This window comes from Musca domestica, unplaced genomic scaffold (assembly GCF_030504385.1).
Source record: "Musca domestica strain aabys unplaced genomic scaffold, Musca_domestica.polishedcontigs.V.1.1 25, whole genome shotgun sequence".
Lineage (NCBI taxonomy): Eukaryota > Metazoa > Arthropoda > Insecta > Diptera > Muscidae > Musca > Musca domestica.
In genome coordinates, this window is record NW_026712277.1 from 6,613,525 (window position 1) to 6,826,217 (window position 212,693).

A 212,693-nucleotide genomic window follows, 5' to 3' on the forward strand; every position below is an offset into this window, starting at 1 on the left:
AACGCAGCTAAAGAAGTTTGAACACGTTTTGCAAAACTACGACGAGGTCGTTTTGGATATAAACATTGACGGGATTCCCCTGTTTAAAAGCTCGCGAGTCCAATTGTGGCCAATTCTTTGCAAAATAGTCAACATAAAAGAAAAAACTCAACCTTTTGCTGTTGGTATATACTTGGGAACCACTAAACCGAGTTGCATTAAAGATTATTTAAAAGACTTCGTTAAGGAAGCAACTTCATTAAAGGAAATTACGTTAAATGGAAAAATAATGAAATTAAAGTTTCGTTGCTTAACATGCGATACTCCAGCCAAAGCTTTCATTTGCGGCGTTCCTGGGCATACCTCAAAGTATGATTGTACGAAGTGCACACAGGTTGCGACAAAAGTGAACAATGTACTGACATACAGTAGCGCTGTTGGAACTTTGATATCCGATATTGATTTTAGTTTGAGAAAGTATCCCAACCATCATTCTGAACTGTTTAAGAAAGAGAGAAGTCCGCTTGAAGAAATAGGATTTGGCATGGTATCACAGACTCCGTTAGATAGCATGCATCTTATTGACCTTGGAGTCACAAAAAAAATGCTTGTTAGAATAGTGAACAACAAAACACAAGAAAAGACTCCAAAAAAAAAATATATCAGAAATATCTTCTGACCTAGTGAAACTAAAAAAATGTATTCCAAAGGAGTTTCCTAGAAAACCTAGGTCTTTAGATGACCTTCATCACTGGAAAGCGACTGAATTTCACCAGTTTCTCGCATATACGGGCATAATTGTCCTTCATAATAAAGTACACCAGGATATATTCTACGAGTTTTTAACTTTACATTGTGCTTATCGGCTACTTAGCTCCCCGCGACACGTTGCTGAAAATATTAAACAGTCTAATGATTTGCTTCAATTATTTGTCGAGAATTTCTCAACTGTATTCGGGCCAAACAGTGTTTCTTTTAATGTTCACAATCTGCTGCATTTGGCTTCTTGTGCAGAAAAATACGGCCCCCTTATTTCGTTTTCTGCATACGACTTCGAAAACAAATTGCAGATTTTGAAAAGACATGTCCGAAAACCCTCATTAATCCTTCAACAAATTGTACGAAAAGAAAAACTCGCAGCCTATATTCAAACTAAAAACGATGACATTAAATACGAACGAGATATAATTGTAGGAGTTTTTGTTAATGACTGTTACATTTCTTGGAAGGAGCCCAATAATATTTGTTCCACGACTTCATTTACTGCCATAAAAATTGAAAATATAAATCAAGTCGATGAAGTTTATATTGAAGGTCGGCCATTGCTGCTCTTAGAGAGTTTTTACGATGAACCCGTAAATTCTTGCGAACTAGGCATCTTCAAAACAAATTTAGCTTTGGGCGAAAAGCAAAAATTTTCAATTAGAGATGTGCAATATAAATTTGTATGCCTGCCATTTCACTCGGATTACGTAATAATACCCATTTTACACTCATGCATTCCAGAAAAAGTACAAGCCAATATTCCAAGATCTTCCAGTAAATAGCACATTGTTAATATTAATTTTGTACACCCGCTCTACACAACAATGTCTGACGAAAGAGCAATACCATCCAAGGGAAAAATGAAATATTATTCTTCAGAAGGTAAGTTTTAATATAACGAATTCGCATTACCGAAATTGTATTCATTACAACATTATATATTTTTCCAGCAACTTCAAAGTGTACTTCGTGTGAAGATATAGGAAAAAAAATGGACACGATACTGCAGATTTTGGGCGAGCATAAAATTTTGCTAGATCGCATTGGTTCCCAAAACTCGATTGTGCAAAACATTATGGCCATTTTCCCAATAAACACGGACGAAAGTCTAAAGCAATTAGAAGACTTATTAGCAACTCAGTCAGACCCATATGTAAGCTTTTTGTATTCAGGAAATACAATGTATAATTAATTAATAAAATTTATAATTATTCTTGCAGATTCGCCAAATGAAAAATCTCATTGGTGGCAACGTCGCACGCAATTTACACCTTGTATTTGGGAAATCTATTATAATGAATTACAATGTGGATGGAACTTTTGGCAAAAAAAGTTTATCTAAATATGGAAAAGTCCATGCAGCAATAATAGGTACAAAGCCAAAAAACCTTTCAAAAACACCAATAATTAAATTTAATCTTTTTGTTTCAATACTTAGATGTAATATCAACGTACGACAAGTGTGCAGACAAGGCTCTAAGAACAGCTTTTCAACGTCAAAAAAAGAAATTCTTTAAAGAAAACAGCCGCAGGAATGCAGAAATAAATGATAAGACCAAAGAAAATGAATTTAATTAATTTAATCTTTATGTACATATATATTTTTGCCTTGTGTTTTTTCTATTGTAAGACTGAAGAAAATGAATTTAATTAATTTAATCTTTCTGTACATATATATTTGTCCCTTATGTTTTTTAATTGTAAGACTGAAGAAAATGAATTTAGAGTTTTGCCTTGTTAAGGCGAAGATCATATGTTTTATGATTTATGTGTTTGTTTTCTCTTTCGAGACGAGCTTAATGATCTGAAATTTGCAGTGAAAAGGAAAGCCAGATAGACACTATCACACACTCACCACTATGCGACGCGTTTCGCCGTTGGTTAAGCGGCTCATCAGGCATATTTGGTGTGGATGATGGCTTACAAGGGCCGTTCTCTGGAAAGTAGTATATATTTCGAACATATTGCAAATTAGCATATGCGAATTATACACTACAAACTCTCCAGGTTCGACTCAAGTTCTATTGGCAGATCTTTTTCACAGCAAAGTTTTTTTTTTTTTTTTTTTGAACCGCGGACCTCGGTGTGCAGCCAACTAGAAGTTGCCGTCTCTACGTTCAGAGCCATTAACCCGTCTTCCTAAAGCAGCACTAAAACAAGTGTATGCATTGGAAGCAATGTAGTTGTTGTGGACAAAAAATCCATCACTACAAAAACAAAAAAAAAAAAAAAAAAAAAAACTTTGCTGTGAAAAAGATCTGCCAATAGAACTTGAGTCGAACCTGGAGAGTTTCTAGTGTATAATTTGCATATGCTAATTTGCAATATGTTCGATATATATACTACTTTCCAGAGAACGGCCCTTGTAAGCCATCATCCACACCAAATATGCCTGATGAGCCGCTTAACCAACGGCGAAACGCGTCGCATAGTGGTGAGTGTGTGATAGTGTCTATCTGGCTTTCCTTTTCACTGCAAATTTCAGATCATTAAGCTCGTCTCGAAAGAGAAAACAAACACGAAAATGAATTTAATTTATTTATTCTTAACTGTAAAGCTGAAAATGAAATTAATTGATTTAATCTTTATGCAGATATACATTTTTCGCTTATGTTTTTAATTGTAAGACTGAATTGAATTGCTTTAATCTGTGTATTTATTTAATAAATCATATGAATTCATAACTAATTTTCTTTTCAATTTGAATACAATGTCGTTGGTAATCTACTACAATTCACAATAATATTGTAGACTCAATCTGCTAAGAAGTACTAGTGAATCTTTGGTGTCAATGTCGCCATATGGCGTCAAAGTTAATACCTAGTCAGTAGAACTTCTGTCTACTGGTGGATTTCCTATGACATGGTAATGTTAATTGTCAATAGAAGATTACATTAAGTTGGGTACACTTAGTCAGTAGTACTAACGACAATGTCAGTATAAAATTACTACAATTTTACTATTTCTATTCCCTACAGGGTAGCTTTTAAGATCCTTGCAAAAATAAATGCTTCTAGCTTTTTTATATTTTCGAAAAATACATGTTTTTGACCCTGAAGATCCTTTGCCTTTCAAAAATATTCCTTAATTCTTAAATGTTTGTCCCTGCAACATGCCATTCTTTAGTTCCTTTGTTTTAAGGTCCATTGAAAAAAATTCTACAAAAATCAAAGTTTATTAGACAAGAAGTTCCTTAAAAATTTAAAATTCTTTAGCTGAGGTCTTTGAAAAAATATCCTTTAAAAATACATGTTTTTTGGACATGTGAAAAGTATGTTTCAAAATTCCATATTTGTAGGAAAAAAATCTTTTAGAAAAATCCTTAAAAAATTCATCTTTCTTTGGCTTGAAGGTCCTTTGAAAAAAATTATTTAAAAATCTACCTTTCCTTAGCTGAAGATCCTTTGAAAAAAGATCTGAAGATTCGTTGAAAATGTTCCTTTTAAAATCAAAAAAAAAAATCTTTAAAAATCCTTGTATGTAGGCCTGAAGGTCCTTTAAAACAGTTCTTAAAAGATCCACGTTTGCAGGACTGAAGATCGTTTAATTTTTTTTTTTTTTTTGAAGCCACGTTTGTAGATGTGAAGGTTCTTTAAAACATTTCTTCAAAAATCTACGTTTGTAGGACTGAAGGTCCTTTATGTTTTTTAAGCAACGTTTGTTGAACTGCAGGACCTTTAAAAAGTTCTTCAAAAATCCACGTTTATAGGACTTAAAGTCCTTTAAAACAATTCATTAAAAATCGAAGATTGTAGGACTGGAGGTCCTTTAAGAAAATCTTTAAAAATCCACATTGATAGGACTAAATGTCCGTTAAAAATCTTTAAAAATCAAAGTTTGTAGGGCTGAAGGTCTTTTAAAACAATACTTTAAAAATCCAAGATTGCAGGACTTTGTAAGACTGAAGATCCTTTAAGAAAATTCTTTAAAAAACCACGTAGGTCCTTTAAAAACATTTCTTTAAAAATCCACGTTAATAGGACTAAAAGTCCGTTAAGATGTCTTTAAAAATCCAAGTTTGTAGGACTGAAGGTCCATTAAGAAAATTCTTTAAAAGTTCACGAATGTCCTTTAAAAACATTTCTTTAAAAATCCACGTTTGTAAGACTGAAGGTACTTTATTTTTTTTAAGGACTTCAAAAATCCGCGTTTTTGGACTGAAGATTCTTTAAAAAAAGTTCTTCAAAAATCCACGTTTGTAGGACTGAATGTCTGTTAAAAAATCTTTAAAAAACCAAGTTTGTAGGACTGAAGGTCCTTTAAAAAATAATTCTTTAAAAATCCACATTTGTAGAACTGAAGGGCCTTTAAAAAAATCTTTAAAAATCCACGAAGGTCCTTCAAAAAAACTTTTTTTTTTAAAAAAACTTCGTTTGTAGAACTGAAGTACCTTTACAAAAATCTTTAAAAGTCCAAGTTTTTGGGACTGAAGGTCCTTTGTAGGACTGATTGTCCTTTAAAAATCCATGTTTGTAGGACTGAAAGTCCATTAAATAAATTCTTTAAATGTAGGACTGAAATCCACATTCTTTGCCAGGAGGTCCTTTGAAAAGCATTTTTTTTAAAACACCTATAGAAAAGGTCCTTTAGAAAAATTATAAAATAATTCACATTTTTTGTATGACTGAAAGTCCATTAAACAAATTGTTTAAAAGTAGGACGGAAATCCACATTTTCTGGCAGAAGGTCCTTTTTTTTAAAAAAAACATGTTTAGAAAAAAATCACATTCTTTGGCAGAATGTCCTTTCAAAAGTATTCTTAAAAATAGTTTTTTTTTTTGGCTGAATGTCCTTTGACAAAAATTCTTAAATTATCCACGTTTATTGTTCTGAAGGTCATTTGAAAGTTTCTCTTACAAATTCATGTTTATAGGACTGAAAGTCCATTAAACAAATTGTTTAAAAGTAGAACGGAAATCCACATTTTCTGGCAAAAGGTCCTTTAAAAAATATTTAAAAAAACGTGTTTGTAGACTGAAGGTCCTTAAGAAAAATTATTAAAAAATTCACATTTTTTGGCTGAACGTCCTTCTAAAAATATTTTTAAAAACACGATTTTTTGGCTGAATGTTCTTCGACAGAAAGTCTTAAATTATCCACGTTTATTGTTCTGCAGGTCATTTGAAAAAATACTCTTAACAAGGCCATGTTTGGCAAAAGGTCCTTTGAAAAGCATAAAAAAAACATGTTTGCAGACCAAAGATCCTTTAGAAAAATTATTAAAATAAAGGTCCTTTCAAAAATATTCTAAAAAAAATGTTTTTATTGGCTGAATGTCCTTGGACAAAAATTCTTAAATAATCCACGTTTATTGTTCTGAAGGTCATTTGAAAGACAGTCTTAAAAAACCATGTATATGGAACTGTATGTCTTGTAACAAAAATATTTTAGAAATATACAAAAAATCCACCCTTTGATCTTTTAAAAAATATTTAATAAAAAATCTACGTTTTGATCCTTAAATGAACTATTTAAAAATCCACATTGAATCCCAAAAAAATATATAACAAATCCACGTTTTTATCCTTGAAAAAATATGTAAAAACTCAACTTTTAATCCTTAGATTTTTTTTAAATCCATGATTTGATCCCTAAATAATGTACGCCACTTCGAATTTTAGATAACGCTACAATATACTCAGGGCGTATAACTGATATTGGCACGTATACGCCACCAAAATTACTTCCACAATCTAAAACTACTTCAAATAAAAAAAATAATAGTTTAAAAAAAAATAAAACAAATAATTTTTAAATTTTATTCACTCACATTTTTAATAAAAATAATAATATTTTAAAATTCCAACCTTCCAATCCCTTTCTAAACATTTAGGGCCATCTTCTCCAAAATCCATGGCTTCAGGGTCCAAACATTTGCATAGACACCGGGATATTCAGGACGAGCACAGCCGGCACCCCAGGAAACAACACCGGCCAATTTATTGCGAATTGTCAGCGGACCACCTGAGTCGCCCTGGCAGGCATCTTTACCACCGACACCTCGCAAGCCGGCGCAGAACATTTTATCCGTGATCATCCCCTCATAGTCAACATTACAATCCTCATGGCTCACCACCGGCACCTTGACCTCCTGCAAAAAGTGATGCGAGGGACCTCCCTCCCAGAGGGCACCCCAACCCGTTATGGTCGTTTGTATCCCTGCAACCGGTGCATCATCAATCAATTCAATTGGACGTATGGTAAAGCCGTTCAGCGGCAGTGGCGTGGCCAAAACCAATATGGCAATGTCATTGTTATAGGTCTCGGGATTATAGTTTTCATGCATGAGGATTTCCTTGACGGGCACCATGACACCGTCATTGCCAATATGCAAATTGCTGCCGGCCACAACCTTAAATTGACTCGGCACCGTGGCAATGATGCAATGGGCAGCGGTCACCACATGATTTTCGGAAAGAATGGCCCCACCACAAATGTGACCAAAATCATCTTGGGGATAGAACAGACTCTTCTTGCGCAAACTTATCTGATAGCCATGGGCCCCAATGTCGGTGGTATTGCCACCAACAATTCTCGAATTGTCCCCAGCTGCGGCTGGATTTTCCACAGGTAAGCCATGCACCAAAGCCACAAATGCCACCAGGCCAAAGAGTGAAGCACCGTACCGCATTGTCATAGAAAGTCGTTGTAATACTGAAGAGCTTTGACAACACCAGACCGAGCAGCAATGAAGGCCATTATCGTTATTGGTCACTTGTTACCACAATCGCAGTCAACGATAGGAAATGTTTTCTTTTTTTTTTGGTTGAACTGATTATTGATTTGTTGATAAAACCATGGTCTGTTCATTTATAGCTCCCGCTGATTTTATGATTGGCGATATCACTATTATTAGTGAATTACGATATTGATTTCAAATACTTTATGGTGCTATTTTGATAATGAGGATTGCTTGGGTACGAAAATTATATGAATTTGTGTGGGATTTTATCATAAAATTATTTACAAGTTGGCAGTATAACGCATTGATAGCAAGAATTAAATTTCAATTGTGGTTGCCTAAAAGTATGCTTTGAAATTTGTTGGGTAATGTAGGAAACACATAATGAAGAGACTTTGGTGTTTTTTAAATGAATGTGGCATGATTATGGATATTTTTATTGCATTATGGGGTACTCCATAGAATGTTCTTAGTTTTTTGTTTGTCACTCCTCCCCTGTCCCTCCCCCTTTTCAGGATTGTAGTCATATATAATAAATATGGAATTATGTGTAAGTGAAAGAGAAACCTTTGAACTTTTTGAAGCAAAATCTAAAAAGCAATGTCTAAAGACGGTTCACTCAAGGTATCGTGCCGTTCCCAAGGCTACGATAGTGAGGTGGAATTATCCATTCATCGGTATTTTGTATTTTTGCCGTATTTGAGAACATGAAAATTAAAGCTCCAAAATGTGTACTTGGTAATACAAGGTGGCGCAAAAATAAACTTCCACTAATTTTTGGCTGTAATTAAAAACAAAAAATGGAATGGAGAATCTTGTGGATTATTTTTATTTGGTCTTTAAGTTTTTTTTTTTACATCAATTCAAGAAAATTATGTCAAAAAATGATGATCTTCTGTCTGTCCGTCTTTCTTTTGTAATCTCGCTATCTTTCGAACGAATTGAGATAGAAGGCTAAAATATTGCATACATGCCTAGTTTATCAGTAGGCAGGTTAAGTTTGTAAATGGGCCATGTTGGTGTACGTTTTCGTATGCCCCCCCCCCCCCCCTTATAACGGTACCTCCCGATATTCGGTATTTTCATGATTTTAGCGATATTGTTTATCGGAATTATTTAAAATTTCGTATTTAAATGTCGTAATGGGTACTACAGCCAATGACAAAAAATTTTGTATGCAGGTCCAAGTCTTCGTATAGCCCCCATATAACGGTACCTCCCTATATTCGGTATTTTGATGAATTCAGCAACATTATTCACCGGAATCGTTTCAAATTTCATACTGGAAGATACCAATAGGCACTACAACCTATGGCAAAATTTTTTTATGCAGGTCCACGTCTTCGTACAGCCCCCATATAACCGAACCACCCGACATTATTTACCGAAATCGTTTTAAATTTTGTATTGAAAGATCTTAATTGGTACCATAACTTATGGCAAAAAAAAAATTGTATGCAGGTCCACATATAGCCTCCATATGACGGTACCTCCCAATACTCCATATTTTCATAATTTTTGCGAGAGTATTCACCGTAATTGTAACAAATTTCGTATTTGAAGTTCGTAATGGGCACTACAGCCTATGACAAAAAATTTCGTATGCAGGTCCACGTCTTCGTATATATATATTACGATTTTCATTTAAGTGGTAGTTTTCGTATTTGGCTTAACTCTAGTTTAGTAAAAATTCTTCAAAATTTTCGAAATTTTTTCCAGTGGTAGGTATTTTTACCCTGATTCCGGGAAACTATTTTTTTCTTGGTGGACGGACCCGGGACCCCAGATTTTTGACCCCAAAGTCCGGGTTCAAGACCCCCACTAGACCCCGATCCAATTATCCGATATATACAATATAGTCAAATTATCGATTTTTTGGACCCATATTTTTTATAAAACCCCCAAAATGTCCAAAAAGGGCCCCTAATGGGGGTCGACAAAATTGATGGCAATTTATAGATGATACTCTCACCTTTCCAAAATGCTACAATACCTATATTGTCTATATCGGGTAATTGGGTCCGGGTCCAGGTCGGGTCTTAAGCCCTGACTTTGGAATCCAAAATCTGGGATCCCGGGTACGTCCCCAAGAACAAATAGTTTCCCGGGATCAGGGTAAAAATACATACCTCTGGGAAAAAATCGAAGAGTTTCTACTAAACTAGAGTTGTTCATCGGATTTTTTTTGAAGTTTTTCAATTTCCTTCAAAATGGTAAAGGGCATTAAATATTCGGATCAGCCGAACATAGCTGCTTTTTTACTTGTTTTACTTAATCTTTTTATTTCGAACAACATTAACAATCCTTAAAACTACAGCTGCTAATCAGCTGATCTGCTTACAGATGATCAATATTAAGGTAGTTCGCATTCATTCATTTATCGTTTCTAATAACATCACACCTACACCCACATATTTAGATGTTTGACCAAATTCTTTTGACATATTGAAATTAGGCTCTATATATCTGTAATGATCTGCGTAAAATTTTCTACCGACCTCTGTTAGGAAAATCTGTAGATTTTTCCACAGAACAAATAATTTTAAAATTATAATTTAAAATGAAAATACAGAAGTAAAGGTGAGAGTACATAAAACGCTTTTTTGACTGGCTTAAGTCATCGGCTGGCGTCTTCGGCAAAAAGCAAAGAAGCGTAGGGCCAAAATCGATCTATATTAACCTAAAACTCCTTTATTCCTCTATGAAGAAGGCAGCCGATGATTTATGCCAGACAGAAAACGCCCTTCATGTACTCTCACCTTTAGGATGACCTCTCCATAAAAAGACAATGGAGATTTAGGTTGACTTCAGGTGAGAGTACATAAAATACTTTTTTGACAGATTTATGTTATCGGCTGGCTCTACGTAAAATAACAAAAGAGCGTAAGGCCAAAATCGAACTAAGTCAACCTAAAATTTCTTTGTTCCTCTATGTGATCTTATCTTTAGTTCAATCTTGGCCCATAATTTACCCTTTTTTTCTTTTGTGAAAATGCCAACCGATGACTAAAGTCAGTTAAAAAATAGCGGTTTATGTATTCTTGCCTTAAATCCTGATTCGCTTTGATTGAATGAAACAATTCTTTGTTGCATGCACAAATAAGGGACTCTTGAAATCCCTTGATTAAATATTCCAAACATTCAACTATTTTTGCAATCTCCCGCCAATCTTCTGCTCTCCTGCTCTCCCAACCGCAATTAATATCCTTGACTAGACCAAAAAAAAAAAAAAAACTCCAAAAATTAGCTGTAAATCAAAAAAAAAAACCTTTATTAACTTTCTTCCATCTTTCTCGTTGGCAAAAATTTATCAATTTCCCTTAGCATTGGTTTCAATCCATGACCTAAAATAGGCCACATTGGCATAGACGCCCGGATATTCAGGGCGAGCACAACCCGTACCCCATGAAACAATGCCAATCAGTGTATCGTTGCTTATCAATGGACCACCAGAATCATTTTGACAGGCATCTCGACCGCCACCCACAACACCAGCACACAGCATGTCCTCGGTGATGCGTCCAAAGCCGTAGGCATCATTGCACACCTCATGATCGATTACCTTTACTTCGGCTTCTTGTAATTTCAGCGAATTCATGCCACCCTCCGATGTGGTGCCCCAACCGGTAACCAAAGCTGTGGCCCCGGTTTTGGTTGGCTGCTTTGCCAAAACAGCAGCATCGATGTTGACACCATTCAGCACAATAGGGGTGGCCAAATGCAGTAGGGCCACATCGTTTTCCGTCAGGGCTGGATTGTAATTTTCATGCAGCACTATACGCTCAACGAGAGCAACAATACCATCCGAACCGGAACGATTATCGGTACCGGCAACAACAATGAACTCATGCACCTCACGTTTGTAGACACAATGGGCTGCCGTTAGAATGGTATTGGCATTGTAAATGACACCGCCACAGCCATGCAGGAAGGTGCATTCATAGCAGCTCTTGTAACGCAATGACACCTGATGTGGATGTTTGGCAATGGTCACCTCACGACCTCCAATGATACGACCCGTGTTGGTCAATGGAGCAGCAGCCTCAATGCCAGCAGCGACAATGGCCAGTAGCAATACAGCCAATCTAAACATATTCAAGTTTAATTTATTACTGATTGAGAAGTGGGAATTTTCGGCAAAGCGGCATATTTATGCGACGTCAAACTTATCAATCGATATGGCATGGGGATTTAAGATAGCCGATAAGGAGGTTGTATTATTGTTTTTAATCATTTTACTACCGGGCGAAGAAGTTTTTTTTTTTTGCTGTGGGTGTGTGTGTTTGTGTGCTGGATTCTTTCGAAGTACACGGAGGAAATTTATATGCAGGGTAAATATTTAAAAAGAAAATTGAAAGTTCTTCTGAGAAATATTCCATTAAAGCCATAAGTTTTATTTATACCGACACCTAAATACTTCATTGATTTGACGTGATGTTGAGAGAATTGACAATTTTACTAATGTGTTCCGCTGCTATATGTTCGGTGTTAATGAGACTTTAATCTTTATAGGCATGAATAATAATTTTTGAAAGTTTTTTTTTCTAAACAATTAGATTTTGGGCCATTGAAAAATTCCAAATTATTTAAATCTTTGATATTTTCGCATTTTTGAAAATTTTTTTTCAATACAGCATCATATGATCGGTTCTCATATTCTTTTATAATTTAATAATCTCATCAACTATTTTTAGGACTGATCACGTGAGGAAATCAATGTACAGTTTATGTATGACAAATAATATCTTGGCATGTGAACATGCCTTAGGTCGTTTTTTTACCCAATGTCACCGTCACAAAATAGGGTAAACAAAATCGATTATTTGCCATATTTTAACTTAATTTCTTGAGTTTATTTTATTTTATGAAAAAGTGAAATGGAAAATAATAATTTTTGAAAGTTTTTTTTCTAAACAATTAGATTTTGGGCTATTGAAAAATTCCAAATTATTTAAATCTTTGATATTTTCGCATTTTTGAAAAAATTGTTTCAATACAGCATCATATGATCAGTTCTCATATTCTTTTTTAATTTAATTATCTCATCAACTATTTTTAGTACCGATCACGTGAGGAAATCAATTTTACTGCTCTACAGATAATATCTTGGCATGTGAACATGCCTTAGTTCGTTTTTTACCCAATGTCACCGTCACAAAGTAGGGTACACAAAATCGATTATTTGCCACATTTTAACTTAATTTCTTGAGTTTGGAGAGTGATATCAATGGCTGAATTCTTTTATTTTATGAAAAAGTGAAATGGAAAATATTTCCTTATTCAATTTTTTTTAATTTTCATTCAATATTTCTTTAAAAAAATAAATTTCACATTTTTATAAAACATTTTTTTATTTAAATCTAAAACATCCGATTATTTTTTCACATTTGCCTCAATTGTTTGTAATATCCATTCCCTGAGGTACGGCACATTCGCATAGACACCGGGAAAATCAGGCAAAGCACAGCTGCGACCCCACGAAACAATACCCGTTAATTTGCCCTGCACCAAGAGGGGACCTCCCGAATCACCCTGGCAGGCATCTTTGCCGCCGACACCTTCAACGCCAGCACAAAGCATTGCATCGGTAATGCGTCCCGGGCCATAACTAACAGCATAAGCCGCATCACAACGTTCATTTTCCACAATGGGCACGTCGACAGCCAATAGGGTATCTGAAGCTGAGCCCGCAGGAGCAGTGGTGCCCCAGCCGCTGATAACAGATTTTGAGCCCTGCACCGGAACATTTTTGGCCAGTTCAACAGCGGCCATAGTTACACCATTCAAGGGCAATGGTGTGGCAAGGAATAGCAGGGCTACATCATTGTTTGTTATGGAGGAATTAGGCTCTCATGCTGGACAATTTTCTCCACACGAGCCACAAAGCCATCGCTGCCCGCACGATTTACAGTTCCAGCCACAACTATGAAATTTTTCGCCTTACGATTATTCACACAATGGGCAGCGGTGACAATGACATCTTCACGGACAATACTGCCACCGCACATATGGGCATATTGCCATGTAGAGAGGAGTTTATGTCTCAGCGACACCTGATGCGGATGACGTGTTATGTCCACTGCATAGCCGCCAACAATGCGTCCATTCTCGGAGAGTTTGGATTCGGGGGCTTCTTGTTGCAGCGGTTGGGCCGCAGCATGGACTATAAGGATTGCAAGTAGGAAACCAATGAAATTATGGGAGTAAAAATTGTTCATTTTGATCGTGTAATTTACGCAGAGATACTAAACCTCTGTTAGCTGGAGGCTAAGGGTTTTATAGCGGACAATAGATAGGGATTTTATGGTCCAGGGTAATAAGAGATAAACCTCACATTTAATTATCGTCGATAGCCGTAAAACGATAACCATAAATCGGTGTGATTTATTGACAAAAATATACGGAATAAAGAAATCTAGAAAATCATGGGATCGGTAGGAATTCATCACCAGTAAAGAAAATGAAATAACAACAAAAAGGAAGAAAACACAGGAACTAGTTCAGATTATGAGAACTTATTCATTCTACGGAACTAGGAAGCAATAGATGTTCAAAACAGTTTTAAAAGTTCACCGGAACTCGTGGGGTTCAATAGAACTCCAAGAGCTTACAAACGAATCTGGATCTCAGAGATCTTTATATGTAAAGAAAATAAAAAAGGAAATCGAACATCTAATAAAAACTAGTTCAGATCATGGGAACATGTTTAGTTTAGTTCACAATAACTTGTTCAGTTCTGGTGGAGTTCACAGGAACACTTGATATTCACTTGAGCTTATGCAATTCCTGGCGTCACTTGTGTTCATTGGAACTCTAGCAGCTTGTAGGAACTCACACGAACTGGTAAAGTTCCCAGGAACTGGTTGAGTTGACGGGAACTCGTAAATATTAAAGAAACTAAAAATAACAAAGGAAATCGAATTGCTCACAAGAACTATTTCAGATCGTGGGAACATGTTTAGTTTATGGGACCTCGTTCAGTTCACAATGACTCGTTCAGTTCACAATAACTTGTTCAGTTCTAGTGGAGTTCATAGGAACTGGAAGGAATTATCTGGTGTTCATTGGAACTCTAGGAGCTCATTGAGCTCTCTGGGACTCATTGAGTTCGCAAGAACTGGAATAGTTCACAGAACTGGTTGAGAAACTAAAAATGAAAAGGAAAATTGAACAGTTCACTAGAACTAGTTCAGTTCATGCGGAACTTTTTTGGTTCACTGGAACGCATGCAGTTCATGCAACTCGTTCAGTTAACAAACACCCCTTTAAGTTTATGCAACTCGTTTTTTAATAGGAACTTTCAGCGCTCACACAAACAATAGAAGTTCAAAACAGTTTTGGGAGTTCACAGGAACTCGTGGAGTTCAATAGAACTCCAAGAGTTTACAAACGAACTGGTGTTGTTCATATGAACTGGTATAGTCTACAGGAACTCACCGAAATTCATGGGAACTCCTGATATTCATTTGAACTGAAGGAATTTCTGAGGTCTCCGGTGTTCTTTGGGATTGTAGGTGTTTGTAGGAACTATAAGAGCTCATAAGATCCCTATGGATTTTTTATAATATTTATAGCAACCGGTAAGGTTTATCGAAACTGGTGGAGTTCACAGGAACTCGTGGGATTTTCTGAGTTCACAAGGTCTTGTAGAGTTCCCAGGAACTGCTAGAGTTCATAGGGACTGTTAAAGTTCAAAGGAACTCGTTGAGTTCACAGGAACTCATTGCGTTCACAGTACCTCACAGAGATCACATACATTCAAGAAACTCGAAGAAACTCCAAATGCTGGGAAGATCATAAAACTCGAGGAGTTCATGGGAACGTCATATAACTGTAAGAGTTCATAGTATGTTAAGAAGTTCACGGGAACTCTAGATGCCCAAAAATAACTTGTGGAGTTCATGGGGATTCGTGTAAGTCACCAGAAGCTTTTTAGGGACTCGTGGAATAAATAATTAATTGTGGAGTTGGGAACAAGAAACTTGTGAGTCTCTTAAGGTGAGAGTACATAAAACGCTATTTTGACTAGTATAAGTCATTGGCTGGCCTCCTCGTAAGGGAGAAAAAGGAGTTTTTGGTTGACTTAGTTCGATTTTGGTCCTACGCTCCTTTATTATTTTCCGAAGAAGCCAGCCGATAACTTAAACCAGTCAAAAATGTTTTTTATGTGTTCTCACCTTTAGAAACTTTTGAAGTTTATAGAGCATTGTTCAAAGGAACTCTAACCGAACGAACTAGCGATGCTCATAAGAACTGTAAAGGCATGTTTACGTTAGAGCTTTTTTCCGGATTAACCTTCGTTATGTAGATTTATTTGAGGTATTTACAATTGAATTGACAATTTAAACCTACTGGGCTTTCTAAATCCTTTACAACGTAAACGTACTATAACAGTCTAAATGGACACTAGGAGTTCACAACAATTTTAGAAATTCCACAAACTCAGAGAGTTTCAAAGAAGTTCTGAAGTTCGTCGGAGTACTAGGAGTTCGAAGCGCTACTAGGACTGCGTAGGAACTCTCAAAGAAACTTGTGACGTTCAAAGGAACTTTTGGGGTTCAAAGGAGCTCTAAGAGTTCATCATATCAATGTTGGGACATGAGTGGTCATGAAATTCACTTCTTAGACTTCCTGGGAATTCGTCGAGTTCGTTGGAACTGTAGAAATTTAATGTGACTCATGGAGCTTATTGATACACGTATGGTTAATGGAAACTACAGGAGTGCACAGTTTTTTTAGGACCTGATGAAGCTTTCAGAAACCCCATTGAGGAGGTGGTTAAATGAAGAAGGTTTATAGGGACTGAAGCAATGAAGTTCTAGGTCTCCAATTTTCCTAGAGGGTTTTTGGGTATTTTCAAGGAGTTGACAGTATATTTTTCCACTACCTCCTTGATTTTTTTTTTCGCAGTGCAATCGTTGTCAGTACACAATCTTTGGTTCTCCATAACAAACCATTAAATATTATTAACGACCCATATTAAATAATAAACGAAACGTCCATCATGGTAGCTTATCATTTTACGACCATAAGTGTTCAGCCACTGATAAACCCAACACACAAACAGCAAAAACAAAAATTACACAAAGCTACGCCAATGATTTCGCCCAAAAATATGTTAACAAAAATGTCCTTTATTTTTGCAAATATTTAATTTAAACATTGGCAGCAACATTCTCCAAAATCCACTCTCTCAAATATGGCACATTGGCATAGACTCCAGGATAATCGGGCAAAGCACAGCTACGGCCCCACGAAACAATGCCGGCCAATTTGCCATTCACCAAAAGCGGACCACCGGAATCACCCTGGCAGGCATCTTTGCCACCGACACCCTCAACTCCGGCACACAACATGGCATCAGTAATACGTCCTGGACCATAGGCAGCATCGCAGCGTTCATTATCAACAATGGGTACATCGACAGCCAACAGCTGATTGGAGGAAACACCACCCGAGGATGTGGTACCCCAACCGCTTATTGTGCACTTGGAACCATGTACCGGAACTTCGCTGGCCAATTCAATGGGAGCCATTTTAATGCCATCCAGAGGCAATGGAGTAGCAAGGAACATCAGGGCCACATCATTGTCGGTCACGGATGAATTGTATTTCTCGTGCATCACGATTTTCTTTACGCGCGACACAGCACCATCGACGCCATTACGGGTACTGGTACCGGCCACAATTATGAAATTTTCCGCCACCCGTCCATTGACACAATGAGCTGCGGTCACAATGACATCGGCCTTGTAAATACTACCGCCACAGCTGTGCGTGTAGGTACAGTCTTCACAACTCTTGCGCCTCATCGAAATCTGATGCGGATGTTTGGTAATATCCACGGCATAGCCACCAACAATGCGACCATCCTGATTTACATTGGGCGCCAGTTCCTCATCCTTAAGGGGTTGTCCCACAACCACATGGGCCAAAATGGTCAAGAGTAAAATATTGCAAACCGACAACTTCGACATGCTGTTCTCAGTTAGCCGCACAGCCAGACTAAATTCCCGGCAGATTTGTATCAATGGTTTTATAGCAAACTTTTTCTGATTTATTAACCCACAATCATATCAGAGATAATCAAATGCTGTACGCACGATAAGAAAAATATGTGTGTGTGTGTGAGTGATGAATGAGGAGAACGGGTCAGGGTGAAGTTACAATCGATAAGAGACAGAGGGGAATTAGTGGTAGAAACCATGTCTTCTTAGGCATGTTACGGAGTTTCTCAAAAAGTTCAAGGAAGAAAATTTTGATATTTTATTTTATTTATTCGGAATTTATATGAGTTTTGAAGTAGCATAAGAACTAAAAAAGATATCACTTAAATCTCTGGGGAATTGCAAAGTTAAAGACGAAGAAAGTTCTATGAGTTTCCCACGTAAAATTGTCCAAGCTTCCGGAATTTCTCTAAATTTAAGAGTCTCATAAAAATTCGTTAATTTCCTTCAGAGAATTTCTATAATTCAATGCTAGACTCTCTGGGAAAGTCAATTAGTTCGAAAGTTTGGAGAATCTTAAGAACTCACACTTTTCTGACGAACTCTCAAACTTTTCCCGAACTCTCAGGTCTCTTATAAACCGCAAGACTTCCTTAAAGCTCTCCAGGCTCTTAAGAATTTTTTTACTTCTTTAAAACCCCCATCCAAGTTGTTCTAATCATTTCAAATATTCTCTATGCTTTAAGAGCTTTACTAAATGTCTATACATTTAAAAAGTTCCTGACAGTCCTAAGTATCCCAAAGTAACTAAGCACCGAAGCTCAAATCAATTCTAAGCTTTTTTGAGAGGTCATTAAGTTACTAGGTAGTCCGAGATTCTATGGGAAATCTGGGGAATCTGAGGAACTCCCATTCTTTCTAGGAACTCACAAACTTCCGAAAAACTCCCAGACGTCTTACAAACTATTGCCAGATATCCTTAGAGTTCCTGGGAAATCCGAAAGTTCTTAAGAAGTCTGGGGAATCATAAGAACGCGCAGTCTTTCCTGGAACTCACAGGCTACATAAGAACTCCCAGACCTCCTATGAACTACTGCCAGACATCCTAAGAGCCCCCAGACTTTCTCAGAACTTTAACAACATTAATACTTTCTAAGAACTTCCAGATTTCATAGGAATTTCCCGACAGTCCTAAGTATCCCAAAGTAACTAAGCACCGAGGAGTTCATGGGAAGCTCAAATCAATTCTAAGCTTTTTTGAGAGGTCATTAAGTTACTAGGAAGTCCGAGAGTCTACAGGCAATCTGGCAAATCAGAGGAACTCCCATTCTTTCTAGGAACTCACAAACTTCCGAAGAACTCCCAAACGTCCTACAAACATTGTCATATACACTAAAAGTTCCTGGGAAGTCCGAAAGTTTATAGAAAGTCTGGGGAATCATAAGAACACCCAGTCTTTCCTGGAACTCAGAGACTACAGAAGAACTCCCAAACCTCTTTGAACTACTACCACACGTCCTAAGAGCTCCCAGGCTTTCTCAGAACTTCAACAACTTTAATACTTTCTAAGAACTTCCAGAGTTCATAGGAACTTCCTCAAGTTACTAAGCGTGGGAATCAATTTTAAGCTTTCCTAGGAAGTCCAAAAGTTCATAGCAAGTCTGGGGAATCATAGGAACTCCCAAATACCTTCAGACCTCCTACAAACTACCAGATTTTCTGAGAGCTTCCCAAATCCTTAAAAACTCCCTGACAAATCCTGAAAACTCCTTCTTCCCAAGAACTCCCAGGCATCCTTACAGCTCCCAGACTTTCTTGGAACTTCCATAACTCTCTTTCCTACAAAAAAACTCCCAGAGTTCAAAAGAACTCCCCGAATTTCTTAGAACTTCTAGGCTTCCGTTGGACACCCTAACTTTTTAAGTTCCCCTTGACTTCAAAAGAAACATCCAGACTTCTTCACAGTTCATAGTTTCCTGGACTACTGCTAACCTGCAAAACTTTCTTATAAATATTTCTCTTTCCCACTTCCTAAAGTTTTTAAGCTTTCGTTGGAAGCCGAGAAAATAGAAGGTCTATAAACTACTAAACTTTCTTAGAGCTCCTTAACAACTTTCTAAATTTAAAAAACGCCTCTTTCTTTCCAAGAATCCTAGACATCCTAAGAGCTCCCAGACCTTAACAGAACTTCCACAATACTTTTTCCACCTAAGAACTAACAGAGTTCTTAAAAACTCCCTGAATTTCTTAGAACTCCTAGGTTTCCGTTGGACACCCAAACTTCTTAAGATACCCTTGACTTCAAAGGAATTCTCAGAATTCTTCACCGCTCCCAGTATCCTCGAAAACTGCCAACCTGCGAGACTTTCTTTAAACATTCCCCCTCCCTAAAGTTCCTAGGACCTACTATGTGCTTCCAGTTTTTCCTAGAGCTACTTCTTCTTCTTCTTATAACATTCGCTCTCCCTAAAGTGTTTAAGCTTTCTTTGGAAGTCCAGAAGAACCCCCAGACATACCATGTACTACTAGATTTCCTTGAGCCACCTTAACTCTTTAAGAACTTCCTTACTTTGAAAAAAAGCCTTTTTCTTCCCAAGAACTCCCAGGCGTCCTAAGAACTCCCAGACATTCTCATAGCTTACACAACTCCCTTTCGTACTAAGAACTACCAGTGTGTATAAGATCTCCCTAATTTTTTTTAGAACTCCTAGGCTTTCGTTGGACATCCAAAATTTTTAAGATGCCCTTGACCTCAAAGAAATTCTCAGATTTCTTCACAGCTCCTCGACAATTCCCAACCTGCCAGACCTTCTTATAATTTTCTTAGCTTTCTAGGTACTTCCGGATTTCAGAAGAAGCCTAGACTTCTTAAATACTCCCAGATTTTTTTATAAACTCAAATTTCCGTAAAAATCTCAAGAAAATCTCTGATTTTCAAAGAACTTCTAATCTTTCTTCCAGATTTCTTAGGACTCCCTGACTTCTATTGAACTCGCGAACTTTTACAGAGCTCCCAGTCACTTTGAGAACTGCCAGGCTCCCTAAAAGCTTTCAAACTCTTCTCAAGAACTGCGAGGCTTCGTTGAAACTGTGTTGGAGCATTGAATATATTTTGTGTTTTTTTCGTCTTTCCCAAGTATTTTCCGCTCAAATAATCGAGACATCTTTTTTTTCCAAAAAATCCTAATTGTATGGAATACTTTATTATTTTACAAAAAAACTACCACAAAATCTTTTCATTATTTTAATTTTTTTACGAATTGGCAGCCACATTTTCCAATATCCAATCCCTCAAATATGGTACGCTCGCATAGACTCCAGGATAATCGGCCAAGGCACAGCTACGACCCCATGAAACAATACCAGTCAACTTGCCATTTACCAAAAGCGGGCCACCGGAATCGCCCTGGCAGGCATCCTTACCACCGATACCATCGACACCGGCGCACAACATGGCATCGGTGATACGTCCTGGACCATAGGTAACAGCATATGCAGCATCGCAACGATCATTTTCCACAATTGGCACATCGACAGCCAACAATTGATTTGAAGCAAAACCACCCGCGGTAGTTGTACCCCAACCGGTTATTGTAGACTTGGAACCCTTCGACGGAACTTCTGTGGCCAATTCAATGGGCGCCATGGTGAAGCCATTCAATGGCAAAGGGTGTGACAAAATCATCAAAGCCACATCATTATCATAGACGGAAGCGTTATAGTTCTCGTGCATAATAATCTTATCGACACGCGACACGGCACCATCCACGCCATTACGGGTACTTGTGCCTGCCACAATTATGAAATTATCAGCCACACGTCCATTGACACAATGCGCCGCCGTCACAATGACCTTCGCATTGTAAATACTGCCGCCACAGGTGTGTGAGAAGGCACAATCGTCGCAGCTCTTACGCCGCATCGATACCTGATGGGGATGGCGGGTAATATCCACAGCATAGCCACCCACAATACGTCCATCGAGTCTCAGTGATGGTTCGATATCCTCATCCTGAATGGGTTTGCCAGCTACCAGGGCAGATGCCAAGAAGAAAAGAACCAAACCACCAATATTTGCCATGTGTCCGTGAGCTGCAAGGTAAACAGTCGAACTAAATCTTTCCCAATTCCGTATCAATAATTTTATAGAAAATTTGGCGATTTCCCCTGAGATAATCATATCACCAGCTGTAAATTCTGGCCGAAATCTAAACAGTGATAAGGTCAATATAGTTTTTTTTTTTTTTTTGGGAAATCTCATAGCTTGATTTGGATTTTGTTTTAATAGGAATTAGAATTGAAATCTTAAACCTCAAGATAGCTAACAAAACATTCTTAAGGCGAGAATACATAAAACGCTTTTTTGACTGTCCTAAGTCATTGGCTGGCTTCTTCGTAGAGAAACAAATGAGTTTTAGGTTGACCTAGTTCGATTTTGGCCCTACGCTCATTTTGTCACCTTTAGGTATCACAGAGTTCGCAACGTTTACGAGCTCGCCAATTTAAAGGAGGTCAACGCTTTCTTGAAAAAATCTCTAACTTATTAAAATCACCTAGCTTCCTAAAGGGCTGCCTGGAATCGTTGGATCTTAAGATTGATTAACCCATTGCACAATGAATGGAATGTGGGATAAGTTTGAAAAAGTTGCCAGAAAGGAAGTCTACCCAAGCTACAATGAAGTCATGGTAGGGCAAGTTGCATGTAAAGAGACCTACCTGTATGGATTCTAGTGTCAAAATTACTATCCAAACAAACACAACTGAATTGAATGTAGTACCCCTAACGAACTTTCAATGCGAAATTTACAACAATTCCGGCGGATAATGTCGCTAAAATTACCAAAATACCGAATTTAAGGAGGTACTGTTATATAAGGGCTATACGAAGACCTGGACCTTCATATGCAAATTTCGGTCATATGATGTTGTAACCATGAGAAAATTCGAATTCCAATTTTGAAACATTTCCAGCGAAAAGTGTAACACAAATCATCATCAAAATGCCGAATATCTAGGTGGCACAGTCATATGGGGACTATACCAAAACTTAGACCTACATTGACAGTTCTATGCAAGTATGTGTCTTACATAATGGGAACTTAAACATACACCCAAAAAACCTTAAATTTGTTCTCACAGTTATATGGTGGCTATACCAAAAGTCCTGCAGACCAGACACACATCTGAGTAAAATTGTATCAATCTACTTCATTTCGTTCGGAAGCTAGAGTGATTTCTATAGACGGGCGGACGGGCATCGCTAACCGAAGGCCTGTTCTTTCTATAGAAGGCTTTTTAATGAGGACGTTAAAGGACCTCTATCTATTGAAGATGTCCTAAAGCTCCTTTATCCCTTTGAGCCTTTTTTTCCATATAAAGGGCTAAAAAACCTATGGGAAGAATTTTATGCCAAGAAATGCTATTGGAAGGTTTGTTGAAGGCCCTCATTAAAGGATAATATATAAATTATCTGAATAAGGGCTTTATAAGGTATCTAGGGCTATCTAAAGAATATCCTCTATTCATTGAAGACATCTTAAAGGAACTCTTCGCAAAAGTCTCATTGAAGATCATCTTTTCAATATATTTTTTTTTAAAAATCTTCCATTCATAGATGGTGTTCCAGGAGACTCTTCGTGTAGAAAAAATCTCGTCAGGCCCACCTGAGGAGACTTTATTGTCTAGAAAAAAGTCTATTGACGAAAAAGTCTTTTAGGTGGGCCTGAGAAAACTCTTTAGTCTAGGAAAAATTTCGTCAGGTCCAACTGAGAAGAGAAAATCTCGTCAGATCCACCTGAGGATACTTTTCGTCTAGAAAAATCTCGTCAGATCCAATTTGGAAGGCTTTTTCGTCTAGAAAAATCTCCCTCAGGTCCTCCTGAGGAGAATTTTTTTCGTAGAGAAAAAATCTAATCAGGTCTCCAAAGTCTACTCCTTTCCATAGAAAGCCTTTTAATAACCTGCTACACAGAGGATCATTAAGGACCTCTATCTATCAAAGATCCACAGGACATCTTCTTCCTTTAGCCCATTTAATGTACTTTGACAATAAAATACATACTTTTGGTCTTCTATTCAAAGAAGACCTGAATTAAGACCATTCAAGGATAAATGTTTCGAGGTGTTACAAACGGAATGACAAACTTAATATACTCTCCATACTATGGTGGAGGGTATAAAAATAAAACTAAAATAATTTGTAACATGAATTGGCTATTTGGCAAAAATCGACCTAGGTAACCCTAGCCAACACCACTCAGCAACTAAAAACGCTCCAAATCACTTTAAAAGAGTTTTGGGGCCTGTTACCAAATCCCGGAATGTTGATTAACTTAACACGAATTCTCGGTACTTACAAATATTGAGAGCATTCATCAGCTTCCTAAGAGCACCAAGATTTTTGAAGAAAAAAATCCGTTTGCGTCCAGTATGGCATTATCAGGAACGTAACCTCATAAAAGTCCATAGTATTCATGGTAAGATGGTTCTAAGAACTAAGCTAACGTTTTCAGAACTTTTTCTTCTTTTCTGAACCGTACCGGCAAAAATCGACCTAGGTAACCCTAGCCAACACCACTCAGCAACTAAAACGCTCCAAATCACTGTAAAAGAGTTTTTGGGGCGTGTTACCATATCCTGGAATCTTAAATGTTGACTAACTAAACACGAATTCTTGGTACTTACGAATATTGAGAATATTCATCAGACTCCTAAGAGCACCAAGATTTTTGAAGAAAAAAAAAATCCGTTTGCGTCCAGTATGGCATTATCAGGAACGTAACCTCATAAAAGTCCATAGTATTCATGGTAAAATGGTTTTAAGAACTAAGCTAACGTTTTCAGAACTTTTTCTTACCGAAATATTAAATTTTGAAAACTATACGGTTCAGAGAACTTTACAATTATTTAAGGTATTGACTGACTCCCTTAGAACATTCACAACGTATTGAGATATTTTCTAGGATCTTGTTGCAGTTCTAACCACTGTTCACCTTCAATTACAAGCCATTTAGATCCACTTCATGGACTTTAGTGCAAATGCATCGACAAATGCAGTATTAAAGATACCTACCACTTGTAATGTCCAACCACACAACCACCACAAATCCACTTCTCACAAAATACCCCCCTGATAAGATAATATTTTGGCCCCATTTTCTGGATATAAAAGCAATAGTTCTGGTTGGCGAAATCAATAGTTCTTCTCTTATCCAGACAACAATTAACCATGTTACGTTTGCTAGCTACTTTCGCCCTGGTGGCCGGCACCTTTGGCGCTGTTTTGCCAGATGACATGGATGGACGCATTGTAAATGGTGTTGACACAACCATTGAACAACATCCCTATCAGGTATCGCTTCAGACCAATAGCGGCTCACATTTCTGTGGTGGTTCGATTATCAGCGAAGATGTGGTTGTAACGGCTGCCCACTGCATGCAAAGCTATTCGGCTTCCCAGTTTAAGGTGCGCCTGGGCTCCACCAATTACAGCAAAGGTGGTGATTTGGTTGCTGTGAAGTCCTTCAAATTCCACGAAGGTTACAATCCCAAGACCATGGTTAATGACATTGCTGTCATCAAGTTGGCCACGCCGGTAAGAGAATCTGCGCATGTTCGTTATGTCCAATTGGCCAATAAGACACCGGCCACTGGAACTTCAGCTGTTGTCACTGGCTGGGGTACCAAATGTTTCCTGACTTGTTCCAGTTTACCCACAACATTGCAAGAAGTAGAGGTGGATATTGTTGATGAGAAGGCTTGTGCTTCTGCGGAATTCAAATATGGTTCTCTCATTCAAGAGACCATGGTGTGTGCTTATGCCGTCAAAAAGGATGCCTGCCAAGGTGATTCTGGTGGCCCATTGGTATCGGGTGGCAAATTGGTTGGTGTTGTCTCTTGGGGTATTGGTTGCGGCAAGGAGGGCTATCCTGGTGTCTATGCTGATGTACCTTCGTTGCGTAGCTGGGTTGAAAAAACTGCCAAGGCATTGTAAATGAATGGTTATGTGAAAATTAAAAAAAATATATATTGAACATAAATTGCGGATTTTTTTTAAACTCCTTAAAGTATGCCACGAAAAGTTTGCGTTGAATAGATTTACACAGGTAGACCAAAACCATCCCTGTAGGGAATGTTACTGACTCATTTGTCGATGGTGGGTCACAAAATTAAAATCTCAATTTCCACCAGAAGTTGTTGACCAGACTTTTCCATGTATTTTTCTAAAAATTGCTATTTGAAAGTCACAATGGGTTCTTGATCCCGTGGCGAAAGATTGTATGTGTAGGTCCACGTTTTTGCATAGCCCCCATTTAACGATACCTTCCTTCCGATATTCGGTGTTTTGATAATGTTTGCCACAAATTTTTTCACGGATTTATCAAAAAAATCCGTATTCGATAGCAGCTTAAGCAGTAACTTCTTCAAAACAAAGTTCCTTTTATTTCCTTAAGGAACTAGTTCCTTGGAATGGTTCAATCGATTTCAACGGTTCAAGTTCTGTAACTCGTTTTTAATTTCGAAAAATCCGATAAGTTTCAATAACCTAGAAACTATTCTTGGCTATTCCACCTGATATAACTGTGGTGAGGGTACATAAGCAGCTTGGCATCTTGACTATGTGTATTAATGTAAAATTATAAGGGGAAACGACGTCAGAATTCGAGTGCGGCTCTGGAATTCCTTTATGATATGTCAAAAAATATGTCATGCAACGACATAAAGCTGTTTATGTACCCACACCCTAACTTCGACAACTAAAGGTGAGAATACATTCTTCGTAAAAGAGCAACGGAGTCTTAGGTTAACTTAGTTCAATTTCGACCCGTAATTTATACTTGAGTACCCTACGCCCCGTTCTTCATTAACGAAGAAGCCAGCCGAGGACTTGAGCCGGCCTTTTATGTATTCTCACCTTAATCCATGGAACGAAATAAAATTAACAAGTCTTTAAAAATATTTGTTTACTCGAAAATATCATTTATTTTCATTTCAATTTACAATTCCTTGGCGGTCTTTTCAACCCAGCTGCGTAGAGTAGCAACATCAGCATAGACACCGGGATAGCCAGCCTTGGCACAACCTCTACCCCAGGAAACAACACCAACCAATTTGTTGCCAGACACCAATGGACCACCAGAGTCACCTTGACAGGCATCCTTATTCACAGAATAAGCACAGATCATGGTTTTCTTGATTTCCGAACCATATTTATATTCACTGGAAGCGCATGCCTTCTCGTCGACAATATCAACCTCGACTTCTTGCAGAATTGTGGGTGCAGTCAGACAAAGCAAATAACATTTGGAGCCCCAGCCAGTGACAACAGCAGGAGTACCGGTAACAGGTGTCTTCTCGGCCAAAGCAACATAACGTATTTTGGTAGATTGCCTGACAGGTGTGGCTAATTTGATGACAGCAATATCGTTTACCTTGTCTGTGGGATTATAACCTTCATGATTGCGGAAAGATTTAACAGCAACCAATTCACCGCCGCTATTGTATTCAGTGGAGCCCAAGCGCACCCTCATCTGTGAGGCAGTGTATCTCTGCAAACAATGGGCAGCGGTAACGATAATATCTTCACTGATGATGGAACCACCACAGAAATGACTACCCGAGTTGGTTTGCAGGGACACTTGATAAGGGTGCTTCTGAATGGTTGTATCAACACCATTTACAATACGACCATCGAAGTCATCGGGCAAGGTGCCGGCAAAGGCAAAGCTGACCAAAGCGAAAATTGTAACGAAACGAAACATCTTGAGAGACTGATGATTTGACTAGTTTGCCCTCGAGCTTTTATAGTAGTTTAGGATAGCTGCTGAATTTCGCTGCGAGTGTTAGGATTTTCCAATGTCCATGCACTTCTATGAATTTCTTTCACGGTTTTACTGAGATGGGACTTTCCGATCCGATCCGGCCGTACTGGATTGGATATTCCCACAGTACTTCAAAATTTCTAATCACAACATGGAGAATACTTGTTGTGGCTTATCTGAAATTAAGGGTAGGTTATTAGCTATCAGTGTTATCGCACGTGTCTCTTTTGAGTTGGACTAAATGTTGGGATCTACATTATCTCCCCTGAACAATGCCGTATACGTGCCAGCAACAGTAATACGCAGTAATGACCGTCACACTAGTTCATAGGTTTTTCTTCGGTAGAATCATTGAACCTTGAATTCGATCATTCACGCAGCGCGAAAGAAACTCAATATTGATTGTAATATTTTTCCGCTAAATGTTTGATAACAAACTTTAAGGTGTTATAGGAATATTAAGTGCGACAAAATCAGCAGGTTTTTCTTGGAAGAGCCTTACCAAGCAAATCATGAAAACAAATCACAAAAACTTTGGAAAATCCAAAGACGTTATTGCTATAAAAGCCTGAAGGCGAAAACTTCTTTACACCAGTCTCTTATAATGTTCCGGTTCTTTACTGTTTTCGCCCTTGTAAGTTGTGCCTTGGCCGGTACCTTGCCAGATGATTTTGATGGCCGCATTGTAAATGGTGTTGACACAACCATTGAGAAACATCCTTATCAGGTTTCTCTGCAAACTGCCTCGGGCAAGCATTTCTGTGGTGGTTCCATCATCAGTGAAGACATCATCGTTACCGCTGCTCACTGTTTGCAAAAATACACTGCCTCTCAAATGAAAGTGCGCTTGGGTTCCACTGAGTATAACACTGGTGGTAAATTGATTGCTGTCAAATCTTTCCGAAACCATGAAGATTATAGTTCCACAACCAATAAAAATGATATTGCTGTCATCAAATTGTCCTCACCTGTCAAGCAAACCTCAAAAATACGTTATATTGCCCTGGCTGAAAAGACTCCTGCCACCGGTACTCCTGCTGTTGTTACTGGTTGGGGATACAAATGTTACAGATGTGCGCCTGGACCCACAACTCTGCAAGAAGTCGAGGTGGCTATTATCGATAGAAGGACATGTGCTTCCAGTGAATACGAATATGGTTCGGAAATCATGAAAACCATGGTATGTGCCTATGCGGTCAACAAGGATTCCTGCCAAGGTGACTCCGGTGGCCCATTGGTATCTGGCAATAAATTGGTTGGCGTTGTTTCCTGGGGCGAAGGTTGTGCCAAGCCCGGTTATCCTGGTGTCTATGCTGATGTTGCTACTCTGCGCAGCTGGGTTGAAAACACCGCCAACGAATTGTAAATCCAAATGAAAATAAAGGTGTTTTTTTTTTTGTTTTTTGTATAAATGAACATTTTTATTTGTGGTTAGAAAGTTATATCACGGGGAAAGATCCAAAACGGTTCCTATGGAATATAAATTCATCGGCAGAGTAATTAAAAACTATTGAACAGTATGAAGGAACTAGTTCCTAGTTAAAGACAGGGAATTTTATTTTCAATATGATACTGGCACCCTTGCCTTGAGTATTACTTGCTCTGTTCCAGTACCTGGAAGAATCTGCTATTTTGGCAATTTTCTTCAATATTATAAACGGAAAACAGCTTGTGCTTCTGCGGAATTCAAATATGGTTCTCTCATTCAAGAGACCATGGTGTGTGCTTATGACGTCAAAAAGGATACCTGCCAAGGTGATTCTGGTGGCCCATTGGTATCGGGTGGCAAATTGGTTGGTGTTGTCTCTTGGGGTATTGGTTGCGGCAAGGAGGGCTATCCTGGTGTCTACATAAATCTAACGTAAATGGCGGATATTTTTTTTAAACTCCTTAAAGAATGCCACGAAAAGTTTGCGTTGAATAGATTCACACAGGTAGACCAAAACCATCCCTGTAGGGAATGTTACTGACTCATTTGTCGATGGTGGTCACAAAATAAAAATCTCAATTTTCACCAGCGTGAAAGAGACGCAATAATAAATTTCCCCCAAATGATAAGAAACTTTAAAGTGTTGGGGGAATATTCGGTGAGGCCATGGGAAATCCGAACTCTTAATGTCATTATATTTGTGGGTAAGATAGACGTGTTTATTTTGTTTCGTAAAATGGATTAGTTGTCGAAGTTATCTCACGGCAAACGGCCAGGATAGGTTTCTAGGGAATTTAAATTGATCCGATTTTTTTTTGTGTCTGATAATAAAACTTGCTACCGAGCATGGGCCGTTGAACTATATAGAGGAACTAGTTCATTTCAAGAAAAGGAACTTTCTTTTGAACAAGACATTGCTTTGTCTACTTCATCTACATAACGCAGGGGTGTCAAGTGAGAGCTACCATTGCTAAATGGCCCAATTTACTAAGTTTCTCTCTGTCAGTAATACACTGCAATGCTAAGTGGATTTTAGGGAGATCTATACAGGGTGAGATAAAAAAACTGCAACTAAGTCAAAAACCATAATTTTTTCTTTTTTTTTGGAAATTCTATTGAATGAAAGCAAAAAATTTCGAAAATAGCATCAAATTTTAGAATACGTTTAGATTTGTTCGAATTGGTCAACTTTGGCATGAATTATGGCCTTCAAACGACCAATGAAACTTGGGTATCGGTGGCGTGCTGAGTGCGATGGTGCTGAGTCCTGTTGGAATGCCCAAGGTCTGCGGCCAAAATGTTTGCGTGCTCAAAGCTTTAATACACTCTCCAGAATATTTTCGCGATAATATTCGGCATTTATTCTGATGCCACGGTCAATGAATACGAGCGGAGAACGACCGTCGGCTGTTAGGGCGGCCCACATCATCACCATGGCCGGCGCTTGAGTTCTGCTGGCCAACCGAAGGTGCACATTTCCAGCTGACCTGACCTCTTTGACAAGTAAACACGAGCGGATGATCATTTTGTTTGTTTACAAACTGCTGGACAACGAATGTTTTCTCATCGTCGGAGAAAACCAAATTAGCCAGTTCACCACTTTCGGCCAAGCGAAGCAACTCTCTAGCTCTTTTGAGTCTATTTTTTTTCTTTCTGTTGCGGTGTAAGTTCTTGCATTTTTTGGAATTTCAATGGCTTTGCCCCGAGCACATTTTTCACTGCGTCGCGGGTTTTGAATTAAGTCGCTTCTTTACTTTTCAAACCATTTCTGCTGTTGTTGCTGTTTTCTTCCGTAATTAAATGATTCACTGTAAAGAACAACTGAACTAGTTCACTATGGAACATAGATGGCAATACTTACCAACTTCTCTACATTTAACTATAATGAATATAGTTGGCAACTTTAATATTAAAATTGTTTAGCGGGATAAGGGATCATTCACAATAAATTTGAAGCAGGTTTTCGTAGCCAAATTCAATGTACAAAGTGGCGCAAAAGTAGACTTCCGATGTTTTTTTTGGCTGTAATTAAAAAAGGAAGAACTTTGATTCTTCTTGTTGATTATTTTTATTTGGTTTTTTAGTTCCTTTCTTTAGATCAAGTCGAGAATATGATGCCGCCACAGTTTATTGTCATTTGAGCCCTTTTTATGGCAGTTTCCATCACTTTGGCCAAAATTTCCGGCGATAGGTCCTCACATTCTTGACGTATATTGTCTTTAAGCCCCACAAAAAAAAGTCTGGTCGGTCAAATCAGGCGATCTTGCTGGCCAGTGCATATCGCCAAAACGGGAGATTCGACGACCGGGAAATGAAACCTTAAACATATCGATTGTGGCAGGTGCAGTGTGTGCCGTCGCACCGTCTTGTTGGAACCACATGTTCTCCAATCCCAACATATCAAGTTGCGCCAAAAAGAAGTCGCTGATCATTGCTTTGTAACGCTCACCATTCACAATAACCGTTTGGTCCGCGACGTCTTCGAAGAAAAAATGTGTAAAATGTACTCCTCCAGCGAAAACAGCACACCATATATGCAGTGACTTTGGGCGGGTGTAATGGCTCTTCGTCGGTTACACGCGGATTTTCATTGCCCCAGAAGCGTACATATTGCTTATTTACGTAGCCGCTAAGATGGAAATGGGCCTCATCACTCATGTTTATTTTTGATCCAAAATTATTTTCTTTTTGGCGGAGTTTAAGGATGGCTTGAATGTATGTTAGACGCTACTGGCGGTCAATAGCTAACAGCTGATGCACCATCTGGACTTTGTACGGAAACATCTGCAAATCTTGTAACAGAATTCGCTGTCAAGACCTTCGACTGACACGTCGTCTGGCCGTCGGCGCTTCCATGATATCCTACAGCTACAGCAGGAATATTCTTTGCACAACGGATACTCCAGGGTCTGCCACGCCTGGTAGCATCTTTTGTTGTGCCAGTCACTTTTTATTACATTTTTTATTTTTACATTTTTTTTTTCGATATCATAAAGTAAAAATCGGTTATCGAAGTAAAAACTTGTATATTCTTGCAGGTTCTGGAACAGACCATATGTCTTTGCATCATACAACGTTTTGAAAAAGTCTCAATGAAAAAGAAATAGGCTATGTTTTAGAACCTGCAAGAATCTATTATTTTTAAAAATTGTTCGCCATTATAAAGGGGCAATCGGTTATTGTAGTAAAAATATTTAGATTTTTGCAGTTTTAGAACAGACCAATAATTAACTACTAACAATTGATCTGTTACAGGATATCAAGAATGTAATTTTGAAATTTTTTCTTTTGTGCGAAAACCAATATCGAAAAAAGATTTCAAATCTAGTAGGTTCATACGGGTTCTAGAGCAGAGCAAATATTTTATAAAAATGACTATTTTACGCTCCTAAAAATATGCTAAAAAGGGAATGGGATTTTATAATACCTTTAAATTCGTTTAATTTGTAATTTTAAAGCATAACTTGCACAAAACGCAACAGAAAGTGAAAAGAGAAATAGAGAAGCTGAGCTGAGAGGGTGGGACAACAACAATAATTTTTTTGTTGATTATTTTTTGACAATCTTATCTCTGAACATTTTCATTTAATCTAAATTACCCCAAAAAGTCTGCAATATGATTGGTAACCGATAAAAATAATCAGATAATGTTCCCCAAACTCCACCCATTTTAAACAACAACAACAAAAACATCAAAGCCATTTTTTTTTTTAAATTTTTTAAATTAAATAATTTCGTTTATTTCCACTTGGGAAAAATTTACAATTCCTTGGCGGTCTTAAGAACCCAGCTGCGGAGAGAAGGAACATCAGCATAGACACCAGGGTAACCAGCCTTGGCACAACCCATACCCCAGGAGACAACACCAACCAATTTGTCGCCAGATACCAATGGGCCACCAGAATCACCTTGGCAGGCATCCTTGTTGACGGCATAGGCACAGACCATGGTCTCCTTGATTTGGGAACCGTATTTGTATTCGCTGGAAGCGCAGGCCTTTTCATCGACAATATCAACTTCGACTTCTTGCAGGGTCTTGGGCAAGCTAACACAGGTCAAATAGCACTTGGTGCCCCAGCCAGTGACAACAGCGGGGGTTCCGGTGGCGGGAGTCTTTTCGGCCAAAGCGACATAACGGATCTTGGCGGATTCTCTGACGGGGGTGGCCAATTTGATGACAGCAATATCGTTAACCATGGTCTTGGAGTTGTAGCCTTCGTGGTATTTGAAAGCCTTGACAGCAACCAATTCACCGCCAGTGTTGTATTCAGTGGAGCCCAAGCGCACCTTCATTTGGGAGGCAGTGTACGATTGCATGCAATGAGCAGCGGTAACGATGATGTCTTCACTGATGATGGAACCGCCACAGAAATGGCTGCCGGAGGTGGTTTGCAAAGAAACCTGATAGGGATGCTTCTCAATGGTGGTGTCAACACCATTCACAATACGGCCATCCAAATCATCGGGCAAGGTGCCGGCAAAGGCACAGCTGACCAAAGCGAAAACAGCAACGAAACGGAACATCTTGAAAGACTGATGGTTTCAGTATTCGCCGTCAGAGTTTTTATATTAAGTGAGTTTGGCAAAGCTACCAACTAAATTTGCCAACATAGTAATCGCAATCTTGATATTGTCATTATTTTCATGGGGTTCTACGTACTCCATACAATATGCAAGATAAGATTGTCGCCGACGGCTCAGACTAATTCAATAGTTTTAGGTTAACATAATATTTTTGTAAAATGTGTTGAAATTTGATGATAAGCATACACATAAGTTGTCTGGATTTGTTGTACGATACTTCCAACTGATATGTGGATGATCCAGGAGTTGTTTTTGCAGGTCATTCATAGACAAATTAATATTTGCCTGAGTTCCGTTCGAAAAAAAGCAGATAAAGTTTGGCAAAATGCATGTCAGCCGTTCTGCCGGTCAAAATGCAACCTACAATCCTAACCTAAAATGTCCATTAAATTGCACACACACATACTTGCATATTAAAATGGTACAATAAGAAGGTAAGGTAGAGCTACCAGCTGATTACAATTTTTTTCTAAGTGTGCCCGACTTCTACCAATCTTGCAATGGAATTGAAAAGTTGAACCGTTTGGATTATATTTTTGAGAGAAAATGAAGGCATTTCATTCAGTTTTCGCTATTCTGCCAAAAATCGGGCATAGTCTCTGGGCTGTATTTCTGTAGTTTTTTCGAAGCTGGTCTACCTTCTTATTGTACCATGTATATTTCCGCTCATGGTGCACTAATATTAGGTCTGTCTGCTTACTTTTCTGCAGGAATTATCCAACCGCTTTTTTCACAAATATTTCTCGACACAATGGAACCATTCCCAGAGTTCTTAGGTTTTTTATTTAGTTTCCGAGATATTTGCGATTGTTTGTAGTTGAAGGTCAATAGCCAACTTTGTGCGGCAAGAATATGCAAACTCTTACACTGCCTTTACACGGTGACATTTTTTAACCATGCCATTTTTTTTTTTGTTGGTAAAGGGTGTAGAGAGACAAGGATAGAAGAAAAAATGGCACGAGAAGCCACCGCACAGGGTTACATGCCACTCTCTTTGCATTTCTCTTTTTGCTTCTTCCGAATTTTTTATGATTTTGACATTTCATATCGTTTCTTTATTGTAATTTTTGATGCGTTTCTTTTATTGTGATGTGATGTTTTTAGTGATTGAATTGTATAGTGAATTATATAAAAATTAATTGGAAGTATTAAAAAGTAAAAAAAGAAAGTTAAAATAAAAGTTAATAATGCAATATTTAACACCTCAATAACTTTTTCCATCATTTCTTCTTTAGATTCACACATTTCATTTTAAATCACTTCTTTATAAATATCGGTTACAAACAATTAGCTCTATACGAAATACTGAATAAAATAAAATGTCAGAAAAAATGCCAAGTAATATTATCGTAAAATGCCACCGTGTAAAGGCGCGAAGATTAACGCAGAAATTTTAAAAGAGAATTTATAAAAATGCCAGCTAAAAATGCCACCGTGTAAAGGCAGTGTTAGTAAAATTACTCTGTAAATTATCTCTCTCTCTCTCTCTCTCTCTCGAAATGCTCTCTTTTGCAGTACTTGTGTGTTAACAGGCGATTTCCAGCAACAACTTCCAACAATTATTGCTCAGAATTGGTGGGTGCCACAGAGAATGTGAATATTCATTGCAAAACTTTTGGTTATTCGTAGTCACCCTGTTTTTTTCGTAAGATTGACGCAACAATCATTGTGTTGCATAATGCAACTAAATTATGATTTATCAGATTTCTGGTTAAGATAAATATTTGGATATAGCAAGCTGTAAAGAATCGATGACTTGTTTCGCAAGTAATGACAAATAAAATAATTTAAAATTGTGACCCTTTGTAGGTGAGGCACCAGAAGGAGAGATTTGGATCTTTATTTCGTATTTTTTGAGGTCTTTTTAATACCTTGAACCCTATGTGGGGGAGGTACAAGAAGAAATGGCCCGATCTCTACCATCTTTATAAAATATCTGGTGTTGATAGAAATATTGAGACCTGCTAAGTCTTAATTTTTGCATTTTATGAGCATAATGGATATTCAAAATTATGACCCTTTGTGGGGAGGTACTAGAAGGAGTGCCATAATATATCACAGATTCACACCAGACCTGGAGTTAGTAGAAATACTGGGACGTGTGTAATATGAAGAGAATCGGAAGCTTATTTCGGATTTTATATTTGTTTTGGTTATTCAAAACTCTGACCCTTTGTGGGGGAGATTTGCCAAGTCTGGATGGAATCGGGTTTTAATTTCGCGTTATATGAGCTTCATGGACATCGCTACATCTGCTCCAAATGCCCTGAAAGGGATTTGATCCAAAGAGACCTGGGGTCTAAAACCGGTGTTTCGATGAGACACGTTTTGGCCCTATCAAATGATATACACCCTCTGTAGCCATATGGCTGAGGCTATGAAAATAGTTTGAGAAAAAAAAACTGCTGATATGTTAGTTCCAAAATCTGATATTAATACAAAGTCCGTTATTAAAGACCACAATAACTGACACCCATTCAAACTTCGCTTACAATGTTGGTGGAATCGGACCTATTCAATCTTCGCTTACAATGTGGATATATTTCAGACTCATCCAACATTTGCTTTGATCCTTGGTAAATTTCGTATGATGGGCAGGGTTGCTATAACGTGTCTCTCTCACTCTCTTTTTTACACTCTAATCCAAGGCTTAAAGTGAGAATAGATAAATAGCTTGGCATCATGCATAGACATATTAATGTCAAATTGTAAGAGGGAACGACAGCAGAATTTGAGTGCGGGTCTGGCATTACTTTATGATATGTCACAAAATATGTCATGCGAAGACTTCAAGCTGCCTTTAGTGTTATCTCTTGATCTGCAAAAAAAAAGTGTTTTCTTTTCGAGGAATCAATTTAAGAGAATGTATCATAGTGTGTTTGTTTTCTAGCGGATTTAATAAACCCAGGTGATTGCAATTGTCAAATTCTGTCAAATAAATCCTCAAAAATTGAGGTTAGCTCTTTCAAAACGCTCCAATGTAAACATACTATTATAGATTTATTTTTTTACTCTTCACAGTATTTTGAAATTTAAAAATTCAATTAGATAAAGTCAAATCAAGAAAATCGAATTTGAAATTCATGATATGTCACTGGCAGGGCCAAAATCTTATCTAAAAATGCATTTTGCCAGAAATTGAACAAAAAAAAAAAAAAAATCAACAAAATATCAAGATTATGATATGACTGGCCACAATTGCATACAACGTAGCCCTCCTGCTGATTTTGTTGCTATAAAACCAAGGGCTATCATCGCCAGGAGCAGTAGTCTGTTTCCCTGGAGTAAGACAACAAGAACATGTTCCGTTTTGTTACAATTTGCGCCTTGGTCAGCTGTGCCTTTGCCGGTACCCTGCCCGATGAATTGGATGGCCGTATTGTGAATGGTGTTGACACCACCATTGAAAAGCATCCGTATCAGGTTTCGCTGCAAACCACTTCGGGCAGTCATTTCTGTGGTGGTTCCATCATCAGTGAAGACATTATCGTGACCGCTGCCCATTGCATGCAATCGTATGCGGCCTCTCAAATTAGAGTACGTCTCGGTTCGAACCAATACAATAGCGGCGGTGAATTGGTTGCTGTCAAGACATTCCGCTACCATGAGGGTTACAACTCCAAGACCATGGTGAATGACATTGCTGTCATCAAATTGGCCACTCCCGTTAGAGAGAGCTCCAAGATTCGTTATGTCGCCATGGCTGAAAAGACGCCACCGACTGGCACTCCAGCTGTTGTCACTGGCTGGGGCACCAAGTGCTATTTGACCTGTATTAGCTTGCCCAAGACCCTGCAAGAAGTCGAGGTTGATATTGTCGATGAGAAGGCATGTGCTTCCAGTGAATATAAGTATGGTTCGCAAATCAAGGAGACCATGGTCTGTGCCTATGCCGTTGACAAGGATGCCTGTCAGGGTGACTCCGGTGGTCCATTGGTTTCTGGCGACAAATTGGTTGGTGTTGTCTCCTGGGGTATGGGTTGTGCCCGTGCTGGTTATCCCGGTGTCTATGCTGATGTTCCATCTCTGCGCAGCTGGGTTGTTAAAACCGCAAAGGAATTGTAAATTTCCTTGGAAATTTTTGCCTTTTTTTGGAAAAGAGAATTTAATCTGTTTAGTTAAAAAATATATATATTTCAAAAATAAAGCATGGTGAAATTAAAAAGGTAAAGTCATCTCAAATAAGACTATCCATCTCTGTATTGTCTGTAATTTACCTTGTCGAATTTCTGTGAATAAAAAACAGGTTTCCATCTTTGAAAAAAAAAAAAAAAAACTTTTAAACATCTGGTTGCATGACCTTACCTTCTTAATTCTACCATGAAATGAAGTGAAAAATAATGTAAATGGTCTAAAGGTGGGAAAACATAAAGCGCTTATTTGGCTGACTTAAGTCATAGGCTGGCTTTTTCGTAGAGAAACAAAGGAGTTTTAGGTTGACTTAGTTCGATTTTGGCACTAGGCTCCTTTGTTCATTTTCGAAGAAGCCACCCGATGACTTATTCCAGCTAAATGAGCCCTTTATGTATTCCCACCCTAATATGGGGAAGTGAGAGTACATAAAATGTTTTTTTTTTTGGCTGGTTTTTTCGTAGAAGAACAAAGGATTGTTAGGTTGACTTAATTCAATTTCAATTTATTCTTTTTCACACTGCACTCCTTTGTTCTCAAATGAAGAAGGCAGCAGCTGGATTAAGCCAGTCAAAAAAAGCATTTTATATATTCCGACCTTTAGAGTCATGGCAGAATTAAGAAGGTAAGCTCATGAGCATTCCAGACTTGGTTAGATACAAGTCTTACTTGGGTGGGGGGGCGTATACGTTGTGACAGTACGTATACGTTCATGGGTCCATTAAAGCTACTTCTACATATCCCCAAGTATGGCTTTGAAAGTCCTTTACGAAATTTCTAAAAATATATATATTTAATACGTTACGTTAAAAGTCCTTCCAAAAAAGCTACATAGAAATTATCGTTTAGGTCCATGAAATTTATGCAACAAATAATATTTTTTAATATTTGCGTTATTTGCTCGGAAATCTTTTCACAAAAATCCTTAGAAATACGCATATTCTACTCTAAATTCTTAAGAAAAGTGTCGCTACAAAAAATCCCTATTTTTTGTTCTGCTGCGCCTTGAAAGAATATTGCTTAAATATCCATTTCATTGAAACTAATTGACGTATACGTATCAACAGCACTCATACGCACCGGTGTACCATTAAATTACTTCCTTGTGCTTCTTTTTTTAATTTGAATGACTTACGCCACTTTTATGCTCAAGGGAACTTGTTTTTTTTTCAATCTTGTCACCTTATTTTTAACAATCTGAACTCATACAGACATCTAGTTATATTTGTATAGCCATGTTGTCTATGTGTCTGGAAAAAATAACAAACACGCTGCATTATCTCCTACACCCCCCTCCTAAAAAAAAAACGATCTATATAAACCCATTTTGTTTTAGATAATTCTGAAAACAAAAGAAATGCAAGTTTAATAAGGTGGAGATAAAGCTGACAGCTAAATAGACTTGATAATATTTTTTCGCCAAAAACAAAAATGACGATGACGCAGGACAATGACCACGCGACTCTTTCTTTGACACGTTCTTTGTTGTTGTTACTTTTCTGATTTTGTTAATCGCAAAAAAAATAATTGAGACGATAGTAAAATTCACTTGAAATGTATGGACATAAAAATAGATAACAAAGAAAAAAAAACAAACAAATAAATAAACAAAGTAATTGAAAATAAGAATCGGATTTGTTTTTGGGACATATGTCACCTGATTTTTAAGCCTGATATTTCGTAGTTATCTAGGAAGTAAAATATTTTAAGCTTAAGGTTCTATTCTGGGCATTAGATTAGGATTATCGAGTTGCAATTGACCGTATAAGTGACTACCATGTATAGGGGTAATATTTTTAAGGCCACAAATGAAAATTCTAAGGAAATATTTTTTTTTTTTTTTGAAAAGTCTCTGAAATAATATAAATTGGCTCATGGCTCTGAAATTAATTCAATTTATGTTTCTTTAAATCCGCAATTTTATATAAATTTTATTTATTTTTTTTAGGTAAATTAAAAAAAAATCTTGTTTACATTAACGAATTTAAGACCTCGAAACATCGTCCAAATATTTTTCCTAAAACCCATATTTAAAGTTCTGAAATTAGTTCAATATATGTTTCCTTAAATCCGCAATTTTATATAAATGTTCTTTATTTTTTAGGTAAATTAAAAAAATCTTGTTTACATTAACGAATTTAAGACCTCGAAACATCGTCCAAACATTTTTCCTGAAACCCATATTAAAAGTTCTTCAACAAATCATTTCTACGCCACAGTTGCAAAAAAAAAATCTTCTTTGGTGAAGACTGAGGTTTTCTAGGGAGAAGTCCTTCTAGGGCTGGATTCTTGTTCTATGAAAATATGAAATGAAAAATATTTCCTTTATAGCATTTTTCCTTTGATATTTCTTTCCTTTATAAAAGTTTTCATAGAACAAGAATTGAGGCTCTGGTCTCGTCTTGTATGGATAAGACCTTTATTTTTTTAGGTAAATTAAAAAAAAATTTGTTTGAGGTTTTCTAGGGAGAAGTCCTTCTAGGGCTGGTTTCTTGTTCTATGAGAATATGAAATGAAAAATATTTCCTTTATAACATTTTTCATTTCATATTTTTTTTTATAAAAGTTTTCATTTCACATTTTCATGGAACAAGAATTGAGGCTCTGGTCTCGTCTTGTATGGATAAGACCTTCTGCCTTCTATAAAGAAGAACTTCAGGTCTTCTATTGAGGAGATCTTGTGGTCTGAAATAACGAAGACTTTCATATCTTCTTTAAAAAATACAATTTAAAGAGGACTTCCTTTCCATGTAGAAGACCTTTCTATCTGCTGGGGAGAAGAGTTTTTGTCCCGAAATGATCAAGACCTCTTGATATTTGATAAAGAAACCCTGCTGGTCTTCTATGAAGAGAACCATCTAGCCTTCTGTGGAGAAAAACTTTTAATATCCTCTGGGGGGAGATCTACTTGTATTTTATAGTGGAAACAATGTGATCTTCTGTGGAGGGAAGCTACAGGCCTCTTGTGGGATAGTACCTTTGGGATTCTCTGGAGAAGACCGGTTCCGGTCTTCCGTAATGGAAACCTTCTGGTCTTGGTCATTGGAGCGCATAAGTGTTGCCGTTACGTAGACCACCAAATGTACCATAACATATACATTGCAACAACAATTATACGACCCCTGGAATCCAACCACTACCACCCCCATTTTTTTAAATCAAAATCACAATCGAAATAATGTTCACAGATATTTCATATATATTTTTCATTGATCACTGCAATACGTTTAAACAGAACTAGCCGCAGCAATGACCCATGAACGTAGGGCAGCAACATCGGCATAGACACCAGGATAATTGGCAAAGGCACAGCCATAACCCCAGGAGACGACACCAACCAAAACACCACCCGACACCAGGGGACCACCAGAATCACCCTGGCAGGCATCCTTACCGGTGGCATAGGCACAAATCATGGTCGATTTCACTTCCGAACCATAACCGTAGGCCGATGATGAACATTGACTTTGGCTAACAATATCCACGCTGACATATTGCAAAGTTGTGGGTAGAGATGAGGAACCCGACTGCTGGGTGCCCCAACCCGAAACAACAGCAGCAGCACCATTGGCAGGAGCCTTGGTGGTCAAGGCAATCGACTTGATGGTCGATCCAAAGTTCAGCGAAGAACTCAAACGTATGACAGCAATATCGTTGACCATGGTGCGGGAATTGTAACCTTCATGGTTCTTGAAAGCAGCCACCGAAACCAAAGTACCACCAGAATTCCAGTAGGTAGAGCCAGCACGTACCCTCAAGGCAGAGGCGGAAACAGATTGCAAACAATGAGCAGCGGTCACAATGATCTTGGCCGAGTAGACGGAACCGCCGCACGAGTGGGAGCCGAAACGTTGCAGCGACACTTGCCAAGGATACGAGTTGATGGTTGTGGCCACGCCGCCAACAATGCGTCCATCCAATTGCGGCAACATACCCTCAGGTACGGCAGCACCCAGGCTAGAGGCCACCAGAGCGGTTAAGAGGACTACCAATTTCAACATGATTTCCAATGTCTTCAACTTGGCGAGAAGAACTGATATTTTCTCTGCCAATTGTGAGAAGTATTTATATGCGTGACAATGCATTCCATTGCACCAAGAATTTTGCACTTCCAATTCTTTATCTAATCAATGTAATACTGGAGCTTACAGTTGATATTAGAGGGTTTTGGTAGTTCTTGTAAATATTTGTGGTAATTTTGTTGAAATGTCTTAAGAGACCCATTATTGATTGATAATGGGCTTAAGATGTCTAAGGGCTTTTTGAAAAAAAAAAACAAAATGAATATATGATGGAAAAGTTTTGAAAATATTCGCAAATGTCGGTGAGGAATTACATACTTATTCCGAATTTATTAAGTCTCCGTTTGTTGGAGAGTGAGAGGTAAGGGGAAGGGAAATAGCAAAAAAATTGTTCGTACTGGGAATTTTCTGGTAATTCTTTTGTGTTTTTATTTTTACACAAAAATATAAACAACAATGACAAGACAGTTATGAGAAAATGAAATTGCTGTTTTGGGTTACAGATTAAAATTCTCCTTGGTGTGGAACTCTTCAAAACCAAAAAAAAAATGCAAACATACGGTAGATGAGTAAAGGAACTCGTTAATATCTATTATCCAAAATATTATCTCAAATAAGAAATCGGAAATTTATCTCCATGATCCTCTAAAGCATTGAAATATGTTAAGGTTTGATGACGTATAACTAACGACAATGCTCATACGCACCATAAGCCTTCTCAAAGGAGACATTTTTTATTGATAAAAAAATATTGCATGTTTATGGGCGCAGAGAAGAAGAGAGAGAGAATATTTATAACATAAATAATTAATTTTAATTTAAATAATTCAAAACATCTGATAATTCAGCTGCAGTGTGAATAATATGCAATTTGGTAGGGTGCGTATAAGTGCTGGCGTTACTTATATGCCAATTCATAAGGTGCCCCAAAAATAATCTACTATCTTCCAATTTTACCATTTTTTTTATTTCCGGGAAGAGCATTGAACTTTTCTACTTGAAAATTGAAAACTTTCGAAAAAATTGGAAAGGAAATAGGCGACTCAATTATCCACTCAAGATGAAGCATATTATCTCAGCAGACACTCGATACGTTGTAATTAATTTCGATTTCCGATAATGTAAAATTTCGAGTGCTTTGATTTTCATGAAATTACACGTGCCTAGAAATTTATCTACGCCCGACGTCAATGGAGCTGATAAATCAAGCGTAAATAAGTTTTGAAGCGAAAACGTGATATCTATCAAAATCTTGTTCACAAGACGTTACATGGTTGTGGCTTTGCCTTTAGGCCGCCAGCTCTGCTGCTTTGGTGGCAAGAAATGATGGATTGACTTTCAAAAATGGGTTAAAGTTAAATGATTTGATTTTAATTCTTTTTTACTCAAAGGAGAGGAAGCTCCTTCAGTATTGGAAACAAGCCTTAGTTGGGCTGACTTCTGCTATTAAATATCTGATGAAAAGATGCGCGAAATTTCCAAAAAAAAAATTATTTTGAGTGGTCGAGAAGCCCAAGGAATCTGGGCAAAGAACACTCATTTATGATTTCTGAGGTGTTGAGTAATCTATATCTACATCCAGAATATATGGCAAAAATTAAAAAAAAAAAAATAAAAAAAACCTCAATAAATCTGTATTGGGCGCCACTTTGGATTCATTACATATCCGCAATCTGGTTTTAGGCCTTACAGTTACTTTGACTTACAGTATTGGACTGGCGCCCAATGCAGCGTTATTGAAATGTTTGCCAAGCCCTGAAAGATTCTTTGAATTCGAAGCCATACTTTCTATATATTATTTTGCAAGATGTTAGCTTTCACCGATTTTCAGTTTTTTTTTTTTTTTGATTTTTGAGTTTGGAATGTAGCTTTCCAGTTCATTACTCAAAAAATTTGTGGCCAAGAAAGCCGAGTGAGATCATCAAGAAATTTGAACTATATTTACCATACCGTCGGTTATATGGGTATTGAAGTGGCGCCCAATATGGAATTATTAGATTTTCTCAAATATTGCCAAATTTCCTGGAATCATCAAGCAGTTCAGAAATCTAAAAGGAACCCAGCATCTCAGAAATCTAACATCAATACTCGTCATTTAGGTTCCTTAAAATGGCGCCCAAGTCAGCATTGAAGTGGCGCTCAATAAGGAATTATTAGATTTTCTCAAATATTGCCACATTTCCTGGAATCATGAAGCAGTTCATAAATCTAAAATGAACCCAGAATCTCAGAAATCTAACATCAATACTCGTCATTTAGGTTCCTTAAACTGCTGCCCAAGTCAGAATTGAAGTGGCGCCCAATATGGAATTATTAGATTTTCTCAAATATTGCCAAATTTCCTGGAATCATTAATCAATCCAGCAGTTCAGAAATCTAAAATGGACCCAGCATCTGAGATATCTAACATCAATCGTCATTTAGGTTAGTTAAAGTGGCGCCCAACTCAGCACATTTATTTTTTTTACAAATTTGGGTCCTCGAACTTTCTTCGAAAATCATTTTTGAAAAATCCACGTTTGAGTCTCTTTAAGGTCCTCCAAAAATATTTAAAAAAAATCCAAGCTAAGATGTTGAAAACCCTTGGAAAAATATAAATTAAGTCCAAACTCTATTTACATTGCAATTGACTTTTGAGAATTAACGTAGTATCCAATAGAGAACGCGATGTATTTTTTCCACATTTCCTAGATATAGAATTAATTTATTTGGCATCTCAGAGTTCTACAATTAATATTCTTTGACTGGGTCCCTTGGGCATTGCACCGGCGCCCAATTCAAGATTATTTTTTCCAAAGTTTTAACTTCGAAAATCCTTTGAAACCTCTTCAAAAATCCACGTTTGAGAGTCTATAGGGTCCTCCAAAAATATTTTAAACAAATCCAAGCCAAGATCTATGAAAGCCCTCGGAAAAATAACTGTAAAATCTAAACACTATTTTGGCATTGATTTATTGGTTATTAAAGTGGCGCCCAACACAGAACTCTGTGTATTTCTATGAAATTTTTCCAAATTCCCTATATATAAAATCAGAGCAACGTCCCCGAAATCTACCCTAAAAAATTGTGGCCAAAAAAGCCGAGTAAGATCATCAAGAAATTTGAATTTTTAAGTGGTGCCCAATAAGGAAATATATTTTCGCAAATATTGCCAAATTTCCTAGGTTCCTTGGGTATTATGCTGGTGCTTATTCAGCATTACTAGTTTTTCCTAAATCCTTCAAAATATGTGCTCCAAAATCCATACGAATTAAAATGTTACAATTCTCAATAATTAAACTTATCTGCAAGTCTGGGAATTCCACCGAGAATTCCTTTGGACTGTTTTCGTTGTTGTTCATTTTCGTAATTATTATTGCACTATCAGTAGACATGACATTGCATTGCACTTCAAATTGTAATCCCCCACTCGATCCATGTAAATTTTTATTTCAATTAGATAAGCATTTCAGGAGGACATTTTTGTATAAATACCACGATACTGCATTCGAAATGCATTCCCAGTTTGAATTCGTGTTGAATGATGTTGAAGAGCGTAGTATTATTGGCCTGCATTGCCTGTGCCTTGGGCGCTGCGGTACCCGAGGGTATGCTGCCTCAATTGGATGGCCGCATTGTGGGTGGTGTTGCCACAACCATTAATTCTTATCCTTGGCAAATTTCTCTGCAACGCAGTGGTTCCCATTCCTGTGGTGGTTCCGTGTATTCGTCCAACATTGTTGTGACCGCCGCCCATTGCCTGCAATCGGTTTCAGCTTCGGTTTTGAAGGTACGCGCTGGTTCCACCACCTGGAATGCTGGTGGTACTTTGGTCTCGGTGGCTGCTTTTAAAAATCACGAAGGCTACAATTCCTGGACCATGGTCAATGATATTGCTGTCATCCGTTTGAGTTCTTCGCTGACTTTCGGTTCGACCATCAAGTCCATTGGTTTGGCCAGCAAGGCCCCAGCCAATGGCGCTGCTGCTGTTGTTTCCGGTTGGGGTACCCAATCTTATGGTGCCGGTTCCTTGCCCTACACTTTGCAATATGTTGATGTTAGCATTGTTAGCCAAGCCTCTTGTGCTTCGTCAACTTATGGCTATGGTTCGGAGGTAAAACCCACCATGATCTGTGCCTATGCCAAGGGTAAGGATGCCTGCCAGGGTGATTCGGGTGGTCCATTGGTGTCGGGTGGTGTTTTGGTTGGTGTTGTCTCCTGGGGTTACGGTTGTGCCTTTGCCGATTATCCTGGTGTCTATGCTGATGTGGCTACCCTGCGTTCTTGGGTTGTCAGTGCCGCCGGCTCGGTTTAGGGCACGAGATGCTACGAGAAGCTTTGAAGAAGTGAAATAAAGATCTATACATTTATAAAAATTTTATTTTTAATTATTTTTTCCCATGAGAATGAGGCAAATTTTTATTCGGTTTGGTTGGGTTGACTTAAATAACTCATGGAAGGATATATCCAGAAATACATATTGACAACAGTCTATGAAGCACCTCCATGACAAATATTAAATGTTCCATAAAAAATGCAAAATAAATGTCTAAAAATTGAGCATTTATGGTGGTTTGGGGCCGGTGTCGAATTGGCGCCCAATTTCACACAATTTTGCCAAACTTTGAAAGTTTATTCAGATTGAAATCTAAAATACCAAAATTTATAAAAATGTTATATTGGGCGCCAGTTCACAACCCAAAAAAAAAATGTCAAGGAAACAATGTGAAGATCTGCAAGAAATCTGAACTCTATTAAATTTGCCACCTATGAGTACTGAAGTGGCGCCCAATTCAGCATTGTTGTGTTTTTTTTTTTTTTTTCAAATGTTTCTTAAATATGAAATCACGACTCAAATATACGTCGTCCTTGAAATCTAAAAGACTTATTTCTTGTCCTAGGTTGCTAAGGTTTAGAACTGGCGCCCAACTAGAAGCCGGAACGTTGCAAAGAGATTTGCCAGGGGAAGGAGTTGATGGTGGTAGCAACACCGCCCACAATACGTCCATCCAATTGGGGCAACATACCATCAGGTATGGTGGCGCCCAAGGCACAGGCAAGGGCCGACAACAAAATTACGAATTTGAACATGTTGATGCACTAGAATCAACTACTGGTGTCCAATACCAACAACACCGCTTTTATAATGCACTATAATTCGGGGGCCTGGGCCATAAAAACTTACTGCGCAATTTTTGAAGAACATGATATAGATAATCTGACATTTTGGCTAAATCGGACAAACTAATTTTAGCAAATCAAAAATAGAAAATGGTAATCTAGTTATTTTGGAGGTGTTGACAGTTTTATTTAACAATTGTTGAGATATGCTAGATGCGGATCATTCGAGAGGGGGGTAAGGGCAGTTTTAAAGTTTGCAATAATTTATGCCTAAAAAAGTGATCACAAATAATGGAGTTATGGAGTTATAATTTAAGGAGTTATGGCCATTTTAAAGTTTGCAATAATTCATGCCTAAAAAAGTGATCACAAATAATAGCTAAAAACCCCGAAATGTCAATATTTAAGGAGTTATGGCCATTTTAAAGTTTGCAATAATTCATGCCTAAAAAGTGATCACAAATAATAGCTTAAAACCCCGAAATGTCAATATTTAAGGAGTTATGGCCATTTTAAAGTTTGCAATAATTCCTTCCCAAAAAAGTGATCACAAATAATAGCTAAAAACCCCGAAATGTCAATATTTAAGGTGTTATGGCCATTTTAAAGTTTGCAATAATTCATGCCTAAAAAAGTGATCACAAATAATAGCTAAAAATCCCGAAATGTCAATACTTAAGGTGTTATGGCCATTTTAAAGTTTGCAATAATTCATGCCTAAAAAAGTGATCACAAATAATAGCTAAAAACCCTGAAATGTCAATATTTAAGGAGTTATGGCAAATAATAGCTAAAAACCCCGAAATGTCAATATTTAAAGAGTTATGGCCATTTTAAAGTTTGCAATAATTCTTTCCCAAAAAAGTGATCACAAATAATAGCTAAAAACCCCGAAATGTCAATATTTAAGGAGTTATGGCCATTTTAAAGTTTGCAATAATTCCTGCCTAAAAAAGTGATCACAAATAATAGCTAAAAACCCCGAAATGTCAATATTTAAAGAGTTATGGCCATTTTAAAGTTTGCAATAATTCTTTCCCAAAAAAGTGATCACAAATAATAGCTAAAAACCCCGAAATGTCAATATTTAAGGAGTTATGGCCATTTTAAAGTTTGCAATAATTCCTGCCTAAAAAAGTGATCACAAATAATAGCTAAAAACCCCGAAATGTCAATATTTAAAGAGTTATGGCCATTTTAAAGTTTGCAATAATTCTTTCCCAAAAAAGTGATCACAAATAATAGCTAAAAACCCCGAAATGTCAATATTTAAGGAGTTATGGCCATTTTAAAGTTTGCAATAATTCCTTCCCAAAAAAGTGATCACAAATAATAGCTAAAAACCCCGAAATGTCAATATTTAAGGAGTTATGGCCATTTTAAAGTTTGCAATAATTCATGCCTAAAAAAGTGATCACAAATAATAGCTAAAAACCCCGAAATGTCAATATTTAAGGAGTTATGGTCATTTTAAAGTTTGCAATAATTCATGCCTAAAAAAGTGATCACAAATAATAGCTAAAAACCCCGAAATGTCAATATTTAAGGAGTTATGGCCATTTTAAAGTTTGCAATAATTCATGCCTAAAAAAGTGATCACAAATAATAGCTAAAAACCCCGAAATGTCAATATTTAAGGAGTTATGGCCATTTTAAAGTTTTCAATAATTCATGCCTAAAAAAGTGATCACAAATAATAGCTAAAAACCCCGAAATGTCAATATTTAAAGAGTTATGGCCATTTTAAAGTTTGCAATAATTCCTTACCAAAAAAGTGACCACAAATAATAGCTAAATGTCAATATTTAAGGAGTTATGGCCATTTTAAAGTTTGCAATAATTCATGCCTAAAAAAGTGATCACAAATAACAGCTAAAAACCCCGAAATGTCAATATTTAAGGAGTTATGGCCATTTTAAAGTTTGCAATACTTCGTGCTTAAAAAAGTGATAACAAATAATAGCTAAAAACCCCGAAGTGTCAATATTTAAGGAGTTATGGCCATTTTAAAGTTTGCAATAATTCCTTCCCAAAAAAGTGATCACAAATAATAGCTAAAAACCCCGAAATGTCAATATTTAAGGAGTTATGGCCATTTTAAAGTTTGCAATAATTCATGCCTAAAAAAGTGATCACAAATAATAGCTAAAGACCCCGAAATACATCTCGAAGTATTTTGAACACTCCACCTATGCTAAATATATAACAATGGCTTTCTGCCAAATCAGTCCTAACCAGTTGGAGTATCTCGATAATAAAATGTTTAATAAAATGACACTAGACATAATTATCTGATTTGGCGAAAAGAAAACACTTCAACACTTTTGGCTTTAAAATAGAGGGAAATTCCAATACTCGGGTGTCGTCATCAGATAAGATTAGAATTTACTTTGAAAAAAGAAAGACAGAAAAAATAAAGATCTAAAAATAATGCAGCCGATTTTAGATGATATTTAAATAATGTACTTCAGGGCGTATGGGTGTTGACGTAACGTATACGTCAGCTGGTACTGATGGATGGACAAAGAACAGCATGAATTTGCAAAATGTGGCGGTATTTATTTATCAGTGATAATTTTTATTTGTAAATAATTTTCACTCATAACGAAGATGCTGCCCTAATAATCCAGGGTCGCAGGGCAGCCACATCAGCATAGACGCCTGGATAATTGGCAAAGGCACAACCACAACCCCAGGAAACAACACCCACCAAGAGACCACCCGACACCAATGGCCCCCCGGAGTCACCTTGACAGGCATCCTTGCCCTTGCCATAGGCACAAATCATTGTGGGTTGAATTTGCCAACCATAACCATAAACAGGTGAAGCACAAGACGCAGCGCTTACAATACTAACCTCCACATATTGTAAGGTGTCAGCCAAAGAACCAGAGTCAAAAGATTGGGTACCCCAACCCGAGACAACAGCTGCTGCACCGTGCAATGGAACCTTGGTGGCCAAACCTATTGGCCGTATAGTGGAACCAAACTTCAGGGAAGAACTTAGACGCAGCACAGCTATATCATTGACCATTGTCCAGGAACTGAAACCTTCGTGAGCCTTGAAGGCGGCAATCGACAACAAAATTCCACCTTCATTCCATGTCGAGGATCCAGCACGAACCTTCAGAACTGAGGCGGTAACCTGCTGCAAACAATGGGCTGATGTGACCACAACATTTGCCGCATAGATGGCGCCACCACAGGAATGCGAACCACTGCGTTGCAAGGAGATTTGCCAGGGATGAGAATCAATGGTTGTGGCAACACCTCCCACAATTCGACCATCCAATTGAGGCAGCATGCCCTCAGAAATGCCAGCCCCTAGAATCGAGGTTATAGAGGCAAGTAAAATTAATACTTTTAACATTTTTTCTTAAAACAAATAAATATTACTTTCGCCGAAGCCTCAAACCTCTTGTATTTATACACATGGAAGCAGTAAGACATCCAGAACCAGGGTGGGGGATCAATTTGTTAGTTGTTTGTCATTGGTGGTATTTAGTTACAAAATAACCGATAACATCAACCATAAATTTTAAGGTGTTGCGATTGTGGAATCCCATGCCTCCTGCATTGCAGATAACAGCAATGTATGCCTTACAGTCCCATGGTGATATTCTATTAAATGTAGTGAAAGAAATAGGCTCTGGATATGGAACTAAAATTTCAGCACCTTGTCCTTTTAGTTAAATCTGAAAAATCCTAATATTTTCAAAAAAAAAACATTTAAAGGAATTTAAAAACAGAAAATTATTAATAATTCTCATGATTTCCGGTTAATAAAGGCTGGGTTCCATAGGGCGTATACATGTTGACAACACTCATGCGCCAACATAGTTTCTAGGCATTTAAAGGTATTTCAGGGGCTCTCATCGGGCTCATTTGATAGGCTTTAAAAACCAAAAATTATTAATAATGATCATGATTACTGGATAATAAGGGCTGGGTTCCATATGACGTATACATGCTGACAATACTCATACGCCAGTGAATTTTCTAGGCATTTTCTGGCATTTGAAGGGATTTCAGGGGCCCTCAAAACAGGCACTTGAGGAATATTTTATAATAGACATTTTTAAGGATAATATTTATGGGACCATATGAACCCAAAATTCTTCTTACAGAAGACCCTTACAGAAGACCTTGCCGATTTTTCATAAGTGGTAACATGTTCTACATTTGCTTGGCCTTTAACGATTCCACCCATAATAAAAAAACAAAAAATAATTAAAGTATCTGATCGTATTTCATTATTCATAGCGTAATTTAAACAGAGTTGGCAGCATTGACAACCCAGGAGCGGAGGACAGCAACATCGGCATAGACACCAGGATAGTTGGTGTAGGCACAGCCATAACCCCAAGAGACAACACCAACCAAGACACCACCAGAAACCAATGGGCCGCCGGAATCACCTTGGCAAGCATCCTTACCAACAGTGTAGGCACAGATCATGCTAGCCTTGATTTCCGAACCATAACCATACGAAGAGGAGGCACATTGGGTGGTACCAACAATCTTGACATCGACATAACGCAATTGGGTGGGAATGGAGGAGGAGCCATACGATTGGGTACCCCAACCAGACACCGAGGCAGAAGCACCATTAGCCGGAGCCACAGTAGCCAAACCAATAGCCTTGATGGTGGAGCTCATGGTCAAGGAGGAGGACAGGCGGATGACGGCAATATCGTTAACCATGGTCTTGGAGTTGTAACCTTCATGGTTCTTGAAGGCGGCAACAGAAACCAAGGTACCACCAGAGTTCCAATAGGTGGAGCCAGCACGAACCTTCAACACCGAAGCGGACACCGATTGCAAGCAATGGGCAGCGGTAACAATGATCTTGGCAGAGTACACAGAACCACCGCAGGAGTGAGAGCCGGAACGTTGCAACGAAATTTGCCAGGGGAAGGAGTTGATGGTGGTGGCAACACCGCCCACAATACGTCCATCCAATTGGGGCAACATACCATCAGGTATGGTGGCGCCCAAGGCACAGGCAAGGGCCGATAACAGAATTACAAATTTGAACATGTTGATGCACTAGAATCAACTACTGGTCTCCAATACCAACAAAATCGCTTTTATAATCCACTAACAATTGATGACCCAAACCCCCCAAAAAATACTGCGCAATTTCTTAAGTACCTGATATGGATTATCTAATATTTTGCCAAATAAAAAATCGCACAACTCATTGTCGGCAAATTAGCCATACGAACCTGTCATCTAACTGTCACAAATGTTGGTATTATCAACTGTGAAAAGCTAATCGCAGGTATTTGAAGCAGTGGCATACTTTTGCAGTGGATTAATGACAAAAATCTTTTGCCAAAATTTTATTGAACGCCCACTTTCGATTTTCTCTGGGATGGGAAGGACAAAGGTGAAAGAAACACACATGGGCAGTATTGTATTCTTGTTTCGAGAAAATATAGGTAGCCTAAGCCTCATTTGAATTAGAGCGTATTTTTCAAATGTTTTTCGCAAATAGTAATGCTTGTGTTCCCATTGGTGTTTCAGTGGTAAGACCAGTAAAAGACACAATTACCCTTCACCTATGACAGATCCAGTACACTATGTAGCAAATGGCGCCCAACACAAGGCAATCAAATGAGAACAATAATTTTAACATTCAATGAAATACAAATAATAAGTGTGTCTCAGTTCTCCATATTTTGCAATAATTTCTACAAAAGGTTTGTGGGTGCCTGTGATGGTAAGAAATCTGGTCCAACAACGGAAAAAATTAACTTTTCAATTAAAATAGGATCAAAATTGGGTTAACTGAAAAGCTAAGAAAGTATCGGTCGCCATTACCCCCTGCCTATGGTTGTGCTGGTAAATAATATACCTAATATTGGATAAATCATATATCAAATGGCGCCCAACGCAAGACAGCCAGTTGGGAACAATTAGTTTAATGTTCAGTGTATGTAATCTCCCCAGAAATTTCTAAAACAAAATCCTTTCAATGTTCAGTGTACTGTAGGTACTTACCATGTCTGAGTACTGGATATTTTGCAATAATATCTACAAATATTATTTGGAAGCCTGTGATGTTAAAGCATTTGGTCGATGAACGAAAATAATGAGTTTTTTTTATAAAAATAGGCCAAAATATGTAAAATTTTTGAGGGTGGACAACGTTAGTTCCCAAAAATAAATTCGGGATCTTGGCTCAGCAGATTTTCAAAACTATTTCCAAATATGCATGTGAACGAATCTGGAAGTTTTTAAGGTGTGGGGGACATTTGCAGCTCGACAATATGGCTGGGCATATTAATGTCAAATTATAAGGGAAACAATGGCAGTGTTCAAGTATGGCTCTGACATCCCATTATGATGTGTTACATAAATGTCATGCCAAGACCTCAAGCTGTTTATGTATTTTCAATAAAAATAATTTTTGCCCTTGACATTTTTGAAAATTTTGAAAAATTTCGCTATCGAAAATTGCATAGCTCTTTCCGAGTAATACATGATATGTCTTAGGAACTCCTTAGAAATGTTTTTAAAATCCACACTCTAATATCGGAAAGTTATTTCAAAATACTAATTAAAATTCACGTCCAAGCAGCTGGAAGTTCTTTCAAAATTTTCTTAAAAATTTTATTTGAATGATCTTCCAAAATACACGATAAAGTCTAAGTTCAAGGGTATGAAAAGATTCACTTAGAATCGAATTTCAAGGATGTTCAAATATACACCTCAAATTGAAAGTTCAAGGATACAATCAGGGATCGCCAAAGAAACCATATTCTGGTAACTAAAAATTCTACAAAAAAAATTCTCCTTAAAAACTAGGTTCAAGGATCTTCAAACATACACTCAATAATCCAAGATCGAGAAGATTCTAAAAATACTATTTAAAAGTTCACCTCCTAGGTTCAGTTCTTCAAAAATTCTCTGAAAATTTCAAGTTCAAGAATCGTTAAAAAATTAAAAAATAGACTTAAACATTAAAGTTAAAGGATCTTCAAAAGTAATTTTAAAAAAAATACGCCTTCAATGTTCTGAAAGTTCTTCAGAAGTACTCTTAAAAATCCAAGTTCAAGCACTTAAAAGTTCTTGAAAAACTCTTTAAAATCCACATTCAAAGACCAGAATTTTGGTCGCACGTACTCTTAAAAATCCACATTGAAGGAGCTGGAAGTTCTTCAAAAGAACTATAGAAATCCCCATTTAATAGTCTGGATGTAATAAAAAAATTAGCTCAACAAAATTTCATATCCGTTTCATTATCCTCCAAAAAAATTGTTTAGAAATCTAAGGCTAATGCTACAAAATTTATTTAATAAATTCTTTAAAACTAAACGACTAGTAACTGAAAGTCCTCAAAAAAATTCTTATATTATGGATAATAAACGAATCAATGATTCTGATGTTATCCAGACCCAAGGCCTATAGAAGGTCGGCCAATAAACCAATGTGGCAACCAAGTTTGCAGTCAAAAACATAATTTTGATGTGAATTTCAAAGAAAGTCAAGTCGCAGAGATGCAAAAACTTCTAAATTTATTGTCAAAAGTAATCTTCTTGTCCGACCTTATATTAGCCTTGATCCAGACCGAATGCTTTGAACATATTCGAAAATAATATGTAAAAGCCCAATGACTAGGCGTTCAATTTTTGTTCAATGAAAATGTTGAAAGACCAGTTTTTATAAAGGAGAGAAATGTCAAAGGAAAAATGTTATAAACAAAAGAGTTTTGATTTAATATTTTCATGGAACTAGAATCTAGACCCAGTGATCTTAACATTTTTTCAATTTTTGTTTTGTCCAAATTTTCCGTTCAATCCGTAAATTTTATTTTTAAATGTTGAAGCTATGAGAAAATCAAAAAAAAAGAAACAAACTAAAAATTATTTTTATGCTCTACTTGGAATGGGTAATTGTTAATACATCAGTAGGCCTATAAACGGAGCTACTCCTCAGAATACAAAATTGGATGATCATTTTGAAAATTCAAGAGATATCCATTTGTTGGCGGCAAAATAGACCATTTGTGGGAATATGGTAGTAGAGGTGGACCAAAATATGATTAACTTTAATTAAGCATAAATATTTTTCCTATATCAAAATTCAAAACTCAAATCATAGAAATTATGGCTGGTCGTGCAATATCTTTGAACCATTTTGTATTACCTTCGATCTATTTTTTATCAGGCCTATTCCCCATTTTCAGTCATAAAATAAAAAAACTGCGAAAAATTTTTGATTAATGTAAAGAAATATCGAAAATTTATTTAAGTTCGTAATTAAATTTATACAGAGGAAGCAGCGCTAACAACCCAGGAGCGGAGGGCAGCAACATCAGCATAGACACCAGGGTAGTTGGTGTAGGCACAGCCATAGCCCCAGGAAACAACACCAGCCAAAACACCACCAGAGACCAATGGGCCGCCAGAGTCACCTTGGCAGGAATCCTTACCAACAGTGTAGGCACAGATCATGCTAGCCTTGATTTCAGAGCCATAACCATAGGTGGAGGAAGCACATTGGGTGCGGCCAACAATCTTAACATCGACATAGCGCAATTGGGTGGGGATGGAGGAGGAGCCAGAAGATGTGGTACCCCAACCAGAGACGGTGGCGGCAGCGCCATTAGCGGGAGCGGTGGAAGCCAAGGAAATAGCCTTGATGGTGGAGCTCATGGTCAAGGAGGAGGACAAACGGATGACGGCGATATCGTTAACCATGGTCTTGGAGTTGTAACCTTCGTGGTTCTTGAAAGCGGCAACGGAAACCAAGGTACCGCCAGAGTTCCAGTAGCTGGAGCCAGCACGAACCTTCAAGACGGAAGCGGAAACGGATTGCAAGCAATGGGCAGCGGTGACAATGATCTTGGCAGAGTAGACGGAACCACCGCAGGAGTGGGAACCGGAACGTTGCAAAGAGATTTGCCAGGGGAAGGAGTTGATGGTGGTAGCAACACCGCCAACAATGCGTCCATCCAATTGGGGCAACATACCCTCAGGTACGGTGGCGCCCAAAGCGCAGGCAAGAGCCGACAATAAAATCACAAACTTGAACATGTTGATGAGTAAAAATCAACTACTGAAATTTTCGCCCCCTACATGGCGTTTATATACTAACTCCCCGGCAGATAATGGCCATAGATAATCTCTTTAATCTTTAACAATCCGCAACGGCACACTTAAGATATGGAAAGCAAATTATTTTTAGATTTTCTAGTTTTGAAAGTTCTACAAAAATAAATGCGATAAAGTCCAAAGTTTTTGGTTTACAAGACCTTCACAGCTAAGGTGCATAAGGACGAAGAGCTCAATTCTGGTTCTAGGAAATTGTGAAATGAAAAAACGGAAAAGGAGAAAGTTGTTTATTGTTGTTACGGCGTAATCTGCAAAATTTTTTCATCAAAAATGCAGAACTATTTGATCTAAATATAATCTTCTTGTAACTAATCTTAAAATATTTTCTATAAATTGGAATAGGTTTTCAGAACCTATTTCATCTTTATGCTCGACTCTGTTATTAGCTGTGAAATAATGGTCGTGTTTATACCTTAAAGTGAGAATAGATAAGGGATTTTTTTCTGACAGCTGTCTACTGCCAATTCGCCACCTTAATTAAGGAATGAAGGCATGAATGAATATATCAGGGCAAAGAGTTATTGGATAATCTTATGACTTGCGTACCTATTTTTGTATACACTTTCAAAACTATAACGTCTGAAGTGTGCCGTTGCGGATTGTTAGAGATTAAAGAGATTATCTATGGCCATTATCTGCCAGGGAGTTAGTATATAAACGCCATGTAGTGGGCGAACATTTCAGTAGTTGATTTTCACTCATCAACATGTTCAAGTTCGTGATTTTATTGTCGGCTCTTGCCTGCGCTTTGGGCGCCACCGTACCTGAGGGTATGTTGCCCCAATTGGATGGACGCATTGTTGGCGGTGTTGCTACCACCATCAACTCCTTCCCCTGGCAAATCTCTTTGCAACGTTCCGGTTCCCACTCCTGCGGTGGTTCCGTCTACTCTGCCAAGATCATTGTCACCGCTGCCCATTGCTTGCAATCCGTATCCGCTTCAGTCTTGAAGGTTCGTGCTGGCTCCAGCTACTGGAACTCTGGCGGTACCTTGGTTTCCGTTGCCGCTTTCAAGAATCACGAAGGTTACAACTCCAAGACCATGGTTAACGATATCGCCGTCATCCGTTTGTCCTCCTCCTTGACCATGAGCTCCACCATCAAGGCTATTTCCTTGGCTTCCACCGCTCCCGCTAATGGCGCTGCCGCCACCGTCTCTGGTTGGGGTACCACATCTTCTGGCTCCTCCTCCATCCCCACTCAATTGCGTTATGTCGATGTTAAGATTGTTGGCCGCACCCAATGTGCTTCCTCCACCTATGGTTATGGCTCTGAAATCAAGGCTAGCATGATCTGTGCCTACACTGTTGGTAAGGATTCCTGCCAAGGTGACTCTGGCGGCCCATTGGTCTCTGGTGGTGTTTTGGCTGGTGTTGTCTCCTGGGGCTATGGCTGTGCCTACACCAACTACCCTGGTGTCTATGCTGATGTTGCTGCCCTCCGCTCCTGGGTTGTTAGCGCTGCTTCCTCTGTATAAATTTAATTACGAACTTAAATAAATTTTCGATATTTCTTTACATTAATCAAAAATTTTTCGCAGTTTTTTTATTTTATAACTGAAAATGGGTAATAGGCCTGATAAAAGGTTGAGGTAATACAAAATGGTTCAAAGATATTGTACGACCAGCCATAATTTCTATGATTTGAGTTTTGGAATTTTGATATAGGAAAAATATTTATGCCTCATTAAAGTTAATCATATTTTGGCCCATCCTTCCACTACCATATTCCCACAAATGGTCTATTTTGCCGCCAACAAATTGGATATCTCTTGAATTTTCTAAATGGTCATCCAATCTTGTATTCGGAGGAGTTGCTCCGTTTATAGGCCTACTGATGGTATAACAATGACCCATTCAAAGAAGAGCATTAAAATAATTTTTAGGTTGTTTCTTTGTTTTTGGAATTTCTCATAGCTTCAACATTTAAAAATAAAATTTACGGATTGAACTGAAAATTTGGAAAAAAATTAAAGAATGTTAAGATCACTGGGTCTAGATTCTAGTTCCATGAAAATATGAAATCAAAAATCTTTTGTTGATAACATTTTTCCTTTGACAATTCTCTCCTTTTTTAAAAATTAAGCCCCTAGTCATTGGGATTTTACATATTATTTTCAAAGCATTGGGTCTGGATCAAGGCCTATATAAGGTCGGACAAGAAGATTATTTTGACAATAAATTTTGTAGTTTTCACATCATTGCAACTTGACTTCACATCAAAATTATGTTTTTGACTGCAAACTTGGTTGCCACATTGGTTTATTGGCCGACCTTCTATAGGCCTTGGGTCTGGGTAATATAAGAATCTTTTATTCTTTCAGAGATGAAAATACGAATTTGTTGGGGCCTTTCGATTACTAGTCGTTTAGTTTTAAAGAATTTATTAAATAAATTTTGTAGTATTAGCCTTAGATTTCTAAACAATTTTTTTTGGAGGATAATGAAACGGATATGAAATTTTGTTGAGCTAATTTTTTTATTACATCCAGACTATTAAACGGGGATTTCTATAGTTCTTTTGGAGAACTTCCAGCTCCATCAATGTGGATTTTTAAGAGTACGTGCCAACAACATTCTGATCTTTGAATGTGGATTTTAAAGAGTTTTTCAAGAACTTTTAAGTGCTTGAACTTGGATTTTTAAGAAGAACTTTCAGAACATTGAAGGTGTATTTTTTTTAAATTATTTTTGAAGATCCTTTAACTTTAATATTTAAGTCTATTTTTTAATATTTAAACGATTCTTGAACTTGAAATTTTCAGAGAATATTTGAAGAACTGAACCTGGAAGCTGAACTTTTAAAAGTATTTTTTAGAATCTTCTCGATCTTGGATTATTAAGTGTTTGTTTGAAGATCCTTAAACTTAGTTGTTGAGGAGTATTTTTTGTAGAATTTTTAGATACCAGAATATGGTTTCTTTGGTGGTCCCTGAATGTATCCTTGAACTTCCAATTTTAGGTGTATATTAGAACATCATAGAAATTCGATTTTAAGTGAATCTTTTCATACCTTTGAACTTTGAATTCTACGTGTATTTTGGAAGATCATTCAATTAAAATTTTTAAGAAAATTTTGAAAGAACATCCAGCTGCTTGTAGGTGAATTTTAATCAGTATTTTCAAATAACTTTCCGATACTATAGTGTAGATTTTGAAAGCATTTCTAAAGAGTTCCTAAGCCATATCATGTATTACCTGGAAAAGCTATACAATTTTCGAAACCGAAATTTGTCAAAATTTTCAAAAACGTCAGGGGCAAAAATTTTTTGTAATGGAAGTACATAAGCAGCTTGAGGTCTTGGCATAACTTTTTTGTAGCATATCATAAAGGGATGCCAGAGCCGCACTCGAACACTGCCATTGTTTTCCCTTCTAATTTGACATTAATATGCCCATCCATAATGTCAAGCTGCAAATGTCCCCACACCTTAAAGAATTTCAGATTCGTTCACACATGCATATTTGGAAATAGTTTTAAAAATCTGTTGAGTCACCATCGCGGACTTTCGGAACGGACGTTTTTTAGCAAAACGACGTTGTCGCCCCTTAAAATCTAAAATTTGTTGACCCATTAAAAAAAAAAAAATCATTCTTTTAATTTGTTCGATCAATAATTTAACATCACAGGCTTTCAATAATATTTTGTAGAAAATATTCCAATTATCCAGTACTCAGACAAGCCTTTTAGTTGCAGAACACTAAATATAAAGAGATTTTTTTTTGGAAATTTCTGGGAGGATTTCATACACTGAACATTAAACTAATTATTTTCAACTGTTTGCCATGCGTTGGGCGCCATTTTGTAAATAATTTAACCAACATTTGGTATAACATTTATCAGCCATAGACAAGGGGTAATGACGACCGATACATTCTTAGCCTTTCAATTAACTCGATTTTTGGTCCATTTTGTATGAAAAGTTATTTTTTTCCGTCGTTGGACCAGATTTTTTTTTACCATCATTAGCAACCAATAAATTGTTGTAGAAATTATTGAAAAATAAGGAGTACTGGGCCATTCCTATTATTCGTAGATTATTGAATAATTAAATTATTTTTCGCTATTGATTGAGTTGTGTTGGGCGCCACATATGATCTATGGATAAAATCATTGGCGAAGGGTGATTGCGAGCGATGCATTCTTAAGATGATGATGCATAAACCCCTTGGCAAATAAAGAGGAAAAACGACGGCAATATTCCACTGCTCCTCTGTCATTCATAGACTGTTCATAGATGCCAGTTACGCCGATTTTTACTAACTTCAACTATTTTACAATATTTTCCGAAAAAATGTAATCTAACGCCACACATTGAATAAACGATTACTACGATCACTGCCAAAAACTCCAGTTTATTTCATCCAAGTGTTCTGTGTCCCGGTCCTGCAAAAGCTGCTTAGCGTATATGCTGATAATGCCAGACGGAATTTTAAACCGTGCACCGAATACTTGTATATACATATTTCAAGTCGATGCTCTCGAATCTAATCTACACTTCAACGTCATTAGTTTTTTTTGCTCAATTTGTAAAAAACGGTAGACATACATTTGGATCGGCCTAATCTTCAAGTGCTAGTACTTCAATGTATGGAAGATTTCAATTATCTTTGAGCAATATCTTCAAATTTTATGCTATAAAATGGACATGGTGGGTGCGAATTATTCAGTAGTTGATACTAACTCATCAACATGTTCAAGTTCGTAATTCTATTGTCTGCTGTCGCCTGCTGTATGGGAGCTGCCATCCCCGATGGTATGATGCCCCAATTGGATGGCCGCATTGTTGGCGGTGTTGCAACCACCATCAACTCCTTCCCCTGGCAAATCTCTTTGCAACGTTCTGGTTCCCACTCGTGCGGTGGTTCCGTTTACTCTGCCAAGATCATTGTTACCGCTGCCCATTGCTTGCAATCCGTTTCCGCCTCGGTGTTGAAGGTTCGTGCTGGTTCTTCCTACTGGAGCTCTGGCGGTACCTTGGTGTCTGTTGCTGCTTTCAAGAACCACGAAGGTTACAACTCCAAGACCATGGTTAACGATATCGCCGTCATCCGTTTGTCCTCCTCCTTGACCATGAGCTCCACCATCAAGGCTATTGGTTTGGCCTCCACCGCTCCTGCTAATGGTGCTTCTGCCTCCGTCTCTGGTTGGGGTACCCAAACTTCTGGCTCCTCCTCCATCCCCAGCCAATTGCGTTATGTCGATGTTAAGATTGTTGGCCGCACCCAATGTGCTTCCTCCACCTATGGTTATGGCTCTGAAATCAAGGCTAGCATGATCTGTGCCTACACTGTTGGTAAGGATGCTTGCCAAGGTGATTCCGGTGGCCCATTGGTCTCTGGTGGTGTCTTGGTTGGTGTTGTCTCCTGGGGTTATGGCTGTGCCTACACCAACTACCCTGGTGTCTATGCCGATGTTGCTGCCCTCCGCTCCTGGGTTGTTAGCGCTGCTTCCTCTGTTTAAAAATAGAATTACGAACTTTAATAAAAAAAAATTCGTTAAGTTTTTAAACTAAAATATTTGAAAGTGTTTTATTTTTTTATCGTAAAGGGAAAGGGAAATATTTGTTATCCTTGCGGATTTTTTCATAAGCTATATTAAAGTCCTAAGCAAATGCTATATACTCCGAACATTTTTAGGCATATTTGGACATTTTTAGGTCTTTATTCAAAATCGTTTCAAGTATGAAAACCTAAATTCATAAAAATAATATTTCTAACCGAATGGGTTCTTAAAAAAAACAAATAAACTTAGAATTACCTAATTTCCAAGTTGCACCGAATTTCAAATAGCTTTACCTATTCCTTTGTTCTTTTAGCAAAAAAAAACGGACCACTGGCTAATATCAGAATTATCATTTTAGTTTAAATTTTTGGAAATTCATAATTTCAGAATGGTATTCAAAACTTGATTTACATTTTCCATATTTAAAAAAGTCTTTCTTATAAGCAAGGTCTCTATAAAGTCGGCAAGGAAGACTGATTTTGGCAATAAACTCAGCTTTCTCTTTTAATTTCAAACCACAATTATATATATTTTGACAACAAACATAGATGTCAGATGATCGTATTGGCCAACCTTATGTAAGCTATTATTGTAAGATTCTCGATTTTTTTAAGGTTACCAGTTTTGGAAACATTGCTCTCAATTCATGGTATAATTACAAAGATAGTCTCATGGGAATGCCATTTTCAGTACTTGATGTCCTTTCGTTGTCAAATGTATACTTTGTAGGTGTACCTTTGGTATGGACGTACAACTGGCAAAAAATGTAATTAATTTTCTACCAAATATTTTGTCATCCTGGCACACTTGGCATCATGGCTTGGTGTATTAATGACAAATTAAGGTGAGAATATGTATCCTCACCTTTATTCTTTGGATTTAAGGTGTGGGCACAAAGGCAGCTTGAAGTTTTTGCATGGCATATTCTGTCTTTGCATGGCATATTCTGTCACATATCATACAGAGATACCAGACAGCACTTAATCTTGACCTCGTTTCCCCTTATAAAGGTGAGAGAACATAAAACGCTATTTTGAATGGCTTAAGTCATTGGCTGGCTTATTTGTAAAAAAACCAAAGGAGCGTAGGGTCAAAATCGAACTAAGTCAACCTAAAACTTATATGTTTTTTTACGAAGAAGCCAGCCGATGACTTAAGCCTGTCAAAAAAGGTTTTTATGTTCTCTCACCTTTATAAGGGGAAACGACGGCAAGATTCCCATAAAGGGATGCCAGAACTTAAATCCGAAGAATAAATCCGAAGAATATAGGTGAGAAAACACAAAACGTTTTTTAGACTGGCTTAAGTCATCGGCTGTCTTCTCCGTAAAGGAACAATGCAATTTTAGGTTGATTTAGTTCGATTTTGGCCCTACACTTCTCTCTTCTTTTTCGAAGAAGGTAGCCGATGATTTAGGCCAGTCTAAAAAGCGTTTTATGTATTCTCACCCTAAAACCCAACCCCAATTCGCTTTCATAAAATTTTCCATGCCTGACTCCAAGAAAACTCATAAAAAATTTAAACTTCAAAATATTTTTTATAAAAAAAAGTTTATGAAATTTATTTTATTCCTAAAATTATTTATACAGATGAAGCAGCGCTAACAACCCAGGAGCGGAGGGCGGCAACATCAGCATAGACACCGGGGTAGTTGGTGTAGGCACAACCTTGACCCCAGGAAACAACACCGGCCAAGACACCACCGGAGACCAATGGGCCGCCGGAATCACCTTGGCAAGCATCCTTACCGACAGTGTAGGCACATATCATGCTAGCCTTAATTTCACTACCGTAACCATAGGTGGAGGAGGCACATTGGGTGCGGCCAACAATCTTAACATCAACATAACGCAATTGGCTGGGGACAGAGGAAGAGCCGAAGGAGGTGGTACCCCAACCAGATACGGAAGCAGCGGCACCATTAGCGGGAGCGGTAGAAGCCAAGGCAATAGCCTTGATGGTGGAGCTCATGGTCAAGGAGGAGGACAAACGGATGACAGCAATATCGTTAACCATGGTCTTGGAGTTGTAACCTTCGTGATTCTTGAAAGCAGCAACGGAAACCAAGGTACCGCCAGAGCTCCAATAGGAAGAACCAGCACGAACCTTTAGCACCGAGGCGGAAACGGATTGCAAGCAATGGGCAGCGGTGACAATGATCTTGGCAGAGTAAACGGAACCACCGCAGGAGTGGGAACCGGAACGTTGCAAAGAAATTTGCCAGGGGAAGGAGTTGATGGTGGTTGCAACACCGCCAACAATGCGGCCATCCAATTGGGGCAACATGCCATCGGGGATGGCGGCGCCCATACAGCAAGCGACGGCAGACAACAAAACTACGAACTTCAACATGTTGATGAGTTAGTACTGACCTGTTGGCGGATAAACTGTTTGTTTTATAGCGAATTGTGCGTAGATAATTGCCATAGATAGCAACAAAATTTCCACACATAGAAAAAGTACTTGAAGATTACCAGACCAAAACATATCTACTTATGCTTTAAAACAGACGGGACTTGATGTACGAAGTGTGCTCCGATATCAATGTGTCCCAAAATTGTTGGTGGTAATGTCCACGCGTCTGTGTTGTGTTTATCTGAACATTGCTGCGATTGGGAATTTTCTCTCAAATCGTAGTTTTACCCACTTCAGAATGAAATAATCTGATAAAGATCTGGCAACATTTGATTGCGAACATTTACAGTGATTTTCGAAAAAGGCTTGGATTATGTGGATTATGTAAACATTGGAACGATCATTAATGAGAAAAAGGTATAGAGGCGCTGACTACAACACAGGCAAGTTAATGAATGAGAAATACAATTTTCAGTAAGCCAAAGAACTAAATGCATGGCGCCTAACAAAAGACCTAGAGCTAAAAAGATAAATTAATGTTCAATGAAAACAAATGAAAAAGCAGTAAGTTCGGCTCGGCCGAATTAATATCCTCTAACATTTGGAAGCAATTTGTACAATTGAAACAATTCCGGGGAATAATGTCGCTAAAATCATAAAAATACGGAATTCAGAGAGATACCGTTATATGGGGCCTATACAAAGTCGTGCACATGCACGGACAATTTTCTGTCATAGGCTGTCCTATCCATTACGAACTTCAAATACCAAATTTGAAATAATGTCGCTTGAATCACTAAAATACCGAATATCGGGAGATAGCGTTATATGGGGGCTATACGTAGACGTAGACCTGCACAGACAATTTTCTGTCATAGGCTGTAGTATCCATTACGAACTTAAAATACCAAATTTGAAGTAATTCCGGCAAATAATGTCGCTAAAATCATCAAAATACGGTATTCAGGAGGGTACTATTGTATGGGGGCTATACGAAGACGGGGACCTGCACAGACAATTTTTTGTCATAGGCTCTAGTATCAATTACGAACTTCAACTACGAAATTGGAAATAATTCCGGTGGATAATGTCTTCTAAAATTACAAAAATACCGAATATCGGGAGGTACCGTTATATGGGGGCTGTACGAAGATGTGGACCTGTACAGACAATTTTCTGTCATAGGCTGTAGTATCAATTACGAACTTTAAATACCAAATTTGGAATGATTCCGGTGAATAATGTCGCTAAAATCACTGAAATACCGAGTATCGGGAGATACCGTTATATTGGGGCTATACGAAGACCTGGACCTGCAAAGATAAATTTCTGTCATAGGTTTTAGTATATATTAAGAGCTTCAAATACCAAATTTGAAAAAATGCCGGTAAATAATGTCGCTAAAATCATTAAAATACCGAATATCAAGAGGTGGCGTAATATGGGGACTATGCTAGAACTATATTGACAGTTCTATGCAAGTATATTTCTGGGAACATATTCGGGTTAAAAATGTAACTAAAACTCCAAAAAAAATCTTAAATCGCACATCGCTAAATTGACATAGAAAACATCCTAAAACTCATTTACGAAAAAGCCAGCCGATGAATTAAGAGAGTCAAAAAAGAACTTAAGGTGAGAGTACAGAGATGGTTTTTTTTTTTTTTTTTTTGACTGGCTTAAGTCATCGCCTGGCTTCTTTGTAGAGAAATAAGGAAGTTTTAGGTTGACTTAGTTCGATTTTGGCACTACGCTCCTTTGAAGCCAGTCGATGACTTAAGCCAGTCAAAAAAATTGTTTTATGTATCCTCACCTTTAATGTATTCTCACCTTATACCCCCTGTCTAAGGCCTATAAATGTTCGGATAAGAAGACTACTTATGTCAACAATTTGATAATGAACCTAGTAGTTTTTAAACCATTGTGATTTGACTCTCTTTGAATTTCAAATCTAAATTTTGGCAATAAATTTACTAGTCAGATAGGTATACTGGCTGGCCTCATGAAAAATATTTTTATGTTTGTTCGGAATATCTAGACTTTCTTTAAGATCCTAATGCTCTGATCTAGAATCTGCAAAACTGTAATAGTTTTACAATTTTTTCCGATATCATAAAAGGAAAATTGGTTATCGTGTTAAAAAATTGTACATTCTTGCAGTTCAGGAAAAGACCAATAGTTATATCCCTCAGAATCGGGAATATTTCCCCTTATGATCCAGAAGTAATAAAACAATTTCAAATATTTTAGTTAAAAGACATAACGAATTTTTTTATTAAAGTTCGTAATTCTATTTTTAAACAGATGAAGCAGCGCTAACAACCCAGGAGCGGAGGGCAGCAACATCAGCATAGACACCAGGGTAGTTGGTGTAGGCACAGCCATAACCCCAGGAGACAACACCAACCAAGACACCACCAGAGACCAATGGGCCGCCGGAATCACCTTGGCAAGCATCCTTACCAACAGTGTAGGCACAGATCATGCTAGCCTTGATTTCAGAGCCATAACCATAGGTGGAGGAAGCACATTGGGTGCGGCCAACAATCTTAACATCGACATAACGCAATTGGCTGGGGATGGAGGAGGAGCCAGAAGTTTGGGTACCCCAACCAGAGACGGAGGCAGAAGCACCATTAGCAGGAGCGGTGGAGGCCAAACCAATAGCCTTGATGGTGGAGCTCATGGTCAAGGAGGAGGACAAACGGATGACAGCAATATCGTTAACCATGGTCTTGGAGTTGTAACCTTCGTGGTTCTTGAAAGCGGCAACGGAAACCAAGGTACCGCCAGAGTTCCAGTAGGAAGAACCGGCACGAACCTTCAAGACGGAAGCAGAAACGGATTGCAAGCAATGGGCAGCGGTGACAATGATCTTGCTAGAGTAGACGGAACCACCGCAGGAGTGGGAGCCGGAACGTTGCAAAGAGATTTGCCAGGGGAAGGAGCTGATGGTGGTAGCAGCACCGCCAACAATGCGTCCATCCAATTGGGGCAACATACCCTCAGGTACGGTGGCGCCCAAAGCGCAGGCAAGAGCCGACAATAAAATTACGAACTTGAACATGTTGATGAGTAAAAATCAACTACTGAAGTTCTCAGCGCAAAGCCAGGGCTTTTATAGCAAATAATTCTAAGAGATTGCAATCATTTCTATTTCCTTTGTCCGTTACCTGCCTCCATATTATCTGTTGGGTACTTCAGTTGGTGCGTGGTGCCATGTTTAATATTTCGCCAAAGGCATACACTGATTTGCCTGATATAACATAACTACAACGTATACTCAGATTAGATATGTCCAGCCAAAAGATGATTGGTGGAAAAGTTTGTTTTTTTTTTCGGCAATGCCGGTTTTATTTTGCAAACAGTTAAAATGTAGTCAAAATCAAATGGGGGGGCCTTTGGGTAGCACTTTTAAATTAGAAAACGTTTACAAAAAGGCAAAATATTTGAGTATTTAAAAATATTGCTACGATAATGGCTACTAATATACTCACGATGTTAGAGTCATAAGTAAAGCGTCTTTCCTACATTTGTGTTAAAAAATACAACATACTTTAAGGCGTCAAGTCAAAATACATTATTGTGATTGAAATCACAGAAAAAAGATAAACAAGACCTCGAATTGAATGTCATCAACATCTTCCATTTGAATACCTTCAACCCTACAGGAAGGAACCTACAGGAAGAATAGTCTTCCCTTTCATGGCCCTTTAGTCTTCAATAATAAAAACTCTTCCATCAGAAGACTTGGTCAAACATTTCCTCTTCAATCTACTGAAAGGAATTCTAGCCCCAATTCTACATCTGGCTCTCTTTCCGGCATCATGTTTTATTAGAAAGCTTGTTCCCTTGAAGAATATCCTCAAAGTGTGTTTAATTTATATTCGGTTACCATGGAAACTCTTTGAATATTTTGTTGACTTTCCAAATCAAGACATCCCTGTGTTTGTTATTATTTTTTTATTAATTTTCCAATCGATCAGTACAAAATGTTTTCCACAAACATTAATGAAGAAATAACAGCCGAGGAGTTACAACATCTATCCAAGCTTTGTCTGGAACGCATACGAGTGGGTGAATTACATTGTCTGAGAAATGATGCCAAGCTGAGGGCCGTGAATAATACCAAAACTTATGATGAATTCAAGTAAGTACTCAGGGATTGTTAGACTAGTTCTAATTTCAAATACAATTCTTTTACAGGGACATTGTGGATGCTGCCCATTTGAAGCCGATTACCAAACAGGATAAAATGAATGCTAAGACCAGAAATCGTTTATGGAATAAAGCAGCAGCGGAAGTGGATGATTAAAAAAAACATACATTTTACTTATTTTTACAAGTGGAACTTGTTTCTCGAGGAAGAAAATTATGGAAGTCCTAAATATACAGTATACAAGGAAAAATGTCATAGAAAGGAGAACTAGAGCACATTACCACATTTGATATAGAAAAATATGTGCATTACTTTATTTAAAAATGAAAATTTCGAAGCAACTCGATATTGAATGCGATAATTTAAAGCCTGCATATTGAATCTATATTCTTATTATTCGGAAAGTTTAATAAAACTTCTAGTCTAATTCTAAGAACTCATTCCTTGCTCATGTAAAAGTGTGGCTTTTAAGTTAAATTTATTGCTTTTTTATATTCATACTTAAAAAGTTCCATATAATCTTTACTTATTTTAAGGAAGAAAAGCAAGACGGTATTGAATTTTTTCTCATTTGAATCCTTTACCAATCCAAACTCAATTTTCCATTCACCAAGTATACGCCTCTTACAGTTTTTCTCTTTAATTTATGGAGTATCAAACTCCTATAAGGCATAAATCTATTAATACCCCAAATGCCATTCGAACCATGTTCACCTGTACAAGGAAATACATTTGTCAATTGATAAAGCTGTTTAATTTAAACCAAACAAAACGCTGCTACTAATCTTATCACTCGAATCTTAAATTATTAATGTTTCAAGTGGTGGTGGCGGTGGCGGTGGACACTCTCGCTGATTTTCCCCCAAAATTCTACGTAATTGTACGTAAAATCCATTGCTGCTGAAGAGTGGTGAAATACAACTCAATTCGCTGTTCTAATAATAATGAATACAAAAACCAACGATCGTCTGCTGAAGACTTCAGTTGTTCAACAAGCTTCCACGGCCCCAGCATGTTAAAATACCTAATAATACTGTCATTGGCTTGTGCCTGTGCTTTCGGTGCAGCCGTGCCTCAGGGCATGCTGCCACAATTGGATGGACGCATTGTGGGCGGTAGCTTTACCACAATTAGCTCCTTCCCCTGGCAAATCTCATTGCAACGCAGTGGCTCACACTCCTGTGGTGGTTCTATTTATTCGGCCAATGTCATTGTAACCGCTGCCCATTGTTTGCAAAACGTTGCATCGATATCTGTGCTCAAGGTACGTGCTGGTTCTTCGTATTGGACCTCTGGTGGTGTTCTGTTGTCCGTTGCTGCATTTAAAAATCATGAAGGCTATAACCCCTCAACCATGGTTAATGATATTGCTGTTATACGTCTATCCTCCTCGCTGACCATGAGCTCTACGATTCGCCCAATTGCATTGGCCACAACTGCCCCGGTCAATGGAGCTGAGGCCACAGTTTCTGGTTGGGGTACCGTAGAATCCGGTTCCAATTCTTTGCCCACCCAGTTGAAATATATTGATTTGAAAATTGTTGGCCGTACTCAGTGCTCTTCAGCCACTTATGGTTATGGCGCCGAAATCAAAGCTACCATGATCTGTGCAGCTGCTGCGGGTAAAGATTCATGTCAGGGCGATTCTGGTGGTCCATTGGTGTCTGGTGGTCTTTTGGTTGGTGTTGTGTCCTGGGGTTATGGCTGTGCCTATGCCAACTATCCTGGCGTCTATGCTGATGTTGCTGCCCTACGTAGCTGGGTTGTTGAAGCTGCTGAAAGTGTATAATGATTTTTGGAAATACGATAAGGAATATAGAAGATATTTAGAAATGTACATACAATATACATACCTACATACATCAGTGCTGTTTTTAATTAATAAATTTAACTGATTCTGCCTTTCACAGTTGAATATATATAAAAGTCTTGAAGGTCTTCCAAATAAACGCCATTAAAGGGGACCAGGGATATCTTATAAGAAATTCAATTTTTCAAAATGTTCTCGTGTTATACTCGAAAAATAGTCTATATCTTCTATAACAAAACTTAATGTTCTCCAGAAAATACGTTTTTCCTTTCGTGAGAAGACAAAGTGACATTCTAAAAAATGTCTTATAGTCATAAAATATATAATAAAAATGTCTTATAGTGTTATATAGAATCTAATAAGACGATCTTGTAGTTTTCAATAATTGTAGTCTTCAATACGAAACCCAATGTTCTTCTGAAAGAGTATCCTATGCTCTTCTCGTCTCCCATAAGAAGGCCCACCAGCCTTTTCTTAAAAATACCTATTGATTTTTCATACGATGACGTATTGCTCTGTATTTAGAAAAAATATCAGTCTTCGGCTAGATAACCTATTGACCTTCTTTTAAAAAGACAAAGGTATCTCCTTTATTTCCTATTAGAATATCTATTCGTGTTTTTTAATAAAAAGTATGACCTTCATTTAAACAATACCTGGAACTATTTGTCTCCATTTGGAATTCCTCCGTGTCTTCTATCAAAGGAATCATTTTATGTTCCAAAAATGGCTCTTATTGATCAGAATTCTTTTTTCTCGATCGTCCCAACGCCTCACTTTCCCACCTCCCCATAACGTACCCCATATTCCGGATTATAGGGGGTTAGTAGACTAGGGAAGCCGGCTACATTAGAACATCAGCCGGTTAACAATTAAAGGTTAAATTATCTGTGCTAAACTGCAGTAAAACTAAACTTCACAAAAACTAAGTCTAGCAACATTTACTGATTCTCCATTAAAAGAAATACTACTTCTATAATAAAATTTCATGTTCCTAGTAGAAGACATTTTCCCGATGAACAATCAGGCTATTTGATGATATAAAATGTCATAAAAACAAGAGAATCTATATGAAAGACCTACTGATATACTTAAAAACTATCTTTGCTTTTTATATGGTCTTTTCCTATAAAAAGCTTCTGTGGACATTTTTTAAAACGTTTTGGTCTATCAGAAGACTCATCTGGTCCTCTAAGAGCCCATTTTATATTTAGGTACCTCTCAGTCTTTTATTTGAAGAAAATTTGATTTTACATTTGCAAACTCTTGGTCTTCTATATGGAAGTCTGAAAGTCTCCCATTGAAGCTGTTCTAAATCTTCTATAGAAATTGTGAAACGCCTCCTAGGTTCCTTTAACAAAACTAAAAAACAAACCCTTTTTTTATTTTACTTACAAAATTTATTGTTTTGTTTTTTTTTTTTATTACAAACATTAAGAAAAAAAATATTTGTGTATTTTTGTGAGGATTCTATCCTAGCAGAACTTAAGTTTTCTCTTCATTAAATTGCCAAAAAAATAGATATATTAAGATAAATACAAGAAAAAACTCGAACGAACATTTAGGCGGTATACAAAAAAAGAAAAAAATATGAATGAAAGGAATGTATTTTTCAAAAAAAGCTTTTGTCTAAAAATAAATGTTCCATTTAGGTGTAGGCCATCTTCTTGTTCTGTATGTGTTTCTCGGAAACGAACAAACCCACCAATGGACTTCAAATTCACTTGCGAGGCTGTTGAATGTTTATGGGATGTTTGACCGAAACATGATTTGGTGGTTTTGGGGTATGGGCCACCTGAACGGCCTCGGTCGTGTAATCCACATTGCCTTTTACCGGAGCACCACTAACCGACATGGTATTGACACTAACGGGTTGCTGCAAAAACAATAATATTTTATTGAATGTTTTTATGAATATTTTAATATTTACCGTCAAACCGGTACAATCTTCGGCATCTTTGGCTGGACGTTCCGAGTTGTGGGTTTTGTGTTGGACAATACGCATGCCACCAGCTTTAACTGTAATTAGCGAAAAAAAGAAAAACTATGATTAACATCATACTACTAACTTGAAATGGAAAACAGCCTTCTCACTGCCCTCCTAACAAATTCCTCAAGGTCAACACTGTTGTGAAGTCATTCCAAAATCCGTTTCTCAATTACTTGAAACATTTGCGCGCACACACACACAAACAAATACACATAATCTACTATGCTATTGCATTTGTAGGTGCCGATGATGTTCTAATGCGCATTAAAAATATCCAAAAAATCAACGTTGACTTACCTGCCGGTGGATGACCAGCCAAAAGTTGAGGTTGCTCTTCATCAGCCATGATTTTTATTATTTAGAAATGTTCTCGTTTTATATTAACTTTTGCGTCTAAATTAATTAAAAAACAAAAAACAAAAAGTTCGTTATTCGAATTTCATTATTTTTGTTAACAAATCTCTTACCTTTGTGACGAAATTTATTTGTGGAGTACTCGACTCTGATAAGCTCACAACTTTAATGTATTTTTGACACGACTGCAATTTACTTGCGTTCTGCTGATAGGATGGATTTTTTCCTTTTATTCCTCTAATTATTCGTTCTTTCTTTTGTTGTTGTCTTTTATGTTTATTAGGGACGGATAGATCGACTTTTGACTAATCAATCAAAATAACCAACTTGGGATTGATTTGACAGGGGTTTATAGCGCAGTACAATTAGGAGGTGAAAAGATATGCAAAAACTATTAAACGCTACGATAATGTCGATGCCCAAAAACCATTGCACACATTAAATGCACAATTTCATTGTGTATACGTAAACGCATGGTAAAAGCAAAACTACAAACGTATATAATAGCATGGCTCAATAAGAAAGGTTGATTAAACTAGAAAAAATGCAACTCTGTGCTGGAGTCTTATAGTGTCAAATAGATTTTTAAATATGCAACAGTTGGATTTGTTTGTTTTTAATAACAAAATTATATGGGGAAAAACCGGCGAAACAAAAATGGAAATTCGGAATTATTCCACAAGATTGAATCTAAAATAGTAGGTCAATACAGTTTTAATCCAAAATTGCACTATTTGTTACCCCATTTATGTCTAGATTTTGAACCTAGTTTGCAACGAAAGGGTAGCAAAAGAAAAAAATTGTATTTAAGTGGTAGCTTTGTTCTACCTTCTGTAATTATGTTGGGTTCCCTTTAGTTTTAAAATCTAGCTATATGTTCACATTATTACTCTTTACTGGATTTAAAACTCGAGTGCAAACTCCTAATTAAATGTACATAAAATATGGGGTAAAAAAATAAAATTTGTACAATAGATGTTCAAAATTTTCTAAAAGGAAATTGGTAGTTTTTCTGGCGAATACATCAGAATAATATAGCGGATAATTTTTGTAACGTTTTGAACATTTTCTTTCTTGGCTCCGTTCTGAAAAATTGTTATTTCAGCATATATTGTTCGGACACAGCTGACACAACAACTCAAGCTAGTATATATCTCGCCTCAAACAAATCGTCATAAAATTTATTTCAACAATTGGCTAAAAATATAAAAATGTTATAACAACGGTAGAAAGCTTTTGAATATTCCCTGTTTAACACCAGTATGAACCGGCCTATAGTTACCAATAATTTTGTGTCACATAGTGTAAGTGACCCTCTTCTAGTAATCAGCTGTTCTGCTTTGGCTCACCACTATTGTGATTGATTGACATTATAAACATTGTGCACGACTTTGATAAAAACAAGAAAAAGCACGATTACATGCACAAGTACATAATTAAAGCTAGATGAAAAACTGTTAATTCATGCAGCAGAAGCATAAATTATAAACAAAATATCGAATAAAAGTCCACATATAAAGGAACACCGAAAAAACATGAAGGATTCAAAGGTAAAGAGAAAAGAAAATAGGTGATAATCATACAAAATGTCAAATTACATCACATGTAAAATGGGCGAATTAAGCGTTTAATTAAAAATAATAATGTCGGAATTGAATAAAATTATTCTATTTGTTAATCTATTTAATTTGTTGTTGCTTTGCACGGCAATTGAACAGAATTTTCCAGCATTGAAAAATGACAACGTATTGAAGGCAGCACGAGGAGAACCCGTTGACCGGGTACCAGTTTGGGTAATGAGACAAGCCGGCCGCTATTTACCAGAATTTCAAGAAGTACGAAAAGAACATGATTTTTTCACAGTATGTCGAACACCCGAGTTGGCATGCGAGGTTACCATGCAACCACTGAGACGTTTTGATTTGGATGCATCGATTATATTTTCCGATATATTGGTAATACCCCAGGCATTTGGCATGACCGTGGAAATGCATCCTGGTGTGGTGAGTATTTTTTATATTTGAAATATGCAAAATGTAATAATTTAAAAATTCTTAGGGTCCAGTATTTCCTGAACCTTTGCAAACCCCTGCTGATTTAGCAAAACTTAAGCCCGAAGGAGCCGTGGAACGTTTGTCCTATGTGGGTGATGCCATTACCATGATGCGCCACATGTTAGATGGTAAAGTGCCTTTATTGGGTTTTACTGGAGCTCCCGTAAGTATTCAATTTTTCATTGATATTTTAGGGAATAATTATGATACCCTAACTTCCAGTGGACATTAATGGGTTATATGATTGAAGGAGGCGGCAGCAAAACAATGTCCAAAGCCAAGGCCTGGCTAAAAAATTACACAGATGACTCCAAAAAGTTGCTGGATATGCTAGCATCCTCTATCGTTGATTATTTGGAGATGCAAGTTAAGGCCGGAGCACAAATGGTACAGGTTTTCGAATCATCTGCCGAACACTTGTCTAAGGAGGAATTTTTGACTTGGTGCGCACCATATCTTAAGGACATTGCCAGCAAATTAAAACAGCGTTTATCCGAACAAAATATACCGTTGGTTCCCATGGTATGCATTTCAATGTTCCTATGTCAAACTTTGTAATTTGATTTTATGTCTTTTCTTACAGACAATTTTTGCCAAAGGTGCTGGTCACTCTCTGGCCGAACAGGCAACTTTTGGTTACGATGTAATTAGTTTGGATTGGACCGTTGATCCTGAGGAGGCACGCAAACAAGTTGGCCCCAATATAACACTGCAGGGTAATTTAGATCCTCAAGATCTGTATAAGACACCTGAAGAAATTCGTGAACTGGCCACAACTATGGTGCGTAAATTTGGCAAGACACGTTACATTGCCAATCTGGGACATGGCATAACACCACAAACACCAATTGTAAGCATGGAAGTTTTTGTAGATGCTGTACACAAAGCCTTATAGATTAAGAATGCATTTTTTACATATATTATTTTTTCTTATGAAGACATCAATAAAATCCAAGGGAATTTTTGGTTAGCTCTGTAAAACTGGATTTACATGTTTTAAATAAATGAACATCATTCGATCTCTTTGTAATGTTCATCTCTTGAAAACCTAGCTATTCATTCTAGGTTTAAGTTTTCATGACATTTTACTCGAAAATGTTTTTCTTTTTTATCATTGGACCTCCCATTTTATTTGAAATCTCAATTAATTTTTTATCCATTGTTTCCATAAATTATTACTGATGAGTTGATTTACCTTTTCCAATCTTCTAACCAATTAGGATTTTCGGTGTATATTTGGTAAGGTTTTATTGAATTAGATTTGAAACTTCCCGATTAGGGCGTTTCAATCACAGCCTGTTCTCTTAATGCTTGATCATACAACATAATGGATGAACCCATGCACACCAAAAGTGTTCCAACTATGACATCTGCAAAGAACGGAAATCATTTAAAATGAAATCATGGGTCTTTCCCTCAAGAACTCACTTCTTCCAGGTATCTTTTCACCCAGCAAATAGCCCGTTATGGCAGTAAAGGCAAATGTCAATGAATTGGCGACAGGAACTGCAACAATTATCTCACAAAACTGCAAAGTCCAAACATAAACAACACTACCCAATTGATTTAGACCAAAGGGTATCCAATATTTCAGACGTAATGCTATAGTTTTCAATTCTAGCCAAAGGTTTTTGGAAGATGACCCTGTATTTATTTGCTCGATGCCTTCACTTCCACGACGAATGAAGGGATTTGTACAACCCCAAAGTACTCCAACACAAATTAAACAAACTGAAAGGAATGGAATGAATCTGTATATTATAATATAAAATAAATATGCTTACGAATGTTAAACATTGTAGAAACGACCACTTTTCCAACTTCAAATTACTGTCTTGACCTGGGAATTCTGTTTCTTTACCGTTATTGTGAATTGTTTGGCTTTGAATTTATGTGATGGAGCATTAAGAGGCACTGGAAACTTGTTTAGACAGGAAACTTAATATTTTAAATAATGGAAAATTGTATAAATCTCCATTTGTACTCACAAGACGCTTGAAGAAATTGATCATTTTTCTAATTCCTATGAATTGTTTACCTTCTTATCTTCGTTGTAGAAGTCATTGTGAATTCATTGAGGGCTTCTTCAATTGCAGCGTATGTCGACATTTCACAAATAAACTATAGATATACTATTTAAATATATATCCTAAATAACAAGATCTTCAAAAGTTAAATCACGATAAAAGGATTTATGCAATGTACCGATCTTATGCAGTGTTAATTTAATATTGATATTATATATTTGTTCATGTTATTGTGAATTGACCAATTTCCTCTTGCAATGCACTATAAAATTATAGCACCATTACACAGAGTGGCAAAAGGGAAAATCAATCCATAATTAGACTAGACGAGTTTGTGGTAATTTTTATTGCTTTCTTTTCAATGCATGCATAAAAGGCCATTTGTTTTCAGCAATATTCTTTTTCATTATTGTCTGTTTTTTTATTAATATTTATGATTAAAGAACACAAAAAGATTTGTCGATACGCGTAGTTTTTCCCATTTCTTTACCTCCTCTTACCCCCCTTTTGTGACTTGGCACAGATAAACTTTCCTAATACAAATTCGGATAGTTTTATAAATAAAATTAAAAAAAATATTTATAGGACCCTTCGACATTATAACAAAACAAATCCAATCCCAAACATCAGTTATGTTTTTTTTTAATTTATTTTATTTGTAATATTTTAAAAAAATTGTTGTAATTAAATCTTAACTTAGCATTGATACATAAAATTGATTATAAAACATTTATAGATAGATTTTTGGGTGATTTTGTTATGATAGACAAAAAGAGGCATATAAACTGAAAATAAAAAATGCTAAAACAAAACAATGTTTGCAAATTAAAAAAAATAACGCTGCTAACAACGTTAATTACAAAAAAAAAAAAATATTGAAAAATAAGTGTATTAGTTGCGTTGCTTGAAATTTAGGCAACAATAGAGAAGCAAAACACAAAATCAAGAAATTTTTAATAGAAAACACAGTTAAAACAAAAATTAAGTGGGGAGTTTCAAGAAAGAAAAATAAATTGGCGGTTCTTGTTTATTAACTGTGTCTTCTTTCCAAATTCTAGATTAGATAAATTTTTGGTTGTATTGTGTTGCAATATGTTTACAGTTGCATAATCCTCATCAGTTAAAAGATGGCAGTTGTTAATAGTATGTAAATTATAAATAAAACAATACATATGTAGTACCAAGTGAGAGTAGTTTTGTTTAAGGGGTGAAAGTAGGTACTTTGTTTATGGATAATAAATATAGTTTTGTATACTAAATTCCTTACTGAGGCCATTTGTAATTTGTTTAAATCTTTGCTTTTAGAAGAAACCGGCTTTATCTGCCATATTTACTATCTTATCGATATTAGCATGTAGGGTTTTTAGTTGTTGTAACGTTTCCGGATCCATTGCCTTAATGATGTCTGGAGTTAAATCATCAATCTTTTTGGGTCTCATGGAGATGACGCCATTACGCAATGGTATATTAAGATGGGCAAATGTACCAGGTACACTAAAAAAAGGAAAGATGAATTAAAACGAAATTTCAATTATGTATAATGAACAAACAACTTACGTATTGGCCACCAAGGGACTGCCACATTTGGAAAGCACCAATTCACCAGCTCTGGGGAAACGCAAAAATGTCGGTGGCGAAAGCGGTGACTGTGGTTCATTGGCATCTTTGGTCGAACGATCAGCGGAGAGAGCCTTGCTCCTTGATGCCATGGGCGTTCTCATTTTACTACGCGAATGATGGTCACTGGCCGTACTGCTGCCGGCATTAATGGATAACTGTGAAGATGTTTTTGATTTCATTGCGGATCCCGGTATACCATAATCTCCACATGCTGAACGACTACGTCTTGGCCGCCTGGCACGGGCTGAGCTTAATGGCCCCGGTGTACGCAAGCGCGCCGATTGATGTGGTGGCAGTTGTTGGGTCCGCATAGCAGATGAATTCAAATAGGCTGCATTTGTTGTCGATGAGCCTAAACTGGCTGATGTGGAACTATCCTCTGTAAGGTAGCCTTTACCAAATGAGTCAATAGCCAAGAGAATTTTATGTAAAATAATGGATTAGGAAGAAAAGGAGTAATGAGATGAGGCGTGTGTGCGCATATTATAACAAAAACATGTGTGGTGTGTGCATAAGATAGATATTTTTGTAATAAAGAATGTAAATAGTACCATAAAACCCAAGTGATTAGAATAGCAATACATATAATGAGACCTAACGTTGGTTAGCGGTTTATGTAAAATATGAAAATTACTAATGGATAAATTGATACTCATTAATGAAAAAAAGGCTTTCAGACTAATAACATTCATTGGGAATTTATATCTATTAAACCATTATGAATATTCTTCCATATAAATACCCCTAAAAATATCTTCTAACTCTACAAAAATTTACGGGTTTCAATACACGAGATTTAAGGAATTTCGTATGGAGAATGTTTTTTGTATTTTCTAGTTACAGATCTTCTAGTTTTCTGCATATGGTCTTTTGCAAGTTATTTATCATATATATTTAAATTCAAATGACGTTGCAAAGGTTATTCCTGTGAGTGTAACACTCGCATTATCGCAACGACCCAAATGCAGGTATCTGTTCTACAAAATTTCACAACAACAACAAAACGTTAAAGACCAAAACTAAGCATGATCAAAGAAATGATTTTCCAAAAAAATAAGGGTGGATTTATATGGAAAAGAAGCAAAGAAATTTTACAAGGTGTTAAGTAAAACATCTACATCGGTTTTCTCCATTGACAGATTGTTACCAATATGTTCCCAAAAACAATATGAATTCCATGACACCAAAAAAGCCGCTGAGCCCATGAAGATAACCACCAAGAAGTATTCATGATTATTTACAAAACATTCAAATAACTCACCCTCGTCATTGGGATTTGTAATTTTAGCCGAACGCAGCAATGTGGAATTTGACATGTTTTCTTCATTTCGTAATTTCATTTTTTTATCCCAGTCGGCAAATTTCTCTAAGTCCATGTCGAAAACATCGCAAATTTTCATCTGCAACAAAGCTGTACTTGTCTTTTGCAACAACATTGTAATGCGCTGCTCAAACGATGTCACATAGTCCTGGACTTTAACATCGAAATTATTTTGGAAACCCTCCAAGGTATTTTCAAATTCCCTTATCTTTTCTTCGCGTACGGCTTCCTCACGATTACGCTTGGAACTTTTTGAAACCTTGGTGCGCGGCATTTTTTCTGTATTGTTGTTTTGATCCTGGTATGGTTTTATGTGAGCTATTTGCTAAAGCGATTTTAGAGCAATCGCTATAATTTTCCTAGGTAATTTCCACAATTTTTCTTCTGTTGATTTTTCACTTATTTTGGTTGCTTCGTACGTTCAAAAAAATATTTATAAAATGCCGCGACAAATCAGTTGAGGAGGTCACACACAAGCTTGAATTTCCAAGATCGATACGATTTCTTCCAATGCAATGTTGGCTGCACTGCTTACTGTGTATGTGTTGCCAACTATTTTGTTTAATTTGTTCAGCAAACATGAACGTATAGCGTAAAACTTATAAAATCAAAGAGAGTGAAAATAGAAATAAAATAAATAAAAAGAACAAAATTGGGGTATTATTAAAAGGCGATGACTTTTACGAAGGTTTAAGTGGTCTATTACCGGCTGCCACATAAAATTCTGCTTGAAATGTAATTTTTCATCAATTTAGTCGTACATAAAGTTTCTGTAGATCGATTTGCATTTTTGAAGATAATAATTGTAGGTTATCGTAATTAATTTATTTGCAAGTGTCTAAAAATCATAATAATATTCAAGCAAATATAAGAAGTAAGCTATAAATCCCTTATATTTGTGATTTTAATTTATGTTTTTTGCGCCTGCCGTAAATAAGAGATTTATAGATCGAATTTTGACTATGCGCTTGTTCTTATGCCAGCCTACTTAACTCGATTAACACTCACACGGCCACTGCAACGCGGGTTTCGATCAAATCGCTTCTTTACTTTTCGAACCATTTCTGCTGATTTTGCTGTTTTTTTTTTTTCGACCACTTCCTTGACGTCGGGCTACGCTTCAAAGATTTATTCAAATTTAAATGCTGGAGTGCTCTAACGATAGCCAGTGAAATATAAAGAATTCACAATTTTTTTCTGGAAAAATTCTCCCCAAAATGCTTTTGTACGCTTGTAAATAAAACAATGAGCTGTCGCTGGAATAATTTTAACAGCTGTCGGACGAGTGGCTTAGAAATGACAGCAGTCTGAAGTTGATTGCAGTTTTTTTTTATCTCACCTTGTAGATATTTCTTTTGGAGATATAATTCGACGCAAAGATTTTTTTTTAACTAAATCAAGGTTAAGGGACGTTTAATTCACAATTGCTTGCATGGTAAAAGAATACAGGCAGATGTATCATGGCTTGGAAACATTGATATGTCAAAAATTTTAAAATGTTTTTTGTTTTTTAAATATAAGTAGATATTTATTCGTTTTCTTATGCGACGTCAATCGGAGGTTATTATAATTTACGTTTTTTACAAATTTGAATAATTTTTCATTCAAAAGTTTCAATTTCAAAATTCGTTTGACGGATCATTGCCCCTGCAGCTGTGTCGATACGTCTACCTGTATTCTTCTACAATGATTGCTTGCATTTTGTCAATACGTTGGAAATCAGCTGTTCTTATCGGATGACATTTTAAATAGGCTTTGAATTAAACTTGTGACAGATGTGGCTTAAACAAAACGACACAGAACAAAACTCATCAATTCTTTGTAAAATATGGTAACACCTAATAAAGTATTTATTATTAAAATATGGTAACATTTGGTATTTGTTTAGAATATACAGGTGAAAACAAAATAACCGGAAATAAAAATACCGGCCAAAACAAAAATCACATGGAATATGTAAACAGAAAACACTTCTCTCTCTCTCTCTTTGCAAATGAGAGCAATTGACAAAGGTGTGGTGAGTTTTTTTTCAACTGCATCAGTTTTTGGTGAATATGTTACAAAACTTTGAGAAGGATAACTGATGTCGTCCTAGGAGAACATATATTAACTTGTACGAAGCGTGAAGAACGAACAGTTGAGCATTAACTACGTTACCGAACGGTTGCTAAAACCCCAAGCTATACAAAAGCTAAGTGAGAAAAAAATCCTTTGTTATAAAAGAAAATCCCAGTCTACAGCAATTACACAAGAGCTCCGGAAGATTTTTCAAATTTTCTTCCTTGAAATTTATATGAATAAAATAATTAAAATATCACGGGAATAACAAAACAAAGTAGACACCAATAAAGGAAACGTATTGAAATTAACACTTTCGGGTGTTAATTTGTATTTCTTAACAAAAAAAAATATTTTTTCCTACTAAAAAATATCTCATAACGAAAAAAAACCAACAGCTACTTTTACTGAAACGGGAAATTGTACGTTTGGAAGGTCAACTAAGCCTGTTTTTCTGGCAGGAAAACGTATTTAATCCCCCCTGGAGGTTACAGATCTAGGGATATTAATTTATTGATTTATAACAAAAATTCTAAACAACATAACGGTATAATAAAAAAAACAAACATACGACGACAAACGTATACACAAATAGTCCAGGTATCCTAACATACGACCAATTTGCCGAACAGCCAAACCAAAGAAAAAACAAAGATAAACGAACCAGGCTAATAGCATTCTGTTAAAGAGAGCGTGAGAGAAAACGGAAGTAGACGTAGTGACAAAGTCACTCACCACCACTCTTCCTCGTTGTGGTTGCACCAGAAAAAAACGGCTGTCAAAACAAAAACAACGCCAAGCAAATTGTCATCATTATCGTCGTCTCAACCTCTGACAAGGACAATAATTATCCTTATACAACACTGCAGCATCACAAATCTCCGAACTAACCCAATAACCTAAAAAAGAAGCAGGCTTGGCGAGACTAGACCGTAACCTCAACCTCATTTGCAAAAATGTTACCATAAATCGAGAGTTGGCGTTTGCTTTCAGCATTTTCTGTATGTTTGGTTTAAAGTTTCTACATTTCGTTTTGTTATTTTAAAAGAAATAAACAACAACAACAACAGCAGCAGGAAACCAAAAAATTTCCCTACGAAACAAGTGCCAAATATATATTTGTATAATTTTTGTACTAAAAACTAAAACGAGATTTTTTGTACCACACTGTCGTTAAGCAAAAACAGTGTAACAACTACCCAACAAAGAGGACCAATTATTGTCCTATTGTTTTGTTTTTTTGTCTAATCTAATAATAAAAAACATCCAAAAACAGCAGAAAAGAAATAAATAAAAACGAAACATTGCAAAAAAGGAAGTTCCGATTCAACGCATCAAGCACTTTTAAGTGCCTGAGCGAAACCAAAAACCAAAAACAAACATAAATTGCTATAGTTGTTCTTGTTGCTGAATCTCCAATTTCTTCTATAGTAGTAGCTGCATATTCGAATTTCTTTCTCTACACAAGAAATCCAAATAAAAAATCACAAAATTCCGCCGTCTATCGCATTTGCGTTTGCGAAACTATTTTCTGGCGGCCTCAAGCGTAGCAGATTTAAACCAATGCATTTAGGTTTGAAACATCATAAACCAACAAATAAAAAGCATCAAAAACGATTTTCCGGCAGCAGTAAAATATGTCTTTATCCCGAGGAGAATTCCCTTTACAGGTAAGCATCAATTCGAGGCGATAAGAATATACAGATACTATTGTGATTGAATACTACTGGAACTGTCAAAATGTTTATTTACGGTGACATTTGAAGCCATTACCGCGATAACTGACATATTACGATAAATATGACGTATACTTTATATACTAATCCAAAGTTACGGTTACATACAAATTTTTATCTGGTTTGACCCCGATAATGGACGAATCACAATGTATTTGGCTATGGAAAACATACGTTACATATATTGTGATTGGTTAATTATCACGAATAGATATTTGTATAAAAAGGCGCAACAAATCTATTTTAAACAATTTCGGCACTGAACATTAATTAGATGTCAATTCTTGATGTCTAAAGGTGAGAATACATAAAATGTTTTTTTGACTGGCTTAAGTCATCAGTTGGCTTCTTTGGAATAGAGAATAGGAGCGGCCAAAATCGAACTAAGTCAACCTAAAACTCATTTGTTCCTCTACGAAGAAGCCAGCCGACGACTTAAGCCAGTCAAAAAAGAGTTTTATGTATTCTCACCTTAAGAGTCGGTGTAAAGAAAATTGTATACTATTACCTAAATCCATCGTTTTAAGAAGCTATGTAAACCTGTTTAATGTCGCGTTAATTATGCTGTTAATTATTTTTTGGTTAATTGTTAACAAATACATATCATAACAACCTCCGATTTGACAAGGTAAATTACAGAAAATTCAGAGATGGGCAAGCTTAATTGAAATAACTTTACCTTCTTAATTTTACCATACATCTACAGGTATATGCATCAATGCATGGTAGAAGAATGCAGGTAGATGCATCAACGCTTGGGAGCATTGAAACAAAAAAAAAAAAAAAAAAAAACAACAAACAAAAAAATTTAAGTTTCTTTTCAAATATAAGTAGATTTTTATATGTTTCCTTATACGACGTCATTCGGAGGATATTATAATACAGGTTTTTCAACAATTTTTTCAGATTTAAATAATTTTTCATTCAATATTTTTAATTCCAAGTTTGGTTTGACAGTTCATTGTCCCAGCAGCTGTGTCGATGCATCTACCTCAATGCTTGGGAACATTGATATGTCAAACAATTTAAAATGTTTTTTTTTTTCGAATATAAGTAGATTTCTATATGATTTCTTATACGAAGTCAATCGAAGGGAACTATAATATAAGTTTTCAACAATTTTTACAAATTTGAATGATTTTTTATTTAAAATTGTCAATTTCAAAATTGGTTTGACAGTCATTGTCCCAGCAGCTGTGTCGATGCGTCTACCTATATTCTTCTACCATGGTATTGACGATATTATAGTATGTTTATATTAGAGCTCTTTGCCGGGTTACATCTTTTACGATGTTTTATTAGAAATATATACAATGGAGTTGGCAATGATAGAGTGGATTAAGAAGGTGTTAAACCAATTAGACTTTATGTAATTCCATTTACTCTACAATGTGATAGATGTTTACACTGTATGCAGGGATTTATAGTCCGATTTATTGTCATTTGGTTATTTTAAAACATATGACGTAGATTGGGGTCAATGGTCTTTTTTAAGCAAATTTTATGAATAAATATTTTTCTTTCTATGTCCTTGACCCTGTAAACATCGCCTTAGTAAAACAAAACTTTGCAACAATTTACACATATTTTCTTTCTATACTGCAGTCATAGCGAAAAAAAACCCTAAATTAAAACATCAAACAAAACTATGTCATGTATACGCAGTATTGACCTCAATGCGTGTGAATTACTAAACACCCAGAGCCTGTATACTTACATTATTACATTCAGACCTTACCACCATAGCCCCACTTAGTCCATTCATTCTTGTATATAAACCTGTTACAAAGCAATAAAGATGTTCTTGAACTTTCTGTGTCATTAATGTACAAAAACATACCATACCAATTCAATTTGCAACATGAACTCAATTCGATACGTTCCTCGTCGGTTTTTGTTTATTAACACACATGGCTACATGCTTATCACTCCGCATATGGTTTATTGTCAGCCAAAGAATAAATGAGATGAAAACATAGTTAGTTTTTGCGCAAACTCACCACAGCTCTCACCCCACTCTCTCACTGAATTGTTCACTTGCAAAGTGTTGCTTCCGTTATCCTACGACGGTACATTGACTTTGACAATAAACAAAAAAATTACAATTTGCTGACTATTACCACAAATTTCCTTAAATAAGTCCCTTTTGTCGTCTTTGTTACATTTGACCTTTCATTTCGACCCGATCCATTGATGCTGACTGCCCTTACACATGTTACTGATGTGAAAATGTTTTGACAACAATTGCCATCAAAACTATCTTTGTTTTATCGCTATTGACATTGTACTGTTTTCCTTTGTGTTTTTTTTTTGTGAGAACACCAAGTTACTCTCTCTCTTTCTCTTTCTTTTCATACCACTATCTCAAGTGTTTCTTGTTGTTATTATTTTGCAGTAGCTATTTGTAATGCATGGCAAATATAAACATGTTTGTTTATTGCTGCACAAGTAGGGCGAACGATTGGAAAGTTCATGTTTTCCCGTTAGTCAGCGTTATGGTGAATTAATAGCAAGGTTAAGGGACGAGTTTAGTCATACGCTAATTGATATTTTTGATTATTCATAACTTTGTTCATGGGTCGGGAAATAAGAGAGGTAGAAGAAAGGCTAGAGACAAGTATTAGGTTGGATCAGCGCTATGATTTTTTATCTATGCCTTTGAAATGAAGTTATTTATCCCACTTGAAATGTTTTTCGCTGTTGGCTTACTTTCCCAGTAAAAGTACGTTTACACATGGTACAATAAAATCGAGGTGATGCCATATGATTTTAATTTTTTTTATTTTCTTGGCTCAATATGTCGACTTTATTGTTTTTTGTCTTCTATTCAAAAAAAAAAAAAAAAAAAAAATCAAATTCATTTTTCGCGTTTTTCAATTATTTATTATTAATGTTTCGATAGTAATTCTGAAATTACAAGCCATGTCTTCATTGTATCATACGTTTACATACAAAATATCTGTCGGGATTAATCCATATAATCAATCACAATACTGTTGACTATATAAAACATGCTTTAAATTTATTGTGATTGGACAATTATCAGAGTTAGTCCGGGTAGAGATTTTGTATGTAAAAGTTCTTTAAAGGCGAGTTTACACATGATGTTATAGTCATATGTAATGAGAGACTTGTTCCACATTTATCTCTAGCATTTGTATGGCATACTTTAAGGCACTCCACATAAATTGTAAACTAAAAAGAAATAGTCTATGGTTATTTGAAATTACTATATTTTCTGCGTAAGTCATGGTAGAAGAATACAGGTAGATGCATCAACACTTGGGAACATTGATATGTCAAAAATTTTAAAAGGTTTTTTTTTCGAAAATTAGTTTATTTTTTATATCTTTTCTTATACGACGTCAATCTAAGGCTGTTATTTTATGTATTTTTCAACAGTTTAAACAAATTTGAATATTTATTCATTAAAAAAATTCAATTTAAAAATTGATTTGACAGTTCATTGTCCCAACAGCTGTGTCGATGCGACTACCTATATTCTTCTGACATGACATAAGTATAGTGTAATCTAAACGAAATCCACTCGACCTCAAATTTCAATTTCATAGCGCATACGTCAAATAATGTCCACTGGATTTATTAATACGATTTACGTGACGTATGGAATTGACATTTGAAATCGAGTGGATTTAGTAGTCTAAACGAGCTCTAAGTATATTGTGCGAAGCGTTGTGCAAAAGCCACTATATATGTGTGAAGGTGCAAGTATATAAAAAGCTTGAAGTCATAGCTAGGCATATTAATGTCAAATAATAATGGAAAACAACGGCAAGATTTTAGTGCGGCTCTGTAATCCCTTTATGAAATGTCACAAAATATGTCTAGGCATGATTTCAAGCTTTTTATGTACTTACACCTTGACTCTTACTGATGTGTAAACTAACGCCCATGTTAGGAGAATACAGGAAGTTGCATCGACACAGCTGTTGAGACAATGAAATGTCAAACCAATTGTTGGAGCAGTTTTATTGATTCAAATTGAATTTTGTTAATTGTAATTTTTATTTCAATTTATTTGTTTTTTTTTTATGGTTTTTTATTCTATTTATTTTTGAATTTAAATTAATTAATAATATGAATTCCTTAGTTGTAAAAATTAGTATTTAAATAGTATGTAAATTTACAATTAAGTTAGATGTAGAAGAATAGGATAATGAGAAAGAATAATAATAAAGTCATTGTTGTGAATTATACCGCCAACGATACGCGTCTTTCTTCTCGCCGTCCATAAAAAATAATATTTAGAAATTATAAATAAATTAATTTTATAATTAAAAAAAAATATAATACCCTTAAAATAAAGGGTAACACCAATTTTGAAAATGAAATTTTTGAATGAAAAGTTATTCAAATTTGTAACTATTGTTAAAAATGCATATCCTAACAACCTCCGATTGGCGTCCTATGGGAAAACATAAACAAATCTACTTTTTTTGAAGAAACATTTAAAAGTTGTTGACATATCAATGCTCCTAAGCGTTGATGCGTCCACCTGTAGTCTTCTACCATGACGATGCATTGCAGTTGACAATTTAAATCCACTTGGTATAAACAACACAATGGAAACGTACTATAACATAATACGATAATTAGGCAAAGCTGGTATTAAAAACTACTCAAATACAACCCTGATTTTGAGCCATTGTTGAATTAAAAATGTAAACAACAAAAATAGCAACAATATATTTATAGTTTTTTCGATGCTGAATCTTTGACTTATGGTCAAAATTTATATTTATAAATCCATTGTTTATATATTTCATAGAAAAACATCTTTGAGTCATTCAAAAGAAGGCAAAGCAGTTCTTTTTCTTTGGACTACTTTCATTATGTTACTACCTACATAAACCTCCTTCTTTTCCATACATTTCATCATCATCCTGCGATTACGTTCAATTGTTTATTGCCAGTAACTGCCAGTCTGTAACCATAGGGGAGATCACTAAATTTTTTTTTGTTCTCTTTAATTTGATGATAGACGACAAGATAAATTTACATGTTATTATTGTTGTTTAATATGCAATTTTTTAATTCGAAAGTATTATAAACAATAATTCGAATAAACTCCTTCGAGACACGCGAGTACAATTTACAGCAAGCGCCTTAAAGTATGCCCTGACTTGACTTGTTTTGTTTTTTGGTCACAATGCTTATGACAACTGAACAAAGAAAGGAGACGTATAGGGATGCCAAACAGCCAAAAAATAACAAAAGTGGTAATTTTCCAAAAAATAAATAAACAAAAATAATAAAATAAAAATAATAATAAAATAAAAATAATTAAAAATTAAAAAAAAATATTAATAATAAAATACGCATAGAATTGGTTGCTTTTAACCAATAAATGACCAAAAAGCAAAAAAATTGTATTTAAAAAAAAAATTATAATAAAAATAAATCAATAATAATAATACCCATAGAATTAGTGTTATTCACTCTTATTCATAAATAACACCAAAATCTCATCAATCGGTGAATTTTTCAGCATTTTTAAGTCTGCGAGTAAATTGGGTAAAAAATTAACTCCTTTATCTCCTTAAGACTAAAAAGTGTTTATGAAAATCGTCAACGTCTAATTTAGAACTCATGGTACAATTACCAAGCGAATCTCATGCTTTCAATGCCAACCTTGCTTTCCACAATACTCCAAACACAAAATGTTTGCGTGCCCAAGGCTTTAATACGCCCTCCAGAATATTTTTGCGATAATATTTGGCATTGGAACTCATTAGCTCTTTGGAGTCTATTTTCTTTCTGTTGCGGTGTAAGTTCTTGCACTTTCTGGAATTTCAAAGGGCTTTACTCCGAGTTCATTTTTCAATATTTGCCGAATATTGCGATATGTTCAACTCACGAGCCATTTTTCGGCCACTGCGATGCGGGCTTCGCTTCGAGTCGCTTCTTTACTATTTGAACCATTTCTGCTGATGTTGCTGTTTTCTTCCGTCCACTTCCTTGACGCCGGGCTACGCTAGCGATGGTACGAGACACAACAGATTTATTAACACTTAAATGCTGAAGTGCTCTAACGATAGCCACTTGCGGTTTTCCAGCCAAATATAAAGAAATCACACAATCACGCTTGAATTCCATCAAAAAAAAAAAACTTTTTTTCTGGAAAATTCTCACTAAAATGCTTTTGTACGCTTGAAAACAATATAATGAGCAGTCATTGGAATAATTTTAACAGCTGTTGGATGAGTGGCTTAGAAATGACAGCAGTCTGAAGTTGGTTGCAGTTTTTCTCATATCATCTCATCCTGTACACAACAACTAACATCTTCGAAAACTCTTTCCTTAAGATGAAGGGGTTGAAATCTTTATCTTTATATGTTTAAGTCCAAAAAGAGATAAATAAACTTAGTATTCCGAAGATATGGATCGTATATGTTTTTGTGTAAAAAGGAATGCCGAAAATAAGACTATTTATTATTTTTTGTGAAATCTGCCACTTGTCATACGAAAACATTTTAGATATGACAATAGATTTTAAAAGGGTTGCCATATTAAATTTAGCAAATGAGTTTACCTTTATGTTTTTGTCATGTTTAGAACTGTAGGATTTAAATAATAAATTTTGTAAAATATATATTTTATATTGACAACACTAGGCCTCCTATCCTCCTTTCCTTTTCCATAGAACAAAAATGCTTATATAAATTAATTGAAAATAAAATACAGAAATAAAATACATGCTGAATGAAATGACGTCAACCGATTTAGATGTTATCACACAGGTTATATGTGTGTGACACTACTACTACCGATGATGATGATTATGCCTCGAATTTTGTCATTATTGTATGTAGACATGTACAACTCTTTCTTTGTTCATATCACATTCCATGTCTAAGGGAAAATTCCATTTTCTATTATAACAAAATGTAACCATTTGCTCTGTTATTATTATTTGCTCATACCTTTACCTTGGTCCTCCAAGGAGGTCTACTACTCACTCTACGGGAAGAAACTTGAATTATGACAAGAGAATTTGTAGGAGTGAACGGCGTGTTTGATTAATTAATTGGCCTACCCTCGTATGGAGGTTATTGTTAAATCGATTGAAAGTTTATTTGCAATTTCCGCTCAAAAAAAAATAAACATCAGGGTTTTCCTATTGGTAACAAAAGACACAGTTTCCTTTTTAATAAATGCGAAAGATTGAGCTATGGACTAAAGACACGCCCTATGTACTTGATATAACTATTGTCACAATGCAACGACTGGGTTTAAACCCCCAAGTTTTGTCTTTGTATCAATTTTGTTTATTAACAATTCCCCATTCCCTTTGGAAATTGTGTAGCAATTTCGAAGAAAAAAAAAGAAAACATGACAGACGAGCAATAGGAAATTGAAAACTTGTTATTCTCATTATTCTCCTTGCCGTTGTTTACTAACAACACCGCCAAAGGAATATGGAATTTTCCCATAACGAACAAATAAATACTAAGCCATATTATGTTCCAATGACAAGGTCAAGACCATAAAGCTTATATCCCTTTCAGCGACAGCCTACCACCCATCCATCCACCCGCCGATAACAAAGCAATAAACGGAACCTTGAAATGCTTATTAAAAAAAAAAAAGCGGCAACATTTTTAAGAAGCTTTAAAGTCGCTGACAGTTGACATGCAGAACAGATTTATTTTTTTTTATTGCACAAAGAGAAGAGAACGAGGCGACACGAGGTCAAAGATATTCCCCCTATTTGGTATTAGTGTAACAAAGGGAAACGTTTCGCTGGCAAATAAGAAAGTCATTTGTGGCGTTTGCGGTCCTCTCAACAATAAAAAATGGTGAATTTTTTATGATTTTGAATTTGGTTGACAGGACAGTAAAGAGGAAACCATTCTATTCCCGGAATAGGTTTGGGTGTTTATTTTCATAGAAATAAACAGAATTTGTGTGTATAATGTGGAAGATCGGAAATTCGGTAAGAGGTCAAGCAAATTGGAATTATCCATGCTCGTCTACAACAACACCGAGGACCGAAATTCTTTTTGCTTTCGAAGAATAATATTTGGAATCCAGCAAATTGGTCTTGAGCTTCTCTTTGAATACAAATTGGCATTCGGCTCACCTATGAAGAAATCAAGGACTAATATTTTCGATTATGTCTTTTCAAAATGCTACTCCGACTTAGAAAAGGTATCAAAATTTTCTGGTTTTTTAACATTTTATCTAGCTATAGATTGCTATTTCGGTTTCACAGCGGTGCATATTTAGCGGTGCATATTTAGGTTTCACCTTGTAGGTGTAAGGTTTTGACCACATATTCTAACCAAATTAGCTGCCAGCTGACTTTCCGGGTTTTGTAATAAATAAAAACTCTTGCCCTGTTCCAGAATCGAAAACATATTTTTCTTTTATGAAATCCATGGCTGCAAACTGACTTTCCGGATTTGTAATAAATAAAAACTCTTGCTCTGTTCCAGAACCGAAAACATATTTTTCTTTTATGAAATCCATGGCAAAACAATGAAGTTAAACTCATTTGCTAAATTTAATATGGCAACCCTTTTCTGACGAACTCGACCTTGTCAATTTTTTAAATAAAATCTATTGTCATATCTAAAATGTTTTCGTATGACAAGTGGCAGATTTCACAAAAAATAATAAATAATATTTTATTTTACATAAAAACATAGACTTTCCATATCTTCAGAATACTAAGTTTATTTATCTGTTCTTGGACTTAAACATATAAGGATAAAGATTTTAACCCCTTCATCTTAAGGAAAGGTGAGGTGAGAAAAACTGCAACCAACTTCAGACTGATGTCATTTCTAAGTCACTCATCAGACAGCTGTTAAAATTATTCCAGTGACAGCTCATTATATTGTTTACAAGCGTACAAAGGCATTTTGGTTACGATTTTCGAGAAAAAAAAGTTATTCGTGATGGAATTCAAGCGTGATAGAGCGATTTCTATATATTTGGCTGGAGAACCCCAAGTGGCTATCTTTAGAGCACTCCAGCATTTAAATGTGGATAAATCATTTGTATCTCGTACCATCGCTCGTTACCGTGATACTGATGGCGTAGCCCGACATCAAGGAAGTGGCCGGAAGACACAACAGCAACATCAGCAGAAATGGTTCGAAAAGTAATGAAACGACGTGAATGAAACCCGCGTTGCAGTGGCCGAAAAATGGCTCGAGAGCTGAACATATCGCAATATTCGGCAACATTCGGCAAATATTGAAAAATGGGCTCGGGGTAAAGCCATTGAAATTCCAAAAAGTGCAAGAACTTACACCGCAACAGAAAGAAAATAGACTCAATAGAGCAAAAGAGTTGCATTGCTTGCCCGAAAGTGGTGAACTGCCGAATTTGGTTTTCTCCGACGAAGAGAAAACATTCGTTGTTCAGCAGTTTGTAAACAAACAAAATGATCGTGTTTACTTGCCAAAGAGGTCAGGTCAGCTGAAAATGTGCACGTTCGGTTGGCCACCAGAACTCAAGCACCGGCCATGGTGATGGTGTGGGCCACCATAACAGCCGATGATCGCTCTCCGCTCGTATTAATCGACCTTGGCATCAGAATAAATGCCGATTATTATCGCGAAAATATTCTGGAGGGTCTATTAAGGGCTTGGGCACGCAAACATTCGCCGGGAATGGGCCAAAATACCGCAAAGCGACATTCGGGCAGCGTTTGACGGTTTCATTGGCCGTTTGAAGGCCATTTTTCGTGCTAAAGGTGACCAATTCGAACAAATCTAAACTTATTCTAAAATTTGATGCTTTTTCCGACATTTTTTGCTTTCATTCAATAAAATTTCAAAAAAAAAAAAAAAAATGTAAAAAATATGTTTGACTTTGTTGCAGTTTTTTTATCTCACCCTGTATAGTCTTCAAGGGAAGTTTTGCATCGTTTCACAGGCAATCAATTTAGTCTATGAAAAAATATCAATACTTGTAGTCCTTTTGGGATTTTTGGTCGGGTTTCATTAAAAAATTACAAAGAAAGTGATAAATATCAGTTGGCAATACTGCATCTGAAGAAATGTTATCTATTCGCCTAAAAGTATGCTCCGTGTTTTGTCATTTTTAATCCGCTCTAAGTTTTAACACGATCTTTCATTTCCCTTTTCTGTTTTTTTTACAGGATTCACGGGGATCGGTGTACTGCGCGAGTGAACCGGACCCAATTGGTCGAATCCAGTACGAGTCGGGAAGGCTCGTTCAATCTAATGCCACCCTCGGTCATCAAAGGCAACTCGACAGCCGCTCAGCCATTGACGGCAATTCCACCGAAATTATTGAAGTCATCTGTGAACCGCAGTATAAGCGAGAAAGTGAAGCGGGTGAATTGCCCATTGTGGCCTGTTCCCAGCCGCCGGCACCATCGTTACTCACCGAATGTCAGCAATCGAGTGGTTCCCTCTTCTCAATTGTCTCAGCACCGCCGGTGCCGTTGGCTGACCTTGAAAACAAACAAATGGATTCGCTCGGTGTCGGATTGCAACCGGGTTTTGGCCTGCAAATGGGAGGTAGTGCCCAGAATCCCTTCATTTCAACGCACTCGACGGTATCAATTGGCGACGTTGCCGCATCGGCTCCCGGCTCAGCGACCTCAACAATACCCCGGCGTCCGGCATCGTTGCCCATTGAGACACCCTACTGTCCGGCACCGGCCAGCCGAACCCTTCATGCCAGTTTGTTGGTGCATCAGATATCGGAAATTGAGGAGGACGACAATGAAAACCTGTTAACGGTATCAAGTATAACAGCTCGGCCGTTAATAGCCAAATCCCGGGAAATTCGATCGCACCGCAATGGCTGCGATGGCGGCACGGATAAACGCGGCAAGCGTGGCGGCAAGTCGAAGAGTGGTGGGGGTGTACAGAAGGCACCCAGTGGCATTTCCAGCATCTCGAGTGCCCGGGATCGTGTCAGCTCCGGTCACCCACCGTCATCACGTTCCTCGGTTAGCACAGATCCACCGGACGGTGGTTATGGTTGGTTCATTGTCTTCGGGGCATTTTCGGTGCAATTTTGGGTGGCGGGTCTGGTCAAGTCCTATGGAGTGTTGTATGTGGAAATCATGGAGACATTTCCCAGTTCTACAGCCACGGTGGCCTCATGGATACCGGCCATCCTGTCAGCCTTGTGTTTGGCTTTGGCTCCCGTTTCGAGTGCATTGTGTCAGAGATTTTCGTGTCGCACGGTGGTGTTTGTGGGCGGTCTCTTCTGTGCCCTGGGCATGACACTGAGTTACTTTGCCACCAGTTTGGTCCATCTACTCTTCACGTTCGGCATCTTGACAGGTATTGGTGGTGGTCTATCGACAACACCGGGCATTGTAATTGTCTCACAATATTTCGATAAACACCGGGCCTTGGCGAATGGCATCTGTGTTTCGGGTACCGCAACTGGAAGTTTTATATTGCCGGTGCTAATCAAACATTTGGCTGAGAATTTTGGATTTCATGGCACCATTTTAATCTTGGGATTCTGCATGTTCGATGTATGTCTATCGGCTTTGCTGTATCGACCACTCGAATCTATGCAAAACGATGAGAAAATAACGGAAGAGGAAGATGCCACCAAGCCGTTGAATGATATAAATCCTAGCAACATTGATATGTTGACCAACTCCACATATTTGGATACCTGCGATGATGGTCTGAATACGAAATTTATTGAACATCTTTTTATGGAAGAATCGAAAAATCGTCTCAACGATTATTACAATAATCGATATAACGGTAAGTGGGAAATGGGGGATTGATGAGAAGTGCAATTCACCATGGAAGCCTTATTGTGATTGAAATTACGAAATATGAGCAAAAAACCGAGTCATTCATCTCAAATGTCAAAATTAAATGTTGTTTTTCTTTTACAGCTTCTGAAAAATCTGTTCCTAATTGTGCCCAAGAGAGCGACGATGAAATCAAGGACATCATTGGCGAAACTACATTCATCAAGCCCATGAAAAAGGTACGCAGTTCGGGCATAATGCATTCCGTTGAAGATCTAAGTACCACCTCGACCTGGGTGTATCGTAAAAATTCCGGCACCGAATCAAATCGAGCTTCTCGACGTCGTCGTCCCAATGTCTTTGCCAATGATGAGATTATTTCCAAGATACAGGCCCATTTGGAGAAGCCTCTATCACCGCCCACGGTTGTGACGCGTGGCTTGAGCAAGAGCATGGAAATACCCACACCCATCAGCAGTATGAGCGAACAAAAGTCATCGGAAAATCCCCAACAGAATGGCAGCATTATTGGCATTAATTCTCTCGAAGAGGAAGAAGTCGACGACGATGTTCCTTTGACATGCTACGAGCGCATAGAAATCTATTTGGATATAAGTTTATTAAAGGATCCGACATTTATATTGATGTGTCTATCGGTGACCCTAATGTCGGTGGGTTGCCCCTATATGTTGTATTATTTACCAGCCCATGTTATATCGATTGGTGAGTATTTTAATCGCGGATTTTAATGGTGAATAAAGCTAATCTTCATTTGTTTAGGTTACAATAAAAGTGAAGCTGGTTATTTGGTAACGGTAAGCGCTGTCTTGGATTTGGTGGGACGTTTGGGTCTGGGTTGGCTTTCCGATTTGCAGTTATTTGATCGCAGGAAGATCTATATTGTGTGGTAAGTTATTTGCTCTTTTACTTCTAAAGAGAGAGAGGGAGAGAGAGAAAGATAAGGAGATACATACAAATACAAAATATGTCTGTGTAAATGTCAAAATTTGTTATGTCACATTTTGTGATACATTTTGACACTTAACCAGGCAATCAGTTGGAATTGCCTTACGGCACAATAAAGATGTACTCCATTTAGCACTGCTGATAATCTAGACGAGTTATCAAAATACTTATTGTGATTGGGATCACAGTACAACAAGTAAAGAAACAGTAAACAAGCCACCTTGTGAATATTGATATGTCGAAAATATATAAAAATATTTACAAATAAATAAATTGATGTAGAGACGTTTAGAGGCTGTTAAGATATGTCTTTTTTATAAATTTTGTTAATTTTAAAAATTTTTTATTAAAAAAATTCAAAAAATTTTTGACAGTTCATTGCACCACCAGCTGCATTGATACGGAACCTGTGTTTATTTATCATGCAAATCAAACAAATGCTGAAATTTAAGACGATATCATGGTAGAAGAATACAGGTAGTCACATAGACACAGCTGCTGGGACAATGAACTGTCAAACCAATTTTGGAATTGAAAATGTTGAATGAAAAATTATTTAAATTTGTAAAAATTGTTGAAACAACGCGAATTATAATAACTTTCGAATGAAGTCGTATAAAAAAAAAATATAAAAATCTTAAATTTTTTTGACATATCAACGCTCCCAAACATGTATGCATCTACCTGTATTCTTTTGCCATGGCATGGCATATTTTGTGACGTATCATAAAGGGATGCTAGAGCAGCACTCAAATTCAGGCGTCGTTGTTCCTTGTAATTTGACATTAAAATGCCTAGCCCTGATGCCAAGCTGCTTATGTACCCCCACCTTTAGAGCTAATTGTAAACGTGCTATAAACGAAGCCCTGTTTATTTTTATATCTAAACTTAAATTCTCTTGTCTGGCACTTTCTAAAGTCATAATTTCGTCTTATTTTCATTTTCAGTATCTTCGGTGCTGGTCTCTCCGTACTCACCATACCCTCAGAGTACACCATCTATTTGGTTGGCCTGTCTGCGGCAATTTACGGTTTTTGTTTGGGCAGTTGGTATGTCCTGATGCCTGTCCTGTTGGCCGATATCTTTGGTACGGATCGCATTAGTTCCAGTTATGGTCTCGTACGGATGTTTCAATCGATTGGCGCCATATCGGTGCCACCATTGGCTGGATTTTTACGTGATCTCTCGGGTAGTTATGTTATTGTTTTCTATTGTATGGGTTCCTGTATGGTATTAGGTTGTCTACCGTTGGCTGTGTGGGCCGTCTTGGAGTGTCGTGAACGTAAGCTGTATCAGGGTAATGATAATGAGGATAACTCATCTGTATCGTAAACTAAAGGAGAACATTAAAACTATTTGTATTTTTTAAGAAAAAGTAAACAACAACAAGAAAACAAAAAACAAAACGAGACGGAATAGATGTCTTTGGTTTAGCCAGTAGTCAGGATTTGTTACCCCGTAGAGAAGAAAAAAAACAAATTCCCTTAGAAGTGTTATAATTATGGAATATCTGTTGTGTAACTAAAAACCCTTGGCTTATAGTATGTTTACATTAGAGTTTTTTTGGCCGGATTAACCTCCTTTGAGAGGATTTATTTGACGTATATGCAATGAAATTGAAAAATTAAATTCACTTGATTTACTAAATCCGGTAAACTGTAAATGTAGTATTCGATGGGTTTCTGAAACGGTTCTGATATCTCTTAATGCGAAAGATGTTTATTAAATATTAAAAATAGAACATGTCATTTTGACATTTAGTCTGCTTTTGAACAGCTGGTGTAATATTTTAATAAATATCGAAATTTGTTTTTTTTTTTTCATTTTGACATTTTATAAAGTATGCGAAATGTCAAGAATAAATATAAAGATAAAGTAAATATTGATATTTATTTAAATATTACACCAGCTGTTCTAAATCAGACTAAATGTCAAAATGTCATGTTCTATGTTTACTATTTGTTTATCTCTCACATTTTAGTTTCACTTACAACAATGTATTTTGATAGCTAATAATCAGCTGGTTTCAGTCTTTATGTTTTACATTATCATTTCAATCACAATAATACATTTTGACATTTAATATAGCAATAAGCTGGTCCTTTTTGGAGGAACCTTTAATTGGATCATAAATTATTTGAAAACACTTGAAAACCTCAGAGAAGATCTGCCAGGTCTTGCTAATGATGAAAAATAAACGAACAGTTAGTAAAACGCGGGGTAGAATCAAGAAGGTAAATTCATGCAATCATATGTTTTGCAATTTTTTGAAAATTATTTATTTGACATTTTATTGTGAAAATATATATTTATAAATACAGAAATTAGAGATGTAATTTGACAAGGTAAATTACAGAAAATTCAGATATGGGTATGCTTATTGGAAATGACTTTACCTTCTTAATTTTACCATGGTAAAACGTAAACAAATGTTAACATTAGGGGTGAGAATACATAAAACGCTTTTCTGACTGGCTTAAGTTATCGGCTGGATTCTTCGTAGAGAAACAATGGAGTTTTAGGTTTACTTAGTTCGATTTTGGCCCTATGCTTCTTTGTTCTTTTCAGAAGAAGCCAGCCGATGACTTAAGTCAGTCACAAAAGCGTTTGATGTATTTTCACCACCATGTTGTAAATGAACCATGGTTTCATGGTAGAAGAATATAGGTAGATACATCAATGCTTGAGAACATTGATATGTCAAAACATTTTTTTTTTCAAAAATAAATAGATTTTTATAAGTTTTCTTATACGACGCCAATCGGAGGTTGTTATGATACGTATTTTTCAAGAATTTGTACAAATTTAAATAATTTTTCATTAAACATTTTGGTTTGTACACTAAGGGCCTGTTTACATTTGAGTATCATGATCAAGATGATACGTGATGTAGAAAAACATGCCAAACGGATTACGATTAACCAAATGTTAGGTAATGAACTCCCATGTAAACGTATCCTAACTATTTCGTTTAAGAGACAAGACAGCTGACTTTATAAAGGGTATTCACACTACATGATATATTGAAAAATCCTTTCAAGTTTTATGAAAAATTAGATGAAATATGTAAACCAAAATTGGGTCTTTTTGACTGAGCTGTCTTTAATTTTAGACATCCTCTGAGGAACCTTTTTAAAGCCAAGTTTTTAGCCTACACATTTTGTGAAGTACTTTGCATATTTCCGTAAAAGAGTTAGGAATAACCAATATTTGTCCCAAGCTTATAGAGCAGGGACAACCCCCCCCCCCATATTTTTTAACCAATCTAGAGTATCACATAATAACCTGTGTTGAATTAGAAATCTCCCCATCACTTCTTTTGGTAGTTAGCGAAAATTGTGTGATGCCACAAAAACCTACAAACATACAAGTAGAAATATCATTTGAATAATTTTTCTACCTATATTTTTCCTGCTCTGGATTTCGCTCCCCCCAAAAGCGAAACATGCAGACAACAAAAACAAATCAACCTAAAAGCACTAAAATGCGCAAAAGAACTGAGTTATTACAAAAATAAAATAAAGACATTTAATAAAAAATAAATAAAATATAACAATATTATACAAAAAGAAATATTTAAATATATAAAAAAGTAAACACCTGCGAATTATACAATTAAAAAAAAACAAGAAAAAAACTATAATTTTTATTTAACACAATGAACAATTACATTAGATTTAGCCTGAAAACAGATCCCCAAAAATTTAGTTTTCATCCCCTCGTAATATTAATAGAAATTTAAAGAGCCCCCCCCAAGTATTTAAGTAAAAGAAATATGAATTTAAATGTTAAACAACAACAAAACCAATGTTTATTTAAAAAAATTTAAAAAAAAAAAACAAAAACGAAAATCCCCAATGATATAAAAAATGTAGCAACTACGTAAGCATGTATTAAAACTGATGTTGTAAAACATAAAATTATTAAGTGTAATGTAAACAAATTAAATAAATTATGATTATGTTTTTGTGATCCGCAAGAGGATTCAAAGTTTAAAGGAATGTTTTGTCAATAAGAGATTTGGAAAAGAAGTCATAGGGGAAAATTGAAGTGGGAGAAGGTAGTGAATGTCCTTTGAGGGAATTGGTAGGAAATCTTAAGTGGGATGGAAACAGAGACAGCCGAAAAAAGTCACTTTTGTTGAGCTAGAGGAAAGGATTGTATATAGACAAGCTGATGGTATGGTCTTCTGTGATTATGAAACCATCTATGCTAAGAGGAGGGTTTTTTCTATTTAGAAGACCTAGAAGATCTTCTGCATGGACAATATACGCTTTGTACACCTTAAGGCACAAACACATTGAATGTTTTTTTTTACTAGTTTAAGTCATCCGGCTGGCTTCTTCGTGAAAGAACAAAGGAATTTCAGGTTGACTTAATTCAATTTCGGCCAAAAATGTATACTTGTTCTCCCGAGGCACTTTTGTTTTTTATCGAAGAACCCAGCCAATGACTTAAGTCAGTAAAAATTTAAGACATTTGAAAACTTTTCCAAGACATTTTTTTGTCTCTTCAGAATTTCTCTAAGAGGTCTGCCATCCGTGTTCAAGAACTGCCAACCGTAGCCATGCACCATGGTAGAAGAATACAGGAATACAGGTAGATGCATCAAAGCTTGGGAACATTGATATGTCAAAAATTTTAAAATGTTTTCCCAAAAATAAGTAGATTATTATAAGTTTTCTTATACGACACCAATCGAAGGTTGTTACTTTATGCATTTCTCAACAATTTTTACAAATTTGAATAATATTTCGTTCAAAATTTTCAATTCCAAAATTGGTTTGACAGTTCATTGAACCACCAGCTGCATCAATGAAACTACATGTATTTTTCTACCATGCTATCCACCTTCAATTCGATTGATAGTATTGTTGATGCTAGCAACTATTATTTGTGTTATCATTTCATAATGAATTACATGTGTTTCCTTTTTTTTCGGATATACGGTTTATCATTCCTCAGCGCTGTTGTTATTTTTAATGTTAGCAACTATTATTTGTGTAATAATTTCATAGTGAATTACAACCGTTCCCTTTTTTCTGATTTACGGTTTCTCATTACTCAGCGCTGCTGTTATTGCTGATGGTAGCGACTATTATTTGTGTTATCGTTTCATTTTTCTCCTGATATACAATTGCACATTACTCAGCGCTGCTGTTAGCGACTATTATTTTTGTTATCATTTCATAGTGAATTACAGCTGTTTCCTTTTTCTTCTGATATACGGTTAATCATTACTCAGCGCTACTGTTATTGTTGATGCAGCGACTATTATTTGTATTGTCATATCATAGTGAATTATAGCCGTTTCCTTTTTCTTCTGATATACGGTTTCTCATTACTCAGCGCTGCTTTTATTTAGCAACTATTATTTCTCATTAGCAACTACAGTTTCTCATTACTCAGAACTGCTGTTATTTTTAATGCTAGCGACTTTCTTTCCGTTATAATTTCATAGTGAATTACAGCTGTTTCCTTTTTCTTCTGATATACGGTTAATCATTACTCAGAGCTGCTGTTGTTTTTAATGCTAGCGACTATCATTTGTGTTATCATTTCAGAGTGAATTACAGCTGTTTCCTTTTTCTTTTAACATACGGTTTCTCATTACTCAGCGCTACTGTTATTGCTGATGGTAGCGACTATTATTTGTGTTATCATTTCGTAGTGAATTACAGCCGTTTCCTTTTTCGTCTGACATACGGTTTCTCATTACTCAGCGCAGCTGACTCATTGTAAATTATATTCCGTTGAAGAATTTGCAACACACAACTGTTTTTTGAATTATAAAATAACTTTCCATTACAAATATTATAACACCAACAAAGGCGTTTTATGTTTTGTTTTTAAAGCAAACCTCTTGCCCTGCCATTTACTGTCAACAACATGCCGTTAAAGACTTGACGAAGGACCTTAAAATGAAAAATACCACAGGACTTCAAGAATATTTCCTTTATATACAAAATTGAAAATGTAGTCCAGGTATACAGGACATCTAGAGGGTTTTCTATATGCATTTAACCTTTGAAAGGATTTCTGTTGTAAAAGGTCATTGGAAGTCTTGACCAATCAGACATCTTCAAAGAAAGTCTCACTTTAAAAATCCATGCCAGCAGATGAAGAAGAAACAACATTTTTTTTTTTTAATAATTTATTTCAACAAATCGTTGTTATTGTTTTTATTATCACTTCCTAATCTATCACACAAAAAAAAAAAAAATTAAAAAAAAATAACAAAACAAAATTAATAACAAGTAAAGCTTTACGAACTTAGTTAGATTCGACTAAGTAAGGAAAGGATGGATGGATAAAGGAAGGAAGGACGATTAGCGCATTGTGGGACGTATGAACATAATTTAAGTTATGGGATATGGGGGTGGTAGTGGGGATAGTGGCGTTAAAAAAACTATTTACAAACAGACCACATTCGAATGGTGTCGGATCCCAGAATTTAGAATTTTTCAGCTGGTGGTCCGTATTGTTCGGCAGGAGCGGCTGGTGGGCCGTACTGTTCGGCTGGTTTGTTTTGTTGCTTGTACTTGATGAAGTACACCTCGGGCTTGCTGGGCTCAGTGGGTTGGGGTGTGGGCAAAATGATGGGTTGTTGTTCTTCGGGCTTCTTAACCAAGACATAGACCAATGTTTTGTGTTCATCCTGGACGGGGGGTGGAAGGACTTGACGGACGGGGGCAGGTGTGTTGGGAGCCTTGATGAAAATGATTTTGTAGTGTTTCTTGGGCACAGCAGTTTGAATGGGTGCTGGGGCGGGATAGGATTCAGGCTCCTCTGGTGGCACATGGACATAGACATTCTTGGTTACCAACGTCTCGGCCACGGGAGGTCCATAGAAAGGAGCTGGAGCACCATAGACGGGTAAAGGTTGAGCTGATGATTGGGTAGGTGGCGGGCCATACTGCTCAGCAGGCTTGGGTGGCAAGTATTCCTTTTGTGGAGCTGGGGGAGGTCCGTAACGGCTTTTGGGAGGCTCGGGGCGAGCGGCCACCACGGCCAAGGTACAGGCTAACACAATGAACAATTTCATTTCGTTTTGTTTTTTTCTTTTTTTTGGTTAATCCCGAGAATTCGTTGTTGGTTCTGCTATGGGCAGTGATGATTTGATACCTCCAACCACTTCGTACTGGGATTTTATACCACAACGGAAGTTGAAAACAATTTTTTCTTTTCGTTTTTGGTTATTACATATTTATTGTTTTTATTGTTATTACCTCTGTTTTTCGATTTCGATTTCGTTTCGATGCAAACACGAGTAGCCACTGGCCGGTAGCCTAGTCTTTTGGCTGTCGGCTGGGAGAGTCTATTTTTGGGGTTTTCGATTTTTGTTTTTTGCATAATTTCTCAAAGCACAACTTCGGCTGTGATCGATTAATTGCAATCCGAATGAACACGAAGCCCGGTGTTGCTAAAAGTTCGCCCAGCCAAAACAAACGGGCCTAATCAGAAATGCGAGCCTCGGCGGCTACGAATAATGTTTGTACGCGATCGGCATACTAATCGAGTGATCGATTTAGCAAATCGACCACTGGCGTCCAGATGATGATGGTGGTGGTGATGAGGATGACAAAATGCAGCCATGTATGTAAGTGAATGACTGCATGGTGGCAGTCGTACTGCCCCCGAGCTGTCCAGCCTGTGCGCAAGTTGTGGTGTCTGTTTTTTTGGTTTGCCAAAAATGCCCAACCGGCCCAGCGCTCCAAAAATGTTTGTGATGTTACAACAAATTATGTAATAATTACTTATTGACAATGTTGTTGTCGTCGTTCTCGATAAAAAGAAAAACAAAAACAATGCAAATATTCGTTTTGTTGGCAGGCCTACCCCAAGCCAAGTCATGGTGTCAACAATTAACCCATCAAGCATTGTGGGGTTACTTTTGGCAAGTGTCTAGAGTGCGGAATATGTAATCAGTGCAAATATTTGATTTGTGGTGCAAACATTGAAAAAACAACCTGTCCGATAGTCGGAGGTGTTGCGAATCGATAACATCTTGAAAGAAAAGGATACAAATCTTGACGAGTTGTTTCGCCCATTACTGGGTCACACAGTAGTCACAGAGTGGTGAACGTTTTTTTGCAGATTTTTTAAACAATGTGAAGTTGATGGCTTAGCCTCGGAGAAGTATTAGAGATTTTGTTCGCCAATGTGGAATAGATAAATAATACTCGTTGCTAAATTAATGCTCTGTTCCAGAACCTGCAAGAATCTACTAGTTTTGCAATTTTTTCCGATATCATAAAGGAAAAATCGGTTAACGTATTAAAAAGTTGTATATCCTTGAAGGTCTGGAACAGGGAAAAAATCAATATTTCGTTGTTTTATGCATATTCCGAATTGATAGATAAAACATCTATCGAGGATAATTTATCTAACCTAATGAAAGAGGTGAAAAAAATTATCAACCGAATTGAGTGATTTATTTCCGAGTGAATAATTTATCCATCAACGTCAATTGGTTACCCTGCAACGTTGAAAAAATTGCTGTGGATAATTTATTTCTTTATTAACTTGGATGATGGCTGAGGGTAGCCATATGGCTAGAGAGGGTATATATCATTTGATACGTTCAAAACGTGCCTCAGACCTCTTTGGACCAAATCCGTTTCCGGACACTTGGAGGCGATCTAGCGATGTCCGTTCGTCTGTCTGACTGGTATGCACGATAACTCTAGAAGGAAGTATCCGATTTGATCCAAACTTGGTACATCGTAATATTATTGACAAATTTCGAACGAGTTCGGAGATGGGAAATATCGGCATACTCCTTCTGGTACCTTCCCCACAAAATGTCAATATTTTTAAAGAAAATAATTTACTACACAGAAAGAGAAAGGATAATCCGATTTTGCTCCAAATTTAGAAATCCTAATAGTTACAACAGTGCTAGGCCAGGTGTGAAAATGGACAATATCGGTCCACTCCATCAAGTACCTCCCCCAAAAAAGGGTCAAAACTTTGAATAATTATAACTTATAAAATGTGATCTAAGATTCCGATTGTCTTCAAATTACACGCATCACAATATTTTTATTAACCCTAGGTTTGCCGATAAAATGGAATATATCGGTCCACTCCTTCTGGTACCTCCCCCACAAATGATTAAAATTTGGAATATTCATGAAGCTCATAAAACACGAAGTTAACATCCGATTCCATTCATACCTGACACATCTCAATATTTCTATCGATTCAACATCCGGTATAAAGATGGTAGAGATCGAACCATTCCTTCTGGTACCTCCCCCACAAAGGGTCAAAATTTTGAATATTCATGAAGCTCATAAAACATGAAATTGATATCCGATTCCATTTATACCTGGTACATCTCAATATTTCTATCGATTCAAGATCCGGTATAAAAATGGTAGAGATCGAACCATTCCTTCTGGTACCTCCCCCACAAAGGCTTGAAGTTTTGAATAACCAAAATATTTATAAAATCCGGAATAAGCATGTGGTTCTCTTCAAATTACACACATGAAAATATTTTTATTAGCTCATGGTCTAGTGTGAACATGGGATGTATCGGACCACTCCTTCTCGTACCTTCCCCACAAGGGAAAATTTTGGTCAGCTGTAAATGTGCACCTTCTGTTGGCCACCAGAACTCAAGCGCCGGCAATGGTGATGATGTGGGCCGTGGGACCGCAGCATCAGCATAAATGCCCAATATTATCGCGAAAATAATCTGGAGGGTGTATTAAAGCCTTGGGCATGCAAACATTTTGGCTGCAAACCTTGGACATTCCAACAGGACTCAGTACGCGCCACCCAAAAATGGTTACAAAATGAGGTTTCTCGCTTCATTTCCAGCGCCCAATAGCCACCAAAATCTCCGGATACCAATCCGTTAGACTATTGTGTCGGGAGCATTTTGGAAAGCAAGGTTGGCACTAAATAATACCAAAATGTCGATCACCTCAAGCAAGCGCTTCGCCGGGAATCAGCCAAAATACCGCAGAGTAACATTCGGGCAGCGGACGACGGTTTCATTGGCCGTTTGAAGGACATAATTCGTGCCAAAGTTGACAAATTCGAAAAAAATCGAAACTTATTCTTAAATTTGATGTTATTTCCGACATTTTTTTCCTTCTTTCAATAATTAAAAAAAAAAATGTACAAACTATGGCTTTTGACTTTGTTTCAGTTTTTTTTATCTCACCCGGTATATTAGCCTTAGGTCAGATAATATAATATAGCGGATAATATTAGACAACTGCTTCGGAAAACTTTGAATAATCATAACTCAGGGCTGGGGGTATACACCTGTCGGCAAGACCGACTGATACAATTTTACTTGTTTAAGTGATTTTTTATAAATAAGAAGATTTTTATATATTATCTTAAAGGAGGCCTAAAGAGGGATAAAAAAATAATTTTACAAATTTGTATAATTTTTCATTTAAAATCTTCAATTTCAAAATTGGTTTGACAGTTCATTGTCCCAGCAGCTGTGTTGATGGGACTACCTGTATTCTTCTACCATATGATGTTTGTTTACCTTTAACAGTTTTCCTACAAAAGAGAATAAAACACACCTTACTCTCTGAGAAAGAACATCTTCTTTTTTAACAGGAAAATTAAACAGACACCGAATTTTAGTTACCCCGTTTGGCAATGCTGGCCAGCCTCCAAATCCCCCGTTCATCGTTTTTGGGCCACAAAATTGTAATCTTATCTTAAATCGTTTTTTTTTTTTTTTTCAAAATCCCTTATCCAGTGTAACGGTTTCCTCGTGTTACCGGTTGAACAACAACAACAAAAAACAACAAATCAAAAGAAATGGTCAATCAAACTCAATGAAATGACAATCACGTAGGTAAATACCATTATTTTTTGGGGACGTGCGTGACCACCGGCTACGACGGAGGGAACGTACGAGTGCCTTAACGCATTGCAATTGGTCGGTGAAGGGTGCAGGGGTGTTCTGTGTAAAGTCATCAAACTACTGTCCAAAAATTGTTGTCAATCACTTAAAAACAAAAAAAAAAAATAATAATTTGTGTAATGTGCGGAGGTGAGGTAAAGGTGGTGGTGGAGGGAGGAGCGTACTCCAAAAGGGAAGGCAATGTACAAACAACCTCCCCAAATTTAGGTTAAGGTCACTTTATAGAGGTAATTACGCAGGCGCATTTATTTCGAATTTGTGGCATATGTATGAAGGTATTTAACCCACTTACGTTTATGTCATTTTTTGAGGTAGGTCTTAATATATGCGGGAATATCTTGGAATACGGAATTTCGTGCAGTTTTAGTTGTCAAATGCATTGTGATAGTTGTGTATTGTACGGTATTTCAGGAGGTTTTGATTATTTTTTGGCTATCTGATGACAGGAAGATGTCATCTAAACGGTAGCAGAATCTTCTGGTATTTTCATTTAAAACCACAAGAGGGGTTCGTGGTCTGATTGTCTACATTTCCATCCAATAAGAATGGAAACAATCTGGGTTACATCTGATCAAATTCATCTGAAATTCCTTGAATGACCAACAATAATTCAGACGGCATTTTCCCCGTGTCCCATTTAAACATTTTCGCACGAATTCTTATTGTCTTCGGAGAACTTAAACTGTTTTTTTATTAATAAGGTCTGTGCTTTTTCATAAGAATAATTAAATTTCCCATTGGAAAATGCGAATGGGTGAGTATGGCTGCTGTTCAAAGAACAAGTGCAAATCTATCTCTGCTTCTTTTGGGTGTACGAATTGTAATGGAATTTCCTAAAGGAAAGAGAATGACACAGAAAAAAGGTGGCGTGAGAGTGCGTATGCCAGGGATGGATATTACAACTGTATCCCTAGAAAATATTCTATATTTTGGTGTGAACCTGCAAGAATCTACAAGTTTTGCAAATTTTGTATGCCCTACACCATAGTATGGAGGGTATATTAAGTTTGTCATTCCGTTTGTAACACCTCGAAATATACATTTTAGACCCCACAAAAAGATATATATTTTTGATCCGCATAAAATTCTATGTCGATTTAGCGATGTCCATCCGTCTGTGGAAATCACTTTAGCTTCCGAATTCCGAATTAAGTAGGTTGATAAAATTTTACTCAAATATATATTATGTCTGCAGGACTTTTGGTATTGAAAATGGGCCATGAAGGTCCAGGTTTGGTATAGCCCCCATAGGAAGGTACCTCCCTATTTTCGGTATGTTGATGATTTTAGCGACATTATTCACCGGAATTGTTTCAAATTTGGTATTTGAAGTTCGTAATTGATACTAAAGCTTAGACAGAAAATTGTCTGTGCAGGTTTACGTCTTCGTATAGGCCCCGTATAACTGTACCTCCCGATATTCGCTATTTTGATGATTTTAGCGACATTACTCACAGGAAATGTTTCAAATTTGGTATTTAAAATTGGTTATGGATACTACACCCTAAGACAGAAACTTGTCTGTGCAGGTCCACGTCTTCTTATATCCCCCATAAAAGGGTACCTCCCGATATTCGGTATTTTGATGATTTTAGCGAAATTATTCACCTGAATTGTTTCAAATTTGGCATTTGCATTTCGTAATGGATGTTAGAGCCTATGACCGAAAATTGTCTGTGCAGGTCCACGTCTTCGTATAGGCCCCATATTACGGTACCTCCCGATATTCGGTATTTTGGAATTGTTTCAAATTTGGTATTTGAAGTTCGTAATGGATGCTACAGCCTAAGGCAGAAAATTGGTATAGCCCCCCATTTTATAGTACCTCCCTATATTCGGTATTTTGATGATTATTCACGAATTTTTTCCCAAGTTTCGCATTTAAGTATTGTAATGCCTTATGACAAAAGTTGCCTATGCAGGTCCATGTCGTCGTATAGACCCTAATATAACTGCTACATTCGGCATTTTTCAGATTTTAACAGAATTTTTAATGGATTTTATTTATTTTTGAAAATTGCCAAATTTTTTCCAAATGGTGGAGGGTATTAAAATGTCGGCCCGTTTGAATGTACAGCAGCGGTGCTCAAAACCGTGTTCTACAACATGAAGAGAAAAAATATATAATTTAAGAGAAAATTAAAATTCTGTGTTTCTTTATATTTTACGGTTCTATTTAATTGTTTTTAAACACGAATGTTTGCCAAAATAATTTATAAAGCAAATGGATAAAAAATATTTGTATAAATAATGACTTAACACTGTTTTGTTCTTGATTTAAATAAGCAAAGAGAAATTTGACTGAAAAGGGATATTTCTTCTTGAGCACCGCTGATGTACAGCTTTTTTACTTGTTCGATATTAAAAAGGGAAAATCGGTTATCGTAGTAAAAACTTTTACAATCTCGCAGTTTTAGACCAGAGCATTTGTGTACAAAATGAGGAGGAAGGGGGAGAAACCACATCTTAAATACAATTTGTTATTGCTCTGTTCCTGAACTGCAAAAATGTAAACGTGTTACTATGATAACCGATTTTCCCTTTATGATATCGAAAGAATTACAAAACTAGACGATTCTTGCCCCCATTTCATTGTTTGTATATCTCCTTTGAGAATCTCTCAACAAAATTGATTTTCTTCCCCGCCTTCAACGACCACAACAAACAAAGTCGTTGAACTTAACATTTTCGCGCTGTGTGACACCAAAGATCATGACAGACAACAAAAGAGAAAGAGTTCCTTATGTTGTAACACAGCCGAGAGGGAATAACCAATGAGAGTCTTTATGTGTGTGTGTGTGTGTAGGTATGTGGTGTTTTTAGGAAATTGAAATTAAAAAACAAAATGGGACAATGCCACAGAAAAAAGGATGAGTGTGTATCTTATGATTGTGGGGAATGAATTGCGTATATTAATGGGTTTCTTAATAGAGTTTTTATTAAAGCAATCAAAGAGAGAAAAATTAGAATAATAATGAATTGTGTTTTTAATTTGATTATACCTAATTTAAGAAATAAACTGGAATTGCTGGAATAAATATTTTTTCGCAAGGAATGAATTAATAATAATAATAATAATAATAATAAATATAATAATAATATTAATAATAATAATTATAATAAAAATAATAATGGTAATAATAATAACAATAATAGTAATAATAATAATAATAATGATAATAATAAATATAATAATAATAATTATAATTATATTAACAATACTAATAATAGTAATCATAATAAAAATAATAATAATTTCACATATATGAAATGCAAATTTATATGAAATGCATGAAAATTAATATTTCCACCCTAACATTTATTTTTTGGTATAAAAAAAATACTTCATAATTAATTGCCACCTTACGTTGAAATGTTGCGTTTTCTCACAACAATGTCCGAGTGTAGGAATGACTTTACCATGTGTATCCAATGGATAAGACTGTGAATAAAAAATCTGAAATGGAAAAACGTGAAATTTGTCATCATATAACGACTTCAAGGTACCATTTCATTGATAAGAGTGAAAATAGGTAGGTACTTGTAGTGAAAATACTCCATGTAAGATCTCACAAAGGTGGGCAATTAAATATGCATTAGCTCTGCCTAATTGGGCATTTGACGCCGCCAAAAGGAAATTAGGTAGGTACCTGCATAGAATGTATGCGTTTGAGTATAGCCTTATTTACACCGAGCATGTTTTCATAGAACCCGTCATTCAGATTGACAATTCCTTGAAAGCTTTATAAAACGGGGTAAAGCCATTGAAATTCCAAAAAGTGTAAGAACTTACACCGCAACAGACTCAAAAGAGCTAAGGAGTTGCTTGGCTTGACCGAAAGTGGTGAACTGCCGAATTTAGTTTTCTCCGACGTTGAGAAAGCATTCATTGTCCAGCAGTTTGTAAACAAACAAAATGATCATCCGCTCGTGTTTACTTGCCAAAGAGGTCAGCTGAAAATGTGCACCTTCGGTTGGCCACCAGAACTGTGCGGCCATGGTGATGGTGTGGGCTGCCATAACAGCCAATGGTCGCTCTCCGCTCGTATTAATCGACCGTGGCTTCAGAATAAATGCCGAATATTATCGCGAAAATATTCTGGAGGGTGTATTAAAGCGTTGGGCACGCAAACATTTTGGCCACAGACCTTGGACATTCCAACAGGACTCAGCACGCGCCACCCAAGAATGGTTACAAAATGAGGTTCATCGCTTCATTTCCAGCGCACAATGGCCACCAAATCTCCAGATACCAATCCGTTGGAATATTGTGTCTGGAGTATTTTGGAAAGCAATGTTGGTACTAAAAAATACCAAAGTGTCGATCACCTCAAGCAAGCGCTTCGCCCGGAATGGGCCAAAATGCCGTAGAACAACATTCGGGCAGCGTGTAACGGTTTCATTGGCCGTTTGAAGGCCATAATTCGCGCCAAAGGTGACCAATTCGAACAAATCTAAACTTATTCTAAAATTTGATGCTATTTCCGACATTTTTTGCTTTCATTCAATAAAATTTAAAAAAAAAAAAACATGTAAAATTATGGTGTTTAACTTTGTTGCAGTTTTTTTTATCCAACCTTGAAGTTACAAATGTTTCAATCTGGTTTATGGATAACAGTGTCAATACAACTGTTCTCAAATTATTTGGTTATGTGGTGTATTCTTTATAACCTGTTTTTTTGTCATTAACTGTTTTGCAAAATATCACCAACAACAACAACAAAATACTGATATGGAATCTATAGATAGCGTGCGATGATGACGATTCGACAGAACAAAAAAAAACAAGAAAATACCCACCTAATAACAAAAACAATGCTATCCCATCAGCAAAACAAAGAAAAAGCAAGAGAACAACAAAAAATTACCGCAGTAATCATGTCCAACAACAACAATAACATATGCTTGGAGAAAATAAACGGTTTCAGATAAAAGAGTTGATTGGCGCCCCCCACCACTCCCCCATCAAATGCATTGCAGTGAGAGAGTGAGAGTCCAGGAAAATAAATACCCCAACAAAGAAAGATGACAAAGAGCAGGCCTTAAATTAGGGGCTCTAATTGATTTGGCAATTGTCAAATTACAGTTATTTCAGATCAAAATCATTTGAATTCTCATGGACGTGTGTGTTTGTGTAAAGATATGTGTGTCCATACCTGTTGTTTTGGGAGCATGCATACATTCATCCCAAGTACTTTGAGCCCTGTTGCTTAATTGGCTGACTCTCTTTCTCCCTCTCTCTCTGTCATTCCTGCCGCAAGAAAGGTGGTCGGTTGAGTTTGAAAATTTCTCCCTCTTTTTTAGTATTTCGCAAGACACCAACGGAGTAACACGATCGTTTATCAAGTGACTAATCGAGACATAAACGAGAAAAATAACACAAAGCACACGAACATAGAACAAAAAAAAAAAAAAACTAAATTGGTTTGACATTCAAGGTATTTTTGTGGAGTGGGATTTATTGTTTTCGAGAGAAAGAAATAAACAACACCTTGATGAAGTGGAATTGGGGAAAATCGGATAAAACCCATGACGACGCGGACACTTCGGATAATACAATGAGCAAGGCCTTGGTGAAGCAAGATCCTCGCACAAAGGTCAAGACAACTTCCGCTCAATCGGAAACCACCAATACCACCACACAAAATGCCACCATATTCAATAACAATGCCAAGACGGTCACATTTCAGACCACCAAACAAACGGTAACGTCCCGCCAAACGGCACGAGTAACCGAAATAACAACCCGACGCACACCCACCCCCCAAGAGCTGGAAGAAATGATGCGGCTGTTGGCAATGAATAAAAAAGCTGAGACCAAAACTTTCACCACAACTTCAACAACATCAGGTGGTGTTCCCCTACGACGTAACCGTCCAAGTAATCTGCCAGCCCTGCCCTCATCGTCTTCCACCTCACGCAACTCCATCAACAGTCTAAACAATAAAAGTACACCGAAATTCAAGAACAGCGCTGCTGCCTCACCGGTTTCACGTCTTATCTTTAGCTATGAGTCACATCAGGGTGGTGATGGCCCCAAAACACCAACAACTCCAACATTGGTGAAAACACAAACAACAACAGTGACAGAGAAAAATGGTCGCACCATAACCCAAAGGGTTGAGGAGCATCGCATTAAATTGGACCCCAAGTCGTTTAAGCTTTCCACACCCAACTCACCGCTGAGCCGGAATTACATGGGAGAGGATAGTTTTGTTGCCCGAGATGCCCAACTTTTTAAGTTGCCCGCCCTGCCGGCACCGTCGACGACATCTACATTTAGCAGTTCCTTTAATAAACCCCTCACCACAAGTAGTACAAGCAGCTATACCTCGCCGTATAGTAACAAGCAGTGGTCCGCCACGGCGGGATTGGGCAAGCCATCAACAACTACATTGTCCAATTTGAAATTCAGTAGCAGCAGTAAGCCAAGTTCCACAACAACCTCACTGACCTTTACAACAACCACCAAACCGATCTCATCCTACAGTAGCAGAGTTACAAGCAAACCAGGCAGCAGCATTGGCAGTAGTAGTCTTTCTAGCTCCAGCAGTAGTAAACCAGGTTCCCTGTTCAGTTCATGGAGTACACCAACCGCCATAACAACAAAAGCAGATGCCAAGCCTTTTCCAAAGGCAACAGCCACCACAACTTCCTCCTCTTTTCCATGGACTAACAACAGTAAGACTGCCACAACAACCAGCACTTTTAGCCCAACCTTAAACCCAAAACCTGTGACTTCAACTGCAATGGCGCCCAATGTAAAAACACCAAAAGAAACTGGTCCTCGCCTAAAACCCGGCTATGCCTACATCTTCAATAATGTCATCTTCGACAATCCCAATAACGAGGAACGCATTGGCAGCGCCGAAGATGTCAAGGCCTTGGTTCAAACATTCGAATTGTATAAAATGAAGGTGACGGTTATCGAGAACGCCAAAGTCGATAAAATTAAAAAGACTGTTGAAAAAAGTAAGTGCAATTTTTCGAGATATTGTAAAATTAGATTTGTAACAATTGTTGCAAGAGTACTGCAAGAGAGAGAGAGAGAGAGGAGAGAGAGAGACATTTTAACAGTTCTTTCACTGAGAGTTTGCAAACTCTTGCTGGACAAATTTCTTTTGAAAACACTTGTAACTCTTCTCCTTCCGGTGATGTACAGGGTGAAATGAAAAAACTGCAACAAAGTCTAACGCCAAAATTTTTACTATTTTTTTTTGAATTGTATTCAATTAAAGCAAAAAATGTCGGTAATAGCATCAAATTTTAGTTTCTTCGCTTGGCCGAAAGTGGTGTACTGCCGAATTTGGTTTTCTCCGACGATGAGAAAAAATTCGTTGTCCAGCAGTTTGTAAACAAACAAAATGATCGTGTTTACTTGCCAAAGATATCCGCTGAAAATGTGCACCTTCGTTTGGCCACCAGAACTCAACCACCAGCCATGGTGATGGTGTGGGCCGCCATAACAGCCGATGGTCGCTCTCCGCTCGTATTAATCGATTGTGGCATCAGTATAAATGCCGAATATTATCGCGAAAATATTCTGAAGGGTGTAATAAAGCCTTGGGCGCGCAAACATTTTGGCCGCAGACCTTGGAAATTTCAAAAGGACTCAGCACGCGCCACCCAAGAATGGTTACAAAATGACGTTCTTCGCTTCATTTCCAGCGCACAATGGCCACCAAAATATCCGTATACCAATCCGTTGGACTTTTGCGACTGGAGTATTTTGGAAAGCAAGGTTGGCACTAAAAAAATACCAAAGTGTCGATCACCTCAAACAAGAGCTTCGCCGTGAATGGGTCAAAATACCGCAGAGCAACATTCGGGCAGCGTGCGACGTTTTCATTGGCCGTTTGAAGGCCATAATTCGTGTCAAAGATGACCAATTCGAATAAATCTAAACTTATTCTAAAATTTGATGCTATTTCCGACATTTTTTGCTTTCATTCAAAAAAATTGAAAAAAAAAATTTAAAAATAATGGCGTTTGACTTTGTTGCATTTGTTTTTATTTCACCCTGTACTGAGAACCTCAAATTTTTGCTTGAAACATTTTTTGAGTAGTTTTTAATTGACCTAGTTCCGGAGCTCCTTTCAGTGAACCGTTCATATGAACAAGGTGTTACAACAGAAAATCCTGTCTTCCGCAGACAGTAAATTTTCTCGGGTTTTACAAAAAAATAATTAAAATTTACTGTAAAATTGTGCTTTTCATTCAATTTTCCCCATAAGCACTAAGCCCCCCACCCCTTTCACTTCTCTTTTTATATGGAGGGTATATTCATTGCGTTTGTAACTCCTCGAAATATTCATCATAGACCCTACAAAGTATATATATATATATATATATATATATATATATATATATATATATATATATATATATATATATATATATATATATATATATATATATATATATATATATATATATATATATATATATATATATATATATATATTCTTGATCAGCATAAAATTCTAAGTCGGTTTAGCGATGTCCGTCCGTCTGTGGAAATCACTCTAGCTTCCGAACAAATTAAAGTATATTGATAAAATTTTACTCAAATGTATTTTATGTCTGTAGTACTTTTGGTATTGAAAATGGGCCATGTAGGTCCACGTTTTGGTATAGCCCCCATATAACGGTACCTTCCGATATTCGGTATTTTGATGATTTAAGCGACATTTTTCACCGGAATTGTTTCAAATTTGGTAGTTGAAGTTTGAAATAGATACCACAGCCTATGATAGAAAATTGTCTGTGCAGGGCCACGTCTTCGTATAGCCGCCATATAACGGTACCTCCTGATATTCGGTATTTTGATAATTTTAGCGGCATTATTTACCGGAATTCTTTCAAATTTGGTATTTGAGGTTCGTAATGAATACTACAGGCTATGCCATAAAATTGTCTGTGCAGGTCCACGTCTTCCTACAGCCTTCATATAACGATACCTCCCGATATTCGATATTTCCATGATTTTAGCGGCATTATTTACCAGAATTCTTTCAAATTTGGTATTTGAGGTTCGTAATGGATACTACAGGCTATGCCATAAAATTGTCTGTGCAGGTCCACGTCTTCCTACAGCCTTCATATAACGATACCTCCCGATATTCGGTATTTTGATGGTTTTGGCGACATTATTTACCGGAATTGTTTCAAATTTGGTATTTAAAGTTCGTAATGGATACTACAGCCAACGACAGAAAATTGTCTGTATAGGTCCACGTCTTCGTATAGCCTCCCTATAACAGTACCTCCCGATATTCGGTATTTTAATGCTACATTATTCACCGATTTTTTTTTTTTTGTTTAGTTTCTCATTTGAATATTGTAACGGCTTATGACAAAAGTTACCTATGCAGATCCATGCCGTCGTATAGACCCTAATATAACAACTACATTCGGTATTTTTAAGAATGTTAACAGCATTTTTAACGGATTTTATTTTTTTCGAGAATTGCTAAATTCGTTCCAAATGGTAGAGGCTATTCCAAATTCGGTTCGGCCGAACTTACAGCCTTTTTTACTTGTTAACCCTTTAATTTGTATACCTATTTAAAAATAGAACATATTTACCTACCAACCCATCTACAGCAAAACAAACAGCGAACATTCTAATTATTTTCCTGGAATTAAACGACAACAACAACCATACACAAGTAGATTTTTAGCAAAACATATGATAACAAATTTTGATAAAACCCCTCAACAAATGAGACAGAGGGGATTTACACAAGAGATCGATAATGAGAGTCATTATGTCGCTGTGTTGTTGTCAAACAATTCAAACATTTTGTGAATGTGAGACAACCTATCAATTTGAGTATGGGGAGAGGGGTGTGTAGAGAGAGAGAGAGAGAGAAAGATAAATTATAAATGATTATTAAAATCCAGTTTTTAGAAGTAAAATTCGAATGCTTGCCATAAATTAAGGCAAAAAAAGCTTAGAAGCTGTCACAATTGACCAATTACAACAAAACATTTTTCTAATTATTCCGAATTTATTAATTATCCCTTTAGAGGGCTTCAATGTAAACATTTCCTAAAAAAACTAATCCTTTCTGATTTTTCGCCCCCCAGTTCAAACCAAAGACTTCAGCGAATATGCCTGCCTTGTTATTGTCATACTGAGTCATGGTAATCGCCACGAAGAAATCGCCGCCAAAGATGGCCATTATTCCATAGATGATCATGTCCTTTTTCCGATATTGCGAAACGCAACGCTGAATGATAAACCCAAAATGTTTTTCATACAAGCCTGTAAGGGTTCCATGCAGAGTATGGGATACTATACGGATGCCACAATGTTCTCACCGCCCGGCAGTGCCAATGAAATTCTGAAATGTTACAGTACATTTGAGGGTAAGTCAGGGTGAAGTTTTGAAAATTTTTCTTTCAAATGTAAATAATGCCATTATTTTTGTTTGTTTTGTTTTCCAGGATTTGTTTCGTATCGCACTGAGAAGGGCTCTATATTCATACAAAGTTTGTGTAATAATCTGAAACTCTTTGGCGCAACGAAAAATATCAAAGATATTATGGAAACGGTGACGTTACTTGTCAAAAAACAATCAATGTAAGTATTTTCTTAGTGACAGGACATGAAAAAAAGGGATCGGCAGAGAGTGATTCGGTATTGCCGTCTGCACTTAAAAAAGACTTAGATATACATTTTTATACCCTCCACCATGACTCATCGAAATAATAACGTTAGGCCTAACAAAGTATATATTCTTGATCAGCATAAAATTCTAAGACATTTTAACCCTGTCCATCCGTCCGCCCGTCTGTGGAAATCACTCTAGCTTCCGAACGAAATTAGATAGGTTGGTAAAATTTTGCTGAAATATATATTATGTCTGCAGGACTTTTGGTATTAAAAATGGGTCATGTAAGTCCACGTTTTGGTGTAGCCGCCATATAATGGTACCTCCCTATTTTCGGTATTTTGATGATATTAGCCACATCATTCACCGAAATTGTTTCAAATTTGGTATTTAAGGTTCGTAATTGATATAACAGCCTATGACAGAAAATTGTTCGTGCATGTCCACGACTTCATATGGCCCTCCCTTGTAATTGTACCTCCCTATTTTCGGTATTTTGGTGATTTAAGCGACATAATCCACAGGAATTGTTTAAAATTTGGTATTTGAAGTTCGTAATGGATACTACAGCCTATGACAGAAAATTGTCTTCGCAGGTTCACGCCTTCGTATAGCCCCCATATAATGGTGCCTCTATATATTCGGTATTTTGGCGATTTTTAGCGACATTATTCAACGGAATTGCGTCAAATTTGGTATTTGAAGTTCGTAATGAATATAAAAGCCTATGCCAGAAAATTGTTTGTGCAGGTCCACGACATCGTTTAGCCTCCATATATTTGTACCTCCCTATTTTCGGTATTTTACACATTATTCATCGGATTTGTTTCAAATTTCGTATTTAAAGTTCGTAATGGATGTAACAGTCTATAGCAGAAAATTGTCTGTGCAGGTTCACGCCTTCGTATAGCCTCCATATAATGGCACCTCTATATATTCGGTATTTTGGCGATTTTTAGCGACATTATTCACCGGAACTTTTTCAAATTTGGTATTGAAAGTTCGTAATGGTTACTTATCCAGCACCAAGTCTTCGCATAGCCCACATATTAAGGTTTTCATTTGAGCGGTATTTTTCGACGGATTATTTTTTTTTTTCTAAAAAAATTTAAGTTCTTTCCGAATGGTGGTGGGTATAAAAAGCTCGAACCAACCAAACGAAAAAAACGTTTAGTAAAAAAAAGGCACCTGACTTTGTAAATTTCCCCCAAAAAGGACAATTTAGTAATTATCACTTGTCAAAGAAAGTAAACTGTGGCAACACTCACAACGATTTTATTTTAACGGTATTTTCTTGGTAGATGAATACAGGTAGACACATCGACACAGCTGCTGGGAAAATTAACTCTCAAACCAATTTTTAAAAAAATGCATGTCATCACAACCTCCGATTGACGTCGTATAGGACTAAGTATACAAATTTACTTATTTTTGAAAAAAAAATTAAAAAATATTGACATATCAATGTTCCCATGCCTTAAACTACGTTTGCCTACAAAATTTCTACCCGAATTAATTGACCAAACACAATGAATTTGATAAACAAAAACAACTGCATGGATGTCACATGGAATCTATATATTCTCTTTTAAAGCTTAAAATTTAGTCTTTAGTATTTGGAGTGGAAATTTTCCTTAAAGATTCCACCACCGAGTTGTATTTTTCTTCTTTTGTATAATGTTTATGAATATTAATAAAAATAACTATCTTCTCTTCTTTCGCATTCTAGGAACAAACAAATTCCAGCCTATACCAGTACTTTGACGAAGCCCTTTGTTTTTGGAGACTATGTTAAATGGGCGAAATAAATCCGAAAGACTTTTTTCATAGGCCATGAAAACGAAAATGGTCATAGAGAATTGAAATGCTCATGCTGCTACTGCCTTTGGACAAGATGAAGAATTCATCCACAAATACATCTGAATTCGCAAAAATGCTGTAACTGCATTTGCAAATTATTTAACCTTGTGGCAGGACAAATGAAAATGCTGGCAACTTCCTCCTTCCAGAAAGCAGCTATTTTTAATATTTGTAAATTATAATTATTCTTAAAACAAAATTTTGTGATTTATTATTAATAACCCATAAATTAATTTTTTTTAAATAAAAAACGTTATTTTTGCTTCAAAAATAAATATCCATTCTTTTCTTTGGGCATTTTGACAACACATTTTCCCCCCATTTGAATTGATCAATGTGGCATCCCCAATTAGCTGTGCTAAACCAACAGCTCTCTGTAAAGTAACATTAAGAGAATATAATGTCAACAGAGAGCCAACATAACTGTTCGCTAACATTTGACAATCTGTTGACCATTTGTTTTGGCCGGCGGGTGTGTGTGTTGTTTATTTGTTTGCATTAGATGTGCATTTGAACATTGGGGTGTATTAATTATTTTTGCAGATTTTAATTAATTAATTGAAAATATCAATTAATTTAATAAAAGTATAAAAGCATATTATATATTAAGCGTACAGTAAACAAAAATAAATCGGAAAAGAAGTAAAAAAAAATCAGAAACTAATTGGGATCGATTAAAAAGTATTTTTATACCCCCACCTTGAAAAGTAGGGTATATTAACTTTGTCATTCCGTTTGTAACATCCCTAAATATTGTCGTAAATATAAGGAGGTAAGTACAAAAGCAGCTTGAAGTCTTCGCATGACATATTTTGTGATATATCATAAAAGGGTTGCCAGATCCGCATTTACAATTGGACATTTATATGCCTAGCCATGATGCCAAGCTGTTTATGCATCCTTACCTTTACATTTTCATTGAAAAGTTTTAAGCCATTTTTATTTTAAGTTTAAAAATGTTTACTGCTGTAAATTTTAAATCTCACAAAATCGCTAGATCCCAATGTCCAACTGCTGTGCATCCAGCAATACATTGGCAATAGAGAGAGCGAATGAAAGAAAACCTTGTTGTTAGCCCATACGAAACGGCTGATTGCATTTCTTTATGGATAAGCTGGCACTTCAGTATGCGGCGGACTTTAAAATAAAGCGATAAGACAGACACGGAATCGAACAAAAGAATTTCTTTTGCAAATAATAAAATATAGTATCGTTAAACAATTGAAATTAACAAAAAACAATATATTCGATAATAATAACATTAAGTGGAAATAGTATTCGAAGAGAAATACTTACAAAAAAAATGAAAACTATCCGACTTAGTATTAACCACGGAAATAACATTTTTTGCACCTTACATGCACCTTGCATGATGCAAATATGAAATAAAATAATGTAATTTTTGAAAATACAGTAGAACATCTTTATGCGGAACATCATCACAATACAAAGAGGGTAGTTACTAGATCACTGCTGATTTATAAAAACTTGTTTGGTGTAAATAAGACCTTAGCTGTCAAAAAATATTATTAAGCATAGAATCGCAGGGCAAAAGGTAAAAAAATCAGGTATTAAGATCTGATCTGAGATTGAAAATCTATTTAACTCTTTTTTTTTTAAAACATGTTCCGTTTATATAAGGCAATAATTTAAATAATTTCAAGCCCCAGTTGGAACACATCATACGTTTGCATCCCGAGCATGGCAGAAGAATACAGGTAGATGCATCAAAGCTTGGGAGCATAATATGTCAAAAAAAATTCAATATTTTTTCAAATATAAGTAGATGTTTATACATTTTCTTATACTATGTCATTCGGAGGCTATTATAATTCGCGATTTTCAACAATTTTTATAAATTTAAATAATTTTTCATTCAACATTTTCAATTCCAAAATTGGTTTGACAGTTCATTGTCCCAACGGCTGTGTCGACGCGTCTATTCTTCTACCATGGATATTCTCAACGATTAAAAAGTGTTGCCCATTTATTTTGCAAAACAGCTGTTTTCTTGCTGGAATTTACTGAATGTCGCTTGTATTTACAATATATTTGTGCGCGAGAGAGAAATTTTTCTCAGTGCAAGTTTATGAGCAAATTTTTATTAAGAAATTAATTTTCACACAAAATAAACTTCCCTTTGCAACGAATCCCAATTGGCTTTTCCCACAAAAAGCTCATATTAACATGGTTTGACTGGTATCTCCAATCATTCTGAGTAATCGGGACATAACATAACATATGTATGTAAATATTTAGCAGTCTGTCGTTGTTCTCTTGCCTAGTTTCCCACGGTGCCAAAATTGTTTGGTTATTTTTAAAACACCGATTAAAAATAGATTTGTGCGAACAAATGGAAAAATAAATTGCAAATATATTATTTTTTTTAATTTAAAATGCGGTACAGCTTAACCTTAAGTGCATTATTAAAAAAAAAAACAATAATGTTTGTTTGTTTTTATTATAATCGACATTAGAATGAATGTTTCATGTCTAATTGGCGCTACATCACCATCATCATCAATATTGTTTTAATTGAAATGCCAGCACGCAATTAATTAATTCTTTTTTTTCAATTGTGAAGAAAGTTTATCTCTTCTTTGGGAGAGAAGGGAATTCCCAACAGAAGAGAATTCCATGGAAAAATGATATTTATAAATATTTAAACATGGTAGAAGAATATAGGTGAGATGCATCAACGCTTTCGAACAATGATATGTCAAAACTTTAAAATTGTTTTGACAAAAAAAAGTAGATATTTATATATTTTTTTATACGATGCAAATCTCAGGTTGTTACAATATGCATTTCTCAACAATTTTTACAAATTTAAATTATTTTTCATTCAACATTTTCGATTCCAAAACAGCTTTGACAGTTCATTGTCCAGCAGCTGCGTCGATGCGTCTACCTACATTCTTCTACCATGGGTTTCACTATACGTATCTGTAAATGAATCAAATATTACCGAACAAGTTTTTTTTGTTATAACTTGTACAAATGATTATTACTATTATTATTTTCTTTTAATTTGTTTATTTTTATTCATTTATTTTTAATTTTTTTATTATTTCTATTTTATTTATTTATTATATTCTTTTTTATTTTATTTATTTATTTTTTTATTATCGTACACACCTATTGTTTTCTTATTAAAAATCTTTTGTATGGCATTTCCCAACAATTAACAGAGAAAAACCGCGCCAATTGACATCTCTAAACTGTACATAGACAAATCAAATATCCATCTCTGAAAATTCTCTTCTTAGTGCAATTTTCTCGCTCTCCCAGATAATCATCTTCCCCCAAAACACAACTCACCCCATTGTGACAGATGTAAATAAGAAGAAAAAAACATTGATCTAATTGGCGCGAATCAGAGAGCTAATGACACCGTTGGGAGAAGAGTTTCTCAAGTTGTTCATACGTTTCTAATATTAATCATACGTCATGGTAGCTATTTGTTATTGAGCATTTAATGGCTGTTTAGACGTGGCGGCGGCGACGGCGTCGGTGGCATCAAACGGAAAGGTATGACACGACACCTAAACTACAACGAGAGTGAGTGTAAAACCGAAAAATCATTCAACAATTAAATTTCCCCCAGATCGGTTGTTCACTTTGGAGACGCATCTCAATTTAGATAGAAATAAAAATACACATTTTTTAAATATAGATACGTATCTTTTGTGTTTTGCTTTGTTTCTATTATTGCCTGGCATTTCCACTAATAAATGGATACGAAACCGTTATTAAAATAATTAAATATCAAATAAAAGTGATAAGAACACCAGGTTATAAAGTGTTAAGTGGCGAATTAAAATGTCAATAGAGACTTGTGAACGTTGGAGCAGATTAAATCCGCAATCGTGAGAATTTAAACGGTGTCTGGGAGTTGGGTTTGTCTGGCACACAGGAAATCCTCATCGGCATCATGGATTTTGATCAAGTTTTGGAGGAAATTGGCGAATTTGGTCGTTATCAAAAAACCAATTATTTGTTGATTTGTTTGCCGGTCATGTTTGCAGCAGCCAATAGTCTTTCGTATGTTTTTACAGCTGGTACACCGGCATACAGGTAAGTGTTTTTTATCCTCTTATGAAGATGAAAACGATGAAAAAAATATTTTTTTAATGATCATTTTATGTAAAAGAATACGAAAAACTAATTTTAAAATTTGAAAAAAAAACACCAATATTTCACATTTGTTTTTAATGTTTTTTTATCTTTTGTTTCTTCAAGATGCCTCATACCAGAATGCGAAAATGCAAGCGACCATTTGGAGTTATTTCCCAATTGGATACAGAATGCAACACCGGGTGATTTCGATAAAAATGGCGTTTTTACACCAAAAACCTGTTATCGTTATCGTGTTAATGAAACATTTATTGGATCACAGCAGCCGCCACAACATCATCAATCCTGTCCTGCTCAACTATTTGAAAAGTCCGAACAACGTTGTAACTCCTGGGTTTTTGATAGCGAGGAAAATACCATTGTTCAAGAGGTGAGTACGAAAATGCCGGAAATTAAAACATTAGGTGTTTACGATAGCCCAAAAATTTAAAAAAAAATGTTCGATAAACCAAAAGTCGAGTTAATGCGAGCGAGTGAAGAGAGCAATTTTGACAGATTACTGAGAGTTTGTAAATTTTAACTGGGAAAATTTTCTCGGCAAATATAATCCTCAAAAAACAAATGTTTAATTATTTAAATTGCAGTTTCGATTCGATTTTCTGAAAATTTACGGCAGAGATACAGCCCATCTTCACACCCGACCTTGGGTTAATAAAAAATATTACGATGTGTGCAATTTGAAGAGAAGCGGATGCTTATTTCGGCTTTTATGATCGTTTTGGTAATTCAAAATGTTGACCCTTTGGGGGGGGGAGGTACCCGAAGGAATGGTCCGATCTCTACCATCTTCATAACAGATCTTGTGTTGATCCAAATATTGAGATGCGCCAAGTCTAAGTGGAATCGTATATTAATTTCCATCCAGACAGACGGTCGGACGGACGGACATCGCTAGATCGACTCCAAATATCCTGAAACGGATTTCGTCCAAAGAGATCTAGGGTCTAAAACCGTTATTTCGACTAGCCACGTTTTGACCGTATCAAATGATACATACCCTCTCTAGCCATATGGCTGAGGGTATACAAATATTGACTTGAAACCCCCAAAAAAAATATTTTCGAATCCGATCCAAAGATCCGATCTCTTCCCCTTTGATTCAATTTTAACTATTAACTCTCTGTAAAACATTGCAAATTTAAAATTTTTCTGCCAAACCCTAATCATTTTTAACAGCTGGAAAAATATCTAATGTTAACGACTTTGAATTCGTCAGCGGAACAAATTATTTGTTTAAAATCAGACACAGTTCATGTTCGAATAGAATAAATAAAAATAATATTTACATATCATTAATGAGCTATGGCAAATTTTTCGAACTAATGTTTGGGAATCAAGCCAGCAATTAGCCAGAGTTTTTAGCAATTATTAGGTGTGTCTGGTTACCCTAAAATTTGTAACAAATTGTTACTGTCTGTTAACACAAAAGATCTGCCAATGAGAGCGATTTGAGAGAACAATTTTGACAGTTCATTCACTGAGGGTTTGCAAATTCTTGCTGGACAAATTTCTTTTTGCAATTGCTTGCAACTCTTCTTCTTCTCCTTACGGTGATGTATATTTGGGCAAGAAATGTTAAAATATACTTTTTTTTTGAAAAACTCAAGCACAATTGTTTTGTTTTTATATTCATTTTTAATTTTTGTGTTCTTAATTTCTTTTATTTGCGGATAAATCAGTTTTGATAAATCAGTTTTTGCGAGGATTCCCTCTGTTTACTTTTCTCAGTTTTCTTGCAAAAGAGAATAAAACTACATCACTCTCTCAAAAAAGAAGTGCTGGACAATTCCCGCAGAGAAAGCAACCAGACATAACTATTTACAGAAAACACAGTATTGAACCTTATTGGATTGAAATTCCCTGAAATGCCGTTAAAGCCAATCATTTTTTAATAATTCAAAAATCTATTGTGAATTCGTTCGGTTTGAATTTAACAGAATTAAATGTTTAATACACTTTCTTTTTCTTTCAGTGGGGATTAACTTGCAAAGAGAATGCGTGGAAATTGGCTTTTGTGGGAACCATGCATTTTGCGGGATTGGTTTGTGGTACAGCTATGTCGGGATATTTTGCCGATCGGTAAGTCTATAAAAATTTCAAATTTCTTTAAAGAAAATATCCAGTTTGTGCCTTTAAGTTTTAACCTTTTGTTTGTAATTTTGATCAAATTCCCTCCTTGCCTTTCAGCTTTGGCCGCAAAATCATTTTCATAATATGCATTATGTTCATGGCTGTGACAGGCATTGCCCAGGGCTTGGCATGGGATTACAACAGTTTTCTGGTATTTGCCTTTCTTAATGCCGTTGGAACGTCCGGTGTCTATCCGTTGGCCTTTATCATTGGCGTTGAAATGGTTGGACCGCGTAAACGTGAAATGTCCTCAATTGTCCTCAACTATTTCTATGCGGTGGGTGAGGCTTTAGTTGGTTTGGCAGCTTGGCTTCTACACGACTGGCAATTATTGCAATATGCCTTGTCGGTGCCACCTCTATTCTTTGTGGCCTATTATTGGTTTGTTCCCGAATCGGTGAGATGGCTTATTGCCCGTAATAAGCGAGAAAGTGCTGGAAAGATAATACGCAAAGCAGCCGAGGTTAATAAAAAGGAATTGTCCATGGCATTGTTGGATAATTTCAAATCAAACTCACCTTTGGAGCCAACGAAATGCTGTGATCAGGAAATGGATAGCAAAGAGAGTTTGACGGGTGATAATACATCCGAAATATGGTTGTCAGTCAAGGAGGTCTTCAAATCGAAAACATTGGTGGGACGTTATACAATTATGTTGTACATTTGGTTAGTATGTAGAATCTGCATAATTTCTCCTTAATTGATTCTACCTTTTTTCCATATTTTTCATTCTTCCAGGGCCATAAATGCGGTGGTGTACTATGGTCTCTCTTTGAATTCCACAAATCTTAGCGGCAATAAATACTTAAATTTCGCCTTGGTCTGTCTTGTGGAGATTCCTGGCTATTCCATGGCCTGGGTAAGTGGGAGGACATGTCATTGCAACATTATTTTCTAAATCTTTGTATCTTTCAGTTCTCTTTGCGCAAATTTGGACGTCGTTTCTCATTATCGGGGTCATTGTTTCTCTGTGCTGTGACCTGTGTGGCCGGGGGTTATATAACACAAGGTAACTTTCCCTGTCGATTGGAGATTTTTTTTCAAATATTGTTTTTAATGTTGAAATATCAAAATACAACAACCTCACTACCTACGGGGTAAGATGAAAAAACTGCAACCAACTTCAGACTGCTGCCATTTTTAAGCCTCTCGTCCGACAGCTCTTAAAATTATTCCAGTGACAGCTCATTATATTGTTTATAAGCGTACAAAAACATTTCGGTGAGAATTTTCCAGAAAAAAGTTATTCGTAATGGAATTCAAGCGGGATAGTGTGATTTCTTTATATTTGGCTGGAAATCGACAAATGGCTATCGTTAGAGCAGTCAAGCATTTAAATTTGAATAAATCTTTTGTGTCTCGTATCAGCGCTCGTTACCCTGATACTGGTAGAGTAGCCCGACGTCAAGAAAGTGGACGGAAGACACAACAGCAACATTAGCAAAAATGGTGCGAAAAGTAAAAAAAAGCGAACCGCGTCGCTGTGGCCAAAAAATGGCTCGTGAGCTGAACACATCGCAATATTCCATTCGGCAAATATTGAAAAATGAGCTCGGGGTAAATTCCATTGATATTCCAAAAAGTGCAAGAACTTTCATCGCAACAGAAAGAAAATAGGCTCAAAAGAGTTAAAGAGTTGCTTCGTTTGGCCGAAAGTGGTGAACTGCCGAATTTGGTTTTCTTCGTTGTCCAGCAATTTGTAAACAAACAAAATGATCGTGTTTACTTGCCAAAGAGGTCAGGTTAGCTAAAAATGTGCACGTTAGGTTGGCCATCAGAACTCAAACGTCGGCCATGGTGATGGTTTGGGCCGCCTTAACAGCCGATGGTCGCTCTCCGCTCGTATTTATCGACCATGGCATCAGAATAAATGCCAAAGATTATCGCGAAAATATTTTGGAGGGTGTATTAAAGCCTTGGACATGCAAACATTTTGGCCGCAGAAGGTCTGCGAGCGTGGCATCAGAATAAATGCCGAATATTATCGTGAAAATATTCTGGAGGGTGTATTAAAGCCTTGGGTACGCAAACATTTTGACCGCAGAAGGTCCAACAAGACTCAGCACGCGCCACCAAAGAATGGTTACAAAATGAGGTTCCTCGCTTTATTTCCAAAAACTTCGGATACCAGTTCGTTGGACTATTGTTTCTAAAGTATTTTGGAAAGCAAGCTTGGCACTAGAAAACATCAAAGTGTCAATCACCTCAAGCAAGCGCTTCGCCGGGAATGGGCCAAAATACTGCAGAGCAACATTCGGAGAGCCTGTGAAGATTTCATTGGCCGCTTGAAGGACATAATCCGTGCCAAAGATAAACAATTCGAACAAATCTAAACTTATTCTAAAATTTGATGCTATTTCCGACATTTTTTGCTTTAATTCAATAAAATTAAAAAAAAATGTAAAAATTATGGCGTTTGACTTTGTTGCAGTTTTTTTTATCTCACCCTGTATGTTATATTAGCACTTATTCGAATTGTATTAATTTTTAAATATTTCATATATTTCGCCTTTTTCCTTAAAAAAATTCTAATGCCAAGCACAGTTCAAAAAGACATGGAAGAACGTAAACTTTATATACATACCCATCATTTTACACATACACTTTATTATAATTATCATTACATCTACAATTTTAGGTTCCACCTGGGCCATCGTTAGCCTATTTCTTATTGGAAAACTGGGCATAACATCATCGTTTGCTGTTGTCTATGCCTATACGGCGGAAATGATGCCAACGGTAAGGATAATATGAAATAATATAATTTCGATATTAAACTTTTTAATATTTCTCTCTCTCAGGTCATTCGCAGTGGTGGCGTAGGAGTCATGTCAACATTTGCCCGTTTCGGAGCCATGCTGGCACCATTTGTGCCTCTATTGGTAAGTTGTATTTGGAATAATTTCTGTTTTCCAATAACCAGGCGTCGTCTGTTTCAGGGTACCTATTACGAAGCCTTGCCTTTGTTGCTGTTCGGTGGCGCCTCACTGACAGCTGGTTTGTTGGGTTTACTCTTGCCCGAAACATTCCAAAAGAAATTACCAGATACGGTATGACCTCAAACCTCAACAACTGTTTTTGGTAATGCCAGCCAAGAATTGAAAAAATATTTCCTTTGTCTTGCAGGTTGCTGAAGCAAAACAGCTGGGAAAATCCAAGCCAAAGCATTCGAACGATGATTCTTCATTGCCACCAACTGCTGCCACAAATGGCACCAATACAAATAATAATATGGAATCATCGATAACATAAAATTAATTAATTTTTAATATTTTATATAGGAAAGTAGTTCTACAAAGATAAAACAAGAATATTACAGGACAAAAATTATTTTATAGTTGTAGTTTTTAGTTATAATTTTTAATTTTTATATTTATATATATATAGCAATATTGTGCACAAATAAATGGGTGTTATTTTAAAAAGAAAATAATATTGCAATAAAAATGCTTATGACCTAAATTTATTCACATTTAAATGCTGGAGTGCTCTTACGATAGCCAACCAAATATAAAGAAATCACACTATCACGCTTGAATTTTATCACGAATAACCTCTTTTTTCTGGAAAATTCTCAGCAAAATGCTTTTGTACACTTGTAAACAATATAATGAGCTGTCACTGGAATATTTTTAATATCTGTAGTCTGAAGGTGGTTGCAGTTTTTTCATCTCACCCTGTATACATTTTTGAGAAATGTTTGAAAACTCCTTTAGCGATCTAAATTTGATGACTTACTTTTGGATCCAAATCCAATTCATTAGGTTTTTTTTATTTAAATTTACATAGACCTATTTCAGAACAATCTTCCATGCAGCTATCATTGTTAAAAAAAGAAACAAAAATTCCAACCAAAAAAATAAATTGATGACTTACTTTTGAATCCAAATACAATTCATTAGGTTTTTTTTATTAAAATTTACATAGACCTATTTCAGAACAATCTTCCATGCAGATCAGCTACCATTGTTAAAAAAAGAAAAAAAAATTCCAACCAAAAAAATACCAACAACATACAAATTTAATTAGGATATTAGGACGTGGTTCTTTATACTCTGCATACTTTATGTGGTCTTGTTTTTTCCAGCTAAGATTTTGATATTCCCGTGTTGCGGGCCGTTTCAAAAACCAAGTCCGCCCCTGCACTCTAAAAAAAAAATCGGCGTGGAAAGGCCCTAGGGCGAGACCGTTCGCGCCTACGTGGCGGTCTCCAATCCACGGTTTAACTCTAGTTCCCAATTGTCAATAAAGTTGAGGGGGCTAAAGAGAGCTAGGGACGAGTTGGGGGGTATGTTATTGGCACTCTTCGCGGGTAACCATTAAACAATGGTTAGCCATGCCCAGAATTAGTATATTCGTTTGTTTTTGTGTTGTTAGTGGAATTAGTGGCAGTTTCTACCGGAGAGGGAATATATTTTGTAACGGGGACAGCGCCCTCGAATGTTGATATGGCTCATGCGGAGGAAGATGGGCGAACATTAACACGCCTTGTGTTGGCTGGGAATAACTTTTACCACTGGTTATTTGCAGCCACAGAGGTAGTTATGTCTCACATGGTCCTCCGCACTTGGGTTGAGCCACCTAAAAAGAAGAAAAAGCAAATTAATAAATCGAAGAAATTGAAATAGATAATAAATAGAAAAAATGAAATCAGTTGATACAAAGAATACCACCGCCAGCTCTGTCAAGTAAGGTTCTTCGATGTTGCTTTTTATTCTTATTCGTGACATTGACAGATAAATGAAGTCGCGTTGCCAACACAGGGAAATGAAGGTGCTACCAAGTACCTATTTTCTGACTTGCTCTAGGGAGACGTTATTACCTGCACGGTGGGGGTTCTCTTAAGTTCAGGAAAATCAGCACTCTCAGAATTCAGAAATTCCGGGAGGGAGACCTCGGAATACCCCGCGCTAGTAGAAAAAGACAAATCTATGAAGATGAAAGAAGACAAAAATAGCTTTTATGTAAAATGTCGGATCGTGGAAAGCTACCTAGGGTCTCTCGAAAGTTATAAATGAGGGTACTAGCAGAGAAAAGACAGTTAATTTGGTGGTGCTGAGTGCAAGTAGTAAGGAAATCAAGAAAGAGCTTTTAATTTCTAAAAAGAAAAGTGTATTTTAAAGAAAAAGAAATAAAGAAATATCTAAATGTTTTGGATTTCCCTTGTTGCGAAGGTAATAAAATTATTAAGATTATTACGGTTGCGAAAAAAAAATAAATCCGTGCTTTATAAAATAGGTTTGTGTGGTGAGAGTGTCTGGAGAATTTTTATAAGCTATACACCAAGTTACTGATTTATGTGACCAGTGAATAAATGAACAGGTAAAAGTAGAGGTTAGATATGTCATGGTTTAATATTAACGATTGCCTTATTGGCCAGGTAGATCAGGAACTTATTCGCTGTGTTTTGAGAATTGGTTTCAGCGGTATCTAGTGAACAATAGACATACTAGAAGGCGTTGCAAAATATCCAAGGCAAAAGACAGTATTACCTCCAGATAAAGCTATATAACAGTTGTACTCCAGTGACATCTATGGGGTGTGGAGATTTGTCGTAGATAGATCTCTCCCCATCAACCAAGCTCAGCACCTAAGGCAAATTGACCGAGTGCCCAACACAGTGGCTGGAAATTGCAATCCGAACAAACATCGTTAATTTGGTAACAAATAAATTCTGCTCTAAAGGAGCTGTAAATCGTCGCCTCGCTCCTTCTGAAATATCGAGATCTCTTCTCAGCAAGTTCAACTTGCCTTCCGGCCTGATGGTTAGGAGAAAGGATGGTGACAACGTTTTATACTGTTTGTATTTAAGTATTTTTTTATTTTATTATTAATTTTTATTTCCATTTTTTTATTATTTATTTCCATTTTTTTATTATTTATTTCCATTTTTAGTTTTATATTTTATATAAGTGTGTATACGTCGACTAAATGTTTATCTGTTATTCTGTCTAAAATTTACCCGTGTAAGCGACATTCTCGAAGTTATTTTTTTTGTTAGCAATAGTGTTGTCCGAACGCCGACTTTAAAGAGCTCTTTCAGTAGACGTTAGTGAGGACTGGAAATTCAGTTATATAATTAGATCATAATTAACTCTTTGCGGGTGTCGTTGTGAAGGCTAAATATCTGACGGTTCCACTTTGAAGACATTTTGTTGGTATGCTCATTTGGTCAAAAGGCCGCTCGATTTTAGTTGGATAAAAATTCCTTTTTTTTAATTTATTCAATTTGTTTATCTGATTTATTGTTTTTATTTATAACGATATTCATAAACCTTAAACTCCAAAATTCTAAACAAATAATTCTAAGATATATTTTTTTGGTATTTGCTCATTTTTATTATAGGAAAATTTTTATATTTGCATTTAGTTGTTTGATGATCAATTTGTTTAGCTGTGTTAGTTTTAGTTTAATTTAGAATAAATATTATGTGAAAAATTGAGACGAACGAAAAATATGGTATGCTAAACTAATTGTTGGAGGAAACGACAGGTGAGGTAAGTGATGTGATGGGGCGGTAATTGGGGTCACTAAAACGTTGAAAAGGGATAAAGTGATCATGGATGGGAGGGCAGGAAACGGGCTATCAGACTAAGGATGCGGTGATACATCTAGAAAAGTAGTTAGTTATTATTCTGCATTTAAAATTACTGTCACATACCGGAAACTATGGGTATGGGTTGGGAACACACCCTAGAGTATGACCGAGTTAGCCGCTGTCCTATAAGGACCATTACACCCTTAGTTTACAATAGGTTCCTGTGACATTATGGCGCCCAAGGAAAAATCGAAATTTGTTTACGTTAGTGTATGTCATCGAAACACTGAGTAATAGACCAATAGAGATATGCAATAGACCAACATTTCTAGCCAAGATTTTAGCATACAGAAAGGTTTTCATATCCGTTCTGGACAAGAGCTAGAATGAAGTATGAGGCAAACCTAATGAAAAGCTAAAAGTCGGGTGAATGAAATGAATAATTCAAATCGGAACATGATTTGACCTACAGTGCAGGATTTTGCATAGGGTAGTAGCAGATTGTGATTCGTATTATGAAGTGTTAGTATCAGCCTGAAACTCGCCTGTATGATCCAAATCAATATGCATGATATCCTCTCTACATATTATATTAGGGGTTAGTAGTATCAAACAATATTGATTTGAAAATGATAGGGTCGTAAAGACGGCATATCTAGTCATATGGCGAAATGTGATAATCAATCATATTGAATTAGAAATGTATTAATGTATCACCGAATAAGCAAATCCTTTTTTAATGCCACGTTTGAAAATACCGCACACATCACTCCTCGTCAGTTAATTCCTCCGAGACGAAAAAAAAAAAAAAAAAAAAAAAAACAAAAAAACAAAACAAAACCATAAACACATAGGAAAAATCCTTTTAATTTGAAATTTAGACCTTTGAACAGATTTGGTAAAATTTCACTATTTTGCGTATTTTGTTATGAGTAGAGAAACTCGATCCCAGGTAAAAAGTAGGAAACGGGATAGACCAGTACTTTTTGATTTGAACAGATCAGTGGCAATAGAAACCAAGAAGAAAAAGGATTTTGTAAATCCTGTCATGGCCGAATCCAATCCAAATAATGAAGGTTCCATTAGGGATCTCTCACAAACTATTAATGTCAGTTCTCCAGTCACGAACTCCTTAGGTCCCGTGTTTCTACAAGGACAGGCAGCAGAAGCACATCCGACTATTGAACCGACAGTCCGCGACAATGTTTTGGGTAACCGCCATCTGGAGAGTAAGATACAAAACCTAAAAGGAGAAATGGAGCAGATAAAAAAATCCATATTAGAGTTGACAAAATCTATTAAGGAAAAAGATATGCGTGCCCCAAATATAAGAGATCCAAGTGAAGAACCCAGAGTTCCGACTAATACTGAAGTAGTAAGGACTATGACTAAAGAAAATAATGGTATATCGGAAAATAATTCTTCAGGAACTAATACGACTAATGCGTCATTAAATCCATTGATGAGACGGGAATGCGTCCAAAATAGCCAATCGGTACCATTTGACCCGAGGAATAATCTTAGGATCAGCAGGTTAGGTATAAGATTCGATGGTAGCTCGTCGGGTCTGTGTGTAGAAGAGTTCGTCTATCGCCTTGAGTACTTTCAAAAACAATACGGAATACCTTGGTCAGAAATAATAAGAGATTTCCCTTTATTATTAACCGGAAGAGCCGAGTCGTGGTATTGGCTTTTCCAGAAAACCAACCGATTCCATGATTGGGAAGAGCTTAAATACAACCTTTTGAGTCAGTACCAATCATCAAAATCTAATTTTGAGAGAATCACCGAACTGGTCCAACGTAGACAACAGCCAAATGAGACAATTGATGAGTTCTTTCACGTTATGGGTCAAATGAGGGCCAAGTTGGTCCAGCCATTATCAGAATATGATATGATAAAAATAATGAAAAAAAAATATTAAGGACAGTGTAGCCAGAATAGTGTACCCCATACCTGTTTCATCAGTAGAACAGCTCCGTATAGAGAGTAACGAGGCAGAAAAACAGTTTTTAAAGCGAGAACCTAGGCCCTTTATTCCACCCTCCCGTACGATAAGGCAAGTAAACGAAATTGATGTTGACGGTAGAGTTCATGCATCTGAAGGGTTGTATGACCAAACGGGTGAAGATTTAGCAGCTATTCAAGTCACCAGGGCTGTAAACTCAAACCTGACCTGCTGGAACTGTCAAAAACAAGGACATACTTTCAGGGATTGTGATGTGACCAGTAGGGCACTTTTTTGCTATAAATGCGGAAATCCCGGAACCACTACTCCCAAGTGTAATATATGCCAGCAGTTAAACCGGAACAGGGGCGTGGAAAGCATAGGGGGACCACGTCCAACTGCAAACCCCCAGTAATTATTCAAAATAAGACCAGAATAATTAACAATCCAAATTTGGAGAGTATAACTGGCAAATTTAAACCGGAAATGCGGCACTACATAACTCTTGAGGAAAGAACAGATAATTATTACAAAGTTAGGGAAAGAATTATGGGCGAAATTTTGCCAAATCCTAAAATGACAAAACTGCGACAAAAATTCAAAGATAAGAAGAAACAGATGAAAATGATAGTTGAATCAGTGAATGTTGTATGTGGCCGAGTAGATCCCAGACTATATGCCGAGGTGGAATTAAATGGTGTTGGTATACGGGGGCTACTAGATACGGGGGCTTCGGTTAGTATTCTGGGCAGAAATTGTAGAGAATTTATTGAGACGCTCGATGTTACTATGAAGCCAATATTTTCCAATGTGAAAACTGCAGCCGGCCAACAGCACAGAATACTAGGAAGAGCCAAAATTGACATCAAATACAATGGGGTTATAAAGCAATTAGATTTCTACCTCTGTCCGGATTTAGATCAAGAGCTATACTTAGGGATAGACTTTTGGAATTTGTATGATCTATCCCCGGAGTTAAGACAAGTCAATGAGATAAAAATAGAAAAGAGGCAAAAAAATTTAGCGGACGAAGATGTTTATAAATTAAATCCCCATGAATTGTCACCCCTACAGCAACAACAGTTAAATGAGACAGTTAAGAATTTCGATACCTTCGAAGAAAAAGGCCTCGGAAAAACTTCTCTGGAGAGACATACGATTAAGTTGGTCGAGGGTGCCGAACCTGTAAAAGAGCGTCATTATCCTTTGTCTCCAGCAGTGCAGGCAGTGGTTTATGAAGAAATTGATAATATGCTCCGCCTTAATGTCATTGAAGAAAGCGAAAGCCCATGGAGCAATCGCACTACGGTGGTCAGAAAGCCGGGGAAAAATAGGTTCTGTCTCGATGCTCGGAAACTTAATAAACTGACGGTTAAGGACGCGTATCCGTTACAAAACATCGACGGTATATTGAGTAGGATAGACGAAACTTACTACATCAGTAGCGTCGACTTGAAATTCGCCTTTTGGCAAATTGAGCTCGACGAGGGGAGTAAAGCCTGCACCGCGTTTACAGTACCTGGAAGGCCATTATACCAATTTAGGGTAATGCCTTTTGGACTGTGTAACGCAGCGCAGCGCTTATGTCGACTAATGGACAAAGTAATCCCACAACAATTAAAAGAAAACGTCTTTATATACCTTGACGATTTGTTAGTAATATCACACGATTTTGAAGAACATTTGCGCCTTCTGAAAGAGGTGGCGAATTCTCTTAAGAAAGCAAACCTAACGATAGGTATGAAGAAGTCACAGTTCTGTTTTAAAGAGCTAAAATACCTTGGTTTCATTATTGGCCAAGGCAGACTTCGTACAGATCCAGATAAGGTGAATGCTATAAGAAATCTGAAAGTACCACGTAGCCCCCGTGAAGTCAGAAGCTTTTTGGGAACGGCAGGTTGGTATCGTCGTTTTATCAAAGATTTTGCGACTATTTCCGCACCATTATCCGATACTCTCAAGAAGTCAAAAAAATTTTCCATTGATGAAGCGGCGAAAACTTCCTTTGAGAATCTGAAAAAGGCCCTGACCTCAGCACCCGTGTTGCGTCACCCCGACTTTACAAAGCAGTTTTATATACAGTGTGATGCGTCGGATAACGGCATAGGAGCAGTCCTTTTTCAATTAAATGAGCAGAATGAAGAACATCCTATTGCATTCTATTCTAAGAAACTAAATTCCTGCCAGAAAAATTATAGTGTTACGGAGAAGGAGTGTCTCGCGGCGGTGATGGCAATCAAGAAGTTTAGGCCTTATGTGGAAATGATGCCCTTCACCGTCATTACCGATCACGCCTCGTTGAAGTGGTTGATGTCACTAAAAGACCTGAGCGGTCGACTAGCCCGATGGTCTCTACAACTGCAGGCTTACGATTTCGATATTCAACATCGGAAGGGATCGGATAATGTGGTAGCCGACATGCTATCTAGAGCTTCAATAGAGAACCATGTGGACGATATTAGCATAAAAGACTTAATCGAATTAGATACAGCGGAATTTGAGGGAGGTGAGTACGTGCGGTTAATAGAAGTCGTGAATGAGAATAAAGATAGGCTGCCCGATATCAAAGTGGAAAATGGACTGATTTATAAAAAGGACCTCCCAAATTCAGAAATGGGCAACGAATGGCAATGGAAGCTATGGGTACCAGCTGGGATTACAAATAAAATAATAGAAAAATCTCACGATTCACCGACATGTTGTCATGGGGGCGTTCATAAAACATTAGAACATATAAAAAGGTTTTTCTATTGGCCAAACATGGCGAGTCAGGTTAGACAGTATATAAAACATTGTCAGCTTTGTCAGGAAAGCAAACCTAGCAACCGAAATTTGATGCCAGAAATTGGAAAAGAAGTAGTGACTAACCGTCCCTTTCAAAAATTGTATATTGATTTTCTGGGGAAATATCCCAGATCTAAAAAGGGGAATGCATATCTTTATTGTAGTCGATCACTTTTCCAAATTCACATTTTTAAAAGCGATGAGGGAGGCCACGGCAATAAATGTTGTTAAATTTTTGATTGAAGACATCTTTCACAAATTTGGTGTACCGGAGGTCATACATAGTGACAACGGTGCCCAATTTGTGTCCAAAACGTTCCAGGAGATGATCCACACATATAAAATAAATCACCTGAAAACAGCTGTCTATTCCCCACAGTCTAACGCTTCCGAAAGGGTCAACCAATCGGTTATAACGGCCATCCGAACTTATTTAGAGGAAGATCACAGGGACTGGGATTTGTACCTCACCGAAATTGAATGTGCGCTACGGAATGCAGTACATTCTGCAACTGGAGTTACGCCATTCTTCGCTTTGTTCGGTTATCACATGTTTACTAGCGGCTATGATTATCGTTTAGCAAGAAAACTGATGTCAATAACTGACCACGAAGTGAAGGAAATACAGCGAAAAGATAGATTAGAATTGTTGCGGAATAAAATTAAAGATAACCTGCACAACGCGTATTTAAAGAGTTCGGCAAATTATAACCGGAGAGCTCGAGTGATTAAATTTAGTCCTGGTCAGGAGGTGTACCGACGCAATTTCGTACAATCTGATTTCTCGAAAAATATTAATGCAAAATTTTGCAAAAAGTTCGTGAAATCTAGGATTGTAAGACCCATAGGGGGGAATATGTACGAATTAGAAGACCTGAAAGGTACCCCAGTCGGAATTTATCATGTAAAGGACATTAAACAGTGAGTGCAATATTAAAGTAAGTTATAATACCATTAGGATAAGCATTTGGTTTGTGTTGTCCTAATAGTATGTAAGTCTACCTTAATTATGAAATGGATGTAGTTTAATGCCTGTGGTATAACCAGTACCTGTTTGTTTTTAATCGAAGCATTATTGATACACCTGCTCTACTTTATACCCTATACATCTACTCTCTTGTTCGTTTTATGAATTTTTAATAACCGCCTCCAGTTTTTGAATATACTGGTTCGACCTGACATCTTATCATATCCACTTACCTGAAGGTTCCCGAGCAAGGGCATACCCCACTCGAAGCAAGTTTCCTGTTTACTCCAAGCAAATTAAAGGCATCAGCCAATTGGAACCCTAAAATGAACAAAATAACAACAAAGTAAAAGTGCTTTATACGAAGTCTATATGAATACTTCCCTAAACACAGTGCCCGGCTGATCTCAGGGTGTGAGAGTTCCCCACGTTGTGATAGAAATTCTCTGATCAGTAATATCGACCCAGCACACCTTCACTGTCATCATGCTTCGTCAGTGCAGGAGTTTTGTTGCGGGCCGTTTCAAAAACCAAGTCCGCCCCTGCACTCTAAAAAAAAATCGGCGTGGAAAGGCCCTAGGGCGAGACCGTTCGCGCCTACGTGGCGGTCTCCAATCCACGGTTTAACTCTAGTTCCCAATTGTCAATAAAGTTGAGGGGGCTAAAGAGAGCTAGGGACGAGTTGGGGGGTATGTTATTGGCACTCTTCGCGGGTAACCATTAAACAATGGTTAGCCATGCCCAGAATTAGTATATTCGTTTGTTTTTGTGTTGTTAGTGGAATTAGTGGCAGTTTCTACCGGAGAGGGAATATATTTTGTAACGGGGACAGCGCCCTCGAATGTTGATATGGCTCATGCGGAGGAAGATGGGCGAACATTAACAGCCAGTTCCACGATATCGAAAGAACACGTTCGCACAACTTTTACACGACAAACAGCTGATTTCCGTTCCACTAAAATCTATCAGAACGAAAATTTGCACGAAAATCAAAGCGAACGAAAACGTAAGCATTTCAGTGTAATTTTGCGTTCCACTATCTTTTTTCTTTCGTACGCATGCGAACACAAATGTCAAAATCAGTCACTTGTGTGTTTGCTATCGTATAATAACAATTGAGGAAAATTGTTTTAACATAAACATTGCTTGATTGAAAATGGAAACAAAAATGTAAGTAAAAATAATAAATGCAATTTAATATGTGAACAACAAATATATATTTTTTTTATTTTCTCAATTCCAGCACGAAAAAATCATCAACTAAACAGCTGCGGGCACTAGTTGAATAATGGAGGAGAATCCTGTGTTCGCCAGAGGAATGCCAATTTTTGGAAGCAGCAGAAGAAGTTTTAAATCGGGGCGGATTTGGGTAGTTCTGCAACCGGGCACCCACTTCTCTTCCATCATATCCAAAAGAGCCCGAAAACTTCCTTCGACACACGAAAGTTGGCCACAAACCTAGAAAAAATAATTTTTTATTATTTCAAAAATGTAAAAATACAATCATACTTACTGGTTGTTAGGTACTTCAAATAAATTCGAAGCATCTCTTAAATTCCTCCGTGGCACATTTCGAACCTCCTCCATAAAAATAGGGCTACGGAAATATTCTTTTTTTATTTTCTAAGAGCACAAATAGTTTGAACACAATCACTAGAAATTTTATATTGTTTATTTATTTACAATTTGTTTGTTTACAACTGAAATGTCAGTTGAGACAGAGCCACTGCTGCTTTTTCGCGTTTAAATTAGACATTTGACGCTTTTTTTGCTTTATTTCGCGATTAATTTTTCCAAAAAAATATTTAGCAACACTGAATCACGTAAGGCTATGCGAAAGAAAGAACGAAAGTTAGTGGAACGCATTCTTATACGAAAGTGAGTGAGTAGCCTTCGTTCGCACAAATTTTCTTTCGAGATCGTGGAACAGGCTGTAACACGCCTTGTGTTGGCTGGGAATAACTTTTACCACTGGTTATTTGCAGCCACAGAGGTAGTTATGTCTCACATGGTCCTCCGCACTTGGGTTGAGCCACCTAAAAAGAAGAAAAAGCAAATTAATAAATCGAAGAAATTGAAATAGATAATAAATAGAAAAAAATGAAATCAGTTGATACAAAGAATACCACCGCCAGCTCTGTCAAGTAAGGTTCTTCGATGTTGCTTTTTATTCTTATTCGTGACATTGACAGATAAATGAAGTCGCGTTGCCAACACAGGGAAATGAAGGTGCTACCAAGTACCTATTTTCTGACTTGCTCTAGGGAGACGTTATTACCTGCACGGTGGGGGTTCTCTTAAGTTCAGGAAAATCAGCACTCTCAGAATTCAGAAATTCCGGGAGGGAGACCTCGGAATACCCCGCGCTAGTAGAAAAAGACAAATCTATGAAGATGAAAGAAGACAAAAATAGCTTTTATGTAAAATGTCGGATCGTGGAAAGCTACCTAGGGTCTCTCGAAAGTTATAAATGAGGGTACTAGCAGAGAAAAGACAGTTAATTTGGTGGTGCTGAGTGCAAGTAGTAAGGAAATCAAGAAAGAGCTTTTAATTTCTAAAAAGAAAAGTGTATTTTAAAGAAAAAGAAATAAAGAAATATCTAAATGTTTTGGATTTCCCTTGTTGCGAAGGTAATAAAATTATTAAGATTATTACGGTTGCGAAAAAAAAATAAATCCGTGCTTTATAAAATAGGTTTGTGTGGTGAGAGTGTCTGGAGAATTTTTATAAGCTATACACCAAGTTACTGATTTATGTGACCAGTGAATAAATGAACAGGTAAAAGTAGAGGTTAGATATGTCATGGTTTAATATTAACGATTGCCTTATTGGCCAGGTAGATCAGGAACTTATTCGCTGTGTTTTGAGAATTGGTTTCAGCGGTATCTAGTGAACAATAGACATACTAGAAGGCGTTGCAAAATATCCAAGGCAAAAGACAGTATTACCTCCAGATAAAGCTATATAACAGTTGTACTCCAGTGACATCTATGGGGTGTGGAGATTTGTCGTAGATAGATCTCTCCCCATCAACCAAGCTCAGCACCTAAGGCAAATTGACCGAGTGCCCAACACAGTGGCTGGAAATTGCAATCCGAACAAACATCGTTAATTTGGTAACAAATAAATTCTGCTCTAAAGGAGCTGTAAATCGTCGCCTCGCTCCTTCTGAAATATCGAGATCTCTTCTCAGCAAGTTCAACTTGCCTTCCGGCCTGATGGTTAGGAGAAAGGATGGTGACAACGTTTTATACTGTTTGTATTTAAGTATTTTTTTATTTTATTATTAATTTTTATTTCCATTTTTTTATTATTTATTTCCATTTTTTTATTATTTATTTCCATTTTTAGTTTTATATTTTATATAAGTGTGTATACGTCGACTAAATGTTTATCTGTTATTCTGTCTAAAATTTACCCGTGTAAGCGACATTCTCGAAGTTATTTTTTTTGTTAGCAATAGTGTTGTCCGAACGCCGACTTTAAAGAGCTCTTTCAGTAGACGTTAGTGAGGACTGGAAATTCAGTTATATAATTAGATCATAATTAACTCTTTGCGGGTGTCGTTGTGAAGGCTAAATATCTGACGGTTCCACTTTGAAGACATTTTGTTGGTATGCTCATTTGGTCAAAAGGCCGCTCGATTTTAGTTGGATAAAAATTCCTTTTTTTTAATTTATTCAATTTGTTTATCTGATTTATTGTTTTTATTTATAACGATATTCATAAACCTTAAACTCCAAAATTCTAAACAAATAATTCTAAGATATATTTTTTTGGTATTTGCTCATTTTTATTATAGGAAAATTTTTATATTTGCATTTAGTTGTTTGATGATCAATTTGTTTAGCTGTGTTAGTTTTAGTTTAATTTAGAATAAATATTATGTGAAAAATTGAGACGAACGAAAAATATGGTATGCTAAACTAATTGTTGGAGGAAACGACAGGTGAGGTAAGTGATGTGATGGGGCGGTAATTGGGGTCACTAAAACGTTGAAAAGGGATAAAGTGATCATGGATGGGAGGGCAGGAAACGGGCTATCAGACTAAGGATGCGGTGATACATCTAGAAAAGTAGTTAGTTATTATTCTGCATTTAAAATTACTGTCACATACCGGAAACTATGGGTATGGGTTGGGAACACACCCTAGAGTATGACCGAGTTAGCCGCTGTCCTATAAGGACCATTACACCCTTAGTTTACAATAGGTTCCTGTGACATTATGGCGCCCAAGGAAAAATCGAAATTTGTTTACGTTAGTGTATGTCATCGAAACACTGAGTAATAGACCAATAGAGATATGCAATAGACCAACATTTCTAGCCAAGATTTTAGCATACAGAAAGGTTTTCATATCCGTTCTGGACAAGAGCTAGAATGAAGTATGAGGCAAACCTAATGAAAAGCTAAAAGTCGGGTGAATGAAATGAATAATTCAAATCGGAACATGATTTGACCTACAGTGCAGGATTTTGCATAGGGTAGTAGCAGATTGTGATTCGTATTATGAAGTGTTAGTATCAGCCTGAAACTCGCCTGTATGATCCAAATCAATATGCATGATATCCTCTCTACATATTATATTAGGGGTTAGTAGTATCAAACAATATTGATTTGAAAATGATAGGGTCGTAAAGACGGCATATCTAGTCATATGGCGAAATGTGATAATCAATCATATTGAATTAGAAATGTATTAATGTATCACCGAATAAGCAAATCCTTTTTTAATGCCACGTTTGAAAATACCGCACACATCACTCCTCGTCAGTTAATTCCTCCGAGACGAAAAAAAAAAAAAAAAAAAAAAAAAACAAAAAAACAAAACAAAACCATAAACACATAGGAAAAATCCTTTTAATTTGAAATTTAGACCTTTGAACAGATTTGGTAAAATTTCACTATTTTGCGTATTTTGTTATGAGTAGAGAAACTCGATCCCAGGTAAAAAGTAGGAAACGGGATAGACCAGTACTTTTTGATTTGAACAGATCAGTGGCAATAGAAACCAAGAAGAAAAAGGATTTTGTAAATCCTGTCATGGCCGAATCCAATCCAAATAATGAAGGTTCCATTAGGGATCTCTCACAAACTATTAATGTCAGTTCTCCAGTCACGAACTCCTTAGGTCCCGTGTTTCTACAAGGACAGGCAGCAGAAGCACATCCGACTATTGAACCGACAGTCCGCGACAATGTTTTGGGTAACCGCCATCTGGAGAGTAAGATACAAAACCTAAAAGGAGAAATGGAGCAGATAAAAAAATCCATATTAGAGTTGACAAAATCTATTAAGGAAAAAGATATGCGTGCCCCAAATATAAGAGATCCAAGTGAAGAACCCAGAGTTCCGACTAATACTGAAGTAGTAAGGACTATGACTAAAGAAAATAATGGTATATCGGAAAATAATTCTTCAGGAACTAATACGACTAATGCGTCATTAAATCCATTGATGAGACGGGAATGCGTCCAAAATAGCCAATCGGTACCATTTGACCCGAGGAATAATCTTAGGATCAGCAGGTTAGGTATAAGATTCGATGGTAGCTCGTCGGGTCTGTGTGTAGAAGAGTTCGTCTATCGCCTTGAGTACTTTCAAAAACAATACGGAATACCTTGGTCAGAAATAATAAGAGATTTCCCTTTATTATTAACCGGAAGAGCCGAGTCGTGGTATTGGCTTTTCCAGAAAACCAACCGATTCCATGATTGGGAAGAGCTTAAATACAACCTTTTGAGTCAGTACCAATCATCAAAATCTAATTTTGAGAGAATCACCGAACTGGTCCAACGTAGACAACAGCCAAATGAGACAATTGATGAGTTCTTTCACGTTATGGGTCAAATGAGGGCCAAGTTGGTCCAGCCATTATCAGAATATGATATGATAAAAATAATGAAAAAAAAATATTAAGGACAGTGTAGCCAGAATAGTGTACCCCATACCTGTTTCATCAGTAGAACAGCTCCGTATAGAGAGTAACGAGGCAGAAAAACAGTTTTTAAAGCGAGAACCTAGGCCCTTTATTCCACCCTCCCGTACGATAAGGCAAGTAAACGAAATTGATGTTGACGGTAGAGTTCATGCATCTGAAGGGTTGTATGACCAAACGGGTGAAGATTTAGCAGCTATTCAAGTCACCAGGGCTGTAAACTCAAACCTGACCTGCTGGAACTGTCAAAAACAAGGACATACTTTCAGGGATTGTGATGTGACCAGTAGGGCACTTTTTTGCTATAAATGCGGAAATCCCGGAACCACTACTCCCAAGTGTAATATATGCCAGCAGTTAAACCGGAACAGGGGCGTGGAAAGCATAGGGGGACCACGTCCAACTGCAAACCCCCAGTAATTATTCAAAATAAGACCAGAATAATTAACAATCCAAATTTGGAGAGTATAACTGGCAAATTTAAACCGGAAATGCGGCACTACATAACTCTTGAGGAAAGAACAGATAATTATTACAAAGTTAGGGAAAGAATTATGGGCGAAATTTTGCCAAATCCTAAAATGACAAAACTGCGACAAAAATTCAAAGATAAGAAGAAACAGATGAAAATGATAGTTGAATCAGTGAATGTTGTATGTGGCCGAGTAGATCCCAGACTATATGCCGAGGTGGAATTAAATGGTGTTGGTATACGGGGGCTACTAGATACGGGGGCTTCGGTTAGTATTCTGGGCAGAAATTGTAGAGAATTTATTGAGACGCTCGATGTTACTATGAAGCCAATATTTTCCAATGTGAAAACTGCAGCCGGCCAACAGCACAGAATACTAGGAAGAGCCAAAATTGACATCAAATACAATGGGGTTATAAAGCAATTAGATTTCTACCTCTGTCCGGATTTAGATCAAGAGCTATACTTAGGGATAGACTTTTGGAATTTGTATGATCTATCCCCGGAGTTAAGACAAGTCAATGAGATAAAAATAGAAAAGAGGCAAAAAAATTTAGCGGACGAAGATGTTTATAAATTAAATCCCCATGAATTGTCACCCCTACAGCAACAACAGTTAAATGAGACAGTTAAGAATTTCGATACCTTCGAAGAAAAAGGCCTCGGAAAAACTTCTCTGGAGAGACATACGATTAAGTTGGTCGAGGGTGCCGAACCTGTAAAAGAGCGTCATTATCCTTTGTCTCCAGCAGTGCAGGCAGTGGTTTATGAAGAAATTGATAATATGCTCCGCCTTAATGTCATTGAAGAAAGCGAAAGCCCATGGAGCAATCGCACTACGGTGGTCAGAAAGCCGGGGAAAAATAGGTTCTGTCTCGATGCTCGGAAACTTAATAAACTGACGGTTAAGGACGCGTATCCGTTACAAAACATCGACGGTATATTGAGTAGGATAGACGAAACTTACTACATCAGTAGCGTCGACTTGAAATTCGCCTTTTGGCAAATTGAGCTCGACGAGGGGAGTAAAGCCTGCACCGCGTTTACAGTACCTGGAAGGCCATTATACCAATTTAGGGTAATGCCTTTTGGACTGTGTAACGCAGCGCAGCGCTTATGTCGACTAATGGACAAAGTAATCCCACAACAATTAAAAGAAAACGTCTTTATATACCTTGACGATTTGTTAGTAATATCACACGATTTTGAAGAACATTTGCGCCTTCTGAAAGAGGTGGCGAATTCTCTTAAGAAAGCAAACCTAACGATAGGTATGAAGAAGTCACAGTTCTGTTTTAAAGAGCTAAAATACCTTGGTTTCATTATTGGCCAAGGCAGACTTCGTACAGATCCAGATAAGGTGAATGCTATAAGAAATCTGAAAGTACCACGTAGCCCCCGTGAAGTCAGAAGCTTTTTGGGAACGGCAGGTTGGTATCGTCGTTTTATCAAAGATTTTGCGACTATTTCCGCACCATTATCCGATACTCTCAAGAAGTCAAAAAAATTTTCCATTGATGAAGCGGCGAAAACTTCCTTTGAGAATCTGAAAAAGGCCCTGACCTCAGCACCCGTGTTGCGTCACCCCGACTTTACAAAGCAGTTTTATATACAGTGTGATGCGTCGGATAACGGCATAGGAGCAGTCCTTTTTCAATTAAATGAGCAGAATGAAGAACATCCTATTGCATTCTATTCTAAGAAACTAAATTCCTGCCAGAAAAATTATAGTGTTACGGAGAAGGAGTGTCTCGCGGCGGTGATGGCAATCAAGAAGTTTAGGCCTTATGTGGAAATGATGCCCTTCACCGTCATTACCGATCACGCCTCGTTGAAGTGGTTGATGTCACTAAAAGACCTGAGCGGTCGACTAGCCCGATGGTCTCTACAACTGCAGGCTTACGATTTCGATATTCAACATCGGAAGGGATCGGATAATGTGGTAGCCGACATGCTATCTAGAGCTTCAATAGAGAACCATGTGGACGATATTAGCATAAAAGACTTAATCGAATTAGATACAGCGGAATTTGAGGGAGGTGAGTACGTGCGGTTAATAGAAGTCGTGAATGAGAATAAAGATAGGCTGCCCGATATCAAAGTGGAAAATGGACTGATTTATAAAAAGGACCTCCCAAATTCAGAAATGGGCAACGAATGGCAATGGAAGCTATGGGTACCAGCTGGGATTACAAATAAAATAATAGAAAAATCTCACGATTCACCGACATGTTGTCATGGGGGCGTTCATAAAACATTAGAACATATAAAAAGGTTTTTCTATTGGCCAAACATGGCGAGTCAGGTTAGACAGTATATAAAACATTGTCAGCTTTGTCAGGAAAGCAAACCTAGCAACCGAAATTTGATGCCAGAAATTGGAAAAGAAGTAGTGACTAACCGTCCCTTTCAAAAATTGTATATTGATTTTCTGGGGAAATATCCCAGATCTAAAAAGGGGAATGCATATATCTTTATTGTAGTCGATCACTTTTCCAAATTCACATTTTTAAAAGCGATGAGGGAGGCCACGGCAATAAATGTTGTTAAATTTTTGATTGAAGACATCTTTCACAAATTTGGTGTACCGGAGGTCATACATAGTGACAACGGTGCCCAATTTGTGTCCAAAACGTTCCAGGAGATGATCCACACATATAAAATAAATCACCTGAAAACAGCTGTCTATTCCCCACAGTCTAACGCTTCCGAAAGGGTCAACCAATCGGTTATAACGGCCATCCGAACTTATTTAGAGGAAGATCACAGGGACTGGGATTTGTACCTCACCGAAATTGAATGTGCGCTACGGAATGCAGTACATTCTGCAACTGGAGTTACGCCATTCTTCGCTTTGTTCGGTTATCACATGTTTACTAGCGGCTATGATTATCGTTTAGCAAGAAAACTGATGTCAATAACTGACCACGAAGTGAAGGAAATACAGCGAAAAGATAGATTAGAATTGTTGCGGAATAAAATTAAAGATAACCTGCACAACGCGTATTTAAAGAGTTCGGCAAATTATAACCGGAGAGCTCGAGTGATTAAATTTAGTCCTGGTCAGGAGGTGTACCGACGCAATTTCGTACAATCTGATTTCTCGAAAAATATTAATGCAAAATTTTGCAAAAAGTTCGTGAAATCTAGGATTGTAAGACCCATAGGGGGGAATATGTACGAATTAGAAGACCTGAAAGGTACCCCAGTCGGAATTTATCATGTAAAGGACATTAAACAGTGAGTGCAATATTAAAGTAAGTTATAATACCATTAGGATAAGCATTTGGTTTGTGTTGTCCTAATAGTATGTAAGTCTACCTTAATTATGAAATGGATGTAGTTTAATGCCTGTGGTATAACCAGTACCTGTTTGTTTTTAATCGAAGCATTATTGATACACCTGCTCTACTTTATACCCTATACATCTACTCTCTTGTTCGTTTTATGAATTTTTAATAACCGCCTCCAGTTTTTGAATATACTGGTTCGACCTGACATCTTATCATATCCACTTACCTGAAGGTTCCCGAGCAAGGGCATACCCCACTCGAAGCAAGTTTCCTGTTTACTCCAAGCAAATTAAAGGCATCAGCCAATTGGAACCCTAAAATGAACAAAATAACAACAAAGTAAAAGTGCTTTATACGAAGTCTATATGAATACTTCCCTAAACACAGTGCCCGGCTGATCTCAGGGTGTGAGAGTTCCCCACGTTGTGATAGAAATTCTCTGATCAGTAATATCGACCCAGCACACCTTCACTGTCATCATGCTTCGTCAGTGCAGGAGTTTTGTTGCGGGCCGTTTCAAAAACCAAGTCCGCCCCTGCACTCTAAAAAAAAATCGGCGTGGAAAGGCCCTAGGGCGAGACCGTTCGCGCCTACGTGGCGGTCTCCAATCCACGGTTTAACTCTAGTTCCCAATTGTCAATAAAGTTGAGGGGGCTAAAGAGAGCTAGGGACGAGTTGGGGGGTATGTTATTGGCACTCTTCGCGGGTAACCATTAAACAATGGTTAGCCATGCCCAGAATTAGTATATTCGTTTGTTTTTGTGTTGTTAGTGGAATTAGTGGCAGTTTCTACCGGAGAGGGAATATATTTTGTAACGGGGACAGCGCCCTCGAATGTTGATATGGCTCATGCGGAGGAAGATGGGCGAACATTAACACGCCTTGTGTTGGCTGGGAATAACTTTTACCACTGGTTATTTGCAGCCACAGAGGTAGTTATGTCTCACATGGTCCTCCGCACTTGGGTTGAGCCACCTAAAAAGAAGAAAAAGCAAATTAATAAATCGAAGAAATTGAAATAGATAATAAATAGAAAAAAATGAAATCAGTTGATACAAAGAATACCACCGCCAGCTCTGTCAAGTAAGGTTCTTCGATGTTGCTTTTTATTCTTATTCGTGACATTGACAGATAAATGAAGTCGCGTTGCCAACACAGGGAAATGAAGGTGCTACCAAGTACCTATTTTCTGACTTGCTCTAGGGAGACGTTATTACCTGCACGGTGGGGGTTCTCTTAAGTTCAGGAAAATCAGCACTCTCAGAATTCAGAAATTCCGGGAGGGAGACCTCGGAATACCCCGCGCTAGTAGAAAAAGACAAATCTATGAAGATGAAAGAAGACAAAAATAGCTTTTATGTAAAATGTCGGATCGTGGAAAGCTACCTAGGGTCTCTCGAAAGTTATAAATGAGGGTACTAGCAGAGAAAAGACAGTTAATTTGGTGGTGCTGAGTGCAAGTAGTAAGGAAATCAAGAAAGAGCTTTTAATTTCTAAAAAGAAAAGTGTATTTTAAAGAAAAAGAAATAAAGAAATATCTAAATGTTTTGGATTTCCCTTGTTGCGAAGGTAATAAAATTATTAAGATTATTACGGTTGCGAAAAAAAAATAAATCCGTGCTTTATAAAATAGGTTTGTGTGGTGAGAGTGTCTGGAGAATTTTTATAAGCTATACACCAAGTTACTGATTTATGTGACCAGTGAATAAATGAACAGGTAAAAGTAGAGGTTAGATATGTCATGGTTTAATATTAACGATTGCCTTATTGGCCAGGTAGATCAGGAACTTATTCGCTGTGTTTTGAGAATTGGTTTCAGCGGTATCTAGTGAACAATAGACATACTAGAAGGCGTTGCAAAATATCCAAGGCAAAAGACAGTATTACCTCCAGATAAAGCTATATAACAGTTGTACTCCAGTGACATCTATGGGGTGTGGAGATTTGTCGTAGATAGATCTCTCCCCATCAACCAAGCTCAGCACCTAAGGCAAATTGACCGAGTGCCCAACACAGTGGCTGGAAATTGCAATCCGAACAAACATCGTTAATTTGGTAACAAATAAATTCTGCTCTAAAGGAGCTGTAAATCGTCGCCTCGCTCCTTCTGAAATATCGAGATCTCTTCTCAGCAAGTTCAACTTGCCTTCCGGCCTGATGGTTAGGAGAAAGGATGGTGACAACGTTTTATACTGTTTGTATTTAAGTATTTTTTTATTTTATTATTAATTTTTATTTCCATTTTTTTATTATTTATTTCCATTTTTTATTATTTATTTCCATTTTTAGTTTTATATTTTATATAAGTGTGTATACGTCGACTAAATGTTTATCTGTTATTCTGTCTAAAATTTACCCGTGTAAGCGACATTCTCGAAGTTATTTTTTTTGTTAGCAATAGTGTTGTCCGAACGCCGACTTTAAAGAGCTCTTTCAGTAGACGTTAGTGAGGACTGGAAATTCAGTTATATAATTAGATCATAATTAACTCTTTGCGGGTGTCGTTGTGAAGGCTAAATATCTGACGGTTCCACTTTGAAGACATTTTGTTGGTATGCTCATTTGGTCAAAAGGCCGCTCGATTTTAGTTGGATAAAAATTCCTTTTTTTTAATTTATTCAATTTGTTTATCTGATTTATTGTTTTTATTTATAACGATATTCATAAACCTTAAACTCCAAAATTCTAAACAAATAATTCTAAGATATATTTTTTTGGTATTTGCTCATTTTTATTATAGGAAAATTTTTATATTTGCATTTAGTTGTTTGATGATCAATTTGTTTAGCTGTGTTAGTTTTAGTTTAATTTAGAATAAATATTATGTGAAAAATTGAGACGAACGAAAAATATGGTATGCTAAACTAATTGTTGGAGGAAACGACAGGTGAGGTAAGTGATGTGATGGGGCGGTAATTGGGGTCACTAAAACGTTGAAAAGGGATAAAGTGATCATGGATGGGAGGGCAGGAAACGGGCTATCAGACTAAGGATGCGGTGATACATCTAGAAAAGTAGTTAGTTATTATTCTGCATTTAAAATTACTGTCACATACCGGAAACTATGGGTATGGGTTGGGAACACACCCTAGAGTATGACCGAGTTAGCCGCTGTCCTATAAGGACCATTACACCCTTAGTTTACAATAGGTTCCTGTGACACCCGGTCCTCTCTTTTTCCCTTTGCAGAAATTAACCAACAAATTTTTGAATAATTTTTCTTTTCAAAAACAACATTTATTTTTACCTTAACCTCCCTCTCTTTCTCCCTCCCTATTCTCCAAATATCGCCACAAACGCTTCGGGATCTTCAACCTGGCCGAAACGTTGCAATAGCTTAAACTTCACCTTATCATTACTGTACAGTGTCAACGTTTGATACCAATCAAATTTCGATGGTCGTTTCTTTTCATTTTCGGGCACCAAATCATCCAAATCGATGACAACATCATTACGTTTACCCCAAAAATCAATGTAGGCCAATTTCAGTTTGTCATTGTCATCGTTGAGGTACATAATGCCCACCAGATTTTTTGTCAGCATACTGCAAATGGATAGTGTCATCCATGAGGTAAGACCAACGGCTGCAAACAATGTGGCGGTGGATGGTGGCAACTGGGATGCCTGTTCCAGGGCAAAGGCACCGGGTATACTCAATGCATTGAAGACACCATAGGGGATTTTAACACGATTAAAGGCGGAAGCCAAGCGTATCAATGGTAATCTATATATGGTACGCCATTCATCTTCATTGTTGGTTTGGGTTGGTTGCTGCTGTTGTTGTTCCCTTTGCCTTACGGCGGTTGTTGTGCTTCCGATCGACCGGCTTATTTCATTTGAGGACCTGAGGTAAGGTGCCATTCCCTTTGGTTTTATAACAGAAGTTTTTGTTGCTACACCCCTCCACGTTCTACTCAGTCCTCTTAGCGCTAAGAGTGTGGTCATCTGTTGTGGAAATATTTCGGATTAATAATTTTATGTTCTATTTTAAGAAAATATGTTTCCATACCTCTTTTGCTTTATTTTTATTTTGTGGAGGGAATACTTCACACAAATACAATTGCACAACACGAAACGAAACGAGTAGTGCAGCTGTTTAATTTGTAAACAATGAACAGCTGTTTATGTGACATATCAGTTCTTGTGTTGTATCGTTCGTTTAGGGGCAATTGATGTAAATGGCCGTTAAATTTAAAAAGAAATTTATTTTATTGGATTTTTATTTTCATTTATTCATTTTACTTTATTTTATTTAATAAGGACAGCTGAGTGAACTCTGTAACAAAAGAAGACTCTCTGAATGGCTTTCTCTTTGAAGAAAACCATATGAAGAGATTTCTGCATAAATAATTCACTTTGAATTAATAGCCTCTGTGATCAATAGAAGACCTATTTAATATCAGGAGTTACAATAAACCTTCAAACCATTTATTCAACATATTCTTCTCCAATCAAGGAAAATTGTCATTTATTTAAAATTTGTTCTTCTTTCCTTTAAACTAAACTAAATCATATAATTTATGCATATTAATATAATTATGCATATATCATATAATCATATCATATAATCTATGCATATTAATATTAACTAAATACAAATAATCTCAAAAATCTATAAATTAATCAATTTTTTTGTCAACAATTAAATAGTTTACAACAACATAAAACAAAACAAAATCCCATGGACCAAAAACATTTGAAACCATGAATTTTCAAATGATTTTCTACTCTCTTCACTTTCTTTTATTCTTCCTTTTTCTTTTCCGCCACTTCGTCGGCGCCTAACAACACCTTGCGAACTGCCTGCATTCTAAATAGCGGCACCGATAGTATCGCTCCCACACAGGCACCAATCCAATAGACAATGATGTGTTCCAAGTTGGTGTGGCCACGGCAACCCCATTTCAGAGCTGTGGCCAAAACCGGATTGAAGTAACCACCCGAAAAGTTGAAAGCTGAAAACATGGCATAATTAAAAGCATAAACTGTATTTGAGAAAATTTCAAGTGTTCCAGACAGGCAAGAGTTTGTACAGTGTGGGGTTGGAAGGAAGATTTGGTTTGGTAGTAACGTACCTGCCACCACAAGACTGGTGCCGATAAAGGAATCAATGATGCTGCAGAATTTGGGGCCCTTTTCACTCAGAGTTTTGGAAGCCAGGCGACACAGCAAGGTGGCCAGACCTTCAATGGCTGCTCCCAAATAGGGATTTACCTTGGAAAAAATTGAAATGTTATACAAAATAAAAATAAAATGGAAAATCGTATACCTGCAAATCAGCATTACACTCCTCAAATGCCCTGCCCTCATGGGTCTCGGCAAACTCAAACCACCAAAACACCTGGACAATGCGATAAACACAACAACCTCCCATCAGCTCAGCCCAGGTGCGCAATGCAACCTCTTTGAGTGAGGTTTTACCCTCCAGCATATCCTCCATGTGGGTATAGGGACAAGCAGAGGCATCGCCCCATACCTTACCCCACCACACCGTCAGCAGGAAGAGGAACACCGCATAGGCAGCCACACCAAAGTTATCGGCAACTAAATGGGGGAATTTGGAAAAAGATTAAAACAATTATTTGTAGATAATTTCCTCCGAACTTACCAATAATTAGCTCAAAACAGCAGGCACACAATTCCGCCGATGCTATAGCTTCGTTGACCAAAACCGGTACAATACCTTGATCTTTGAAAAATTTACAAGCCAAGCGGCGGGCAATTTGGGCGGCAATACAGCAACCGACCATAAAGGCGGTACTAACACCCAATGCTGTCATGGACATCTTGAGATTGTCTTTGGTTTATCCGATAATGACTAGAAATACGTTGGCTGAGGATAAGGAAATAAGGACTATGAGGACCAGAATAATATACACTATTTTCCTCTTCCTAACTTTTATTCCTATCCTTTTGGATATTTTTTATTTATCCTCAATGAAATGTGATTTCTATGGGAAATCTTCAATTTAGCCTGGCTGAATAGAGATTTCTGTGCGACATCTTTAATTCAGGCTGGCTGAATAGAGATTTCTGTGGGAAATCTTCTATACAGCCTAGTTGGATAGAGATTACTGTGGGACATCTCCAATTCAGCCTGGCTGAATAGAGATTTCTGTGGAAAATCTTCAATTCAGCCTGGCTGAATAGAGATTTCTGTGGGAAATCTTCTATTTAGCCTGGCTAAATAGAGATGCCTGTGGGAAATCTTCAATTCAGCCTGGCTAGATAGAGATTTCTGTGTGTGAAATCTTAAATTCAGCCTGGCTGAATAGAGATTTCTGTGGGAAATCTTCAATTCAGCCTATCTGAATAGAGATTTCTGTGGGAAATCTTCAATTCAGCCTGGCTGGATAGAGATTTCTGTGGGAAATCTTCAATTCAGCCTGGCTGAATAGAGATTTCTTTGGGAAATCTTCAATTCAAACCACAAACACAGAATGGAGATTTCTTTGGAAAATAGTCTTTCTGCTCTGTTTTACTATTTTTTTGTTTGCCCTATTATACCAATTAGCAGTTTGGATCAATTCAAATATTCGTTATGCAAATATATGCTAAAAAGCCGATCACTTTCAAACTTTGAATTATAAAATAATACTCTCCAGCTTCGGCGGCAAACAAAACTATCAAACAAACTAAATTTGTTATTGTCTTTCAAATCTCTTCAATTCGAGGCAAATCGTTCTTCTCTGAGAGCCAGCCAAAATTTGTTTCCCCCCCAAATACACAAACAAAAACAAAAAAAAAATATAAATAATTTTCACAGCGCCAAATGCAGCTAAAAATAGTGTTTTCTTTTTTGGTTCCTTGTTCAACGCGATCATTCATTATCATGAAATTTCCTTTAATAACATTCTGTTCTCCAACAATCACTTTTTCACAAATTTTACGCAATTTTTTTCACTTTGAGTTTTAAAAAATAATTTTAAATATTTTTCGCAAACAACACCTTTTTTGCCTTGAAAGCCAAAGGAAAATCGTTTCCCTTTTATTTTTTCTTAAAGAAATTTGTCTTTTTTTCAATTCTGCAAAGGCGTTTAGAACGCGCCTAGCACGGTAGCGCGGAACACTTTGTGTTCGTCGGAGATACGCGTAACAACTGCTCAGAGTTTTCGTCCATAGTTTGTCTCCCCCAGTACCAGTATTTGATTTTGAAAATATGCGAAAACAAAGATTTTTCATGTTATTTGAAAATTGTTATGCCAAAAGAGATAATTGAATCAGATACTCCCGCTCTCTCACTGTCTCTCTCTCGCTGAGTGGCCCCCATTATTTCTCTGATATTTGTTTTGGGGGGAGATATCTGGATTTTTTTTCACAAATTTTGTTCTATTGAATGAATTTCCCATGCTAGACATGTAGCCAAACAACCAACCAACTAGTCAGCCAGCCAGACGGTCATCCATTCAGTAAGCAGCAGCAGCGACATAAGTAGTATTAAAGATGACGTAGTTGTTGGTTTTCACATGGTGCCAAAACTGGGAGTTAAAGCCTACTTGAATCGCGTGCGTTAGATAAATTAATAGCCATGGCATACGAGGGTGGTATAATAAGTTTCTAAAAATTAGAAAATTACTCACATGGAAAGTCTGAAAAAGATTTATTTATTAATAATCAAAAAGATCTTCATATAAGAGGCCAAAAAGTACTTCGTAAAGGAGACCAAAAAAGTCTTGTTAAATTAGTCCTAATAGGTCTTTTGAAAGATGCCCAAATAGGTCTTCTTGAGGAAGGAGGAGGACTTAAGAAATTCCAAAATATTCGCAGAATTTTTTTCATAACTCTTTTTGTCCCTCAGAAGACGTCTTTATTGATCTACTCTTCAATGCCTTTTTATACCCTCAGACATATGGCTACAGAGGGTATATATCATTTGATACAGCCCAAAACGTGTCTCATCGAAATAAAGGTTTTAGACTCAAGGTCTCTTTGATTCTAAAAACCGTTTCAAGACATTTGAAGTCGATCTAGTGATGTCCTTCTCTCCTCTCTTTCTGGCTGGTGCACAGGATAACTCTCGAAGGGAGCATCCGATTTGATCCAAACCTGGTACATCGTAATATTCTTGTCAAACTTAGGCCGAGTTCGGAGATGGGCAATATCGGCCCACCACTTCTGGTACCTCCCCCACAAAAAATAGATTTTCTGCACAGAAAGGATAATCCGATTTTGCTACAACTTTGCAAATCCTAATATTTGCATCAGTGCTAAGTCAGGTTCGAAAATGGACAATATCGGTCCACTCCATGCAGTACCTCCCCCACAAAGGGTCAAAATTTGGAATAATTATAACTCTTATAAAATGTGATGCGAGTGTCGGATTGCCTTCAAATTACACACATCACAATATTTTTATTAACCCAGCGTCTGGTATGAATATGGAATGTATTGGTCGACTCCTTCTGGTACCTCCCCCACAAAGGGTCAAAATTTTGAATATCCATGAGGCTCATAAAACACGAAATTAACTTCCGATTCCACCTAGACTTGGCACATCTCAATATTTCCATCAACACAAGATCTGTTATAAAGATGGTAGAGATCGGGCCAATTCTTCTGGTACCCTTCCCACAAAGGGTTAACATTTTGAATAACTAAAACGATCATAAAAGCAGAAATAAGTATTCGATTCTCTTCAAATTACACACATCATAATATTTTTATTAGCCCAAGGTCTGGTGTGTAGATCGGAGATATCGGTCCACTCCTTCTGGTACCCTTCCCACAAAGGGTCAAAATTTTGAATATCCAAGAAGCTCATAAAACGCGAAATTAACATTTGATTCCATTCAGACTTGGCACATCTAAATAATTCCACCAACACTCCTTCTGATACCTTATGTGAGAAACAAGTCGGTGATTCTTTACTACTTGCTATATCTGAATATTTCTCTTAACCAGAAATCTGATATAATTTATCGAAATTTATGATTTCGCATAAAATTGAATATGAATGCGATTTTCTTCAAATTTTGAAAAACCAATATTTTTATCTGTATTACATGAAGTATGAAAATGAAATACTTCGCTCCGCTATATCTGTTACCTCACTCATATTGTGCAAATTTTCCAAAAACTTGCACATATCTCATAAAAAGTATAGGAAGTAGTCCAAATCTGGCATGTTGTAATGTTTATAAAAGTCTTAGGTCAGATACGAATTGGGCAATATAGGCCAACTGATTCTGAACCTTCCCCATAAACAGTCAACAGTGTGAATAATCATAACTCAAGGCTGGGGACATAATCATAATTAAAGGCTGGTCCCTCCTTATCCTTTTCTTGTGTTTTCATCAAAGATTTCCCGCTTTGTTTAGAATCCAAGTTTTCATCCTCTTCCTCCTCTCTCAGAATTTCGGTATATAGTGATCTACGTCTTGCGTTTAAGGGTTTCTTTTCAAATTTATTTTCATCAGCAGTTTCCATGGTACTTTGGCCCTGCTCTCATCAACAGCAATGGGTTTTTCTTTTAGAATCTGACTTTTAGAGTAGGCTTTGTCCTCACCCAAAGGTTTGTTCTCCATAGAGTCACTCTTGCCTTTTTCCACATTTTCCAAATTATTTTTACATTGATTGTCCACAAACTGGTTATTTCTTTCTTTTTCAAGCTGCTGCTTTTGGGAAGATTTCAAATCTTCCATATCCACAAACACTGATTTCCGGTTCTGAGTTCCTTCATTATGGTCATCCAAAGAACTAGAAGAAGAAGTTTCTGAATTGTTTATCTCAACAACCATTGATTTTGGGACATACATCTGTCGGCAAAACCGACTGATACTATATTACTGGTTTTCAATACTGATTTTGTCCCTTAGAAGACGTCTTCATTGATCTACTCTTTTATGCCTCTTTTTATGTTCCATCCAATATAAATTTTGTTTGTTTGAGAATCGTTTAATTATTACAAATCTTAACATTTTTTATAATTACATATTTCAAAATTTATTTCGGTTTGTATATTTCTAGGTTACTTAAAAAAAAAAACATCAAACGAATGGATAGAAAAAACAACTTATTCGAAAGTAACAACAATAACATTGTTTGTATTAACTTATATACAGATTCGAACTTATTTCAATAAACTTAAAATAAAAAATACTTTTTTTTTTTTTTTCATTCTTTAAAATAGAAAGTATTGAAAACAAATGTTGTCAATTTGAAAAAATTCATTTGAATTCTTGTTATTTTTGTTTTCGTTTGCGTTTGCGCGATATAAATAAATTTACAACATTATCGGATACCTTTTCGAAACGATATTCCGAAGTACCCAATGTGACATGTTTGGTGCTGTCACTGGTATTATGGGTTGAAATGGAAGTGGATGTTGTTGTTGTTGACGTCATGGTCATGGTCGTGGTCGTCGTCGATGTTGTGTCATCCTGGAAATTTGTTGTATTTTCTTTATTCGAATTTGTCGTCTCGTCAACGTTTAAATTTGAGCTGGTCTCATTTAATAGCTGATCTTCGCCAATTGGTGGCTCATGTTGCGGCGAATTAAACATGTCCTGCATGGTTGAATCGATTTCCTTAAAACGATCATCATGTAACAATGATGGTGTCATATTATTTAAATTTAAATTTCCCTCTGCCTCATCATCATGGACCTGAGTATTGAAAATGGGATGGGTATTCAACATGGATAGACAAGATTTCTCAGTTACAATTCCATACGATTCTGTAGCTGAGAAATCTTGTTGATCTTTGGAAGATGGTGTTTCCATGGCATCCGCTTGATAGGAGGAGCTAAGAACTTTAACAACACGTCGTTTGCGTGCCAAACATTTTTTCTTGGCTGGTGGTGGGGGGGTTATTATTTCGACATTTTGTATTACCGGCTTAAGGGGCAGTGTGTGGACAATGGTGTCAGCCTCATCGCTGCTGGAGTCTAAAATACGACGCTGAGAATTGAAATGTTTCGGGTTGAAGTTAATACAATCACCGGGCATGTCTCCTGCAGTTTTATCCGAGAGTTCAGCCTCCGTGGGAGTTTCAACATACATAGACTTGCTGCGTGGCCTTAAAGTGGATTTTCTGTCTGTTATTTCTTCATGGGCTTCGGAGGGATTTGGTAGCAAAACATCATAGCTGGTATTTTTAGAATTTTCTCCAAGATTTTCTCCCATAAAAGTAGCCATTGATTTTCTTCTTTTCTTTGTGGTTTTGGCTGTCATTTTTTGCGTATCCTTCATGTCAACATTTAGCCTTTGGCTATCCCTTGGCATGAAATTTGTATTGTCCATGGCATTAGTGGTTATTTCAGAAAGACTTTCCTCTATACCTTGATTATGGTCCCACGTGAAAGGCCCATTATTGTCCATCACTTCGTGTCTCTCAACAACCATGGATTTTCTACGGCTTTTCGTGATTTTCTTTTTGTCCTTTTCAAGGTTATTGGAATCAGTGTCCCCTTTTGCTATGGGTTCCTCTACGTACATTGATTTCCTACGTTTGCCCTTTGCATTGGAGGACTTTAAGATTTCAGCAGCTGTCGGCTTGTCAAGTGTCCCTTGTGATGATGCAACATCTATTTTAAGGTTATTGGAATCTATACCCTCTTTCGTTATGGGTTCCTCTACGTACATCGACTTTCTTCGTTTGCCCTTTGCATTGGAGGATTTTAAAATCTCAGCAGCTTCTGGTTTGTCAAGTGTCGATTGTGATGATGCAGCATCTATTTTAAGGTTATTGGAATCAATATCCTCTTTCGTTATAGATTCCTCTACGTATATCGACTTTCTTCGTTTGCCCTTTGCCTCAGAGGTTTTTAAGATATCAGCAGCTTCTGGTTTGTCAAGTGTCGCTTGTGATGAAGCAGCATCTATTTCAAGGTTATTGGAAGCAGCGTCTTCCTTTGTTATAGATTCCTCTACGTATATCGATTTTCTTCGTTTGCCCTTTGCGTCAGAGCTTTTTAAGATATCAGCTGCTTCCGGTTTGTATTTTTTTCCCTGTGATGTTGTATCATCCAATTCATTATTTTGAGGTTTACATGTTCTTTCCTCTGCCATCAAATCACCCACCTCGGCATACATAGATTTGCGCCTTGATTTTAGAGGTTTCGACTTAAGTTTATCATTTGCCAAATTCTGTGGTCCCTCCTTATCCTTTCCTTCCGTTTTAATCAAAGATTTCCCACTTTGTTTTGAATCCAAGTTTTCACTCTCCTCCTCCTCTCTCAGAATTTCCGTATATAATGACCTACGTCTTGCTTTTAAGGGTTTCTTTTCACTTTTAGTTTCAACAGCAGTTTCAATGGTACTTTGACCTTGGGCCGTGCTCTCAACAGCAAGGGGTTTCTCTTTTAGAGTCTGACTTTTAGGGTAGGCTTTATCCTCACTCAAAGGTTTGTTCTCCAGGTTGTCACTCTTGCCTCTTTCCATATTTTCCATATTTTCGACAAAAGATTTATTTGTTTCTTTTTCAAGCTGCTGTCCTGGGGGAGATTTCAAATCTTCCCTGTCTACAAACATTGATTTTCGTCTGGATTTCAAAGGTTTTTTATCCACGGAATTTTGGGTTTTATTGTGCTCTGTCAATCTCATTGATATCTCATTTTCACCATCGTTCTGAATTCCCTCATTATGGACATCCAAAGAAGTAGAAGTAGAATTTTCTGAATTGTTTACCTCAAAAACCATAGATTTTCGTCTTAGTTTTAATGGTTTCTTGGAGCGCAGATTATTGTCTGTGGAGTCTAGATTTCGTCTTTGTGATTCCAGTGCTGTTGCCTCATCATTATATTTCGTACTTTCGGAAATGAAAGATGTTGATTCATTGGCCTCAGCAAACATGGATTTTTGCCGAGCTATCAACGATGTCTTTACAGATTCAATGCCATTCCCTTCGCTACCTTCCGATGATTTGTTCCCAATGATTTGTAAGGGGTTTTCATCATATTGACTTCCCGTGGTATCTTCATAATTCGTCGCACTTTCTGAGATGGAAGATATTGATTCATTGCCCTCAGCAAACATAGATTTTCGCCTTGTCACTAGAGATTTCTTTTCAGATTTAATACCAATATCCTCTTTACCTTGCCTTTCTTTAGTGCCAACAACTTCCTTGGTCTTCTCAACATATTGAGTTGCCAAAGAATTTGTCGGAATTTCCTGATATTCATCTTTGCCGGAACTTGAATCACACAATTCAGCAGCACACATTGATTTTCGTCTTGGGTTTTTGGGTTTTATAATGGAATTTGTTTGACAACTAGATTTGGTCTTCTCCTTTAAAGCCTCCTCAGTTTGGCAAATCAGCGAAATGCTGCTGTATGATGAGTTAGAGGTTTCCGGATTTTGACCATCGAAAATCTCAATAACTCTTGATTTTCTTCTTGATTTTATGGTTTTCGCAGGCTTCTCGGCTTGATTCTCCAAAGGACCTGGGTCACTGACTTTACTGACTACATCATGGTTGGGTTTTAAAATAGACCCAGAATCTGCAACATCGGCATACATGGACTTTCTTCTTGATTTTCTTATCGTTAAATCACCTCTATTGGAAAATCGATTTTCCATTGATGTTTGGGGCGAGGGATTCTCCGAATTTCTACGAGATTCCATTGAACACAAATTCGCATTGTTTGCACAAATCACATTCCAGGTTTGTGGTACCACATCATTGTTTAAAATATTTTGTAATGTTGCCAAATAATTTTGCATTTTATGCGCCTTGTCCGAGCCAGGGGATTCAGCTGCGTTTTTCTGAGTTCCATTTTTTGTGGGCTTTTTAAGTTTGGGTATTTTGTAGCTCATAATAAATGATCTGGCCGCATTCCTATCGGCCAAAGTTTGAGAACTTTTGGCAATAGAAACTATGGGATTTGATGCTTTTTTCTCTGGAGAACAAATTGCAGAATTATGAAGAGATTTTGGGGATGTTTTTGTATTCAAATTTGATTTTGATGTCATTGGAGCCGTTTCCTTTTTCAGTCCAAGTGGAGATGAGTTTTTTGCCTTTTCCAGGATTATTTTCATGTCAGAGATTTTAGAGGAAGTCTCGGGAATACCGGGAATTACACTATCATTTGTTTTAGATGCGATTTTTGGCATTAGTTTTCCTGATTGTGGGGTTTTCCGAATTACTTCCTCCATCACAGCTTTTGGTATCTCCTCCAACTGTTCAGGGGCTTTGGAAATATCTGGGTTTGCACAGGAAGTTTGCATCATAAAGTTGTCAATATTTTCCGATATTTCACCAGGGATATTTGAAGGAGTTTTCATTGTTCCAGATGTATTTGGCATTGGCGAAGTGGGAGTTTGGGAAACCACCAAAATATTTTGATATCGAATTGGGGAGGTATTTTCATCTGAGTTATCTGATTTCGTGGTCCTCGTTTGCTCATTTTCCTTTTTAGCCCCAAGGGATATTGTCTTAGTTGGAATTGTTTTAAATTTTGGATTTTCTGAAACGAAAATGGGTGTTTTTTTTTTTTAAATAAATTTCAGAAAAAAAGTTTGGTTTCCAGGTTCTGAAGAAAATACTTACCATCATTTGACTTTATGGTTTCATCAGCTGCTGTGCTGTCTCCCCTCTTAGCCCTCAACTCTGTTGAATCCTTGTTACTAAGGCAAGATGTACGGCATTCTCGAGTATCAATGTAGCTTTCCCCATTGCCTCTTAACTCTGTTGAATTCCTGTTGTTCCGGAATGAGTTTTGGTATTGTTGAGCAGATGCTGTGTTGCCTTCTCTATTACCTCTCAAATCAGATGAATCCCTTTTCTTCGGGGAAGGAGCATGGCATTCTGGGACATCACCAAACGGCCTTGGGGGCTCATCAGCGGTAATTATGGCTTCCTCATTACCTCTCAATAATTCAGAAAAAGCCTTTTTATTCGAGGGAGGTGAGTGATATTCCCGGTCATCAATCGCCTTTTTCAAGTCATCAATTGCTCCTTCGCCATTATCCCTCAACACTGATAAAGCATTTTTGTTCAAGGAAGCTGCATGACATTCCGATACATCAATTGCCTTTATCGTCTTCTCAGCTGCTATATGGCCTTCCCCTTTACCTCTCAAATCAAATGGAACCTTTTCATTGAAAGAAGCTGTTTCCAATCCCTTCACCGAACGCATGTTTTCATCTAAACACCTACCCCTCCTTAAATTATCCCTTTTTGGCACTGTTTCCAAAACCAATTTCTCTTGCATACTGCTCGATAGAATCTCTCCCAAGGTGCTACGCGAATCATCCGTATCCGCCATTTTGGATTTACCATTTTTTGCCTTGCCTTTTCTTTGCTTTGAATTGCCGGCAATTAATTTCGGTTTCTTCTTTGCAATTCGATGGCATTTCGATTTGTAGGAGAGGCACAAGGGGAGCTTTTTCTTTTTAATCATTGCCAATCGGAGTATGGCCTTATCCATAAGTTTTTCAGCACTTCGTACACGTATGGGGGAGACAGTTAGGGGCTTGGTTTTTTGCCTCTCTTGGGTACGGGAACCCTTGATTTTATCAGAGAATTTAAGTTTCGAGTCTTTTGTCAAAAGTTCTTTTACTTCAAGGGTCTCCAAGGCAGGGGGAATGCTATCATTCTTTAGACATGTAAGTCCCCCCTTAGGAGACTTCTCTTCTTCAGCTGCATTCTCTTTGGTCATATTTTGAATTTCATCTTTTTGATCTTCTTCTTCCATTATTTTCAATTTCTTATCCTCATCAGAACTATCAGCATCCGAATCATCTTCAATTTCAATGGTGTCTTTGTTCACCTCCAACAATTCCCAATGCAATTTTTTATTTAACAAATTCATTGTTGTTGTCGCAGTGGTGGTAGTGGTTTTTGTGGCATCTTTTAAAGTATCTACCGTACAAAGGACACTGGTGGCTGGCAAAATAAATTCTTTAGACTTGGCCGTAGAAATGTTCGAATTTTCCAAAAGATTTTCACTGGAACTTTTGTGTATATTCTTAGAGAAAATCCCACTAAAATTTGAAGGGGTAGGACATGAGGTGGATATGGAAGGCAACACAATGGGAACATTGTAACAGTCATTTAAACTCAGCGATTTCAGGGTAGTTGTACAATCACTTGAGGTATTGTTAATGATTGGAGACAGCTTTGTTTTAGAGGGGGATTGGAATTTTACAATTTCTAATTCTGACTTGGCGGAGGGGGTTTTATTATTTAGATTACTTTCAACATTTTGCGGAATAGGCACCTTAAAATCAGTCTTTTGTTTAGTAAGGCTTGGCATACTGGCGTGACCCACACTTGTATCCTTTGAAAGTAAGCTTGAGGTATTTTCAAATTCCTTGCCTGTTGTTTCAGTCGTGCCATTTGCCAGTTTAGATGTTAGATCTGAATTTTCTTGGTGATTTTCGGTTTTATCGTGGTCTGCCAAATTGGTTTCTTTCGTGAACCTCAAATTAAGCTGAGGTTGCAAAGAAAATTTACCTTGGTCAGAACTTCCTACATTTACTTCCTTGGCTTCATTGCTGAAATTTGCTAAATTTTCAATTTCATCCTTAGACTTAGCTTCGAGACCATTGTTTCCTTTAGCAGAATTTTCAGCAATTTCAAGTGGAGCTGAAGCAACATTCGCCATCTCCATATAATCCAAATTGGTTTCCTTTGAGAACTTCAAAGGAGTTTTATTCTTCATGGGAGATTCCATGACCAAATTTTCCTTTTCTTCAGTGGCTTTTTCGACTGCCTTTTCACTTTGTCCACCCATCGAATCTTTGTCCTCTTCTTCACTGGGGTTTTCGATACATTTTTCACTTTGTTCAACCATCGAATCTTTGTGTTTTTCTTCGGAGGAAGCTAAAACTTTTGCTTCGTGCATTTTTAATTCTTTATCCTTTTCAGATTCTTCAAAATGTTCGACAGTGTTTAAATTTTTCAAAGAAATATTTGTCTTAAATTTTTCAGTTGAAGAATTTCCAATATCTTTCGTTAATATCGAATGTCTTTTTTGATCTTCAGAAATGAGGCTGGGCTGTTCATCTTCTACCAGAGGAGCTTTTGTTTGTTCTGAGGCTCTACCATTATTTTCTTTAGTCGTTTTATCTCTTACAGCACTGGCTTCACCAACTGATTCTGAAGAAGTTTTTGTTGCCAAATTTTCCTCCTGACCACATTCACTTTCAGGCATTTCCTTTTTTTGCCCTAATTCATCTTTCTCCTGCCCTGGACACATGGCAGACTGTTGACACATAGCTGGAATTTTGGAATATGTTTCAAGGCAATTGTTATTGGCTTCTTTTGGATTATTTTCAAAGGTGTTGGAGTTTTGAGTGGATACGTTTCGATCCAGTTTTAAATTGTTATCCACTCTCGGTTCCAAGTCCCTATCTTCATCTACACCTCCTTCTGATATAACTGGATTTGATACTTCCAACTCTTCTCCCATGTTTTCTTCTTCCAATTCAAAAATTTCGGAATTATTTGTAGCCACAGCAAAAAAATTATGAACAACTGAATCTTCTTCAGGCTCTCTTTTTTCATTTATTGATTTGTTGGGACTTCCTTGATTCAAATCTCTCTTTGAGTCACACAACTCCTGATCATCAACAATAATCAGAGAAGCATCGGAATCTTCAGGTTCTACTGTATCTTTATGCAGTTTGGTGGGACTTTCTGGCTTCAAATGGCTTTTTGAGTTTAAAACGTCTTGATCATCTTGATGATCGTCAATAATAATCAAAGATGTTTCAAGATCTTCAGACTCTTTTGTAGCTGTCTTCAATTCGGGGGAGCTTCCAAGATTTGAATCCCCTTTTGAATTGGAAATCTCTTGATTCTCCAAAGTTGTCTCAATAGGCTTGCGGTCTTCTTGCAGTTTTGGGACAGATTTTTCTTTAATTACTTCTGCTTTTTGGGGTATAAGATTTGTAGGATCTCCCTCCTGCTTAAATTCTTTAGAAGAACAGCTTTCAGTCTCTATTGTTTTGTTCTTTTCCGGTGTGCCATCCGACCAGGTTAAATCGAGTGAAGAACAACCCGAAGAATTTTGTTTGGAAGATGTGCTGCTAGTATCCAATTCTTTTGCTGCTATTAAAGGCGTATTGGAAGTGGAGTCTGCCGGCAAGGATTCATCACAATATAACAACGTTTGCATAACCCTTGGGGATGATTCACATGCTTTGGATAGTTTTATGGGTGTGATTGATGTACAATTTAGTTGCGGAGAATCTCGTTGCGCTTGAATCGATTTCGGTTCTTCAGAATTCGAGTAATTGGAATCTACTGCCGGTTTTTTAGAGGTATTTAAAGCTGCGGTTGTTCGGCAATCTAACTTTGGAGAAACTTTTGCTGATTTAATACAGGTTATCGGCTTAAAACACATGTTTTCCAATTCCTTAGACAATTTTAAGGGAGAATCTAAATTCGTGAAATCGGATTTTTCGCAAGTCGACAAAGCCTCGGGAGACAAGGCAGAGATATTTAATGTTTTAGAAGTAGGAGTTTTGGTTGGCGTTTCTAATTTGGGGGGATCTGATTTGGCTTTGGTCTCAGACAAAGAAAATAAATCAGATTTTTCCCCTAATTCCGAGGACGAGGACTTTGGAGGCAAGTCTAATTCATCAGATGCCTTGGAAGATGTAACTGAATCTGTTCTCAACACCGCCTCCAAAGACTTTGGTGGAAATTTCAATTCTGATTTCGTTACACTCGTATCTTCAACATTTTGAACTGCCGCCGCAGACTTGGAAGGTAATAAATTCGCGGTAATAGAAGCTTCTTTTAAATTGACATCTTTGGAAACATTTTTAGAACTCTTTTTCATTTCAGATTCATTAACGTGAAATACCTCTTCGGCTGTATTTACGGGATCCGATATATGCTCTACATGCAGCTGGCTCTTTTGAAGATGAATTTTTCCAGTTTCTTTAGAAGAGAACTCCATTTTTGGTGAAGAATCAGCGTTGTTATGACCTGCACTTTTAGTGGAGCTTTCAGCCACATCAACGACTGCATTAGGTATGTCATCTTCTTTGAGACTGCTTTCATTGGGATTTGTAAATAAAACAGACGTTTCGGAAGGTTTTGCAATTTTAGGACAGTTCAAAGGCTCATCAACATTATCGTTTAGGTTTGTTATTTCTGAGGGCTTCATTGGACCTTCAACTTCTTTATTTATTGTGTAAATTTCAGATTGTTTGGATTCGATCGAATTTCCACTGTTCGAACCTGCAGTCATTCTACAGGAACTTTCCCGAGTGACAGCCTTTCCGTTTTGATTTTCAGTCAAGGAAGACATTTGATTCGTGTCTGTAGTAGGACAAACTTTTTCATTGATACATTGAGTGTTTTGAAGGTCTTTTGCTTTGTATACCAAAGAAGAGTCCCGCGTCATAGAAACTTCCTGGGTTTTGGTGGCAGCAGTTATCTCATCTATTCTCTTGGATGTCTTCAGAATATCTTTTGTTAGACTAACCATAAGTAAATCCAGGCCAGGTATTTGTATGTTAGTGTTGTTTTGAGCATTCCGATTTTCGTTTGAATTTCCGGTTTGCTTATCTGCTGTATATCCTTTAAAATCTACCCCCTTTTCGTTATCACAGATATCTCCTTCTTCTTCTTCTTGCTCGGTTAAATCAATAACATTCTTTGTTAATTTCGCATCATTCGGTACAAAACATTTTTCCAATTCCATTTTATTAAAACTTGTAGGCTGATTATTTTTACTATTTGGACCAGAATCTATGTCACTATATTCACTTGGTGATGTGGTTTTAGATCCCATTTCAAGATTTCTGTTGATAATATTTTTGGGAGTTCCACCACTGCTACTCTCTGTTGTACTTGGCGATGGGCCAAAGAGTGCATTGAATAGAACATCTTTGCGCGGCGTGTTAGATGGCCGGGTAATGTTAACGTTTTTCTGGGATTCTTGAATCAAAGCAGGGTGCAGGATAACACATACATCTTCATTGGAGCTTGGTTTGCCGTTTTCTTTGCCTGAAATCTGGTCAGTGGATGATTTTGGTTGTTCCCTTTTTCCTTTGGACTCTTCATCCAAATAATCGTAGAGGACATCACAAACATTGTCCTTTGTTTGGGTTTTCATATTTTCATTGGCCTCCTCCCTGGGTTTCGTATCCAAATCATCATAAAGCATGTCACATACATCTGTTCCGGTTTGGTCATTTGATGTTTTATTAGAAATTTCTTTGGGGTCTTCAGTCAAATCTTCGTATAGAGTATCATACAAATTTGTCGCGGTTTGGTGATTTGTTGGCATTTTACTTTCTTCAGAATCTTTAGTCAAATCTTCATAAAGAACCTCATATAAATCCAACTTGTCGTGGTGCAATTTTAATGTATCCATTCTCTTGGAATCTGCATCCAAACGTTGGAAAATCGCATCACACAAATTTTCCTTTGAAGAAGTGTGGACCGTATTTTTGCAAGACTGTTGATCATTTCTACACCTGTTAGAAGACCCTGCTACATTGTCCTTGGGAGGTCCTTCTTCGGGATTTATTTCATTATTTTTCGCCACGAAACATTTGCTTTTTTCCTCTTCTTTTCGAAAGTCTTTTTTCGGTTTATTGTCTGATTCATTTATGCTACTTTGATTATCGCTGGGGATTCGGTTGTTGGATTCTAATGTTGGTGGGGTTCTGGATCTGTAAAGAAGTGCAAAATATTTCATTATTGAAAATTCCAAACAGAGATACTTACACAAACAATGTGGAATTTTGTCTATGATAGAATCTCAATGATTTGTACAGCATCGGAAGGACAATTGAGGTTTTTAGAACCACAATTCTACGTTCCAAACTAATCATGAAGATGCTGCAGTTATTGGAATTCTATTGCATTTATTCTCTGCGAAAGGGCAATTCTAAAAACAACACGGACACCTATTTGATATTCCCCGATTTGGATATGAATTGGAATAGAATAGAGTGTGTTCCTCCAATTTCAATAGAAAGATAATTTGTTTATAAATCAATAAAAAATGAGGCTAAATAAATTTAAATAAAAAAAATGGTGTCGCAAATCTTCCCCAAAAAAAAAAAACCTTTGAAACAGCTATACATGATATGGAGCATTTTACATATGATTCCGGCTTCATTTTTTACAGGCATTTATTAAAATTTCTTAAAATAGGTATAGGAAGCTAATACAGATTTATAAAATTAATAAAAGTTATATAAAACTTACCCTAAATTCTTCATCTCTTTGACTTTTGAAGAATGCAAATGTTCTGTCGATCTGTTGGAGTCTCCATCTGCTGTGACGTGGTTTTCTGTCTTTCTGGAATCACTGCGATGTGAGTGGGAACGTTTGTATTCATTTTCTCGCTCATAATCAGATTTATTTTTCGATTCCCTATCTCTGTGATGCGAACGCTGATGATCCCTGTGATCTGGACTTCTTTTGCGGCATTCATTTCTCCTTTTCGTTGATGGCGAGTGATGTGATCTTCTATCCCGTTCATCGCGTCGTTCCCAATATTTTTCTTTATAACTTTGGCGAACTGGACTTACTTCAGCTTTTTTATCCTTACATCTAGAACTATAGCTAGCATCTTGTGCAGAAATCTTCCCTGTATTACGATGATATTCATCGTTTGTATTACGTCTCTTGTCACTGGGAATTGTTGGACTGGAATCAAGGCGTCTTTTGATAGGATTTCCTTGAATATCCTCGGAAGTTTCATTTCTTGCAGGATGCTTTTCTGCATCACATTTTGGCAAACGCTGTTCATCTCTTCGTTCAGACGCTGAACTTCTTTGATTTTGTTCCACATTCTTTGAATGTGTAGGCACTCTTCTTCTAAAACAGATGTCGTCTTTCCTGGAAAAAATGAAATGAAAAGATTGCTAATTACGCATTTCTTTTTCTCCAACTCAACGCCTTACTCTTTTCGCAGTCTTTCAATTTCTGCATCCTTGCGCCTAATCTCAGTGCGTGCCGTGTCTAATAGACTTTGAAAACTTAATTCTATGCGATGTAATTTCTTTGTTAAACTCTTGTTCTCCTCCTCCAGCTGGTGTATGGTTTGCAAAGCTTCTTGGTATTTTGCCTCGGCTTCTTTTAATTCTTTGGATTTCTAAAAATGAAAAAAAATGATTTTCTTCTACCGTGAAGGAATTTTGCGAATTTCGTTGTGTTTTACCTGTTCATGTTGTTCTTGGAATTCATCCAGGTCTTCGTATAAATCTATATCATCCATTTTTTATTGGTAATTTGTGAAATATTTCACGGTAAAACTTTTAAATTGATTTCTAATAATTAAAACAACATTGGAACCGTCTCTGCTCTGAAGCTGCTAAATCCTCTGTTTGCCTTTATTTGCAGTGTTGCAAAATGTTGTAGTGATAAACAACTTGTCAGGGATCTAAAGATGTAATATTGTAATAAAGGGTGAACAAGACCAATCAAGGCAGGGTTGGACAACAAAGACTGCTTTCTTTAACGGCTCCATCGTGGCTTAATAATTCTTTCGGATATCATGCGTATCCGGTATACGCCACACCGTATCGTATATATGCTCCAACTATACAAAAGGTCCAGCAATGCAATCACTAGATCAGACATCACCATAAACGGTAGCTTCACGATCCCGAGCCGACACTACTCTACCAGAAGCTGCAGCTCCACAATTAAAAGGTCCACCTCCACCACGAGCAACAGGTCCATTGCCACAAGCATCAAGCTCCCACTCTAAGCAGCATATTTACTTTTTGAGTCGATATATGCACGTCAGACAACCTGTCAGTCCGTCCATGTATCCTTGTGAACAAAATGCAGGTCGCATTTATTATCCGATTGAGATGAAATTTCCCAAACAACATTTGTTTGGCCCAAAGATGAACCCTATTGAAATTGGTGATAATCGGGATAATGAGATTTAGATATAGCTCCTATGTATCTTCAACCGATTTCGGGTAATTTTTTGACCAAATTGCCAATATCAGTGCAAAAGTCCTGAATTTTGGCACATCCAACCGAATTCAGTCTGGAAGCAAGTACGTGAAATTTGGTGAAAATCGATTCAGATATAGCTTTAGCTTCCATATATATGTTTCATCCGATTTGGTGTTTATGTCCCTCACATTTGTAATATGCATTCGATAACAATGATATTCGGTACCAGATATCAGTTACAGTCCAGAGATACCTCTGCCAAATTTTATCAAGATCGGTTCAGATTTGGGTACAGCTCCCATATATATCTTCAATCGATTTAGGGTTAATTGTGCACCAAATGATCAATATCTGTCCAAAAGTCCTGAATTTTGATACATCCGACCGAATTCAGTCTAGAAGCAAGTACACCAATTTGGGCAAAATCGGTTCAGATATAGCTATAGCTCCCATATATAGGTTTCATCCGCATGCAATATATATATATTTTTTAATATATTCCTTATTAAAGTCGCAGCATGCACTATAGCAATGTTATTTGGTTCAAGGTTGGTATGATCTACTTCACATAAATTCCCAATATAATTTTTTTGTTACGGGAGCTTTACTAAATACGCATAGTGGTGTAGGGTATCATATAGTCGACCCCGCTGGACTTTTGACCTTTTCTTACTGGTTTAAGTTTATTTTATTAATGTGTAATAAAAAATGAATATAATACTGTCTGCTAATATTTTTCTTTACATTCATATGAGGTAGCAACAGAATATTATATCCCACAAATCTATTCGTTAAATTCAGTATACATCTTTAGTGCAAAAAAACCCTCAGAGTGCGTAACGCCTCTTTTGCACTGCCAAAAGGCTGCCATACACACTGCGTCAACATAGAAGGTACTACCTATCATAACAACATATGAGATGAAAAATGGCGCGAAATTTTGTTTTGTTTTTGAAGCTGTCAGTTTTAATTTGTTTACGGTTTGGATTTTTGTTGATGAGCTTGTTCATTTTTGCGCAAGAAGAAGTGAACAAACTTTAATTAGGATATTGCTGACTTAAACAAAATCCAACAATAAATCCAGTAAATACTTTGTTTTATAGCTAGTCAAAGGCAGTAGCTGATGCATTATGGATTCAACCATATCGGTTTCCAAAGTAAGTATCCGGCATTGGTAAATTATAATTTGTAGGGAATAATAATTACACAATAATTACTTTGCAGGGCTGTTTTGTTTTTAAAAATGGTGCCACCCGAGCAGACAAGTCTAAAAAAGCCACAAAACGCAAAAAAGCATCACCCGGTCAAACCGGCATTCTGGGAAAGGAGATAACAGATCAACCATTCTACGCGGTTTATGCCGAAACTTGGAATAAAATACAAAGCCACATAGATGCCTTACAAATTGAGAGCAGTGCCAAAACTTTGCAGGAATTGGTGGACTATGTTGTAAAGGAGAGTAAAAATGAAGAAAAATATTTGGGACTGGTTGAAATAGTACCCGCTGCAGCTCTATTGACGGGCATTAATCAACCCGATCACTTGGAACAATTTGATAATCTCTCGCATCGTATCAATGAACAAATATCGGCCAGTATTTGTCTGCTGCAATCGCGTGATTGTTCCACATTAAAATCAGCCGTGGAAACTATGGTTTATAATTTCATTGAAGCTCCCCATGAAGACGATGAAGATCGTGATCATAAGAGATTGAGGAAATCACAATGCACTATGAACCAATTGAAGACATGGTATCGCAACAATTGGCCGGATGCATCCCACAAAAATCCCCAGTCAAATGAAGAAGATAATGCAAATAGCAAAGCTCGACACATGCTTATTGTTATATTGCCGGATTTTGAATGTTTCAATGCATTCATATTGCAAGATCTTATTTTGATACTCAGCTCGAATTGTACAGATCTGCCGTTCATGTTAATTCTGGGCATTGCCACATCCATTGCAGCGGTACACAATGCCTTGCCCTATCATGTTACATCAAAAATTAAATTGCGCATTTTTAAAACACAATCGGCTCCAGTTGGACTGAATGAGGTAATTTGAATGATGTTTGAAAACTAAAACTCAATAACATTTCTTATTTCTTTTAAGATCCTTGAAAAGGTCATATTATCCCCCAAATATGCCTTTCATTTGTCGGGCAAGGCCTTTAAGTTTCTAACCCACATTTTCCTCTACTATGATTTTTCCATAAATGGTTTTATACAAGGATTTAAGGTAAGTGCGTTAAAGTAATTTGATTGAATTCCAACAAATTGTATTCTGTGCAGTACTGTCTAATGGAACACTATTTCCAAGGCAATGCCTACGCCTTGTGCTGTAACTATTCCACTTCCTTGACCAAAATCAAGGCTCTCACCCATGATGATATGGAGATGATACGCAAACAATTATCGTTTCGTCCATATGTGGAAAGCATTAATGACTGCAAACGCATTATTGCCATACTAACCGACGATGATTATCTGAAAAAGAAACTGCCAAGTCTCCTAAAAGAGTGTCATATCTATTTTATGCTTTATCGCATCTTTTTGGAATTCCTAACCGTTTTGGTTGAGGACTTACCCAAATGTCCATTGGGCAAATTTCGTCGTGAGTTGTATGCCACATGTTTGGCCAAAGACGTTTGCTCACAGCCAGAATATAAAGAATGTTGGCAAGTATTGGCCTTTATGTCTAAAGATGAATTTGTGGCAAAAATCTCCAAGGCCATTACCCAAACTCAGGAATTCTATGAACAGGAGATACATGAAAAGCTGGAATTGTTCGCAGACTGTGAGGAGATAGTTATTACCAAATTGCATGATGTCAAGGAACTGCTTACCAAAGTTGTTATGGCTGGCATGGATGCCGGCAAATCACAGCAGCAGCAGCAACAGCAAACCACAGTCACATCTCCGGAAGAGTTAAAACAAGTCTCCTCACGCCAAGATCTAAAAGATAAACTTTTGCAAATGTCTAAGGAACAAAAACCTGTATCGGAATTTGCAAAGTCGGTGCAGGAAACATTGGATTATATTGAAAAAGAAATTGTTATGACTCACTTGGGCCCCCTACAAAAGGCTCCGCCATTGCATGAGTTGTTTGTATTTTCCGATATAGCCACTGTTAAGCGAAACATTATTGGTGCACCGCGTGCTGCCTTGCATATGGCCCTTAACAATCCCCATTTCTATTTACAATGTAAATGTTGTAATCTGCGTGAAAATACCCAATTACTGCCCTCACTGCCCGACATATCGGTGATGTATAAACTACACTTGGAATGTGGCCGTATGATAAATCTTTATGATTGGCTACAAGCCTTCCGTTCGGTTGTTGATTTTACCGAAGATGATCAGGAACAAATTGATCCGCAGATACAGTAAGTAAAGTGGGAGAATTTGTTAAAATTAAATAGAAATTTCAGATTTGCTTGTTTGTTTTTTTAAGAGCCCGCTTTACCCGTGCCGTGGCAGAGTTACAGTTTTTGGGCTACATAAAAATGTCGAAACGTAAAACGGATCATGCAACGCGTCTAACATGGTAACTTCGCATTGTCATTGTTTTTGCCGTCAATTAAAAAAAAATAAGTTATTTTTTGTACTTTTTTTGATATTATTGGAAAAAAATATAGATATTTTTCTTAAATATATGAATGAAAAAAGCCTTTAATTTTGGAGAAAACACAGGGTGAGATAAAAAAAAACTGCAACAAAATCAGACGCCATATTTTTCATATTTTTTTTAATTTTATTGAATGAAAGCAAAAAAAAAAGTTAGAAATACCATCAAATTTTAGAATACGTTTAGATTTGTTCGAATTGGTCACCTTTGGCACGAATTATGGCCTTCAGGCGGCCAATGAAACCGTCAAACGCTGCCCGAATGTTGCGCTGCGGCATTTTCCCACCAAAATGCTTTCGGACGCTTGTAAACAATATAATGAGCTCTCACTCGAATAATTTTAACAGCTGTCGGACGAGTGCCTTAGAAATGACAGCAGTCTGAAGTTGGTTGCCGTTTTTTTCATCTCACACTGTATATCACTGTTTTTTTTTACACATTTACTCTCCTTAAAAATCCATGAAAAGAAAATTGAAATTCTTTTTTTTTTGTTTTACAATAAAATTGCATTTGTTTATTGTTTAAACTTAACTACAACTAGCTTTCTTGTTTTAATATTTAAATGTCACCGATGTGTTCATGTTATAAAAGATTGAAATCTTTTCGTTATTATTATTAAATGTTTATGGGTTTGTGTGGTATATAAATGTGTATTATTACAAGAAAAAAATGTATATATGGGGTGTGTGTGTATGTGAGTAAAGATTGGTGTTGCTTCTTCAATGGCAAAGGTATAAAAAATATTTTATTTATTTTGTGTTACTATCCAATTAGTTAAAATAATTATTTCCCTTCGAAATTTATATAACATTTTATTTTTAATTTCTATAAATATATATCTAAGAGTGTATATATATTTTTTTCGTATATTATGAGTCGTTCTTTTTTCATTTGTATTGCTTTGCTTTTTTGTTTTGTGAATTAAGGAGGGAACTTATGGCTGAATTTTAGAGATTTTGGAAGAAAAAAATAAGGAGTGGTTTATGTTCCACTTACATTTTTGGCAGGCATTTTTTATATATGTTTGTTTGTATATAATTTGTTTTTTAAATAAAATCTATGTTTTTTTATAACTAAAGATTCGAATATATTTTGAGCTGATATGATTTATAAAAGATCTAATAAATTTCTAAAAAAAATCTCTAATGAGTGTCCTGGTTACTTATATTAAATTTTATAAATGTATAAAAAGTTGATGTAAAGCTTTTAATATTATTTATGTTGTTGTTTTTTTATTATGAGCACAGAGTTTTGTTTGTTTGAAGGCATGATCTATTAATTTGCAAACCCATAACAGAGAGTGAGAGAGAGAGGGAGAGAAAAAAGGAAGCAAAGGAGCACAACTGAGATTCAAATTAAAAAAAGAAGATGAAATAAAAATTTCTTTAAATTGTAGACGTTTTTCATTTCAAATTTTCGCAGAAAGTTATTCTTTCCCCCATAATACGAAACGGCTCCCCCTCCCATCCATCTACACATACGTATTTAGTTAATACATTAAAACAAAATACTTAACTAAACTCCATATTTAACTAAAGACAAACGAAACGATAAAAAACACAGATTTATAAACCAAAATGTTTTTTGTTCATTAGAGTTTGCATTAATGGGTTTTCCCTCCTCCTCATCATCATAATCATCATCATCGTCATCATTATTGATCGATCCCACGCACTCACGTAGCCACTGACGCCTCTCAACCAAACAGCACCAATACTTTCTTGAACAACAACAACAACATTGACACACCAAATGTTTAAAACAATGGCAGCGACAACGTTCCATTGAAAATAAGGAAATGTATTTTTCCCAGGAAGGAAGGAAGGCAGGGGACAGGTGGGGAAAGTTTTTGTTGTATGTTTTGTGTCTGTTTTTCGTGGCTTTCTTGTTGTTGTTGCTGCTACTTCTATGTTGCGTTGGGTGAGCGCTAAATTCTCTTTGTTGTTGTTATTGTTTAACATTAAATTTTAATTAAATTATTATTAATATTCTGTTGACGTTTGCGTTTGGCATTCATTGCATCGACAATTGGTTGGCGCTTGGCATTATACTTCTTGTTGAGCTCCTCAATTTCTTTTTCCATTTCCGAATCAATATTGTTGAGACGTTGATTCAAATCGTCAAAGGTAAGGAATTTCAAGAACTCAAATTCACCATCCACATAGGAGTGGGATGAGGTGTGTAAATGATGATGATGATGTTGCTGTTGGCCGGGATGGGGTTGTTGCTGTTGTTGTTGTTGGGAGTAGGCAGGTGGCGGTTGCACATATTGCTGTTGTTGTTGCTGCTGCTGTTGATTTAAAGCTAATAAATGTTGTTGCTGTTCATTGATCAAGGGATTGCAGCCATAATACGCAGCTGCGGCGGCCGCTTGCTGTTGCTGTTGTTGCATCTGTAAATGTTGCTGGTGCTGCTGCAAACCGTATTGATTAATGGCCGAGATTTGTTGAAACTGTTTCTCCATATTATTTTCCCAATTTGTATCATTGGAATTGGCATTGGTTAGCGGTGTGTGACTGTGGGACTGTTGAGGTTGATTGTGGTTGTTTTGTTGGGAGTTGGAAATGGCTGCCGCAGCCAATGCAGCTGCTGCCGGCGAATATTCAGCGGCTTTGTCCTCGGCCACAGAACGTTGCTGAATATCGGGATTTTTCCTTTCGAAATGATCCAGGAACTGGGGACGATAACGTGGTTTATTTCCCTCATTACGTTTGGCCGTGGACGAGTCATCCGAATCGGAGTTTATTACCATGGTGCCTGCAAGAATTCGAAAAGAAAAAATCTAAATACCAAATCCTTAGAAAATAATTCATTAACTCACCTAAATTTGATTCCAATTCCACCATTGTACCACTGTCCACAGCCGTCATATCTCCCGTATCTTGTGATTTGTTTGCCGCCATGCCACCCTTGCCGGGACACAGTGTACCCATATCTTCTGTATGAGCAATCATTGTGGCATCCGAAGCATTTGAGGTCTGTTGATATTCCCCGAACTTCTCCGGCACCAAGGTACCCGGATCATCAATAAATGTCTTGACCGTTTCCACCGGGAACTCTCCGCCATGCTCTTCTTCTGCCAGTATATCATCCTGTTGGGTGGCCAAACTCTTCGCCTGACTCATACCCTGAACCGAGCCACCAGAAGCCTTTGAATTTCTTTGCTGTTCGCGTATGGCACATGTTTCCTCAATCATTGTCTTTAGGATACTACGATGTTTGGCATTGCGTATGAATTCATGCTCCAGCAAGTCGGAGGCAGTGGCACGTTCTTCAGGGTTTTTCACCAAACAAAGACTCACAAAATCTATAAATTCAGTGCTCCAGCGATCAGGTTCGCGAAAAGATGGTGGTGGTTTTTGTGGTATCATGAAAATAGCACGCATGGGATGTATATCGCCATACGGTGGCTTGCCCTCGGCCATTTCCAAAGCAGTAATGCCCAAAGACCATATATCGGCAACGCAGTCATAACCAATTTCCTCAATCACTTCGGGGGCCATCCAAAACGGGGTGCCAATCACTGTGTTCCGCTTAGCCATGGTATCCGTCAACTGTCCAGCCACCCCAAAATCAGCCAACTTTGCATATCCCTCTGTGTTGAGCAATATATTGCCAGCCTTTATGTCACGATGTATCTTCCGCCGCAAATGCAGATACACCAGTCCCTTCAATGTGTCCGACAATATTGTAGAGATTTCATCTTCCGTTAACGTCTTCTTACGCAGCCTCATTATATCCGAAACACTACCAGCACCACAGTATTCCATACAGATCCACAGATCATATTGCTTAAAATATGAGCCATAATAACGCACCACATAGGGAGAGTCGCACTGTTGCATTATTGAGATTTCTTTGATAATATCGTGCAGATCGGATTCGACGGGTACTAATTTAATGGCCACAATACTGCTGCTCTCCTTATGCAGGGCCTTGTAGACCGAACCATAGCTGCCCTCTCCCAATTTACAGATGATATCGAAAACCTTTTCCGGTGGCTGTAGCAAAGACTCTTCGGACAATTTCTTGAGTTCATTTTTATTTTTATTGGAAGACATTCTGTTGCATTACTTTTCTATTTTTGTTCTGGAAAATTTTGAACAAATCTTGATCTTGTGTAGAATTTTTTTCCTTAAAAAAGCACCTGCCGAGTTCTTTTGTTTATTTCAAGTTGATTTGACCATATGCCAATGGATAATTTTCGAGATCTCCTTAATTTGTCTTCCAAAGAACGGCAAGCTATTTTTATATATATTATAAGCTTTTGTTGGCTTCTTTTGTGTAAAATTTCGTCGATTTTGTGATTTTTTTCAACAAAAGAAAAAAAAAGAATGCTTCAAATGTCAAATATGAAGGAATGTCACCTGCGGCTAGAGAGCGAGAGAGTGAGTTTTATGCTATCGATTAGTGGAGTGTGTATGTTACGTTGGAGTCACAAAGAAACGAACACAATTACACTTCGGTTTGACACTGGTTCCTCAATTCAGTCAGTAAACATCTATATATGCGCAGAGGAGAGAAATGCATGTAAACAATAAGCCGTTCAGTGCCGGCTCATTTAGCTGACGAGATTTGTAGTTTATTTACAGACACTTGGCATATTTGCTTGCAAACATTTTGAAATAGAGAGCAAGAAACTTCACTTTTCTATTTATTTCCGCACATGAATGATGATAATTCATGTATTCCCATTTACGACATTCGAAACTCGTTCCTTCGTTCATTCAGGTGAACATCATAATCGGTTGTTTCTCTTCTTTGGGATCTCTGCCAATCCAATCATTGTTTTTGTTTTGATTTTTATCTTTATCACTCAATTCGGCTCTAATTTTTTCCCTGTTTGTGCTTCGGTGACGGCGTTTTCTTAATATTTATTGGCTTCGTAATTTGGCTTCGATTGGATAATTTGGAGCTGGTGGTGGCGGAAAAGCTGAGAAACTCATAAAAATGTTATTAACTCTTCAAGTTTTAACAAAATCTTCCTGTCTTAGGCTAACAAAAGCCTCTATCTGCAATGGCAAAGTCTTAAGAACAACAACTCCAGCCAGATTTCTAGTGTCATCCCGGTGTTTGGCCAGCACAAGCACAAATACGGCAGAACAAAGTCGCATCGACATAAATGGTGCCTCGTTCGTGGTGGATAACTGGACAAATGTGACACCCAAAATACTCTCCTATGTGGGCATGCAAAAACATCTGCAAACAAATCATCCCCTTTCCATAATAAGGCAGCGAATTGTCAATTATTTCTATAAGACCTACAAGACTTCTCGAGGAAATCCTTTATTCTCGGTCTATGACAAATTAAATCCGGTGGTAACGGTACAGCAAAACTTTGACAATCTTCTGATACCCTTGGATCATGTAAGTCGCAATAAGTCGGATTGTTATTACATAAATAAAAGTTATCTGTTACGAGCCCACACCACAGCCCATCAGGTTGATTTAATATCCAGTGGTTTGGATAATTTTCTCGTTGTGGGCGAAGTTTATCGACGTGATGAAATCGACAGTACCCATTATCCGGTGTTTCATCAATTGGATGCTGTACGTTTGGTAACCAAAGATAAATTATTTGAACGTAATCCAGATTTGGAAATATTTGAGAATGAGTGGCGAGAGATTCAAGGAAACAAACAGAAACAACAGTTGATACATTCATCTTCCAAGTGTTTGGATCAATCGAAACAACCCTGCCACACACTGGAGGCTGTTAAACTTATGGAACATGAATTGAAACAGGTGCTACTTGGCTTGGCCCAAGATTTGTTCGGTTCAAATATTCAGTACCGTTGGGTAGACACATATTTCCCCTTTACCCAACCCTCCTGGGAATTGGAGATATTCTACAAAGATAATTGGTTGGAAGTGTTGGGTTGTGGCATCATGAGACACGAAATCTTACAACAGTCTGGAGCGCATAACTCAATTGGCTATGCCTTTGGTTTGGGTCTGGAACGCCTGGCCATGGTGCTGTTCGATATACCTGACATACGTTTATTCTGGTCCAACGACAGTGGATTTTTATCGCAATTTAGTGAAAAAGATCTATACAAATTGCCCAAATACAAACCGGTATCCATGTATCCCCAGTGTAAGAATGACTTATCATTTTGGCTACCAGCTGGGGTGGATGTTGATGCTGGTTTTGTACCAAATGACTTTTATGATTTGGTCCGAACTGAGGCTGGTGATGTCGTCGAACAGGTGAGGAGGAATACAATTTGTGAAGTTAGTTACAACAATAATATTTGTTTTTGACTTGCAGATCAGTTTGGTTGACAAATTTAAGCATCCCAAAAAGGGTTTAACCAGTGTCTGTTTCAGAATTGTTTATCGCCACATGGAACGTACCTTGACCCAGACAGAAGTCAACGAAATCCATAAACGTATAGCGGATGCATGTGTAAAAAATTTTAATGTTGTTATACGTTAGTTAGTTGTTATTGAGAATATAATGTTTATAAAAGAGTTGAAATTGAAAAGGAAATCTTAAAATCTGCGAGCATAATAACAATAACAAATAACAGCATAATCTGGATATGAACGATTATTCATAAAAAGTCCCGATTGTAAGAATTTGATAGATTTTAATGAAAACGTCATGAATTCATATTTTGAATTGGGCAAAATTGTTCTATGGCTTTCGGGAATACATTTATCAAATCGATAATTGCAATTATTTTGGAATGATTTCCATAACCACTTTCGATTGGCATACCTTTCATGAACAACTACTGGAATCGTGCGAACGGTTTAATTCGTGACCCTAAACCTAAGGGTTTAATTCGTGTACCAAACGATGTCATTCAAATGCTAATGAGAACATGGCATTATTCTGCAATGGTTTCATGGTAAAATAATATGTTAGACGCGTCGACACAGCTGTTGAGACAATGAACTGTCAAACCAATTTTGGAATTGAAAATGTTGAATGAAAAATTATTTAAATTTGTAAAAAAAATTGAAAAACGCGAGTTTTAATAGCCTTTGACTGACGTAGTATAAGGAAACATATAAAAATCTACTTATATTTAAAAAACATTTAAATTGTTTGACATATCAATGCTCCCAAGCGTTCATGCATCTACCTGTATTCTTCTGCCATGAATGGTTTCCGCTTAGCCATGGTATCCGTCAACTGTCCAGCCACCCCAAAATCAGCCAACTTTGCATATCCCTCTGTGTTGAGCAATATATTGCCAGCCTTTATGTCACGATGTATCTTCCGCCGCAAATGCAGATACACCAGTCCCTTCAATGTGTCCGACAATATTGTAGAGATTTCATCTTCCGTTAACGTCTTCTTACGCAGCCTCATTATATCCGAAACACTACCAGCACCACAGTATTCCATACAGATCCACAGATCATATTGCTTAAAATATGAGCCATAATAACGCACCACATAGGGAGAGTCGCACTGTTGCATTATTGAGATTTCTTTGATAATATCGTGCAGATCGGATTCGACGGGTACTAATTTAATGGCCACAATACTGCTGCTCTCCTTATGCAGGGCCTTGTAGACCGAACCATAGCTGCCCTCTCCCAATTTACAGATGATATCGAAAACCTTTTCCGGTGGCTGTAGCAAAGACTCTTCGGACAATTTCTTGAGTTCATTTTTATTTTTATTGGAAGACATTCTGTTGCATTACTTTTCTATTTTTGTTCTGGAAAATTTTGAACAAATCTTGATCTTGTGTAGAATTTTTTTCCTTAAAAAAGCACCTGCCGAGTTCTTTTGTTTATTTCAAGTTGATTTGACCATATGCCAATGGATAATTTTCGAGATCTCCTTAATTTGTCTTCCAAAGAACGGCAAGCTATTTTTATATATATTATAAGCTTTTGTTGGCTTCTTTTGTGTAAAATTTCGTCGATTTTGTGATTTTTTTCAACAAAAGAAAAAAAAAGAATGCTTCAAATGTCAAATATGAAGGAATGTCACCTGCGGCTAGAGAGCGAGAGAGTGAGTTTTATGCTATCGATTAGTGGAGTGTGTACGTTACGTTGGAGTCACAAAGAAACGAACACAATTACACTTCGGTTTGACACTGGTTCCTCAATTCAGTCAGTAAACATCTATATATGCGCAGAGGAGAGAAATGCATGTAAACAATAAGCCGTTCAGTGCCGGCTCATTTAGCTGACGAGATTTGTAGTTTATTTACAGACACTTGGCATATTTGCTTGCAAACATTTTGAAATAGAGAGCAAGAAACTTCACTTTTCTATTTATTTCCGCACATGAATGATGATAATTCATGTATTCCCATTTACGACATTCGAAACTCGTTCCTTCGTTCATTCAGGTGAACATCATAATCGGTTGTTTCTCTTCTTTGGGATCTCTGCCAATCCAATCATTGTTTTTGTTTTGATTTTTATCTTTATCACTCAATTCGGCTCTAATTTTTTCCCTGTTTGTGCTTCGGTGACGGCGTTTTCTTAATATTTATTGGCTTCGTAATTTGGCTTCGATTGGATAATTTGGAGCTGGTGGTGGCGGAAAAGCTGAGAAACTCATAAAAATGTTATTAACTCTTCAAGTTTTAACAAAATCTTCCTGTCTTAGGCTAACAAAAGCCTCTATCTGCAATGGCAAAGTCTTAAGAACAACAACTCCAGCCAGATTTCTAGTGTCATCCCGGTGTTTGGCCAGCACAAGCACAAATACGGCAGAACAAAGTCGCATCGACATAAATGGTGCCTCGTTCGTGGTGGATAACTGGACAAATGTGACACCCAAAATACTCTCCTATGTGGGCATGCAAAAACATCTGCAAACAAATCATCCCCTTTCCATAATAAGGCAGCGAATTGTCAATTATTTCTATAAGACCTACAAGACTTCTCGAGGAAATCCTTTATTCTCGGTCTATGACAAATTAAATCCGGTGGTAACGGTACAGCAAAACTTTGACAATCTTCTGATACCCTTGGATCATGTAAGTCGCAATAAGTCGGATTGTTATTACATAAATAAAAGTTATCTGTTACGAGCCCACACCACAGCCCATCAGGTTGATTTAATATCCAGTGGTTTGGATAATTTTCTCGTTGTGGGCGAAGTTTATCGACGTGATGAAATCGACAGTACCCATTATCCGGTGTTTCATCAATTGGATGCTGTACGTTTGGTAACCAAAGATAAATTATTTGAACGTAATCCAGATTTGGAAATATTTGAGAATGAGTGGCGAGAGATTCAAGGAAACAAACAGAAACAACAGTTGATACATTCATCTTCCAAGTGTTTGGATCAATCGAAACAACCCTGCCACACACTGGAGGCTGTTAAACTTATGGAACATGAATTGAAACAGGTGCTACTTGGCTTGGCCCAAGATTTGTTCGGTTCAAATATTCAGTACCGTTGGGTAGACACATATTTCCCCTTTACCCAACCCTCCTGGGAATTGGAGATATTCTACAAAGATAATTGGTTGGAAGTGTTGGGTTGTGGCATCATGAGACACGAAATCTTACAACAGTCTGGAGCGCATAACTCAATTGGCTATGCCTTTGGTTTGGGTCTGGAACGCCTGGCCATGGTGCTGTTCGATATACCTGACATACGTTTATTCTGGTCCAACGACAGTGGATTTTTATCGCAATTTAGTGAAAAAGATCTATACAAATTGCCCAAATACAAACCGGTATCCATGTATCCCCAGTGTAAGAATGACTTATCATTTTGGCTACCAGCTGGGGTGGATGTTGATGCTGGTTTTGTACCAAATGACTTTTATGATTTGGTCCGAACTGAGGCTGGTGATGTCGTCGAACAGGTGAGGAGGAATACAATTTGTGAAGTTAGTTACAACAATAATATTTGTTTTTGACTTGCAGATCAGTTTGGTTGACAAATTTAAGCATCCCAAAAAGGGTTTAACCAGTGTCTGTTTCAGAATTGTTTATCGCCACATGGAACGTACCTTGACCCAGACAGAAGTCAACGAAATCCATAAACGTATAGCGGATGCATGTGTAAAAAATTTTAATGTTGTTATACGTTAGTTAGTTGTTATTGAGAATATAATGTTTATAAAAGAGTTGAAATTGAAAAGGAAATCTTAAAATCTGCGAGCATAATAACAATAACAAATAACAGCATAATCTGGATATGAACGATTATTCATAAAAAGTCCCGATTGTAAGAATTTGATAGATTTTAATGAAAACGTCATGAATTCATATTTTGAATTGGGCAAAATTGTTCTATGGCTTTCGGGAATACATTTATCAAATCGATAATTGCAATTATTTTGGAATGATTTCCATAACCACTTTCGATTGGCATACCTTTCATGAACAACTACTGGAATCGTGCGAACGGTTTAATTCGTGACCCTAAACCTAAGGGTTTAATTCGTGTACCAAACGATGTCATTCAAATGCTAATGAGAACATGGCATTATTCTGCAATGGTTTCATGGTAAAATAATATGTTAGACGCGTCGACACAGCTGTTGAGACAATGAACTGTCAAACCAATTTTGGAATTGAAAATGTTGAATGAAAAATTATTTAAATTTGTAAAAAAAATTGAAAAACGCGAGTTTTAATAGCCTTTGACTGACGTAGTATAAGGAAACATATAAAAATCTACTTATATTTAAAAAACATTTAAATTGTTTGACATATCAATGCTCCCAAGCGTTCATGCATCTACCTGTATTCTTCTGCCATGAATGGTTTAAAAGGTATATCAAACGAATATTCCGCAACAGAAAAAAATTGACTCAAAAGAGCTAAAAAGTTGCTTCGCTTGGCTGGGAATGGGCCAAAATACCGCCGAGGACAGCGTGTGACGGTTTCATTGGCCGTTTGAAGGCCATAATTTGTACCAAAGGTGACCAATTCGAACAAATCTGAACTTATTCTAAAATTTGATGCTATTTCCGACATTTTTTGCTTTCATTCAATAAAATTTAAAAAAAAATATGTAAAAATTATGGCATTTGAATTTGTTATCTCACCCTGTATATTGTTGAATACATACATTTTTTCTTCCATTTCCTCTGAGATACACTTTTTTGTCAACAATTTCAACATTACCAATAAAATATGGAAGAAGAAAGTGGAGTGCAAGTACCTTTTTTAAAAAAAGACAATTAATTCTTTTGCTCATATCAAATTCTAAAAATATAAAGATTCCAATTATATTATTCTAATTACTAATCCTGTCCTATGAAGGGGTTATTTCCTATATGTGATTCTGAGAGCGAACGACGTAGTTTAAATTCCAATAAGAACCAGTTATAAAAAACATTTCGTCTAATATACCCTTAAGTTGTGACAACGTTTATCGATGTTACAGCAACTATCGATTGCACCATTGATTGTTTGTCAGTTCTAACTGCAATTTTTTATTGCAAGTTTTGGTTTGGTGTTTGGAGGAAGGAATCTACTCTTTCACTTGGGGCCGTGAGAAAGGAAGTAACCAGACAACGAAAAAATATTAAAAATAAATCCAATTAAAGAGGTTACGATAAAAATCAATAATAACGCAAATCATACGATCGTTGGATACAACTACCAGAGCAAAAAGAGACAAGAAGACGTACACGTAAGTCCGGTTTATGTGTATTTTAGTTGGTATTGATTTTTTACTGGTTCTATCTTGATTCGTTGTTGCTTAAATTTATTAAATGCCATAGTATATTTAAGAACAAATATCAAAGTATTATCTATAAAATTATGAATGCCATACACTTTTTCCTGTCCAAAGTTCATTGTCTTTTTTTTTTCATGTCTTGTGCATCCATGTATGCATCCACAATGTATCTTTGTCCTCGTTCCTCTGCACTTGTGTCTTCTGCAGGGGGCACTCTATATACCTCCAATTATACACATACAGGGTCCAAAGTCTCGTTATGCACAAAAGTCTTTATTTTGTTGATATTGTGTATTTTTTTCATATAAAAATTTGTATGTATATATTTAAATCTATGCATGTCGTTGGTCGCTATGTAATTGGTATGTATGGCAGCCGACACAGTTGAATGATATCTTTATGCGTGAGTGAGGAGTACCGGCCGGGGTGGGTAAATGTTGTCAAGCGACACGAAACCAATTTATTTCCAATTACGAAGTAAGGTTTTTAATTGTTATGGCTATGTGGTTAGTTTTAATTGAAAAGGTCCTCCGCTGAAGTTTCGATGATCCCTATCCCATATTTTTCTACTAAAAACCCAATGCTGTACTAATTTGTTTCACTTTTTTTTTGTTAATATCTATTTTTTTTAAACTAAATTACCGGTTAGATTAAAGTACCTATTTAATTTTTTACGTTTTCAGTTGAACGATGGCTTCGTTATCCCGTTTTGCCATTAATTCGGCACCAGCTCGTTTGTGTTTTGTTAGGACAACCACTTCAGGTGCATATTCCAACAACAACAGCAGCAGCAGCAACAACAATACTGCTACGGCCAACAACACTAGAATGCATAATTCTATGACAACATTTAAGACACAAGGTTTTGCCACGAATGCCGCTATAGGTAAACAAAAATCATGCCACCAATTTGCGAGATGAGTTTGCCATTTCCTTTCCTTTGAAACCCCCAATTTTCGCTGTTGAAATCCATGTTTATCTTGTAAATGATATGTGTAGACTGTTTGATTCCAAAATAACCCATTCCTTTTTCCGTTCAAAAAAAAAAAAAAACATCACACACTCTACCCATATCAGTAAGAAGTCATGTTAAACAAAATGTTGATTTTATAATAGCAAATAAGGCTAAAAGAAATTTTGAAATTGGCCGAAACTATCATTCTTTGGTAAAACATTTAAAAGACTGAAAGTTTCAAGCTATTTGAAAATAATCTGGGCCTTATTTTGTTCTTATCAAATTACAATTTTTGTTCATAACATGCTGCAATATTGCTATGCATTATTAATATATACAAATAATTTCTATTATATACACAAGGTCCGATGTCATCAAGGTTGCTGCTGCCAGCATCTAACCACTCGAAACAAACCAGTCGTAATTTTTCAAGCCTAAATATGCCATTGCAGCCCCAAATATCTAGACTTGTACACCATGTAAGCAAAAAAAAAAACATAATTTTAAAATTATTATAAATTAATCACTGTGTCTGGCGCTACTTTCTTAGAATCGTGTTTGTATATTTGTCTATGAATTTTTGTGAAAAAAAGTAAAATCCTATATTCCTCCAGAAACAGTTATTTAAAGGAAAACTCAATTTTTGAGGGGAGAAAAGCAACACAAATGCCACTTTTTGCTTTCTTTGCCCTAATACCAAGTTTTTTCTTTAACAAAAATTGCTCTGCATCTAACTCCCAACTCGTGACAGAAAACAAAATTTTGTTATATGCGTGATTTTTATTTGATTTTTTTATTTCATTTTGTAATACACAAATTATTTGTTGTTATTAATTTGTTTGTAAATTTGTCCGTTGTGTATAGTAGTCCGTTTTTCTGTGTACTAAGCGTTTTTTTGTTTGTTTTCATTTAACACAATTTCTTGTGAATCTATCATGCTTTGTTGTTTATTTTCATAAAAAATATATTATTGTCCGTCCTATAATTATCTGATACCCGGCAAAGTATTGAGTCAAAATTAATGTGATTGGACTTTGGAACTCATTGTACAAACAATATTTTGTTATTTCCAGTTGTGTGATGTCAACGCCGCCTCGCTTTATATAGGCAAAACGTGCAATAAGTACTTTCAATTTATTTAAATTTTTCGTAAAAAAAGAAAGAAGAAACAATTAAAACAAAGCATTCTTCACGTTCATATTTTCATTCTTGGCAAGCATTTTCTCACGTTTGTCTTGGTGCTTGTTTTTTATACCCTCAGCCATAGTATGGAGAGTATATTAAGTTTGTCATTCATTATACATTTTAGACCCCACAAAGTATAAATATATATATATTTTTGATAAGCGAAAAATTCTATGTCGATTTAGCGATGTCCGTTCGTCTATCCGTCTGTGGAAATCACTCTAGCTTCCGAACAAAATGAAGTAGGTTGATAAAATTTTAGTCAAATGTGTATTATGTCTGCAGGACTTTTGGTATTGAAAATGGGTGATGTAGGTCCACGTTTTGGTATAGCCCCCATATAAGGGTACCTCCCTTTTTTTGGTATTTTGGTGATTTAAACGACATTATTTACCGGAATTGTTTCAAATTTGGTGTTTGAAATTCGTAATGGATACTACAGCCTATGACAGAAAATTGTCTGTACAAGTCCACGTCTTCATATAGCCCCCGTATAATGGTACCTCCCTTTTTTAGGAATTTTGGTGATTTAAGCAACCTTATTCACGGGAATTGTTTCAAATTTGGTATTTGAAGTTCGAAATGGCTACTACAGCCTATGACGGAAAATTGTCTGTGCAGGTCCACGTCTTCGTATAGCCCCCATATAACGGTACCCCCCGATGTTCGGTATTTTGATGATTTTAGCTACATTATTCACCGAATTTTTTATTCAAGTTTCGCATTTGAATATGGTTTATGACAAAAGTTGCCTATGCAGCCCCACGTCGTCCTATAGAATTTTTAACGGATTTTTCTTTTTTGAAATTGCCAGAATAGTTTTTCGTTTCTCCGCTTTTGAAGTTCAGAACGCAAAGAAAAAACTTGTAAGTCATTATTTCGAAAATGAAATTAGCTAATTTTTCTATTTCAGATTTTTTTTTTCTGATTTTTCATTTTAAATTTAGAACTTATCTGTATGCCCAAATCCATGCTGTTTTTCCAAGAAATCACAGAGCTTTGCTTAGTTCTCTTTCGTTTTGTTTTTTTGCTCAAATCTTATTTTCTCTTTTCTCATGATTGCAAAGAGAAACAATTTGACATTTTGTTCAAGAGCATAATTTTCATGCCCGGTGCCTGGCGTAAGTAAGGGGTTGGCCTCTGCAACAACCCATTTTTTTTCGAAAATGAAATTAGAAAAAATTTTTATTTCGGATTTCCATTTAATTTTTCTGATTCTTCATAAATTTATTTATAAATTATCTTGGTGTCCAAAACCATGCAGTTTGTTTAGTTCTCTTTCATTTTATTTCTTTACTCAAATCGTATTTTCTCTTTTCCCATGATTGCAAAGAGAAACCATTTTGTGACATTTTGTTCAGGAGCATAATTTTAATGCAAGAAAAGTGCCGTGTTAATAAAGAAAAAATGACTGCCCGGTGTTTGGCGTAAGTAAGGGGTTGGACTCCGCCCAAGCTCTTTGTGCGGTTTAAAAAAATATCAATTTACCTTTTGCCCATATGTCTCGGTTAGGTTTTTTCATTTTTTTTTCGATCGAAACACAGGGTGAGGCAAAATGAACAGGCTTTATGCTTGTGAACATACGTCTATGCAAAGGTAAGCTTGTCCTGGCCAATATAGTAGAACATTTTCTTAATTAATATTCTAAAAATGTTTAAAGCAGGTGTTGGCATAGAAAAATCAATGGCCCTATTTGGCATGGCAGGTTTTGTCCACTCCCTGTATGATTTTGATGTGATCGCGGTTTTGTCACCCCCCATTGTTGCTGGCTCCATCATACAATTGTCATGATAATTTTTTTTTTTGCCAAACTAAAATAAACTATTTAATTGAGGCAATCGTGGGGCCATATTCCCTTTCCCCCATTTCATATTGTGCACCTCCCCTTTGGCGGGGCCCATGTCGTCTAGCTTAGCTCTGAGTTTGACATTTTTTGTGGAGAACTTTTTTTGTGTGTTTCGCCAAGCCATGATCATCATGATGATGTAAATAATAGCCCCACAGTCAGTCAGTCAATTTGATGTGCTGCTCACATTTGCCGTTTCCATTATTTCTCTAGTTTTCTCCAAGAATAGTTGTGATTTAGAATTTAAGTGGACTTAAATTATTTTTTTTTTTAATTTTTTTTGAATCGAAATTTTTAGCGGACGGCAAAAAAAAGAAAGAAAATGAAAGAATATATTTATATTTGCATTGGTCTTGTAATTGTTTATAAATTATATCAATTGATTAAAACATATTATTGTGTAAGTGCTACTTTTCGTTCGTTTCGTGGGTGGTTAATTGTGAACTTTGCCATCGTGCACCCATCAATGACAATTATTGACCACCATTAACAACGGCAATCAATTCAATTGGATAATCGCAAAAAGATAGTCTTATCTTTATCGCAAAACAAAAACAAAAAATATTAATGTTTTTTCCCATAATCTTTTTTTTTTTTTTTTGGTAGTCATTTGTATTTTTTTTTTTATAATCGATAGCCCCGTTATCAGTTCAAAATTATACTGGCAACCATTTGATCTGTCGGTCGGTTGTTTGAATATCTGCAGTTTTTCAAAACCTTAGCACCTGTGGCCTGAGTGCAGGCAATTTATTGAAATTAGTAACAATTGAACAACAAAAGCCAACGCGCTTTCGGCTGCTTGAAGAGTCCGGCCGACCTTTCTCTCTTTATCTTTTTGTCTGTGTGTTCTTTTTTTCGTTTTGTTGTAGACCACCAGCCATAAAGATTTGTAGATGCACGTAAAAAATTTCAGAATTTCCTTGAAATATTGTGGATTTTTTCTCTAATGTTTTTGTTTTTATTTTTAATTTTTAGAACGCCATGGCGCCTTTGAAAAATCGGCGTTTTATTTCTACAAAAGAAATAACAAAGAATATGACCCTCTATACAAATGAGCCATTCAAAAGTGAGGTGGACAACAATTCACTGGAGTGTGTAAACAACAACAACAACAAATTAACAAATAATTTTAATACCCAATCCTTAGCTTTTTCAGATTCAAAAAACCCACCGGCAATCCCTTGGTTTTAATGATGGCCTGGCTCCTGGCCAAACAAAAGCATTTGAAAAAATATGCCGAAATCTATACTGAACTGGGATTTGATGTTATGGTGGTCCATATAACCCCCTGGCAATTGTTGTGGCCCGTCAAGGGTACCCAAGTGGTGGCCTCGGAAACAATTAAGTTTCTGGAGAACAACAAATCCTATGCCCCCATTGTGGTACATGGCTTCTCGGTGGGAGCCTATCAAATGGGCGAAATAATGCTGCAAATGTCACGGGACATGGAACGCTATAAGCAAATTCTGGATCGCTTTGCCTGTCAAATATGGGATAGTGCTGCCGATATTACGGAAATTCCCGTTGGACTACCCAAATCCATATTTCCCAAAAATCTAAGCATGCAAACTGCTTTGAGAAATTATACCCTGTAAGTCCACAATAATTTTATAATTGCAAAGAATTTGTTTTTTAAACTCTCCCCAATTCCTTGCAGTTACCACTTGAAAACATTCCACAATCAAGCAACCATACATTACATGCGTTCCAGCCAAATGTTCCACTCAACCATCTTGAAACAACCTGCCCTGTTCTTTGTCTCGGACAATGATCCCATTGGCCCGCCATCCTCCAATCATGCGGTACGTGAAAACTGGGAACGGGCCAACATTAAGGTAACCTTCAAATGTTGGAAGAAATCACAACATGCTGCCCACATGATCAAGCATCGCGATGAGTATTTGGACATACTATACAAACACTTGGAAGAGTGTGGTGTCTTAGAGGCTATTGGTGTCAAGACCAGAGCTAAGTTGTAAATTGAAAACTGTTCCGGTTTTTTTTTCCAATGGGCATGTTGTATGTGTCGTGTTTACATTTTTCTTCTTCTTGTCGTCATGTTTGAAACGAGCGAATTTTTTTTGTATTTTATTTTATTAATAATTGTTAGATATTTCTTCTTTAAAATTCTAATGGAAATTTAAAGTATTTCACCTGATTGTTAGTTTTGTTTTCCAATTGAATGTTTTTATTTTTCTTTTGATAGCCGGCCTTTTGTTCTAAGAGGAAAGTGTTTGAAATGATATTGTATTATTAAGTATCATCATTTGTGTTGAATGATGATTTTATGCACTTCTTTTGAAGAGAAATATAAAAGAATATAACCCTTATTAAAAAAAGTTTAAAATGGATGACTTTTTATTGAACAAAAAATGGGGCCTATGGGCCATGGAATACTTTTTCTGGAGTCAACAAGAGTACACTCAAAGAAGTTTTTTGGAACCGTCCATGGCCCTATGGGCTAGGTTACTGTACAAATTGAAAATAAAGTTTCTCAAAATCCTTGAATTGGAATGTCTGAAATATGAAATCTTTGAGCATTTTATTGTCTATATACCCAACATACCAAAAATACAATACAGCTTGAGAATAATATTATGAAAATAGTTTATCGTAAGAATTCCTCAACAATGCTAGAGAAAAACTTTTTTGCACAAACTTTTCTCAAATCTGTCCTTTGTTGACAAATTTGTTTTGATTTTTTTTTGTGAAAATTGTCGACAAAAAAATATTTTCTTTGGTTAAAATCAAAATCACGCGAATTTAAGACCCATTTCTGGACGAAACTCTAAGGTAATGATGAATAATAAATCTGGGAATCTGTAGTGCATATTATTTCAATCTCATTTCAGAATAGAGGCGTCAAAAAGTTGCAAGAATTCAAGAGAAGTGAAGAATTAGTGGAGGAGATGCGGAAGCTCAAATAAGGGGAAAGAAATCATCTAGGTATCAATGCAACAGGAGGCAGCGACAGCTGGGATGGCGATCAATGAATGAAATGTGTAAAATAATTAAAAAATAAATATTTTATACCATTGAAAAAATAAGCTTGATATAATATTACTTTCGTAAGCTTATTCTGCAATTACAAGAATAAGCTTATGAATAAGGGTTCCCTTTCGATTATTCTATAATTGTTAAACAAGCATTTCTCAATACATTCTCAAGATTTACTCAAGCTTAAGGCTTATTTTTGAAAGCTTATTAAAATTTTATTCTCAAGTCAATTTGGTATGTTGGGTCGTTTCTTATTCACAGCTGTATTAGTGCAGGTACACCTAACAACAATAATAATGACCAATTTGGCAATTTTACAAAATATTTTCCTAATTTTGTTTTGCAAAGTTTTTCCGATTGGCCGGCAATGTGCGTCACGCGATATTCAAAAACAACATTGCATAGAACATATTCGTCTGCTGATTTTTCTACATATATTTTCTTGTTTGGTTGTATTCGTACGGCTGAACTTATTTGCTATCGATGAATGCGGGCCCCGCCGCGGTAATCCTTACCCCCCACATAAAATTAAATTTCTTGTTCCGCCTCAAGACGGCTTCTCTGAAATAAATAGATTAGCATAATCAGTAAAGTCATAATTTATTCTAACATGGGTGAAGGTCTTTTGGCCCAAAAATATTAGGCGATATTTCACCTTCAGGCATGAATGCCAGTTATTTGCAAAAATTCAGAAAAAAAATATTAAAAAAAAAACAATTCGCTGCGGACAGGATTCGAACCTGTGCGGGTAGAACCCAATGGATTTCAAGTCCATCTCCTTAACCACTCGGACACCGCAGCTGTATGACTACCGGCGTCTTTGTCTAAATATATAACCTGGGTATTGGTTTCACTTTGAACACAACCGCAATTCATGGTTACTCTCTGTGCTTATGAAAATATGGTTACCAAAAACTGATTGATTCTAAGATACAAAATAATATACAACACTTCATAAAAACGGGGTATAAAGTAACAACTGTTTTAAAAAAAGAATTTAGATCAAGATTTTTTACTTCTTTTGTAATAAAAAACTATTTATAATTGCTGGTCTTTGTAATCTATGCGCAATAGATTAAACCGCCAAAAAACGTTAGATTTGGTTAACATTTTTCAGTGAATTGCTAACAACAGAGTTGACATTTTTCAGTGATTGCAGGCGATATACCGCCGTCGATAAAATCATGTGGCATCGCTAACTGCTTAAAACCAAAGAATATTTAAAAACATTTAAAAGTTTCCAGTAAAAATTAAAATCATGAATAAAAATTGTAATGCCGTGTGGCGTTTGTACATTTAAATGAAAGTAAATATTGTTTTCTATCCGACCCGAGCTATGCATTTTGTTCACGAAATGGAATTTCCGCGGAAAGTTTGGAACAAAAAAACACTAATTTCAAAATATCGTGGTGGAATTAAAAGAAAGAGAAAAATGCAAAAATATATTTAAAATGTCAACATTATCAGATCATGGCAGAAGAATACAGGTAGATGCATCAACGCTTGGGAGCATTTATATGTCAAAAAAATTTAAATGTTTTTAAATATAAGTAGATTTTTATATGTTTTCTTATACGACGCAAATCGGAGGTTGTTATAATATTCTTTTTTCAAGAATTTTTACAAATTTCAATAATTGTTCATTTAACATTTTCGATTCCAAAATCTGTCTGAGAGTTCATTGTCCCAGCAGCTGTGTCGATGCGACTACTTGTATTCTTCTACCATGCAATCGACTAAGATTAGTCGAGTACTCGGTTTTCACCCAAGTCCATAGTCAAGTTCAAGTTTCAAAACTTTGAGTACTAAAAGTCGATTATTCGATTAATCGCAAATCGACTTACCCATCCCTAGTACAAGGAGAGAATAAATTAAAAAGAAAAACATGGCTGTACTACCTCCAGATCCCGTTTTTACCCTAAGATGTGCCGAAATGGGACCCGTCAATTCGCTGTGCTTCCATCGAAACGAACGTCTGCTGGCTGGCACCACGAAAGGCAAAATCTTTCTATGGGACCTCTCGACAAACCGTTCCAGTTTACATTTCGAGCTGGGTCATCAGGAACCGATCACTGCCCTACACCATACCGACGATGAACTGTTGATATCGCAGGAGAAGGGTGGCACCATCACCCTATGGCAAATGACCAATACCGGTTATAAACGTCACATAGTTATACCTGCAAACTACACCGGCTATTGTCGTTCGGTTTTATTCAACAATGCCAATAATCAGGATGATCCCTTGCTATTCTATCCATGTGATGAAAACACAATTGGGGTATTGCACACAAGTGACCCAGAGAATTCAGTGCAAATGTTAGTACCTGATGATGCCCAATTGCTGGCGCATAAATTGGGTACCTTGAATTGTTTGAAACCCTTCGAACATGCCTCGCAGATATTTTGTCTGGCCGGCTATGAAAGTGGGCATTTCTTAACGTGGGACCTGAGTTCGGGTGTTGTTGTGGATGTTGCCCAAATTGATGCGGATCCAATGGCAGTGGATTATGATCCTCCTACAAATAGGGGGGTTGTGGGAGGACCTGGTGGGTTTGAATATTCGATTTGTTTGTTTTGCCTTTAAGTGACCTATCTCTTTTTTTTGGTTTAAGGTGACAAAGTAACCACGTTTTCATATCAAAGACAATCAATGAGATTTCAACGTTCCTCAGATATTGCCCTCAAAAATCCCGGGCTAAATTGCTTAAAAATACGCAATGATCAAAAAGTATTCTCTGCCGGTGGTTGGGATGGTCGAGTCAGAATATTCTCCTGGAAGAGTCTAAGACCTCTAGCCGTGTTGACCGAACACAAATCAGGGGCCATAATGGACATAGCCTATTCGACTGGTCCAGTGGCCATGTGGAGGGCTCCCATTATGGCCGTTGCCGGCATGGATAGTCAGATTTCTTTATGGAATATATACAATTGAATTATTTTGACCTTATAGTGTCATTAAAAAAATCGTAGACATCTAATCGATAATATTTTACCTCATTTTTAATTAATTTTTACAATACATAAATATAGAATATATGTAGTTTTTTCTGGTTTGTAACCTAGCTTTTTATGTTGCACAAATAATTGAGAAAAACAACAAAAACTATACTCTATGTTTGTAATTTATATCCTAAGGATTTGTATATTTATAAGTCGAATGCAAATAATTGTATTTTTTATTAAAAAAAACAGAATAAAACTGCTTGTTTTTTTCCTTTGGCGAAGTAATTTCGATGTATGGCTTATGTTATTAATAGAGTCAGCCAGAGCCAAATTTGTATTGAAACGGGGAGTTTGGCGTACCATGGTTTGTAAATATAGGTCTAGGTCCTAAATTCCATTTTACCCGTAATAAAAACATTAAATATTTTTTCCTGATTTTGAAAGAGATTTTATTTTTTTGTTTATTTTTTGTTTATATGTTTTACACTATTTTTAAATGTTTACACAATGAAACCAATAACAAATCGAATGAAATATCTTATATTATTTTCTTATTTCTTCCATTATTTTAAGGAGTTAGTATCAAAAAAATGTAATAAAAATAAAATAAATAGTAAATAATTATCAAAAACAAACTATTCTATATAATACTATATTAAAAGTAATATTCTTGAGCTTAAATAACTAGATTACAAACAACTACATAGATATTTGAAAATTGCACACTTTAATAGATATATATATTTTTTAAATTATTTAACAGAAAATAAGTACAATAGGGACTTGCAAACATACAAAACTATGCGTATGGGTCATTTCGTAAATCTTCCCCGATTTGGATAACTAGGAAGATTTTGGTGTCATTAAAAAAACAAAGTTAACCTTCAGAAAATGTTTAAATTTTTTGATTATATATTTTAATAGGGTATGTATTACACATACAGATTTCCACTACCCTGCGACCCATAGTGAAATTTTATTGGGAACATATTTTTCTTTACAATCAACCTTCCAAAATTAAGTGTTGTTGGAAATTTTTGGTGAAAATTGTAAATCTAACCTACAAAAATTCGTTAACAAATTTGAATTGATATTTTAATGTTGTATAAATTAAATATACAGACTTTTGTTGTTCGGTGACTTATGGTGAAATTTAATTGGGAACATAAGTCTCTTTGACACCGAACTCCAAAAATGAAGTTTTGTAGACTATTTTGCTGCAAACTGAAGAATACCTAAAGTTAACCAACAAAAATTCCTTTAGAAATTCAAATGGGGTTTTTGTTAGCGTATATATCACATGTACGAATTTCTTTTGTTCTGCGACTCATAGTGAAATTTGATGGGGAACATAAGTTTCTTTGATAGATAACTCCAAAAATGATGTTTTGTAGGCAATTTTGCTGCAAAGTGAAAAATACATAAAGTTAAAAAACAAAAATTCCTTTACAAATTTAAATTGGTTTTTTATTAGTGTATATATCACACATACAAATTTCTTTTGTTCGTCGACTCATAGTGGAATTTGATTGGGAACACAAGACTCTTTGACACCAAACGCCAAAAATGAAGTTTTGTAGGATTTTTTGCTGCAAACTGAAAAATACATAATGTTAACCTACAAAAATTCATTTACAAATTCAAATTGATTTTTTATTAGTGTATATATCACACATACAAATTTCTTTTGTTCGACGACTCATGGTGGAATTTGCTTGCGAACATATTTCCCTTTAAGACCAACTCCAAAAATGAAGTTTAGTGACCTATTTTGCTGCAAATTGAAAAATATGTAAAGTTAACCTACAAAAATTCCTTTACAAATTAAAATTGATTTGTTATTAGTGTATATATCACATATACGAATTTCTTTTGTTCGTCGACTCATAGTGGAATTTGATTGGGAACATAAGTCTCTTTGACGACGAACTCCAAAAATGAGGTTTTGTAGCATATTTTGCCAGAAATGGAAAAAATACAGAAAACTAACCTAAAAAATCCATATTCAATTTCAAATTACACTTTTAGGGGTTTATATTTTAGATATACAGCCTTTTGTTTCGAAGCAATTGGTATTGAAATTTTGTAAAGAATAATTTCTACTTTGACATCTACCTTAAAAATTCAATATTTTATAGATTTTGGTTCAAATTGGAAAGCTTACCAAAAATATATTTCCTTTTTTTGCAGACTCAGGGTGACTTTTTTAAAAAATTCTTTTCTTTGGACAATAAAATAAAATTTTGTGAAAGATTTCAGATAACGAAATAACCCATAATAAACAAAGGTATGTTTAAAAGTACATAAAAAATTATCTAAATAAAAGCAACCTTAAATTATTACGTATTTATTTCATAAATTATAAAAAAGAAAACTACAAAATTAAATAAAAACTAAAAGCAGCATGGGTTTTGTTACATTTTTTTTTTTACTTAAATAAACATACATAAAAAATACAAAATTTAAAAAATTCATTTATATCTGTTGCCCTATTGTTCGGTAATACTTTTTTCAAGCACTTAGTGCTTTTTTGCTTTTATTGGTTTGTTGGGTTATAGCATGTTTCCACTGAAAACCGAACAACGTTGTTCGCTCTCAGAATTATGTACACGAATTAACCCGTTCATACGGCACGATTCGTAATTCATAGTAAAATAATTCATTTTTTCAAAAAATTTGTTTGTTGATTTAAATGGGAATTTATACAAAAATACATGAAATTCTCACAGATATGAATAGAAGAAATTATTGTTTTTCTTCCAAAGAATAATTATATCATTAATTTTACAGTTTTCATTCATGTTTTCAACTTTTTGTATTAATTTTGACATTTTGAACATATTTTTGTATTTTTCTATTTTTAAATTTTGCTGGAGAGACACTTGTCAACATTTTTTTCTGCAGATACAAACATTTTGAAAATATTGCCTCTTTTGTTTGCAGTTTTCTATGGAAATTTCAACTCGTGGACAAAATGCGTACCTCTAATGAAAGAGAAAACAAAATGTACTTTCGTTTGAATGTACATACGCCATTCAACATTGTAGTTTTCATTCATAATTTTCAGTCTTCCCAAAAATTTTTAAAATTTCATTAAAGTTTTTTAGTTTTAATTTTTAAATGTCATAATTTATTTTTTCGATAAATGCTCTCATTTTTTAGGGATGGGACATACATTTTCGTTGTTCTGAGAGTGATTTGATTTGAACTATGTACAAATATGAGTGTTCGCTCAGGAAATTTTGTGTGAAGAATTAAGTATTTTTTTCATAGTTAAGGGTCAAACAACGAATAGAGAGCGAATCAAGTGCAGTGGAAACGCCACATTAGATTGCATTTATCAATTATTTGTTATTATTGTTATTCTGTTGGCCCTTTACTATTTCCATATCAGTCGTCGTTCGTGTATTGTTCGGCGGTTCACAATTCTTACGGGTTTCATCGACATTGTCTTCGTCGTCGAATGGTTCCTTCGTTGTTGCGATCTTTTGAAAATCACAGTCTATAATGCGTTTACGCTTGCGCAACGGCCTTGAGCATTCGGATTCTTTGGTTTGTATGAGAGTTCGTTTGGTTTGTAATCGGGTTATTTTCAATTTCGGTAACCTCTGATTGTTTTCTTCGTTGGCTGTATCATCGGCATTTACCTCCTCCGTCGTCTGAGTGTGGCCAGTGGCACTGGGAGAGTTCTCCTCCTGGTTGCGTGACTTTTCTTGCGGACTGGCTGAGCTAATGACACAATGTAGGATGGTGGAGGCTGCGACCCCATCTTCATTGCTGGGAGAATTTGTGGTGGTATTCGTTTGAGATGTTTCGGGTTCTTCATCCGGCTGTTCTTCTCTTGTCTCCTCAGTGGCTTCGTCTGGGGAAAAGCTGGACTTTCTTGTTTCATTTGGTATTTCGGTATTTTCCTGGCAGCACTCCTTGGTTTTGGTAAAATCTAAAGGCTCATCATTTGCCGAACAGTTGTCGGCCGCTGATTCCTTTTTAATATTTTGTTGCTCATCGAACTTTTGCCGTTCCTCGGCTGTCATATAGGCCTTATAAAAATCCACCACTGGCAGGGGTACTGGTATTGGTATGGGCAGGGGAATAATAACAGGATATGGCACCATTACGGTCACTGGAGGCGGGGTACCAACTAAAGCATTAAATGCTGACAAATCGGGCGGTATCACACTGGGTGCCTGTGGCAAACCCATGAAATTGCCCAAAAATCTTGGCCAGGGGCCACCAGGTGTGGCCATGAATGATGGTGGAGGTCGTGGTGGAAATGCTGCTCCCATGGGTGGGGGAGGCAGTGGTCCCGCTTGTGATGCCGTTCCCAAATTGGGTGGGGTGGCAAAGAAAGCCGTTGGTATGGTGGTACTACGTCCCCCGCCACCATTTGTTGCCATCCCAGGAGGAGGTGGTAAATTGTGGGGCGTGCTGGGTTGTGATCCGGCAGGACTTTCCAACATTGGTGACAAAGGTGGCACATTCATGTGTAAATCTTGGACACAGGAAGCTGCAAATTGAGTCAGGGAGGGTGTCTGGTTCTGAGTTAAACTGCCACCACGAGTTGCCTCTGCCAGGGGTGGTAACAACGATTTGGGTTTCAGGCTGGGACAACTGTTACCACTGGCACCTGCCTTTGGTTCTGGGCGATTGTTCAAAACTTCTGTGGATGGACATGCCTTTAGGGGTCTTTTCTTGCGATTATGTTTGGGGGATTGGCGTGCGCTTGCTATTATGCCCGGACTTTTGGACATTAATTTGGAGACTGGAGCCACTGAGATCAAGGGTTTGTAGGTTCCTGAAACAGATGTTGAGTGTTGCGTTGGATTGTTGCCACCTGCCGTAAGCTTGCCCGGTGGACTTAAGGGACTGTTTGGCCGCATAACTGGCCGTTCTGCTAGATTCCCGCCACAACTGCTGGGTATGGGCGATGTGGACACTGTCGATGCCGGTGAGGCCGAGCGACTGCGACAATTTTTCAACCACAAATCAGGTGTTATTAAATTTGCACCATTGCTGGCCGCCTCCAGGCCCTGCTCCTTTAAATGCGGATTCATATCCAAATGGGCCTGGGTCTCTTTGCAAAATATTTGCATTTTATATTGATTTAGGCATTTGTCGGAGCAAAACTGTAGCTGGGTAGCACCATCATGAAAATCCACATAGCTGACGGCATGACGAATGTGTTTGCACCAATCGCAGGTTTTGGCCTTCTTAAAGGAGGCCCTGCGGCTTTGCGTAAAACATGATTCGGAGCAATAGCGGGGTCCATCGGAGGTGGTCAAGAATTCGGGAGCATTTTCGGGCACTGGACGCCGGCACCAACAGCAATTTTCTGCAAAACAAAAGAACAAATAATGAATTAAAAACTATTTTCAATTCTTCTGGCCTCATTGATTTCGTGCATAATTTCCCTCCCCCAAAAAAAAATGAAGAAAATCTATCTTTGGAAACAATGTTCTACACCATGGCTGTTTCTGTGTGTGTGCCTCATGAAATCTCTAATGAGTGTTATTTGAGATGTTTTTGAAAGCAAAACCAAACATGAACTTCTTGTGTTCCAAACTCAATGGGGGGAAATGCAGATAGGATATGTGGCAAGCCAAATCTGTCTGGTTGCCTGCATTTGCCAACAGCTTTGCAGTTTTGGTTGCCAGCAACCTCCTTTATCTGTTTCGGTTTGATGTGAGTATTATTCACACAATTAGATGATGATACTGGGATTTGTTATTGCAGGTAAATATTTTTGAAAAATTCTGCAAATGCATTTTTTTTTTTTTTGCTGAGGAAAATTTTTTTGGGAACAAGGGTATGATTTTGCATCTCTGTGCATGACTTGTGTTTCTGGATTTGTTTTTCAATAAAAATAAAGAAATATTAAAAAAATATTGTAACATCCTTGAATAAAAATTCGCCCTGTATACATTTGACATTAGCCCCATATAGCAGATCCGGCCAATTCAAAGTGATTTTAAGCCCCTAGATGCATTCCCCACACCATGTGTTTGCTGCCTTAAAAATGTTTCTTAGTTCAATTTGGGGCGACAGTTAGGAAAACTACTCACCTGATTTTTCATCAAATGCAGATGGCGCTGCTGTTAGCAAACCCGTAGAATGTGGACTTTTCGAATCATCATCCCGTGAGCTGCGTGTGTCATGATCCGAGGCTGTGCTATCATTGCCACGATAATTATTGCGGGTGGTGGTGCTGCTGCATGTGGTGGTATTGTTGTTGTTGTTGCTGCTGGTGCTATTAGCAATACTGTTGTGGTTGTTTTTAGTGGCGCTACTGCCACCAGCCAGACTTGTACGTAAATGATCATTTTGTTGTTGTTGCTGCTGCTGTTGGATTTGCATCAGAGCATTTGCACGATTACTTCGGCTACGACGCCGCTCCATCTGGTGTTGTTGATGCTGCTGCTGTTGGGCATTGATTAGACCGGCAGTTTGCAACAGTTTTGATGTTTTCGCAGAGATGTCCAGGCGATCGACACTATCGAATCCATACCAACCCAGCAATTCGTTCATTGTGTTTTCAGCAAATTCCTGAAAAAGTGAAAAAAAAAAGAAAGATTCTGGGTGAAAGTTGGGAATTGGTGAAAGTTGGGAATTGGAAAATATTTCAGAATAACAATAATTGCAGGATCATAATAATTTGATTTGATTTCTTCTGTGGTTGTGGCGGCCCCATATGAAAAAGGGAGCGTGTGTCATGCTTACAAAAATTGCTGAATGTTAAAACCATTTTTTTAAAAAAATATGAGCTGCCTTAATCCCAAAAACCCAGCATCTCATTTTACCCATTCCTTGGAGTTTTTGAAACACAACAATTCTGGATTTCCAATGGCATATGAAGACCGGTGTGAATTAATATCATAACATATACAACAACAAGCCATATTCACATTGTTGTGTTATTGTATTCCCACATGATGTTGGGCTTGGGGAAGGGGGGTCAGTGTTTCAACACTTTGGGCTAAAATTGTATCATTGCCTCAAAGACAGGCATGGATCGCAAGTTTCATGTGTCACATTCGATACGACACGACCTGAACAAAGAAAGCAAGCCGGCTGCGTAATTTAAAAAAAAACACACACACACTGGGGTGTTGGAATCTGCCACAATTTTACCCTCTACAGTTGAAGTCTTCTTTGGCGTGGTTGGTATGAATGGTTGGCTGGCTGGTTGGTTGGCCGTTTGGTTTTGCTTGTCTGATGACTTGTTTTTCAGATTGGTGTGCATGCCATCGTCGTCGTTCATACTCAAGCAGACATGAAATTGTTATTTTGTTAAAGGTATCAAATAACATTTAAAGATTCTGTTTTTTTTACACTTTACCAATGAGTTTGTCATATCAATACCCACAGTGACAAATGGACGAGCAATGTACAGTGATTTGTAAATGAAAATTAACAACTCGATTCTTCTGATAGAGAATTTAATTATTTAAAATAGTTTTTCCCAGCAACACCTTTGTTTTTTGATGTTTCTTATGTAAAACATTAATTTACCGCCATTAAATACGTCATACGTCACATAAACACTCATTAAGGCATAGATGGGAAAACAATGAAAGAGAAATTCATGTTCTCTCAAATCGCTCTCTTTACCAGATCTTTCGTGTTAACAGACGACTTTCATTAACAATTTGCAACAATTGTGACAAATTTTAGGGCAAATCAGACACATATTAGTTTTTCCCAACACCATATTATTTTCACATTTTTTCTTTTGTAAAACAACAATTAACCGCCAATAAATACGCTCATACGTAACATAAAGACTCATTTAGGCAAGGATGGGAAAAATGAAAGAGAAATTCTTAATACATTTCCTGTGTCGAATTTCGATTTATTTATTAATTTAAGACAGAAATAAAATTAAAATGTGCTCAAATATTATTTTATAAAAATAATTCTTAGAAATTATGCGAAAAGTCGGTGTATTGATGCTTATCGATCATTGACAGAAAACAGGAGACACAAACGAAAGCGTACTTGCCCATCTATGAATGAAGGAGGTTAACCTGCCAAAAAGCTCTAATATAAACATAATTATTCTGAACATCATTGGATTCCTAAATAATATAATATTAAGGTTATATACACATATTCACACATATGTGGGTTACCTTCTATAATATTTTCATATACCTATGAAAAACTTGTAAAGCACACCAAACACAACAACATAAACAACAGCATCTCACAAAAATACAAAACTTGATATAAAACAGTTTTTCTGCTTATTTTCAAGAGAGATTTATGACTTGAAGTAATTTAATATTTAGTTGAGCTTAAATTAAAATACAATACTTGATTTACAATTTATGACGAGATGATGACGAAGACTAACAACAACACTACATGGTTAACATTTGCATGGGCGAGAAAGAGAGGGATGGGGGAGGAGAGAGATAATCTTTATCTCAACGCATATTGATTTACACAGCAACAAATGTATAGATCGGTTAAATTGAAAGGATAGCGGTAGTAACTGAGAGAGAGAGAGAGACTGTTATTTTGTATTATAACAGCCATAGAGTAAATAAACACCAGAGTTGCCATAAGGAGGATAAAAATATTAGACATTGTTGGAAAAATGACACAGTATGATTTTTTATTATTATTTTCCTCTAATTACTGTGTAGAACAAAAAAAAAAACTATCTAAAAAACTTTGAAAAAAAAAAACTATTATTTGGCATCCCACACCATCACCAAGGTCGGTGCTTGAGTTTTTTTCTGGAAAATTCTCACGAAAATGCTTTTGTGCGCTTGTAAACAATATAATGAGCTGTCACTGGAATAATTTTAACAGCTGTCGGACGAGTGGCTTAGAAATGTCAGCAGTCTGAAGTTGATTGCAGTTTTTCCATCTCACCCTGTACAGTTACAGCGACACAGCTGATGAACAATGAAGTATCAAACCAATTTTGAAATTGAAAATTTGAATGAAAAAAAAATTGTTGAAAAATTTATATCATAACAACCTGCGATTGCTGTCGTATAAGAAAATTTATTAAAATTTACTTTTTTTTGGAAAAAAAATTAAAAATGTTGACATATCAATGGTTGATACCTGTATTTTCTACCATGCCTTTTAATATGTATACATCAGATCGGCCAGTAAGCCCATCTGACAATTAAAGGTGAGAATACATAAATTTGACTAGTTTAAACCATCAGCTTGCTTTTTCGAAAAAAAAAAAAACAAAGGAAAGTTGGGACAAAATCGAACTAAGTCAACCTAACATTCCTTTCTTCCTCTACGGAGAAGCTAGCCAATGACTTAAGCCATTAAAAAAAGGCATTTTTTGTATTCTCGCCTTAAGTTTGCTGACATATTATAACCGATTTTTTCATTTATGATGTCTGGAACGGACCAAATGTTTCCAAATTGTTTGCACAAAAAAATCATACAACGGGTTATCAAAAAAGGTGATTGATTTTCGCTGTGTACAAGTCATTGCAAGAAGAAGAAGAATATTGTCCAGCAAGAGTTTGTAAACTCCCAGTAAAAAAAACTCTTCAATATTTCTCTCTCTTTTTGTTCTTAAATCCTCATCGGCCTTATTATTATTTAATAAGAATCAATTTGAAATAATGCATAAAAATGCAAATATCCCAAGAGTTTTTAATTTCAATATGAAATTAATTAAAAATTCTTAACAAAAAAAAAACGCACACACACACACTTCAAAGTGTTGTTGTTTGTTTGTTGGCCAGGCGGGTGACACCTGATGCCAAGCAACATCATTCAGGTGTTCGTTCATTTTATACAGAGATGGCGTGGAATGGGGGGGGGGGTACATAAATATCGTTCCTTTAATGCAATGACATGGACAGAAGCACACGATATGACCATGGTGTTGGAGTCTCCCAAGAACTGCAACAAATTGAACATGATTTCATGTGTGTGTGTGTGTGTGTGTGTGTACACAAATATTTGTAGTTGGAATACCTCCGCCACCCATGGCATAAAGTGGAGATTTGATCGGTGTTAAATTTAGTTTGGTGTTGTGTTGCCCACTTTGTAGTTTTTTTTTTTGTAGCTGTTTTTTTGGAGGGGGACCATGAGGATTTTTCTCTGTCATTTCGTTTTGGTTTCCTTATGGCTTTATATTGCTGTGCCAATAAGTTTTGAAACACAAGAAGACGACGACGTCGAAGAACACCGCACAGCACAACACACACACACACACAAATACTATGAATTTCCTTTTGGTTTTAAATAATCGTGTCGTACATATCATATTTCCACCATATGCATTCCTTTAATTCAGATTGCAAGATGTTTTTTTTTATTTTCGTTGCTGTTATTTTGGTTATTTTATTTGGATTGTAAATATATTTGCGTATAGCCAGAGTGTTTTCTTACATATACATAGGTATAATGAGGTCGTGATTTATGCAATCATATCTTGAAAGTTCTGTGCAGCTTTATAAGAGATTTTCATATGGAAAATTTAAAAAAAAATCGTTTACACTTCAAGCTGGAGTCATATGTAAAGTGACTTTTCCTGATTTATAGCTAGCTGTTTAGAGCATAATTTTAGGCGTTTCAACATTTTCTTCAAGTTTTACTTTACTGTGTAAACTATATAATATGTTACATGCCATGCATGGTAGAATAATACAGGTTGTCGCATCCACACAGCTGCTGGGACAATGAACTGTCAAACCAATTTTGAAATTGACAATTTTCAATGAAAAATGATTGAAATTTGTAAAATCTTTGAAAAATGCCTATGAAAATAAGCTCCAATTGACTTCGTACAAGAAAGCATGCAAAAATCTACTTTCAAAAAAAAAAAAAAAAAAAATAAATAAATAAATAAAATTTTGACACACAAGGTGATATAAAAAACTACAACAAACTTCACACTGCTGTCATTTATAAGCCACTCTTCCGACAGCTGTTAAAATTATTCCAGCTCATTATAGGTTTAAAAGCGTACAAAAGCATTTTTTCCAGGAAAAAAAAACTTATTCGTGATGGAATTAAAGCGTGATAATGCGATTTATTTATATTTGGATGGAAAACCACAGGCGGCTATCGTAAGAGCACTCCCGCATTTAAATGTGAATAAATCTTTGTGTCTCGTATCATCGCCCATCGTTACCGTGATACTGATGGCGTAGCCCAACGTCAAGTGAACGTGGAAGTGGACGGAAGAAAAGTAAAGAAGCTACTTGATCGAAACTCGCGTCGCAGTGGCCGAAAAATGGCTCGTGAGCTGAACATATCGCATATTCCATTCGGCAAATATTGAAAATGAACTCGGGGTAAAACCATTGAAATTGCAAAAAGTTCAAGAACTTACACCGCAACAGAAAGAAAATAGACTAAAAAGAGCTAAAGAGTTGCTTCGCTTGGCCGAAATGGTGAAACTGCCGAATTTGGTTTTCTCTGACGATGAGAAAACATTCGTTGTCAAGCAGTTTGTAAACAAACAAAATGATCGTGTTTACTTGCCAAAGAGGTCAGGTCAGCTGAAAATGTGCACCTTCGCTTGGACATCAGAACTCAAGCGCCGGCCATGGTGATGGTAGGGGTCGCCATAACAGCCGTTGATCGCTCTACGCTCGTATTAATTGACCGTGGCATCAGAATAAATGCCGAATATTATCGCGAAAATATTCTGGAAGGTGTATTAAAGCCTTGGGCCCGCAAACATTTTGTCCGTTCACTTTGGACACCTTGGTCCGCTCCAACAGGACTTGTAGTTTGTTGTAGTTTTTTTTATGTCACCCTGTATATGAACTTGAACTAAATAATTTCATTTTAGATTAGCGCCTAAAGGTATACCCTAAAAATTTTAAATATAAGTGTGGCCTCAAACGTGATATACGCGTAAACTAGCCTTTTGCCAGTCTAAACTGAATATATGTTGTCATGGCAAACCTTAGGGTAGAAATACATAAAGCGCCTTTTGGCTGCTTAAGCCATCGGCTGGCTTCTTCGTAGATGAACAAGGGAGTTTTAGGTTGACTTAGTTCGAGTTTGGCCCCAGGCTCCTTAGCTCATTTCCGAAGAAGCCAGGCGATGAATTAAGCCAACCAGATAAGCGCTTTATGTATTCCCACCTTAAGTCATCGGCTGGCTTCTTCGGAAATTAACAAAGCAGCCTAAGGCCAAAATCGAACTACCTTAAGGTTGATTTAGTTCGATTTTGGCCGTAGGCTCCTTTGTTCATTTCCAAAGAAGCCAGCCAGATAAGCGCTTTATGTATTCCCACCTTTAACATTAGTCCAGCAGAGTTGCAAAATTGAGATCGTACTGTACAAACAGATTGAAAACTTCATAGCATTCAATGAGACACTGGCATAAAATACTTTTTCGAAATGTTGACTTCGCTCCCCTCCCCTTGACATTTTAGTTCCTTGCATTGAAAAGAAGTCTTTTTTTAAATGAATTGTGGTCTTCGTTGTTGTTGTTGCTGTTGATGGTAGTTTTTTTGCATTCCTGGACACACACACACTCGTTGTGTGTAATTGTGTTCTACTGTCCATGGTGTTGTTATTGTTGTTGTTGCAGTTGTCGTAGTTCATTTTGTTCAATTCATTATAACAAGAATTTGATACACTTTGAGTAATTTGAGATTTCGTAAAAAAATATTTTTAATTTTTCTTCTTCTGTATGCTTGCCTGGGTGTACAAATAATTGTGTGTGTGTGTGTTTTCGGTATGAATCAAGCAGTCAGTGTTGCAATGTATGAGAAAATTGTGGAAAATCAAAGCGACTTTATTTTTTTTGCTGTTTGACATATTGGACGCCACTTGGACGTCAACAAATGTACGCTTTTAATGTGTCATTTGTAATTTAAGCGGAGCTGACAGACACAAACACACACACAGACAGACACACATATGTAAATGAAAATATAAAAAAGAGTTCTCTCTAACAGAGCGAATAAATTGGAGTTTCCATAAGAAAAACTGTTATTAGACATTGTTTCCCTTTTCGAGGGAGAGAGAGAGAGCGAGGAGAATGCAAAACTGAAACAAACAAAAACAAACCATCTTAAGTGGGCGGTATATTCACCTTTTGATGTTTGTAAACAAAACGCAAAATGGTGCCAAAAACCACAATTGGCCCACACACACATACACACATGTATGTATGGACGGCTTGCATAAACATACAAACAATTAAAAAATACTATACCCTCCGCGCAGCTTACATATATCGCTGCTAAACTTTTTTATTATAAAGCGATGACTAGATGGTCAATTAAGAAAAACAAATTTCCCAAACGGTGTTAAATTTTCATGCGTTCGCACAAAACATTTTCTCAAAAATAACAATTGACTATTTCATAATTCTTAAAGAAATATATAAACAAATTTATATTATAGTCCACAAAAAAACCACACACACACACCTCCCCATTGTATAGTCATACTTGACCACCGTTCATTGTGCATTCGGAAAATGCATAACAGAATTTAACCTCGACTATGAAAAATAGTTTTGAAATTAAAATGTTTTCTGTGTTGTTTTTATTTTCTTTTTTTCGGCTTCTGCTTTCAAATTTAGCAAATGACTTAATTCGCATGATTTTCAGTGGTACATATTTTTTTTTTTTTTTTTTGAACCATTTTACAATAATTATTAGAAAATTTTCTTTTGAATTAGGGTCTTCTTGAGAAATCTCCAATTCAGCCGGGATGGATTGAGGTATCCTAGGGAGATCCTTAAGTTGAGGTTTCTGTTTTTGTTTTATATTGGAATATAGTATGGTCACCATAATGCTAAATGTATATTAAAAAGGGTGGCAACACTATAAATCAAATGTCATTATTTTCTCTGCAAGTCACGACCAAAGAGCACGTTTAGACTACTAAATTCACTCGTTTTCAAATGTCAATCACACAGCTTATACCATAATAGAAGAATATAGGTAGTCTCATCGACACAGCTGATGGGACAATGGACTGTCAAATCGATTTTGGAATTGAAAATGGTGAATGAAAAATTATTGAAATTTGTAAAAATTCTGAAAATGCCTACCATAATAACCTCCTACCTACCATAATATTGTGCCTACCATAATAATTGTGTCATATTAGAAAACAGATAAAAATCTACTTATTTTTGAAAATAATATTTTAAACATTTTGACATATCAATGCTACCAAGTGTTGATGCATCCACCTGTATTCTTCTGCCATGGAACAAAGGAGTTTTAGGTTGACGTAGTTCGATTTTGGCCCTAGGCTCCTTTGTTCATTTCCGAAGAAGCCAGCCGATGACTTAAGCCAGCCAAATATGCGCTTTATGTATTCCCAGCTTAACGATTACAATGAGTATACCCTCACTCATATGGCTAGAGAGGTTATATATCATTTGGTACGGCAAAAAACGTAAACGAAATAATGGTTTTAGACCCTAGGTCTCTTTGGACCAAATCCGTTTCAGGATATTTGGAGCCGATCTAGCGATGCCCGTCCGTCCGCCTGTCTGTCTCGCTGGATGGTGCGCACTATAACTCTCGAAGGGAGTATCCGATTTGATCCAAACTTGGTACATCATAATATATTGTCAACTTAAATCGAGTTCGGAGATGGACAATATCGGTCAACTGCTTCTGGTACCTCCCTCACAGAATGTTAAAATTTTTAAAGAAAATAATTTACTGCACAGAAAGAGAAAGAATAATCCGATTTTGCTTCAACTTTGCATATCCTAATATTTTCATCAGTGCTAGGTCAGCGAAAATGGACAATATCGGTCGACTCCATCAAGTACCTCCCCCACAACAACATTTCAACATTTTGAATAATTATAACTCTTATAAAATGTGAGTAAGAGTCCGGCTGTCTTCAAAATACACACAGCACAATATTTTATTAGTCCAAGGTCTGGTGGAAGATGGAATATATCGGTGAACTCCTTCTGGTACCTCCCCCACAAAGGGTCAAAATTTTGAATATCCATAAAGCTTATAAAACACAAAATAAACATTCAATTCCATTCGGACTTGGCACATCTAATATTTCCATCAACACAAGATATGTTATAAAGATGGTAGAGATCGGACCATTCCTTCTGGTACCTCCCCCACAAAGGGTAACATTTTCAATAACCAAAACGATAATAAAATCCGAAATAACATCGGTCTCTTCAAATCACACACCTCCCAATATTTTTATTATCCCAAGGTCTGATGTGAAAATGGAATATATCGGTCCACTCCAACATTTTGAATTATCATAACTAAGGCTGGGGGTATATATCTTTTGGCAAAACCGACGGATACTATTTTTCTTGTTTATATTATGTTTCTTCATTGTCAAATTAATATTTTGTAGCTCTTCCTTTGATATGGACGTAAACAACATTTTGACAATAATATGTTGTCAAATGAATAATTTTGAAAAAGATTTAAACATATGATTGCATGGCTTTACCTTCTTAATTGATGAGCATGCCAAGGAACGCCAACAATTACACAATTTTTATAAATTGTGACACTTGTCATACGTAGATATTTAGATGATTTACAACGGCTGAATAAAGATTCCCATAGACAATTTCAACTCGGCTGAATTAAAGTTGCATTGGAAATCTCCCATCCAATCTTCCCGATTTATTCACCCACCCTCGTTAGGTTGGCCCTCCCGGCCCCAAGTCGGCGTGTGGGTTTCTTCTTCCATTTATTTTACCGACCGCTGCTGTCCAAATTTGTGGTGAACTTTGATCTCTGGCTGGTATCGATGCATTCGGTTGCAAGGAGAGAATATGATATCATTCCTGTCATTATCTTCGTTAAGAAATTGTAACCCTTAATGACATTGACCATTCAAAACTGTGAACACACACACATGTACTTATATACACACACATACATGTGATGTAACAAAGATTATACCTTTTGAGAAATTGTATAACGTTGAGAAAAGAGCTATGCAAAGTTTGTATTGAAAATAAGAAGAAGAAGACGACGAAGTACTAATACAAAAATAAAGGACAGATATTTAATATCAATGTTGTTCACACACACACACACAAAAACACACAGACATGCAAGAAGGCGTGAGCTCATAACGTAAATTTACTTCATTATATCACAGAAGACACATTAGCAGGCATGGAGATACATCTAACCGTTCGTTTACACTTGGCAAGTGTGTTGTAGGTGGTGTTGTTGTTGTTATTGCTGCCGTTTGTATGGAAGAGTATTCTCTAAAATATTGAATTGCACAAATATCTCTTCGGCAGCAACAACAAACCACTTCAGACACACGAACCCATGTTTGTGAGTTGGAGAGAGATAGAGAGAGACAGGGAGAGGCATCAACATTAAGAACTAACGTCATGTAAGAAATGAAAAAGAAGGACGATATTCAATCCTAAGCTATCGATATTCGATTACAATCGATGTTGGCGGCAGCGGCCGGCAGTAGTAGCAGCGGCAACGGCACATGAATAACCCTAAACACAATGTTGGTATCAGTGATGGCTTGAAGTACAACAAATTGCGCGCATTGGAGTGTGTTGGGAACAACAATACTTTAGCATTAGCCCTCCAGCCCCCTAACCACCCGCCACACGCATACACACCATGGATGAATTTTTGAGACCCATTCTTTGCATAACAGCAGTATTACGTTTTTGGCTGGAAAATCAACACTAGCTATGCGATGGCTGATGAAATGGAGAGATGTGGGAGGTGAGCCTGAAACCAAGCTAGGTAGGTGGCAGCATAGATAGCAGGTCATGCCGGCAGGCAAACTCACAGCCAGCCAGCCAGCCAAAGAGATGGGGTGTTGGTGGTGGTGGTTGTGGTATTAGAAAAGATTTGGTTACACTTTGTGTTCTCATATTAGGTTCAGGGTGAATTCTATTAAATGCAGCGCAAAGTGAAGTTTTCTTAAAACAGCCAGTCAGTCAGTCGATTGATCAGCCAGCAAAAACAATCATAAGCGGGCAGCAGATGAAGATGTTTAAAATGTTGGCAAGTATTAAAAATTTATTTGAATACATCGATAAAACCATGGTAAAATTAAGAAGGTAAAGTCATAAGCATACCCATCTCTGCATTTTTTGTAATTCATCAAAATACCGAGTATCGGAAGGTACCGTTGTATGAGGGCTATACGAAGGCGTGGACCTGCATGAACAATTTTCTGTCATAGGCTGCAGTATCAATTACGAACTTCAAATACCAAATTTGAAACATTTCGGTGAATAATGTCGCTAAAATCATCAAAATACCGAATAGTGGGAGGCACTATTATATGGGGGCTATACCAAAACGTGGACCTGCACAAACAATTTTGCCAAAGGCTGTAGTATCTATTGCGAACTTCAAATACCAATTTGATACAATTCCGGTGAATAATGTCGCTAAATCATCGAAATACCGAATATCAGGAGGTACCGTTAATTGGGGGCTATACGAAGACGTGGACCTGCACAGACAATTTTCTGTCATAGGCTGTAGTATCCTTACGAACTTCAAATGCCAAATTTAAACAATTCCGGTGAATAACGTCGCTAAAATCATCAAAATACTGAATATCGGGAGCTAATCTTATATGGGGGCTATACGAGGGCGTGAACCTGCACAGACAATTTTCTGTCATAGGCTGTTACATCCATTACGAACTTCAAATACCAAATTGAAACAAATCCGTGAATAATGTGGCTAAAATCGTCAGTCAGAATATCGAATATCGGGAGGTACTCTTATATGGGGGCTATACAAAGACGTGAACCTGCAAGGACAATTTTCTGTCTAAGGCTGTAGTATCCATTTCGAACTTCAAATACCAAATTTGAAACAATTTCGGTAAATAATGTCGCTAAAATCA

General features: G+C 36.7%; 38 protein-coding genes, 5 long non-coding RNA genes, 1 other non-coding gene and 1 pseudogene across 60 annotated transcripts; 21 read left to right on the top strand and 24 right to left on the bottom strand.

Moving 5' to 3' along the window:
* The first annotated feature begins 1,298 nt into the window (after positions 1–1,298).
* On the top strand, positions 1,299–2,322 carry LOC131802829 (uncharacterized). Its single transcript, XM_059123502.1, has 4 exons — positions 1,299–1,626; positions 1,695–1,897; positions 1,965–2,115; positions 2,183–2,322. The coding sequence occupies exons 1-4, from the start codon at positions 1,569–1,571 to the stop codon at positions 2,320–2,322; spliced, it is 552 nt and encodes a 183-aa protein (XP_058979485.1). The 5' UTR covers positions 1,299–1,568.
* Positions 2,323–6,489: 4,167 nt separating this feature from the next.
* On the bottom strand, positions 6,490–7,445 carry LOC101894520 (trypsin zeta). Its single transcript, XM_005175081.4, has one exon. It carries the CDS (start codon positions 7,379–7,381, stop codon positions 6,566–6,568), a length of 816 nt encoding a protein of 271 aa, XP_005175138.1. The 5' UTR covers positions 7,382–7,445; the 3' UTR covers positions 6,490–6,565.
* Positions 7,446–10,675: 3,230 nt separating this feature from the next.
* On the bottom strand, positions 10,676–11,553 carry LOC101894681 (trypsin eta). The gene has a single exon (XM_005175082.4). The coding sequence runs from the start codon at positions 11,517–11,519 to the stop codon at positions 10,737–10,739; it is 783 nt and encodes a 260-aa protein (XP_005175139.2). The 5' UTR covers positions 11,520–11,553; the 3' UTR covers positions 10,676–10,736.
* Positions 11,554–12,724: 1,171 nt separating this feature from the next.
* LOC131802897 (trypsin zeta-like) lies at positions 12,725–13,688 on the bottom strand (annotated as a pseudogene).
* Positions 13,689–16,566: 2,878 nt separating this feature from the next.
* Positions 16,567–17,436, bottom strand: LOC131802888 (trypsin zeta-like). Its single transcript, XM_059123615.1, has one exon. It carries the CDS (start codon positions 17,401–17,403, stop codon positions 16,582–16,584), a length of 822 nt encoding a protein of 273 aa, XP_058979598.1. The 5' UTR covers positions 17,404–17,436; the 3' UTR covers positions 16,567–16,581.
* A 3,116-nt stretch (positions 17,437–20,552) lies between these two features.
* On the bottom strand, positions 20,553–21,472 carry LOC101895694 (trypsin zeta). The gene has a single exon (XM_011292229.3). The coding sequence runs from the start codon at positions 21,452–21,454 to the stop codon at positions 20,627–20,629; it is 828 nt and encodes a 275-aa protein (XP_011290531.3). The 5' UTR covers positions 21,455–21,472; the 3' UTR covers positions 20,553–20,626.
* Positions 21,473–24,559: 3,087 nt separating this feature from the next.
* LOC101895869 (trypsin) lies at positions 24,560–25,412 on the top strand. The gene has a single exon (XM_005175089.4). It carries the CDS (start codon positions 24,602–24,604, stop codon positions 25,364–25,366), a length of 765 nt encoding a protein of 254 aa, XP_005175146.2. The 5' UTR covers positions 24,560–24,601; the 3' UTR covers positions 25,367–25,412.
* A 910-nt stretch (positions 25,413–26,322) lies between these two features.
* LOC131802958 (trypsin-like) lies at positions 26,323–27,298 on the bottom strand. The gene has a single exon (XM_059123786.1). The coding sequence runs from the start codon at positions 27,132–27,134 to the stop codon at positions 26,370–26,372; it is 765 nt and encodes a 254-aa protein (XP_058979769.1). The 5' UTR covers positions 27,135–27,298; the 3' UTR covers positions 26,323–26,369.
* A 216-nt stretch (positions 27,299–27,514) lies between these two features.
* LOC101887916 (trypsin-like) lies at positions 27,515–28,571 on the top strand. The gene has a single exon (XM_005187637.3). The coding sequence runs from the start codon at positions 27,799–27,801 to the stop codon at positions 28,558–28,560; it is 762 nt and encodes a 253-aa protein (XP_005187694.1). The 5' UTR covers positions 27,515–27,798; the 3' UTR covers positions 28,561–28,571.
* A 3,740-nt stretch (positions 28,572–32,311) lies between these two features.
* Positions 32,312–33,167, bottom strand: LOC101888438 (trypsin). Its single transcript, XM_020038249.2, has one exon. It carries the CDS (start codon positions 33,145–33,147, stop codon positions 32,383–32,385), a length of 765 nt encoding a protein of 254 aa, XP_019893808.1. The 5' UTR covers positions 33,148–33,167; the 3' UTR covers positions 32,312–32,382.
* Positions 33,168–36,464: 3,297 nt separating this feature from the next.
* LOC101888266 (trypsin alpha-like) lies at positions 36,465–45,763 on the top strand. Its single transcript, XM_059123503.1, has 2 exons — positions 36,465–37,268; positions 44,880–45,763. Exons 1-2 carry the CDS (start codon positions 36,508–36,510, stop codon positions 45,652–45,654), a joined length of 1,536 nt encoding a protein of 511 aa, XP_058979486.1. The 5' UTR covers positions 36,465–36,507; the 3' UTR covers positions 45,655–45,763.
* On the bottom strand, positions 40,515–41,382 carry LOC131802860 (trypsin alpha-like). Its single transcript, XM_059123569.1, has one exon. The coding sequence runs from the start codon at positions 41,337–41,339 to the stop codon at positions 40,566–40,568; it is 774 nt and encodes a 257-aa protein (XP_058979552.1). The 5' UTR covers positions 41,340–41,382; the 3' UTR covers positions 40,515–40,565.
* Positions 45,764–48,998: 3,235 nt separating the features above from the next.
* LOC131800543 (trypsin alpha-like) lies at positions 48,999–49,869 on the bottom strand. The gene has a single exon (XM_059123570.1). The coding sequence runs from the start codon at positions 49,828–49,830 to the stop codon at positions 49,060–49,062; it is 771 nt and encodes a 256-aa protein (XP_058979553.1). The 5' UTR covers positions 49,831–49,869; the 3' UTR covers positions 48,999–49,059.
* Positions 49,870–50,690: 821 nt separating this feature from the next.
* Positions 50,691–51,525, bottom strand: LOC131802861 (trypsin alpha-3-like). The gene has a single exon (XM_059123571.1). The coding sequence runs from the start codon at positions 51,498–51,500 to the stop codon at positions 50,730–50,732; it is 771 nt and encodes a 256-aa protein (XP_058979554.1). The 5' UTR covers positions 51,501–51,525; the 3' UTR covers positions 50,691–50,729.
* Positions 51,526–54,680: 3,155 nt separating this feature from the next.
* LOC131802873 (trypsin alpha-4) lies at positions 54,681–55,533 on the bottom strand. Its single transcript, XM_059123597.1, has one exon. The coding sequence runs from the start codon at positions 55,502–55,504 to the stop codon at positions 54,734–54,736; it is 771 nt and encodes a 256-aa protein (XP_058979580.1). The 5' UTR covers positions 55,505–55,533; the 3' UTR covers positions 54,681–54,733.
* A 720-nt stretch (positions 55,534–56,253) lies between these two features.
* Positions 56,254–57,112, top strand: LOC109613438 (trypsin alpha-4). The gene has a single exon (XM_020038245.2). The coding sequence runs from the start codon at positions 56,289–56,291 to the stop codon at positions 57,057–57,059; it is 771 nt and encodes a 256-aa protein (XP_019893804.2). The 5' UTR covers positions 56,254–56,288; the 3' UTR covers positions 57,060–57,112.
* Positions 57,113–60,250: 3,138 nt separating this feature from the next.
* LOC131802876 (trypsin alpha-4-like) lies at positions 60,251–61,101 on the top strand. Its single transcript, XM_059123599.1, has one exon. It carries the CDS (start codon positions 60,275–60,277, stop codon positions 61,043–61,045), a length of 771 nt encoding a protein of 256 aa, XP_058979582.1. The 5' UTR covers positions 60,251–60,274; the 3' UTR covers positions 61,046–61,101.
* Positions 61,102–62,668: 1,567 nt separating this feature from the next.
* On the bottom strand, positions 62,669–63,463 carry LOC101889259 (trypsin alpha-4-like). The gene has a single exon (XM_005187645.3). It carries the CDS (start codon positions 63,437–63,439, stop codon positions 62,669–62,671), a length of 771 nt encoding a protein of 256 aa, XP_005187702.1. The 5' UTR covers positions 63,440–63,463.
* Positions 63,464–65,684: 2,221 nt separating this feature from the next.
* LOC109613440 (trypsin alpha-4) lies at positions 65,685–66,545 on the bottom strand. The gene has a single exon (XM_020038248.2). The coding sequence runs from the start codon at positions 66,507–66,509 to the stop codon at positions 65,739–65,741; it is 771 nt and encodes a 256-aa protein (XP_019893807.1). The 5' UTR covers positions 66,510–66,545; the 3' UTR covers positions 65,685–65,738.
* A 617-nt stretch (positions 66,546–67,162) lies between these two features.
* On the top strand, positions 67,163–67,975 carry LOC101891774 (coiled-coil domain-containing protein 103). Its single transcript, XM_005187660.4, has 2 exons — positions 67,163–67,592; positions 67,649–67,975. Exons 1-2 carry the CDS (start codon positions 67,435–67,437, stop codon positions 67,755–67,757), a joined length of 267 nt encoding a protein of 88 aa, XP_005187717.1. The 5' UTR covers positions 67,163–67,434; the 3' UTR covers positions 67,758–67,975.
* A 543-nt stretch (positions 67,976–68,518) lies between these two features.
* Positions 68,519–69,461, top strand: LOC109613443 (trypsin alpha-4). Its single transcript, XM_020038255.2, has one exon. The coding sequence runs from the start codon at positions 68,614–68,616 to the stop codon at positions 69,388–69,390; it is 777 nt and encodes a 258-aa protein (XP_019893814.1). The 5' UTR covers positions 68,519–68,613; the 3' UTR covers positions 69,391–69,461.
* Positions 69,462–71,000: 1,539 nt separating this feature from the next.
* Positions 71,001–72,025, bottom strand: LOC101889941 (death-associated protein 1). The gene is made up of 4 exons (XM_005187649.4): positions 71,869–72,025; positions 71,699–71,794; positions 71,342–71,430; positions 71,001–71,287 (listed from the first exon to the last, which is right to left on the bottom strand). Exons 2-4 carry the CDS (start codon positions 71,745–71,747, stop codon positions 71,132–71,134), a joined length of 294 nt encoding a protein of 97 aa, XP_005187706.1. The 5' UTR covers positions 71,748–71,794; positions 71,869–72,025; the 3' UTR covers positions 71,001–71,131.
* A 1,077-nt stretch (positions 72,026–73,102) lies between these two features.
* Positions 73,103–74,829, top strand: LOC131802878 (uroporphyrinogen decarboxylase-like). 2 transcript variants are annotated; one of them, XM_059123601.1, is made up of 5 exons: positions 73,103–73,305; positions 73,474–73,758; positions 73,814–73,972; positions 74,032–74,331; positions 74,393–74,829. In XM_059123601.1, exons 1-5 carry the CDS (start codon positions 73,291–73,293, stop codon positions 74,702–74,704), a joined length of 1,071 nt encoding a protein of 356 aa, XP_058979584.1. In that variant the 5' UTR covers positions 73,103–73,290; the 3' UTR covers positions 74,705–74,829. The 2 variants fall into 2 exon arrangements, with proteins under 2 accessions (XP_058979584.1, XP_058979583.1); XM_059123600.1 differs by lacking the exon at positions 73,103–73,305 and having other exon boundaries at positions 73,326–73,758.
* A 170-nt stretch (positions 74,830–74,999) lies between these two features.
* On the bottom strand, positions 75,000–75,969 carry LOC101892120 (transmembrane protein 234 homolog). The gene is made up of 4 exons (XM_005187662.4): positions 75,798–75,969; positions 75,594–75,747; positions 75,238–75,540; positions 75,000–75,179 (listed from the first exon to the last, which is right to left on the bottom strand). The coding sequence occupies exons 2-4, from the start codon at positions 75,604–75,606 to the stop codon at positions 75,085–75,087; spliced, it is 411 nt and encodes a 136-aa protein (XP_005187719.2). The 5' UTR covers positions 75,607–75,747; positions 75,798–75,969; the 3' UTR covers positions 75,000–75,084.
* A 497-nt stretch (positions 75,970–76,466) lies between these two features.
* Positions 76,467–79,291, bottom strand: LOC131802879 (borealin-like). Of its 2 annotated transcripts, none has more exons than XM_059123603.1 (3): positions 78,718–79,291; positions 77,394–77,835; positions 76,467–77,330 (listed from the first exon to the last, which is right to left on the bottom strand). In XM_059123603.1, the coding sequence occupies exons 1-3, from the start codon at positions 79,049–79,051 to the stop codon at positions 77,138–77,140; spliced, it is 969 nt and encodes a 322-aa protein (XP_058979586.1). In that variant the 5' UTR covers positions 79,052–79,291; the 3' UTR covers positions 76,467–77,137. The 2 variants fall into 2 exon arrangements, with proteins under 2 accessions (XP_058979586.1, XP_058979585.1); XM_059123602.1 differs by having other exon boundaries at positions 77,394–77,847; positions 78,718–79,290.
* Positions 79,292–80,908: 1,617 nt separating this feature from the next.
* Positions 80,909–99,265, top strand: LOC131802909 (uncharacterized). The gene is made up of 5 exons (XM_059123664.1): positions 80,909–82,505; positions 92,707–94,309; positions 94,447–95,025; positions 95,083–95,209; positions 96,216–99,265. Exons 1-5 carry the CDS (start codon positions 82,473–82,475, stop codon positions 96,598–96,600), a joined length of 2,727 nt encoding a protein of 908 aa, XP_058979647.1. The 5' UTR covers positions 80,909–82,472; the 3' UTR covers positions 96,601–99,265.
* Positions 99,266–101,472: 2,207 nt separating this feature from the next.
* LOC131802895 (uncharacterized) lies at positions 101,473–102,965 on the bottom strand. Its single transcript, XM_059123645.1, has one exon. It carries the CDS (start codon positions 102,311–102,313, stop codon positions 101,723–101,725), a length of 591 nt encoding a protein of 196 aa, XP_058979628.1. The 5' UTR covers positions 102,314–102,965; the 3' UTR covers positions 101,473–101,722.
* Positions 102,966–106,088: 3,123 nt separating this feature from the next.
* LOC101888040 (uncharacterized) lies at positions 106,089–118,854 on the top strand. 2 transcript variants are annotated; one of them, XM_059123675.1, is made up of 5 exons: positions 106,089–106,105; positions 111,479–113,146; positions 116,267–116,548; positions 116,627–116,762; positions 118,523–118,854. In XM_059123675.1, the coding sequence occupies exons 2-5, from the start codon at positions 111,670–111,672 to the stop codon at positions 118,599–118,601; spliced, it is 1,974 nt and encodes a 657-aa protein (XP_058979658.1). In that variant the 5' UTR covers positions 106,089–106,105; positions 111,479–111,669; the 3' UTR covers positions 118,602–118,854. The 2 variants fall into 2 exon arrangements, with proteins under 2 accessions (XP_058979658.1, XP_058979657.1); XM_059123674.1 differs by lacking the exon at positions 106,089–106,105 and having other exon boundaries at positions 111,423–113,146.
* A 3,054-nt stretch (positions 118,855–121,908) lies between these two features.
* On the top strand, positions 121,909–128,206 carry LOC101892808 (organic cation transporter protein). 5 transcript variants are annotated; one of them, XM_059123791.1, is made up of 12 exons: positions 121,909–122,214; positions 122,330–122,730; positions 122,896–123,160; positions 124,763–124,869; positions 124,978–125,586; positions 125,659–125,779; positions 125,836–125,929; positions 127,465–127,485; positions 127,559–127,659; positions 127,722–127,802; positions 127,860–127,970; positions 128,047–128,206. In XM_059123791.1, the coding sequence occupies exons 2-12, from the start codon at positions 122,588–122,590 to the stop codon at positions 128,170–128,172; spliced, it is 1,779 nt and encodes a 592-aa protein (XP_058979774.1). In that variant the 5' UTR covers positions 121,909–122,214; positions 122,330–122,587; the 3' UTR covers positions 128,173–128,206. The 5 variants fall into 5 exon arrangements, with proteins under 5 accessions (XP_058979774.1, XP_058979775.1, XP_058979776.1 ...); XM_059123792.1 differs by having other exon boundaries at positions 122,433–122,730; XM_059123793.1 differs by having other exon boundaries at positions 121,909–122,184; positions 122,433–122,730.
* Positions 128,207–129,576: 1,370 nt separating this feature from the next.
* On the top strand, positions 129,577–131,376 carry LOC131802962 (uncharacterized). Of its 2 annotated transcripts, none has more exons than XR_009342430.1 (3): positions 129,577–130,094; positions 130,159–130,242; positions 130,301–131,376. It is a non-coding gene; the product is annotated as an uncharacterized LOC131802962 (long non-coding RNA). The 2 variants fall into 2 exon arrangements; XR_009342429.1 differs by having other exon boundaries at positions 129,579–130,094; positions 130,305–131,376.
* Positions 131,377–138,049: 6,673 nt separating this feature from the next.
* LOC131802963 (uncharacterized) lies at positions 138,050–138,723 on the top strand. Its single transcript, XR_009342431.1, has 2 exons — positions 138,050–138,328; positions 138,402–138,723. It is a non-coding gene; the product is annotated as an uncharacterized LOC131802963 (long non-coding RNA).
* Positions 138,724–139,118: 395 nt separating this feature from the next.
* LOC131802961 (uncharacterized) lies at positions 139,119–141,070 on the top strand. Of its 2 annotated transcripts, none has more exons than XR_009342428.1 (3): positions 139,119–139,788; positions 139,853–139,936; positions 139,995–141,070. It is a non-coding gene; the product is annotated as an uncharacterized LOC131802961 (long non-coding RNA). The 2 variants fall into 2 exon arrangements; XR_009342427.1 differs by having other exon boundaries at positions 139,999–141,070.
* Positions 141,071–149,696: 8,626 nt separating this feature from the next.
* On the bottom strand, positions 149,697–150,977 carry LOC101890443 (transmembrane protein 186). Of its 3 annotated transcripts, none has more exons than XR_009342426.1 (3): positions 150,872–150,977; positions 149,919–150,807; positions 149,697–149,868 (listed from the first exon to the last, which is right to left on the bottom strand). XR_009342426.1 is itself a non-coding variant. In XM_059123795.1 (3 exons), the coding sequence occupies exon 2, from the start codon at positions 150,805–150,807 to the stop codon at positions 150,136–150,138; it is 672 nt and encodes a 223-aa protein (XP_058979778.1). In that variant the 5' UTR covers positions 150,872–150,977; the 3' UTR covers positions 149,718–150,043; positions 150,110–150,135. The 3 variants fall into 3 exon arrangements, 2 of the variants coding, with proteins under 2 accessions (XP_058979778.1, XP_058979777.1); XM_059123795.1 differs by having other exon boundaries at positions 149,718–150,043; positions 150,110–150,807; XM_059123794.1 differs by having other exon boundaries at positions 149,786–150,807.
* A 613-nt stretch (positions 150,978–151,590) lies between these two features.
* Positions 151,591–153,963, bottom strand: LOC101890611 (aquaporin-11). Its single transcript, XM_059123588.1, has 5 exons — positions 153,812–153,963; positions 152,471–152,695; positions 152,132–152,406; positions 151,938–152,076; positions 151,591–151,817 (listed from the first exon to the last, which is right to left on the bottom strand). Exons 2-5 carry the CDS (start codon positions 152,646–152,648, stop codon positions 151,606–151,608), a joined length of 804 nt encoding a protein of 267 aa, XP_058979571.1. The 5' UTR covers positions 152,649–152,695; positions 153,812–153,963; the 3' UTR covers positions 151,591–151,605.
* Positions 153,964–155,449: 1,486 nt separating this feature from the next.
* On the bottom strand, positions 155,450–169,102 carry LOC101892979 (uncharacterized). The gene is made up of 6 exons (XM_059123654.1): positions 168,938–169,102; positions 168,681–168,871; positions 167,980–168,615; positions 161,350–167,438; positions 156,616–161,266; positions 155,450–156,558 (listed from the first exon to the last, which is right to left on the bottom strand). The coding sequence occupies exons 1-5, from the start codon at positions 168,992–168,994 to the stop codon at positions 157,044–157,046; spliced, it is 11,196 nt and encodes a 3,731-aa protein (XP_058979637.1). The 5' UTR covers positions 168,995–169,102; the 3' UTR covers positions 155,450–156,558; positions 156,616–157,043.
* A 1,542-nt stretch (positions 169,103–170,644) lies between these two features.
* On the top strand, positions 170,645–173,364 carry LOC101890899 (origin recognition complex subunit 3). The gene is made up of 5 exons (XM_059123820.1): positions 170,645–170,846; positions 170,914–171,744; positions 171,802–171,927; positions 171,981–173,074; positions 173,143–173,364. The coding sequence occupies exons 1-5, from the start codon at positions 170,820–170,822 to the stop codon at positions 173,237–173,239; spliced, it is 2,175 nt and encodes a 724-aa protein (XP_058979803.1). The 5' UTR covers positions 170,645–170,819; the 3' UTR covers positions 173,240–173,364.
* Positions 173,365–173,892: 528 nt separating this feature from the next.
* On the bottom strand, positions 173,893–177,708 carry LOC101891073 (serine/threonine-protein kinase hippo-like). The gene is made up of 2 exons (XM_005187656.4): positions 176,138–177,708; positions 173,893–176,073 (listed from the first exon to the last, which is right to left on the bottom strand). Exons 1-2 carry the CDS (start codon positions 177,375–177,377, stop codon positions 175,277–175,279), a joined length of 2,037 nt encoding a protein of 678 aa, XP_005187713.1. The 5' UTR covers positions 177,378–177,708; the 3' UTR covers positions 173,893–175,276.
* A 366-nt stretch (positions 177,709–178,074) lies between these two features.
* LOC101897769 (probable phenylalanine--tRNA ligase, mitochondrial) lies at positions 178,075–179,898 on the top strand. Its single transcript, XM_005188577.3, has 2 exons — positions 178,075–179,526; positions 179,588–179,898. The coding sequence occupies exons 1-2, from the start codon at positions 178,267–178,269 to the stop codon at positions 179,753–179,755; spliced, it is 1,428 nt and encodes a 475-aa protein (XP_005188634.2). The 5' UTR covers positions 178,075–178,266; the 3' UTR covers positions 179,756–179,898.
* Positions 179,899–180,297: 399 nt separating this feature from the next.
* On the bottom strand, positions 180,298–181,296 carry LOC131802980 (serine/threonine-protein kinase hippo-like). The gene has a single exon (XM_059123822.1). It carries the CDS (start codon positions 180,965–180,967, stop codon positions 180,407–180,409), a length of 561 nt encoding a protein of 186 aa, XP_058979805.1. The 5' UTR covers positions 180,968–181,296; the 3' UTR covers positions 180,298–180,406.
* Positions 181,297–181,664: 368 nt separating this feature from the next.
* On the top strand, positions 181,665–184,280 carry LOC131802979 (probable phenylalanine--tRNA ligase, mitochondrial). Its single transcript, XM_059123821.1, has 2 exons — positions 181,665–183,116; positions 183,178–184,280. Exons 1-2 carry the CDS (start codon positions 181,857–181,859, stop codon positions 183,343–183,345), a joined length of 1,428 nt encoding a protein of 475 aa, XP_058979804.1. The 5' UTR covers positions 181,665–181,856; the 3' UTR covers positions 183,346–184,280.
* Positions 184,281–184,689: 409 nt separating this feature from the next.
* LOC105262091 (uncharacterized) lies at positions 184,690–191,278 on the top strand. 5 transcript variants are annotated; one of them, XR_009342408.1, is made up of 6 exons: positions 184,690–184,897; positions 185,629–185,831; positions 186,264–186,379; positions 189,907–190,022; positions 190,079–190,522; positions 190,589–191,278. It is a non-coding gene; the product is annotated as an uncharacterized LOC105262091 (long non-coding RNA). The 5 variants fall into 5 exon arrangements; XR_009342409.1 differs by having other exon boundaries at positions 184,691–184,897; positions 190,088–190,522; XR_009342412.1 differs by lacking the exons at positions 185,629–185,831; positions 186,264–186,379 and having other exon boundaries at positions 184,692–184,897; positions 190,088–190,522.
* A 354-nt stretch (positions 191,279–191,632) lies between these two features.
* On the top strand, positions 191,633–191,978 carry LOC131802877 (uncharacterized). The gene is made up of 2 exons (XR_009342413.1): positions 191,633–191,724; positions 191,789–191,978. It is a non-coding gene; the product is annotated as an uncharacterized LOC131802877 (long non-coding RNA).
* Positions 191,979–192,647: 669 nt separating this feature from the next.
* Positions 192,648–192,729, bottom strand: TRNAS-UGA (transfer RNA serine (anticodon UGA)). The gene has a single exon. It is a non-coding gene; the product is annotated as a tRNA-Ser (tRNA).
* A 1,003-nt stretch (positions 192,730–193,732) lies between these two features.
* Positions 193,733–195,309, top strand: LOC131802880 (guanine nucleotide-binding protein subunit beta-like protein 1). Its single transcript, XM_059123606.1, has 2 exons — positions 193,733–194,477; positions 194,544–195,309. Exons 1-2 carry the CDS (start codon positions 193,814–193,816, stop codon positions 194,861–194,863), a joined length of 984 nt encoding a protein of 327 aa, XP_058979589.1. The 5' UTR covers positions 193,733–193,813; the 3' UTR covers positions 194,864–195,309.
* A 2,300-nt stretch (positions 195,310–197,609) lies between these two features.
* On the bottom strand, positions 197,610–202,360 carry LOC131800544 (sine oculis-binding protein homolog). 2 transcript variants are annotated; one of them, XM_059123605.1, is made up of 3 exons: positions 202,238–202,360; positions 200,937–201,417; positions 197,610–200,206 (listed from the first exon to the last, which is right to left on the bottom strand). In XM_059123605.1, the coding sequence occupies exons 2-3, from the start codon at positions 201,397–201,399 to the stop codon at positions 198,219–198,221; spliced, it is 2,451 nt and encodes an 816-aa protein (XP_058979588.1). In that variant the 5' UTR covers positions 201,400–201,417; positions 202,238–202,360; the 3' UTR covers positions 197,610–198,218. The 2 variants fall into 2 exon arrangements, with proteins under 2 accessions (XP_058979588.1, XP_058979587.1); XM_059123604.1 differs by having other exon boundaries at positions 197,611–200,206; positions 202,211–202,353.
* Between the last annotated feature and the right edge of the window lie 10,333 nt (positions 202,361–212,693).

Coding starts and splice junctions, on each gene's coding strand:
- LOC131802829 (XM_059123502.1), top strand. CDS start 1,569: ATGTCTGACGAAAGAGCAATACCATCCAAGGGAAAAATGAAATATTAT. Junction 1,627..1,694: donor GAAATATTATTCTTCAGAAG/GTAAGTTTTAAT, acceptor ATATTTTTCCAG/CAACTTCAAAGTGTACTTCG. Junction 1,898..1,964: donor CAACTCAGTCAGACCCATAT/GTAAGCTTTTTG, acceptor TTATTCTTGCAG/ATTCGCCAAATGAAAAATCT.
- LOC101894520 (XM_005175081.4), bottom strand. CDS start 7,381: ATGACAATGCGGTACGGTGCTTCACTCTTTGGCCTGGTGGCATTTGTG.
- LOC101894681 (XM_005175082.4), bottom strand. CDS start 11,519: ATGTTTAGATTGGCTGTATTGCTACTGGCCATTGTCGCTGCTGGCATT.
- LOC131802888 (XM_059123615.1), bottom strand. CDS start 17,403: ATGTCGAAGTTGTCGGTTTGCAATATTTTACTCTTGACCATTTTGGCC.
- LOC101895694 (XM_011292229.3), bottom strand. CDS start 21,454: ATGGCAAATATTGGTGGTTTGGTTCTTTTCTTCTTGGCATCTGCCCTG.
- LOC101895869 (XM_005175089.4), top strand. CDS start 24,602: ATGTTACGTTTGCTAGCTACTTTCGCCCTGGTGGCCGGCACCTTTGGC.
- LOC131802958 (XM_059123786.1), bottom strand. CDS start 27,134: ATGTTTCGTTTCGTTACAATTTTCGCTTTGGTCAGCTTTGCCTTTGCC.
- LOC101887916 (XM_005187637.3), top strand. CDS start 27,799: ATGTTCCGGTTCTTTACTGTTTTCGCCCTTGTAAGTTGTGCCTTGGCC.
- LOC101888438 (XM_020038249.2), bottom strand. CDS start 33,147: ATGTTCCGTTTCGTTGCTGTTTTCGCTTTGGTCAGCTGTGCCTTTGCC.
- LOC101888266 (XM_059123503.1), top strand. CDS start 36,508: ATGTTCCGTTTTGTTACAATTTGCGCCTTGGTCAGCTGTGCCTTTGCC. Junction 37,269..44,879: donor GTTAAAACCGCAAAGGAATT/GTAAATTTCCTT, acceptor GAATTCGTGTTG/AATGATGTTGAAGAGCGTAG.
- LOC131802860 (XM_059123569.1), bottom strand. CDS start 41,339: ATGTTGAAATTGGTAGTCCTCTTAACCGCTCTGGTGGCCTCTAGCCTG.
- LOC131800543 (XM_059123570.1), bottom strand. CDS start 49,830: ATGTTAAAAGTATTAATTTTACTTGCCTCTATAACCTCGATTCTAGGG.
- LOC131802861 (XM_059123571.1), bottom strand. CDS start 51,500: ATGTTCAAATTTGTAATTCTGTTATCGGCCCTTGCCTGTGCCTTGGGC.
- LOC131802873 (XM_059123597.1), bottom strand. CDS start 55,504: ATGTTCAAGTTTGTGATTTTATTGTCGGCTCTTGCCTGCGCTTTGGGC.
- LOC109613438 (XM_020038245.2), top strand. CDS start 56,289: ATGTTCAAGTTCGTGATTTTATTGTCGGCTCTTGCCTGCGCTTTGGGC.
- LOC131802876 (XM_059123599.1), top strand. CDS start 60,275: ATGTTCAAGTTCGTAATTCTATTGTCTGCTGTCGCCTGCTGTATGGGA.
- LOC101889259 (XM_005187645.3), bottom strand. CDS start 63,439: ATGTTGAAGTTCGTAGTTTTGTTGTCTGCCGTCGCTTGCTGTATGGGC.
- LOC109613440 (XM_020038248.2), bottom strand. CDS start 66,509: ATGTTCAAGTTCGTAATTTTATTGTCGGCTCTTGCCTGCGCTTTGGGC.
- LOC101891774 (XM_005187660.4), top strand. CDS start 67,435: ATGTTTTCCACAAACATTAATGAAGAAATAACAGCCGAGGAGTTACAA. Junction 67,593..67,648: donor AAAACTTATGATGAATTCAA/GTAAGTACTCAG, acceptor ATTCTTTTACAG/GGACATTGTGGATGCTGCCC.
- LOC109613443 (XM_020038255.2), top strand. CDS start 68,614: ATGTTAAAATACCTAATAATACTGTCATTGGCTTGTGCCTGTGCTTTC.
- LOC101889941 (XM_005187649.4), bottom strand. CDS start 71,747: ATGGCTGATGAAGAGCAACCTCAACTTTTGGCTGGTCATCCACCGGCA. Junction 71,431..71,698: donor GGCTGGTCATCCACCGGCAG/GTAAGTCAACGT, acceptor CGCTAATTACAG/TTAAAGCTGGTGGCATGCGT. Junction 71,288..71,341: donor AAGATTGTACCGGTTTGACG/GTAAATATTAAA, acceptor TTGTTTTTGCAG/CAACCCGTTAGTGTCAATAC.
- LOC131802878 (XM_059123600.1), top strand. CDS start 73,399: ATGTCGGAATTGAATAAAATTATTCTATTTGTTAATCTATTTAATTTG. Junction 73,759..73,813: donor TGGAAATGCATCCTGGTGTG/GTGAGTATTTTT, acceptor AAAAATTCTTAG/GGTCCAGTATTTCCTGAACC. Junction 74,332..74,392: donor ATATACCGTTGGTTCCCATG/GTATGCATTTCA, acceptor CTTTTCTTACAG/ACAATTTTTGCCAAAGGTGC.
- LOC101892120 (XM_005187662.4), bottom strand. Junction 75,180..75,237: donor TGAAAAGATACCTGGAAGAA/GTGAGTTCTTGA, acceptor CGTTCTTTGCAG/ATGTCATAGTTGGAACACTT.
- LOC131802879 (XM_059123602.1), bottom strand. CDS start 79,051: ATGCCGCGCACCAAGGTTTCAAAAAGTTCCAAGCGTAATCGTGAGGAA. Junction 77,848..78,717: donor TACAAATCCCAATGACGAGG/GTGAGTTATTTG, acceptor CATTTGGTAAAG/GCTACCTTACAGAGGATAGT. Junction 77,331..77,393: donor AGTCCCTTGGTGGCCAATAC/GTAAGTTGTTTG, acceptor TCCTTTTTTTAG/TGTACCTGGTACATTTGCCC.
- LOC131802909 (XM_059123664.1), top strand. CDS start 82,473: ATGTCTTTATCCCGAGGAGAATTCCCTTTACAG. Junction 95,026..95,082: donor AGCCCATGTTATATCGATTG/GTGAGTATTTTA, acceptor TCATTTGTTTAG/GTTACAATAAAAGTGAAGCT. Junction 95,210..96,215: donor AGGAAGATCTATATTGTGTG/GTAAGTTATTTG, acceptor TTTCATTTTCAG/TATCTTCGGTGCTGGTCTCT.
- LOC131802895 (XM_059123645.1), bottom strand. CDS start 102,313: ATGAAATTGTTCATTGTGTTAGCCTGTACCTTGGCCGTGGTGGCCGCT.
- LOC101888040 (XM_059123675.1), top strand. CDS start 111,670: ATGAAGTGGAATTGGGGAAAATCGGATAAAACCCATGACGACGCGGAC. Junction 113,147..116,266: donor TAAAAAGACTGTTGAAAAAA/GTAAGTGCAATT, acceptor TTCGCCCCCCAG/TTCAAACCAAAGACTTCAGC. Junction 116,763..118,522: donor CTTGTCAAAAAACAATCAAT/GTAAGTATTTTC, acceptor TTCGCATTCTAG/GAACAAACAAATTCCAGCCT.
- LOC101892808 (XM_059123791.1), top strand. CDS start 122,588: ATGGATTTTGATCAAGTTTTGGAGGAAATTGGCGAATTTGGTCGTTAT. Junction 124,870..124,977: donor TCGGGATATTTTGCCGATCG/GTAAGTCTATAA, acceptor CTTGCCTTTCAG/CTTTGGCCGCAAAATCATTT. Junction 127,660..127,721: donor CGGCGGAAATGATGCCAACG/GTAAGGATAATA, acceptor TCTCTCTCTCAG/GTCATTCGCAGTGGTGGCGT.
- LOC101890443 (XM_059123795.1), bottom strand. CDS start 150,807: ATGACCACACTCTTAGCGCTAAGAGGACTGAGTAGAACGTGGAGGGGT.
- LOC101890611 (XM_059123588.1), bottom strand. CDS start 152,648: ATGTCCATGACAGCATTGGGTGTTAGTACCGCCTTTATGGTCGGTTGC. Junction 152,407..152,470: donor CTGTTTTGAGCTAATTATTG/GTAAGTTCGGAG, acceptor TCCCCCATTTAG/TTGCCGATAACTTTGGTGTG. Junction 152,077..152,131: donor AGTGTAATGCTGATTTGCAG/GTATACGATTTT, acceptor ATTTTTTCCAAG/GTAAATCCCTATTTGGGAGC.
- LOC101892979 (XM_059123654.1), bottom strand. CDS start 168,994: ATGGATGATATAGATTTATACGAAGACCTGGATGAATTCCAAGAACAA. Junction 168,616..168,680: donor ATTGAAAGACTGCGAAAAGA/GTAAGGCGTTGA, acceptor CATTTTTTCCAG/GAAAGACGACATCTGTTTTA. Junction 167,439..167,979: donor AAAGAGATGAAGAATTTAGG/GTAAGTTTTATA, acceptor ACTTCTTTACAG/ATCCAGAACCCCACCAACAT.
- LOC101890899 (XM_059123820.1), top strand. CDS start 170,820: ATGGATTCAACCATATCGGTTTCCAAA. Junction 170,847..170,913: donor CAACCATATCGGTTTCCAAA/GTAAGTATCCGG, acceptor ATTACTTTGCAG/GGCTGTTTTGTTTTTAAAAA. Junction 171,928..171,980: donor GTTTTATACAAGGATTTAAG/GTAAGTGCGTTA, acceptor TATTCTGTGCAG/TACTGTCTAATGGAACACTA.
- LOC101891073 (XM_005187656.4), bottom strand. CDS start 177,377: ATGTCTTCCAATAAAAATAAAAATGAACTCAAGAAATTGTCCGAAGAG. Junction 176,074..176,137: donor GGAATTGGAATCAAATTTAG/GTGAGTTAATGA, acceptor GAATTCTTGCAG/GCACCATGGTAATAAACTCC.
- LOC101897769 (XM_005188577.3), top strand. CDS start 178,267: ATGTTATTAACTCTTCAAGTTTTAACAAAATCTTCCTGTCTTAGGCTA. Junction 179,527..179,587: donor CTGGTGATGTCGTCGAACAG/GTGAGGAGGAAT, acceptor TTTGACTTGCAG/ATCAGTTTGGTTGACAAATT.
- LOC131802980 (XM_059123822.1), bottom strand. CDS start 180,967: ATGTCTTCCAATAAAAATAAAAATGAACTCAAGAAATTGTCCGAAGAG.
- LOC131802979 (XM_059123821.1), top strand. CDS start 181,857: ATGTTATTAACTCTTCAAGTTTTAACAAAATCTTCCTGTCTTAGGCTA. Junction 183,117..183,177: donor CTGGTGATGTCGTCGAACAG/GTGAGGAGGAAT, acceptor TTTGACTTGCAG/ATCAGTTTGGTTGACAAATT.
- LOC131802880 (XM_059123606.1), top strand. CDS start 193,814: ATGGCTGTACTACCTCCAGATCCCGTTTTTACCCTAAGATGTGCCGAA. Junction 194,478..194,543: donor GGGGGTTGTGGGAGGACCTG/GTGGGTTTGAAT, acceptor TTTTGGTTTAAG/GTGACAAAGTAACCACGTTT.
- LOC131800544 (XM_059123604.1), bottom strand. Junction 200,207..200,936: donor TGCATTTGATGAAAAATCAG/GTGAGTAGTTTT, acceptor TTTGTTTTGCAG/AAAATTGCTGTTGGTGCCGG.